The 288,358-nt window shown below is 46.1% G+C and overlaps 13 protein-coding genes across 13 annotated transcripts; 6 read left to right on the forward strand and 7 right to left on the reverse strand.

The window, feature by feature from the left end:
- The first annotated feature begins 1,386 nt into the window (after window positions 1–1,386).
- LOC119396612 (ankyrin repeat, SAM and basic leucine zipper domain-containing protein 1-like) lies at window positions 1,387–17,525 on the forward strand. The gene is given in 13 exon segments (XM_037663896.2): window positions 1,387–1,635; window positions 2,237–2,387; window positions 4,681–4,803; window positions 7,615–7,729; window positions 8,765–8,876; window positions 9,582–9,722; window positions 10,399–10,508; window positions 11,251–11,386; window positions 11,547–11,632; window positions 12,998–13,034; window positions 13,036–13,250; window positions 14,891–15,116; window positions 17,227–17,525. Coding segments are annotated over 13 exon segments (1,746 nt in total). The 5' UTR covers window positions 1,387–1,527; the 3' UTR covers window positions 17,413–17,525.
- On the reverse strand, window positions 17,504–48,698 carry LOC119396613 (uncharacterized). Its single transcript, XM_049417154.1, has 2 exons — window positions 48,507–48,698; window positions 17,504–17,890 (listed from the first exon to the last, which is right to left on the reverse strand). Exons 1-2 carry the CDS (start codon window positions 48,657–48,659, stop codon window positions 17,504–17,506), a joined length of 540 nt encoding a protein of 179 aa, XP_049273111.1. The 5' UTR covers window positions 48,660–48,698.
- Window positions 28,850–32,730, reverse strand: LOC119396615 (39S ribosomal protein L2, mitochondrial). Its single transcript, XM_037663899.2, is given in 7 exon segments — window positions 28,850–28,960; window positions 28,962–29,045; window positions 29,047–29,181; window positions 29,559–29,695; window positions 31,050–31,298; window positions 31,907–32,196; window positions 32,605–32,730. Coding segments are annotated over 6 exon segments (963 nt in total). The 5' UTR covers window positions 32,169–32,196; window positions 32,605–32,730; the 3' UTR covers window positions 28,850–28,864.
- On the forward strand, window positions 32,768–42,892 carry LOC119396614 (CAAX prenyl protease 1 homolog). Its single transcript, XM_037663897.2, has 10 exons — window positions 32,768–33,091; window positions 33,154–33,300; window positions 34,402–34,485; window positions 35,193–35,309; window positions 36,520–36,672; window positions 37,665–37,806; window positions 38,507–38,658; window positions 39,415–39,540; window positions 40,015–40,158; window positions 42,553–42,892. The coding sequence occupies exons 1-10, from the start codon at window positions 32,909–32,911 to the stop codon at window positions 42,769–42,771; spliced, it is 1,467 nt and encodes a 488-aa protein (XP_037519825.1). The 5' UTR covers window positions 32,768–32,908; the 3' UTR covers window positions 42,772–42,892.
- Window positions 48,699–58,756: 10,058 nt separating the features above from the next.
- Window positions 58,757–63,495, reverse strand: LOC119396616 (blood vessel epicardial substance). Its single transcript, XM_037663900.2, has 5 exons — window positions 63,237–63,495; window positions 62,666–62,935; window positions 61,284–61,411; window positions 60,506–60,614; window positions 58,757–59,158 (listed from the first exon to the last, which is right to left on the reverse strand). Exons 1-5 carry the CDS (start codon window positions 63,390–63,392, stop codon window positions 58,757–58,759), a joined length of 1,065 nt encoding a protein of 354 aa, XP_037519828.2. The 5' UTR covers window positions 63,393–63,495.
- Window positions 63,496–100,809: 37,314 nt separating this feature from the next.
- LOC119396617 (ribosome production factor 2 homolog) lies at window positions 100,810–111,997 on the forward strand. The gene is made up of 9 exons (XM_037663901.2): window positions 100,810–100,909; window positions 101,121–101,253; window positions 101,318–101,355; window positions 101,420–101,459; window positions 101,544–101,702; window positions 103,587–103,686; window positions 104,717–104,819; window positions 106,468–106,612; window positions 111,750–111,997. Exons 1-9 carry the CDS (start codon window positions 100,878–100,880, stop codon window positions 111,960–111,962), a joined length of 963 nt encoding a protein of 320 aa, XP_037519829.1. The 5' UTR covers window positions 100,810–100,877; the 3' UTR covers window positions 111,963–111,997.
- Window positions 111,998–114,044: 2,047 nt separating this feature from the next.
- On the reverse strand, window positions 114,045–116,135 carry LOC119396618 (uncharacterized). The gene is made up of 2 exons (XM_037663902.2): window positions 115,907–116,135; window positions 114,045–114,573 (listed from the first exon to the last, which is right to left on the reverse strand). Exons 1-2 carry the CDS (start codon window positions 116,107–116,109, stop codon window positions 114,444–114,446), a joined length of 333 nt encoding a protein of 110 aa, XP_037519830.2. The 5' UTR covers window positions 116,110–116,135; the 3' UTR covers window positions 114,045–114,443.
- A 3,715-nt stretch (window positions 116,136–119,850) lies between these two features.
- LOC119398061 (uncharacterized) lies at window positions 119,851–122,701 on the reverse strand. Its single transcript, XM_037665316.2, has 2 exons — window positions 122,021–122,701; window positions 119,851–120,339 (listed from the first exon to the last, which is right to left on the reverse strand). Exons 1-2 carry the CDS (start codon window positions 122,465–122,467, stop codon window positions 120,088–120,090), a joined length of 699 nt encoding a protein of 232 aa, XP_037521244.1. The 5' UTR covers window positions 122,468–122,701; the 3' UTR covers window positions 119,851–120,087.
- Window positions 122,702–124,587: 1,886 nt separating this feature from the next.
- LOC119397616 (uncharacterized) lies at window positions 124,588–132,230 on the reverse strand. Its single transcript, XM_037665041.1, has 5 exons — window positions 131,945–132,230; window positions 130,123–130,301; window positions 126,523–126,741; window positions 124,752–125,141; window positions 124,588–124,644 (listed from the first exon to the last, which is right to left on the reverse strand). The coding sequence occupies exons 1-5, from the start codon at window positions 132,228–132,230 to the stop codon at window positions 124,588–124,590; spliced, it is 1,131 nt and encodes a 376-aa protein (XP_037520969.1).
- A 2,835-nt stretch (window positions 132,231–135,065) lies between these two features.
- On the forward strand, window positions 135,066–146,462 carry LOC119396620 (8-oxo-dGDP phosphatase NUDT18). Its single transcript, XM_049417156.1, has 6 exons — window positions 135,066–135,292; window positions 135,605–135,787; window positions 136,212–136,332; window positions 138,276–138,510; window positions 140,885–140,990; window positions 141,738–146,462. The coding sequence occupies exons 1-6, from the start codon at window positions 135,176–135,178 to the stop codon at window positions 141,975–141,977; spliced, it is 1,002 nt and encodes a 333-aa protein (XP_049273113.1). The 5' UTR covers window positions 135,066–135,175; the 3' UTR covers window positions 141,978–146,462.
- Window positions 146,463–154,536: 8,074 nt separating this feature from the next.
- Window positions 154,537–200,106, reverse strand: LOC119396619 (transient receptor potential cation channel subfamily A member 1 homolog). The gene is given in 24 exon segments (XM_049417155.1): window positions 154,537–154,826; window positions 155,753–155,923; window positions 156,785–156,880; window positions 156,882–157,025; window positions 157,537–157,737; window positions 158,666–158,797; window positions 158,862–158,994; window positions 160,263–160,462; window positions 161,047–161,143; window positions 161,901–162,075; window positions 163,222–163,343; window positions 164,699–164,844; window positions 176,920–177,178; window positions 178,215–178,303; window positions 178,855–178,962; window positions 184,222–184,405; window positions 186,878–187,073; window positions 188,048–188,210; window positions 189,970–190,173; window positions 191,326–191,469; window positions 191,471–191,506; window positions 192,109–192,185; window positions 197,618–197,792; window positions 199,781–200,106. Coding segments are annotated over 24 exon segments (3,540 nt in total). The 5' UTR covers window positions 199,874–200,106; the 3' UTR covers window positions 154,537–154,631.
- A 23,529-nt stretch (window positions 200,107–223,635) lies between these two features.
- Window positions 223,636–231,080, forward strand: LOC119396621 (muscle-specific protein 20). Its single transcript, XM_037663906.2, has 4 exons — window positions 223,636–223,842; window positions 226,231–226,355; window positions 227,700–227,904; window positions 230,102–231,080. Exons 1-4 carry the CDS (start codon window positions 223,792–223,794, stop codon window positions 230,279–230,281), a joined length of 561 nt encoding a protein of 186 aa, XP_037519834.1. The 5' UTR covers window positions 223,636–223,791; the 3' UTR covers window positions 230,282–231,080.
- Window positions 231,081–270,111: 39,031 nt separating this feature from the next.
- On the forward strand, window positions 270,112–286,080 carry LOC119396622 (muscle-specific protein 20). The gene is made up of 4 exons (XM_037663907.2): window positions 270,112–270,297; window positions 276,779–276,903; window positions 280,721–280,925; window positions 285,868–286,080. The coding sequence occupies exons 1-4, from the start codon at window positions 270,247–270,249 to the stop codon at window positions 286,045–286,047; spliced, it is 561 nt and encodes a 186-aa protein (XP_037519835.1). The 5' UTR covers window positions 270,112–270,246; the 3' UTR covers window positions 286,048–286,080.
- Window positions 286,081–288,358: the final 2,278 nt, after the last annotated feature.

Genomic DNA, 288,358 nt, shown 5'->3' on the forward strand with positions numbered 1-288,358 from the left:
AGCCCATTTGAGGAGCAAGAATAATTGCTTGTGCAAAAGGCAGTTTTGCATTTTACAGTGGAATGTACGGCACAAGGTATCTGACAAGTATTTTATTTAATCGTAGCACAATATAGTTTTTCAGTTTAAAAAAATGCGTTACCGACACCAACTCGCGAGACCTTGTTCTCGAAATGCAGATGGTGCACTGTGCAAACACTTCAAACTGCATACTGCATGAATTTTTGAGCGAGAGCGAACGCAGTACAAAAATGAGTTTACATTTGTTAACAGGCAACATTAAAAAAGAAAAGAAAAATGTAACGACAACATTTTCAGGGAAGTAAATGAAAAAAAATAATAAATAAAACGTTCATATGCAGATCTAGGTGGTGCACGAGTGTTTTTGATGTCACCCGTAGGTTGCAGGTCACCCAAAAGTTTTCCATTAGATTAAGTAAATGAGAAGACATTCACTTGGAAGTAGCATAGTCTTAAAGGGGCCCTGCAACACTTTTTGAGCATGGTCAGAAGACGCTGCCGATCGGTAGTACAGGCTCCGGCGTACACGCGAGCCAAACATTATAGAGCGGCACGCGGCCTAGAATTTTCAATCGATTCTCAGTCGGCTAGAAATCGCTCCCTCTTTTCTCTACAAATGATGCCATATACCCAAATTTCTGCGCCGTATACCCACGTCCTCGGTGGTTGGCCGATTTGAGCATCGTGAGCTGCGTAGTTGCCGTGGCCGCCGCGGGATGCCGCCACGTGCCCGCGCTCGCGATCACGCTGAAAATAAGCCGCGCGTTCTTAGAAAAACAAGAAAGTGCTCAAGGTCATGACGCGCGCTGACGAAGGGACGCGTATTCTTGCCCCCTTGCCATCCCCCTCCCTGCGTTGCTTTCAGCGTGCTCGCTGACACGAAAAGAGAGAGAAAAAGCTTGAAGCGTGCTACAAATACGCGTAACTCCGTTCGTACTTGAGTAACTTGATGGATTCTAAAAGTTTTTGCGGCACGTGATTCATGAAGCGTCGTGCGCTAATAGTGAGACTATTCCATTATAACTCGGAAAAGTGTTGCAGGGCCCCAGGGTCGTAACTAAGGGGGGGTTGAGGGGGTTCTGACACTCCCCGAAATTTTTTAATGCTTCAACTTTTCTCGTGACACTAAAATACTAGCACGCCTTCACAGCGACCACCAGTTGCCAAAGTTAGCCGTTATACACACAAACACCCCCCGCAAAAAATTTCTCGGTACGGCCCTGCAGGGCCCAAATGCGTTATCTCCGGCTCGGTAAATTCAAACTTCCCGCTTACACTTTTTTCGACTTGGCTTCAGTCGTTACGTGCTAAACGGCACAGCCACATCCGTATCCATCAGGCCTTTAGCCACTTTAGCAGCCAAACGAAGTACGGCCGAAAGCCTAAGCGCGCAGGTTGTGCGAGGTTCAGTTTGTTTGGCTCCGCGTTCATTCGCGTGTCTCAAAAGTCTGAGCGTTCTAGAAGTTTTTCTAAGTTTGCGATACATATGCCTTCGTGCTGAAAAACATGGCGGGAGTGCCAGCAGATTACATTGAGTGGTCGGAATCGGATGACGACGAAATTGTCTTCGGAGATGACGGCTACGGCCGCGACGACATGCCAAAGTTTCTCGAGGTGAGGTAGCGTTTCAGGGTCAAACTGTTTGTTTCTTGCTAAGGTTACGGTGTATGCTCCATGATTCGGGCCAAAGGGAGCACATATATGAACTCTGCTGCTAGTGTCACAGCAGCATTACTTCCTCCTAGGCCAAGTCGCGTATGCGTTCGACACATGTGACCCAGAAAATGGGCTTTGTGACAAACACGTGAGACTGAATCAGACAAAAGAAAAAGTTGTCATCCACCCCAAAAATGGCACATTGCTACGTAGCCTTCGCTGCGTGACTCTGGGGTTGTTCTTGTTGTTAGTCGACATTTACTCTCAGGTTGTTAGGTGACAATGTGAGACACTCCACGTGGCCAGAACCGTAGTACTCATGATAAATACGCCAGTGTTCAGTCATACACGCGCATTCTTCATGTGCCGAGGTTCCTCTTAGTATTCTGGTAGCCATCGTTGCCACAAGACTTTTGTGCTAAGTAAGGACAGTGACAGTAAGAAAAACGGCGCAAATATATTTATATAAGAAACGCATATTCAGCTGACGCCATGTTTGTCCGCATTGCAGGGCAACTGTGTTTCTTCCGTACTTATTAGCTTAATTTTTCCGTTCCAGCCCCCTGCACCTGTTGCGCCTGAGGTCAGGAAACCCGAGAAAGACGATGAAATCCCAACTGTGCCGCGGACTCCAGCCGAACTGCAGGAAGATTTTCGGGTGGCAGTTTCAAGAGGCAATGTTGAGCTAGCGCGTGACCTGATTTCTCGAGGTTTGTGGCTTGTACTTTTCGTTTACATGAAAGCGCGTTTGATCAGTGCGTAAATGAATTGTGGGCAGAATTGAGATATGCATACCCGATTGTGTTCAAAACAGATACATGATAATAGCATTTATGTGATGAGAACAGTGATTCAGTATGCAATCCGTTCTCCCTGGAGATTCTTTCATACGGTGGTATCACTTCACGTGTGAAGGAAACAAATATGGTGCACATTTGTTCTGATCTTGAACAGCTGGCAAGATTTACAGTGTTCGTGCCTGGTGTTGCCACATTGCCTGTATGCTGGAATCACAGTTAAGCTAACACTTCTTTGTTTGCACTTGCAGCATGAAGGAATTACCTCATTTTTAACACAATCGCATTAAAGAGCTCGTTTCACAGAAAATCTGGCGTCGTTCGTTGTGAGCAGTGTTGTGGAATGGGCACCTCCATTCCAATTCCATTCCGGGGAATTAGAACTTGATGCAATTCCATTCCTTTCAATTCCTCGGAATGAAAAAACTGAGCCCATTGCCACTCCAAGAATGGCTGGGCAGTTCAATTCCATTCCTGCAATTCGTCAACGTAGGAAAGGCATCTTGATAGTTTTATCGAGTTAAGAATGAACACCCCATAAAGTTGATGTCATCAGATGCATTAAGAACTGCAAAAGTACGCAAAACACATTACCAACGTCGAGGGATAGTAGCTTGGTGACATATCTCGGGCAGTTCTCCCGCCACGTATAGTATTTGCATGGTCAGCATGTTTGAACGAATCGCGATGTTTTAGTATTGTTTAAGCTTAAGTGTGTTAATGCTAAAATGATGACATAGCGTATTTTTATGCTGACAAAAGTAGTGTTCAAGAAGACTAAGTAGTTTTTCCACACGTCTGAAACGGTCGTGAATATGGAGAAAACTAAGATTTGGTTAATGGGGAACAAAACCCTCTAGATCTGCTGGTATTAGTTGGAACAGTGCACCGCTCGGGCTCCTTGTGCCTTTGCATCGAATACGGAACACTGGGCCGCACTGCTCGTCAGCACTCACGCTTGTCAAGCACGCCTCGCAAGCATGGATGGGGTGAGAAGAATTTTCAGTGTTCGCTTATAAATGTACCATGCTTGTAATCAGCCAAGCCATTTTAAAAATACTGCTTTATTGTTAAATCCGAGGCTCTAACTTACTAATGTTTGAAGTTTGAAAAACAGCGCGTAGACGAAAATGTGCTCTATTTTCAGAAAAAGACGTAATTCCATTCCTCCAAGCATTGTCCCCATTCCATTCCGGGGTCATCTTCGGTTTGAGTGACAGTCAAACCCTGGCCATCTGCATGGCAAGAAGGTGTTCTACCACAGAGCTACACTATTACTTGAAACTGGTCACGTGTTCCCTTACAGACACGTAGTGGGCCCTTCAAAAAAGGCAGAATTATCGCGTAGTGGGCACTTAACAACTGTACTTGCAGTAGGCACTCTGGGGTGGTTTAAGATCATTTGTTTATGGCATGGTCGAGACATGCTCCGAGAACCGAAGCCAGGCTAGCAATCGAGAAGGCGATGTGCACGGGGCCCAATTACGCTATCACATTCTCCTCTTCAAGGCGAAGCTAAAGCGTCCTCCAAGATTTTTGGCTTTACCTCTACTGCAGCATCACACGGGGGGTTTCTGTCGAAAAGAGAGAACATTGCGGCGACTGTAAGCACATAGGTGGTATCATGCAAAACAAACCACAATCTGGACTGGACAGAAAATCAAGTGGCCAGCAGTGCTTCTGCTATTTAAATCTGAAGGTATATCTCAGTATAGCTCCCCATTTTCTTTAGCAATTCATGAATGTTTAGAGGTGCTGTCCTGGCACACTGTATTCACTTGCGTACGATTAGAATTAATTAGCTCTAAATGTTGGGTAAAATTATGGCTAATTTCAGCTAGCATTGGCTATCCACTGAGCAGCATTGTCCTCATTAATCCTCCATCCAGTGGTAACTTTATAGTGCAATGAAACGACACGAGGGAGATGACAGGGCAGAGCGTTCTGTCTCACTAGATTGTGTACCAGTTTTATATGCGTTTGCAGCCTTTCAGGTACGTCTCATACTTCAGCACTCATCATCCAATTCATGCAATCATGCGGCAGGAAATGTGGTGCATGCTGAATAAAGGCATCAAAAAGAAAAATTGTGCGTGTGTTGTAATACTACGTAGCCGAGTTCGTGCACTTTCGCATATACGTGGGCAGCAACAAGAGTTTATTCCACCTCAATTCTCTAAATTTTTTTGCATTCTTCTTGCGACAGGATTGGATGTCAACATGGAGTGTCGGAGCAATTGGTCTGCGCTGGTGCAGGCTTGTTTCAGTGGCTACCCCGAGATGGTACAACTACTGGTTGACCACGGAGCAGATGTGAACGCCTCTATAGGTGAGCCCGGTAATACCAGCTCCCGTTCGCTGTCTGTGGGCCGTACAGGTGAATTTAGGAGCAAAACTTCCATGAATTTAGGAGCAAAACTTCCATGTAAGGCATGCAAGACAACGCTTTTATGTAAGTCAGTGTGTGCTATACAAGATGTGAGTTCAAGCTTAGTTCGTACTCCGTGCTTGACCACTGTTAAACGCAAAACGTTGGATGAAAGGATGACGTCTCTGTCCATGTCTTTTCCTCCACTGTTTTGCGCTTAACAGTGGTCAGGCTATGCAAGGGTTTAGCGGGGCAGTAGAACATGAAAGCAAATGTCTTGTCAGATATTGTCTGCGACGTTAAATGTCCTTGCTTCTTGCATTGATATTGGAAAGTACCACACAACAGTCTCGAGAGAAGCAGCTGAAGAAATAAAAAAAGTCGCAGTTTCACCCCAAGGGCGAAGCAATGAATGCTATAGCAAGAAATTGGAATGTCACAGGAAGAACGGCAAGCAGCTAGAAACTTGCTGCACACTGCTCAAGCACAAAGGACACGGGAAAGGAAAACACACAAGGCGAGTGCAAACTGTCACACCCCAACACTTGCAGTGCACTGCTCAAACACAAAGAAAGACGCATGAAAACAACGCACACGTATACACAGGACGAGTGCAAACTGTCACACTTGTTACTTCAACTATGTAACCCCTACTTTGGCTCTTCTAGCAGATCACTCCTTTCGCAAACGCGGCCACTGCAGCAAGCAAAGTGAGCTTCATGTTGTTTATAGCTTCAACGCACACTTTGTGGTGAAACCAGAAGACGTACGAAACTCCACCTCAAGAGATAATCGTGCGAGCACAGTCGACCACACCCTGCATGTCAAAGTACAAGTCAAAGGCGCACATCCCAACTCGGCAAAACACTAGACAGTTTTAGAATTGGGGACCCAAGATATTTGCAAGCCGCCAGAACGCATGCGCAGAATGCAAACCACACTCGGACTCTTGTGCTGGCGTTGTCCCAAGACCCTGCAGCGCTTTCCTTTGGGTGGATCACAGAGCGCGCGACCTCAAGAGAAGAAAATAAAAATGCACCTGGCAGTGGCACGTGAAGCTACGGCTCACATTCCCTGCGGGCGTCGGTTCTGGTCACTAAGATAATACTTCATCTGGCTCTAGTTAATACATATTCCTGAGGCTAAAATTACAGCGCAAACGCACTTCTTTGTCCTTCTTACTTCTTCTTTGCTTATTTGTCCCTGCACCCATCTGAATATGATTTCATGTCTTTGCGTATCTAATGCACTATCATCCTTGTTTGCCTTGGGCTTATGTATGTATTGTCGTATGAAAGAGCAGTTGTTAGTCGGTGCTTTTGTCGTACGTTTCTTTTCTTCGTGGGTGTCTCGTGCGTTTGTGCTGTAATTTTGGCCTCGGGATTCTGGTCACAGTGTAACATATGTACTGTGATTTTGGTTCAACCATCTTGTTTCTTCCCTCCTGTGGCATAAGTCTGCAAGAGCCAAAGCGTTCCCGCTAGCTCGCGCCACCGTGAGCCACGGGATGCTCTTCTTTTTCCCTGGCCAACTGGCCACGAGTGGCATGGCACTACAACCCCAAAATGGTAAACTAGCGTCGGTCGCCAGCGATACAACGCAAACGCAGTGCGGGCAACGATGCAGCATGGCCCGTGTCTTGCATAATTTTAATTTTGCCACAAATAAAAATTATTTTTATTTATATATACATACATATGCATATCCGGGACAGGACTGCGATTGCAAAAATCTGCCCAGAGTGTCCATATAATTGCTATCACGATAAAAAAAATTATCTAAAGCATTGCGCTGTCACTGACTTATTGGTGTATGTTCTCCATTGTGCGTTCAAAAATTTGCGCCATTGCGCAAAGATGCCATGATTTAGCATGATAATAGTGTTTGTGCAATCTGTAGATTCTTTCTAGAAGCACTTATTTTCACCCCTCGCTGTGTTGGTATGTATATTGAAGAGTACAGAATGACCGCGTCCTCCCTTCTTTGCTGCGGGGGGCATGGTCGCTGCATGTGCGCTACTCTCTCTGGCTTAGTGACTTGCGGTGCTTGTAAGATTATGGGTACAAGGGCTGTTCTGCCATCTGCGGCCAGTTTCCAGGTTTGCAGGTTTTCTTGCGTGTCTGCTACGGCGCATCAATTCAGAGGCACACGCCATTGCCTCTCCAATAGACCATCACATGACTCACTCAGTGCCTTTCGCACGCTCATCATGGCCTCATTTGCTGCTATCAGCAGCAAACTAGGTTGTTGTATGTCCTTTCCATCTCTCTCTGTCATCTTGACTTCACAACATGCCGTTTCTCTGCATTTCAAGCTTCCGTGATATTCCCGAAGCCAAGCCAACACTGGGGGTACATCACGGCCAGAAACACCCAAAAGTGAAAGGGTTAAACCCGATTTTTGCTTCCAATGGATAATCCTGTTTTAACGAGGTTAGGGGCTTTGTCATTGTTTAAACACTAAATAATGTCTAAAGGAGCAAGCTGTTGAATATGTTATCATCCTGGCCCTCTTCCACCCACATTATACAGGGTACAATAAATGTCTGATCGAATTCATCTACCGTATTTGCAGGCATACTACTCTTCTGGCTGGTGTTGTCTAAATGATGACTAATGCTTACTGGTATTGGTTAATGGTGGCTAAATTTGGCTAGCACAGGCTAAGTAATTGCTAGTGTTGGCTGTCCACTGGTCTACATACCTGTGACATAGTCTTCATCTAGTCTCAGGTATTATTTATCTGCAGTGTTAACTCTCTGTGGTGTTGCAGGTGTTACCACACCACTGATGGCTGCATGCGGTACTTGGAAAGGTTCCGAGGCAGCCTTGGTTGCGTGTGCCGAGATTTTGTTGAAGCACGGGGCGGAGCCTGATTTGGCTGGCCGGTAGGCACTCTATGCTTCTCTTTTTAGCTTTGTGGCTTTGTTAGGATTGCCACCTGTGCCAAAAAAGAAACGCAGTACTATACTTAGGTTGTGGGGATGCAAAGAGGCATGTTTTTTCAAGGAGTGGTGACTGCAAATGTAAAAAAAAAAATTAAGGGGTGATACAAAAAATGTAAAACTTGTACTAATGAAATTCATTGAAAGGCTTTGTATAATTTCACTACAGATCAGATTTTTAGAGATATGCCCATTTGGAGCAGTTGGTACACTGGCCACATTGTCATCACGGGTATACAGCGCTTCTAGAGTGCTGTCAAATTATTGCGGTTCCTACAGATTGTTCTGAAGTAAATCTCCGCATGGCACAGTGTGACCAGCATTCTTATTTTAAAACTCCCTGTCTTTCCTTGCTTCTCTCTCTTTATTTTAATACATTTAAACAAATATTTTTCATTTAGTGCCAATTTCCGCTTGATCAAATTTAGTGGTGCTGTAGCACTTCTTGTTCTTTGTGTTTCGTTCCTGATTTGTCTAGAAAACTTGAAGGCTGCCTCATTTACAGTAGGAAAAGTGAGTAAATTCTGCAGAGATGCAGACTCTTGTTTTGTGGGATGTAGTGGAGTGAATGTGTGGGAGAGTCAGGCAGTACGAAATTTTTTGGGGTCCATGATGAATGGTGTCGACCCCCCCCCCCCCCCGAAAATTATTCTTGCTGAAGAAAATTACTAGTAAAGAACAATGCATTTGTGAATGCAAAAAAAAAAAAGCAAATATACACAGTGTTAGAGGGTTTATTCACTTTGACAATGATTGATTGTGTTGTAAGCATTGCCGCTTCAATGTGTAGCATTGCAACTTATGTAAGACAAGCTGCCCAATAAACAATTTCTTTCCATGGCATTCTTTGTTCTTTGCCTGTCACAGCACAAAGATTACTTTCTCTTGACAATAGTATTTGGCACAAGCTGTCTGCTAACATTGAATCTCGACTACGAAGAGGTGTAACCCCTGCTTGCCGACTTTATTTTCTGACAGCGACGGCACAACACCATTAATGTTGGCTGCCCGAGAAGGCCACTGCCAGCTCATAGAGCTGCTCTTGGATCGAGGTGCTGATGCAAAACGCCTGGATGGCCAAGGATGGACGGTAAGTGAGAAGTGGATTGTGTGAAAAGAATCCTCGCTGTATGGACATCGACACTTCATATGTACTGAGCAACGTTCGTGTTTGTTTAGTAGTACGCTTTCTTGATTAGTGTTAACACAAAAAGAACTTGGAGGCAGGTTAATTATTTATCAAAAGTTAGTTTAGCAAAAGGACGTTGGCTCTTTGTGTGACTTCAAACGGACATTAGTGACCTATTCAGTGAAAAAATAAAAACGCAGGTTGGTAATACTAATGCAGCAGACTCTCAGTAAACGGTAATCTCTTAAAGGGAATTTCTGCTTTAATGAAACAACTGCCTATCATATGATTGGTTTTCGTACATGAATTACTATATGGCCCTCTGTTGATCTCAGTAAATGGCACTCCTGCTTACACAGAACATATCTTCCTGGCCCTCTTCAGGTCCCGTTTAACAAGAGTCTACTGTACATATATTCATCACAGAAAGGTGACAGTATCTCCGTGCCATAAATCTATATAGAAAAAAATATCATTTACGTTTAGAACACTGTATATGCTGTTCTTGCAGTAATTAACTGTAACAATTTACTTTGTGTTAATTTATAGACTGCGACTGTACAACAGGGTTACTTTTATGCTCAAGGTAACATTACCTGTGACATTGTTACTTTTTGCTTGTAACATGCCCTTGACTGCGCCGCACCTTTTTCTTTTCACTTGCAGTCGCTAAGCTGGGCAGCCTATGCGGGACAAGGCAGGGCCGCTCGTTTCCTTCTCATGAAGGTGCCTTTCGATCTGGTCTCTCTTGTCACGCTCGATGGACAGATGCCCTCAGATCTGGCCAGTTCCCAGGGCTACCACAAGGTCAGTGAACTGGCATATCCAAGTGTCGCCATTTGGTTGCTGCTCAAATTTCACACGAAGCTAGTATTTTTCAATAAGTTCAGTTTAATACCATGTCTATGAGCTTTACCTACTTGCCTGTTCACCGCCAGTTGTGAAGATAAGCTCAGGAAAACTTAGGATATACATAGACAGCAGGTACTGAAACCACTCCCTTGGTTTGTTTTGTTTAAATGTTTAATGACAGCTCTGAGTGCTATCAAAAATTTTTTTTTAATATGCATGCAGAAAAGAGGTCTCCATTTATTGCACATAGCGTAGTAAATATCTGCATGATTAAGAGGCACATCATCTTCAGTGCTTGATGACTGGATCAAATGAAAGCCACGCTTTCGTGAAAGGTGCTGCAGCACGTGACTGGAATACACCATTGTTAAATAGGATGATGATGATGCATTGTCACTTTACACAAGCAAGTACCACATAGATCAGAGAGCATACGGTTCACAGAGGAGAAGAGGCTTAGTAGCAATTCTTCGCTGTAGCACCCATTGTACTTGGACCTTTCACTTCACAGTGTGTGTGTCGGACGATGCTTCCTTCAATACCGCGTGCCCTGGCTTCCTGCCTTTGTGTCTAGTGTGTACTTATTGCTCTTCCCACAATAAGTTTGTTCCTTTTCTTTCTGTCATTGTAGCTTTCACAAGTCTTGTCAAAGTTTGAAATGGAGTTTCGCGAGAAACAAGGCCAAGGAGATGCACCAAGTCTCGAAGCAGAGGGACCATGGAATGCAAGCCAGGCTTCGAGGTGATCAAACTGTCTCCATATGTTAGTCTGGTAGGGGTAGCTATTCTATCGTAGCTGCTTCAGATGACCATCAGAGAAATATTGAAGAAATTAAAAGAAATCACTCGGGCAACACGTTTTTTTTATTACTTCATTCATTATTGAAACAATGACTTCAAGGAGCTTTTTTCTTGAGGGTGTGGGGAGGCAGAAAGAGGACTGTTTGTTCGGAAACCTGTCTTTTCCGTATCCTGCTATCATTCATCGTCTGTCCATGCGCGCTGAGCAAGTAGACAGAGCCGGAAGAATCGATTCAGATGCCAGGTGGTACAGTTGAATACTGTTGTGAGTTTACTTATAATGATCCCAGTTTCAATGAGTGGTTGGTTATTATGAATGAAATTTGCGTGGGGGGGGTGGTCATAACTTTTTCACGGTGTATGGCGGCTCTGATTGAATGAACATATTGCAACTCCATGCTCTGCTATACCGCTTACACATGGAAGAAGTATGAGGTCGAATAGAATTATAGATACCCTTTCATTTATGCTGAAGAACTACTGGCCAAAAGGAGTGTACTAGTAGGTTAATGGCTGTGCCTTCTTCTGCCGATTTCTGATATGAATGTGTGACACTAAATCTGGCTCCTTGTGACAGAATAGTTAGTCTAGCTAGTTTGTTTATTGATATATAGTCATAATTAATATTTGTAAGCCTTGTGGGTTTGAACTTATTATGTGTATCCATAATCTGTGTTCTAAAGGAAGTATCAGGAAGCCTACGGTGATGTGGCCTTGGTCCTGGCTGCAATTGGAGCAGAAGAAAGGCTACCACTGTTTGTGGAGCACGGTGTGTGCTTCCGAGAGATGCTGAACCTCGATGAAGAGGCTCTGTGCAAGGTACGAGGCGCAGCCAACACGTCTGTGTCATCACTACATTGTGTTCATTGTAGTGTAAACAGCTGCTAACAGCAAAATAATGTAGATGTGTGGCCAATAACAATGCCTTGTTCATTGTGCCCAATATCCTACCATTGGGTTGTATTTTGTCTGCTTGCAGATGGGTATTGAATCGAAGGAAGAACGTGCGAAGATTATTGCGGGCGTGGAATCCACCAGGCGGTTCCAAATTGTTGCGACATCACCGTGAGTGTTGCACCACAAGACATGTTCTTGTCACTATCTGCATGTCCGTTAATGTTGTGTACAGTCACAAAGTGTGTTAAGCTATGTAAGTGCTGCATACGTTGTTTCCCCACCTGAATGCAGTGTTACAAGATGAGTACAGCATGTTTATGTTGCAACCAGATAGAAATGTAATCCACTAAATGTAGAAACGACTTCACTTTAGTCTCCTATATGATGGTCATCTAGTGTGACCTAATTATGTGTTTGTGCACAGCAGCATTGTGGTACTAAAGCAGTAGTGCCATAGAAAGATTAGAATGTTCAAAATGAGTCACACATACACGTCCCAAGACACTCCAAAATTGGCTTGTGCTGAAACTTCACTAGCATCATATACACGTACCTTCAAGTATAGTTGAATTGGCAGCTGTAGGATTTAGTGCTGCTACAGTCAACTTCTCGCTTGAAAGGGACTGGCTCATTTAATAATATTTTTAAGTTTATCTAATTTCAAGAGAGGCAGAAAATGCCTCCAGATGCACCACATATATATTTTGCATGGATTTTGTTGTGCCTCTGAATCAAAAAGTGCACCCAGATTTTAAGGGTTCAATGTACAAAACAGTGTGCACTGAAGACTGATCCACCACCCAATTCATAACAAGAAAAATGTGGCATGCCTTCAATTCAGGCAATCAGAAAGGGGCGAAACAAGCAAGGCTTACCTTTACAGAATCGAAATTTATGCATACACTCAGAAAGGGAAGAAACATGGGGGGGGGGGGGGGCAATGCAAAGCCAGTGTGACTTCAAAGGGCCCCAAACCACCCAAAGGTTGAAATTTAGTTGTGGTGTTACAGTTGTGCACCAGTCCTGCAACAAACACGTAGCCGTGAGAATTTTTCGAAACAGTGCCGTAATAGCCGAGTTACATGTGTTTGATGATCAAAATGTGGCCTCACTCGCATCGCTCTTTCCTCCGCTACACTCCGTTCGTTCGCTTGTCTCTCTTCCCGACTTAGTGTTCCTTCTCGCCATGTGAGGAAGAGGGAGTGTGTGAGCTGCAGGCAGACAAACAGGTTCTTGCTGCTGCGAACATGGCCAGATTGTCCTGGTGACGTCATGCCAATGCTGGGGTTACCTAAAGACCAGGAGAGTAGCACGGGATTGTTATTTCGTGGCACGCCCACGGCGCATAGCGCTGCCATGTTTTGCACTGTTGGTCGTGGCACCATTTTGAACTCGATGCGCATGTTTACTTGAAATGTTAAAAAAAAAAAGTCCGTAGTGGTTCAGGGGCCCTGTATTGTGCACTGTGCTTTCTTTCTCTGCTTTTACACAGCATGTTGGCATTTACACGTGCTGCTGTTTTACTCCTTCCAGTGGCGTCAACGTCGACTTTGCGTTGGAGTCAGTTCTTGTCAGCCGTAGACATGGTGGAGCTTGCAGACACACTGCGAGAGCACGGCGTGAGCACCCTGGAGACGCTGCTGAAGTTGGACGAGGAGGGCCTGGAGAGAGCCGGCGTCACCCAGGTCGGCTCTCGGTCACGCCTGGCAGCTGCGATACGTCGGGCTCACCAGCTGCCGTGGCACAAGAGCAGCATACCGGATCACCGCAAATCGGCCACCATCTCGTGAGTGCTGCTGGAAATGTTGCACTTCCCTGCCCTGCTGTGTTCCTTGCACTGGCAGGTGTATTGCTGCGATAGTTGTGGGGCCTTTCCCTATGTACAGTCAGATACAACTTTAGAAGTCTGCGGCACTTCCTCTTTGAAGGTGGATGCACACAAGCCTGCACCAATTGGTGCGCATTCCAGAATGACGTCATGAGCCGGACGGCCGGTGACCCCTGCAGGACATTGCCTTGCGGGACATTGCTTTGTGCATGAGCGGGAGTACTTCTTTAGTCGCGGAGGCAATCGGCTGCCGTGCTTCGGTCGTCTAGGTGGGACCCCTCTGCAGACTTACCCTAAGTTGTATGCGGCTACGGATGAGTGATTGTGTGATGTGATGTGTTGTTGTATAGCAATCAGATGACCCGCCCTGCCCTGTGGTGTGCTAAATGTTAAACGCCTTGACATAAAAATGCTAAGAGGGAGAAATGGGTTTTTCGAACTTCATTAGGACCTCCTTTACTAAATATAATGAACAGCAAGTGAACAAGATTGTGCTGTTTCCAAATATGCAATTATTTTTAAAATATGTGATTAAGTTTTAATGTTAACTAAAAATAAGTTCGCATTGTTTCTGGAAACAAAGGAGCAAAAGCTGCATATCACAATCTTGCTTTAGGCACATAGCTGGATACTACTAGAAAGCACAAGCTTCGCAGTGGTAGGAGTAATTTCTTGATACAACAAACAATACTTGCTGAAGTTGACGTCGTGGTGGAACCTGTTTACCGGCCTCGTGTATGCGAATGACCAGCTGCTGGCACAAAGCAGTGGTGCAAAGAGGAGCCTTGCTGGCTGCCAGTCTGTAAGCACAGTGCAGAAAACCTGAAGTTGCTATCGACGGTAGCTGGACTATAGAAACGAGTGTATGGCCGCCAGTAGTGCGCAAGAGTGTGCGAATACCGGCGGCATCACTGCACTGATTAGTCATCAGCTATCGCTGCAGTGATGGCTGCTGTGCTCAGCTGGGTGCTGCTTATTGTCCAATGCATAGTCCTGAATAATGCATGCCTTGGGCATCACTGATCATGTTCTATCGGATCTACCAGAATTGCCTTGTGCAGCAATCCCTGGATGCTTACACACTGTGTAAAAGAATGTTCTGTACCTATAACCACACTGAGGAATTTCAACAGCAGAGCTTTTATAGGGCTGGGCCTGACAACACATTACTGTCCAACTCGCACATTACGCTCCGGTTCCCAGATACACCCATAGATGGCGTAACTGCCTCAGTTGCGGACAAAGTGGTAGCCGCACAGTGAAAGGGGGAAGGGTGAATAAGGCCTAAAGTCACTGCAGCAGGGGCAGGGGCTGCCACACGTCGTTTCCCGTGCGTCTCTACTCTATAAATAACGTAGTCACAGACATCCACGCAAGATCACAAGGCATCACAGAAAATCACAGAAAATCACAAGCTCTGCTGTTTCTTCAGATTTCACACTGGGTGGAACTGGGGTAAGTTTCTTATTTCATTTATTTACGTACTTATTTATTTTTCTCACTTTTCTTCACCTCAAGAACAGGGGTCAACCTATGTTTTGGTTTTCACAGTGTTGCAGGTCCATTGCGTGCGCAACTGTTTTGCTCTTCTGATGCAGCTGCCCCGAGGCGGTGTCCGTCGTGACGACCCTCCGTCAGCATTTGGGCCACTTGGAAGTGTCAGTGAGCCACCTGGGAAATCACCTGAGCAAGAAACCCGAGGACTTGCAGTTGGGCCGGGACTTCTGCAGCACACGCCACTTGCGCAAGGAGCTCAGGGAAGCCCACGAGGCGCTGCGCTTGCTCTCCACACAGATGCAAAGGCTAGACCAGCTGGCAGCTAAGGTTCGTGCCTGCCATCAAGCTTCTGACTGGTGTTACTACAGGAGAAATGGGGTGCTCTTGTTTTTTTATACGGGGGCACTAAAGCGAAAAACAATTTGGCTCATATTAGTAAAACATGCTTCCTTGGTCCTTTCAGATTCCGTTCAATGGGAATCTGTTGTATATTAAGCCTGTGTGGTGAAAATAAGAAAAAAAAAAAAGGCATTGAAATCAGCGATTCACACTGATGAACCTACATGCAATCGTGGACAATACGGTTTTCAAGGAATAATTGATCCTTTTAAACTGATTTAGTGTTTCACATCAGTGTCGCTTAAACCCTTGCAAACAGATCTTCAAGGGAAGATGTAGGTTTCAAGTGATGTAAAATTGTGGAACAGGGAATTTCGCTGGAGCTAATGCTTCAACAAATAGACTTGTAGTATTCGTCAAGGCAGCAGCTGCCTTCCTTAGTGTCATGGTTACGTTGGCTTTGCCTACTCTCTCCCAACCTCAAAAGCGGACGAGGAGAAGAGAAAACATGTTGCAAAGGAGGAATAGGAAAGAAAGAGGGGGGGCTATTGACATAGAGGGGTTGATGTGCCAAATGTGGATTTTGCGTTGCATAGTAAGTGAGGTACAAAAACAAAAGCCGAAAAGTGTGGGAAGCACCTAGGGTGTATACATGTTTTGGTCACCTCGACAAGGGACAGTGTGAAAGGCATGGTGTTTAGCCATGCTTTCCACAGGGCGATCATGGCTCAGCACCCTGCCTGCCCCCTCCCCCTCGTCTTCTGTTAATAGGAATTTCATGGCTTAGCATTGCTCTATCAGGGAAGGGGTTTTTCACATTTACATTTCCGTCACAGTTTAGTTGCTCTGCATGCTTGTCTTTCATGTTTCTTTTGAGCAGTTGAGTGTTTAGCATTTGCATAGAAGTTCAATTTTTGATGGTTTCCTGCTAATGCCATATGTGAATTGTAGCACACTTGGGTGGAGCATCAATATTTGATAGTAACACCCAGCATGTGTAGTTTAGTTTTATTATCCTGAACAGCTTTTTCAGGGTTCTGGAAACAGTAGAATAGCACCCTATGTAATCACAGCTACATAGGAAGCATGCAGTGACAAGTACCTTCTGAGAATGTTAGCATAAGTAGCTGTGAGAATGTTCCGAGGCCAGAAGAGCGGATTTGAAGCTTCAGAGCCAAAATACGCTCTGTCATTGCCAGGCTGATTTAATCGTCATGCTCGTAGTGCACACAGACAGAAGTGCTGACTTTTTTTCTTTTCTCTCAACATCTGTATGTTGTGGCTTACTCACTAGTGTGATTTGCACTGCTTATGTGACTGCTCAGGTTTGGTAGCCTAATCAAACGGCCTAGTTATCTTGTCCATGTTGCGTAACGGTTAACAACTATCGTTGCAGTACATTTACAGAGCACTGCTTGTACAGAATAAAGAAACACCCTGTCAGCCAAGTACAAACAAAACCATTTATTTTTCGTGGCCTGTTTAAAATAGCTTTATTTTGTTTCCTATCTATGAAATGTTGATATTGGTTAAGAAACAGCTGTGTTACTTTTGTGCAGTCATGTAGCTTTACCTCTCATCATGTATGTGCAATTTGACAGGTACAAATGTCAATCAAATATGATACTTTGGACGCGAAGTAACAGCAGCAGAACCTAACCCAACATAAAAAAGCCTTCCGGCCACAAGGCACTGGTAAAGTTGCTAGAAACTTCCATGAAGCGTTAAATTAAAGCTCTCGTTCACCATTGAAACATGTGCTTAAAGCACAAAACATGATGCATTGCACAATTTGTCCATTTGATGTATGCATACTTTGTTAAAAGGCTTTCACGTCGATACTATAGTTCCGAGTATACACGTAATCCTTCACAAGCGTTGCGTCCTTCCTCTGAGTTAGCGAGCAGGCATCCAGATTTTATCACATGCTCTTGTCACACTTGTGCGGCTGTGTCGATTCATTCCTGCAACAACGTTGTCACTTACTAGAATTTGAGGTAGTGTGCCTGCGGTTCTTGCTGCAGTCTATTCGTTGACATTGTGTGAATGCAAGACAGCAAGGCAGGCCTCATGTGGTCACCGTTCTTCTAAAATGCAGGTCGAAGGATGCGTCGAATACGAGCCGCAGTGGCCACCACTGCCTGTCGAGGTGAAACGCAGCAAACGCCTGGCGTGGGTGCCTCTGTGCCTCTTGTTCCCGGCACTGTGGGCTTGCAAAATGGCCGTGGGCCAGCTCAGTCACTGGCCGCGTCTACTGGGGTGGTTCTTGCATCGCAACATGTGATAACGCCTGCATGTTCCTAGTCACACGGAAGTGCCTGTTATATGTCCATCACTCATTTCTGCCACCGGGCCACAGAAACATCACCCTTGAATTAAAGAAAGTTACATTTCATATTCTTGCGTAGACGCTTGCTCCATGTCATCGTCTTACTCTCTTGGTGTGTTGAGTGCTGGGAATCCAAGTGCGGATCCTCGGACCTGTTTTGGCCCGAGTGCCCTTGCTGTGGGTCCGTCCTGGTGCTGGCATCCTTAGTTGGAGGTGTGGGTTCGGGCTCATCTTTGTTCTTTTCAGAGCTGCCCTGTTGGTGATCAGCAGCTGCCCCAGAAGCGCGTATTGTTTCGATGACATTGTGACGTTCACTGTGCGGTATGGGAATGGCATCGGCCACGACGTCGTGGTGGCTTCCATTGGCATCCCAAGGCATCTCTTTGGAGGAGGTAGCAGGCCAGCAGTGGCTGCAGTGTGGCACTAAGGGATCCTGCACGGGATTTGCACACACGCCAATTTCATTCAAGCAGCAAAGCCGCAATAAACAAATGAAGCAAGCGGCTGAGTGGATTGTGTTAGTACCATCACTATTGCTAGTGCGGTGTCAAAAGTCCTTAAGAAAGCTTTTGCACTTTATGATACACGAATACTTTTAGAGCCGATTGATTAGAGGCATATCTGTATTAAGAATATAACTGCCATTAAAGTTCGAAAAAAATTGTTGGTTGCTCTTTCATACATGTAGTATTTCAATCATTCATAATACGAAAGTGAAACGTGTCTCCATACACATAGTACAGTAGAACCCCGCTGATACGTTTTTGAAGGGACCGTAGGAAATAAACGTAGGAGACGGGAAACGTAAGAGCCGAAAAACAGGAAAAATGGCAAAATATTTAGTGGTACAGAATTTTATTTCAATTTTTACGAGCAGCACGAAAATTGGCGCGCTCAGCTGCGATCTAGTCGATGGATAGAAACGCGGAGCTTAGGACGGCCTTATCCACAGAAATGTAATCAACGTATGTGATTTTTTTAACACCAACAGCTGTAGGCATGAAAGAACTAAGCACACGCAATCGCGACCGGCGCGGCGAGTCCGACCGCGAACCGCACGCACGACCATGCGAGCTCCAACCAGCTCGAACTCCTCCCGTTCTCCGACAAATAACGATGATGATGAGTCTACGCCAACGCGATGGCAGAAGTGAATGCCAATCTCGAAGGCCTTGCTTTCGCAAGCAATTACGTCATACACGCCATGTTTGTGCAATGCAAATCTCAGAGGCTATGCTTTTGTCAATAGTAAATGCCAATCTCGAAGGCCTTGCTTTCGCGAGCAGTTACGTCATAGACGCCATCTTTGCAATTTGAATCTCGAAGGCCATGCTTTTGTTTGCATCAATTGAAAGATTATGTTGCTTGCGCCTCTCATGCGGCTAATATTACGGTCAAACGAGGCCAAGCTGCGTGAAAATGCGCCATGGCCGCTCTCTTTGGTAGTCACTCGGTCGGCTCCGGGCGCACTTCGCGACGTATCATACGGGAACGGTCCGACAGTTACGACGTAACAGCGGGGTTCCCAACACATTGTATCCTATGGGAGCTATGCCGGGACCGGCGGAAAACGACGTAACAGCCGGGAAAACGCAGCAGTGAGGAACGTAACAGCGGGGTTCTACTGTAGTTGCATCTATGTTGTACGTTAAGAAATACAATTTGCACAGTGTGTATGTTGCTATTGGGCCAGTATGACAACCTTCGATTTTAATGCACTCACGTTGACACGCGCCGCCACGTCTCCGTCATGCATATTGCGCTTTTTGGCAGTCCAGTATGTTGCGGCGTGCCCAAATTCATGAATGTGAGAGGTACAGTTAGTGTGCGGCTCGAATGCTTGAAAGTGTTGTGATTCTGGCCTGTGCGTGTTGCAAGTTCGATGCAGTCATGATTACGCCGTGCCAAGACGCTCCCGTAGCACTTTGGCGCAGTACTTTGCAGCACCATGCCTACGTGGTTGCACTGTCCTTATCCAACGGGGACATATATATGACGCATTCGCACCAGAAAACCTTTTTGCATTTGTAGAGAGGTGGTTAGCAAGTCCATGTTTTGTGTCAAAACGTGTAATTGTAGGTTCAATGCCTTGGCCGGGTGACTCCACGAAATATTTTTTGTGAATTTCTTCCCAAGTTACCCACGTGCCCTTGACGTCATTTCCATGACGTGCATAAATTCTGGGTGTGGACAGCAGCATAAAGTGCTTTTCCGTTAAAAAAAAAAAGCGCCAGGCCTGTGTGGAACGCACAACACGTCACTGCATAAGCTGGACGAGTGGCCTTCATCAAGTGTGCCTTAATGTGTGTTTAAAATTTGAGCTGACAATAACCACCTCTGGCCATCACTGTCAAGTATATTCACTTCGTGAAGTCAAGTGCACTAGTATTTGCATAAAGCCTCTAGCTTGAAGGGAAAAACAAATATTTTTGTGATGAACAAGGTCCAACATTTCACATGAAGTGTTCACAAGATGTGGGCATTGTGCAAGCCAACATTATTTTACTCTGAATTCATGAAATATGCTGTGCCCACATGTGTAATCACTGACACTGATTTTAAGACCGATTAGGACTTAATACTGAACATTTCTGTACCTTCCTTTTTCCTCAACAAACTGCAATGACACATGCAATCCATAGGGGTGTGCGAATATTCGAAAATTTCGAATAACGAATCGAATAGCATACTATTCGATTCGGTACTCGAATCGAATAGTACATACTCGAAATACCGAATATTTTTCGAATAGTTTTCTAATAATTAGCGCCGATGGGAGAATCCCAAAACAATGAAATTTTGGAACAGTTAAAGGCCATTTTTCTTTTTTTAATCACTAAATTACGAGTATGCATGCAGCCCAAGCTTTTACGAAACTACCAACGCTATATTGATTACCGGATGAAGGCGTTTTTTTTTTTAATGAAAGCTCCACACTCACTCAGTTTTTACTATGCTGCAGCTGCATCGTATTAATCGGTTCCTGACTTCATCTTGCAATAACTGAAGGTGCACCTGCATTCAGCTTCATGAATAGCAATAGATGCAAGGGTTGTGTTTGCGTAAATTGTACTTGCAGATACAGCTTTCAACACCGATGTCTACATGCCTTCAGTGCCGAGGACCATGTTGCGATGGCAGGTTTATGTTTCATTACCGCCTTAGCTGTATGCATGGTGTTCGGTTCAAAATTGTTTAGATACTATGTCTCAGTTTTATTTAAAAGCAGGCGACAAAGTATCTGCCGTCACTGCTATATTTCAACCTGCAATTACAAAATATTTCGAAGGCTCGGGTCGCTGCTGCGTACGAGCTTACCTCAGTTTTCATAACTGTGGTATTTTGAGTCTGTTAAAAGTAAGCGTAATGCTCTTTGGTGAAAGTTTGTGAATATTTCTTTAAAAAAATGTTGTGTAGTTCGAGTACCGTTTTGAGAATGGTTGTCTTACTATTCGAAAATTATTCGAAGAGTATTCGATTAGTATTCGTATTCGATTCGGTGTCATCACTTTTCGATTCGTATTCGATTCGGTTCCGAAATTCACTATTCGCACAGCCCTAGCAATCCAGTATTCTGTTCCAGGGGCATAGCCAGAAATTTTTTTCGGGAAAGGGGGGGGGGTTGAACCCCCTCCCCTGGCTACGCTTCTGTTCTATTCCGACCTCAACAAACAAAAGCACTCACTTTAAAAACAGTATATGTATTATTATTTTACAACTAAGTGCATATGCTTGTTCACTACGTATCAACTGGTAAATTAAATCAAATGAGGCATCATAATACACGTAGGCGTTGAAGGGGGGGGGGGGGTCGTCGCTGCGCCCCCCCCCCCTCTCCCTGTGCTCGCCTATGATAATAAGTTACACAAATTTCAGGTGCCGCATACTGTTTGTTTCCCCGAAAAGGATGCCAAGAGCACATTGCATATACGTGTATATAAACAAGGTGTGGTTTGTAACTCTCACTACTGCTAAACGATATCCTTCACGAGAGGTTCGCCATCACTTCTACAGATATAGAAGGCAGTTTTAGAATAGCGTACGCAAAGCTTTGCGGTGGCTTTTCGCGCAACTGCGCATGCGTCGTACGCTAACCGCTTGCGGGCTCCCGTTAAGTGACGGAAATAGCGGGCCGCAAACGCTAACTTAGCGTACGCTATTATTCTAAAACTGCCTAGAAATTTAAAAAGGGGACTCGGCTTTGCGTTGTCGCGTATGGTTAAACGCCCGTCTTTTTATTTCTGTTACAATCGCCACTGGTTTTGACAGCTCTTACGTGCAAAGTAGGTGCCTCTCGCGCCTTTATAAGCATGCCATATTCCACTAGGTCGCCGGATGAGAAAATATGAAAACGGGGTCATTTCCGATTCCCGTGTCTGTACACGCGTAGCGCGTACGGCATTCGCATTTTATGATGTAATGGCACAGAACGAAACTTTTTCAGCATCGCATACCTGGGAAAATAAGGATTTGGATCACATTATGGGCCGCGCATGTGTACGACGAAGAAGGAACAAATGCGATTCTGCCTTCCTAGAGATAGGTGTTTGCTCCACAACGGACGTACGTCACGCCACGGTAGTGCTTACATGTTGATCACACAGCAAGCAGTGTCTGTTAGTCTTGCCGACGCACTGAATGGCCACAAAACGCTCTCCTTTCACGGCGATCAAGAGTTACCTGAATATCTTCCGTGCTGCACTGAAACTGAGCCGCAATGTGGCGCTGCGGTGCCCCGAGCTGGGCGCCATTTTTGCGGTTCTCGTGCAGCAGCCGACCCACGCTTGCTACTGTGTTTGCTGTGTGTACGCGCTAGGTGTTGTGTGGTGTTTCCTTGACTTCCGTGTACTCGCGTGTTTCATTAGCGATAGTACGGCGTTGGAACTGTCCCCTACCACTGCGTGTTGCACGGATCTAGTCATTTGCCTGGCTGTGCAAGCGATCGCCGTGTTGCTGCAGTGAAAAGATGCTGCTCAGCGACTACGCCAAGTCGCTGTCTGATCCCGAGCGCAGGAGATACCACATCAAAGTCGCAAAATGCGGTAGCGACGACCCCTTGGCGCTTTCCGATGACCAGTTCACGAACGATGTTGGCTGCTATCCCAGCGTAGACCGTGCGGATATCAACGATTATCTTGTTCACGGGACAAGTTTCGTGACGCGGGAGCAGCTTAAGAGCTACAAATCCTTGGAGGCTCACAATTATGTCACAAGCGGCCTCGTGGAGCCACCAAGGGTGAAAACTCTTCGTGATGGCAACATCGTCGTCGTTTCAAAGGTAGGCTGTTGCTCGCGCTTCTTTTAGCGTGCGTTGTGGACTTGTAGCCGAGATTGAGGCTCAGCGCCCAGTCGGGATTGGCCTCGTCCATCGAATAAGCTGGTCTTCCTGAAATGGAACGTACGCTGCAGTGCTGTACGTAAAATATAACGCCGAGGAGATGCATTTTATGCTGCTGCCGCGCTCACCTGTGATGAAATGCGCCCCGCAAACGCGGTAGTGCGTCGCCGCGGCGATTCGTCCAAGTCTTAGCGACGAACTCTGCTCAGCCATAGAGCTCTCCGCTTTGACGACAGCTTCGTTGTCTTCGCACACTGTCCTGATATAACTTTCGGCACGACATAGAACCCTATCCGTTGAAAGTTCTCGTCGTTGGGGCTGTTCCTTGTGCGGTTGGAGCAACCGTAAACAGCGCAGTTCACCATAGCCGATTGACGCAGCTCGACGCGCAACAACATCCTGCGGCTTGGGCACTTTTACAAGTCCATGCAACACGCAGTGGTAGGGGACAGTTCCAACGCCGTACTATCGTTAATGAAACACGCGAGTACACGGAAGGCAAGGAAACACCACACAACACCTAGCGCGTACACACAGCAAACACAGTAGCAAGCGTGGGTCGGCTGCTGCACGAGAACCGCAAAAATGGCGCCCAGCTCGGGGCACCGCAGCGCCACATTGCGGCTCAGTTTCAGTGCATACTCCCTATACCGTTCGCGTCAGCCGCTATGAGTAATTCTTACGAGCACGGACCGACCGGACAAGAGCCACCGTTGTTATCGGTTATTCAGCGGATGACTGTTGCCCCGGTGTTATCACAAAAAGTGAAAAAGTTGATTATCGCAGCAGGTGAACTCGGCGTGCTAGCGAGAGGATTTCCCCGGTCGAATCACGCGCCCTGCGATGTGCGTGCGATACGCGACTTCAATTCCACTTTATCCAGTACGTTGCACCATAGGGCATTGAGTTTGATGCAAACATTTTAATATGAAACTCTATTCGTTATACAAGACAGATTTTAATATGCGATTTCGCATCGCTTCCGGTATAACAGCTCCCGTCAGTCTAGATCGAAGTGCTGAACATGTGCTTAAGCAAGCCCGATCATTATGGTTTGGCCCCGTGAATCGTCTGAGGCACTTACCGATGCGGAAGAGTGCTACCGCCGTCACCAAGGTTGACATGTGCTTTAGGAACACGAAAACAGAAACATGAGCGCACCGCGCTACTTCTCCGACGGATAGGGTGAACAAACTCTACACTCCGGACAACAGTGAAGCAGTCTGCAAACTACAGAGCCAAACCACTGCGTTTCGATAGTTTCGCTGCGCAGCTGAAAGTAGTCCCACACAAAAATAATTTATTGTGTGTAACCTAAGAATTTCAAAAAGGTACAGTTCTTAATTTTTAGCCTCAAAGTGATACTGTCACAAAATGATCAGTCAGATTATGTGAAACAGCATTATTCTCTAGATTTTTTTTTTTTTGCGGCGTTTTTTATTGGCATCGCATAGGTTTCTTCCAGAAAAAAAAAAAAGAAAAGCATGGTCTTCTTGCAGACCGTAAAGGGGTATTCAGACGGGGGAGGAATGCTCGGGGGAGACGGGGGGATTGCGGATCACGTGACCACGACGTCACGGATTAGCGAGTGGGCGTGACCCCCCCGCGCCTCCTCGGAGGAGACGGGGACGTTTTCCCCGAAAGGACAAACAATCCCCCGGCGGCATGGTAGACGGCGCCTTTTTCCTCTGGTAGCATAGGCGTGCGCAGGGGGGGGCAAAGGGGGCGAGAAGGGGGGGGGGCGCAAAGTCAGCCCTATACATTGTAGGGGGGGCGATAGGGGGGGCGCAAAGGCAGCCGCATACATTGACATAATAGGGAGGGGGGGCGCTGCGACGAACCTTCGCCCCCCCTGAAGGGCAACCCTGCGCACGCTTATGTCTGGTAGCTCGCCACTTCAATCGCCGCATAGGATGTTCAAGGAGCCTGAGAACCAAAAGCTGTCAAAACGAACGAAGTAAGCGGTCTGCAAAGTGTACGCCCAAGAGAGACTAGCGCAATCGGGACTCTCCGTCGTTTCCGCATTTGGATCGGTTAGCTAGCTCACCGGCGTAAGCAAACGTACTGTTACACAGCTCAAGGTGAAAGTTCTGAGTGTTACCCTGGTTAGAAGCCTGGTTAGAAGCAAATGAAGCGTAGGGAAAGAGTCGCCAATATGCGTGCATGATCGTGGTACAAAGCCCTCAACCACGGAACACACGCGAAAAAATAAACTGTAGCAATTGCGTATCTATCATCCTGAAACTGAAACCGAAAGCAAACTATTTTGGCGCAGTAACACAGAGCAGTTAGGTCCGATGGCTCCGGCCCCCTCGTAGCTTTCGCTCCAGCGAAATATGCACAAAAACATTAAGTGTCAGCCATGAATTTCATGCGCGAGGTCACCCATGGCCTCCGAGATTAGCCGGCGGCGCGCCGTTGCATGGGTCACCGCTGCAGCGTCAAGTGGTCGCGGCCAGGCCAGGCTCCTCGACCAAAATTTGATCCTTCACCCAAAGAAGACGGCAGCAACTGCACCAGATCACGGCAGCGTCAGTATTGCTGGTATTCCGCGAACGGCATTTGAGGCCTGCAAACATACCTGCAAACTGCTTTCAAAACAAATAAGGCAGGCAACTTTCGGCCAACTTTGGCTACACATAAGTGGTAAACACATTATTGCATTGTGGCGTGCAAGCATGCGCAGCGCGCGAACACGAGTAAGTTTGTCGTCGCTGCAGATATAAAAATTTCGATGAAAATGTTTCAAGGCGTTTTCCGCACAACCACTTTTTTTCTGTTGCACCAAAGAAAAAAAGGTAGCATAAAAGTTATACATTTGTAGGCGGCAGCTTGTTCACCGCTGCGATTTGAGCAACTCGTGTGCCCACTCAGCTTTGGCGGTACACAAACTACTTGGTTGTCTTGTACACAGTGCGAGACGGTGAACAACTTTTGTTGCAGCAGGTTTACAGAGCTCTGCCTCTATAAAATAAAGGAGAAAGACTGCATGTCAATCATGTATACCTACAAAGATGTCTTATTTATTGTCACCTCACTTTTTCTAATTGCTTTATTTGATTTCCTACCCATATCATGTTGACATTGACTAAGGAACTGCTGCGTTTTTTTCATGTAGTCATGGTGGCATTTCATTATGCATTTACGATTTTTCAGGTACGAAAATTAAATACATTACACCGGTAAAATTGTTAGAGACTTCCATGAACTATTAAATTACACAAGGCATTGCACATTTTCAGTCTTTTGACGTATGCATACTTTGGCAATGAACTTTCACGTTGATACACTTGAAATACTATGAACGTCATCCTTTGCAAATGCTGGCTCCGTCTTCTGAGCTAGCATATACAGTCATCCAGATCTTATATCGCATGCATTTGACACATTTGTGTAGCCATGTTATTGTGCCTGTGGCTCTTGCAGTAGCCTTTGTCACTGGTGCTGTGCGAACAGAAGGCAGTGAGGGGGCTTCTTATTGTCATCGTTCCTCTAATATGCTGGTCGAAGAATGTGTCAAATACGAGCCGTGGCAGTGGCGACTGCTACCTGTCAAGGTGCAGCACAGCAAAAGTTTGGTGTGGGTGCCTCTTGGTCAAGGCACTGTGGACTTGGGAAATGGTCATGGGCCAGCTCAGGCTATGGCCACATCTACTGATGTGGTTCTTGTACCACAACATGTGAAAATGCCGACTTATGTTCCTAAATTAAAATCGACAGACAATGAAGCCAAGGAAGCTATAGGTACACTTGTAGTCTTTTCACTGAATTGTAGTAATTGTCATATAAATTTGAAGAAATCAAAGCCTTGCTGTGGCAAGTTGTCTTTTCGTCCATTTTTCAGCATGTTTGCACTTAGTTTGCTGGAGGATGTTAGATTGCTGCAGTCCACATTTTGCCCAGCTCACCGTTCGTTTGCGGGGGTTGTATGGTGCATGAAAGAATTGCCTAACGCGGCGCGCTGCAGAGCGAGGGGTCGCAGGTTCAAATTCCCGGTCGCGCGCATCGGAAATTTGTCCTGATTTATTTTTCTTTGTGGCTTTTATATACATATCCGGAGCATGACGACGACGGCGAAAACCCGCCGAGTGTCCATTAATTGCTGTTGCAATAAATTTATTATTACAGCAGATAAGCCGGTGTGCTCTCAAGAAGATTTTCCTGCTCAAATCACGCGCTCTTCGATGCACCTGGTTGCACGAACATTCTAGCAAAGTCTATTCGTTGCACAAGACAGGTTTTACTAAGCGATTTCGAATCTTCCACAGAGTAACAGCTTCCGTAACTGGGAGGTCTGGATCGAAGTACTGAACTACAGTAAATCGGTGAAAACAAATAGCCCATCAGACGCTCGCCGATGCAGACGACTGCTATTGTCGTTGTCACAGTAGCAGCAGGGTTAACTCGTGATTCAGGAAGTTCAGAAACACGAAAACTGGATAAGAGCGGACTTTGGAACCTTTTAAATCTGCAGCCTTTCCTCCTCGACGATGGATGCCCACAAGGCTGCACCAATGGACACACATTCCATAATGACTCTGACATCATGAGCTGGACGGGCCGGTCGGGTTGGAACGTTGGGTTGGAATGCATTGCCTAGCGCATGAGCAACCCGTAATACAAAGCAATTATTTTCCTTATTCGAAAGACATTGCGTGTTCTGATTTTGCCGAATATGCGCTTAAACAGGCGAATATTCGGACAAATTCAAATGTTCCAAGTGACGACTTACGAATTCCCCGCATTCTTAGCGTCACAAAAGTGTCACACGGGCAAGTACTTCTGATCGCGATCAGGCCCGATCGGAATCAAGACGATCGATGGCCAACCTGGCTTCCAGATTGCGATTTGAATGACGTCTCATCTGCGCCACACTCGATCGGGATTGGTTTGGACTTGTTGCAGCAACGATTGTTGATCGCGATGAAGAGTGTCCATTCCATGTGACACCGTATGCAAAGATAGCAGTCGTTGTGGTCGCCTGCTATTAACAGGGGGCCGGGGGGGGGGGGGGGGGGGGGGGCTGGCAAGAGGCGACAAGCGCTAACGCAAAGCTTTGCGTACCCTGTTCTAAAGCTCCCTAATATCGCTAATATGTGCCCGGTAGGTTACGCTACCCTTGTACTTCACGGTTACTGCATACTGCCAGTGCATATTTATGCTGCGTTCCCACACTATTATCACTGAGAAATATGCATTACGTGAGTATCACGGCCGTAGACAAGGGGGGGGGGTTGGGGGTTCAACCCGCCCCCCCCCCCTCCCACCCGAAGTTTTTCAATTTTGCTTGCTCATATATACACGCACACATACAAATGCACGCACGAACATACATGAAGTATGGTTGAACCCCCCCCCCCCCGAAAAAAATTTCTGGCTACGCCCCTGGTGAGTATGACCTCCGTGCTCCACCACGGTCTATTCCGCAGGTCTCTTATACAGCAGATGTAATTTCATATTCTGTAAACAGATACAATACCATAACCGCCGAGAATGTTACCGCAACAATGTTTAGACGCGTGGAAAAAGAAATGGCAATCTGCAAGCATCACATTGCATAATGGAGAGGGTCTTCTTCACTTTCAGATGTATTGTTTCAGAAATTAGAGTACTCGCCTTGTGAACATGTCAAGCCGTTAATTTGTCTGCACGAGTGTGCTACCAAAATGATCTTCAATGCGCTGCAGCCTAATGACACGCAGTTTTGAAATAGTAATGAAAGTCAATTGTGACTTCTCGTTTTGCAACTTTTAAGAGATGCAGCCAAGAACGGGAAAGGGTTGGGTGGAGCAACAAAATTAAATTTGGAGGCATAAAATGGAATCAGCTCGCACAGGACAGGGTGGATTGGAGGTCATCGGGAGCGGCCTTCCGTCCTGCAGTGGGACATAAGACAGGCTGATGATGATGATTTACTTGATATTAGAGTGCATTTTTTTTTGCCTTATTCGTGTTCGAAATTTCACTATTACCACAGCTCTACCCTTTTACTAATGGAGATGGCAGCAACTGTAGCAGATACACATTAACGTCAGTATTCCACAAATGAGGGCTCAGACCTGCAAACTTTTAGAAACCAAACCACGCAGGCAACTTTTGGTTGTACATAAATGGTAAGTACTTTATTGAATTGTGGACCTCTGCTAGTGGGTAAACTTTGACAGGCTGGTGCGGGACGAATCTTGCGGCCGCAATACCCGTCTTTACGATGCCAGAAGCCAGAGCGAGATCGACGACCCAAGCGGCGTAATCCTGTTGGGGCTGCCGATGGGGTAGAAGGTCTCACGCCGACTAGCGTTAGACGCTTGGCCAACCACAGCCATGCATCGTTCACTGAGCGACACCTGCAACTTGGATGGCAGTTGAATGATCACCCGGTCTTCCAGCTGTGTGATTAAATGGAATACCGCTAGTCAAATGATTGTCACATGATAGTTCGGTTAGCCTCTGCACCACCATGTCATAGGAATCAGCAGGGGCGGGGTGTGCAAAGGGTGTGCTTTCCCTCCCTAAGCCACACCTGCACCTGCCTTCAAGTACCCCACCACCCCGCAATGCAACATGGGTTTACTGCTAGCCATTGCCTAGTTTGCCTGCTCCCTCTCCAAACAATTTTTCCACCAGAAATTTAAATAGAGGAGAGGAAAAAGCACAATGCCTCAGATGTAAACATGACTGTGTTGTTAGATAACAAACGCAGATTGGATGCACTTGCAGAAATCGGTAAATAAAAGCCACGACGACAAATATGCGGAAGACTTACCCTACGAAGGATCTGAGCAGATGTGCCGGCAGCACGGCACAACACACCTCCTTCACCGGGGTATTTCTCTATGTGGTGCACCAGAGTGGAGACCGGAAGAGCACCCAATGGGTGGGCGTCGCCGTCCTTCGGTTGCACTGTGTCAGGGACAGGACATGTCTTTGGTTATAAGACGCACAGTAACTTGTAATACTATTTCTAAATGTGGTCAAATGTTGCATTTGGTAGGCATAATGCACAGGGATGTCTATTGCTCATTTCTATCCATACTTTATCAGCCACCATCCACAACAAATCCAGGTGAATAATAACTTTGGTGGAGCACCAATGGTCCATTGATGAAGCGCGAAGAGAAATAGCGGTGAAATACGATACTATACTCGGTTACAACCAAAGAAAAAAGTCTGCTCCATCCACAGCCATCACTGTTCCTCCTACAGAGAATTTGCGTAAATGCTCCATCCAATAGCACTTACTCATTTTCGTCCTGTCAAGCCCTTCTCATGAGTTTCAGACAGACACACTTTGTGTTAGTTAATTTAGCTTGGAAACTTGGATGTCCTAGAATTTTTTTGAAGGATACTGGCATCGCTGTTTAGCCAACCATGTTTTAGATAATAATAACAAACATTTAAGTCTTAAAAGGGTACTGACACAAAATTTCGCAGCCAAGATAGCCTGCGGGATTGATTCCCATGAACATGCATATTATAATCTGCAAAATATCAACAGCAAATATAGCTTGGAAGGTATTCTTTATGAATATAGAAGTTTGCGTGCGCAATCCAGCGCTATACGCTGCACCTCGCAACATTGACACCCTTGAAAGTGGCTCGACGGTGACAGCCCTACGTCCCCAACGTCACCATGCTGCAGCCGATACAAGTTATGATGACGTCATAGTTGCCATTTCTCTTTTGCCGCGTTTGCGCCAGCAGACTACTTTTCGGCGGCGGCTCGCGAGTCCATGGCTGTGTTGAAAGTTTTGTGTTTGGCGACACTGCTTTCCCATTTCCTGTTCGAAAGGACTTCTTGATTGCCTTGTGCTGTATTGGCTGCGGATCGCGCGGAAGTGCGTCACAGTTCTGTGCAATGACGTGGTCAAGCGTTGCACACGCCAGGTAATGACAGCTGCACCCGGCGGCTTGTCGTTTATGGAGCTCTCTCAAACCGAAACTGACACTGGTCAGTGATGAGGAGCCTGTAATTAATTATCTGTCGTGCGCCGCAGCAAACGATGTGCTGTGCTACGACTAACAGGCCCCCAGCAAGACATCACAGCAAAAAACTGTGAGGCCAAAATTTTTGTGTCAGTACCCCTTTAATATGTGTAGTATTTACATTAGCCAAGAAAAGTACTAACAGCTTGAGCAGAAACCAGCTAGCGCGACTGTCTTTCACATGTGAAGGGCAGGCGCGCCACAGTTATGTGGGCAGAGCTTACATTTTCTCATGGGTTGTAACCGAGTATAGTCAGTCAGGTATATGTACCTGGTATACGTGGGATCTCGCCTGAAGTGGTGATGACATCACCAGGCTTGATGCCCTCAGTTGCCGTCAGCCATCGCTTGTGGTCACCGGAGGCCACCAGCGCAAGGCGTGCCGTGCGCAGTGGGTCGTAGCGCACTTGGTACACTCGCTCCTCCAGCTTACTCCCATCTTCGTTCGGTTGTCGCTTGTGATCAATCCAACGATACCAGCGTTTCATACCTCCTCCGATGGTCCTCACTACCACTCGACCTGTCAACAGTGAGAAGACATCCCACATGCAGGTCACTCTTGCTCATTCTGTCTTGTAGTCAATGATTGTACTTATACGCGAACTTTATTATACTTGGCTGTTCTGCATATTTATTGAACCCATCAAAGGTAAGGCTGTTATCGCACACAACAGAAAGTAGACTAAGTGTAACAGTACGCCACCTTAAAGCCTAGGCTTCCATGACGTTTCATGCACCGTAGTGGGGCATTTGATATGCATGAAAGTACCTGTGATTTTGGGGCCTCATTTACAAAAGCGAGAAAAGTCGAAGTTCCAGCAACACATTTTCAAAATCGTCATCAAACTTTTAATTTGTATTCTGGGGTTCCACGCGCAAAAACCACAAGACGATTATGAGGCAGGCTGTACTTAGATGTCTTTATATGCGTTTACTTTGTTTCATTCCTTGCGCTGCCTCACAGACATGCATTTTCACGCGCACCTGAGTATACATGGCTTTTATTTTTTTGTCATTTCGTCACTACCGAAATATGGCGGCCTCAGTCGGGCATCGAACCCTTGTCCTCAAGATTATTAGCGCAACACTTTAGCCGTAACGTGGCACCTAACGGCAGCTTTTGCTCACCTGTTACTGGATCTCTGCCTCCGAGTTTCCGGATCGGCAGCTTTTTCGTCGTGTAGACACCGTCTTCGGGCAATATCGGCAGCCAGCCATATTTCATTGGCTCTGGCCTCTGCACGGTCTCCATAAGCGGTCGCGGATAGCCACGGATCCGACGCGACGCCCGCATCGACTTGAGCCGCACGCTCAGCAGCTGCGTGTCGAACTGAGCCGCGAGCAGCGAAGTCGCCGTGCGGGCTATGTTTGCTAACAGGTTCAACGCCATGGCTTGTTTGTCGGTTTACCAGCACAGTCTGCAACAAGAGAAGCACAACAAGAGACAGGCGCTGAAACCGATTTGAGAGCACGATGCGTTCAGCTCAATGAGGGGCGAAGCGCGACACCTTTTCAGCACAGCCGGCCAAATGCAAGATTATATGAACAGACATCGATCGCCCTCTTTCAGCGAGAGAAGCCCGATTAAGGGGCTATTGCGGTCATTAGGCCACTTCACTACTTCGTGCAGCTGTACAAATACACGGGTAGAAGGGCTTCTATGAAGGGCACCGATGACCTAAACCAGTGTGCGTAAGGGGCAATACGTACCGCTAGCATATTAACTGCATGCGATTAATGAGACTAGTTTGTCGAGATTCCAAGGACGTATATGGGTTCAGCTCAAGGAGGTTTTGTAAATCATAAATTTTACCAAATGAACTTACCCTTTAAGTCATCTGCGGCCCCATCCGAACCCGCATGAGTCTCCAGCAGGCTTCGGCTGGATTTCGTAATGTCTCGTACGGCAATCCGTACGGCAATAATACTTTGCCATTGTTCTGTAGGGCCCAGCTATTGAAGTCGAGCCAAGCTTAGCCGGATCCGGATAGCTGAAGCCGGTTGATTGTTATGTTGATGTGTCGGCTGTAGTAGTGTCGACGCTTTCGCCTCCGTTAGCGTTTTTTCTCACACTGTTGTTTATCTTTATTAACGGACGCTGAAAGACTGTCGCAAACAGTTCCGTCGACGATGTTTACACTGCCAGCTTTCTTGGCGCAATGCTGCAAAGCAGCTATGGATGTGTTGACTAGCGTGCCGCTTTCTGTCGGTTATGCGATTCAACCGTACTGGACAGAAAGAAACATTTTTGCTTTTGCATTGTTTATGTCGTGGTTAACGTACGTCTGGGAGACCTACCTTTCCTACAGACAGGTAAGGACGTCTAAGTTTTATACCTTACTGCGCTCGCTTACACTGTAATGTTTCTCTTGCAGTACAAGATGTGCAAAGCTACGCCCCGTGTTCCTCCCGAGCTAACGGCTATAACGGACCAGGAGACGTTCTCAAAAGCAAGACTGTATCAACTTGACAAGATGAAGTTTGGTTTCTACTCTGGTCTCTGGAATGAGCTGGAGACGACGGTTCGTGGCCCCCTCTACTTACCGGCTCGCACGATACCATCTCGTTATCAAAATACTCGGAAGCTTCGATCGCTCGTGTGTACGCGAGCTTTTGTATATTGGAGTTCCAGAAGGTGGCAGTGAGATCGCCTTATGTCGCGACACGCTCATCTTAACATCAGCGCAGGCATTCCAGACTAGTCAGTGCTCTGTTTTTGTACACGTCACTTGGAGCGTTGCTACCACTTGAATGTCACGGAATGCGTGCTACGTGGGAGCTGCACCCGCCAACGTGGTCTAGTGGTTATGGTGCTCGTCAGCTGACCCGAAGGTCGTGGGATCGAATCCCGGCCGTGGCGGCCGCATTTTCGATGGAAGCTGATAATGCTTGAGGCCCGTGTACTTAGATTTAGGTGCACATTAAGAACCCCAGGGGGTCTAAATTGCCGGAGCCCGCCACTGCCGCGTCCCTCATAATCATATCGTGGTTTTGGGACGTTAATCCCTAACAATTAATATTATATGGGAATTGCTTCGAGAAGATGCACATTGCTTTCTTCTTCCTCTTAGTGACCTAAAAAAAAATGTGGTCTAGGCGTTTAAAGAAAATATGTGACAAATCTGCGAGTTAGGTGCAAGTGACCTAACTACATTGCTGCGGCAAGTTGGTTACAGTTATTTTAAGCTGCTTGATCCAGCGCTCTGGGGGCGCTGAATGTCTACAAAAAAGCATGAATAGGGCTCCACTAGTGCATCATTGTCATAAATGCAAATAGTGGTGTGGGGAGGCGATATGTTGAAACTGATAAACGCAAGCCATTGTTTCATTCCCTCAGTGATTTGTCTTATGCTGTTCGTTACTGCCTCACCTTAAACCACTTCACTCTTCACTGCACTTTGTTTCTAATACACATGAACCTTGTCATTTTTGTTTGACACCAGTTTCTATTGTTCATAACTGTTCAGTTATTTTTACACGTTGCCTATCTCGCTAGCTGTTGAGCATAATCACTGCCATCTCTAAAAAATTCAGGAGAAGGCTTGGCTTTAAAAATTACACTGTTGAAACAATTCCAGTTGTGCATGTATCATTACAGATATAATTTTCATTGACTTTTGCAGGTTGTGCTGTTGTTTGGTGGCATTGCCTTCTTCTGGCGCTGCTGTGAGGGGCTGGCGGCCACAGCTGGTGCTCCCGGCCATGAGGTGCTGTCGTAGTCTCACATTGTTGCCTCCAACCAGGAGCGCTATTCTGAGCACTGTCCATTTCCACCATGTTGTCAGATTCCTCTGTGTTGGAATTAATTTTCTGCCAATTGGAGGCCATAGCAACCCTGTGAGCCACGGAATTTTTCCTACTAAGGTTACTACTGGGAACATTGACATTGTGATCATTCAGCCACCATGGGAAGAATGTTTGGTGGATGGATTTGTTTCACCGTGCTTATTTCTTCACACATTCTTGTAGGTTTTCTTACCGCATTTCATATGCCTGAATTAGGAAACGATCCCATATTTCCAAATGCAGAAGGCAGTAAGACTATGCGACTACGTTGTATTATAGGAATTCTTGTAGTCACCTGAAGGGAAGAACTTGCAGTGAAGCCTTTTAAAGCCAGAGAGATGAAACTGAGGCAAATCCATCATTTTCATCCTGACTGAACTTGCATCTGTTAGTAGACGATAGTGTTCCAAATCTCCAGTAATTTTCATAGGAAACTATATTGCGGGCTAACCAGAACAAATAAGACGGCGAATTTGACAACATGGCGAAATCTGACGGTACCTAGAATAGCAACCCTGGTGCTGCTTTATTTGCTTGGCTTTCTATATGTAGCATACATATTACCAGCAATATTTGTCTTATCTGTGCTCATGCTCGTTAACATTTTTAAAAAATAAATTCCTTCCAGCTTGTGGTCACATCCTTCTTCATTTTTGGAGGATCCCTGCTGTCCACGCTGCTTGATTTGCCATGGTCAATATACTATACCTTCGTGCTTGAAGAGCGCCACGGTTTTAACAAACAGGTGACAACACTTCTCCCTTGTTATCTTTAAAAAAATGTTGTGCTTGCCCCTTAACATGATCAGACCTTGCCGTCATTGCTCTATACTGCCAAATAACATGTAGTGGGAGAAAGAATAACGTAGTAATTCTGTCAGTACATTTCCTTCTCATTTTGACAATGAATCAATAATTCAACTGGCTCTGCTTGCTTTATCACTGGAATCAACCGGTCATGACTGGTGGATATGAAAGTGATAGAACTGGTATGAAAGGAGATGTGATACTCCAAAAGCCATGGATAGTATTTTAGTTCTTTTGCTTGACTACACATGTCTACAGATTGTGCAGATGTTCGTACAGCAGAAGTTATCTATGTTTTCAACAATCTAGCAAATTTAATAGGAGTAGTTATCATTACCAATTATTTATAAGATGCGAGAAATTTTTTTAGCTGGCGGGAAAAAATAAATACACGTATACATATATGAACACATGCACAAATACCTTTTTACTTGCTCTTGTTTGTATTAGTAAAGATCACTCTGGAAGTAATCTTCATATGAAGTGGTGAATTCTATATTTGTCGATTTTATATGTTTGATATTTCCTCACTGTAGGAAACATAAAGCCAAGAATGAGTTTAAGTTATGTTAATGTCAAGTGCACTAGGTCATACAATCAGACCATCGTTTAGCAAATATGATGCAACCCAGCACTTACGATTTGTGAAGTTGTGGTTTTAGAATTTGTTGTTGAGCCACAAAGCACTTAAAATGGCCATGCAAATAAAATTGTTTGTGAAAGCAAATAAAAGAGGAAGTTTTGATTGCGTACACACTTGTCGTATGTGGGCTCGTGTAGTGTGTGCAGAGTTTCTATGAAAGTGGCATACCTTTTTAAGAGGTGAATCGTGTTTCTCACTTCATTTGAAACCTGGCATCACTATATTTTAGGCGCATATAAAAAAAATTTATTTAATTGAGACTGCGTTCACTATGGCCTTCCGAAGTATTCAATGCAATAGGCTTTGGCTATTTCTAGGGGTATCAAAAACATCTCAATAAGTAACAAAAATTTTAAGTCACAGTTGATTTAAGGTTTTGCTGTACTTTAAGAAAACAAGTGATGAATGAGCAAATGTTTATGCTCATTCACGTTAGTCCTATGCTGCACACTTATTGGATATTACTGAAGAAGTTCTGATGTTGATTGTTTGTTGCCTCTTTGCAGACTCCCGGGTTCTTCGCCAAAGACAGAGTCAAGAAGTTTTTTCTGATGCAACTCGTCATTCTGCCAATTGCCTGTGGTATTGTGCAAATCATCAAGATGGGTGGAGACTATTTCTTCATCTACTTGTGGTTCTTCACTCTCATTGTCTCAATTGTGAGTTTTTGACTCTGAAGCAGTGTTGTCAAATTGTTCCTCCAAGCCCACAGCCATCTTGTTTTGCTTTACCAAAAGGCTATTTAATTTCGGGACCATTTAAAGGGGCACAAAAGGGGAAATAACTTGGAACATTATTAGTAAGTCGACTTTCTAAGTACCACAATAAGAGGCTTGAGCAAGACAGAAACCATGTCAAAAAGAAATATAGGTGACGACACAATCTGAAAATGCCTGCACAAGCTGGTCACGGACTTCAACAGCATCCACTTGCACTAGTAAAGTGTTTATTTGAAAAGATGGTGACTACACTGTACTCTGAAAGTGGCCAAAAACTGAGCTTGGCGAGCTTCAGGAGCCTTTATTGAGCTTTTGCATTTCAAGTATAAAGAAGCACTCGAAAAGTGTGATGTTAGAAAATCGGACGTAGGAAAGAATATCCAAACTAGTGTTCATAGAAATAGAAACTACATTCACAGAAAGAAAGCTGCACAAGGAAGAAAAAAAAAGATAAGTGCCGGCCCACAATCTGTGATTACTGTAACATCTTTACAGGCATTGCAGCAACTTGAACAACTTTGACAGTTTAACGGTAAATTCCTGCGTGTAAACATACTTTCTTTGCTGCATGCTTGATATATGGCGGTGACTACTTTAACCGTCAGTCCCGTTATGAAAAATAGCTTCCTAAAAATTTTGAACGTGCAGTATGCATGTGTACACCTAAGGAGATGATGAGCGGAGCTGTAGACTGCTTAGGACAATTACACCCGAAATAGTAAATTCAAAGTCATTTTTCAGAGGCCTGTCCACTTGTGCCACTTGTAGTTGATATTAGCATTCGTGCTCACAGACATGTTCATCACTGCTTTATTTGAACTGTATTATCTAAGCAGCAAGGGCGTTTTCTTCTTTAGCTTCGGTTGTCTGTAAACTTTGCTGTAATAGCAGTTTTGTCATGAATCCTTCTCATTGAATTCAACATTTTCCAGCTCATGTCGTTCATCTACTCGGACTTCATCGCACCGCTTTTGGACAAGTTCACACCATTGCCCGAAGGGGAGCTGAAAACAAGGATTGAGGAGCTGGCAGCTAGCATAAATTTCCCACTGAAGAAGCTTTTGGTTGTAGAAGGTGAGCATTTCAACATCCCCTTCACTAGAATAAGCATACTGAGCTTCTAGACGCATCATGCTCCTTAACACATGAAGAGGGTTGAAAGCTAAGTTGGTCTGCACAGATAGTCTGCAAAAAGTTTAGTCTAAAAAAATTGATATTATAGTCAGTGTAGTAGTGTAGTATAGCAGTGTAGTATTGCAGGTAATATTTCAAAATGTGGCAGTTTAATATCTATTCTTGAAAGCATAATTTGCTTCAAAGTGTGGCAGAATTCTGTAGGTAAGGTCGGTAAGTTAAAGCTAAACAACGTTATAATGCAATACTCTATGTGAAAACTTCTGTGCAGCACTGAAATGTGTTCTGTGTTGCACTGCTAAGCTCGAGGGTGGAGGTCCAATTCCCAGCCATGGTGGCTGCATTTCGATGTGGTTGCAAATGCAAAAAAAACACCTGTGTACTTTGATTTAGGTGCACATTAGAATTGAACAAGCAGAGTACCTTCTCAGTTGAATGCTGAAGTGACACAGTTAATTAAAAGAGGACACCATGTTTGCATTGGCTGCCTGTATTACACCAGTAGATGTCCCAAGTGTAGTGCAGATGTGGTTTATAGACTGCTTGTCATTCAGAGAAGCTTCAGAATCAAGTGTTTGCAATGATTGCAATTGACGAAAATTTTATGAATTCCAGAGCATATACCTTCTTTTTGCTGCAGGTTCAAAGAGGTCATCACACAGCAACGCATACTTCTTTGGCCTCTTCAAGGAGAAGAAGATTGTCTTATTCGACACCTTGTTTGAGAAAGACGTGACAACTGAAGGCGAAAATGGGGAAATTGTCAGTGAAGAGGAAGTGAGCAAATCTAAGGTAGACGACATTTTGACGTGGGCTGCTGTCTTTTTTTGTTGTAACCATTCGCAACATTCTGCTGTTGTGTACGGACCTCTCATTTAATGTTTGTCTGTGGCAACTACATTGTACGAAGTACTACAGTGTTGCCAAGTACAGTCACCTGCATTTCTTGCGCTAACAACTTAAATAATTTTGCCTAATCTTGGCAGCAAGGCCATACTTTTGTTCTCTCTTGTTCAGCAAGACACATCACACATTTGCTCGCCTAGTTCATAAAGGCAAAAAAATTATAATAATGAAAGGCCATTGTAATTTGTCTGCTTTACAAGGGTATAATTTGTCTGCTTTACAGCTGGTGCACAGGTACAGATTGATTTCGCTGCTTCTTCGCTACCAAAAGCCCTTGTGAATGAGGCAAACAGTGATGGCGAGGGTTCGAATGATAAAAGAAAATCAAAAGGGCAACCAGGTTGATTAATCCGAGCAAGAACAAAGTAGAAGCCAGAAGAAAGTATTCAGATAAGTTTTCTGGAATAAAAATGTGAGCTTTGTTGAAGACTGCTTGCCAGTGGGAAGAATTTGCATGGTTTCAGCGAGTAGTATGGTGTGCGTTTTATATATGGCAACATGTACAATACTAATCCCATAAGAACCTTAGTATGAAAGATTTTATAGGATTTTGACACTAGGCCAGTGCTGTCTGTTCATTCTTGTCTTGCTTACTTATGTTCAGCTTTTCCACTGCTCCTTTCTCTTTTTGTACTGTTTTAGGTGGAGCCTGAAAAGAAGCAACACAAAAAGACTGGCTGCAACAACGATGAGATTCTCGGAGTCCTTGCCCATGAACTAGGGCACTGGAAGCTTAGCCACGTGATTAAAAATTTCGTCATAGGCCAGGTACAGAGCTCATCTGTCAGCTGTATGGGATCTAGATTTTTCTACCATGTGCACCGAATAGAAAGAATGAAGGAAAGGAATAGTTGTGTGAACACTTGCAGTTCTAGTGATGATAGCGAACACTATTTGTCTTCTAGTGTAACTCACAGGGGTCCCCTAATAATGTATGCATGCTATCATAACCATGACTGCTAGCCTATTTTAACTTAAATGTGCTTTGAAAGCTGTTCTAACAGATCTCCAGTCACCCCTGAGCTGTGCAAAGGGAATCCATCTTATGCCTCCATATTTCTCAATCCTACCATCTAATCCTTATATCATATGTTCTGTACATAGCATGTACAGAACAGATAATATACCCTGTACCCAATTTCATTTTTCTCAATCTCCACCTGCATCATGACTAAATAATCCTGTTTTTAGATATGACAGTAAAAAAATATTCAAATGCTAACTTTCCAATATCTCTTTCAGGTCCACCTGTTCTTTTGTTTCATGATCTTCTCTCTGCTCTATACGGATGACCGAGCATATCGGGCGTTTGGTTTCTACGACTCCAAGCCCATCTTCATTGGGCTGATGCTGATTTTCATGTACATATTTTCTCCATACAACACTGTAAGTAGGCCCTCTACAGTCCATTAATAATTGCTAATCAAGTGCAGTGCAAATAAGTCTGTGCTAAGGTCTCTGTGTACTTTGCACTTTAAGAGATTCAGAGTGCTCAGAGTGGATAAATTCCACTTAGAGTTTCACCTCATCACCATTGCCACAACGGTTGCCAGTATATGGTTGTTGTTATCAGCTGACATGAAGGGTTATCAGGGTTGAGAGGCAGCATTGGAAAGACAACTTTCAATCCACCAGTGGACAATACTGAACCTGCCAAAATACAGCTTTGAAGCTAACCTATAGCCTTCAAGCTATAGAACATTTCCACAAATCAAGATAGTGCTTCCTTTGAGCTGTCTGTCTTTTTTTCGGTGAGAACACTTCTTAGCTGTGTTTACGAAGTGACCAGGACATTACAGTACAAGTTTAATGGGAACGTCAGGGCCCAATTGTTAGTAGCAACCACGTGAAGCCTGCCGATAATGACACCTAGCAAATTAACTGTTATTGTTCATTGAACTGTATGTGTAACTGGCTTGGCCATACAGCAGGGTTTAATGAAATATTTTTACTGCCCTAATGACTTGGTGAATACGGGGCTCTAGTGCCATGTGCGAGGTCATAGGTGTCCTGGATGCGAAAGCTATATTTTGGTGAATTTGGATCAAGACAAGTACACTTTTACTTAGATATACAGTAGACCATGAATCGGCTAAATAAATGCAGCTCACTCAGTCACTCAAAAAATGTTTTTCACTTAGGGCTCACTCGGACTCATCTCTCGATAATCTGAGAATAAAACTCTGATAATTCATTCTTTCGGTTCATTCAAACAAATCTTAAATTTTTGGTTGGCCCGCTGTGTTTTCGGTGTACTTTAGAGCCGCTTAATTCAATTAAAGCTACCCCATTTCACAAATTTGGTTAATTCAAACTTTTTGCTTGTCCGTGCCTGGAAATATCTGCTGCCTTTGTTTCTTCTAGCTGAACATTCGTGTTCTTATGTCACTAACAGTTGCAGATAGAGCCAATTGCCTGCTGACAAAACGCCCGGAATAGCCAAGACACATGCACCCACGATCACATGACTAAGAAAATAATTCTAAAAAAGAGACTGCTTGTTTATAGAGTGCGGAACGCTTCCTAAAGTTACTTTCGTCGTAGTATATTAGTGTCGTGCGGGAAAGCGTCCTAAGAATAAGAAGGGGCTACAAGTTGTCACAGGACACAACACATTTCATCCCTTATTGGCACTCGCGTGCACGCGTTGTACAGTGACGAGTACCAGAGTCATCACTCGTGTATAAAGACTTTACTGGCAATCATGCAGAGCTGTCTATGATGTTGCTGCGGCACTGGGAAACAAAAACTAACAGGGTCCCTTATGCACTCACCTAAGACGAGTGGTAGGCGAAAGCAATCTTCTTTTTCTTCTCAATTGATGTATTGTTCCTGCCCCGCCACCCTCCGAAAGCTTTCTACACCTAATGTGGTTTTGCATTGTCTCCAGGATCAGAGGCGCCTAACCTAGTTTTGCACTGCCTCTGTGATCGGCCCACAGTTGACCAAACTACGATGTCATGTGATGACGTCGTCATGTGACATCACGTGACGTCATGATGACAAGTTTGGGCGATCTGCGACGTCATAATGGCGTCATCACGGGATAATGATTTTTTTGCATCACTCGTGTTGACGCTGCTGGCACGGGACGCTGGTTAATTTTCATGTTTGATGTGGCATCTAAAGCTTTAACCTTAAAAACATCAGAACACTCGTCTGTGTCTTATTGTGTTGTGGGCTTTTCGTCCTCGTCCGTTTCGCGCGGAAATATCTGGTTAGTTCGTATGGTGCCCTGAGTCATATTGATGAGAACCTTTGATAATTCAAATAAAATGCTGAGGTCTCCTCGAGTTTGAATTATCGAGAGTCTACTTTAATGTTAAACAACCCCAGGTGATCAGAATGTGTCTGTAGCCCTCCACTATGGTTTCTCTTGTTGGCATAGTGTTGCATTGAAATATCAAACCCTAGGAATAAATCAGTCAAACATGCCTGTACTCCAAGAGAACAGACTTTTGGGCATGTTGGCTTGTTACGTTCATTGAAGCCGTAGCGCTGATAAAACAGGGACCACAGAAAGAGGACGGGACGTGCGCTACTCACAACTGAATCTTTATTTCGGACAAGCAATGTCCTGTCCTCTTTCTGTGGTCCCTGTCTTATCAGCGCTATGGCTTCAATGAATGCCTGTACTTTTCTTTCTCGTTGGCACCTTTGTTTGCGAGAGAATATAGGTTTGTTTAAGACGAAGAAAACGTAGCGGGTGTTTGTTTATTGACCTTGTTTCTTGAATTTGTATGGAAACTCACATGTGCCATTTGCTGCGTTCCGCTGTAGCTTGTCGACTTCCTGATGACCGTCTTGAGCCGGCGCTTCGAGTTCCAGGCGGACGCCTTTGCGCGTCGCATGCATCATGCATCGTTCCTGCGGAGTGCACTGATCAAGCTGAACCGGGACAATCTCAGCTTCCCAGTTTACGACTGGCTCTACTCGTCCTGGCATCACTCGCACCCACCAGTGCTCGAGCGCGTCCGCGCACTCGGCAAATTCGACTAAGCTCAGTCGCATCAAGAATGGAACCCTATGACATCACCGACTCGTGCTGACTCAACCCGTGTAATTGGAAAACATCACTGGCTGTGTAGTAAACCACAATTTCTGTTGATTGCACTTGTAATGATTCAGTCCCTGTTTTACTCTCCTAATGGAGTGATTGGCCCTCCATTAAAACATACCTTGCTTGAACATTTAACTAGTGAATTGCTCAGGGCCTTTGAAATATGAAAGAAGGAAAAGGTAACTGCAGATGTTGGGTCTTATTGCATCTCTATATTCATTTGTATCTCAATAACTTTTACTTAACCTGCAAGCTCTTGGGTAGCATTGATAATGTGTAGTAACAACATGACAAATTAAAGTAAGAAAAAAAAGGGGAAAAACTTGGATGACAGCCCTGCTTTTTGTCCTGAAAGTGAAAATTTGGCTTAGTATACTTCTTTTCAGGACTTTTTGGGAAGGTGTACTGTATCACTCATGTTGTGTGCCATAAAGTATTAATGTATGTAAATTGGTGGCAATTTTCTTGTACTAAGAAATTTGTGAAGGTCTCATGGTGTTGGTAGTTATTTTTAGTACTCAATTTTCAGCTCCTACCTATACTTCTGTGCGTATTTTTCTTTTCTCTGATTAGTCATGCCACATGTACATCAGTGTTTGTCTTTTGTGCAGGCTAGAAAGTGCATTTTATCAGTGCTGTTGTACATACACGCCATCTCTGTGTGAAGCTTAATACTTTGAGCTGGCAGATTGGCTGAAAGAAGCCTTGTACCTGCTATTCTTATGTATGCAATCATTCACTTGAAAGACTGAAGTTCATTACTCTGATTATGATATTTACTCCTTTAGTTAAGCCTCTGATGAGGCTAAGCTCTCATTTTTGAGCTGTTGGAGCAGTCATGTATGAGGGAATAGACAAAAGCCTCTACAAAGATGCAGGCACAGGCACATTGAGCTTGTGACCAATTTGCACTAATCATCCATTCTCACCTATACTCTTGTCACATAATTTGTGTGACCATTGCCTTGTGCTTTTGGTCTTTTTTATCATTGCTACGTGAACAGTGCAAGTTGATGCTGGTGTTTCAGCTGCCTCTGTATGCAAGGGTACCCGGCGTATTATGCAACAAAGGCCAAAGAATTGCTTTGTAGGGGAGTTGTGATTTAATGCTGCATGTAAATTAAAGGGTCTTTTCCTTTAATGGTGCAGTCTGCAGTCCCATTCATTGTTCATTTAAGTAGTATTCACGTACTTCATAGATAAGATTAACTTGGTCTGCCGTGCAAACACTGCAAGTATGATGTAATGCCATGGTAGCTTTGCGGCCGGAGGTCTCACTGCTAAACTCGAAGATGTGGCTTTGATTCAAGGCCTCGGCAGCCATGTTTCAATGCGAGCAAAATGCACAAACACCACCTGTGTGCTCTGTTTTGGGTACACAATAAAAATCCCTGAACGGTCATAATCTGAAGTCCCCAGCATGCCTCATAATCATATTGTGCTTTTGGCATGTAAAACTACAGAGTTCACTTTCATTTAAATATCATGTGACGCCAATGCTCGATGATACCCATTCCCGGCATTTCGATTGCCTTGATGATTATGTGCTTATCTGTCTATATTATGAAAGAGTTAACTTAGCTTTCCTAAGCTCTCTCAAAATTGGCAGTGTACTTATGGATCTTAGGTTTTAATTGTTTAACTGGGATGGAGTCCTAAGGGCAAGTTATAGATGCAAGGCCACGCTCCGTTGCTGAAACCTGGCCAGCTATGTAAGAATAGTTGCTGGGGTTTTACATGCCAAAACCATTACATGATGATGAGGCATGCTGTAGTGGAGAACGCCGGGTTAATTTTGAACACCTCAGTTCTTTAACGTGCACCTAAATCTGAGTACACGGGTGTTCGCCTCCATCTAAATGTGGCCGCCGTGGCAGGAAATCGAACCCACGCCCTTGAGCATAGCGATGCGACACCTTACCTGGTAAGCTACCACAAAGGTCTTGCCAGCCTTCTAGCTACCGTGGCTGGTGTAGGCATTCTGTAGCCATGCATCACATTTTCTGAATACCTGTCCATGCACACTGCTTTAATCGGAATGGACAGGAAACATCAATCTAAGTCTAACTTTTCCTTTGGGCACCGACAAACACGGACAGTTTTTCCTCGATCTTGTACAGACGACCACTGATACATGACGCCTGTAACATTGCTACCATCGTTTGTCATCACGCCAGCAGCGTGACAAGCCTGGTAATTGAGATGCTGCTGTTATTGTGCTGCGCACAACGAGTTGTCTTATGTCGAGCATTGCGCAACATCGTCTCCACAAATTGCGAGAACTCCGCACAAAGGGCTCAATTGCGGCGCTGTCCCTTGCTGTGGCGTTCAATGCTTTTTGCCTTCAGGTGAAAACGCATTTTTTGCCTTGCTCGCGCATGGAACCAAGACATGAGCATGGCACCAATATATGTAACCACAATACTGTGTTTAACTGCAGTACTGTGTTTGTATTGTTACAACACCTGCCCTTCTCCATAGTGCCCACATATGGCAAAGTTTTCAACGTCGTTGCTAGTGTTTTTAAAATGAAACAAGAGAAAATGACCGAAGGAATTTCAAAGAGCAATGGCTAGTGACGATAATTGTGCAGTGCTGCAACGTATGCTATGAAATAGCTGGGCCTGCTCGTCCTATTTGCTGTATTTTTACTATGTTAATAAACGTAGGGAGTAAAATAATGTAAAGTGATCGATTTCTTGCAATAATTCCTCATTTAGCTTTTTATGGACTGTAATTGGTAATTGCAATCTATTACGTTCTTGTAGGAAGTGATTGTAATCGGTTTTACTTTTTATTTTTAGTAACGTGTGCAATAGGAAATACAAGCTGAAAAAAAAACCCTTAGGTACATAAAATTCAATGGCAATTGAGCGGTAGGTGCGAAAAAAATGAGTCGGCATTAAGTTTATTTACCTTGATAGCCAAAGGTCCTCTACCTTATAGTCAACAGGGTCGCTATTATGCAACTACTGTAGCCAACACTGCTGGTTGTATGCAAATAAATGCGGTAAGCGAGCCACAAGCTGTTGATCAACTTATCCCAAACGCGAACACATTTCATCTCCCCCTTTGCCCTCATAATGCTGACGCGTTATAGCCAAAACGCTGAACCCTATGGATTTCCACAGCGCATCTGGCTGTTTATTGCGTGCTTCCTCGCAATGCTACTGAGCTCGCGGCGAAGTACCCTTTACAGGCAGTAATGAATGGTGTTCAAGTTCTCTGTCTTTAGTCGTATCGGTAAATTCATTTTTTACAGTGTAGTAGAGGTCAAGCTAACCGTGAGATGAGCTGTGACGCGCCACAAAAGATGCAAGAATTAACGAATGGTGGCGAAGCCTCATTGGAGTTTCCTCGCCAGCTCGCTGTGACATCGGTGATTTTAGCGGCGTCGGCCCGCGCCTAAGTGATTATTCGCTGGTAATGTGCGCGGCATGTGTTGGCAGAGAGCCAAAAACTGAACTAAGCAAGTCGTAAGAACTATTATTGGAACACAATGGTCAAGTTTCTTTGAAGGGCTTAGAAGTTTATGAAGCCACATTGACAAATGCTGTGCTTTCGACGTGGAGCAAAAAAAACAAAACGAAACAAAAAAACTGACTTTTATTTTCTCTTCTAATGAGCCATTTGTTACCGTCAAATCTCGTAAAATAAATTTTAAAAATAATACATAAGTTAAAGCTGGGCACGTGTTTCTTTTACTAATGTGCCTTTGAGGCAGCCATTTGAATCATTCCGTGCTGACAGCTTACTTCAGCTGTCTTCAAGAAAAAGCAGCTTTAAGGGAAGCGGGATATCCCAAATATGACCACAAAGGCTATACTCTTTTTATAATGGAATTTTGCATAGCCTTAAGGTAGTGCACCTATCTATGGTCTTTTGACTACCAACTTTCTCACTAGAAGCAGCACACCAATGTCACGCGATGCCTTTACAGTGTTTCTTTCTTCATACTAGTTAATTCGCAATTGAGTAACTATAGCTGTCTTATTAGACTCTTTGGATTATATTTGTATCCATTCCACAGTATTGCTGTTTCAGAGGGCTGTCTGTGCGGAACCCGGCAGAGCCCACAGGCTGCACTGGCGGGGGGGAAAAAAATACCTCACAGGGATCCCTGATGCATTCGCCTGAGACGACTCGAAGGCGAAAGCCAACTTCTTTTGCTTCTCAGTCGTTGTATTGATCCTCCCCCGCCACCCTCCGAACGCTTTCTGCACCTAACGTGGTTAAGCACTGCCTCATTGATCGGATGCATTGCAAGCTTTTCTGCACCTCACCTGGTTTTGCACTGCCTCCGTGATCGGCTCATCTTTGACCATGGAAGCGACGATGTCACGTGATGATGTGATGTTGCAGAGTGTATAATGCACTGCGCACTCACCTGCTGTTGTTTACGTCTTGCTGCGCACGTGCAGCAGACGCGGGTGAAATTATCATTGTTCTTTCCACCCTGACTTGGCCCTTGTTCAGCTGGAAAATCACGGGCGATCGCCCGGTCCACGCAGACAAAACAGCAGCGCTATCCGTCATATGCTTTCAGTCACGCTTTATTGTTCATTTCATTATCTAGCCTAGCTCATTGCCGCCCGGCTATGGTTATGTACAAACATACAAAAAACAATGTACATGATATATACACAGAACTTGGAAACTTTGTACACACAGGAAGCAATCGCCTGCAGAAACGCAAGAAAATACCTTCGTGGTATACAAGAATACAAAGCTCGCCAAGCGCAGCTGCAAGGCGCGGCCTCCAAAAGCGCTCGGTAATAAACGGCTACAGCGGATCTCCTTTTGACGACAACCGGAAAAACGCTACTGAGGATGCGGTAAAAAATAATTAATCCCGCATTCGGAGCACTCTTGCTCAATGCTGCGGTAGGCGTGGTGCTAATGTTTCACTCAGTGTATCAGAAAATTTGTTCCGTTCCGACCTTTCAAAAGAAATTGTGCGCCTGAAATATTTTGCGCTTAGAAAAACAGTCGGCACAAGCTAGCAGCGGCAAGCGGTCGTAATCGTGTTTATCGTAACGCATGTTGGCAACACTGATTACACGGGTTAAGGGGGACTTTTTAAGGTTGCTATTGGAAGCCGACGGCTTGAGAATATGACAGCATTAGGATTTTGCCTGTTGAGTTCTTAACAGCACTGATTCCACTAGCCTTTGTATAAACGTGCTGGAGAAATGACTTCGAATTCCGTGCAGTCTCCAGTCATTATAGCAAATGTGTAAAGTGTATCGTTCATTTAAGCGATCATTTATTTCCAATGTGTTGACACTCTCCTTTCGCAGAAGAAACGTCGCTTACTTCAATGGCAACCTTGAGAAGAACGCTTTTCGGTCCCCTTGAACACAGTCACAATACTGCAGTGTAACAGCGACTACCGCTCCAGAGCACTTACAGTGCCCCTTGTATTTACCACAACCACCGGTGTATAGGTGAAGGAACACATTCACGGCATTGCAAAAGAAAATAAAAAGTTACGTAGCGAGACATTGATCGCTTCGCAAATAATACACCGTAAGAGCTGCTGCTTCTGCGGACGGCTCAAGTGGAATTGAATCGGTGTCACCCACTCAATGCTCTCTAATTTAAAAGTTGTAGCGCTACATTAGACGAGGAGTCCGCCGCGGTGGTATAGCGGTTACGGTGCTCGGCTGCTGACCCGAAGGTCGCGGGTTCGATCCCGGCCGCAGCGGTCGCATTTCGATGGAGGCGAAATGGTAGAGGCCCGTGTACTTAGATTTAAGTGCACGTTAAAGAACACCAGATGGTCGAAATTTCCGGAGCCCTCCACTACGGCGTCTCTCATAATCATATCGTGGTTTTGGGACGTAAAACCCCAGATATTATTATTATTATTATTACATTAGACGAGGACAAGAAGAAAGGTAGATGACAGGACGGGCGCTTTCTTCTTGTGCTCGTCTAATGTAGCGCTACAATTTTTAAATAAGAATGTACCACCAACTAGCCCCGCCAACGTGTTTTGTTAGGTGAACCACTCAATGCTTGTGCATGGTTTTGTGCTATAAGAAGTGGAACGCTACTTTCAATCCATGGTACGATATGAACTTTTGTAAATCGATTTAATCTTATACGTATCGCGCTTGAAGTCTCTACGACGAAATAATGTTCGACACGCGACATTTGTGCTCGGCCGCGAGCGTACGTAATACCTTTATTGTTGATTAGTGTAACTAGCTTGTATAAAACCCTGAAAGTATCCAGCTTAATTCTTATGGTAATAAGCACTTTCGTATGCGATGTGAGTGCGATTTCATTTCGTTGAGCTACAGCGAACCACGAAACAGCTTCTCAATTTAAACTTGCTCGTTTTGCCACGGTTTCAAGAAGGGCTGCTTCTGTAGAAGTCGTGTGCGTAGATTACGCAAACACCGCGGCGTTTTCAGGTGAAGTTATGCAGATTGATGAAACACTGCTTTCTTTGGCTATGTTTGATTATATAGTTTTTAAAATATCGCTGCTCTTTGCAGGATTGTCCAAATTCTAAGACCTCGCGGCCGATGGCTCAAAGCGGATATGCCGCACTGACTCAATTCTAAGCAGCCCCGTCTTCCTATGGTCGCGACGATGACAGAAAGGTGTTGTTTACGTTTGGACAAATCTTTCATATTTCGGATATATTTACGTTTCCTGACGGTTGAGTTTCAGTAAAGCGGACGATGTCTAGGGTCCAACTATAATTAAAATTTACATATTTTTTTTTATGTTAGCTTATTAATAAAAGTGCTTCTTACGCGATTGACCCGTTACTGCGTAAACCCCGACGCACACAGGACGAAACACACAACATATGACAACTGGCAATTTTATTCGAACGAAAGAAACGCTATGTGCGGAAGGATGCAGCGAATGGCAAGCACCTTTTCAACGTCATCGTTATGTGTCTGCGTATTGTTTTAGCACATTTGCATCTGTCGCGTCATCGGGTGCAGCAACTACCCGTATCACCTGTTTGAATGCGCAGTATTTGCCGTCCGATATTTACGCTTGTGACAAAAAAAAAAAGAATCGATACATTTTCCGGTTGGTTCCCATGCATCTATAAAAGCTGATAATGCTGACGTTGCACAGTACTGGGGCACTAGCATTGATTTCAGATGTTGCAACAACAAAGGCTTTATTTCCCCAAATGACCTTGCCGAAAGAATGACTGAGCTTTATGGTAAACACGCGAGTTTTACTTTATCTAAAAAAAAATCAGGGTCCGTATTCACAAAAACGTCTTACGCTAAAAATTTTCGCAAGGAAATATTTCAGCCAATCACGATACGGGACGTATCATTAGCGACGCCGGCCGACCGATGAGAAAACGCAGTTACGAAAGAGAAACTTTGTGAGTTCGGCCCCAGATAGACACCTTTGTGCAAGTCTGCAAGATTCCTACTCGAGCTGTTCATTGCAAAAAGAAGAGGAAGAAGAAGGTGGAGGAGGAGCAGACGAAAGCTAGAAAGCTGATACTCGGCGCATGCGTCAGCTTCTCTTATTGGTACTGATCGCAGATCGGAGCCTCCCCACGTATAACAAGGATTCTTCACAGAATTTTTCATATTACTCAGAACTTCAACAGCACTGATTCAGATAAGATGACGTAATTAAGGTGCCACTGCTCGCTGTGCCAGTGATTACCAGCACTGTGATCGCGACTATATAGATCAGCAGAAGTCGTGTGTACGCATTTCCGTTCGTTCGAATCAAAGTCGCCGTTTGTTATCGTCAAACGTCGGTCGTGCTCCTGTCCCGCATGTCGTCTTGCTCGCACGGGGCCGCACGCAGCAACAACATCGTCGCAGCGCGTACACAACTTACGACAAACCATACGCCGATTGCAGCTTCTAGAAGCGGCCCTCTTTTATCGTGTCGGCAAACGAAAGCGGCTTCACGAGGCGTACACCGAAGAGGAACGCGTGCCCGAAAGGGACACCGGTGCTTCCAGAACGACGAAGCAGCACGACACTAAGCGCACGGAATCAATTATTCGTCTTGCTCGTCGGCATGTCCGAAGAACCAGGGAGTTGGCGGCGCTAAGCCTTGTAGAGGCTATGGCTCTACATTGGCGGCTCCTGCGGCCGCGACCACCTTGACCCTTCTCCTTCTCTCCGGTTCTTCTTGGGCCACTGCTAGGTGAAGGGGAAGAGGAGGAGGAGGGGACAAAGGCGACGATTGGTCAACACGGTAGCCGCGACAGACTTCATGTTGTAGCTATATACGGTTACTCCCGCGTGAAACTGCCTCTCATACCCTATACACTCTTACCCCGCGGCGATGGAATAACATTGCTATGGAACAATTTAGCGCGAATAATTAGCACACACACAAAAAGAAAACACGTCAGACGATGACGTGTTTTCTTGTTGTCTTCGTCTGACGTGTTTTCTCATCCGACGTGTTTCTTCGTATGACGTGTTTTCTACTTGTGTGTGTGTGTGTTAATTTTTCACACTATGGTCTTACGTTGCTAAACGCGAGAGCATGGGTTCGGTTCCTAGTCACGGCTGTGCCATTTCAATAGTGTCAAAATGAAAAAAATTAAAAAAAAAAACCCGTATATCTAGATTTAGGCGCGCGTTAAGCAGCCCAGTTTGAGTGCTCCACAACGGAGTGCCTCATACTCGTAACCTGGTTTTGGGATGTGACACCCCAGAACATAATTAATACAACTACGCTTTCAAGAAACACTGCACCTCGCTTCGACCCATTGTACTTCGCATTCCGAAAAGTTGCTGTCGATAGCTGATATTCTAATGGCAATAAATATAGTTATAAAAACGCCTTCTAGCCACGGTTGTGAGATGTTAGTTCAGGAGCTCTTCTGACGGCATTTTGCCAAATAATTATCGAGCCATTATAAAAAGCCAGAATAGATTGCTAACCTCTCATAGAGTGATTTACGTTATCGTAGACTGCTAGGTGTACTTTCGGCCAAATGAAGTTGATAAGCTTTGCGTTCCCGAGGTTTGTGGATTTCTCTCAATAGATTGGTGTTCCGCTATTTAGGGAGAGTCAGAACAAAAACATTGCAATATCAAGTGAGTTTTAGAGAATCACGTGACAGCTCGCGGCAGAGATAGCTACGCTGTCGAACTCTAAATATTAGTTCGGACGATACGCGCAATCAACATGTGACTAAAAGGAGAACGCGAGTTTATTACGGCCAGTGTGGCCGAATTGCTGCGCAAATGAGAACGAAAAAGGCGATGCACAACCATTTGGGAAGGCGATGCGTTAGAAAGGTGATGCACAACCATTTAGGAAGAGGAAGAAAAAGAGTGATAACAGGAAATCATTGGTTGAGCTAAAAATACCTCCCTACGCTCGCTTGAAGCGCGGAATTTTTGGAAGAGTGGTTTACGTTTTGAAAGGTACAGCGCTTGTACACCTATGGTTCTAATGCCTAAGACATTAAGGAGTTGCGACTGCCTTTTCGATCGAAATGTTGTGACCATTGTATGACTGCGTTTAAACACGTGTTAAGAGTGAAACTGTACGGAATTTACCTGCCACACCTTCACTAAGTGTCGCAGCATGCTTCGACGCCGTCACTTCGCACTCTTCTAACCTCCCGGTTTTTTTACTATACAGCAGAAGTGCAAGCCACGCTAATTGGTCGAAGTTTAAGCCGCGCAGTACCTGCCTTTCGTGTTATTCGTCGTGCGCTGTTCTTGATTTCTCTTTATGACGCTCGTTTATAAATGAAATCACTTGTTTATAACAAGTAAAGCTAATCTTATGTCTATATGGCTTACTTCGAGGACTACAGGAACACATACTTCAAGACCGGTGGAGCATGTGAATGCACAGGGAAACATCACACATCAGGACGACCATGCTGTGTATATCCATGCATCTTATAAAAGAACGATCTACAGAAGGTGCGCATATAAGGCGTGTTATGGGAGACGTCATTGCGAACTTGGTTCATTTCTGTGCATGTAGGGTTGCCTTTGAACTACGCAATAACAGGACCACTTACGCGTACTATCTACATGGAAGATGTCTAGAAATATAATTTTGATGACAAAGAACTGCGAGTACGAGGGGCGTTATATGTACATGTCGAGTATGCGAAGCACGCCTTGTTGAATTTCGTCCTAAGGAGCTTAGAATGGATTACTAGACACATGCTACCATTCTGATAGGCTACATGGGAGACGTATTTTTTGATAATTTTCTTTTGCATGTGAGCACGGCTACACGAGCTCCAGTAGCTTCATTGACTTTTCTTTCTTGTTTTTATTGAGACGTGAAAGCATCTCGACTGGTGACTCCGGGAGAACAGAATGCCACGCGTCTGCAATAACGCTTGTTTATGTTATAACGCTTACCTACACATTCCATAATGTTTACCTAGGCCAAGAACCCAATGGCTAAAAAGGAGCAAGAAGTAGAAACTGGGCCAGAGGAAGGTGGCAATTCTGCGTAGTATGTAGGTAGGCTAACTGGAGATACTTATGCTTTATTTTATATATTTTTAAGAAAGCGTGTGAAGGACACATATATAGAAAACCACTTCGATGGTATTCAAATAATATGCGAATACGATCGTCAATCTTATCCCGACTGCTTAACTGCCCGCACGTTTTCTCTTTTTTTCCTTCTTGGTGGCTGTTTTCGTGCTATCCTTAACCGTTCATACATATACTATACGTACTTTCTCTTCTCCCATGTTCTAATCCACGCTCTCGATCCTCTTGCGATGTCGTATAATGAACTGACTATATGAATTAACCAAAGTTCAAGGCGTCCGAAATCGCAAGCATTTCTGGGAAGACGCGAGAGCCAATCTATGTGCTGCGTGTTAACTTCTTCGAACCTGGGCCTTATGCTTAGAGTGGGAAAGAAAAGGAAGCAATTTTTGCTACCAAGCGCTCCAAACTGCACGCAGCGTTTATTCTTCCACTAATAATGGGAGTTAATTAACCTAAAAAGTATGATACGTACACGAAAAGGGGGTAATAGAGGAGTAAGCACACCTCTATACACCCTTTCTTCGCACGTGCACGTGCCAGTTGCTCTCGCATAACTGTGCGGCATTTGTAAAAGAAAGCAGTGCAGGCGTGGGGCGGCGGGCGAGCGAAGAAGCTATCGACTTTCGTGCATTTGGAATGTAACGCGCTGAATTGTGGCTAGAGGAGCCTAACGTCTCGTGTTTTCTTGAATTTGTCTTGTGGTGTATTCACTAACACACGTGGTTTGTTTCTGTGAAACTATTCGACTCAATACGTCTTGCAGAAGGAGAGTTGGGTAGGAAAAAACGAAAAAAAGAAAGGCCTCGTCTGTGTAAACTTCAGTCAACGTTGACTTCAGTGGACAAAATTGTTGAGGGTTACTTTTTCTCTTGTGCCGAGAGCATTTATATCTATCGTGTATATTTCTCAAGAAACGTGTTCGTCTTTCTTTTTCTACTATAGCACTCTAGCAAGCCACATCAAGCACGAAAAAAAAATTCCGTTTTGGAAACGTTCGCTGCACGCCGACGCGTTCACTTCGCGCGTTCACTTTCCTCACAGGTCTACACCTACGTAATAACACTGTTATTTACTTCGCACAGACTCACTTCACTACTCGCTTCGTTCACTTGTGCTACTTGCTTCACTTAAACTTTTTTGTTTGCTTGCTTTTACGCTAGCATTGTGAAACAAGAAGTGTAACTACGTCATTCGCGCTGAGTTGAAGCAAACAATACATAATGAAAATAGCAAATCTTTCGAAAGACCGTAATTTCTTATGTGTTAGTAAATCACGTTCATGCGTAAGTGAAAGTGTTCGATGCTTATTCAAGGTTTTTTCTTCGTTTTGTTATGCCGCCATTAGCTTATTATGATATGCAATGAGAGCTTGTCGCTTTCTCATCTCGTCCTAATAAGCTGAGCGACAACCACACTAACGGAGCAAAATAAGCTAAGAGAATGTGATATCGAGTGAAATCCCAGCGGGCTGAAAGGAGAAATTTTGGCAGAAGAAATGACGTCAACGAAAATTTATTTTTTGAGTTTGTCCGGAGGCATTCAAGAAGGTCAGGAAACGCTGTTTCTATCAAGTATTTAGTGAAAAAACAATAATTTTATCGCGAATGACCATTCTTCCTATGATCAATCTGTGTGCCTGCGCGCTCTCTGGACACCGCTGCCATGTGAGCAGTAAATGACCTTGACTTTGCAAAAGGTCCAGCCTAACCAAGTAGAACCAAAAAAAAAAAAGGCCTAAAGTGACCATAGTGCAAGACATAGGGATCTGGGGGCGACACTCGCACCGGTTAGTGGGTAAACTTGGGTAACGGTGTGACGTCAGCACGCCAGATGTTCGCGGTCCTTTAGTGTCATCCTACGGGTTTCTGAGATGCAATTGCTGTTTATGCTGATTTTTACTGATTATATGACTCCAATTTTAACTTATGACATATCTTAAAAAATGTCCGCTCTATCATATACAACCATTATCTCAACCCTTTCCATCCATTTTATAGGCGTTTTTATTTTTATCAGGGTTTTCGGACAACTCGCACCGGCGCTGGACAAGGTGGTCTGGAAGATAGCAATCAGTCACTCGGTGTTCATGCCGCTAAAGAAAACAGCAAGAGCGTACTGCGCTTATCTTTAAATCTATTTACTACGTCGCACTATACAATTAAAAAAAAAAGTTATTTAATCAAGGTACGACTTCCACAACCTCAATTCACATAAAACACGCACACACTCTCTCTCTCAAATCTCGCATCTGTTCGCACTACATTCTGACATCGCTGAGATTGTCTGAGCATGGTGTTCACATGCCGTTGCACGCCCTAGTTAGTTGCGCAATTTGCTCGCACCTAAAGGCCGACCAGACACGGGAAAAAAATAATGAAAGGCTAATTGTAAATAACCGATTACGTAAGCCACATTTTCTTAAAATTTTGCACGAGGCTGACCCAGCCTACTTCATTCCGGAATAAGATTTCACACGTCATCAAAACTATAGATACAAACACACGGGGTACTCGCGAACTAAATCGTCAGCTCAGTCGAGATGAAATTTGGGCGCAATGCCACCTCTCTCCGCTCTATCTTTCCTACATGTTTTCTTAATTTCAAACGAGGCGAGCCGAACTGCACTACGCTTTTATTCCTGTATAGTTGGACGCTGAACCAAGCAGCAGGCCCCATCACTTCCTTGGGAATGGTATGAGCAGCCTACGTCGAGCTTGGCTTGTGTGCCGGCTATTCTGAAAGCGATACCATCCGTAGGGCTAGTTCCATTACTAAATACCTTGGGACATTAAATGCGAAACTTCACGTAAACAAATTTGTTCGAGCGGGTTTGTTCTGTAGTTAGTTTCTTTAAAAAAAACTACAAAACTTTCATACGCCACATCTGCAATTAGCCGAACTTGTATTTTGCGTGCAATGGCCAGTAACAAAATAAGCAATGAAAACCTGAAAACACTGGCATGTTGTAAATATACAGTAGTACACCTGTTTTAATCGCAATAGCTTGGTTTACTTGAACTCGACGCGAATGGTCAAGTAAATGAAACTGGCATTCAATAAGCCTTCTCGAATGGGCGCACTTTTCGTATCACGTCAACAAGCGTAAGACTGTTCTCGCTGTCTGCACTTTGTGCACAGGTATGACGCTGTGGAAGCAACTGCCGAAACACTGGCATTCTGTTATGGCGTTGAAAGGCTACATTCTGTTGTTTAGAACGCCATAGGCTTTTTACTCTCACATTAGCGGCTTGTTCAAAAAAAGCTTGTAAATTGCAAAACAACGCATCGCAATGTTCGAGTCGCCTTTTGGCGTGCAGTTCTGGCATACGCCAGCGCACCGCTGTTTCGATCTGAAGATATGCCTGAAATTTACAGTCGAGCCAAAACGGTGGCCGTGTCAATGAAATGATATGATATGTCGTTGGAATTCAACTCGCAAAATGAAAACACGCCGTCATCGTGTGACGCGGAAAGAAGTAAATAAAATAAAAGCGCGGAGCGAAGTGTGGTGACGAACAATGCCGCGCGTGCGACGAAGCCCGAAAAAACAAACAAACAAAAACGAAGCGGGCGTCCGTTGATACCGTTTTTCGTTCACTGCAGTTTTGAGCACGATTCACCTGGAGCTAGGAGGATGTCACTTCGGGGTTTTCACTGCCAGACGCACTATGCGCACACAACGACGATGCGGGCACACATCGGAAGCTCAGGCAGCACCAGCCAGCGTCAGCAGCACACAAGCACGGAAGCACGCTGCTTACGTTGAAGCGTCGACTGCGGCGTGGCAACAGCAGAAGCATGAAGCAGCAGTAGCAGCAGCGGCATTGAAGCAGCGATAGCGACATCAGCTGTAGCGGGTGCACAAAGCGTTCTCTCTTTCTACAGAGGCGTTTCAGACACGGTGCCAGCGGTGGCGGTAACCAGACTGGTGGTCACTTTACCACGGCGTCCGCACCGCACCATGGAGCGGCGAGGCGATGCACGCGGACTCGGGCGCGGACTTGGGCGCGGGCTGGGGCGGGGCCTCTTTGCGTGCACCGGAGATGGCTCGGGAGCACGGCCTGTTGAGGGTTTTGGCGACGAGGCATACGCGGGTAAAAGAGGGAATGGGGACGCAACAGTAGCGGTTAGAAGTTAAGCAGAAGCGTACAGTTAAACATACAAGGTGAACTGGAGCAAAGTGGTCTACCAGCAAGACAGCAGTTATACCAGCGAGACTGCAGGGACGACATAGGACGAGGCTCAGGGAGACGCTGTCCCCTGCACTCCCTGTGCCAAACATGATACGGAAAAAAGCTTATCTAGACGGACTCGCCCCCTAGAATGCAGCACCATATATTCCGGGATACTATACGCACATTCCCAAGTGAAACCAAATCTCTGCTGCAGTTGCGCTTTGCCGGCACCTTGTCCCTTTCAAGCACACTCAGTATCATCAGATGGCTCGGTGCCGCAGTTCACCAAAAGCCAGCGTCGCGGACTAACATTATTATAGTTTCTATTTGTCATCATTACGTTAGGGTGTATGTCACAAAGGATGTATTTATCTTATAATTATAGTTCTGCATCAGTGTACACATTTGGCACCCATTTCTGATAACGTTACGCTTCGGTTATGTCCCGTAGGATTTCCATCAATTAACAAAAGTATACAACACGTAGCACATGCATGCAACAGCGACGAGTACAAATATAGGCAGCACACATAGAGCAAGGCGAAAGCGCACGACATCTTTAAGTACATCAGCAGGATTTGTCTTTTGGCGTCGTTGGCTCGTGGCTGCCGCCAAGCACAGCCTACATCAGGTGGCTCAACAGCGCCTTCACACGCAAGATTCAACACTCACCCGTGTGTCACTCGTTTCCTTGATTATTACGTGCTGCAATACCGCGAATAGCACACACACAGAAGTTTGGGCGCGAGGTTACAGCTTAGCCATACATGCATACCACCAGCTCATGGCTTATAGCGACATCGCCGTGAAATAAGGAAAGTGAATCAATCTCCGTTGAAGATAGTGAGAGCGAATTACTCCAATGCAAAAGTACGAGCAGAACCGCACCATATGGGTCGTGCTATAGGGCCAAGCTTTAAGAAATACACGCGTGCATTGTGAGAATGCAGTTAACTCTTAGTTCGCTCTCTTCGTGAGCAACTCGGAGTATTTTACGGTGAATTTAAGTAATTAAACGAATATTTAATTAGTAAAATTATAAGTTATTCCATTAAGCGCACATTTCTTAAATGAGTAAGTTCTAGAGTATTTTAATAAATATCCAAGTAATTACTTGGACATTAAGAAATATCCACGTAATTTGTTGGATGATCTACAGTGCCCGTACGACATCCGCGCTACCGGAGTTCGTTAATCTCCGCCTTCGCGCAGGTCGTGGCGGCCTGTACTGTATCGTCGCTATGGTATTAAGACTCCGTACTTGTGCGGGTAACGTATGCCGTACCGGGCGCGTAGGAGACGTGTGAGGAGGATGCGATGGAGGCGTCGACGGCCCTCCTGGAGGCCTCGCGTGCCGCGTGCCACGCGGACGACCGGAGCCTTCCTCCGGGTCCCGTGTACACGGCGTCCAGGCTGAGGCTGCGCGGAACCTGCTTGCCCCAGTCGGGGCTCGCGTCGCGCACGGGCAGCGGCACGCCGTCGGCGCCCAACTGGTGGAACTCGGCGAGCGAGTAGAGCTTGAGCGCGATGTCCCGGCCCACCAGGTTGTTCACCACGGCCCACAGCACCGGGTTGGCGCGCAGCAGCAGGTGCAGCCGCCGCCGCTGCCACGTCAAATAGGTGCACGGCTCCAGCGCCGTGATGGTCACCTGTGCGCCAGGCAGTGAGAGGGTCTTACCTACCTATGCATGCCAGCTACGCTCAAAGTTCATATAGTGATACCGGTGTCACACTGGTGATTTTGTTCGCAATTAGGGCCGATCCGGAATCGGATTTCTTGATCGCGATAAAAAATTGTCGCTGCTACACGATCAACATAATCCGGATCAAGTTTGGCGCATACGTCATTATTCAAATCACTATCTATCAGCCATATCGCTATGCGCAGATCTCGATCGGACCTGATCGCGATTAAAACTTGTAGAAGTGACCGTGTAGCAGCACCTGATCAGGCGCGAGCCTAATCCGGATCGGCTCTGATCGCGATCAAAATTGCCCGTGTGACACCGGTATGACATATGTGGAAATCCAAACAAGGCGTAAGTTCATGAGAACATTGGGGCTTGAAGAGATGAAAAATGCTTGAACAGGGAGTGTCACTGGCTCCAGCGACACCCCCCATTCAAGGATTTTTCATCTCTATATAGTGACGTAGTCACTCAAGACTTCCTTGCGGTTTTCGTGACTATGTTTCTTCAGAAACTTCAACAAGGCCTGAGACAGATCCATATATAGATCGTTTATCGTTAGCTTGATTTGTTGTGTCGCTTACATTTTATTTATTTGTTTCTTTTGTTTGACTACGGACTTAACACGTTCGCGTGCTTGCAGTACTCATGTGCATGTGGTTTCATATGTTTAAAAGTGTAGCCACCGTTACTGCACTATATAATTATGTTATTGGACAGCCTATCCGTTTCTGAACCGTTAATACACAATCAAAGAAAGATTTTCTCGCTACGCGCGTGTCCGTAATCAATTCTATCTCGCACAATTGGCCTCCTGAGAGTTAGAAATGCTTTTTTTTTTCATGGAACGTGGCTACCCGTTGGCTGGGCGATAAAAAGGAAACCACCCTGATTGACAACTGTGCGCGAATAACCGCTTTCCGCTTTGGTATTTTAGGTGACAGTCAGCAACACACGACGGGCGATATTTTGTTTTTAGCGTCATGGTAAAAGCTATTAAAACATAGGGGCTATAAGAAGAAGGCGGGTGTCATAAAAATTCGCGATTTGTGAGTTTTACGAGTGTAACAAACACAACAGCTCACTTACTGCAGCAACCAGTTTTTACACAGATAAAAAAGCAGCTACTCTCTCCAAAACGAATGCGGAGATACCACATCATCACATACCGACGGGAAGCAACACATACATACGCCATATTTAATAAATCAGCAACACTATATCATATATCGTTTATTTAAATTACAATATTCACTTTACGAGAAAAAAAACGACGAATTCAAATTGTACTAGACATGTAATACTCACCTGAAATAACTTATCACTACCTATAGGACACGACTCGTATTCTGGAGAGTCGATGAATTCGTTTGGGTTTACGTAGTGGAGTAATACGTCTTCGCATGTCACTTGCATCCTGCGCATCGAGAAATAAAGCACATCACGTCACAGGACAGCCCACAAATAAGGGCGCTCGAGAATTTAAGAAAATTCACATCACGCGGATCAAAGATTTCCCTGTTTGATTCGGTCTTTGAACCGAATAGTCGCTATTCGCCAGCACGAACGTTTCCCTAACTATTTTCGAATATTTAAAATCGCCAGCTGTGCACAATCAAACGGAAACATGCGACAAATATGCGATAAACCTAATTTCAGCCGAATTCGACACGGAATATTACTCTACTGTTTGTTCTTCAAATTCTGTCAGAGGCATTGTTGTATAGCATTAGCATCGGCCGTATATAATATCAGCTTCTTTTCACGTCTACTTTTGCACCCCATCAGGCATATATTGCATTAAGGGGTAGCAATGAATATAACGAGGTAATGGTTATAACAAAGCAAACTTGACGCTTCCGTGCAGTTCGTTATAACGAAGTTTTAACGTTCATTTTCGTGTTGATGCTACTAACCAGTTCTACAGCTGCGTCTGTGAAGCACATTTTGCGAGTATACCTACTCAGACGGGACAGCATCTTGGTAGCATTCAAGTAGACACCATGTAAAAGCCATTTTGCCAGTCCTAAATGTGGCTTTGTATTTCAACCTGAAATGTCTTGTAAAGATTTGCGCGTTTACTTACTTGCCAGTTAGTAGTATGGACACCCGTTGGTCGGCCGCGGTGACGCCCTCTGTGGCGTACCTGCGTTCGGCGGCCAGATGCACCACTTCGGCAGCACGCGTCAGCTCCACAAACCGATTCTTGCTCACCTGCGGTCGGCGAGTGAGTGAGTGAGTGAGTGAGTGAGTGAGTGAGTGAGTGAGTGAGTGAGTGAGTGAGTGAGTGAGTGAGTGAGTGAGTGAGTGAGTGAGTGAGTGAGTGAGTGAGTGAGTGAGTGAGTGAGTGAGTGAGTGAGTGAGTGAGTGAGTGAGTGAGTGAGTGAGTGAGTGAGTGAGTGAGTGAGTGAGTGAGTGAGTGAGTGAGTGAGTGAGTGAGTGAGTGAGTGAGTGAGTGAGTGAGTGAGTGAGTGAGTGAGTGAGTGAGTGAGTGAGTGAGGCATTCATCGATCGATTGGTTAATCGAACGCTGCTTATCTCGAACAATATAAAGAAAGGGCAATAAATCTGCGCAGGTTTAAGACCTGGGATGCGGAAACAAATTGCTAGCGTTCACTGCACTGTGCGACTTGCTTCGACTTCGACTCCTCATCTAAGCAACATCGACGCAAAAATATTCCGCGAACCATCACGTTTATGTCTGTCCTGCGGCAACCACATCACAAAAGCCAAGCGAGCGACAAAAGTGACAAGCTCTGTCTCGCGGGAACAACAATGTTATAAACGTAATAATGGTGATGTCTGTGGTTATTCCTGCGTTTTCATGATTCCCGAGCTGTTTAATCAAAGAAGTGGTCGCCTTGGTGCAGTAATCTGCGAATGTATTCTTCATTATTGTTGCAATAAGGGCAACTATAAATCGCTTGGGGACGCATTAGTACTGCAATGCTAGTAGTGATATAATGTCCATGGGCAAAGGGTGATGGTGTGTACCGTGCAACGTATGCATTGTTCCGATGTCGCGTCTCTCCGTTCATTGCACGAACTGGGTAGAAAAAAAAAGAACTCACGAGGTCCCTTATGCATTCGCCTAACACTAATCGAAGGCGAAAGCCATCGATTGATTCTCAGTCGATGTATTGATCCTCCCCCGCCCCTACCCGAAAGCTTTCTGCACCTAACGTGGTTTTGCATTGGTTCCAGGATCGGATGGATGGCAAGCTTTATGCACATGATCTGGATTTGAACTGCCTCCGTGATCGGCCCACTTTTGACCAAGCGACGATATCATGTGGTGATGTCATCATGCAACGTCACCTTGTGTGACGTCATGATGACGTCATGTGGTGATGTCATCGCGTGATGATTATCTTTTGCGTCACTCGTGTTGACGCCGACGCCGAGGGACGCCGACGGTCAATTTCCGTGTTTGGTGAGGCACCTAAGGCGTTCCCCTTAACGATTTACCTGGTAGGGCAGGAACATTCGCTCGTAGAGGGTTCTCAGGTGCGCCGGCATGCGGGGCGGCAGCGCTCGCCAGGCCAGGCGCAGCGCGTGCGCCGCGTTCACCAACAGGCACGTCAGGTGCCAGGCGAGAACGTCGGGCGCGCACACCACCAGGCCGGCCCAGATGCTGGTGAGCGCAAAGCTCAGCGTCAGCAGCCAGCGCAGCACCAGCGACGACAGCGAGAACCGGTGAGGCACCAGGAACGCTGCCGCGAAGCAGATCTGGGCGCCCTGCGTGCGTCAATAAAGTAATACCGGTTTGAGGAGCAAGTCATCATCACTTATTTGACCCTTAAGGGCCCGTTAGGGGCATTGCATAAGGGGCGATGACGACAAGTATTGCTGATTTGGAGTGAAGGTGTACCGAAAGGACAACGCAAGAGAAGTCCAGGTCTCTTCTGTGTCCTTGTTTCTTGAAGCTGTGCTATGCCGTTACTTCAAAAGCCTTGCACACAGACATGGGGGCAATTTCTATGAACACGTCGCTCCCAATCCACTCCTGTACGTAGATGTCCAGGGATGTCGTTCGTACCTGCCATAGGATGTGCTGCGCGTCCTCCCAGGACTCGCAGCCTCCGGCAGCGTTGGCGACGTTGGGCAGCGAGGAGTTGACGACAGAGCGCCGGTACACCGATGAGGAGGATGACCCCTTGCTGTGGCTGACCGGGGCCTGGGGCAGCTGCACCATGGATCAGGGCATCGCCGCCGCAGGAGGAGGGCCGCCTCCCGCCGCCGCCGCCCCACCGCTGCGCAGGAGGCACGGCCGCCCTTCTACCGGTGGCCTCCGAAGCTCATGGCAGCTGCAGCGTTATAAAAATCCTGCACGACACATTGACACTTTTGTCAGGAATGGCTCGCTTGGGCATCGTGCTCACTCGAGATATACAATAGCGTATTTGACTGGTTGATCCGAGCCCTTTGGGGTTGTCACTATGTGGATATGGGATTGGCTGCGCTGTAAATATTAAGGCGAAAGCCTTAGGAGAATCAGTTCAATCGACTGAGTAGAAAAAACCCGCATTTCCCCGAAGGGGAGTATGAGGAAGTGCGAAGCACGGGCTGATGCTATGAGGCGGCGCGCACGACTAAACTGCAGAGCCGAGCGAAGGAGACGGCAGCGAGAGAGCACGCGCCAGCCGACCCACGGAGGTCTGGCCGTTTTTAAGTGCAAAGCACTTTCACTGATGATGATGATCTGTCTTCCGAACTCGTTCCAAAGAACCCGCAACGCGTTCAACTTGTTGGCGGCGTTGCGCACGCCCGAGATGGGGCTCAGGTTGTTGTCGAACCACAGTCGATCGCACACCGCGCAGCTATATCCGAAGCTGCGGTCCAGGAAGTCTCGCTTGAAGCGCGCGTCCGGCCAATCGAATTCGAGGGCCCGTGCTCGCTCGCGCATCGCGCGTCCCCGCGCCAGATCGGCTTCGGGGTGCTCGGCTCGCTTCGCACGCTTTCGTTCGGCGTCTCGCCGCCGGCCTGCATCACCACAGGCAATGCGCGGGGCGCGCGCAGCCACGGAGCGGAGGGCGGAGCGCGCGCAGTCACGTGGGGCGTGACGTCGCTGCGCCGTTGCTACAGACGCTCCTCTCCTCTGCTCGCGCCGTTGCTATGGGACGGCGGACACAGGGTCGCTTATAAAGTGCATTCGCACTTAAAAGATGGCTTTCGCTTTCGATTAGTCTTAGGCAAATGCATGAGGAGCTGTGGGACTTTCGCGCATCGCGTAAGGACATTAGACACATGCACAGGCCCAAATAACCAAGTCCGAAGGACTGAAGGGAATGACTCTTCCCTTCGTGCTTGTGTCCCTGACCTGATGCTCATACGATTTACGCAATAATTGCGGAACATCCAACGACAGCCAAGTTTTTGAGTACTTGTGCTTAGGGGTATGAGTGTTCGAAATGCATTTGGCTGGCTTTGTTTGGGCCCGATCAGCTCTCGCTCTATCTAGCAGGTACATCAGCTCAACTGGTACTCTAGCTGGTACATCTCTTGCTGATACATCAACTAGAGACATCTCTAGAGCTGGTGCAGCATAGGTTAGCTGGTAGCGAGTACGATATCTCTAACTGGTGCAGCATTCGGTTTACTTCGCTGGCTTGCTGATTAAAAAAAAAACGCCAAGAAAAACAAAACTCTGTTCGCAAGCAAACATCAAATGTACGACGCAAAAAGAAGTCGCAACGAGAAAGAAGGTACGCAGAAACGATCAAGCGGTCTCGTGTCGGCATAGAGAGAGAAAGAGAGAGAGAATGTATTAGAAGGCAGAGGGTTCGGCCTGAGCTTGTGCGCTCTAGCCTGCTACTCTGCAGAGGGGAGAAGGGAAAGGGGGAAAATAGTGACGAAGATCACGATGGAGACAGGAAGAGGTTATATGTATGTACACGGTGGTTTCCTTAAATTCTAGTGTCACAGTGGTTTCCTGAAAGTCTAGTGTCCAGTGCAGTACTCTTCAGAAAGTCTATAAATGCCCTTGTAGCAGTTTCTGACGCTGCGTGGTAGGACATTGCGGACACTAGGCTAGTTTCACGGAGAGTGTTTACACCGATGCTTGCCAACGTTGAAGCCAGAGTTTCCCATTGGGACATGTGTAGGGGATAGTCACACGGTAGACGTGTTAAAGCCTCATCCACTTGACAACGTGGTTTTAAATAGATAAGGTCATCTGTCACTGCGAAGACGCTACCGTTCATATCACTCCGTTTTTATCTGTTTTAATGAACTTATTAGTTTCCCAATGCGGCCCTCTCTTTTCTCACACACATTTGATTTTCGCTTGCGAGCAATAAGTAGTTGAAAGTCGCGCGGGCGCAGTCAACTGAATGATTCTGAAAAGAAGTCACGCTCCGACGATCTCCGCCTCGTTGGTCGTGCCTTCACAGAGATACGACCGTGTATGACCGATGTGTGGCCACGTGTCGTCGAGCGCTTCCGTCGTTCGGGGCATGATGGTTTCGGTGCTACGGTCTGCGGTGGCCCTCGCAACCTACTTTCTTACGGCGTAGCGCTCGCGGAAGTTATCCGTCAACATCCGTTTCCGACGTTCCCAGTGCTCCAAGACGGGCGTTTGTGGGGCGCTATATACCTTCGGCTTAGAACGGGAACCATACCGGATGCGGCTGCTCGAATCAATAAACTGAGGTCAGTCAGGCGAAAATAACGTAATAACCTCAAGTGTCCTGGAGATAGTTGCGAAACATTGACGTTCGCAACTTTCTTCACTGAGAATCAGGTCACGCTAGCTGCGGAAAAAACAAACTCGTAGGGTCCCTTATGGATTCACCGAAGACGACGCGAAGGCGGAAGCCGACTTCTCAGTCAATGCATTTATCCTCCCCTGCCCCCCTCCGAAAGCTTTCTGCATCAAACGCGTGGTTTTGCACTGCCTCCGTGATCGGCCTACTTTTGACCAAGCGACGATGCCATCTGATGAATCATCGTGTGACGTCACGTTATGTGACGTCGTAGTGACTTCACAAATTTTGTTGATCTGTGACGTCATCACGCCATAATTTTTGCATCACTCGTGTTGACGCTACCGCCGCGAGACGCTGACGGTCCATTTTCGCGTTTGATGAGGCATCGAAGACTTTCGCCTTAAAGGGGTCATGAACCACTTTTCCAAGTAAGGATCTAATGACTTCAGTATCGGAGTTTACTGCCTCCCGAATCGATTGCCGCAAAAATTTCTCGAATCCGTCAAGAATGAGCGGAGTTGCGGGGGTTTGGCGCACGCTCTCAGCGCTTTCTCTCTTTTCTCGTGCCGACGAGCGCACTGGAAGCTACACGGGGAGGGATGGCACGGGGGAAAGAAGTTACATCAGCGCGCGTCATGAAACGCGATCGCTCTCCCGGTGTGATTCGCGTGCGCGAGTGCGGCTACCATGTACTGAGGAGTGCGGCGCCGGCAAGTGGCGGCACCCCGTGGCAAAAAGTGCATCTGATCCGAACGCCGCTCTCGGTTTACGTCGGCTATCGGCCAATGAGGATGCTATGTCTTTTGCGACGCGGCGATGCAGATCGCGACGTCAATCGGCAGACGCCCCGCCCACCGACGAGAGTGAGAACCGGCCTCTGTTTGAAAAGAGGGCGCCTGAGAAAACGGCAACTTCGCGTTCCGCTTGTAGCCTTTACGCGGCGCGCACGACTGCAATATTTGGCTGAGCAGTTCATAGCCGTGTCAGCTTTCCGCAGGATGTGTTTTTTCAACAAGCCCAAGGGGTGCTTCATGACCTCTTTAAAGGATGGTTGTGTTCAATAATTCAGTTGTCACTGCGGTGCGATGTGAAACTCAGATTCGTCAGTTTTCTTTCCCTTAGTCATGGTTCAGATTGTCGGGGCGCTGTGAACTGCGTTCTAATGTATTTCTTACATAAAGACTGCGGTTACGTGATATTAAAGATCTAATTTTCTCCAAAATGGCGGTAAAAATAACGTATTGTGGTCAGGGGACAATAACGTCGTTTATAGAGAGTAGCCAACGTGAAAATTGTGTGTCGAGAAAGATATTAAACGCAGAAAACTGAGACTGAGGAAGAACGGAAAAGGGCCAGTGGCGGGGCGAAGTGCGTACATGCAAACGAAGTTAAATTGAAGTAGAAGAGAACTCATTAGAATGCGCACTTATGGTTATGCAGTGTGCTCCTGCCCGGCGCACATTTACTTTTACTCGAAATAGCGTACCAGTAGGTAATATCACTGAGATGTCTTCGTTATCAGGAGGACTTAAGTAAATGTGTAGGCCCGGTAGCGCAATATTTATTACGCATGCCCGTGACACCCTAACTTTAATTTGTCGCTACCACCTTCAATCTTCCCGTAAACTACAACTTCCCGTAACCCCTTCCCGTAGCCCTTTCCCGTAAAATACTCGTTTATTTATTCTTTTGACATATTACTACAAAGCTACCGAAATTTGTACAAAAAAAATTCGGCAGATCCCATGTACTGTGGGAGTCGATGTTATGCGAAGCATGCGGCGGGAAGGTGACTGTGGCGTAATTTTTTTTTTACTGAGCGAAACGTTACAAAATGACGCGAAAGATTTGTATAAATTTGACACACACAGATATATTTGAAGAGCCGCATATGTGTTATATAACCAGTTGTTTAGAGTTGGGTATTCACTGACAACGGCAACGTGGGTATTTCCAATACCAGAAGCTGATATGTAGTGCTTATACTTGTCCCTTATGATGGAGAACGCACGCACGTTTCAGGAACCCGTGTGCATGTGTGGAAGAGGTTCTTGACAGTTCTTGAACAAGGTCGTCATCACCGTGATCAGTGAGCACAAGCAGCTGGTCATGACTTGTTATCGGGTCCGGTCGCGATAGCGGTGACAAGGTATCCTTTTGTAGTGAAGTATGAGGTATAGTACGCGCGTTGAAAATCGTGGATGCCTCGGTCAATTGGTCGACAAATTGTCCGTCGATAGAGCTGGCGACATGTCGGAACCTGAAGTCACCTTTCGCGTTGGTGAGTTATAGGCCGTCAAGGCTGGGAGGCCTGGATAGTGCTACGTATACCAACATCAGTGGATGGCTCTTGTATTCGTAGACTATCTGGGTGTATGTGGCCTACGTAGCCTAGTCAACATGGGGCTGTCAATCAATTTGGCATCATTCTCGGTCAGCATGAGGCCATCACCCAGCCTTGTCAGAAATGGACACTGCGTCGTTCTGGTGGACTAAGCGCACATTACGGCGCGATGATGTGAATATCATACCTAACTTTCGGTAATTTATTCCTCCGGGTCCTAGCAGTGCTTCAATATAGCTTGCTGAGCCATTGGAATACAAATGTAATGTTTATTAGACTGCCGTAAAGGCGGAGCCAACACTGGAACCACAGACGTTAATCTGATATGACACCTGTATCGTAGGAATAAATATGTAGTGTTTATTGCTTTCTTGTAAAATTAGCCACCACAACAACCACAATTGACGTTGCATCAATATTACGCCTGCATAGGCTGTTTTTTCCAAACCAGTTTAGAGACCTGGCGTGGCTCTGTGGTAGAATACCTGATTGCCACGCAGAATGCTTGGGTTCGATTCCTGCTGGGATCCTGATTTTCATTTTTCCTTTCGTCGGGTCAACGCTGCCGATGTCGGTTTTTCTTAACGCTATCGCATTTAAGTTACCAATGTCTGTTCTCGCCATTCCTGGGTACATACAAAGTGTCAATCACCTGTGGCGCATACCCGTACACCGCGGCCCGTGGTAAAAGGGTATGTGCCACACGTGTCTAACGGAAAGGGTTTGACGACGTACGCGACGGGATTTTCACGTGATTCGTGTCATGACCCGACAGTCATAATCGTCAAATCCTCTTACCCTTGCATGCCAAGTTTGGTCTACACCAAGTTAAGGAGGCGATCATGAGAGCACACAGATGTAGGCGGCTAGATAGATAGATAGATAGATAGATACGTAGATAGAAACGCTCAAAGTGCTAAAGCTTCGCTAAGAAATGCTTCGCATTTAAAATACCTACCATTGTATCGAAGACGACGATGAGGGCGCTGTTCTGTGTCCGAGAGGTTTACCGCGTTCGCCGTTGAGGAATCTATCATTGAGACTGCAAAAACATCTTGCTAAATTCTGCCGGCTTTGAACATTTCATTACTGATAATCGGCAGTCCAAATCAATACATTATTTAACTATAGCTTCTAGGAATGTTACCTAACATATGTAGATTTCAGGACTGTTACCTAACTTAATCGAAAAAATACATCCACTGCTTGGCCAATCCTTGGCGTTGGGTATGAGCCATGACCAGAGGACAACAACAGCAACAACACGTTGTTTGTTGGACGGCAATATATGCAGTTGTGTTGAGAAATCCATATGCGAGCCAAATCGATTTAATAGATACATCAACCGCTAATAATTCCTAGAGTATGTCCTCACGGCATAATAATTTTTGTTCCTTTGAGAGGTTATGTAACACGGTTTATTTACTCTAACATTGGAATTATTAAAAATAACTCTTATTTCTAATTCACGCTGTATCCTCTATAGGAGCACTTGAAAAATGTAAGACTATATGATCCGTTTATCTTATGTTTCGGCGCAGGTACCAACTAGCCCACCAGTCGGTTTTATGTGATACGCCCGACTCTTGGCCCATCTCCCCAAGTGGGTAGGTGGGTTGGTTGGTTGGGTCCTCAGAAGTGGGTAGGTGCCAATCATTTCAGGATCATCATCATCTTCTTCTTCACAGAATCTCGCCTCTAAACGTAAGTACATTCTGTGCGTAGTCGCCACTCGTGTTTTTGTTTACGTAACGGTATCGTATTGGACCAGAAGCGGCCGCTACTCCGACCGAGGTATATTTTCTCGTTTTCCTTTGACTGAACTGTGCCTCTACTCTCTCGTAGTGGTCGAAAGAGAGAGCGAGCGAGAGAGGCTGAGCGAACACGTGATGTCCATTCCGGCGGACGAGCATCGCTGCACCGTTAGCGGCGGACGCCACAGCGGGCCGACTATACCATCGCCGGCGGTCGCCTCAGCCGTTTATGCGCTGTCCCGTTACGCTATGCGGAGCAGCCGAGCGGCTCGGGTCGCCGTAGTCCAGGCCAGCAGCGCGGTTCGCGACGTGCTTCGCGGAGAGGTGCTTTCTTTTTTTGGACCATCCAGCAGGTCGCGGCCAGTTGCGCGGTGGGTGGCCGAACCGGGGTGGGAGGGAGAAATATTTACAAGGCATGTACGGTCGAATAGCTGAACAGGCGGACACGTGCTGCGCAGTGGCTCGGGCTGTGCGTTATCATACATTACACCGGCGCTTGCAACGCGTCACGGAACATGTGGAACTGCGAATGTGGGTCGTGTGTCTCTCCGAGATGAATATCTCATCCTGGCGTTGCCGGTTCGGCGCAAATTTACTCAAAGAGCCGTCTTAACTGTACACAGTGTATCTAAAGCGCTTTCAAATTCGAAATAGAAAGAATAAAAAATAAGTCGGTACTACTTTGTGTTCGTACGTGCGTAAAAGTCCTTGCGTGCCTATTTGCTCATGTTGTGGTTTCTGCCTATTCATTTGGCAATCAAGTGTTGTGTGAACCCGGCGAAGAATGCTGTCAACGTTTTTAATATCACTCACTCACTCACTCACTCACTCACTCACTCACTCACTCACTCACTCACTCACTCACTCACTCACTCACTCACTCACTCACTCACTCACTCACTCACTCACTCACTCACTCACTCACTCACTCACTCACTCACTCACTCACTCACTCACTCACTCACTCACTCACTCACTCACTCACTCACTCACTCACTCACTCACTCACTCACTCACTCACTCACTCACTCACTCACTCACTCACTCACTCACTCACTCACTCACTCACTCACTCACTCACTCACTCACTCACTCACTCACTCACTCACTCACTCACTCACGCAATCAATAATTTAATCAGTCGAATTTGCGTTCCTACCTTCTACAACGTAAACGCACTACCATGTGACGTATATTTTCTTACAGAGATCTGTAAGCTGCCTCATGCAAGGTGCACATGACTGCTGTTTGGTGGTCTATCAGCGTGAAGCAGCAGCGCAGACATGGCACAGCAGTCTATATAAGGACACAGTACACAAATTACCGTTTAGCAAGCTTTTCAATATACGCAACGAGCGTAGACGTGGGGAAAATGGCATAGTAGTGCACCTATGATCGAAGGCAGGAGCACAGATGCGATTGAATGAAACTATAGCTCACAATGGAGCGACGAGTTGGAATTTCACTTATGTGGAGCAGCTATGCATAAAACATTTCTGCCTGAAAGAAAACTAGAACAATTTGTTCAGCTTTCTTTCTAGTCACGCTGAATACGTGCGCCAAAAATCACAAAAATATGACTAAAATTATTAGTGTTGACATGTGGATGCCACGCTGGAAGCAGAATTAGGAGGTGTCCACTTGAGAGTATATAAGTAAGCTCAGAAAGTTGGCAGGAATTCATGTTACTGAAGGAAAGGCGTAAAAACACGGGACTAAGAGCGAAAAAACAAAACAAAAGAAAGAAGAAAAGATTTAGTGCCTTTTTGTGATCTTGTTTGCGCGCCTGCTTTTCAGTAACGCGAGCGTATTAGGAATATGCTCTAGCTACACGTTGGTTAAGAAAATGATATTGAAGCCCCCGGCACATGTATTTACTCATTGCTGATCTGAATTCAGCCTGATTACAGTGTTTTTCTTGCAAATTAAAAAAAAGGGGAAGCCCTTTCCGAAGAATTTGCATCGCTCATTGCCTTCCCATCCGATTCTGTCTCGAATTATCGCTCAATGCCTTCGAGAGCGATTAACTAACGATTCGTGCTTGCCTATGCAGAGTTCGCGGAGCGCTCGTTCTCCTTCATTTATCTCTTGCAATCCAGGACAATCAGCGGCAGTTGCGACGCGCGGCGGGAGCACTTTGTGCAGCCCAATAATCGAGCCATTAGTACGCGTCCGAGTCAGGAGCAGACGCATCTCATTCCGTATTCTCGCCCGAAACGAGGGAAAATTGATTTTCTTATTGTCGCCGCCGTGTTTGTCCGGCGTGTGGCGCGGATGCCTTGTTCGCATCAATTAGGCGATCAATTAGCACAATGACAATCGCGTCTCCTTTCACTCTTGGCTTGGAAGCGAGACCAGCGACTGTAACGGACGCCCTCGTCCCCTTTTGCTGGTCGACGCATTTGTTCTGGCACTGATTAGGCGGCGCCTGCAGAAAGAGCGTCAGCAATGTTCTATCGGTGCTTTCAAAGTGCTCTAGGCAGCGCGACACGCATGCAGCCTCTGTCAAATGTTTCGAAGGCATTCTGCCGATGGAAAGATGCGGCGCAGCCGCGCATCCGCAGAGCTCATTCCAGTGTTGACAGTTCCTGCTGTGATCTTTGAGCTTCGAAGATCATGCGTACAGGCATACCCCTGCCAGTATCTGTTATTTTGAATTTAAAGAGGATGGAGCTAAAGTGGTTCCTTTACGCTTGTTCGGCGGCAAGTAAGCACACAACTAAAGCGCACAATGTGTGCGCACTGCGCTCCGTGGTTTCAAGACTTTTTGCCAGAGACTAGAGCTATACGCCGGCTTTGAAGAAGAAGGACAGCTCAATGTTGGGTTGAGATTGAGTGAATACAATGTTGCTGCTATAACAGCGGATATCCAACACTGGTCAACATCAACCAGAACTGGTCGTCATGTAGTCATGATTTCAGCCAACACCAGTTAATCCTGGTAGTATGCAAGTAAACACGGTAACTGAAGTCAGCCAGAAGCTGGTTATACCTCGTTACTGAATTGCTTCTAAATGATGACAAAAGTGTACCGCTTCCACTTGTACTCAACATTTCAGCATGGTCAACGATTCAGCGACCTCGACAAAAAGCTTCCGTTCTCTTTCACTTCTTGGTTGGGAGTTGGCTTTGTTACAGCGCAACAATGCAAATAAAAAAGCCAGCTTTACAGGCAAAGTTTGAGCGTTATGCTCGTAATAATGACAGAGTTTTCGGTCGAAGTTTAAGCATGCAGTGCAACTTTTTCCAAATCAGTAAGTAACTGAAGTAAGTAACGCTCTAACTGACCACCGCTTGTTTGTCCTAAGCATTACGTGGCCGGCGCCTGCACATTTCTTATGTTATGTTATGTTATGTTATGTTATGTTATGTTATGTTATGTTATGTTATGTTATGTTATGTTATGTTATGTTATGTTATGTTATGTTATGTTATGTTATGTTATGTTATGTTATGTTATGTTATGTTATGTGCGACAGAATTAATGCATACAATGCAATTTTAGGCCGCGGATGGCAGTTTATCAAAATCAGGTTGGCCGTGGTGGATCATGTTCCGCTTACGGGACGGGGGGCACCGCTGTAAAACCCCATCTTTTAAATTAGTTCCACTCCTTCAATAAAATACTCAGAGACGTTGAAATGATCCGCGCACAACGCTAGCCCAATATGATGCTCAACTTACGTGTCTCCTATAATTTCATCTAGATAAAGGTTGTCGCAGCGGCAGCATGCGTCATAACAGAATCTGCACCGTACGTGTAGCGGAAGCAACCTGGATATTCCTGCAGCATAACCACAGCGTTTCCTGATGTCGCTTATTGCGAGATGGAGTGTCCCTGTTCTACAAATGTGTGCGTGCTACGTGACCAGGCTTTGAGAACGGCTGCTCTCGCATGCGTGCGGATTCACGCATTCTAGCTCGGACGTGAACTGTACAATCCCTCGTGGTAACACGCTTTGACAACAGCTGAAGCAAGCAAGCGATTGAATATCCCCATCTTACTTACGTGCTTGGAATGGACGCTCCTATTAAGACAATGATTGGTACGTATTATACAGGGTGCTGAAAATTCAGCTTTATGGTTTTCTTAAAATTAAGCTCTGGGAGGTACGTGGGAACCACCTTTCCAGATACTTTATGCATCCAAGCGGACACAAAGTGAGACAATAATTATCGCTGTCAGCCGCCAAATTAATTAAGATCGAATAATTAACTTTTTAGTGAATTCGGCAAGCGAGCATGTTTGTATTGAAAAGTTGGAGACTGTCGTGCCTCTACACAGTTCCACTTGGAACAATTCTTCTAGCATGTCTGTGCTCCGAGATATCCCGCAGCAAAGTTTAATTGCGGTTTGGATGATTAGGCATGCAAGGTGGTGAGCACTGGCGCAAAGCACCTCCCCGATGTGCCGCGGCAGTTGCGTGTGGCGTTTAATCTGACCACTGGTCGAAGGCGTAGGCGAAGATGATAACGGTTACCCGTTTACTACCGGCTGGCGGTAGCAAGCAATTACCGCTCGTCGCATCAGGGAGGAACATTGCGCCGATCCTCTCCGTCTTGCATGCGTAATCACGTAAACCACAATTAAACTTTGCAGCGGGATATCTCGGAGCGTGGGCATGCTAGAAGAATTCTTCTAAGTGGAAACTATGCAGAAACCCGACTGTCTCCAACTTTTCAATACAAACATGCCCGCTTGCTGCAGTCACTAAAAAGTTCATTATTCAATCTTAGGTCATTGGGCGGCTGACAGCGATAATTATTGTCTCGCTTCGTGTCCCCCTGGATGCATAACTTATCTGCAAAGGTGGTTCGCACGTTGTTCCAAGTGCTTAATTTTAAGAAAACCATAAAGCTTAACTCTCAACACCCGGTATACCTTACTGTAAGGTCTGTATTGTCTAAATATCGAACAGTGTTTTGAATTATGTTCCCTGCAAGTGGTCTGCTTGCTTATATAACTGCTATATATAACTTATAGATAACATATATCTGCTTATATAACCGTAAGGGGTATATTTTATCTGGTTGTAACCAGCTAAAAGGTCAGCGAGTACGGGTGGCCGCTAGTGTGAGGGTCACTCCCTGGCGCTCGGCCTACAGCAAGGGGACGAGGGTGTGAGCAATCGTACGACGAGATAAGAGTGCCTGGATGCTGCCGAAAAAAAGGAAAAAGTTTTACGCGCGCAGAGTTGGGTGAGTTCTCTTGTTCTTCAAAACGGAGATGGACTGGTTTCGAAAATGACGTCAGCAATGCTATAAAGTGATAAACAATCCCAGCACCACCTGACCGGCGCAAGGTGTCTTCGACGCCACGTCACAAGCCGGAAATCGGTGTCTTGAATACTTTCTCTCGCAAGTCCGCCACCCAAAAATAGAACTATGCCGTTAGCACCTGAGCAAGACTAAATAGACCGTCGCAAAATCCATTAGGCGAGCTGCTGCCCATATTAGGCATTATATATATATTTTTTCCCTTCGTGGAGCTCCCGTGAGACAGTTTAGGGCGTGACCGGTGTATCATCAGATCGCGCCGGTCGCGGCGCTGTGGCTTAAAAACGACCCGGCGGGGAAATCCTCTTACGCGGGAATGGTCGAGCGCGCCGCAGCTTCGTCGGACACTCTAATGAATGACCAGTGGCGCGAAGCCACCTTCTCGTGCGCAGAAATGTACCTGCGCGATGCCTTTGGCGCTTCGGCGTGGTTCCATTATTGCTTTTGTGCGGTGGTGTAAGCCCTTCCGATGTCATTTCCGTGCTTGCGCTTGTTTCTCTTCTCGTTGCTAGCGCCAGCGCGCGCACGTCACAATGTGAACCTTTACGCTACCGTGGTCAGAAAGCAGATCATAAATTGGTCGCGTTTCCTCTGCATGCAGAACGCGTGCTTTTTTTGTGTGATTGACATTAGTCAAATTGTTTGCGTGCCCGGTGAATAACATGATAATTGTTGGGTGTTTTACGTCCCAAAGCCACAATATGATTATGAGGGACGCCGTATTGGAGGGCTCCGGAAATTTTTGACCATGTGGTGTTCTTTAACTTGCACCTAAATCTAAGTACACGGGCCTCTAGCATTTCGCCTCCATCGAAATGCGGTCGCCGCGTCCGGGATTCGATCCCGCGACCTTCGGGTCAGCAGTCGAGCACCGCATACCAGTAGACCACCGTGGCGGGTTCCCGGTGAAAAACAAATGAGTTGAAACCGTCACCTATCCTGAAAAAGAAAAGGTAACATGCTCAACTTCTCGATTGATTGATTGATTGATTGATTGATTGATTGATTGATTGATTGATTGATTGATTGATTGATTGATTGATTGATTGATTGATTGATTGATTGATTGATTGATAATTAGCGAGGGACGTTTTAGGAAATATTAGAGAAGCTTGCCTGGCGACATGTCTGACACGTTACTGCAATACATTTGAAGAGAACACAAATAGAGCACGCTAAACCCGCATGTTCTTCGATTAAGGGATCCCTGCTGAAAACCACCACGCCACAGTCGGCGTGCGCGCTTTCCACGTCTGTTGCGTGCCATGGAACCATTTCACTACGTACGCTACTACTTCTGTTCAGCTATCTGTCGCCCGTCGCAAGGTTTTGCGACAACCTGCGTTAACGACGTTTTTCCGCCCAGAGACTAGTCAAGAGGCGTAAAAACGGTTCTTATACGCCAGTCGATATGTCCAGCGATGTGACGAATAAGCCGCCGGACCATGTGTTCTAGAGTACGAGTATAAATGTTCTGCTAGATAGTTTCGTGACTATCCCGCGCTGACTATAACTTCAGCCTTCCGGACACCACGCACTTCTTTAGAGTAAAAGAGACCGTGTATGAGCTAGTCGGTCGAGACAGACGTGACAGTGTTTCCCTGCTTTGCTATTGAGAAAGCTTCGACTGGTATATTTATGTCATACTGAAAAAAAAAAGACGTGTGCTGTCGTTGTGTTAGTGTTAACAGCGTACCATTAGTGGAAAGCATTAAGCTCTGAATGGACGAAGAATGGACATAGCGCTGACTAAAGTAAGAATATATTTTTACTTTGGTCGACGCTGCGTTTGCTTCGTCCATGACATTTTCCGACCAGGCGGGATTCCTCGAAACTCTTGACTTCATTAAGCTCTGAATATCAATAAAATGTTTCGCAAAGATCTTGGTAACAGGCACCAGCCTCTCTACAATTCCATTTAGCAGCGTACGACTCGCGCTCAGTGAGCGATTGTTCCCGAAACTGCTTCTTCACGATAAGTCTACACCTTGAAGTCACCACTGAAGTCAATTTAATCTTGAAGCATATTGTTTCCCCGATGTATGAATTTGTTATGACAGTCACTGCGCTTCTGAGCCATAGCTCTGCAATTTCACACTACTTTCAAGATATTCTTCAGGGCTCTTTTTACGCAGTTTTGTATCTTCGCTAAGAAAACGCATTTTCAACATCGGGAAGGCTGTCCTGTTAGCGCTAATATCCTCTCAGCGATCCACACATCTGCAGAGTACTCACTTAAGCAAGACAGCACCCGACACAAATCTGCATTTATTTTAATTCCAAATATCATTCGCCTCATTACAAACGCTTTCATGGAAGGTTTTATACGTTGATCGTCCTGAGTTTCTTCAGTGAAAAAAAAAAGAAGAAAGAAATCATTCGACATTGAAAATGAACCACCAATGCCCCAACCATTAAGCTTTTTTTTTCATTGCCTAACACAATATAACAACAGAGAACTCACAGTGGAAATGTAAAAAGGATTTATTTACATAATCCTTGCCTCCGGCTGACGTCATGTCAAAACTCCTTTAACGTCGTCGAAACTGACATGTTCGAGTCAGTCTGACAGTGCGCGCTAGAACGTATGTAAGGAAGACCACAGTCGCACGCGTGCTTTTCTCTCGCAAATATGTCAAATAGCTTTGAGATGACTGGCGGGTTTGTCACGTCACACGCTACGAGTGAGAGAAAGCGCGCAGGAAATCACACGTGTGTGCGCCAAGTCCTCCCCAATTCAGGCAGCATTGGCGGAAGAACCTAACGCGCGAATATGTCATCCTAATCACCTTTCATTTTGATTGAAGTGACTGCATAACAAGTAACAACACGCGAACGGCTGAACAGTTATATACCGTTGCTCGTTGTACAGAAAACTGTGCTGTATTCTTGTAGCTCTATTGTCGTAGTGTGTGCATAATAAATGGTCCACATATCATAAAGAGGAGGTCATCTCTCATATCTTCCTTTTCTTTCTTGCTTTCCGTATATAACGCTTTGGCGCGTATCTTGGAATACCATGTAAAAGCGCAAGATTTAGGGGTACACGCTAAGAAAAAAAGGTATCGTTCGACTCTTCTTTGCCACACATGTGACTCTCACATGTATAACTCCCTTTAAAGAGTCACCTTGACTTGCTTTAGGAAAGTCGTCCCAAAAGAGTGTTGTCGTGTCTTTTTAAAGCGAGTTATACATGTGAGAGTCACACGTGTACCAAAAAAGAGTCAAATGGCAGCTTTTTTTTTTTCTTAGACTGTACTTGGGCACTCACTACTGCTAAAAAAACAAAAACAAAAAACAATAAGCATCACCAAACAAGGAAGAACGTTAATAAATACAAAAAAAAAACACAATGGCAAGGCCTAACTCAGTATACCTCGGCGACTGGGTCTTTCCTTGCCTCCGACCCCGGCATAACTGCCTGCCTTACTCAACGCTGATGCCAGCTATGGGCTCGGGCGTCCGTATCCCCTCGAGAACGGCGAGATGAACGCATTCGTTTTCTTCCTTCGGCAGCTTCGTTCCCGGCACGCATCACGCCCCGTCCGCATCCATCAATTTCAGAAGCTAATGGGAAAAATGCAGGAGTAAGGAAGAGAGGGGCAAATGTATACGTGCTGGTTGCGGTCGATCCACAGTGCAGTCAGTGGCGGCCGGTCCGTGTGGAAATCAGCTGCATCGCAACAAAGTGCGAAGCAGAAGCCTCCACGCCAGAGAGGAAAGGATATATCTCTCCTTATTGGCTTGGGGCTGTATCAAGAGCGTGCGGCGTATGCGCCCATCCGAATAAATTATATATATATATATATATATATATATATATATATATATATATATATATATATATATATATATATATATATATATATATATATATATATATATATATATATATATATATATATATATATATTATATATATATATATATATATATATATATATATATATAGACGTGGTGGTGAAAGAAGCACACTGGCTCCGTAGTAAAACGGAAGCGAGAAGTACGATGTACGTGGAAACACTTTTAATAATCGCAAACGCTTCGGCTGGTGGGCCAGCCTTCGCCAGTTTGACCTTCGTTTGACCCTATAAAGTGGACGGGGGGATGGCCGCCGCGGTAGCTCAGTTGGTAGAGAGGGACGGGGGGATGGCCGCCGCGGTAGCTCAGTTGGTAGAGCATCGGACGCGTTATTCGAAGGTCGTAGGTTCGGTCCCTGCCCGCGGCAAGCTATCTTTTCGTCCACTTTTCTTTCTTCACATTTACCTTACATTTACTGCTAAAAACATCCCCTATACTTTCCTTGGCATTATTGTCTGTTAGTTAACACTTCTTTCCTTCATTTATATATATATATATATATATATATATATATATATATATATATATATATATATATATATATACGTGTATGTGTGCGCGCGGCACGCATGCACACATATGTAATAAATACATATAAAATAAATTATTGCTGTTTCCCATTCCAGTGCTTCTGAAGTTTTGTACAAGTTTTATTACGGTAGTCACAAGATGCTCGAATAAGGTTTTTGTTTTATGTGTCGTTTAAATAATTTGATTGAAGGAATTTAAGTTGCATTTCGGGGAAATCCAAAAAAAGATGACGAGGAAAGGGCGGTTCATGTCGCAATGTAGCCTAACGTTTCAAAAGAGAATAGCTCGGTGATGTAAAGGGAATACGCGAGATGGTATTGTCAGGAAAGCGGTAAAAGTTGTTACGTAGAAGCGAGAAACGTCGTAGCCGCCTCAAGATGGTGGGCGGCGAGTGTAAAAAAAAAAAAGGAGAGAGAGCGAAAAGACAGGGAGGGCATCTCACCTTCTGTTTACACAGCGACGGGGAGATGATATCAAACGATCAGAGATAGAGAGCTAGGTTTCGTAGCGAGAAAAAAAAAAGCGACAAAAAACCCACACGCAAGCACAAAGTCGATAGCACGCAGCGATATACAAGCCCATCTGTGTGGTGTATGCACACAATGACCGGCCGTTCATTCGCCCGATAAGGTTACAGAGAACGACTGTCCTTGCGCAGCAACTCCCGGATACGATGACACGATATCGTTATTCTATTTTATTTTATTTCTCCCTTTCACGTATTGGAACAGCGCTCGTGTTGCCCTTCGAGGTCAGGTTTACGTGCAAACAGCGATTCATGCATACGCATGTGTAAATAAAGGGACTCCTCCGTGACGGATGACCGTTCCATGCAGGTACTAGTTTATGGTGCCGGTGTCAGTGCCCGTATATATTGATACAATTACTGTGCATGCGACCCGTGTTTGCGCGTATTATGTATGTATAGATTCTTTGTGTCCATAGCGTTTTTTTGTTTTTTTTTCTGCGTCATTCTTCCCAAAGTAATGTATGGTATTCCAGAAAAACCACAAGCTCTGTAGAGGCCTACCTTTTTCTTTTTTTTTAAATGTATATAAGGAGAGGTTGGTGCCAATCCGTGTTGCCGGCTACTCCTCTTGCACAATGGTTGCTGTTGCAATGTATAAAGCAAGTACAAAACTATACAAAGGCACATAGAAGAACTCTCACGCAATTAGTCCCACTTCTTCAATACAAAAGAAAGTGTCCCCTCAACACAAAAGTATACAAAACACAAGTATTCACACAAATGAATTATCCGCACATAACGTAAAAGATCGCTAAGATGTTATCACAGCCGATCATAAGTCACTTGCACATTGTCTCTTAAGTGCCGCGCTTTAACTGCGACAGTTATGTTTTCACAAAATTCTGCACCAACACGACCTACCTTCCCTTTCTTCTTAATTTAAGCTGAACTCCCAGGGTCCCTTATACATTCGTCTAACACTACTCGAAGGCGAAAGCCATCTTCTTTTTCTTCTCGGCCGATGTATCGATCTTCCCCCGCACCCCTTCGATAGCTTTCTGCACTTAACGTGGTTTTGCACTGTCTCCAGGATCTGAGGCACTGCATGCTTTTTGCACTGCCTCCGTTATTGGCCCGCCTTTTACCGAGCGACGTCATCACGTGACGCCATAGTGACGTCATGATGACGCCATAATAACGTCACGAACATTGGCGATCTGTGACGTCATGATGACGTCATACGTTGACGTCATCACGTGATGATTTCTTTTTTTATATCACTCGTGTTGACGCTGCCGACGCGGGACGCCGACGGTCAATTTTCGCGTTCGATGAGGCATCGAAGGCTTTCGCCTTAATAAATAAAAACACAATAAACAATGACCTCGAAACAAAGTTGAGCAAGCCACGAATAAGTGAAGACAAAAAGAGGGCGCGAAAATTAGTAGAAATCTCAGCATTGTATATTGCACCAGGATGATAAATGAAGCGAGCTGTCGACAGAGCCATACTTTGCGGGTTAAATAACATTCCAGTCAAGGCGGCAGCAACGCCTGTCTTAGGGTGTCCAGCTAGCTGGAAACAGTTTTGCTGAGAGGGTAGTGGATACAATCACGAATGACGCCCACACGCGAGGACGACAGCTCGTCGCCATCGGCGCTGACAGGAAATTGTAGCCCGGGCAAACGGAGCTGTTGCAACAGGATGACGGCTGCTGGACGTGAATTTCGCAATGCCATATGGCTATGCACAAAGACAATACAACTGGAGGTGCTTCTGTCAAACGCTTTCATTTACTGATCCTTTATTATAGGAACGTCGCTTTGCAAATCAGGGCAAACTGAGTTTCAGCGTAGCTCTGTACTGTTACGCACTCGAACTCGTTTTTATGAAAATATTAAAAGCTGTATGGAGATAAAATTTTAAATGTCTGAGCAACGAAGTGGTGTTTCGCCATTGTCGCCAAGGGCGCGTGGAAGTCGGCGTTCGCACGAAAACTGCTCGCCACTTTTTTTTTTGTTTAATATATCCTACGAACTGCTCGTCTACAGCCATCAAATCAAATGAAATGAAATCAAATCAAATCCTTATTTGTCACAAAATATATAAATGAATTGGGGTTAGAATATACAGAAGGAGGTCCTGTTTGAAGGCTGATCCCTATGCTGTAGATTGTGCAGAAAATAAACAGTTTGTAGCTTGACGAAGACAGACCAGTAGACAACGGAACAGCGCTTCTAAAAAATTAAGTTAGTGGCACGTAAATTTCTCACACATTTTCTTGCCTGATATTTTTATTCATTGCCTCTCAGTTGAAACTAAATGTCATCTCCTAATTCCAGCTCAATATTGGCCGATACCATAAGTAGCTACGAACACTTTTCGATCGAAAAGCGAAACAAATATGTCATCTTTTGCTGTGACCTTAGCTTCGTGTCATCTTTCTTGAATATTCACAAACGAGCTATGCTTCATAACTTGAGTAGCGCATGCCGCACTAAAGATTTCCTGAGGCCCTAGGAGAAAAAGCACCACCAACTTCTTCTGATGACTTCTGATCAAAGGGCTCCGGTGTTACCTTCACAGTAAATGTTTAGTCAGAGCGTCAACCATGGAAGCAAAAAAAAAGTGAAATTATTACAATCATGAGGCTTTCTTTCAAGCACACTATGATGGATCGAACGAACCATGGTTAGAGCAGCGAAGAAGCAGGCACCAGTAACATGAAAACAAACGTAATGTATCTCTCCTTGGGCTATAGATTGCAGGAAAATGCGTGACTGTAGACAGACCGGAAGAATGGCGACAGCGAATAGACGGTGACATAAACAACGGACAGTGTACGGGAAGTCGAGTAGGATTCTGGTTTTGAGAGAAACGTTTAATATGCTACTTGCTTGCTTGCCAACTTTCTGTCATCTCGCTGGTGCGTTTCGCGTCGCATGAAGCCTTGGCGAAAGCACGTGGTTTGGCTGCGATTCTACGTCTCGTAGAGCTGGCGCATGCCTATTTTTCAAGATGACAAACGGGATGGTACTGTATCAACTTCTTTTTCTACCACGAGTAAAATGGCCCGAATGTTTACTTTCGCCTGACAAGAGCGAGAAACGCTGATATTTATTGCTTTCACGTTAGCTAAAGTGGACGTCTGGGCGACTTGGGCAAAACAAATCCTCTGTGTTCTGCACTGCTCTAAACACTATAGTTTCACGTTAGGTTTTACTGCGCGCCTTTCTTTCTATTCCATTCTCTCGGTAATGCAGCAAGTGAAACGCGAGAGGCAGCACTGACCTGCTGAGCAAATTAAGCTAGTCGGAACTTTAGCTTCAAGCTTCACGCGAAAAACGAAAGAAAAACAAAAAGCGGTGTTCCGATGAATTGCGGGCTTTCATTCGCGCTACAAACGAGACACGAAGTCCCGGACGATGGTGTGACTTCTAGAAAATAAGCAATGCCCGGAGGCAGGCATTAATGGAACGGACAAGGTTCTCTTTTCCAAGCGCGAGCGAAGTTGAATGGAACGAACTTCGTTTCAAATCAAGACAGGTCTCATAAAAAGGCGGGACGACAAAGACGTACAAATTGCGATAGAATTCGTCGGTAACTGCGAGCGAACGAAGCCTTCCTCGCGGTTCTGTCTTTTGCGTCGGGCGTTCATCAAGTCGTTTGTCGCATTTTTGTCCCTTTACCCGCTCGAGCCGTTTTTCGCGCACAATTCGTGCCGTTAAGGGGAGCCCTCACTTACTGCCGACTGAAGTGTTTCGTGTGTCGAGTTCCGGCGTTGATTTGTTGCGACAGCGTCCCTCGCGAAAAGAAATATAATAATGGCCAATAACAGAACGAAGTGCAGTAGTCCGCGGAAGTTCTGGAAGGAGGACCACTACGAAGGAAGCACGCCACGACAGCGGTACAAAAAGGGGGTCGCATTTGGTTGTCGGCTGCGTTTCCCGTGCGTCCAACGCCCACTCGGCTGACCAACTTTATACGTTAAAAAAATACCGCGGATACGTTTGCAGTGCTTTTATATGCGCGATGAGGCAGCACGATGACGTTCCTATTTCTGTAAACAATATGGAAGGCGCAGTCGTTGTCAAAAGTTCTTGCAACGCGGCGCTAGCTATTCCGTCTTGTTTTCTTCAAGACTACGCTATGTGACTGCCTCCATTTTGTATTGCGCTCGCTACTTAACTAGGCAGCCTTGATGCAACAATGCTATGTTACTACAATGCAAAAGGCTACAACGATTTGAATTTTTGCATTATTGTTACCACAAGTACACAACACACATCTATGGAAAGGCAGCCAAACCTGTCCCGTCTTCAGTATTCGCTTTTTCTTTTTCTACGCTCAAAGAAAAGTTTTCATTATTTAGCGCTTACCTTAGTCCCGAAAATAATCTTACCTATGTAGTGCGCATATAGTCTCTAACGTTGCGCCCCCGGTACTTTCGGGTCACCAACTGCGCGCAAGTATCATGCTGCGTGACGCAGCGTTTATGACGAAAAAGCAGCGAGCGTGGAATATTAAAGAAGTGAAAAACAAGAAAGACGGATGATTATTACTTTCGGGAGAACATGCGTCCCAAGACAGCGTAAATATAGTCGAAGTGTACACATTGTACACCCTGTTTGCTTCACTTCAACGGTTGCTAAGCAATGCCGCGGACGTCGCCGGCCGTAGGCGTCGCCAGACGTCCGCGCCATCACCTCGAAGTCATGGATATCCGGTAAACACGAGCTGGAAATGACCGCCTGTCACCGCGTGATGTCTTTGATGACGCCACCTCGGCTCGGGAGCCCTTCCTACGCATGCGTGATGCATCGTTATACATGCATGCGTGATACACATGCATCGGAGTACACCGTGTCGACATGGCGAAATAACTACACGCGCCGTACACGCTCGCCGTTGACAGAAAAATCGATTCTACACGTTTATTATCATTTTTTCCCTTTCTCCTCGGCCTCCGAGTGGCATCATTAAAACCGAATCGAAGCCCCGCTCTGCTGTGTCTACAGACTGGGCAAATAGAACCGTGCAGCGCTGTCAAAACAAGTACGCCCTGTCTCACAAGATATGTGCAGCGCAGAAAAAGTGTCGCGTTCACCGCCAAAACGACAAAAGCAAATAGAAAACCCGCTCATGTAGGTTGCTGTGCTTTTATGACTTTCTTGTATTTTTCATAGTTGACACGTTAATAAAGCACCGATTACGCAATCGTAATACTAAAACACATTCCTAGAAAAGCACTGAAATGAAACGCAAATGAATATAATATCGATACAACATAGAAGACTTTGCCCACTGCGTTGCATGAAAACTTAGCGAACGAAAAAAGTGAAGTGCATGGCAAACACTTAAACGTAAAATTAACGCAAATATTTCTCGTGAAACTAACCAGTAGATAGCGATGAAATATCGGACGGACATGTGGACAGGAAGTACATTCCTCGCCGTACTGCGTTCGAATTTCTTGAGATTTTAGTGAGGAAAGCTCTCCAAATGTCACTTTGTGGACTGATTAGCCGAGACCAGCTCCAACTTTCAGAAAGCTGTGGTGCTCCCTACTTGAGGCAAATATTATTGCATATGGCTATACCTCCATAGATCCCATGCGAGTTTGATGACACTTTAGTGAATGTAAAAGAATTGGACAAGTATTATTAACCAAGAAAAAAGAAGTCAGAGTCCCTGTTGGTAACGCGAGGGATAGCACAGGCGAAACGCCATGCTCTCATGAAACCCACATTGAAAACTTTGACTTCTTTCAGTCGACTGCGTCGTTCAAATCTCCCCCCCCCCTCCTTACTTTAACATTTCTGCACCTCACGTATCATTGCACTACCTCTGAGATCGGCGAATCTTTGACCAAGCGACGAGCTTATGACGCCATCAGACGACGCATTGTGGCGACGTCATATATATCAGAGCACGACGTCATTGATGACGTCATGTGACGTAATTATGCTACCGTTCGTGTCGCCAACGCACATAAGGCTTTCGCCTTAAAATGGCAACGCTCTGCGTGTTGTGGCGTTGGAGCTCGACACTGCTGGGCTCATGGGTGACAGCAGGCTTAACAGTATTCACGCACGTTAACTTAAACAACCAAAATGAGTTAAGAACCCATTCGTGAGTCTACGCACGCACAGGACATATGTAAGCCACCAGGCACACACATCATTAGGTGTCCGACTACCTAATGATACACCCGCGGGATCGATTTGGAGGGATCGATTAAAGTGTCCCCCGAGCCGCTCATTTCTTGCGAGAACGCGCGATACATTAATCAATTTCGTTATTTTTGGTTCGCGTTATACGCCGCTGTCGCTTTCTCGCAATATGAAGTCAACGCGAAGTATGGAAGCGAAACCTATTACTCTGTTTCGATCGACCCGAGTGCATCCAGCTTATATATTGTTTGATAATTTGCAATAACTTATAGTCGCAGTGGGTGGAAGTACTGCCTTTGGCATTAATACGCGTCTCTGCACGGTAGTGGAACGTTGATCCGCAGGAATAGAAAAGCAATATCCAGAACGCGAGTGTATACAAATTAAGTTTGTCACGAATTGGCTTCAGTGGCTATGTAAGCTAAACAACTACGTGCATGCCTGGCATCGTTAGTGGTATCATCTTGACAGAACTGACATATCAGAGCAGGGCGTTGCTGAACACCCATAGTAATTCAGCCTAACAACTTGACTGCCAAAGAGAGTAAAAAATGAGCAACGAACAAGAAATGCTTATTAGCACACGTGAGATGTGCACTATACCCTGGGTATTCACGTTAACCGAATCGCAAACGTATTTTAAAGTGTAGGAAAAGGCCCCTAAATAAACCCACTAAAGGTAAGTGAAAGAGTAAGCTATGTTGACGATTAAACGAAGCGCATTGGTTAAATTAGGTTACCTTCAACGTTGGGACTGCGTAATGAACCATTCGCGGCAGCGAGACGCTTGCCTATACGCGTGTCACGCGAAAGCAGCAAATTCCCGCGCTTCAAGGAGAACGCGACAACGATTGGAATATTCGCTAAATTAAGGCTAATAAAAAAATGCGGGAAAAACTCCATGGATGAGACAGAAACCTTCACTTGCGAGTCTGCACCCGTCTCGTGTTGCTCTCGTCTTTTTTTTTTTTTTTTTTTCACACAGATTGTCGTTAGTATGGCTCACCAACTCTCCCAGCGCTCAGTTTTTCGAAATTAAGGCTCGCAAGGACACCGAATCGAGGTATATACGAAATGAGGAAGCAGAATGACTCTCGTTCACATCGTAAATTATGTTCAATTTGCGGAAGCGCTAATGTTCGGAGTGCTGGTGAGTGTATACGTAAGAGCTAGAAGGAGATATTAGATTTCTGTTCTTTCCATGGCACAAAAAAAAAAACGAATTAGACACGTGAATTCTCAAAAGGAACGTGCACTAGGCTACATTCGTTAAATTCGTGGAGTCATCGATAGGCGTATGCTTTAAAACATTAAGAGTAATTAAACGTACGCAGCCCTGAGGTGTCGGGAATTTAGCTCGTCAGTCGGGGCCGGCGATTGCTACGCATTGCAGGCACGGCAGCAATAAGTGAGCGCATCGCGCTTGCCTTCCCTCCTAAAAAAATAAATAAAAAGTAAAATGTGCCGCATAATTAGTCATCATATCTAGTAATACCATTATAGTATTAAGTACAAAAATATATCAGTTTAAACGAACGATATATGGGATACATAATTGGGTGAGGTGTAAGATTTTGCATAGTTTCTGCTCTCTGTTAAACACGCGAAAAAATGTTATCACTAACCCAACGCGGCCAATAACTCCATATTGCATTGTTGAACGTTAGCAAAGAAATTAAGTTTATTTTCTCAGTTTTGTTACGAACTATACGTGAGACGGAAGCGGGAAGAAAAAGATGATGTGGTTTATAACATCCTGCAGTTAATCGAATAAGCGCTGAACCCAGAAAGCGGAAGGTAAACATACTGAGAAAATGAAAACAAAGGATAATCTCAGCTTCGAGGTTTCGCCTGTTTCTCTGCTGTATGCATGTGCGTGCGTGCGTGTGTGTGCGTGTGTGCGTGTGTGTGTGTGTGTGTGTGTGTGTGTGTGTGTGTGTGTGTGTGTGTGTGTGTGTGTGTGTGTGTGTGTGCGCGGCGATGTAATAACGTAACAAAGGGCGACCGCTGCCACTCTGTGGCGCGCTCTTATATCATAAGCTAATCGAAAAAATAAGTCATGAGATGAGGCTTTCCTGAACTGAAAAGGTGCACGTTTTCACCTATTTTTTCTGCGCACCTTCAAGTTATGCCGTATAAGGCAGCTAATTCCGAGTTGACCTAATCTTTCAAATTTGACATATAATAAACAAATAGCGAAAGCATCGCAACCACCGCTCTGCAGCTTTTAATATGAATGCAGTTGCGCTGGAAAGGTTAGTGAAACACACGGACGAGATGAACGAAAAAGAGCTCAACGTGCAATAGAGGCACATTAATTACCTGGAAATTACCTGGAAATCACCTGGAAAGAACGAGCAATAATTGTTAACTATAATGAACGAAGGGAGATGCGCACGAAAGAAACGCCGCCTAAATAACGATCGACAAATGGTGCGTGTACAAGAAGAGCATACAAAGGAGGCAGAGTTGTACGTTCGCGCTTATTGTTTGTACTCGCTTTGCGTTCGTCTTGCCTGCGTGCAGCGATTGCTCGCATGCTGGGAACTGCAGTGCAAATACGTGCGCAGTTGTAATATACAAACCACCAAACCAGCCCCGACAGCATCTGCGTTCTTTTGTTCGGCGTCCTATTGCCCAAGAATGGACAGAATGCACGCTGTTCGATGAAGAAATCAAACAAAAGCGAACAACACTAAGCGTTAAGCGTATAGGTGCTTTGTCATTCTAACGGGAAAAAAAGCTAACGCCATTTCCATAAACTCCGAGATGCTGCATCGTTTTAGGAGATACGGAACGCTCTTTGATCGGCTGTGCCCCGTACAACCGTCCCTGCCCCCTAACGTCTCGTACGTTTATTTATTTTTATCTTTCGCGTCAACCCTCTGGCCTCGACAACTGTTCGGAAGGAATGCGCATTTGCTGTTCTTTCCCTTGGCACTGTTACAAGACGCCGTGAAGGAGCGCCCGCACGACGTCGCTGACATGTCACACTTCGCCTTCGCGTTTCGCCCTGAGGCCTCAGTTCACGACCCGTTTGTTCTATGACTCCCTTTTGACTCTTCTTTCAAGAGCGCCAGCCACGCCAGCTGTCGTCGGTGGGGTCGAATTTTAATGTCGTCGCGATTCTCTCCCTTCGGAGCTAGTGCAAATCGCGCGCGCCTGCTTCGGACGGACAGTTTCACAAAAAGACGAAGTGTTATAGCGAATGACCGCAAACTTTAAAACCATTTCAAACACAGACCGTCCTTTAAGAAAAAAAAGAAAAGGAAGCCAGTCGTGCTTTGGCTGAAAGGTACTGTCTGACATTATTGGCCTCGGAATGACTTTTTTTTTTATTCGTGTGGAACGGGTGTGGCTAACGGGATTAGTCTATAAAAATAAGGAAACAAAACCCCGATGTGGTACACGCTTTATCTAAGACGGTCAGACCGGCGGCTGTCTTTTTCTCTTTTTATCTGAAACGCGACAGAGTCACATGAATATTACAGCACGCTTAACCCTCTTCTCGTCCCTTCTAAGCGAGTAATGGTCGTGCAAAGCCCGAAAGAGCCGCACACCTTACTTGCTGAATCATTTGCCTAGTAGTAATGATTTAAACTTTCTTTTTTGCGTTTTTTTTAAACTATTCTGATGTTTTGCAAACTTTGCACTCATCTTTGCGTCGATAGTTTAGTATGTAAGATGAACCTTCTTTTATGGTGGAGGAGACATTTGTTTATCACTAACTACTACGCTTACGCGTACGTTTGCAAAAGCTTTGCGCAAAAAAAATTAAGGATAAAAAAATTGAACTATTTGGCTTGCTTACTTTTGTTCCTCATTATATTGAAGCCAAGATAACATTTATTATGATTGTTGTTGGGGTTTAACGTCCCAAAACCACGATATGATTATGAGAGACGCCGTAGTGGCGGGCTCCGGCAATTTCAACCACCTGGGGTTCTTTAACGTGCACCTAAATCTAAGCACACGGGCCTCAAGCATTTTCGCCTCCATCGAAAATGCGGCCGCCATGGTCAGGATTCGATCCCGCGACCTGCGGGCCGAGATAGCTGGTGTCGAACCTTGCGTTTCGGCAATGCATCGTGTACATAGGCGTGCGCAGGGTTCCCCATCAGGGGGGGGGGGTCGAAGGTTCATCGCAACGCCCCCCCCACCCTACTAAGTCAATGTATGGGGCAGATTTTGTGCCCCCCCACTCTTAGGTAATTAGGGGGGGCGCCCCCCCCTGCGCCCCCCCCTGCCCCTTCCCCCCCTGTGCGCACGCCTATGATCGTGTACCTTTTGAATGCCTCACTCAAAGTGATCGCTGTTGCGAATTATCACTACCCACTCGGACGACATTTAGCGGACCAATCTGGTTCACGCATGCGTGCAGACTTGGGACAGTTGGTAAAAGAGTTGAGATAGTTGGGGTAAGAATTAATTGAATGGACGTTTCTTTAGGTGACAGAAGTAAGTAGTGGTAGGTGTTTCAGTAGCACGTATGATTAGTGGACGATTACATTGTCACCTTAATTAATTAATTGGAAATTGATAATGTTTGTGTGTCGCATCGAATACGCCGGCACACTAGATGGTCTATGTTCTTCGCGCTGCCGAGTAGCAGACACCAGTACACGCAAAGCACACATCCGTTTCATAAGCCGAACCACTTTTCAAAGCGTCGCATCCAGCACGACCTAGAAGGCTTCATGCAGAGAGGCTGGTGTAATTAAAAAGTTCGCTTAAGTTTGTTCCATGAGTATGCTACCGGCAGCATAGCACAGCTCTCATCTACGTCACCACTACACCCAGCTATAAGCGGGGGTTGTAGGGCAAACGATATAAAAAATAGATTAACTCAGACTCCACACGGTGTTCGTAGAACACCAATGCGTATTGTGAACTTTATTTTAGTATTATTGTCTATAAAACCCAGCTTCCTCCTAGGAAACTTACTTCCATAGCCTCATCCATGAAAATAAAACCGGTTATTTCACTCTACACCATTTTCGTGTACGTTCACAGACAGTTGGTAGCTGCGCAAAATAACACGTGGCTATAAAAAAATGAGCCGCGTCGGTGTTAGAGAATGCACTCACTAGTGTGCCGAGACCAAATGTCTCTCTTTCGCAAAAAGACAATGTTGCTACAACATCCTCCGTTCACCTTTAGGAGAGATAAAACTGCATATGTGTTTCATAAACACAGCGCTGCAAGAAATACATCAGTTTTGAACACAACCCGCTCATTTTGAACGACGTCGAGCCAGCGGCGAGAAAAATGTTCAGTGTACTCCCATGCGTTTGCAGCTCACGACACGATCGATTATCAATACGGCATGTTTTTCCATTGACAGTTGTTGTTTACTCTATACAAATGCCCTTCAAGCTCTTTTTTTTTTGTTACGTCCTTTTGTGTTTCATACCATTACAGCTTACATGGTCGCTGCACTTTTTTTTTAGAAACTTCAATGAATTTCTTTGTACCACGAGGCTTTCGTTATTCACCTGCTGTTATTATAATAACACATCCAATTCTAGGCATTAAACCTACGGCATCTTGCCGTAAATTTACTAATCATGCACATAGTCGTATTTGAATATCAAAATCGGAACCTGAACGGAAACGTGTTATCGCAAGGTCCAAGTATGTTCGACTAACCTTAGGGCAATGTTAGGGTCAGTGCTGAAGTACGTAGGGGAGCACTACTACTTTATGATATCCAGAACTGAACCATCCACACCTGCTTCAATCATGGATTCAGATAGTATCTTTGCATTACCGTTCTCTATTATTTCTTTATGCATTCCGGGATATACATACAGAGCCGACAGAAATAGGGTAGTATGTTCGTAAATTATGTTTTTTGTACATGACAAATAACGTTCAAGTCCACAAACAGCATTTTATGTAGGAAGGTCCAAATTATAATCTGCTTGGTTTCGGTGACACACGGCTTGTTGTAACTTATCTTAACTCCACCGTCAAATATTTCTATCCAATGTTCGTGAACAAGTACGCTTCATCAGAACATATGCACAATAGCTGTGAATCAACGTGGACAAGATTACAACGTCGGTTCTAAAAGTGGTATATAGCCGTGTGTTAAGTACAGTTCTTACTCGCGTTTAGTCGACGCAGAAATGAACGTATTGCACTGGAGCGCTGAAAGTACACATCATTGAGCGTAGTCTTGCAGGATCAGCGCAGTATACGTTTATCGATTAAGTCGGGAGACTAATAAACACTGATAAAAATGTAGGCTATAATTTGTACCGCACATCCACATAATTGTCGAGGCGGTTCGTTGTGACCATTATTCAGCGTTTATGAACGCACGTTCCATGTAACATGAAAACGCATTCATGCTTTTTCTGTCTACAAGCGCTCGTGGTCTGTTGCTATACGCCAATTTTAAAGTCTCGAGCGCTTGGAGCCGGCGAACTAGTGCGTTACTACGCTGGCTAAGAGATTAATGATTTGGCATCGACCCCGCACGAAGCGCTTCTTGCGAGATTCTTGGCACCTGAAAGGACAGAGTTGTAAACGGCACGTTTCGAATACAACTCATAACACCTTCGTGGTACGGTTTACTCGCAATTCAAATACGCTATCAATTTACAGCGATATCTCGCGATGAAGTTCTTCATGGGAAACGAATTAGGAAACCAAAGGGAGGAGGGGGGCTTTCTTACATGCCTTACAATACAAAGGTGAAGCACGCTTTACGAGACAAGCGAAGGTTTTGCGAGATCATTCTCAACCAACGCCGGTAGGGAAGAGGAGAAAAAGAAAGCGAGAGATATCAAAAAAGAAATAACATCGTCGTCCACAGAAATGAGAGAAGACCGACACGTCGAGAACAAAGGGCCCTACTCACGGTGCACGGTCGCTACATTTGTTTCGACACTCTCCGCATCGGCTCAATTTGTCGAGGCGGATCCGCCGACTGCGGGGCACACACACACGCGCGCGCACAACGCACGTTACCCTCTGTATGTCAATGCGTGTCGCTAAGACCCCGAAGCAGGTAATCGCGAAAAAGTCTCACCTCTCTCGAAGCGACGATCTAAGCTGAGCTGCGCAGTCGACGGTTCCCGGACGAAGGCAAAAAGAAGGCCTAGGGCGTCTCGGGAGTAGGCACGAAGGTGAGTTCGGGCCGTGGGCTTGGCTTTTCGCAGCCGCCGCTGTGGGCTCGCCAACAGCCCTCGCCGAGCGCAAGCATGGCGGTCGCTGGCCCGGCCCGCGGTTCCCCGTGGCGCCGATAGAGGGAGCGCCCTGACTCGACGATCCCGTGGAGGAACGCCCATTTCTTCGATTTTGATTTCTTTTTTTTTGTGCTCCGTTTTTGATGCTCATCGACCGCGGCAGCGCACGGCCGCCGGCTCCAGTCCGTGGCGTCGACCGGTCAGAGTGCCGGCGACGACGGCGACTGGCTGGCGTGAGCGACTCGAGAAATAATAAGGGAAGTCCCCCCTCTCTCGACTCGCTGCGCCCCGACGCAATACCCCCCCGACAGAATTGCCTTTCGAGTTGTTACGTCGGGAGCCCGGGCTTTGCTCACTTCTTAGCAGTCGATCGCGAACGTCATTAGATCGTAGCTGCGTAATGTAGCAACATGGCCGTAAGATTTTTACTACAGCCGCGCTTCTATGTAATAAGTTAATAACGTGTGTGAGGCATACGAAGTGCGTTTTGAAAGGATGTATATTGCCCAAGAAGTTTACTCTTGAGTCGAATAAACTTTATTTGTCCAATGGTTATTGCTGCTGGTCAGTGCTGGGCATTATCGAAGATACATGTATCTTCGATACTATCTTAGATACTCTTTGGGTATCTTGTATCTGTATCGCGATACGTCTCGCGAGACGTGTATCAGTATCTGTATTTCCGATACATTGAAGAATGTATCGTGTATCTTAAGATACAAGATACTGCGATCGCAACACCACGATGCGAAACAATAAACGTTGGTGGAACTCCGCTCTTCAAGCCGCTACTGCTCCCACTAAGCCACCAAATTAAGACTAAAAACTGTGACATTGGTTTATCTTTTCGCCAGAGTTTCCCAGCGAGGGCAGGGATGAGGTCTGAGCGTCCCTATTGAGGGAGCAGAGGCACGTGGTGGCGCTTGCGTCGTCTCGACAGACGAACGCGCGAACGTCTACGGCCAGATGACATTTTGTTTTCACAGATTCTTTTTTTTTATTTATTTATGTCAGTGCTATGGCACTTGGCTCTTAGCCACTGTTCTATGCCATGTATTCCAATGCGTGCGGTGTCTTTTGCACAAATTCTGATGCCGTTGTAGTGTCGTTATCGAAGTTTCTCTTGCGTTGTGCTTCGTTACGAAGTCTCAAGAAAGCAAGAAAAGGGGCTGCTTTGCGTCTCGTGACTTTCACACATCGGCGATTTGAAGGACCTCATCGATGCAAGATTAGCTTATATGCAATGAGATTGAATTATATGCAAACGAGATTCGAACAGCAATAGCACCACTGGTACCGATGCTGGATTTAATAGAACAAGCATTCGTTTAATAGAAGCTATTTTGGCGTACGTCTCTTTTTTTTTAATTCAATGAGTTTTCAAAATCTTTAATAGGATTGTGAGTACAAGTTCTTTCTAAGCTGTCCTTTTCCATCCCATACATTACCTATGTCTCTGTGTTGCTTTTTTCGGGTCTGCTTACGGCAATATATCTTTAACGTGCTGGCAAGGTAAGTTCGAGATCTCTGCTTTATACTTACTTTTAGCTGTATGCATCATTTCTGCTACCATTTACAGACTTATATTCTACTTAAGTTTACTCTTATCTCAAGGCGACGTTGAGAATAAATATATAATAATCTGCGTGTGCTTGGAGTATACAGTAACAAAAGTTCTGCTTACTGGATAGTAAAATAGCGAAGTTGAGCTTTCACGATAATAACGTAAATTATTAGGAGCCGCCTCAAAGATGTTAGCAAATGGATTGGAGAAACAATGTTATACAAAATGCTCTGTTTTTCTAATGAGCGTCTCAACGAGTCGGTTTACGCTATTATACATATAGGCACTGAATTTTCTGTGGTCTTACCTTAAATGCCTAATTGTCATTGCTATTAGGGGTTACCAGCCGCTGTGGTCTAGTGGTTATGGTACTTGACTACTAACCCGTAGAGCGCGGCGGCCGCAGTTCGATGCCCGCGTGCTTATGTTTAAGTTTTATAACACCACGTAGTCAAAATTTCCGGAGCCCTCCACTATGGTGTCTATCATTATGATATCGTGGTTCTGTGGGATGTTAAACTCAGCAAATATTATTAGCTCTTGGGAGTGCCGTCTGTATCGTGTTCCTATACTTATTCGCTGTGTTTGATACAGAACAGCTTTTCTATTTTACTTACTTGTATTTGTTTTTCTTTCTTAGTCTCCTTTAAATGTTTTTACTGCTACTAATCACCAGGTAATCGGAGCTTCAGTGACAATATAGTGTGAATAGCGGCGGTGTCCTGCAGCACTTCGTGCAACTATAAAACACGTCTGACATGTTTTCTGGGCTGCAGATGTTCTCTCATAAAAGAATAATTGTTAGAAGATCGCGCATTACTGAGTACGTCGGTAACGAATGCTTTACGCCAGCCGATAAGTAGAATATAAAAGTAATTGCAGTTTAATGTCCTCTACGTAAACAAGATGCATCGCAAACAATGTCGCTACCAGCGTTCTCGCTGATGTACAGCTGTCCGGTGATCGGGTATTGCGAAAACCGCGATACGTTTAAGGGCAGGGTAGAACTTAACAACGGTATTTGCACGATTGTGCGGAGGCTTCTTATTGAAGATGGCAGCCCGCTATAGCTGGTCCGCAAGCAGAGCATCGACTCCACCCAATTCAATAGCGGCAAGCAAAAACCGTTATCAGCGAAGTGTATGAAGAGCTGTCATGGTAAGCAGCTAGAGCAACCCCAATAAGTTGTTTCCGAACAAAAGTAATATACCTTCAGCAAGAAATACAAAACTTTGGAGATACTAACAGACATTTCATTCAAATGAAACAAAATTAGTCGCAGTTAATAAACTTTCAAGCGAACATTTTTGTGCATCGTCGTTTAGTGCTACAATACCGTATAGACAGATATATAATAACTAATTTCCGAATGTATCGAAGTATCTTAAGATACAATTGGAATGTATCGTATCGGATACAATCGGCGTTGTGGTATCTTGTATCTGTATCTCAAATACTTCTTCCCTGAGTATCTTGTATCGTATGGCGATACAATTTCAAAGTATCTTTGCCCAGCCCTGCTGCTGGTGTACGGGGCTAGGCTGCCAGGGGTCCATCGCTCGAGGAACTATAAGCTCTGAAATTATTAAAAATTAACAGGAGAATACTCTTGTCAGCTTTTGCATTTGTAGAATTTGCGTTTTTTTTAATCACTGAATAACGTTTGAGATATACGAAGTGCATTTTGGATCAGTGTATAATCCAATAAGCCGACAAAATTCTGACATTAAAGCACCCTTATCATGTTATCATTTACTATATATGCATCTTTAATGGCCTTAAGGCGGCTGTGGTATATTACCCGTTTCGTGCTGGGAGTCTAGTACAATTTTGGAGTACACTTCGAAGACTGCTTGCTTGAAATACGAGCGCGTAACGTAGACAAGGACTTAATAACACACGGACAAGTGCTTTATTAAGTGTGTTATTAAGTCTTTGTCTACGTTACGCGCTCGTATTTCAAGCAAGCAGAATGAATCACCTACTAGCCCAGTCAGCCATTTTGACTTCGAAGACGTTTCGACTGCATTCTAGCTGTTCTTAGCATTAAGGACGCTTAAGGCTTTTCATAAGATAGCGACAAGTATAATGATACGCAGTCAACAATATTGTTGCTTGCACTATAGAGCTAGCCATACAATCACACAGGACTACCACACTTTTCTTCTTCTTGATTTTGATTTAAGAAATGCACCGCTCAAGCGTTGTCAACTTTCATCAAATAGGTCTGAACAACGCGCTCCATTCGACTGGACAAACGGAACCATTATTTTAGAGGAAAGTCTTTGCGACAGCACTTCTCGCAATGCTTACCTTAAACTTTTAATCTACTTTTGTTTCTATTTTCGTTCCACCTTCTTCTTTTGTTGTTGTTGTTGTTGTTGTTGTTGTCTCTACACACAGGGTATCATCATAGAATCAAGGTAGGAGCTAGGTGGTTGGACGTAGCTATTGATCGCAGCGCACTACTGAGAACACAAGGAAAAGAAAACGGAAAGAAAACACTGACGCGAACTGTTCGTGCAAGGTTTTCCTTGCGCCCCCCCCCCCCCCCCCGCCCTCTTGTTCGCAGTAGCGCGCTATAATCAATAGCTATGGCGTATCATCGACTGCAATGTGGTCATTAAAAAAAAGTTACGGTAATTACTTTAGGGCCTATGAGTATGGACCGATACCGCTGCATCTAATAAATAAGAGATGTAATCTATTAAATGAGGTATTTACTGCTTTACTACTTAAAATTTATGTTACTTCGTTTAAATCTACGAACTCGCTGTTCCAACCGAGATATATGTATTGGGACTTGATCACGCAAAAAGCAACATTGTCCGATATCGCGCTTTAAAACGAGAACAGGCAAATTACATTGCGGGCTTAAGGCCTGAACACACGTACGCGTTGCAGCGCGTCAGCGCGTGACATTTGACGCGGCGTCACGCCCTCTCCCTATGGAGAGAGAGGGCGCGCAGCTTCGCGTAGCCGCGCGCCCTCTCTCCCTATAGGGAGAGGGCGCGGCTCCGCGTCGAAAGGTCACGCGCTGACGCGCTGCAACGCGTACGTGTGTTCAGGCCTTTACACTGAAAGGTGCCGGTTATATCGCTGTATTTTGCTTCCCTTCGCCGAGGAAAACAAAGAAGACGCAGTCAGGTTCCCCCCCCCCCCTCCCAATCACTTAAAGGGGCCCTGCAGCACTTTTCCCAGTGGTGATTGTATGGCTTCATTAAATGAGTTTATTGCCTTACGAATCGAGAGAGAGAGAGAGAGAACAACTTTATGAAAATGCTTGCAGAGACGATGAGGCTTCCTCTACGCAGGGAGCACGAGCTTTCATCGCGACGCCGCCATTACGAATCGATCGCCGCAAAAATTTTCAGAATCCGTCTAGTACGAGCGGAATTAGAGAGATTTGTCGCCCGCTGCAATTGCTTTCTCTCTTCTCTCGTCCCGCGCTGTAAGCTAAGCAGGGAGCGATGGCACGGGGGAAAGAAGTCATGCGCACATCATTACCTTGAGCAGTTCTTTTTTTTTTTTCCCCTTTCGAACGCGCGGTTTATTTTCAGTGTGATCGCGAGCGCGGGCAGGTGACGGTATCCCGCGGCGCTCACGGTAACTATGCAGCTGACGATGCTCAAATCAGCAAATGGCCTGGAGTTTGGGTATACGGGGCGATCATTTGGGTATATGGCATCATTTGTAGAAAGAGGGAACGATTTCTAGCTGACCTTGAGAATTGGTTGTAAATTTCAGGCCGCGTGCTGCGCGCTATAATGTTTGGCTCGCGTGTTCTCAGGTGCCTCGACTATACCAATCGGCAGCTTTTCCTGACCATGCTGAAATAGTGTTGCCGCCTTGCCGGGCACTTTTAAGGGAGGCGCCAAATATTAGTCGGACCTGTCCCATCATTAAAGTGTAGGGTTATGCCCATGCAGGTTGTTTAAGTTACTTAGAGTGTGGATGTATAGGCCAGTTGGTAATTCGTAATTAGCAATTGAAGGTAAATGCAAAACCACACGGGACACAGAAAGGAACAACACGAAGTGGCTGCCGAGGGCGCGTGATGCTGCATTCCAAGAACTCTTTATTACCCACCGTTATCCCGGAAAGCCGGGAGCAAAGGCAGGTCGATGTGGGAAGCACGTCATCGCTTCAGTGTAATATTTTTATTTCATTGCAAAGCTTGTTTGCTTTCAGTCTAAGGCGAGGGGGGGGGGGGTTGTGGTGAAGATTGACAAGGGCTGTCGCTAATGGTGAACCCTGCGCATGCTTACGGATATGTGCGACAAGCACCCGATCCACTTACGCGTTCCCCTTTTCGGCCACGTGCCATGTTTTGAAACTCCGCAAGCTAACTAGCTTTTGAGTCGCGCCAAGGGCTCAAAATAACGCCGTTCGACAGCGTTTGGCTGTCGAGACCGAGTAAAAAGCATCATTTGACTTCGTCGATCTTCTGCGTGCTGAGGAAAGTAATTTAGCACGTGCTTGACGACGCTCTGCATCCCAGTGTGCTTACTCCTTCATAGTTTACCAGTTTACCGGCTTTTCATTTCATAGCTCGTAGCTGTGGATAAAGAAAGGAAATATGCCTAGGAATATTTAAAGCTAAACATATGTGGTGAATAATCGAGCGCCGAATCCGCAAACGTCTAAGCCCTAGCGCCACCCCCCCCCCCCCAAAAAAAAAAAGAGAGAGAGAGAGGGGGGGGGGGAGGGGGGAGAGAAAGTATCTCTGCACAGAAATTCACGTTGCTCAAAATATACAACCCGATCTGGCACTGGATATGTCGACCCACACACACACACAAAAAAAAAAAGCAACCCAGAGGTAACGTGACGTATTTGCTTTAGAACGCTGAACAAGTGACATCGCCCTCCGCGAGAAAGTGTGATATTCAATCAGCTGACAATATAATCGGAGATAGCCACGCCTTTATATTTCTTATTGGGTCGAGCCCCGGTTCTACTCTAGATGGGAGCTTTTCTTCTTTTTTTTTCTTTAACTAACGTGCAAGAACTGACAATTCTTGATGTTTCGCTATTTTGTAAAATTTTCAGCGAAAATAAAAATACCGATAACCAAGGGACCATAAAAACGCATTGCTGCATGTTTGGCGTGCAGCAGGGAGAGTCACAATATAAACACCTCGCAATAATAGAAATTATAAAATTTGCCATTTGCTAGCTCCTCGCTCAAAAGTCAAGGTTGTAAAATTTTGTTCGTGTTAATAACAGTGTTATTGAGAGTAAGCGCAAAGGTAAAAAATGATAGAAGAAAGCGCTTTATGCCTTCTTTTTTCTAGCTTTCCTCAAATTCATATGAGATCGAGCAACTGCGAAAGCCTCATTTTCAGATTTCTTTGTCAGGTTGACCAATCAACCGGAATTCTCCTTAACAGCCAATGACTTCCCTTTGAACTTTCATTGCTGTTCTCATTACATCGTTTGTGATAGTAGAGTTTCCTGCAGTAACTATTAACACTTTTTTTTAAGCAGCACTAAGTCAACAATGTGGCCTTTCTTTCCTTTCTTATGAGCCGCATTCTTGAACACACGCTTCCACAATACCGAAACCAGAACAAAATGACAAAACAAATAACTTTCATAAACAAAGCTAAATAGATAAAATTAGTACAACTAGGCAGTTAAGAGAAAAAGATTAGTTTAGGCGATAAGTTTCACAACAAGCGCAACATACACGTCTCGCAACGTGTCTCAACTAGAGTGCGTTCCAATCCAATCCAAGACTGTACAAGTGCGTCGTGTTTGCAGTTGCAGTTGCGCACGTGTGCGTGCGCTGTATCTAATCAATGGCTAAAATGGCAGGAATACCCGGTGTTGTGTAAGTAATGAAATCTCCTGGACGCTTTATTACTAGTCTTTTATTCGTACCGAACCATTCTGACCATTTCTGACTGAATTTCTCAGAAGTTGTCCGGAAACGATGGCTCCCTGTCAAGTGCTTGACCGCGTAGTCGCTGTGTTATTTCCGTCGCTAAATAAAATAGTAACGCGGTGTCATTCCTTTTCAACATGACGTGCTTGCTTTTCAGAAAACCTAAAACACAGAGAGGAAAACGTTTCCTCGAAAATCGTGGTTCAAAGCTAGTTGAGAACACGAAAAGTGTCATATTCATCCGAGGGTCCAATGCCAACAACACGGTGCTGAAAGCCATGAAAAACTTAGTAAGTGACGTTTAATGTGTTTCTTCAGTTACACCGTATAACGGTCTATCGTTTTCACTTTCAGTGTTCTCTAAAAAGGCCTCATTCAGTATTCTTTAACAAGTAAGTACCGTAATCGTAGTGCAGCTGTTAGTGACATGGGATCTAACGAGCTGCCGCTTTTCAGGAAAAATGAAATGAAGCCATTCGAAGATCAGACAGCGCTTGTAAGTCATTTGTGTTCTATTCGTGTTCCATTTCTTGTCTTGTCAGTCAATTGTTTCTTAAAACTGATCTGATAAAACTTTCAGGAATTCATGACACAGAAGAACGATGCCTCGCATTTTGTGCTCGGAACACACTCCAAAAAACGGCCAAACAACTTGGTTATCGGCCGGACATACGATGGACACCTTCTGGATATGTTTGAGCTCGGAATGGAAGATTTTAAAGCCCTTGAGGACTTCAAGGTGATTATTGGCCAACATGTTCATACATTTGTAACAAAACAATACATGCCTTCACAACGGCATTGGTATTGACAACTGAACATAAACTATGGGAATATGTGTTAATGGATTTGGTACAGAGTGTGTGCCTAGAAACATTTGACAAAATGAATTCCTTAGCTCGTGCAATGACTTCAACTTGAACAGCAGGGTCTGAGCTAAGCAGCATGGCCACCTAGTGCTCAGGAGTAGTACGTCCAGTGCTGATGTTCGGCCGTGTTGGCGTGACACAATAACAATAAAGCGCTTGAAGGACGTGCGCACAGCACAGCACGAACGCTAACTTTCAACAAGTGGGCTTATTTGGTAATGGAAGCACATATGTAGGGTACCAGAGTTGTGAGATGCTACCGAGCTAACAAGCAAATAAACATCACAAAGTAAGTGGAAATGTAATGAATTTTCCCATTCTTGAAAATATTTTAATTATAATGAAAAAAAAACGTCACTGAAATACAAAGGGGAGTTGAAAAAATCACTAATTATTTTGTACAGCAAAAATATGTGCAACTATGAACGAAAACACATATTTACTTTTTAACATTGTCTCCAGGGTAGTCTTCATTCAGATAAATGCACGTTTGCCAGTGCATGGTTAATGTTACTTCTTGGTTCCCTCAACGTATGTTTGACTTCAACACTCAGCAACTCAATGTCGTCGACAAACGTGCTATTCACGAAAGTGATGAGCACTAAAATAACTATATTTTTTGGGAAAATGCAAATAAGCCCGAAAAACACGACAAGCAACTGGAAAATTCTACAAACAACTCGGCAAAAAAGAAGCCCAAGTCCGCTTATAAGCAAAACTTCTAAGTCTGTAGGTTAAACACATGACACCGATTCGCTACAGTACCTGCCATGCACACAGTCAACAAGCTTTCTTCTTCTTTAGTTTTTGCTGATCATACAAAACATGTACTGCAATAGAAAATGAATGACAGTTGCATAATCAAGTGCAGTTATGTGACATGCAGACATGACGTTTCTTTTTCTGTTAATATGAGGGATGGGGTGCTTACACAGTTAGTACCCAAAGCTGCTACTTTGGCTACTTCTATGATGAGTCTTGTTAATTCGTCTCGGTGTGATGACACCACAGCAGTATTTCGGAAAAGTGGTTCACAAGTACAAGTGCTCCAATGAAGTGCTATCAATCCATCGCATTTTTTATTTAGATTGATTCTGTGCTCTCTTAGTCGGTCATTCAGGCAGCGGCTCGTCTGCCCGACATCCTGCTTACCACAAGACAGAGTAATTTGGTAGACAAGCAATTCTTTGCAATCTACAAAACGCTTTCTTTGTTGCTTTTTGCATGCCTCTCTCTCTTCACGTGTAGCAGTGATGGCCTTGCATATAGTTTTCAGTTTGCACGAGGCTGAAAATACTATGTTCACACCAGCTCTTTCAGCCTGATTTTTTTAGGTGGTGTGAAATTTTATGTAGATGGGGAACCACAGATATTGCTTTCCGATCTTCTGCACTTTTTCTTTTCTTGTCACTATCCGCACGGTGCTTCTTTATCAAGTTCTCTGCTTCTGCTACTTGTGTGTGCATGGGGCACCCTGCTTTGTATAAGCGGGACGACTGACAGACAGCTAAGGCTGTCCATCATTAAATGATGCCAAGACTTAATCAGAGTGTTCTCAAAACATATATTGATAATGCTTCTCTTGACCAACTTAGAATGCACAGAGCTATATGGCAGCTGCTGTTTACTGCCTCATGGCTAATATTGCCAACAAGTCTGGTTATCTTGGAATAGGAAGGAATGTCACGAAAGCATAACGATCTGTCATTGTAGGGCGCTTCTCTAAGTTTCCTTCCCTTTTTATTTTTTTGCAGATCCCAAAGATTCCTGTGGGCACAAAGCCCATGCTGCTTTTCGCTGGTGAACAGTTTGAACAAAACAAGGAGCTTGAGCGATTGAAGAACTTTTTCATAGGTATATACATTCACATTTGCACCATCTCTTTGTGAATACTTCTTGTAGACGTGAAAAAATCACAAAGAAACATTGTTTAGATATCCAAGTGCACTCAGACGTGGTATACTAAGGATGAAGTGAGGCTGTGTGGTCACGTACAGTTAACTGCAGAGGCTTGTGGATCATGAAATCTGTGAAAATGTTTAATTTTTCATTTTCAAGCAGGTTGTGACTATATATGTATACCAAAACCATACAAAAGTGCGTTCGTGTGTATATCAAAAGTGGCTCAAAACTTGAAGAGCAGGTTGTTTTCCAAGACTTCTGGTAATGAGGCCAACTGACATCAGATGGCGTGTTCCTGAGGGTTGTTTTTATTCGTTAGTGCACACTTAGGAAAAGAATGGCTTTTTTCATGAAACTTCAGTTGTGCCTGTTCTCTCCCCTGAAAGCGTCCCATAGTTTTCAACAACTCACAGTGCCGTGATCACCATTTGACACCTGTGGCACATTTTACATACAGCCTTGTGGGTTTCTTTGAGCAGTCGTGCTGTTTGTTGCTAGTGCTACCTCTTGCTACCACTTGCTGCTTGCTTGAGCATCCATCTGAACACGAGCTGTCTTTGAAAGGTAAGGACACGGTGCAATTTCCGCGTATTGACAAGCACGTCAAGTGTGATCCACAGCTAGACCAGATAAGGCACCTAGGCAGGAGTAAGCATGCAACTGGCGTGAATTATTAGGCGCCTTTCAATTAGGAAACTATGGGGTCCTGTATCTGTGAAGCGCCAATGCTCTTCCTTCCATTGGAGAGCATTTTTGTTAAAAGTGTGATGCAAGCGTTGCAAAGTGTGTTAAAAAAATTTTGTAGCAGTAAGCTTTAGTATCCATCTTGTCCTGTCCCCCTTATTTGTGGATTTGCGCTAAGTGGCCATTATATTTATGATCTATAAGACAGCATGAACTGACTTCCCCTGCAAAAGACACTGAGTATGTACTAGAGGAGCTTGTTATGCCTGTTACCTTTTGACACACATGTTCATTCCAGATTTCTTCCGAGGTGAAACAGCAGAGGCTATCAGTCTACAAGGACTTGAGCATGTTATTATGTTCACTGCAGCTGATAACAAGATAACATTGAGAAGCTACAAGTAAGATGATTTGGTTGTCTATGTTGGTGGTCCAGATGGCAGGGGGTGTTTGCATTGTAACTATTATTTAAATTTCCCATTCTCTTTGCCCTTGTCATTGGCTTGTGCAGTGTTGTGCCCCACTTTTGCCAGGGTGTTTGCATTGAGCCGACGGTGGAAAGCAATCTTTGCAAAATAAAGCCCCAGAACTCCGCTTAAGGGCTTTTGGGACTAAAAAATGGCAAAAGAAATGCATTTTTTAAACATGTCATTTTTGGTTTCTGCAAGCATTTTCCTATCTGTCTGCAAATTTGCACACTCCAGGAAGTGGTAATTTTTGTTATGTCATTTTGACTGCCCACTTGCTTGGTGCCACCAAAACACAGCAGCAGCGGAAAAAGGGGAGCCTACTTCAAGGAATTTTTATAATTTGCCAGCACATGTGTCCAAAGCTTTGCTACCAATTCATGAGTGCCTTGTCAAAAAGAGAGCTTCTAGAAATGTGCCAACGATCTAGAAATTTGCGATCTGGATTTGCTTTTCACATGTTCACATTTATATCCAGGGTAACAGCGCATACACATGGTCATCATGTAGTCAACATTGACTTCAATGTTATCATTTTCATCGTGGTCCTGTGATGAGTCGTCTACTGCTGCATCTAAGTTTACACAGCGTTGTATAGATTTGCTATGTGGCAGATTGCTGTAGATCAATACTAATCTGATGGTGTCATATTGCTGCTCTTTGCCAGTTTTCTGATGCATTCCCGAGAAAGATTCAGTTGCCTGGACGAGACATCATCCGTAAAGAAATAGTGGTTTTATGCTCCAGGGTCATTACAATATACCACAGCATTTCCATCTACTGTAAAGTCTTGTTAATTCGACCCTTCTTGTCTAAAAATTGTATAACTTAAACTCTCTCTAAGCATTTGCATTATTTAAGGCCATCATACTTGTTAATTCAGATGTGCTTGGTTGCACACAAGCTAAGTTTGGGTGAGACCTGATGTGCACCAATGATGGATTGGAAAGGGTGACATGCTTTATAGTAAAAGCAACGCTAGTGCATAAAGACAGCAAAGTCACATAGTTCATATTGTTGTTGTGAAAGGGTACTAGCTTGAACAACATGGGAACAAAAAAAAAACACACTGCATGCCTTATTTTTCTTTGTCAGTGTCTAGTAATGCAGATTAAATAGAGTTGGCTACGCACAGTTACAAATGCAGACCATCTGTGACCATGTCATCAGCTGCGGATTCATTGTAGGCGGTTACCGAGAACACTGGCACATATTCATTAAAAGCTAGACATAACGTCATGGAAGCCATCATAATAATAATGCAGCTTGCACACAGCACTGTCAAGGAAATAGCAAGGCTCTCTTTCACTGCTGTGAGCACTTAACAGTCGCAGGAATTGCACTTTGTGCAGATATCGTACAAAATAGATTTTTTAAATAAATAAAGGATGTTGAAGAAGTGAGTCATTTTTATGTCTGTTAAATAATTCAACATTAATTTTGCCATTTCCTTCTAATTCCGTCAATCAGACTTAGTTTTTATTGTGCCTCATCTCGCATGGTAGCAAGGACTGCTATGAAAAATTGTGAAGTCTGAGTTAAGAAATGAATGGACTAATAACATACTTCATTCTGCATGCAGGGTGTTGTTGAAGAAATCTGGAACCAAGACGCCACGTGTGGAACTGGAAGAAATCGGCCCCCATGCAGACTTAACCCTCAGAAGAGCCAAGATTGCATCTGAGGATTTGTTCAAGACTGCACGAAAACAGCCCAAGCAGAACAAGGTATAGTTTTTTTCTATTCCCTCTGTTTTAATAATGTCTTGGCCAAATGTGTCAGTAGGACATGCTGACAATTGTCACGATTCTTGCGCTGTATCATGCGCTTGAAAGTATGATGTGCCCCCCCCCCCCTCCCCCACCTCCATTTTCTATGCACAGTATGTACACACACATTAAAACGTGCTATATCACGTCACTTGTGGCTACCATGATGCAGCCACGCATGAGGGTGAGACAGGGGTGCAACAGCTGCGCCAGTTGCGCCAATTTGATACAATTCCTTATTTTTGCGCCAAGCTGAGCCAAAACCGTGAAATTTGTTGAAATTGTGCCACGCTGTGCCAAAATGCCCGACCAGCTTCAAAATTTTCACAATTGCGCAACCTTTAGCGAGAAATGGAGGCTGCGTTGGTCAACTGCAGTGTGGGCATCGTCATCCAATACAGACGTGCAGACCCTAAACCTAACCCCCCAGCGAAAGAAAGGAAAAAAGTAAGTTTCACCGCAAGGACGAAGCAATGAATGCTATAGCAAGAAATTGTAATGTTATGCGAAGTGAGGCTGGCAGCAAACTCTTTTGTATCCGATCTCGCGTAACTCTACAGAACGTTTGGTGTAAGAGAATACGGCCACTCCAGGGAAAGATGCTCTTTCTGCACAGTGTCTTTGCATTCAGAGTGCAGCACGTAGAAGGGTATACGAGCTGCCCGCTGATGGCTGCCGAGATAGTGCACGCGCCAGCGATCACGACCGTGCCCTTAGAATCAAAGTTCACAGTTGCTGCTCGAGCGACACCCCCCCACCTCACATCTTTTCATGCTCGTTCAGGATGGGCGGTGCGTTTCCTCTCTGCTTTGATGCCAGGCCTCCTGAGCGGAGTGGTGTTATTGCATGCGCCCTCCGAGCGATGGAGATGGGCCGGCTCGTTTGATCTCTGCTTCAGCCACGTTCGTCGCCCGCACTCGCACGCTTTTACCAGGGGTAGAACATACTATGTGCGGGGGGTTGTTATCAATTTGGACATTATACGGGAGATGACGACAATAACTCGTCGAGAGTGTCCGTATAGTTGCTATCGCAATGAAAAAGGACAGTAGTTCTCAAATTTCCTGATGCTTGTTTTATTGCGTGCAGAACGCTTTTTAAGCTACTTTTGCCGCATTACACTGCTGTCCTGCAGAAAAGCATACTGAGATTTAGAAGGGGCTATTAGTACTAGCTGTCAGGGACACAGCACATTTTGTCCCTTAATTACTCATTCGTGCACGCGCCGTGTAATGACGAGTACTAGTATGATCGCTGACGTCTAAAAAATTATTGGCAATTATTTGGAGCTGCCGTGTATGGCATTTCTGCGGCCTTGAGAAACAATAGACAAAAGCGTATGCCAGTTTTGTTTCTTCGCTACCCCCACTTGCTCCTGCTTTACGAATCTCCCTAATTTCAAGGTTGCCAGGTTCGCAGGTCCCCATTAGCATTTGCAGTGCCTGTCTGGCGTGCTGAACTGTAAGGTTGTACAGTAGATCGTGGCATATTTTTGAATGATTGGAAAAGAGCTTGGCCATTCCTGGGAATGTGCATCACCCCCACTTGCTTGTTTTCATTCTCGAAGTTATCATTTTCGAAACTGATACCAACACAAGGCAAAACGAGGGCGAGCGTGAAAGCAAGTAGAGGTGATGCGCACTCGCCGGAACAGCCATACCATCCCCTGATAACATGAAAATATGCCATGATCGGCGCCACTGTACAACCTTACATTGTGCTTGGCCACGCGCTCCTGCGGTGTAGCTCATACTGAGCACGATAGCACACTCTTTCTCGTGCAGTTTCGCTCAAGCGGAAAGTTACAAGTAGATTTGATCTGCCGAGTTTAGATGCACTTACCAGTGATTCCACTCCTGCGCCAACTGCGCCAAAGTGCGCCAAATTGTATTTACTGCGCCATCCTGATAATATCGACAAAATTTGTGCCAAACTGCTCCAAAGTCTCGGGTTTGGGGGCGTCTAGCTATCACCGCCAATCCCACCGCCGGCGCGTCAGAACATGTGCAGCTCGATCTTGGGGCTACCAATAAAGTCGCAATCATGGACCAAGAATTATTCCGCTCAATAAATAGCGCTCGCGCGTGCGTTCAGAGTAAGCCACGATGCCATACACGGTGCCGACGCAGCTTCTGTTCTGCAAGTCGGCTCGACAGCAAAACGCGCTCTCCGCAGAGGCTCGTGACGTCTAGGCCTATCAGTAGCGAGAAAGTGCGACGGCGATTCATTGGCGGACGTCGTCTGTTCCAGAAACGCTGCTGATAGCTCGTTTCAAGCGTCGCACGGCACGTAAGGAAAGCAATGTTCAGTAATAACTACATCATCATCAGCCTGTCTACGCCCACTGCAGGGCAAAGCCCTTTCCCATGTTCCGCCAATCAACCCGGTCCTGTGCTTTCTGCTGCCACGTAATACCTGCAAACTTCTTAATCTCATCTACCCACCTAATTTTCTGTCTCCCCCTCACGCGTTTGCCATCTCTTGGAATCCAGTCAGTTACCCTTAATGACCACCGGTTATCCTGCCGACGTGCTACGTGCCCGGCCCATATCCATTTCTTCTTCTTGATTTCAACTATGATGTCCTTAACCCCCGTTTGTTCCCTGACCCACTCTGCTCTCTTCCTGTCTCTTAAGGTTACACCTATCATTTTCCTTTCCATCGCTCGCTGCGTCGTCCTCAATTTAAGTTGAACCCTCTTTGTAAGTCTCCAGGTTTCTGCTCCGTAGGTAAGTACCGGTAAGATGCAGCTGTTATATACCTTCCTCTTGAGGGATAGTGGTAGATTACCATTCATGATTTGATAATGCTTGCCGAATGAGCCCCAACCCATCCTTATTCTTCTAGTTATTTCACTCTCATGGTTCGGCTCCGCGGTTACTACCTGTCCTAAGTAGACGTACTCCTTTACAACTTCCAGTGTCTCGCCACCTATCGCAAAGCGATGTTCTCTGCCAAGATTGTTCCACATTACTTTAGTTTTATGCATATTAATTTTCAGACCTACTCTTCTACTTTCCGTATCCAGTTCAGTAATCATGAGCTGCAATTCGTCTCCCGCGTTACTCATCAATGCAATGTCGTCAGCGAATCGTAGGTTACTGAGATACTCTCCATTAACTCTTATCCCTAACTCTTCCCATTCTAGGGCCCTGAAAACCTCCTGTAAACACGCGGTGAATAACATTGGAGAGATTGTGTCTCCCTGCCGTACGCCCTTCTTTATTGGGATTCTGTCGCTTTCTTTATGGAGGACTATAGTGGCTGTGGATCCGCTGTAGATTTCTTCCATTATGTTTATATAGGCTTCGTCGATGCCTTGATTCCGCAGTGCCTGCATGACTGCTGATGTCTCCACCGAATCAAATGCCTTCTCGTAATCTATGAAGGCTATGTATAGGGGTTGGTTGTATTCCGCGCATTTCTCTATCACCTGATTGATAGTATGAATATGGTCTATTGTTGAGAATCCTGTACGAAATCCTGCCTGGTCCCTTGGTTGATTGAACTCTAATGTTGTATTAATTCTGTTAGCAATTACTTTTGTAAATAGCTTGTAGACAACGGACAGTAAGCTTATGGGCCTGTAATTTTTCATGACTACATGAGTGCCGCTAAAATGTCTGTCACTTCTGTTTCCAGACATCGCGGAATGAAATCTGGGATCGCTCGCAGTAGATATATGGGACAATATCGAATTTTCCTTTCTTCGCGTTTATGGAAGAGCACGCGAACGGTGGAAACGCGTTCACACTTTTCCTCAGATATACTTTATCCATGGATCTTCATCCAGAACAGCTTTTTCGTAATTCCTTCCGCCAGCATGTCCGAGTTTGTAATCACTCTGCGGCAAATACCCCCTAAAAGGCCCTGCCCTTTCGAGCTCACGTGCTAGGGTTCCAATTCGAATTTTTTGCTTGCTTTTTTAAAAGTGTCATCTCATTAGTAAAATCATATCTCCTGGTCGGAGCAGCCGCAAATGCGCAGCTGTCATTAGCGGGCCCGTCGCTGACAGCCCACAGTGAAGCGGCTACGCCATGTTACACGTCCGCCCCTCGCTTTCGGGGGTCAATAGGTAACGGTTAAAAAAACTCAGTTTGGCTTAAAACTGAAGCAATGAATGCGATACCAAAAAATTGTATTGTGAAACGAAGTAAGACTAGCGCAGCTTACTCTCTTGGATCCGATCTCGCGTAACTCAACAAAACGCTGGTTTATAAGGGAATATGGCCCCTCCAGGAACCGAAGCGTTTTCTTGCTCTGAGTTCTCTAAACGCGAAGTAAGCGTTGAGAGCACAGCAAGTTTACGAGTCGTCTCCACCTTGAGATAGCGCGCGCGCAAGCGATTGCGCCCTTCGAAAGATGCGGTCCCCCCCCCCTCCCTACCGCTCCCCTGGCGTCCCTTCATGCTCCTTAAAGACGTGCGGGGCGTTTCCTCTCTGTTTGATGAGCAATCGACGGCAGGCCCGCACGCGGAAAGATGTTATCTCATGCGCTGTCCGTGCGGCGGAGACAGACGGCCGGCTAGTTTAATCTCCGCTTCAGCCGCGTTCGTCGCCAGCGCTCGTGAGTTTTTACCCGCGGCTAGAATGCGCGTGGTGATGTTATTAATTCGGACTTTATACGGAAAATTACGGCAACGGCGACGGCAAAAATCCGCCGAGAGTGTCCATATAATTGCTATCGCAAGGGTCAACGTATGGGGCAGATTTTGCGCCCCCCCCCTCTTAGGTAATTGGGGGGGGGGCGCCCCCCCCTGCCCCCCTGTGCGCACGGCTATGCTCCTGAGATGATTTTTCCATGAGATTTGCAATGAATCGAAATATTTCTAGCCTTCATAAGAGCCCCACAATAATACTCAGGTGCTTGAATGTTAATGCAATATGCTTCTGTATTGCACTCCAGGATGTAAAATTCGCTGCTCCAAAGTGCTCCCAGATGCAAAATTATCTGCTCCAAAGTGCTCCAAGATGAAAATTTTGCTGCTCCAAAATGCTCCAAAACGGAAATTTTGCTGCTCCAAAAATTGCTCCAAATCAGATGTCCTCGGTAGCATCACTGACTTACTGTAATTCTTCATCACGTGTTTGTGCAGGTCAAGAAGAAGAAGAACATTGAGAAGACTGCCCTGGGGGCCACGATGGGACGTATTCACATGGAAAAGCAAGACTTCAACAAATTGCAGACAAGGAAGCTCAAAGGCCTCAAGAAGACACCGGAAGAAAAGAAGGCCGCCAGGGCTGCCAAGAAAGCCGCAGCAAGGGCTGCTGCCACGAGTGAAGATACACCAATGGACGTCGATGCATGAAATGTGTCTCCAGCTTGTTGGATGTAAATACACACACAACATAAAGCCTTCTTCCTGTTTTTAGCAATTCAAGCCTTTGATGTGCAATTAAACATTGTCTATAACATTGCATTAATATATGTCTGGAGAATACACAAACACACAAACACACAGAGTCGACGTCCGATTTTTCAGATGCGCCCAGGCTCTTGTGAATACATTCCGTACCTCCCACGAGCCCCGCTTAACTACGTGCCAACCGCCAGTTGCAAATTTGCGTCTTGTTCCAATTGGCGTCTTGTCGCCAATTACAAATTTGCGTGGCGGAAAAGCAGACCGCTCGTCCGGCTTTCCTTGATGCGTGTGCGCACGTAAACAATGGGCGCATGCATCGCCAAATCTCCGCCCATATGCAGCACTTGATGCTGCATAAGTCGATTGTTCCTAGTTGTGTGCAGCATATCGCCCACTACCGGGGTGCTTGCTGTACCGTATGCACACGTTTTTCATGAAGGTGTTCATGATGCCTACTCCATTTCTGACCGCACACAGGCGTGGCGATGGTGTGTTATTTTTCGTTCGTGAAGGCAACACGTCTGTGCAGCGCACTTAGCAGTGTCGCACGAAAAGGCAGCATGAACAGTAGCACGGCGCATTTGGATTGTCGCGCATGGGGCTTGTGACGGTGCCGCGAAAGCGTCTGAATTTTCAAAGACGTCCGAAAAATCGGCAGTTGACTGCATATATATGTATATCTTTTTCTTTCCTCCAGAGTACCGTTAATTGCCGAATAATCGTGCAAATATCAACCAGTGGCAGTACTTATGTTACATGGCTCATAGTAGGGCACGTGTCATGATCTTTCAAGTACAGCCGCCCAAATATTTATAAGCGGTGACTATGTGTGTCAGCGCCATGCGACGGTGCCAAAATGAAAACGGGGTACGGGTAAGCGCATGTTCACAAAGCGCGCTCATCTAGGATGTTCCTTCTTAGGACGTCACCTCGTACCAGTGCACATAAGATGAACAGGCAGCATGAGTAGGTGAATGGGTTTGCTCCTATTTTATGTCCCGAAGGCGAGCATGCAGCAAACAATTGAGGATGGATGGATGGATGAACAACTTTATTTTAGTCCTTCGGTGCGAGATAAAATTTAAAGATACGCCACACATCCCCATTAATTGTATAGGCCAAAAACATGGTTCGTCTGAAGTGCGCCACTATTGGGTGACGTTGTCAAGAGGAAACTGCCTAGCATCCGATGGGCACAGCTGAACGTCCATTGTGAGCATGCATTTAATCTCCCCTTGTTTGCAACTTGGCTCCATCATACGGCGCTGACGCACATTAATGTTGCCGCTCACGCACCCTAATTAGTGATTTGGGCGGCTGTAGATCTGGAAAGCTTGTGAAAAGTAATTGGGGAGCTATTTTAAGGCGATTGTGTTGAAGAGCCCGTGTCACAGAAATTCTGGTGTCAGTGTTGGCCGTGAGCAATAAGTATCAATGAATGCAAGTAATAAAATCGTTGGATTCAAGCCGGTATCAAACCCAGTCATTCTGCATGGCACTCGGGTGTTATACCATAGAGACACCAGTGCTTGAAACTTCGAGAGAAAAAAACCTTGTACATTCATCTGGAAGGGCGAGGAATCGTGTAATATTGCATGGCAGAAGCATAAAATCGCAGCAGGTGTCGCACCATGTGAATTCAACAGGGAGAGTGGGGAAGGGGGGTTAAAGGCCTAACCATTGCTATGTGCTCAGCCATAATTAATCGTCATCAGCCACGGCATGAACAAAGTGTGCAGCTGCAAAGGTGTGCATGTTTCCTTACGGACATGTGGTGGGTACTTCGCCGCTTTGCAAAATGATGAATGATGGAGTAATGGGCACTTTGCAAATGTACTTGCAGTTGGCACCCTGGGAGAGTTTATAATGGCCAATGTCACATGCGCAGACGCTCCTTTCCTCAAAGTATGGTTGAAGTGTCCACGGAGAAGCGAAGCATGGCAAACGAATGAGTAAGGTGATGCGAGTGTGGCCCGATTACGCTGTTGCATTCCACTTTTAAATGTGTAGCTTAAGCATCCTCCAAGTTTTTCTTATTTTTATTGTTCAGTATCTCATTTTTATAAAGCTGCAAGCGTTGGCCGAAATCGGCAAGTATGTCTGGGCAGTCAAACTTTGCTATATATGTTCTCCAGTGTTCTTGGCCAAACACAGCTTTGTAAGTAGTCTCGCTCCACCATAAATACTCCGAAAGCTCCCTGTACTACACCATTATTCTGCTTTGTAACAATTATTGGTGCAAGTTATAAAATACGTATAAAATGTCCATTGAAACATGGTTGTTTTACCGACAATTAGGGTCTTTATGTTTTGTGTAACAACGGACTGCTGTTGCAAAGGAATCCTCTGCAAATAGGCATAGAGGAAACAAATGTAGAGCGCAGACTATGTAAACTTTAGCGCGTATATGGAGTGGCTGGCTGGCCATCAACGTTTGTCTCGGTTGAAATAGGGGCACTTGACTGATGGATTCATCCTGGATCCTGGCTTGCACTTGAAGGCAGCTGCATAGGGCTCAAAGTGCATGGCTGCCTTGTTGCAGTCGCCGCCGAATGATCTGTTCGCATTGAAAGAAAAAGTGAAAAATGCTTAATATGTGTCATCACTAATATGTGCCATCGGTGCCAGTTTGGCTACAATATGCTTGAATATGGAGGTACTCTTGACCACTGGCACCACTGGTACATTAATTATACAAAAATTAGCCGCGTATCTGCGCGCTACGCTGCAAATGTCGTCGAAAGACGATAGTCTTCTGCCGGCCATTTTGCCGACCAAGTGAAAGGTTTTATAAACGTTAAAAATTTTTTAATGTTTATAAAACCTTTCATTTGGTCGGCGTTATATCATTTCGTTTATTCTTCAAGCTTTGGTGTCGTTGAAAGCGCAGTTTTCAAATTGGGGCGCCGCGCGCGGTAAAAATGAAACTTTCCGCTTTTTCTCGCTAACCAAGCGTATTTTCACGGTCAGGGTTGCGATGTTTTCATTGTTAAAATGTACATGAAAGGAGCCCTGCAACACTTTTGCAGGTAATCGTGTAATGAATCGACTGCCGCAAAAAATTTTTAGAATCCGTTGAGCACAAGCGGAGTTAGTGATTTGCCGCACGCTTTAAACGCTTTCTCTCTCATTTCGTACCAGCTAGTGCGCTGAAAACTGCGCAGGGAGGGGGATGACAAGAAGATGCGTTTCTTTGTCAGGGCGCGTCACGGCCTTGAGCACTTCATCCTGCGGCGGCCACAGTAACTATGCGGCTCACGATGCTCAAATCAGCCAATGGCCGTGGACCTTGGATATGTGGTGCAGTAATGTTTGTATATTGCACCATTTGTAGAGAGAAGAGGCAGTGATTGCTAGCTTAATTTGAAAATTGATAGTAAATTCCAAGGCGCGTGCTGCGCCGTAATGTTTGGCTCGCGTGCTCTAAGGAGCCTCGACTACCGATCGGCAGCGTTTTCTGACCATGCTGAAAAAGTGTTGCAGGGCCCCTTTAATAATAGGGGAAAAAATCTCTTTAATGTCCCTTTAAAGAAGGCACCATAGGCGGATACAACTTAAGAAACTCGGAGAAGCCCCGCCCAGACGACCGAAGAGCAGTAGCCGATCGCCTCCGCGACTAAAGAAATAGTCCCGCTCGTGCACTCGGCAATGTTGTGCGGAGGCGGGCTCACCGACCGTCCGGTCGTCCGGCTCATGACGCCAGTCTGGAGTGTGCGCGCCCATTCGTGCAGGCTTGTGTGCATACTCCTTTGAGGAATGCCGCGGATTTATAAAGTTGTGTACGACTATAGATGACACAATGATACGCTTGCTGTTCAAGATAGCGGTATTCATGTGCTGGAAAAACACCATGAGGACGAGATTTCTAGGGAGCGGAACGGTGTTCGTACTTGATCGTTTTGGGCAGACGGCATAGTGTGAAGCAGGCTGTGATGAAGAACACCTGTTGCTCGGTGAATGCGCTCATGATTCGCCTATGACGGTTGTCCTGCTCGACGTCCTCCACTTTGAGGTCCTGCTGGTGCCGGAATGCCGCGTAGCTCACCTCGAGCGCTGGGATTTCTGGGAAGGGTCCGTCGTACTCCGGCGCCATGCAGGCCACCCTGTATTGTGGGTACCACTGGCTTACCACTTGCTCTTTCTTTTTTGTACATCTTCAGGCAGTAAACTGCCCGAAAACACGTACGCAATCAAATGAGAAAAGGGGGGCGGGGGTGTCCTGTGAAAGCCGAACCAACTGCACAGAGGAAGGCACACCGTTAGTCGTTGTCGTGATCAAAATTGTGAAGGTTACTTGCGCACGGTTAATTGCAGCGGTACACTACATGTCATGAACAAAGTACAGCCGGTGATTGGCGGCGCTGCCTACGGACTGTGTGGTCGGGGGTGCGGGACAATGGGCGTAAAAAACCATAGGGTGATGCAGAAGGGGCAGTTACCCCAGCTTTACGCGTACCAGATATCCGATTTGTCAGAGTTGATTTTTATCTCTACTGTTACAAAGAATATAACGAAATAATTTATAGTCCCGATGGTACTTCGTTACTACGAGGTTCCACTGTACTACTATTACTATCTCTACCCAGGGCTGGGCAGTATCGCGAGAGTATCTTCGAGATACTTTTGAGTATCTGTATTTCTGTATCGAGATGTATTTGAAGTTGTATTTATATCTCAGTAGTGGAATACTTTTACGATGCATCGATTATATCGCGATACTTTGCAGGACACTGGTATCTCGTTACTCTTTTCTATCGTAAATGCACCGATTCGTTTCCAAAAGGGAAAGGAAGACTTTTTTTTTTTTTTGTGCTAAGACAAGCATAGGCGCGCCGCCGGCCGGCGACACACGCAGAAGCATTCTCAGCAAAACAGATCATGTTTGTAAAATAAATGTACACTTTTTCTTAGTTCACTCAGTGCTCTTTAGTGACTAGAGCGATATGCTTGGCTTCAACGTTTTAATGCGTTGCAACATTATTCACAATATTTTGCTGCCCTTAATGAATCTATTTTCCGGTCATCAGCGTCCCTGAAATAAAAATGTATTCCAGTATCTGTATTCCTGTATATGTATTCCGGGATACATTATTCGTGTTTTTGCAAAAAGTATCGCCGAAATGTCCCGTTACGTCAAAAGCAAATTTACATATCTGCATTTTAGGTTTCCAGCACATGCATTTCGATTTCTGTATTCCGGAATGCTCTCCTAAATACCTCTGCCCAGCCCTGTCTACCATGTTCCTTTCATCCTTTCTTATCTCCGTGGGAGAAGGAGGAGGGGGGATGCGGAAGGGGTATTGTAGCGGCGCCACAAAGGCAACCGCTCACAATGGAATACAAATGGCCAAGCGTAAGCTGGCCATTTGTATTCCACAGCTACAGAATATTTATGCCGGCCCATGAAAAGTGCATGCTGCTCCACGGGCCGGCTGCCGCTGTCAGTCGCCGCCAACAATAAAGACCCCCCCCCCTCCTGCTGGCCGTTCTTCCCTGCTACACAAAAATAACGTATACACCCCACTGAACCCATGCAGTATAACCAAGGTCGTGGCCAAGTGACTCGAAGTGCATGGTCACACCCTGAGAGGATGTGAGTTCGAACCCCGATGAGGGTGTCAGCATCTGGTAGACGCGTTCCGAGCGCATCCAAATCTTTACCGCTGGTTTGAATCCATTAGCCGGTGGGACGACGGCACACTGTATATCGGCCGACTCGGTGGACGGGTTCTAGGTGTGCCGTCTCAAAGTGGGTGGTACCTCAACACTGAGAAGTCTGGACGGTTGTACACCCAGCCAAGCTTAACGACCAGGTGTTGGGTGTCAGCAACACATAGTATTTGTGTGGCGAGCGGGGTTGGAGTCCCATTAGCGAGCAGTTCTGCATATACATAATGCAACAACCTCCGAAAGTGCGCGTGTTAATGTGAGGACCTAACAGGTTTAGGAGTGCTTGGGCCAGTTGGTGCGACATCCGCAAAGTTAAAGAGCGCGGAAAACGAATACACAAGAAAACACGCGCACACAGGACCAAAGCTAACATATTTGATCATTTTTCCTCAAATGGCCACTGTCTACAGAATTCCTACATTGGGAACGTTGCCTTGGATTTCCTTTTCTCCGGTGAAGTGCAGAGGAACTTCTCAGATTAAGATAATTCATGATAATAATTTCTCGATATATATGTGTCAATAATTAAGCACAATATGATTACCAGGTACGCATCGACTGAGAACAAGAAGATGGCTTTCGCCTTCAAGTCGTCTTAGGCGAATGCATAAAGAACCCTGCGAGCTTTTTTTTTTGCGCTTGTTAGAAGGACAAGCAATTTTCTTTGCCTTTCTTGCATGGCTTTCTTCCACTGCGGCGAAGCCCACGTGTTCGGGACGATGTTGCCCTCGGCGTCGATGTTCAGTCCGCCGCTGTCCAGGGCTCGTAGCAGCTGGCGGGCGTACGAGAAGCCGAGGCCACCGTAGACCACGGCCGGCGTGGCCTGCACCGCCCTTAGGGCGCCGTTCAGGGCGGCCACCGATATGAGGACGCGGTTCTGCAGGTAGTCGTAGTTGAAGTACGGGAGCACGTAGTTGGGCGGCAGGCTGAGCACGTCCCGCAGGCTGGGGACGTCGTACAGCGCTCGCAGGTTTGTCTGGGCGTCGGCCCAGTAGTCGATGAATAGGGATCTGCCGAACGTCAGGTTGGCCGAGAAGTTGGCGTACGTCTCGCTGAGCACTTCGTTGGACAGGAACGTGTCCGGTGGCCAAAGCACGGTGCGTGCATTACGAAGCTTCGTCGCGGCCATCCACCGCGTGGCATTGTCGGCCCACGCGAGAGACGACAACTTTTCTTCGGCCTCCTGCGTGAAGACGTCGCGGCTGTCCTTTACACAAGTGTCCAGGGAAATTTGAAATACAGAAACACAATTTTTTTCATGCCCGTGCACGAAAGCACTTGGACGGATGGATGAAAGAAACAGGAGGAAAGAAAAAATGCAGGGACGGATACAGGATTTTTCCAAGCGGAGGGGGTGAGAGGTGGGGGCGTCATTGGATGGGAAGTCTCCTCCTTGGGAGTACGCTTCTTATGGATTGCATTAAAAAATTAAGGCAGAGAAGGGGTGGCGGTGACAAGGACATCCGGACCGGGCCTCTGGAACCGCTCGTGGCCCCATCAAACCAATAAGTGATATGTGGTTGCAATTTCAGTACAAATTATTACGCGCGACCTTACTGTATTACGAAAATTTGCAAATACAGAAAGACTTGTCCGTAGTAGTCTTAGCGGACGTTCAGTCTAATTCACTTTGGCAAACTGTGTAGGCACAAATAATGAAACCGACAAACAACAAGCCAACTCAGGAAAGCATAGGAAACATTACTTTTTTTTTCTTTAACTGTATTACAATTATTCTGACCAAAAAAATTGAAAGGAATTAAAGTGGACGAAAAATCACCCATTCCGTCGGTGGCATCTGAACCCACAACCTTAAAATTACACTTCCGACGCTCTGCCAATTGAGCTACGACGGAGGGCGCTCCCTCGTCCATTTCGTAAGGTATTTATGTGCGCTTAATCACTAGGAGTTTTAGCCAGCGCCACTCGTAGCCAAGGTGTGAGTGTGGAACACACTTTTTGCTAACTTTGGTTCATATCCCACCGAGGGAAAGGTGATCTTTCGTCCACTTTAATTCCTTAAACTTGCATCAAAATCATTACACTACAGTTTAAAAAAAACAAATAATGTTCCATGCTTTCTTTGGCTTGTTGGTCTGTTGGTTTCTTTAGTCGTGTCTAACAAAGAAACGAGCCCGTCGAACAATTTCCCTTGTTAATTAAGTACTGTGTAGGCAGTATTACAATTTATTAGGCTAATCAGACGCGCCCAATGTTAATTACAATTAGACTAGGATAAACTGATAAACATTTCCTCTAAACTAATAAGACTATCACATACGTGGACATGCACTATACATCAAATATCAGTATTATTTTACTAATTCGAATCTGTATCGGAATTTTCGCTATAGAAGTGTTGCCTAAAGCACCACAGGCACGCAGTTGCCAGGAACGTTCACTATAGTGGAACATTTCTTTCGAGCAGATTATTTGCCAAGACTCGCCGTGCCTTTGTAATGGCGGTGAACGTGTCGTCGATGGCAAACCGCATTCGAGTCGTAAATCGCGGAAACACGTAGAGGGCAGGCACCAGCGGTCCGTACGCATCTTCGACCTCGGTTGCGCAAAACATGTGTCTGCGCACCGACGCATTCTTCTTGTCCCCGTACTTGGCCACTAGCAGATCTCGGTCGGCCAGGGCTCCGAACACCTGCGACGCACGCACGATCTCGTCAGGTGAGACCTACGCACGATTTCTGTTTATTATTTTTATTAAGACGAAAAAAAAAACGACGTGGGAACAGGAAATACGGTGCCAGAGAACACACGAAAAGCTAGAGGACATCAGGAGTGCAATCCTGGACATTGCAAAATTCAGTCATTTTAAATTCTGCCATTGGTCAACTCTGATTGGTCCAGAGGGCCGCTACGTCTTCGATGATCGGCTTAAAGTAAATTTCGTAATGGCGGTAAGTACTTACTTACCGCCATTACGAAATTTGACAGTTTCCAGAATAGCACCTCTGAAGACCTCGAGCTTTAATATCGCCTGAAAATTTATTCTGGAGCCTTGAAACGACTGAGAGATATATACGGTCTGACTCTCATAGGCGTGCGCAGGGACCCGCACACGATGTAGTAGCGCAATAAACAGAGAGGGGCCCGAATGGCACGGGTTCGATCCCAGCCGCGGCGGTCGCATTTTCGATTAAGGCGAAATGCCCGTGTACTTAAATTTAGGTGCACGTTAAAAAATACCAGGTGGTCCAAATTTCCGCGTTCAATGCCTTCTTTGCTGACGAGTGTCTGGTCCAGTGTCCCAGGATTATCTCCTCTAGCAATGGTTGATTATCAGGATTCTAAGTACTCCTGCGCGATTCTTGGTTCCCTGCATTCTGCAGTCCTTGATTAAAAAAAAAGAAAACAAGCCACCGAGTACCTTTAAAGTAATTTTTTAGGTACGGCGCACATTACTTTTAATTAAAGTGGGTGAATACTCCAGTGCGATTTTTGGTTCCCTGCATTTTACGGTCCTTTATAAAAAATACCACGCCACATATTACCTTTAAAAGGTCCCAAAACCACACAGGGGTCGAAATTTAGTTGTGGTGATGCACTTGTTCACGAGTCTTCAACACACACGTAGCCTCGAGAATTTTTCGAAACGGTGCCGTGATAGCGGAGTTAAACGCGTTTGATGATACAAAAGAGGCCCTCGCTGGTTTCGCTCTTTCCTTCGCTACGCTGTACCCTCCTTTCGTCAGTTCGTCTCTCCTCCTAGCCGAGTGCTCCTCCTCACCGCGCGAGGAGGAAGAGCGGCTAGCGCGCGCATCTGCGGCAGACAAACAGGTTCTTTTTGTGGATGACATGACCAGACGCGAATGTTGACGTCACGGCCAACGCTGGGGATCCTGAAAGGCCCGGAGAGGACAAGCGATTGTTTCTTGGAATTTGTGGCGCGCCCGCGACTCGTACCGCTGCCGCGTTTGGCATCGTTCATCGTGACGGCATTCTGAACTTGATGCGCGCGTTTACTTGCAACGTTGAAAATTATCGGAGGTGGTTTCGGGGCCCTTTAATAGTTAGAGTACGTTTCACGTATAAAGTAGGTTGCATTCAAGGACGGCGCCATTGCGTCCCGATCTATCTGCGTTTTCTTGAGCTGATCCCTGCTGGTTGGTCTGTCCGTGACGTCAGCACATGTGGCATATATACAGAATGGATTGGCAATAAATAAAGTTTAGTTGGAAACCAGCACCCGTATTGCTCTGCTATGTGTTTGCGTGAAATCAGGCACTGGTAGTAATAATGTACTTACGTTCGTATTGTTTTGCGCTATACCTATCAGCACATATCAATAGCTAGCATCACCACGTTGTCGTGCAATTTACCTGTATGAAGAACCAGGAGAGGTGGCACAACAGCATCGTGCTGTTATGCGCCCCGAAGAGCCTGTTCACTGCCCTGAGAAGCGCAGTGTCCGTCACCGTGAGCTTATCACTCGGCTCGTAAGCGCTCTCATTTTTGGCGACGACAGGGAGCGCAACCACGCCCAGCTGCTCGATCCAACGGCTCGCCGGCAGGTTCGGCGTGTGGCTGCCGATGTCGCTCAGTTGGAATCGGGCGGGTTCCTTGTTCTCATTGTTCACGACGCCCAGGAACTCTTCGAGGACGTCGCGTTCGACAGAGGCCACTTGGCTGATGTACGCGTCACTCCTATTGGGCTGGCCGACGCCGAACGCCTCATAGAACATGGTCCAGTACTTGATATAGTTTCGCCTATGCACGATTTCGCTGTTGTGCACAGACCAAAAGCCGACGAACCGGCCTGGCGACATAAGCAGCGGGCGATGGCTGCTGCCGCTTCCGCTGCTTTTGGTGGGCCCTCCCGATGCGGTGCCGGCTCTAGGCGAGTCGTGATGCGGTGACGGATATGACCCTGGTTGGAGTTGCAATGGATTGAGATCGAACCACAGTCCCAGCTGCCATCTGCGTTTGGAAGGAGCGTCGGTCCACGCAACGTTAATTTCGCTGGCTAAATGCGATGCGGGCAAGCACGCAAAATCATTTATATCCGGTCACAATATACAGGAGGAAAAAAAAAAGCCTACACCGAGCTGGCGACACGTGGAAAGTACAGGGGCGATGGAAAGGAACGCGAAGAGCGCGGTGCTGTTTTCATCGCACACTGACCTTGGTGGCAATGAGATGCTAGAGTGGTCCTTGATTGTGTCATGGATGGCTCTATAGTGGCTTTTCATTGCCATACAACCGATTGAAAAGAAATGCGTAACGGCAGATCACGTAGATGCCGCACAGTTCGCGTTTCCTTCCATCGCGATAGTACTGCTGCTTTTCCCTGCTTATGACCGCTTTCATTACTGGTTTCTCCGCCAATCACGTCGATATGTCTCTGGCGTGGCCACCATCACCTCAGAGCACAAATCCTGTGCTCTTGTCTGCGAAATATAATATTGTTTTATAGATGGCTCGTACAGACGTAACTGAAACTGCAATGTTAGAGTACCAACATAAAGGGACGCGAAATTTGGGATGTGACGTTATGTTATCAGTGCATCGCATGCAGGTTCCTTTGTCATTCACGCACAGAAACCAATACAAATTGAAGGACACTTTGTAAAATCCAAAGTGTGTTCGGCGAAAGCCTGTGGCCATTCGGCTGACTATGCCGTGGTATCGGGGGAATCCATATTCTTGGGGCGCTTCTCCGAACCGCTTGCCGCGTGCGGCGCTGCGCCATCACGTGATTGCTGAGAGAGCGTAAGGGGGAGAGGCCACAGTTGGCACCGTTTCAGGGCACGGACGGATGGACGGACGCCGCGAGTATGAGACATTAAAGGATTTCGCCTTAAAAGCGTTTTTTTTTTAGTCCGTCCGGTATTCCAATATAGCAAAAGCGTATAGCGTAATACCGGATAGCGTGTGCCATAGATGCCGCCACGCTAAGTGGCGCCAGCTGTGTAGGATAAAAAACTAATAGACGCGTAATCTATGTCCTCCGAGATTTCGGGAGAGCTTATCGCCACTCGCTAAGCCTACAGCATCGATTATTTGAGTATGGCTCTCGATAACGGCGCCGAATCGACATGAATACTTTGCTGTCGAAACTTAAAGACATGAAGGAATTAAACCAGCCGAAAACAGACGAACACAGGAAACGGTGAAGGAGACAGGAAAGCGGCTAGACTACCAACTCTTTTAATCACCAAAGCTAGGCTCAAATATATACACTCATGCGGTCACATGGTCATATCACTATCGCTCTTTACATCAACCGAACTAACCATATAGGCATATCACAAAACATGGCATGCTATTACCGTGTGTCATCTTCGCATCCTCATTTCCTTCTCGTGATTACAAAAAAGATTCCAGGAAATCTTGTTCTATTCTGCGCAATGCCACAGAGCTATCACTACAGCATGCTTCGCCCTTCATCGCAATGTGAAAGGCCTGGAATCTTTTTTGTAATCACGAGAAGGAAATGAGGATGCGAAGATGACACACGGTAATAGCATGCCATGTTTTGTGATATGCCTATATGGTTAGTTCGGTTGATGTAAAGAGCGATAGTGATATGACCATGTGACCGCATGAGTGTATATATTTGAGCCTCGCTTTGGTGATTAAAAGAGTTGGTAGTCTAGCCGCTTTCCTGTCTCCTTCACCGTTTCCTGTGTTCGTCTGTTTTCGGCTGGTTTAATTCCTTGATGCAATGCACCAACTATCCCAACAACGAGTTCTATTAAAGACATGAATCTAAAGAAAATAAAAGTATCAGTTCGGAGCTAATGAGCTACAGAGCGCACGATGGACGGCAACCGCTCTCGGCGGTGCGGCCATGTTTACCGGCCGCGCGCATGCGCAGTTAAACTAAAACGCTCTTTTAGTTCCCGTCCCGTCATTATCTTATTAAAGCAATTTAACAGCAACGTGACTACGCTTCCTTGACATCATCAAAGCCGCCACGTTGGAGCTCCAGTAGCTTAAGAAGCTGCGCGTTCATGACGTCACGTGCAAGCTATATCTACAACACCTCTCGTGGCGGTTACGTGTTTTACATCCCTTTCTCCCTCTTGTTCCAGTCAAACCAACGCGTACTTGCCTGTAGGACAGATCGATGAGCACACCGAGCGGATCCACGTTGGCACTCGGCTCGTCCGGCCACGGAATGCGCATCTTGGACATGACCTCGCGCAGCAAACGCTTACCACGCTCGGCCTCCTCGGTGGTGGTGCGGTGCCACAGACAAGCACCGAACATGGCGAGCGCCCTGGCGCCTGCGTGCAGGTGGGCGCTGCCTTCGCCCAGTGAGTGCTTGAAATTGGTGAACCAGTCGTGGAACGCCTCGCTGTCCAGCGCAGCGCCATAGTTGGCGTAGCTGTCGCCTTGGGGCTCCCAATCCGAGCAGGCGAACGCGTTCAAGTCCTCGCACGGGTCCACGCTCATGTTCACCTTGGACAAGATAAGTTGCGCGTGCTGCTCGCAGTCCTGTCGAAAGAATTAAGGCGATGATCTTAGGCGATGTTATTGCAGCGCCTATGCTTCTTTCTTTGCAGCTTTGGTGTAGCGCGACACACGCACACGAGAAGGCACATGAGGACACCACACAACGCTGTGTGATGCCCTCATGTGTCTTCTCGTGTCCGCGTGTCATTTCGCGCTACGTCAAAGCTCTTCAAATGTTTCACCAACAAGCCCCCCTTGCAACCCTCTTTCTGTGCGTCGGCTCGAAGAAAGAAGAGCACGGGGACACGCAAAGTGCGCCGTTCAGTGGTGTAGCCAGGGTGTGGCACACCGAGCCCGACACTTTAACACTTTATGACACTTTAACCTCACTTAAACATGAACTACTTTCAGAACGGTCCTACGTGCGATCCCCATCCCGTCTTGATTAACGGTTTAAAGTACTGGTTTATTTCTGTCATACAGATGTTTTCTTGGATTTCTTTTTGTCTAAGTAAAGCGCCGAGTACAATCACCTTAACGCTTTCATCACCTTCATCCGAGATCGCATCGTCATTCAGGGCCATCTTTACTGATTATCTATTGAGTTCATCATCATGACTTGCACAGCTAGTTCACTTAGTGTATGTACTTGTGATCCGTTGTGTCCAACCCATTCCTGATGCCCTTTCATGCCTCGGAGGGTATTGAAGTAAAATAATAATAATGTGAAATAATTAGGTTTGTTGAGCCTAAATGTAAATGTTAGTATCTACCGACTGTAGAAAGTGGATTTATGGTTTAGCTGCCCATCTCTCTTTTAATCAAATTTCATTAAAATTCTAGCGGCTCTTTGTGCCGCGATACTTTGTTGAGGACTTGTCCGGCATTAGTTTGACACCAGCGCATACACGAAATGCATAGAATAATACGCAGGTAACGGTTTAAAGTGTGTGGTTGTATCACATATTAAAAAAAAAAAATCTCCAAAGCAACTGATCGAAAGAAATAGCTCTTTCTTTCTTTCTTTCTTTCTTTCTTTCTTTCTTTCTTTCTTTCTTTCTTTCTTTCTTTCTTTCTTTCTTTCTTTCTTTCTTTCTTTCTTTCTTTCTTTCTTTCTTTCTTTCTTTCTTTCTTCTAGCTGCTCCCTCGCTAGAATGTAGGGAACTGGACGCCAGAGTGGCAGATAAGGCTATGGGTCCATGTGAAACAAAGATTTCGAGAAGGGGGGGGGGGGGGGGGGGTGAGGGGGTTTGAACCCCCCCAACCTCCCGGCTACGCCAGTGCTGTACTGTATGTCATAGAATGTTTTAAGCTCATGAATAAACCAAATCACGTTTAAGAAGACGCCTGCTTTTTGTAATAGTTCCCAGGTAGATTGTATTCGAACAAATGTTCAAGACGATACGGTGCAGCTGTCGCTCACCTTCGTGTGACAGTACTGTTCCACTCTGGGTGTGGAACTGTCGAAGTTCTCGAGAGCGGAGTGCTTGAACAAGATGAGAAACACGACGAAAGTGCCGACGACGAGCACGGCGCATGTGCCGTAGGCGAGGAACGTCAGGACGCCGCTGTGGACAGCGGCACCGCTCGCTCGGCGTTTCTTGGAGAGGGCCAAGCTGGCGGCAGACGGCCTAGATGCCCTCTGCGCGTGCGCGCACAAGGACAGACTTAACGAGAACTGGGAATCATTTTTCTGGCGCAAAATATAAACACGCATACACAAGAGGAAAAGGGATGAGCGCTAGACATGAACTGATTTTACTGCAAAGAAACACACAAACACGAACAAGTGAGCACTCTCAAACCATGCATGTCACCACTTCAAGATAGGGCATCCAAATATCCAAGCTCTTTCTGGGACAGAGCAACGACCTGACGAGACATTAAAACGAAAGTTGCAAAATATTTAGACCCCATTTTCATTAACTACACAGTACAAGAATTACTATAGAAACGCAAATTAAGGTCAAATGTTTGTTTATTGCATTACACGCCGAAACTATAGCGCCAGTATGTGACGCCCCATGACGTATTGACGGAACTTACGTCGCGCGATATTTCTTACGTGGGCGGTTCTGATCCAATACAAGCTTTTGAAGCTTGACATCTAACTGTACCTTTTCGGTGTATTTAGTTTACAACGCAGTCCTCCTTTACGAACGAAAACCTTAACTCCATGCAAAGAAATCTCAAACCCATGATCCCGCCAGGTTAAGGGTCCATAGCAAGGAGACGTCGCCACCGCTACCTCGTCAGCCTTTTCTGGCTCATCGAGCCTCTCTTCACGGTATGTAGTAAATTTTTTCTTTGCATTGTATTTAGAAGACTAACTTGCTAATACAACTAGCTCAAATAGTTCTCTTTAGTGTTCTCTAGGAAGAACACTAATGGGTATTCTTCCACGTACTCACAACACTGCGCATCAGAGTCCTTGTTTGTACACACACCTCGACAATGAAAGGCAGGGTTCTGTTTGGTGTCGCAGAAGTCTGTTGCCAGAATGAGAAGCGCGAAGCGGCTCGTGGGTTACGTGTGCCCCAGTGACATGGGCACACCGCGGACGCTGGCACGGGCGCACGCCTGCCCCTTCGGGGCAGGCGCGCGGCCTAAACAGCGCGTGGCCGCGACAGCGGCCAGTAGCGTGTGACGGAGACCCTACCAACCGGCCATTGAGCGTTAGCGAAATGGCCGCACTCGCGAAGCGAGGGCGAAGCCACGATTAGTTTTCCGCGCCCGAAGGGCGCAGAGGGCCTTCACTGAGCAACAGGAAACTAATGTAGTCACGTTTGTGGAAAACCATCGATTTCTATAGCGTTGAAACGTCTCTCGAAGCCAGGCAAAGCGCCTCAGTGACACGGGCATACCACGGACTTCTGCGACACGAAACAGAACCCTGCCCTATGAATACCCATCCTCTTAACATCGCCCTCATTCACGAAATTTCTCGTTTCAAAACTGCCATTGAAAAAAAAAATACCGTCTTTCAAGCAACGCTACGTAACCCGACTCGCAATTTTTTTTGTTGATGCTGTTCTTTGTGCCCACCCTTTACGTGTAATGTCCACTTCTTGACATCCTTGAAGTCACATTACAAATAAAAATAAGTTATGGTTGGGCTTGGCCCTTCTTTCGCGAATCGGTTATAACACGAAACGTGTCTTCATTGAACCATACAGTTGCAGCTTTAATTGATGGACGCTAAGAAATAATAAGTATGCACATATAGCTTGGAACTATAGGTAGCGTGTGTGACACATCCACAAAATGTAGTATACGTGTGGGGCAAGCGCGAACTCGCACTTTTTACCGTCACCGCCAAATACCGTCAAATAAGTAGAAATACATGGCACAAAGAGTACATTCGCGAATACAGGACAAGAACTAACTTCGCGCGCGTATCGAGGAAAATTATCCATTTTACGGATTGGTTTTGGTGCCACCGTATTGGGCTGTTAACCTTGCCGTTTCGTATCTTGGACAACTAAACGAACAGCGCTACGGTGGGCTGTAAACACATGAAAACGGTTGGGTTGGTGCATTCGGTGTTTCCTGACCTTTTCAGATCACGTCAGGAGATACAAGAATAAGAAAACATTCGTTTAACAGACCACGGTGGCGGCGCCGGTATGTTTTACGCAAAATAGTTTATAGATCTTTCCATCAAAGAGAGGAACACCGCCTTTCTGGACTGTTCCACGAGAGTAGGCAGGCGCTAGTGCGGATGTCAGTTGCTCGTGCTTTCTCAAGGCTTTTTTTTTCTTGGGGGGGGAGGTTGGTATGGAGTGGGGGTCACGCATATACAAAACAGTCCAGAAAGCAACATGGTGACATTCAGCGAGCTCTCGTTGTAAAGATCTATAGTTTCTATAGATCTATATCTACACTGCGCCCAAAATTGTGTTTGCACAGCGCTTGATGATTGAGTAGTGAGCATGCATGATTGATGCAGCGCTAAAGACGGAGGCGTAAAGGCATTCCAACTAGCCCAACTTTCCTTTCTACTGGAGTCTTAGCAGTTTTTTTAACGCGCCACTGAATCACTATACCAATACTCCTTGCGATAAACACCTATCCGAAATGTCTATGGCAGTGTCATCGTATCCTGAAACATTCTCAGCCAAATTTATTTCCTTTGCTTCTCAGATAGTGGTAAGCAGCAGCTATTTCAGATAAAAGTCACATGCAGAGACCAAAACGCGACTGAGATACCTCGAAAACTACAAAATCAGATAAAAAACAGACACAACACGTCAAAGAAATAAACCAATGTATATAGCTATCACATTTCTCAAAGATGCGTAGATTGACATCTCAAAGAGGCCGTGCGAATTTTACTGCAACCAAGGAAACCTACTTGTTTGGTCTTTACTTTTCGTGAGCAGTTTTCAAATAAGCACCAATTGGTCGGTTGTGGACACGTGGCTATTCTTGTTCGGAACGGTTTACCGCTCGCCATAGTAGAGTACACAATACTCCGAGTCGTCAGCCATTGTCTTTGTAAACACACACAAACATAGCTCATGCTCAGTGGCGTAGCCAGGGGGTGACACACCAAGCCCGTGCCTCCCCGATTTTTTTTATTGTTTTTTTTTTTTTTTGCCATGGCATGCGGAGCCCAAAATGGCACTCGACCACATCTGCCTACCCAGCCCCACTTCATATCAAGGAGGTGTCCACACCCCTCCCTGAAAAAAATTTCTACCTACGCCCCTGCTCTTCCTGTCAGGTTATTGTGTTTAGGGAAAGCTTCCCGCTCTGCTAGTGTACTCTACATAGTTTCCCTTTGTTTTCAAACACAAAAGGCGCTTTTGGTTGCCTGAAACTGTGGACAGCTGAATACAGCTTTCCCGTAAGAGTAAACATAACACTTTGAATCTTCCCCCGTAAACACCTCAAACAGTGCTATTTACTGACGACATTTCCGTGACTGAAATGAGGTCTGTAAATTCTTGGTTGAGCCCCACACATAACACTTCGCGTTAATAAATTAACAAAAGCCGCTTAAAAGGCGCGCCTCGCTCACCGACGCACCCGGACCCGAATGCGCGCTGGTCGTTGAAGGATTGCGAGCGCCGGAAATGGTATCCGGTGCTGCAACTGCGGTAGCCGCGCTCGGTGCCACTTCCGGCGCAGGTGCAGCCGGAGTAGTCTCGCTGGACGTCTCAGCTTTGTCATCCGAGGCTGGCGATGTCTTCGTGGTCGCTGCACGGTATCCGAGAAGACCATGTTAGCTCATGCGCGTGGAATTGTGCAGTATGGCTGATACTTCCTAAGGAGGAATTACAGGGGCGGCTTCCAGCCTCCCTGCCCCCTCTGAAGGAACTCACTTGTCGTAGGTGCACCCCCCCCCCCCCCCCAAGTAAACAAATCGTGGTGCCACCCCTGAGGAATTAACGCTGTGTAGGAACTGAGGGACTCCTGGCAACTATTTTTGTGGAAAGTTATCAATAAATAAAAAAATAAAAATTCAGAGCCCTCCACTACTGTGAAAATGGAAGCCAGCAGCTGCGGCTGCACGTTCTGCGGCAGTGGCTTCACGTCGTTTTCGCACCCATTCACGCATCTGTGCGTGTTGGCGCTCCCTCAATTCCAGTTCTTCTTCCTCCGAGCGAAAGACGCGCGTCCGTCCCATAGTGAGTCCAAAGGGCAACTGCTAGCTGGTAACAGCACGAGACAAAAAGGCACAACGATTGGTCGGAAGTACCGCCTCCGAGTATCGCGACACTTGTGGAAGAAGCATCGGCGGTGGCGAAGGGCGAGGAGTGCCGAAAAGTGTTCTACGCGTCTCTTGATCGCGGATGCGACCCACCAGAACATAGCAATATACACAGTTATAATCTGTATTAGTAGGTCACCCTGCCAAAAATGCCACTTTTACCGTGAAAGCAGGCTTGCGAAGTCAGTAAAGGCGCAAAAACTAGACAGGTGGCGATGCAGTTAGGAGGTTGTCGCACCAGCACTCACTGACGTCGTAGACATTGAAAGCGTCTGCTAGGGCTTAATTTTTTTTTCATCGCTAAAGCCGAACTGCGTTCCATTCTAAAAAAAAAAAAAAACAAAGGTTGAACTTAAGAGGTTTCAAACGTCACGGAGACAGAGTAGCCAACGCAAACGTCTCGATAAATCGGCGTTCCCTAAGCAGTCAAAATACGACTGTCAAAACTGCACTATGTAGTTTTCTCTGATGTAGAGCCAAACACATGAAAAGCAAATAAAGTTGTCGCTACTCCATTGTCCTCAAAGTGAATGGACTGGGAAAGAGGCATCGCCCATGTATGAGCCTTCCACTCGCGGTGGCAGATCCAGAGGGCTCTCCTAATACTGGCAGATATGGGATACAAATATCTTGAAGGCAAGGATAGAGGGGGGTAAGGTGACACCCCCACCCCCTCTAACTCCACAAAGGGCAATAAGTGCGAATGGCAAATCTTTGTGGAAGCTCAATGATATCTTAATGTCTTGGTTGTTACGTGAAGCGTAGCGCGCAACAGCTGTAATGCGATTTTAAACGGACATACTGCCGCATCCTCTGGTATACGTAACGGTTCTATTCAAATGCCTTTTTTCGTTGTTTTTTTTTTCTTTTTGCTCTTCGTTCGTGGTCCGAAGGGCGCTGTGTCCATGGCTCTTAATTACATAGAATGGAAGACTATGCTTGAATTGCGAACGGTGAATGAGAAATACAAGTGGTTGAGAGGAATCCGTAATAGATACTATAGCGGTTAGTTAAATTATAGAGTACTATAATATGGGAATATTCTAGTGCACTGTAGTATCTCTAGTACACTATAGTTACTAGGTGCACTATAGTTATTATAGAATATTCTAGTACACTGTAAGCTTGCCTCTGCGTTCCTGGTCTGAAGTGCCAGGCTCCACCTTTTTCACTTTAGGATTGGAGACGAAAAGGGCAGTGACGTCTCCCTCCGACTTCGCCTTGGTCGCCTCTGGCACTGTGGCTGAATGATCGGAATCTTGCGGATTGGCGACGCCCGCAAGTTGCGACCTTGGCGTTTCCTCCTGGGTTCCGTCATTCTTGGCCTGGTCACGCTGACCGGAGCTGGTCACCTTCGGGGCGGACGTGGCGGGGGACTTAGGAGGGGCGCAGAGTGTCGACGTGGCAGTCGTCATCGAATTGGCCGTGATGTCGCTGGAATGTTTCTCATCTGCGGAAAGTTCCACGGCGACGCCTGATCAGCAGAGAAGTTACGGAGCAACACCGACGGAATGTCGTAACCATTTAGCGTAGCCATCATTTTTTTTCAGGGGAGGAGGGGGGGGGGGGCATCCATACTTTATGTATGTTCGCGCGCACGTTCGTATGTGTGTATGTGTGTATGTGTGCCACCAGTGGTCGTAACCTATATGCGAAGTGCACTGTAATGGAACCTCACTTATTTATATCACGTCTGTATATGTATGATACTTCCATTGCATTAACCATAAGCGTCAGTCACATATGTATTCTGGGGTTTTACACGACCAAACCACGATACGGTTACGAGGCAGGCCGTAACGGGAGAAACCGCATTAATTTTGACCTCCTGTGATTTTTAACAATGCACCTAAACATGAGTAAACGATGCTTCTGCATTTTCGCCATCTTCGAAATGTAGCTTCCGTGGCCAGTAATCGAGCCCGCGCCCTCGTGCTTAGAAAGGTGCAACAGCACAGGCGCAGCGGGTGATGTAAAATAATTAGTGGCTAATTACTTTATTAATTACATAATTGTTTGTAAATTGCTTTTTAATTGTTAACTTACTTGTAATGAGTGCAACTTTTTATTTCATGAGATTATGCTCAATAAAAATGTTTGCATGTTCTGCAGAGCATCCTACTTCATTGCTAGCGCAAAATTTCCACATAACATGCAAAAAAAAGAAATTCTGGCAGAGAGTGCGGAGCAGTGCCGAAATAACCCGACAGTGAAAGGGTTAAGGCTTGTTTTAACTAAATCTATGTGCCTCTCTCGTAATTGTGGCAGTACAAACGAGAAAGATCCACAGTAAGATGAAGGCTTTAAGTTAGTAATGAATGTTGGCTGGAGCCAATGTTCCGACAAGGAGGCAGCAGTTTCTGTACTGAAGAAGACAAGTCCTCTAGTAGAAACTGTTGGCCCCAACGACATTCTATGATATGCACCACTGATGACGTAGTTATGGCTAGCCATATCCATTGGCATAGGCGTGCGCAGTGTTCCCCATCAGGGGGGGGGGGTGGGCGAAGGTTCATCGCAGCGCCCCGCCATCCTACTAAGTCAATGTATGGGGCAGATTTTGCGACCCCCCCCCCCCCCTGTGCGCACGCCTATGTACATTGGTATACATGACTACAATGGTGAGCGGCGTTGTATATACTGGCTGTACAGCCAATCACGCGTCACCTGCCTGCTGCTTTCTTAGGGCGCCGGCCGGCAGACCTGGTACGGTGTCTTTTAGCCCCCGAGGACTTCGTCGAGGTGTTCGACCTCGAATTAGATCCGTGAGGCTCCGTTGACACTGGCGGCGAACGGCTAGCAGCACGCCGGGATTCCTCCATTTCTTCTTCCCTTGCAGAGGGTGCGCGTGCTTGTCGACGTATACGTGCGTGCGGTGACGCGTGGCACGAGGCGTGAACGTGGTCTTGTCTGTCCTTTCGTTCGCGCAAAAAATTTAGGCGCGGCCGGTTTGTTGGTTGGTTGGTTGGTTTCCTCGGTAATCTGGCGCAATCCACCGCGGGGGATCGGCCATGAAATGGGCGGTACCTTATTTTAGAGATAGTATCATTTTATAATCTAAATACATTTAGAAATAGATAGTTTACCAAGGAACTTATTCGTATAACTAAGGGAAAAATAATGACAAGCCAGTATGGTTGAAAAGTAAGCAGAATTTCGATAAACTTAACGTTCAATTAGCTTTGTCTCACGTTGGAAATCCCACACGCCATCCAAACGTTCCTGTGGTTAAAGCCCAGTTTGGTAGCACCAAAGGAAAGAACCACCGGAAGTGAGAAATTTAAGCCCATCCTTCACCGGTATGTGCTTCGCATTTTGTGATATATGAAGACGATGATGATGCTGATCCTCTCCTTGATGGTACTCATCCACATAGGGGGATGAGCCAACAATCGGGCGGCTGGATGTTTAAGGCAAACAGCTGTTAGACCTATAAGAGGCGTACGCAGTTTTCCCCTTTGGGGGGTTCGTATACAAACCCGAACTAATTGTGTGCATTGATCAAGGAGGCAAGAAATAAAAAAAAAATAAAGAGAATGAGCCATTGTTGGCATGCTAATCGGGAAGTTCATTCACGCATGGTTGATTCCGCATTATATTAAACGTCTTGAAGAAAATAACACCGGTGAATGCAGGTGAAAATATTGCATCTGGAAACAACTGGGACCAGTTCGAGTGGTTTATGGTCAAATTCCCAGTGGGGATCAATCAGTTGCCAGCTGGCCCCAGTTGGACCCACTGGCAACTTCCCCACTGGGAGTTTGACCAGAAGCCACCCAGTTCCTCCCGCCCCCGCTTCTTCGCAAAAATGTTTCCTGGCTCCGCCACCGGGAAGTTTTCACGACAATGGAAGGGACGAATCTCCGGTCAGCTACCACGTTTTTGACCTTGTTAAACCTTCACTCTTCTGAGCGGTTTTAAGCGAGACAAAAGCAACACAGTAATTATAGATGAGCACAAGCACCATCTGTTATATATCGCAAGAGAAAATTAATTTATTCGCTGACCGCAGTATCCTGGACAAAGACAAGCCTGGCCAGTAATTTGAAAATCCCGCGTAAAGGATTTTGTTTTGCTTTTCGAAAAGTGCGTATTTGTAAACCTTAAGTATTATATAGTTTTATATATGACGTACAAGACTATTTTACATAATTTATTGTGCCGTGAAATATTGCACACGTATTTAAATTATTTTACAAAGATACTTTTCGTTTCTGCCTTGCCAACGCGGCATCATCATCATCACCAGCTCCTGTTATACCAAAACAAGAAATAACTCGTGAGTAGTGTGTGTATGGATGCCTTGGGCGTACCTTTACTGTCTTAATTGGTCAGAATTTTCGAGTTAAACTCGCTGAAGATGGACAAAATAGAAAGCGTGATACAAGACACGCTCAAGGGTCAGGCTATAAACGACGATGCAGCTGCTATCATCGACTACAGCCTCGCCGACCAAGTTGAAGAGCTTGGTGAGTTGGCTGTCAGCGTGCGGTCGCCGTGTTTCGGATGTCCATTGCTTCGCCTTTAACAACCTAGATGGGATTTTATATTTAAAGGATTAGCTGAAGGTGTAAGCGCTACATTGCTATTTAACTATAGAATCCATGACTACGAAGTGACAGTTTCTGTCAATAGTCCCGAAGCTTGATTTGTGAAGACTGTGCGGTGCCCCTCACGCGAGGAACATAACATTCCAGCATGCTCTAGCAGGTAACCGCCTGCGTGGTGTTCTTGTACCCGGTTTAAGTGTTCGCAACGACTGTGTTTTCTTCCTTTCTAGCTGCCTAAGGGAATAGAGTCGGCCGTGCTACCCGACTACAAACCAGTTGTCAAGAAATCGGTGACTTACATCGTCGCCGCAGTCGCCATCAATGAAAAAGGCGAGGTACTTATGATGCAGGAAGCGAAAAGTTCTTGCGCAGGCACGTGGTACCTGCCTGCTGGACGAATGGAGCCTGGAGAAAATATCATTGTAAGTTGTGGCCGGTTCTGTAAATAAGCTGAACGCTTTGTCGTTTAATACCCATGTCACGTTGGCATTTTAAGCGCGTCAGTCGTTGCAAACCGGACGCAGGTCAGGTACATTGCTTGAATATGTTATACTGATGTCACACGGTGCACTTTCGACCGTGATCAAGACCGATAGGGATCTAATTTCCCGTCTGTTATTGGTTCCCTTCAGCGGCTTGCGCATTCGATCTGAATTGGGCCTGATCGCGATCGAAAGTAACCGTGCGACGCCAGTATTATGTCCAAACATGCCTCGCTTCTTGCTGAGTTCGCATTTAGGAATTGAACTCAATGCTGATCGAACCCAATGTTAATTGAAAGCGCTTTCGTGACAGCGATGCAAGATACTTTCATGATTTTTGACACTTGCCTCGTTTCGCGTTTAGGAGGCTGCCCAGCGAGAAGTGATGGAAGAAACTGGCCTTGATTTCGATCCTTCGACACTTCTGATGGTCGAGACTGCACAAGGCCAATGGTACAGATTTGTTTTCATTGGCACGGTAGTCGGTGAGTGTGCACCTTTGCTGTTCATCTAAAGCTGTTTAATGTGCAGTCAAAATCTGTGGAATCAATTAGAGATATCTAGAACTTCGGCTGGCACTTATAGATCATAAGTGAGACAATTTAGCCACTGCACTAATGTAATTACTTAAGAAGTCAAGAGTTTGGCGGAATCCCGCCTGGCTGGGGAATGGCATGGGTGAAGAAAACACAGCGCGAACCAAAGTAAAAATACATGCTTAAAAGGATGTTTCGGCTCCCACGCGGGAGCCTTGTTCACAAGCTTTTAAGAATATATTTTTACTTTGGTCGGCGCTGTGTTTTCTTGGTCCATAATTGCCAACAAGCTTAAACAAAATAAAAACATAACTTTCAGGAACGTAACGTGTTTGAGCTATGACTTTAACATTTTCACGCAGGGCTTCATATCATCATGATGATGGAGAATGGCATTTCTTGAAATGATGTTCATAAAAAAGATGCATGACAAATTTATCGGTGCTCACCCTTGTGCACTTCTTGTTCAGGGCACAACAAATGGGATATTTGACATACCTTTTTGATAACACAGTGGATTGATTGAGGGGAGGGGGAACAGAAACAGTAGGGCGACCCAAATCTTTCCGTGTGCTGGAAAGATGGCCTGTTGTTTTCATCAAGAAATAGCCATCTATCCCGTATGTACAGCTTGATATTGTCTCTCTCAACACTCTGTCCAATACAAGCTCCTAAGGAGATTGCCTTTGCTTTAGCAGTGTTCTTAACTTAGCAGAATGGTTAGTTAAACTATTGTTGGTGATACATAATTATAGGTTCACACTTAGAACTTGATCTAATGAAACCCAGTGTTATGAAGTTCCTTATCTAACGAAAAAATTTTAATACCCCATAAAGACTCTTAGAGTTCAATGTCATCAGCCCAAATTACACAAAAAAAAACTTGGCACCAAACCCGCTTTAACAAAGTTATTCCTGAAATGAATTAGTAAGAAAAGTGGTGATTTCTTCCTAATTTTTACACAGATGGGTTTTTCATTGAGTGTGCGCTCTAACGTCATTGTGTTGAAATATCTAACCGCCCTAGCCATGACTCTAGTTTTATTTTGATGACGCTACATGTCACACCCATGCACGGAACAATTGGACTCAACAGTTGGTAGTGCTCCCATGGACATGATGATGCTAGGGGCGGTGATGGTTTATTGTCCCCTCAAATGCTTATAAAGGAACACCATGGTGGTTGCTTTCATTATTTTGTGATTTATATGACAGATGCCTTTGATTGCTTCTCGTAACTTTTTTGCTTTGTCTGCTCGCACAATTACTGTGTTCGTTCTCTCCGTCTTTGCACATTGGCATCCTATCATAGCTTCATGTGATTGTCCAACCAGCCTGCATCACCCATGGGGGTCTCCATGTTTGAGCAGCCCTCACATACTTTTCACACGCGCAAGCGTGGGTTATTGGCAAATACAATGCCATAGTAGCTTTTGGGTGTCACTACATTGCAATCTTAAATTTCATAGGACCAAACAATTTTTTTTCTTGACTTTGCGAACTTCCCCATTCAACGAAATAATTCAAGCATTGTCATCACTTCGTTAAATCAAGTTTCAACTGTATGGCATGAAAGTTGTATGTGGATAACAGCGGGTCAAATGCAGAGATCAAATGCAGTGTTCTCTTTGCTCGAAGACTGTTAAATTGTTCTAGTTTGTCTTTTTCTGGATGTTTCGGAGATGGTCGTGTTGAGTGCTAATGCAGACAGACACTGGAAGATGAACACGGCTTGTCTTGCACCTACTTGTCTTATGAGTTTTCTAAAATTTTGGGCTCGACATGTTTGTCATTCAGACCCACTGTGTTGCAAGACTCTCGTTAGTTTATGATGATACTTGTGTTAAAGGGTAGCATTATTGTTATAAATATTATCACTTTGCTACTTGCAGGGGGCGAGCTGAAGACTGTGTCAAAGGCAGACTCTGAGTCACTGCAGGCAGCCTGGGTTGGGGATGTGGAACAGCTAAGCCTGCGCTGCAGGGATATCTTGCCTGTTATTGAACGTGCCCGCCTTTACCACAGCACACAATCCAGCCAGCCATGGCATCCACCTATCATGCCAGCCCTGAGGCCACATTCAAAGCTCTGCCTGCGCCTGGTCACCATCATTCGCAAGAAGGCCAAGTCAGTATACCAGTACAGCTTTTGCTCACATTACTTGGGAGCTTGTGCCATTGTTGCATGGGCAATTTTCAGCATATTTGTGCGGACCCTGCATAAGTGCAGAGTCCGTATATTCTACTGATCACTTTTGTGAACCTACTTACACCTTTGTGCAGCAAGATGTCTGGTGCAATAGTGCATTGCATTTAAAGGGCCAGTAAACAACCTTGCTGTCCAAAATTTGTGATGGAGAGATAACTGCACACTTGTATGATGTGAACATGCTGTCGCAAGAATTTTGCAAATGAGTGCTGTAATAAGGAAGTTACAGAGTGTAGAACAACCCACTTTCGCTGGTTCCGGTTTGTCACTCGGCCTTCCCACCCCTCTCGGCAACGAAGAGGGGTAGGCGTAGCCCTTTGTCATGACTACGCCCACTTCAGCAACGTAACACGACTATCAGGAATTGTGTCATCGCCGGGCAGTCAACGATCGAGCAAGGCTTCCTCTACGTGTCGCTAGTGTTAGAGGGGCACAGTGAGGAAGCGTGGTATGAGAGGTGCGAGGCACTGGCAAGGTAAACAAATGGTGTATGCGCCCTTCCCCTAGTGGTAAAGTCGCGAGATGCCTCTTGATCTCAGAGGCTTTCGTTCGGGCAATACTGCTTGTCTCGGTAGTCTCAGCTCTACCAATATGGCAAAATGCCATTTAAAAGTTCAAGCGTATATGTTGGCTAACTTCATCAGGCATTGATCACAATCTTAAAGCACAATCAAAGGGTCTACTTAGTAAACACTGCCCATTGTTACATTGGCAGTTTTCAACATATGCTAGTTAGTGTGTGTTAAGCCCAGTGCACACTGTGGGTGGCTGTTAAGTCATTGTAATAAATTTGCAGTTTTGGTCCTGCTTGTTCAAGAACACAGTCTTTGGAGATTAGGATTGAAAAGCATGGTCGAATGTAGTTCACAGCGTGCTCAGCCACAAGCAGACGATGAAAAATGTAAAATTATGCCCTTAACACATAATCACTCTTTAACATGCCGAAGTAAATTGTCATAGATCTCATTGCAAACTGATCGATTAAACACAACTATTTCCAACAATTCCTAACATGGGTTTTTCTTGACTTAAGCATATCAACTAATCAATTGGGATTACGATTCTAAGCAATAATCAAAGGCTTACTTTAGCAACCTTCTTTGACACGAATGTAAAATTGAAAGCATAGGTGCTCGATTGGCGGCTGTGCACATCGCCCGGTGTGTGAGATGCAAGAGTAGTAGCTAGCACACATCACATCAAAAACTGTCATGCTGTTATTTGTGAATGCTATACAGTAGATAATAAGACAGGGCTAATAAGAAAGAGCTTTTTTTGTGTCACCCTGGATCATATGATTGTTTTCTGCAAGTCTTCCGAGTAGTGTTATGGGCCCTTGAAGTAATGTTATGTGCCCTTGAAAAGGTTCTGCCATACAGGAATGATTCAGTTGTCATCAATCATTCAGCTACAAAAAGTAAAAGGAGTTGATTTACAGCCGTACTGTGTCTGTATAGTACAATGATTGGGAGATAATCAAACTTTAGTAAAAATTATTAGAAAAGTGCAGTAGCTAAAAAAGAAAAAGAAGCCTGGGCAGGCTTGTGCTGCTTGAAGTGGAGTTGTATAACGTAACAACCAGTTAACCTGAAGAGGCTGTCGTTGTTTGCTTTGCTTCTGCCATTGGCTTTGCATAAGCTTCCTCATTGCCCCGCCACGGTGGTCTAGTGGTTATGGCGCTCGACTGCTGACCCGAAGGTCGCGGGATCGAATCCCGGCCGCGGCGGCTGCATTTTCGATGAAGGCGAAAATGTTTGAGGCCCTGTGTACTTAGATTTAGGCTGCACGTTAAAGAACCCCAGGTGGTCAAAATTTCCGGAGCCCTCCACTACGGCGTCTCTCATAATCATATCGTGGTTTTGGGACGTTAAACCCCAGATATTATTATTATTATTAAGCTTCCTCATTGCCCAGTCCTTAATTGCTCCATTTCTGCTCTTTTGAAAGTCAATTAGGATTATCTGAAGTTCTATAAAATACGCATTTTGTATTTTTGGTTGTTTGATTCTCTTCCTTCCGAATCTTAACATTGTGTCTCTTCTGACTGTTTCATGACAGCCGCAGTTCTCGGAATTATTGCAATTTTATCAATTTTATGTTAGTTACTCATGTTGCTTACAGAAAAAAGTGAATTTCCTAGGACTTACCTGCTTAGCACAGAAAGCTGGCATTGTCTACTTTTGTGCAACACGGACCCATATTGATAACATTTGCACTAGTAGCACAAAATGCAGCAATGGGTGCATAAGCAGCAAAGGCAAATGCTCATTTGTGGTGGTTCACGTTTGCGCAGCAACCTGCTCCATGTGCTCGTGTCTGAGAAGGGTGTTGCTCATTTGCCTACCTGTGAAATCAATCCATCTCGGAGTATTCACACTGCACTCAAACGGTTCATCCAGGTATGTTTACAATCTCAATTTTACATTGTTTCGAGTAGCTATGCAGTGCAACTTTATTTACAGCCTTCAGTCGTACGAAGTTTTGAAGGAAGACCTTTTTGTTGCCAATGGCCATATTTTGCCGGAATGGCCAAGTGGTTAAACTAGTTACAGTTGAGTACGTATCTGTTGAAAGCATATACTAACGCATTATCAGGTACAACAAAGTACCATAGGTCAAAAATATGTCTTGTTGATATCAGCATGAAACAGATACTTATATGGTCACCAAGGATATTTTTGAATATTTCTAGTGAAGACATTTCTGTGTCACGTCCGACTTTGCTATAAAGAGGTATGGCATACAGTATATCTGCTCCAGTGACTATGTGTTTGGTTTGTAATGCCCGTCTCTAAATGGGTGTGCTTCTTGATGTAGCCAGACTCACTGTCACCCTATGTTTCGTTCGCTAAACTGACTCGGCCTTCCATTTGTAGAGCATTTTCTTCGTTTTTTTTTTTCTTGTTCAGGTATGTCCGTTCTTTTCCTACTTTGCTCTTGTCTGTATGGTCTGTCATTTGGTTACTTGTTTCCTCTTTGCTTCCCTCCTTCATTTCTTGAGCTTCTAATTTTCATTAAAAAAGGCAGGTGTTGTGCCCCCTTGTTGGCAGTTCTCAGCCTGCTCTCTCTTCTCTTCTTTAATCTTTGTCATTTGTATGTGTGTGTATGTATGTTTTCGTATAAAATATAATAATAATACCTTACAGAACATGTTCAGCTCAGAGCCACCACCTCACAAGCCACTTGGTGTGCTCTCCGTGGAGCACAACGGAACTGGAGGAGAACACGACGGCATGTGCCTCTGCGTGCTAGTGTCGTGCAAGGCTTCCGTCGAGGAGGTGGCTCTGACACCCGGATACACCTGGCTCGAAGTGAGCTCGCCACTCTCTGAGAAACTGCTTGCGCGCACGGGCCGCAACATGACAGTACATCTGAAGGTGCAATGAAGGCATGCACAGACAGTGGCGAGGTTTACTCGACATGGAAAACTAGCACACCTGTAATTTTCACACTCTTTCGGCTTCCTGCTTTGTTTCTGAGCCTGCCATTTGCTCGAGCTGTGTTTTCACATCTGCATGAAGAACTGGAGAAACTGCACTGGTAGCTGCTGGATCGTGCATTGCCTGCCTGAACTTAACACCCTCCAGCATATTTATCTTGTTAGTTATTCAAGTTTTTCCCTAAAGTATTGCTTATCAGGGAAGCCATAAATGTGGATTTTTTGTGGTTTCCAGTGCCGGGGAATGTGGAAACTCATATAATTGATCTTAATGGTGTAGGTGGATGCCGGTAATTACAGATTTTTCACTCTTCCATTGTACAACTAACCTCATGTTGTCCTGGAACAAACCATTTTTTCCTTGTTATGGTATGTTGAATGGTCTAGGCCATACTAATTGTTCACACCATGTGATGCATAACCCAGTGAAGACACGGAGTATATTTACATCATGTCTGCTGTTGTATCTTACTGTTGCTCTTTTGCTTCTTTGTTGGAGTGGCAAGTATGGGGGCCCGTGTTGGGAGACTGCATGCTGAGCTGACCCCGGTGACATTTCCGTACTAATGTAAACCTTCTTTTCGTGTCGCATAATCTAGCGTGAGCTTGTTTTATGTTTATCTCGGACATGTGCCTATCATGGCAGGAACACATGTATGCATTTACAAGGGTATCTGAGAAAGGGGAGGTATTTTGTTGCTTCCTGCGCACTGCATTACCGATACTTTTAAGTAGAGAGGCATTACTCAGACTAACCATCATTACCTCACGTATCCTTGACTCCTTGTGGTTGCAACAGGAAGAGGCTGCTCCTCTATGCATTTACTTGAGTGGCACGTAGAGAATCTCATTAAGCATAACCTGTTTTCCCATTTCACTGGACATGCTAAACTTTCTATTCAGTTGTGATAAGTTGTCTGTGTTGCTATATTTAAGTTACACATGAAACAGCATATTTTGTGCTGACGCATTCTTCATTATTGCCTTGGAACTCTTTGGGAGCAGGGGATGTAGGTGAGCTTGCTTTTATGTATTAGCGATTTGGGTTATAAATTTGAGGGTGTAGCTCTTAGGTGAAATGTTCAGTCTGCAGATGCAGTCAGCTACTTTCGTATGTGTGTGTCTGATCATGGTTAACCAGTATAGCAGCCATTATTCCTCAGCTCGCTGACTCACAAGTTTAGTTGTTTAATTTATTATGGTAACTCTGTGATGGTATAGAAAAGAAAGGAAAAAAGAAATAGCATTCCAGTATGTTGCTAACGTCGTTGCTCTGATATTGTTTTTTGCTTTAGCTATTAGGATAGAGTACACAACAATGAATGTTCATTTCTAAGTGATGAAACTATGTTGAGACATATTTTCTTTAATAATCGAACTGTAAAACCTAGGGTTATTTTCCCTGGTACTTTGCACGTGCCTATGATCTTTCTTTTATTCTCTGGTGGGCTGCATCAATAGTAAGCTTATACATAACAGCAATGGGTGCTATGTATAATTATATCTGTAATGTGATAACAAGCAGTTGACATCATGTTGGAAAGTTAGGATAGCTGGTAAAGATTAAGATTAGTGAACACAAACGAAATAGGAATTTGTGTGTTTTTTTATTGTGTCTATGCCACCCTCCATCACATTTTGGCTATTAACTGATGTCAATGTCGTTTTGTTTACTCACCTTCCTTCTTGTTCTTCTCATGGTTATGAAAAAAAAATGTGCATTTAGAGGCAGTACGGGTAATTAGAACAAATGGCCTCAGCTTTTTTTTAGTGACTCATGAGCTGACATAAGTTGTAACGATATTATCCGACTTTGAACGACTGATTCTTTCTCTGTTTCGTATAATAGCATGGCAGACTGTTTTGTGTTAAACAAGCTCTGTGGCACACAAGTTATTTCTTGTTACATATATTTTAGGTGAGCTTGTAATTTAGAACGCTACTCTCACAATAGAGCAGTGTATAAGTTTCAGAAGCTCGGTCTTTTTATCACTTTTTAGCATACAAGGCAAAGGGAAAGACATCTGAAAATTGTGGTTTCTACTATTACACTCACCTTTTACCAACAAAAAAATCCTGATTAGATATCTGAAATGTGTCTGATATCAAAAGGATGTCTCTCAACAAGTGATTTTTCATACAAGGGTTCTTGAGAACACCTCATAATTGGAATCATTGGCCCACTTTTTTGGCTTCTCTGTTTCGTCATGCCTACCGGAACAAAAAGAGTTGCCCTGTGTCCACGTGTGACAATACCCATCGTACTTAGTTCATAGTTGGGCCGAGTTTATTCATTGGCGTGACCACTAAATTGCCTAGCATGACTCTCTGCCATGGTGCCAAAGGGCCATGGCATTGGTTACCGGTACCATTCTCTGTCATCAGGGAGTGCCACCATCCTGCAAACAGTTAGATTTATACTTTTACAAAGACTAAGCAAATTGCCACAAGTTTTGCACGGTTAGCATTTTTAGGCTCCAAGCTGCATATACAGGTAACAGGTATAATATTTGACTCCGATACTTGTCACAATATTTGACTAGGGTGTAGCTATCATGTCAAAAAATGTTGCAAAACTTCGAAGTTCATACTAGACGCTTCATTCTAAACTTTTTTCTTTTAGCATATCCCATAAACAGGGCTTAAGGAGTGATCTATCAGTAGATGTTTATGACATTGCTAGCATCCAAGTTCAGTAGCAGTTTTATATCTGACTTAATGAATAAATCAACTGCTAATCTGTTCTAAACTAAAAGTGCATATGCATATTGCATTGCTGACCACTGATGTGCCTTTCCATACTGGTGATACATGTGCATGCTGTTAAAAAGCTATGAACTAAATGTTAACTTAGCCTTTGACATGCCAATGATGTTTTTAAAATGTGTTGCTGTTCATTACTTGAAGAAAGAAGGAAGTGTTCTTGTTCTTTTTCTGTGCAATTTTACCTGTGTGCACTGTTCTTTGTGCATTTCATCTAACTAACTTGATGTTATTATTTTTTTTTCTGGAGTATGATTGTTATGCATCTTTATGTCTGGTATTGTGTTTTCGGTGTTGTGATAATTTGTTCTCACAATTATGTCGAGTGTATGTTTGTTGTATGACACTGCCATTCAAATTCTGAGGTTGATATTCTTAACTGCTCTGCTGTGACGGTGATTTTAAACACTGGAAATTTAGGTTTAGGGTCTTCAGTGAGTGTTCTCTGTCATACTGATATGTTGATAGGCAGCTACAATGGGGATTTTTATTTTAACTTCACTTACGTAAATGTCATAAGGGGAATTAAGGTTCCTATTTTAACATTGCTGCTTGGAGGGTTTCATTTAAACTGTGATAGCACACGCCGGCAGTGTTTGTACATGATATGAAGCCTGAATGAGTGTTCCCCCTAGCACACCAGTTTACACAATTTCTACTCAATTCTGTACATTCCTACATCGACGTCTAGATAACTGTGTTATGAAGTGTGTTATACTGTGTTCTGTGTTGATTGTTATCGACGAGCTTTGGGAAGTGACATATATTTATTAATATTGCTGCAACGGTGGCTTGTATTTATTGTTTACGAATGCCTCCTACTCTCATTGTGTTGCTCCTCTTAAGAGTTCTTTGACCCAGTGCATAGCAAACACATGTGGTTTGGTCACTGATTTTGTCATTGTTTTGTTCTATAAATGGTGGTGCATATTGTGTTTACTCAAGTCATTTCAGACTATAGCATCGTGTGTGCCTTAAAGTGCCTTAAACGACTAACATACATATCGTGCAATTGTTTATGTGATGTTTTTCTCTTCATACTCATGCTGCGCGCAGCCTTCCTGCCAAACATGCTATGCAGTCGAACCTTGATCTAACATGGATGTAATTAATTGTCAGCACTTAATGATGCAAAACTAAAATGTTTCTTGCCAGTATCAATATGTAACAGTGGTATACACCTATGATGAACATTGGGTTTAACAAAGCTATTTTTGTGTAAGGTGAACGAAACATTTTCTATGGCTGAAAACTGAACTGCACAAGGAAGTTACGTTCAGTTTCAGCTATTCCAGTTATTTAAATGGGAAATGTCTACAAGTCTGCTAGCTAAGGGCTGTTTACCTTTTCATCGGCAAGAAATTTCAGTATGGTGGAAATCTAGCATAGGTTTATTACAACATGGTTTTGACCTACCGACTTGCCCTGCCAAAATGTCCTGCATGTAACTATTTGAACGTACTGAATACTCATTCACACCTCGGTGTGTTGCAAGCATTCAATAAATGATCTTGCATGTTTACTATCTGCAGGTATGTATGTAACCATCTTGCCTTCATACTTTTGTTTCCTCATAGACATAGTAAAGCTATGTACACCTTGCTATTTTACTCTCGTTTTGTGTCGGGGACCATGTGACTATCCAAATAAACCTGTTATTTATGGTCAGGTTGCTGTGTCGACATTTTGTTTACCTAATCTGTAACAGGTGAACCTTTACCACACCAAACATTAATAGCACTTGCTTACCAAAAATAATACTTTTCAACTCATGAGGACTTGAGGAGTGCTCCTAGATAGTAGGCCTGATCACCACATTTGTGGAGCCTTTGGAAGAAAATGGGTAGTAATTAGGTGTGGAAGAAATGGGCTAGTAATTTCGAATACGAATAGAATATTTTAGTTATTCGAAGCATATTCGCTTCAAAAAATGGATATTCGTATTTCTCCCGAATATTCGGCCGCGGTCGTATATGTGGTAAAGAGGCGAATGTTCGCAGAAAATTAGTATTCGAACTTTAACGATTTACCGAGCGCTACGTCTCGTTTCTACAGTAAAACATCGCGGATACTTGCCCGTTTAGAGCCTACTACAATTTAAACGTAATTGCGACGAATTCCCGATGTATTCGTTGTCGCAGTGGCTCGTCCTGTGCCTGTCGGTAGCGCTTACCGCGATGACGATTTGTGGCATAAAGGTTGAACTGCGCCCCTTGAACCTTGCGGTGTGGCCGACGTCGCACTCTCCCACGAAGTGCCTTCCGTATGTTTGGAAAGTGCAGAGAAAGGCCTGTCAGTGATTCCGACTTCGGTGCCAGTGCCTGCGGCGATGCCGTTGCAGATAAGTACCGCAAGGTGCAAAAAGCCTGATGACGGCCACCTATGGACGCGCCAACGCGGCACAGCCTTATCAGGACAACAATCTTAGGTTGTCTGCTTGGCAGCGCGTGTAAACGCAGCGTTACTGCAAGCGTACTGCACGCTTTTTATGACTGTCTGCTTGGCAGTGCGTTTAAACCCAGCGTTGCTGCAAGCGTACTGCACACTTTTAACAAGCGACGATCAAAAAGAATTGCGCCGTCATTCGCTGCCGCCTCCTTCCTTGCGCGGGACTGCAAGTCGTGCCTCAGAGATTCGGGGTGCGCGTCGCTTGCAGAAATGGAAACAGCTTGCCGTCGACACGATACACGCCGCAAGTGTGTACAGTGTAGTGCTTTGCCGGTGTGTACGGCAAAGCACGTACGAAAAAAACTCCGACGGAAAATGCGCGTGCTGCACGCAACTAGAGGATCGGCTGCATGCGCCAGCAGCTATCGGTTCTCGCTCATCGCAGGTCGCTTTAAGGACACACGCATCGGGGTTAGCCAGACGTGTCGTCCGTCCGCTCTGCCAACATTTCAGTGCTGAGTATAATACCTGACACAGTATTTCACAAGTCCCCGCAAGTCCTCGCAAAGCATTCGCCAGTCTCCCAGAATATAAGATAACGACTGAAGCATGTACCGGTTTCGTCAAATAGGACTTCGGCAATGTTTTCTTTTTTAATTTAATGTAAAGAATTCATGTTCGGCAGCCTCTCTTAGAATACCGATAAATAGGATTCTGAGCCTTCTGAGCACTGTTTGCAACAAAATCGTGGGTGTATTTCTAAATCATTTGTTTTCTTTTTTTTTTTTGTAAAACTAGTTCATCAGACTTTGTTTAGAAGGCCCAACGAAATCTGGTTTTGTTGCACTTTTTGGCATTATTCATCTTTGAATTACATTCGACCTTTAACAACAGCTTTTAGTAAAAAAAAAAAGCAATGAATCGAAACGCAATATACTCACGGGAGCATTTTTGAAAATTTACTTGAATTTCTGATGAAATTATACGCTCTGTCGTAGTAACAGCTTACTGTAACATAGCGTTTATGCATATTTATTAACATTGCAATCAGTCATTGACGGATGTACTTCCAAATTTAAGAAATAGAATGCCTTCCTTTCATCGGTCATATAGAATAGAGGAAATCTGAGTATATTTAGTGCATGCAGAAAAGAACGGATCATTGATACGCGTTCTCCAAAAGCAATGTTTTCAGCGGTGTCTACAGCACCCGATTTATTTTTAAAACGTTACAGCTAGGTACTGTCGCTCCCCAGTAGTAAGAGGACAGATAAGAGGTTCTTTTGGAATAAATTCGACAAAAATTTTTTCTGATAGCGGCTGTTTTCTTCGGAGTCTATGGGGTTTCTCCCAAAACGCATAACCCTACGCATGAATCAACCACTCCGTCAGTTCTTCGCTTGTAAAGCATGCTTTGCCCGCACAACGCGAAGGAAAGCGGTGAAGTAGTGCTCCAGAGTATAAAATTCAATGGCGCATGCACGTGGTGGTAGAGAGAGAGAGAGACTCTTTATTGGAAGAACAGAGATTTTTGCCGGCGTCTATATACCGCTGGCATGCTTTTCACTCGAAGAATAGCGCTGTGTTATACCAGCTACTTTTCGGTCGAAGAATAGCGCGGTGTTATACCAGCTATGCTAACACCACGTTATTATTAATATTATTATTATCACATTGCAAATCAGTTCTGCGGAAACCCGCAAGGTGGCGGAAGGGTTAAGAAAGGGAAAATAGACAACCACCCGTTTGTAGCACGAAGCCACAAGGAAATCCATACGGATTTCTCAGAAAGAAAGCCTCTTAGTTGCCGAAAAATTCGTCCTGGTCCGGGGATCGAACCCGGGACCAACGCCTATCCGGGGCGGTCGCTCTACCAATTGGCTTCGTGCTACAAACGGGTGGTTGTCTATTTTCCCTTTCTTATTATCACACTCATCATCATCATCAGATACGCGTGAAGCATCGGAATGCTTTGTCCGAATATTATAGTCTTTTTTTCAAAGCAAAAATAAGTTCCTGCCACTGTAAGAAACAGGTTCCTTACAAGGAAATTGGCTTATAAAATAGCGATGGCAGCGCCAGTATAGGTGCCAATATTTCTTGGAGCATAATAATCATCATCATGCAGTAGCTCACTGCAGTAGCTTTTTGTGGCAGCTCCTATCTTTCCTCCTTTGAGAGATAAATAAACATTGAATTGAATTGAATTGAATCATCTTGTTCCTTTGTTTTGCTGGCAAGCCGCGACGACAACTTCTGCTACTGCTGAGATATTGCCACAGGGATGTCTTTGATGATGCCGCTTGTAGTTTGATTCAAGTAGCAAAACGTCCACAATTTTAATCCCTACTTAAAAAAAAAAAACTATTAGAAGCTCCGTATGATTATTCTAAATTGTTCTGGTCAGGTTATCATTAAAGATGTCTGGCCTGAATGCGTAACGGCGCAATACTTGCAGTTTAGCCTTTATAAATGTTATTTTATTTTATTCTTTATCCTTACATATACTTCATCGTATTATCTCACTGTTACCCGCCGCGGTGGTCTAGTGGTTACGATGCTCCACTCCTGTGTCCTGACCCGAGGGTCGTAGGATTGAATCCCGGCTGCTGCTGCCGGGATTCAATCCCGTGTGCCTTGATTAAGGTGCATGTTTAAGGAACACGAGATTATCAAAATTGCCGGAGCACTGCCCTGCGTCATCTTTTACAATCATATCGTGGTTTTGGAACGTAAAACCACTACAATTATGATTATATATTATATCTAAATGTACCAATTAATGCCCAATTCTTGGTAAAGCCCACAGAGTGGGCATGAGCCAGTTTGATGGAACATCATCATCATCGTTTGCGCGTCACATGTCTAGGAGGAAGCTGTCCTATGCGTTTAGGTCAGAAGAACAGCTGGACAACGATGCAAATGTACGCCGCCGGCAGAGAAGCTGAAAACAAAAGCGACCCAGCAACCGCCGCAGCGAGTGGACGGACTCCCGAAGGCATGACCGGTGCGAGCAGTCCATCACCCGTACGCAGCTCGGGCCCGACAAGCGACACGTCGGCCGGAGGATCCGAATCAGCCGGCAGTCCCGCTGCTGAGCGGACGGTCCGTAGCCCCGGAAGCGGCCCGCGGTCCCCGGCCTACTTGTCCTTAGCGCTAGAGGAGATGCAGCAAGAACAAGAGAAGCACAAATGGCGCGTCATCCGCGGCTCGGTGCTGACGATCGGCGGCATCGTCCTCGTCATGCTCGTGATCGTGCGGCTCCTGTTCGCCGAATCGGTGAACAACGCCCGACCCAGCACGTTGGAGTACAGGGGTGCAACCGCGAGCCAACCATCGGAGCGCGCGAACGCGTCCCGCTTCGCCGATGTCGGCGGAGGCAAGCAGGACGGTCACTACTACAGTGCCTGGGGTGTCAGGCAACATATGGAGGCGCAAGGGTGGCGAGAGGGAGAAGAACTTTAATGAAATTATAATTTGAGATCTTGGGAGAGTCATTTAGTCCAGGACTCCGCTGGCGTCGGCTTCCCGCCTTACCCTCCTAATAAAAAATTAGCGACGATTAATGCGAAATTTCAGCGAAGCTCGTACGTACGCTTGTTTTGCGGATTTCCAGACAACGTAAATCCAAACGCCATGAATTATGTGAGTTTGCGCAAAGTTAATAAAGCAACCGAACACTGCGATATGAATGATTGTCGCGTAATCGTTGACTGTTGCATTTTAGGCACTATACAGGTAACAGTGAGAAGCGAAATATAATTTAGCAAAGTGCATGTTTGGGCTAGCGCTTGTGTGTGTCGCATTCTCCTGTCTTTCGTCCCTGAAGTTCGCGCTATTTAGATGTTCAAAAAGAGAAGCGAAAGGCGAACACGATGTGCGAACGTACGTTAACAGTAGCACCAGTAGTAGTATGTACTTTAACAGAGAAGCTGTTCTTAGTCGAGGCTTTCATGTCCGGGGCCGTGGTAACGCTGGTCATAAACGGGTGTGTGCCACAAAAATTGGGCAAATCCCACTACTTACCACTGGTCCACTAAAAATGAATAAGGCAACAGTTACCCCAACAAATGAGCCACAGAACTGGGTAAATCTCACTGCTCACCACTGGTCCACTAAAAATGAAGAAGGCAGCTGTTACCGACGCCTTAGCCCAACAACAAATGGCTGCGAAGGGACGGCGGCGAGCCGAATACTCCGAGTACGTACAACAAGAGAATGCTAGGTAACGAGAAAAGCAACGGCGGCTGCGAGAAGACCCCGAAGCGATGGAAGGCCTACGCTAACGACGACGTGCCCGTATATCTAGGAGAGGTGCGAACGCTTGGTTTCAGCGCGAGTTTCTGCCTCTGGAATCCGTGTCGTGTCCGTGACTGTCTGTGGTTTAAGTCGAACCTCTCTGCGCTGAGAATCAACGTAGAAACAACCTAGCATCACCTAGATAAAGCCTAGCAATGACTTATAAGCAACCTAGAAGCAACCTGCATCACCTAGCTAAGGCCTAGAAACAACCTAGAAGCAACCAGATTGGTGTTCAGAATCGTCCAGTGTCGCTGTTTCAAGCCTCAGTTGCGCGACTTAGTGCAAGTGTCGCCTTTTTTTTTTTTTTCTGTCAAAAGATTTCAATGCGTGCTCCGGCTCCGTCAAATGGTAGTTCCACCGAGAGTGGATGGATGGCCTCCCTATGACGGGGGCCTGCGCGCCACCAAGCTCGAAAAAAAAAAAAAAGGTTTTTGTCAAGTATACGAACATTCCAGGCGAATTTTCGCCGTCGCCCTCGGCATCGCCGTGATGTTTCTTATAAAGTCCAAATTGACAACATCATTCCGCGCGTCGAATGTTTTATGTGCGAGTTAAAGCGAGTGAGTTAAGGCGAGTATTGCCGCTCTTCCTAAGCATTTGAATAGAGAGGCCGGAGTTAGATCCGAGTTATAAAGTTAATAGAGGACATGACTTATCTATAGACTTTGTTTTATTAATCGTAGTGTACTATACAGCGTTGTGAGTGATAGCATATTATTTACTGGGATCGCTATATTGCACTGAATGAGACGGACGGGAGACATCCATCCGCACAATTATCAATCCCTTCTCACGTTCTTGACGAACAGCACGCTTTGTTTTCGGGAGGCATAGGACCACTGCAAATGTGCCGCTGAACGGTATTCACATGAGTAAGTCCGTTTCAGGTATCGCGGATACCGCGTAAACGACTGAATCGATCCCATCACTTCCAGCTCTGACGTCGTTCATGCGGAAGCGCTTTGATTGGCGAATATGCCGTTGGGCAGCAGTAGGTCCCACGAGGAAGGTCGTTGACTATCCGCCGCGGGTCCCTCGTCGGCCGCTTCCGAAAGCGACGGCCTCTGCGGTGGCCCCACGGGAGGTGGTGGCGGTCGGCGGTCGGGCGACGCGTCCACCGAAAGGCTCGAAGCGAGCACGGCCACCACCGCGCCGACGGCGAGCGAGACGAGCAGGCAGCCGACGAGCACGTAGCGCTGGTCCTTGCGCTGCTCGCGCCGCAGCTCTTCCAGTATCGCGGGCAGCTGCGCACGAGCCGACCGGTCGACGCTGACCACGTCACCGGATGCAGAGCCGGGCAACGCCGCTGGAACCGAGCCTCCTCCGCCTTCTGAGCATCCAGCGTCGATGCGCGCTTCCGACGAGCACACCAAAGGCATCCTTAAGCTCGGCTTCTCGATGATGACGATGATGATGACACAAGAGGCAGCGGCGCGTACCCACTCGTGGAGATGGATCATTGTGATGTGGATTTCGTAAATGTATTCGAAGCACTAGAGTGCTTACTTGGGTCGCTTAGTGAACAGCGTTTAGTTCATCTCTGTCTTGTCCTGTCGTTCGCGCTGTTGCTTGTTTTCCGTGTATTCGAAGCATATATAGAAGTACAAGTAGGTTCTGGAGCATGAATTTAAAGGTATATGTAACGTTCCAAGTGGCGGCCGCGTGCTCAAAGAGCAGCAGCGGCAAGGGAAGCATCTGTTACAGTTTAAACCCAAAAGTATGATTTCATTGCGGCTCAGCACATAATTACAAAACATTCCAATTGAACTATATAGAATTGCCTGCTAGCCATTGCAGCAGATTGAACAAAGCAAGGTGCATATATGGAGGTCGTTGTCTTTTTCAACGCGAGTTAGAAGAATGAGGTGATCGGAGGGGCTAAATAGTTTCTGTCAATTTTGACAGCTATTTTATTTGACTCGTTTTCCACGGGAAAGAAACTTCAACAGTTCAATTTATAAGCAGTGATCCGTTAATTCTAATTCTTCAGCGCCGCTCGTGTATCTGTGTTTCTTTGTTTGTGACGTTTTGTTATCCATTAAATATGTGGCTCATAGCCACTACAGAGGACTCGCCATGGTTGGGATAACCAGAAATATATTTTCGCAGCTGATAAAGAGCAAGTGAGGTGGACGGTGATATCGCATGCTAATGTGAGAAAAAAACATCGAAAGTAAAAATCCTGTATCAATGATGAAAAATCAGAACATAACGTGAAGATGCAGGTGCTAATGGGAATTGGCGGATGGCGGAGCGAACATATTTGTGACGGAATCAATGTCAAACAATTCGAATCCAAACACTTCGACTCGACCAGGCTCATGCCAACTTTCCTTGACCTCCGCCCGTTTGTAGAGCACCGTGACAGCACCTTCTTCTCTCTTCTTTCTTTCTTTTAACCCTTTCATTCTTTCCCCTCAATGTAAGGTAGCAAAACGGAAGCGCGTCTTGTTGACCTCCCCACTCCTCCTCCTCCTTCTCCTCTTTCGTGCTTTGCTTTTTCGGTTCAGGCGTCTCTCTTCCATTACTTTTGTCTGTGTAGCCTGTCATATATGGTTATTTCTTTCATTCACATTATTTCTAACTCAACTTCTATGTTCATTGCCTCCTTCGTCAGGAGTAGGCAGACGTTGTGCCCCTATCGATGGTATTATATATAATCCTCCTTCCTCTTTGTCCTTTTTATATATGTATATATGTCTTCGTAGGAAAAGAAACACAAAAAACGGTTCCCTATGCATTCGGGCGACTCGCAGGTGAAATTTTCTGCACTTTAGGGGCTTTAGCAGTGCCTCCAGGATCGGCCCACCTTTCACCAAAAGATGATGTCATATGGACTTGACATTCTATGACGGATGTCATAATGACGTCACATATTTTGGCGGTCTGTGACGTCCTGATGTCGTGACATGATGTCTTTTTTTGCCATACTCGTGCTGACGCCGATGGTTAATTTTCACGTTTGATGAGGTACCTAAGGCTTCTGCCTTAATAATATTAAAATGATGGAACGCTTCGCTGGCGAGAGGCTGCGAGAATTCGACGTGCAACCGCTTCTTTATTTACCCGTTAAAAACGTGACAATGTGAGGACGATCGCGCAAACACAACACTCTGTTAAAATGATGCGGTGCAGTCGGCCCGTGTGGTCACAAGTCGTTAGACAATGACGTTCTCGCCGAGCGAGACCTGCCGTCCGAGTCGTCGTCCAAGCGATGCGACAGTGCGTTCAGGGCTTTCTCCAGCCGGTGACCCTGCTGCGTGAGGATGTTCATGCGCTCCTCGAGGTGTTTCAGCATGCGCTCCATGGCCTCCTGGTGCTCGTAGACCTTCTCTACCGTGTACTGGGCGAGAAGTGGCGGACACATCAGGTTAGGCTAACGGCCAAGAGAAACAAACACTTACACGTAGTAGAAAAACAGCGCTAAAACGAGAGACCGAAGAAAGGACACAGGTCACGGCGCTGTGCCCTTTCTTCGTCGTCTCGTTTTAGCGCTATTTTTCTGCTGCTAATCATGAGCCAACCAGCCCAAATGCGTAGCCTACTGCAAAACATTTATACACATCTCTGCGTCGTTCTGGGAAGCCCGTTATATGTTACATCTGCGGACAAAAAGCGGTATACCAAAGAGCAACTTCGACTCTGTTAAGATGTTGGTGATGTATTTCAAAACTGTGTTAGCGTTTCTTTGGTGGCAAATTTTATCACTATCAAGAAAAAGGTGAGGACTTTAATTTTTTCTTGCCTTACGTAACAATGCAATTGACCACAAACGTCCATATAATTTAATTTGTGCCTCGTGCAAGCACAGGCTTTCGTCTGTGCTCTCCTTAGCGTTGTCGAGAGGGACTGTGTCTTTTCAAGGCACAGTTCACGCGATACAAAGGAACCTTCAGATTGCCTGCTAGCAACCTCACTTAGGAGTGCATCTCAGATGTGTAACGTTAGTAAAAAAACAGCATAATTGGATTTAGAATATTGCTTGGTGCGCATTTCATTTTCACCGGTCTTTCACTCTGTTCCGGTAACTGCACTGCATAGCGGGTCTTGCGTATTTCAACCGATCGAGCACTTAATTTACATGTGGCGACTTCGCTTCCCTACTGAAACGTTCCGTATGCCATTCCAATAATTCCGTATGTTTCCGTAAGAATCTTACGGAAATATATGACAAATATATGGAAAATATACGGAAAACATATAGATTCCGCATGGAAAGATATGGAATTATTGGAATGGCATACGGAACGTTTTAGTAGGGTTGCTTACTTTCTCGTCTTGGCCTTTGTGCTGAACGGTTTGGACGTTGATGCCGAACATTCGTCGCAGCAGGATGGCCAGCTTCGTCTTCTTGTTCGGCTTTATGGTCCTCTTCTGCACGACGACTCGACGTCGGACCCACGTGGGCAGCATCGTCTCCACTGTCAGAACGAGCTTCACCTGTGTGTGCGAAATATTCGTTAATCGTCGACTGCGTTGAAGAAACGACCACGCAGCGATAAACATAAGCAGTGCGGAATCCACCCACCCACCTACCAACTGTATCAACGACTACTGCGTCCGATCATTGTAATTAGGAGGTATGAGACAAAATGAGTTTCTGCTGGCCGAGATTCATAGCAGTAATGGAGACAAAAAAAAAAAAACTGTTCCATAATCGCCAACTCAATCATTATCTAAGTATGTTTAAATAGAGAAAAAGAAAGTGACAAAGAAAATGAAAAGAAATGTTAAACCGTTTGGCTTTCCCCCTTTCATCTTCCCTATAGTGGGGAAGAACACGAGAAGGAAAGATGACAGTATCGCACGTGTGTTCTATAAATGACTCAAGCCCGCAACACCTTGCTCACTAATGCGTTGCACGATATACCGGACTTACTACGACATTCTATGCGATATGTCGTCGAAATACACCTCGTCTTTTCTTTTCTTCTCTCTTGTTGCATTATGTGCCTGCTCCGTTTGCATACTCTTCATTTTTCTGAATATTATCAGTCTACTTTCACGCGATATGTGATACGCTGCTTGCGATTAAATGACGCTACCGACAATGGTCACTGAAATGGTGTGCTATTCTTAATCTGGGCGCGTATTCACACACATACAAAAAAACATCTTACGCTAAAATTTTTTCGTAAGATAGTATTTCAACCAATCACGATGCGGGACATATCATTAGTGAAGCCCGCTGACCAATGTGAAACGCACTTACGAAAGATAAGCTTTTTGTAATTCGGCCCCTGAATTTGATGAGGGCGGTCATTACGTTTGTTTCTGGACACGCAAGCGAGACAGTCTTGCCTGCATTCCCAGCCTCTTGAGCTCGGCTTGTTCTAGAACCTCCTTGATGTCATCGACTGCCAGACCGACGAGCAAGTTGGACGTTATGATGGTCATGAAGCACGATGAACAGAGCCATCAGAATGTACGAGGAGGTCTCGTAGGGCAGCACGTTCTCCGTGAATATGCTGTCGTATTCGATCTCGCCGACCATCATCACTGTGGTCTTCATGATTGCCTTCCATGGGGTGTCGAATGGAGCCTGTAATGGTAGAGGAGAACGCAAGCTTGAGTACTGCAGTTCCTCTAATTTCATCGTCACGTGAGAGGACGCTGGAATTACCGCAACGATAGGAGATCCCTTTGGCGTTTTTGTGATTTTATACGATGCGTTTTCTGCCTTTTATCTGAAGCACTTGTGGAGCAAAAAACAAACAAACAGGATGTATAAGCCGGCAATTTACTGCGAGCAGCGCGTGCCTTTTTCTTTATTAGATATGCAATCCATGTTTGTTTTATTCAGAAAGAAAAATTCTCAGAACCAGCAATGAAAGGAAAACTTGGCCAACATTTTTTCTTCTTACCTATCGCAATTTCAGTAGTTTAATCACAAGAAGCGTTTGAATTAAGGTCGGGTACGCCCGAAACCTCAAAAACGAAACGTCGCACTTGTTCCAACGCGACGGAATGAACAAATATAAGCAAACCTTACAGTTCTCGCGCCAGTTTGATTTTGGTGACTGAGTGATATCATACGACGTAATTAATCCTACCTGATTCTGCAAAAGTGCGAAGAAAGTCAGGGCGAAGGCCACAATGAAGAGGAAGAAGACCATGAAGAACTGGCAGAAGGTGCTGAGCACGTTGGTGAACATGACCACATAGATTCCCAGGAAGGGGAGCTTCCGGATGTAGATCACCAGTAAAGCCCAGCTGAGGAACACGGACACGACACCCAGGTGCCATTGCCAGGGCTGTAAGACACGCGAATGTGACATCATTTAGAGGACTGAAGCACCATCTCCCTGCGCTTAATTCTAACAAAAAGGCCAGCGGGAGAGAATTTCTAAGGTTATTAGTGTAATTCCCAATTTCCTCGTATTCGTTCTTTCCATTTCGACAACGCGCCCTTTCTCGCGGAGTTCGCTCGACGCACGGGCTGTGGAATTAATCGGACAGTAGTAATCTATCTAGTCGAATGCGCGAAAAACACAACACACTTGAGTGAATTTGCTTATGAGAATGTCCCATGATTTTATGAAATTCGCCCGTTCTACATCACTGGTTCACCTGACACTTGACGTCGTGAGCGCGACAAAAAGACCTGTCATAAGCAGCACCGCTGTGATCAATTAATTCGCAACCGTTTCCCACCAAAAAACGGTGAGGATGCGAGCAGTCATTAAAAAGGGTGATCAATGAAGTTGCCGAATTAAGTTATCCTTTTTTAACTCACCGAGCGATCGCGAGTGTTATCACTTCTTATCGGTAGCGCCTCCAGTATATCAAGTCGTTCCCACAAAATGTTTTAGGAGCCGCCGCGTTGGTACAGTAGTGCTCGGCTGCTGACCCGAAAATCCTGGGTTCGATCCCTGCCGCAGCGGTCGCATTTCGATGGCAGCGAAATTGTAGAGGTCCGTGTACTTAGATTTGTTAGGTTTGGTGCACGTTAAAGAACCATAGGCGGTCGAAATTTCCGGAGTCTTACAATATGGCGTGCCTCATAGTCACGTCGTGGTTTTGGCACGTAAAACGCCAGAAATTATTATTAAAATATTTTAGGACGTGCTAATGTCTCAAAATGTACGCGAAAGTGCGAGAAATGAGCAAGGAAGGGGGGTGTATGGTAAGCAATATCAATCAGAGGGCGCTGTATAGAAATGGAAATTGGCAGAGCAGTACCTCTGGGACGCCGGTTGATGCTGAACAGTCAGTGAAGTTGAAGACGAAGAGCAGGGAACAGACGTAGCAGCTCCATTCTGACAGGTTTTCGAGGTCGAGGTAGTTCCAGCGCGTGTTGTACATTTGGAAGACCTGCGGACCGCAGTACTTATTGTATTCACATTACTGCACACATTTTTATGCGCAAAAGACTAACCTCTTTCAATAGGAATATGAGGGACACCATGAATATAATAATTTTAGCTTTTCGAGCGAAGTCTGTCTGCATGTACTGTCCTTCGTCGGACGCTTCGCCGATGACGGCGCAGGTATTGTAGCGTGAGATGAACCTGAGCAGATAAAAACAAAGGAACGAAGAGAACGTCAGGTGTTGTTTGATGACAGATAAATTGGAAAGTTGGGTAAGAAAGGCAATTATTAGCATATATATTTCCGTCTGTTGCTAATCAGCCTCTAACAGTTATGTATAACGAATATTCATTATTAGACTAAATGGAAAAGATAAGCGGTACAGTTGTTTTAAATTTGAAATGTTGGTAGGAGTCCCTCGGCTTTACCGGACGTGGAACACTTAGCGAAACACTATTCAGCCAGATTGTGTGCACTTATTGACTCATTGTTCGTAGTCTATAGAAGAGAACGGAGAATATGTTAGCGCTGCTACCTATCAGCTAAATTATGCCTGCATTAAACATTTCATTACCAATAATCGGTACATCCATCAAATAATTATATTAGTTAATTATAGCTTCTACGAATTACACACTAAAGATAATGTTGGAAAAATTCACCCCCTACTCGGCCAATCCCCTGCATTGAGTTGTAAAATGGTGTAAAACAAGGCAGACAGACGTAGCAATGACAAGACTGCGATGTAGGATCCCAACTCTTAATTTATACATGCACAGAGCTGGTCTGGCGATCTCTCCTACATGTTCTTTTTGCAATGAGGTAGAAACAATCGAACGTTTCTTGCTGGACTGCTGACGTTTTGCCTCTCTCAGAAAACGAACTATCGAAATTGTAATGCGGCACCTTGGTCTGCCAGTTACTTCAACTGTACTGTTGTCATTTGGGTCTTCTGTGCTGGGGCACTCGGACGGGAATATATGCAGTGCTATCGAGAAATTCATATGCGAATCAAATCGTCTTATTCGACACATCAGCCGCTAATAATTTTTAAGTTGTCACTATGACAATCATTTTGATCATTTGGGAGGCTATGCAACTAATCCAAAACTGGAATTAATAAAAAAAATAACCCTTCATTCTAATTGACACTGTAACGTCTATTAGCACTTAAATATTTCAGACTACATGATCCGCCCGACTCTTGGCCGATCCTCCTGAGTGGGTAGGTGCCACTCATCCCAGGAGCATCATCATCATTATCATCATTAATGCGTACCCACCTATGTCCTGCTTATCCTGTGATTGCATAGAGCTCACTCCTTCACAGTCTACCGAGTTCGGGCTCTGGCTTACCCGGCATGAAGTAACGAATCGTGGTATCAAATAGCTGAGGTTTAGAGCGACACTTTGCAGTTTCAGCGATATAATTAGGGTTAATTGTTTAACCCGTAGCAACGTCACTCACGAGCACGTGGTGTTAAAATGCGGGAAGTCCAGCGGGCACGGCGCCGGAGTGCCCATGGCGAACGACGTGAGGCACCCCAGGAAGAGCAGGTAGATCGACATAGTGCTGTAGTACACGTAGCGGCCGTAGCTCTCCCATTTGTGCAGCAGAAGGCTCTTGCACAGTTCGTGGCCCAGTAGGGCGCGCCGCCTCTCGTTTGCCTGTGCAGAAGAATCAATGATCTCCGAAGATAAGCACCGCATTCGCTGGATCTGGGAATCCTATCCCCAACTTAACGGCAGTGCGCAACCATTGCCGGAAGATTCTCATGTTTTGCTCCTAACTTACAGCGTTCATGACAACAGCTCTGAGGAACAAGCCAACGATGATTCGTCCATATGTGCCTAGAATGCCGTCTGCGTTCATCACAACTAAGATCCCGTGGCCTAGTAAGAACGGTACAGCCATGGCTAGAACTAAAGTACAAAATTTCTTATGGCATTGATCGGTCCTTGGAATTATCCTGGTATTAGTTACTCACTTGAGGGCATCGTTTTCTCATTCGTGTCGTCAGGTCCTGTTTCGGGCCTTCTACAGTAATAAGGTCTGCAACCTACGCGAAATTCAGTGACATCGATGTAACAATGTTGCCTCATTGTATTGACGTCAGAATATGTAAATAACTACGTTATAAGCTCAGGGTGGTCACTGTAGTGCAACGCAGCAACTGTGAATTCGCACGTTATCTACGCTTCTAGTTCATCTACGCCTCGAGTGTAAATGGAAGACAGCGCTGATCGCTCACCATGATCATGAGTGGGTGGTTTTGCTTGAGGGTACCGAAGTCCTTAGAATAGAGTGGCGTCCCAGGAAGCACGTTGCCATTGTCGTCGTAGACTTTCCTCACTGCGAGAGAGACGAATTCTCTGTTGCAATAAATCTCGTCATATTTCAGGTTTGTTAACACTGAATGAAAGAAGGTATCTTACAAACATCACATTCTTGTTTGCGTTTGCGCACTGCTTGCTGCTTTAGCTTTGCCACGACATTAATGTTTACTTTTAATTGTGCATCAAATGGACGTATGAATCAGAGCATTGAAATTTCGGTACCTTTTACATGATTACTCTTTGTGCTCACTTCTCTATCATTATTTGACACTCGATAAGATGAATATTCAGATTCAGTCAGGTTACGACGAATCCATTTTTCGCATAATGACAACTTCGTGACAAGCACCAAAAATGATCCACGATACGCTGTGGCCTATCGAGTTAGCATAGATATATTTCGCACAGCTGCATAACTGAAGTACGTTAATTACATATCAAAATGACTTCGGCGCAACTAGCATGAATGCGACATATGACACGTTTGATTGTGCGAATGCGGCCGGTCTCGACTTTCTTTGTTCTATTCTCGCCTTAAAAGCCTTGTTCACTGACGAGTGGCATGTTTGGTTGTCGGAGGCCTGTACTTAATTCGCGCTGATATAATTGGGGAGGATACAAACGGGACACCAATTAGAAAGCAGGCCATCTGAAGAAGCGGTTCAGGTAGTGCTTTACATGTGTTGAGACTCTCGCAGCTATCATTATGCGTTTATTATTCCACTTGTCTGAGATGCCACCGCTCGTCCTCACGCCCACACTAACCGACTTGCCTGGGGCGGGCGAGTCGGAGTCCGAGTCGCTCTCGTCGCCGGAGTCGTCGGCCCCGCAACCGCAGAAGGCGTCGTCCAGGAACTGGTACTGGTACGTGACCGACTTGTTAGGGTCTTCGTCAGATCCGGCTTCCACCGTGACGCAGCTGTTGAACACGAGCGTGGCCAAGTCTGCGCAGATAAGCGAGTAGAATCAAAACCTCTGAGAGGACTGGGCAGTGAACGGTCAATGCCTCTGATTAGATATCCCTATATGATTGAAATGAATGGTCACAAAGGGATTAAAATAAAAGCACTTGATCGTTGTTGGGTACCGTATAGGTATATCCTTACTTTGTACGAGCCTAAGTGACGTTCTTTTACATTTGGCTGATTTCCTTCCTCGAGTACATCTTTGCGATCGCGTCATCGCTATCGTGAAGGACGACTGTTCGCGAACTTTGTCGTTGCTCATCAGCGATACGAACCCATATTAATCAGATCATCCACACGCCTTCGTGAGTGGCGTACTGCACTAAAGGGCCTCTGAACTATCTTTAGCTCGAATGCGAGATGACGCTTTGTTTCTTGTATTCGCTTTTCTGCCTATAGGCGCTATCTGCTTCTTGCCCCTTACATCTTCAGAAGACACGTGGAAACTACATCAGTACTAATTGTCAGGTTGGGTTTTACGAATGCCTGGAAAAGTGTGACAGCAGATGGATTCGATTCGAACTCATATCTTGAGTATATGAACCAATCAATAGCTTATACCCTAGTGACGTCTCGCGCTTCACCCTGTTGACGTCACGAGGTTTGATGAAAAAGAAAGAAAAATGCTGGGAGAGAAGAAGGCGACAGATCTTAAAATTAACAGACGTGGTTCAGGGGCCTTTTGATGAACCAACGCGAACACTACAGAGTGCCCCAGAATGTACATACGGCAATGCGCATACAAATAGAGGATGCACATGAGAAGGAAAATTCGGTTTGATGACCACCGATCGTGGTCTCGGCTTTATTGCAACAAAACTTCTCGGCGCAAGAAAGCCCACTAGTATATCATATTCGTCTATTCACGGCTTTTCTACTCTTTCTGGTCTGGTCTCGGCACCATTGCTATACTCGCGACATGTGTCACTTGGGTTATTTCTTGCCTAGTTGCAGGGAATGGGCCGTTCCGACACCGCTGCACTTCGTACGTCATAGCGTTTTAAATAAAGCAGAAATGAACGGCTTAGAGAGGGAGAGAAAAAAAAGACAAAATCATGATATAAGTCAAAGACAATTACTCATTACGTAGCGAACTCTGGCAGATTAGTCGCAGGAAATACTGACCTGGCATAGTGCGAATTAAGTTTCGCAGCGGGGTCTGATGAGTTCCGTACTGCTCGCTGTCGGTCGAGTTCTGCAGCAGTTCCTTCCAAAACCGGCTCTTCAGCAGCGCTTCAACCACATCTCTGGCAATTAGAAACATCACCCAGCATTCAGGCTGATAATTTACTACCCTTAGTCCAACGAAGTTGTGAGGACAGTGACAAAAATACACATACAGCTAGGCACATATCTCGCGGATTTTCCAGTTTCGAGTCATATACCACATATGTATCTTTACGCACACCACTTCTAACACCGTGACGCATACGTCATTGCTCGCTATTCGCAATAAGCCACGTCGTTTCTGCGTTGTCGTGACGTCATTCATAGCTGCTGACGTCATTAACGTTTGCAATATGCTAACGGTAGTGGGCGTCATGAAGGCGTAAACAGAGGTGTTCGGCGCATCTATCAGGTAGAAAGAGAAGGCGGTAACTTTTATAAGTTAGAAGCGTCATTTTGACCAGTTAGATAGCTTATACCACCGCCGAAGTAACATCTACAATTTGCTTGACGACAGTGTTGTACTAATAAAACAACAACATTGCTGATAGTTAACTTCATGGAGTTGAAACGGTCGTCGTTTAGGCCTGGTTAAATTAGTTTGTACCTTGTCATAACTAGTATCCTCGCTGTATTTAGAACATTGTTAACGCGACAGCGTTAAGAGCTCGTTTCGCAGAAATTCCGGTGTCAGCGTTGTTGGTTGTGAGCAAGAAATTGAGAAAGATGGCGAATGAAATACGCTCGTAGTAATAAAAATTGTCGGTTCGAGTGAAATCGAACCCAGGCCTTCTGCGTGGCAAGCAGGTGTTGTACTACAGAACCACGACATTGCTTGACACTGCTTCGAAAAAATATCACTATATGAATGTCATGTAGTGGGAGGCGTCTCCTTATCGCATCTAATATTGCGTGGCAAAAGCGTAGAATCGCGCAAGGCGTCAAAACACGTGAATTGCGCAACGATTGGGTGTTTTAAAGGCCCACCTATTACAAAGTGCTCAGACATATTTAATCATTATCATGAGCAGCAAAAAGCATCAACAAAGTGAGCAGCTGCGTAGGTTCGCGCGTTGCCTTACGGACGGGCAGTGGGCCCTTCGATGATTCGCAAAAGGAATAATTGTGGCGTAGTGGGCACTGCGCAACTTTACTTGCAGTATAGCCATTCTAGGATAGCTTGAAACGACTAATGCTGCACGCACAGATGTTCGTTTCCTTGCGGCACAGTTGAGGCATGCACCGAGAACCGAAGCTATAGGCTAGCAATTGAGAAGGCGATGCGCACGGGGTCCGATTATGCCATCGCGTTCTACTCTTGAAGGCGAAGCTCAAGCGTCCGCCAAGTTTCCTTGCCTCAATAATTTTCTCGCCTGCAGTGTTCGGGGAAAACTTAAACACGCGAAATTTGGACATTGCCTAGGACGAGCCTCACCTGTGCTCTTCCTCGATGGCCATGTCGAGACAATTCTTCTTGTTCGCGTTCCTCTTGCAGACGAAGTCCCTGACGTCCTTGCGATTCAGCAGGAGCTTCACAACCGACTCGTTTCCAAACTCGGCCGCGATGTGAAGTGGCCTGTTCTGAGGAAGCAACGCTTTACCTTGGCCGCTGTCACAGCGTCACAGAAACGCTTTTCACAGAGCAAAATATAGGTACTTTGGAAAATGGTAGCAACTATTGAATTTAGTAGAGTTGCGATTTGGGTCAGTTGGTACATATTCTTGAAGATTTGGACCAGTCAAAAGACGAAACACAGGAGAGAGAGAAGTGATAAAAAAATTCTTGAATCCCGGGTGTCACTGAAGTCAACGTTTCGACAAGCGTACTTGTCTTCTTCAACCTAACCTTGAAGTTGCAACCTTGAAATTGCAACCTTGAAGTTGCAGACTTGAAGAAGGCAAGTCCGCCTGTCGATACTTTGACTCCAGCGACACCTCGTGTTCAAGAATTTTTCATAATTTCTCTCCTCTGTGTTTCGTCTTTTGGCTGATTCAAATATCCAAGAATATGGAATTTACCAAACAACACCAAACGAAAGTATTGTACTGTGTGAATGCGATATCATTTAACGGGATGCTGGAAAGCCTGGCCGTTCGGTATCGACGCAGCGTGAAGACGTACGTGTTCCCTTTAACGTGCACCTCAATCAAGGTACAGGGGCTTCTAGCATTTCGCCTCCATCGAAATCCAGGCCGCCGCGGCCGCAATTCGATCCCACCACCTTCGGGTCAGCAGTCGAGCACCACAATCACTAGACCACTGTGGCGGGTAATTTAGAGTACCGTGCATTCTACTAGGGGAGAGTAGTATGCAACTATCCACTTCGTAAATGTCATGCTCAGCGGTGCAGGTTATACAACGGAGCGATTAGAAAGAAAGGGAGGAGGTTAAGGATAAATGAAAGGCAGAGAGGTTAGCCAGGGCTGAACCCGGTTGGCTACCCTGCCTTGGGAAAGGGAAGAAAACGACTTAGAGAGAACTGTTGCCGGTTACAGCCTAACAACAGCATTAATAAAAAAACAGTGCATTCGCCTAAGGCGACTCGAAGGCGAAAGCCATTCTCCTCTTAAAGGGCCCCTCACCAGGTTTGACAATTTTGAGCCGACGAGCGCAATGCATGGACTAGGCGTTCACGATTACCTCTGCCAAAATTTGCAACGCTACGCGCCGCGTAAATGGGTCAAATTTGAAGCTGAACGCTGCTTGCCCTTCTTCTCGCGTCCACGCGCCCAGATGATGATGATAACAACTTTATTGTTCCGCCAGAAAAGGAGGCCCCCTACTCCCCGTCCTCGGCACACAGGCCTAGGCAACGGGGGCCGGCACCTCCGCGATTAGAAGCAGGCGAAGAGGTCTTGACTCCTCGCGGCTTCTTCCGCCAGGCGGATGGCTTGTTGCTGTGAAGCGGGTTCCTCGCTCCGCAGCAGGGCTTCCCAGGCCTCTCTACAACTGATATTTGATTTAGCCCCTGGGGAGCTACCACACTCCCAGATTATGTGGTCGAGGGTCCCTCTCGCCCCACAGTGCTTGCACCTATCGTTTGGCCTATCATCTTTCTGAATATGATATGCCCAGACCGGGTTTACAAAATTGCCAGCTTGCAGGCGCCGCCATGCGACTGCCTCCCTATTGTTCAGGCTTTTATCCGGTGGTGGCACCACTCTGCGAAGTAGCCGATAATTTTCAACGATTTCGGTGTAACTTTGCAGACGCTCGTCCATGTTCTGGCAGTCGGGCGGCTCCACAGTCACCCGGAAGTAGAGAGCTCGGGCTAACTCGTGGGCCGCCTCGTTGCGAGGAACGGACGTGTGTGCTGGGGTCCAAATTAGGCTGATTTTTCTGTTCAGCCGTCTACCGGACAGAACCCTTGCCGCTTCGGGCGAGATCCGACCTTTTCCAAAATTCCAGATGGCCGTTTTGCTATCGCTAATTATAAATGAGCTTCCGTTCCAACGCAAGCGAGCGCTATTGCAAGTTCTTCAGCCGTCTCCGTGTTGCGGCTTCTAATGGTGGCGGCCGATACGGGAGCACCTTGGCCGTCGACCACCGAGGCGACCGCCGCGCCCGACTTGCCACTTGCCGCGTCCACGTACGCAACCAACTTGTGGTCCATTGGTCCAAAGCGTTTGATTAGAGTTTGCGCCCTCTTTTCCCTCCTCTCTGCGTGGAATATGGGATGCATGTTTCGAGGGAGGGGGGAAATAATTAGATTTTCTCGGCAGTCTTTCGGGATATTTGATTTGCCTCGTGGTCCCCTATCGGTTTGAAGGCCTACCATATCGAGGATAGCTCTGCCTGTGGTCGTTCGGCTTAGACGATCGAGCTGTGAAATTTTAACAGCCTCCGCTATTTCGTCCCAAGTATTGTGCACTCCCATAGAGAGAAGCTTCTCTGTGGAGGTGCTGATTGGTAAGCCTAAGGCCCTTTTTATGCACCGTCGAATGAGCGAGTCGAGTTTCCTCTTCTCCTCAGACCTGATGCCCAAGAAAGGCGTGGCATAGCTCACACGGCTTAATACGTATGCTTGGGTTAGTTTGAGGAAGCTTCTTTCCTTTAGGCCACGACCCTTCAGCGCAACCCTTCTAAATAATCCAAGGGCTTGCGTTGCAAATCCCTCCAGTTTTTTTATTATCCCATCATTATGTCCATTCTCTTGAATGAATAGTCCTAAGATTCTGATTTGGTTCACTTTTGGGACGGGTTTCCCCTCTACTTTAATATCAAATTCCGAGCTGTGCTTGCAACGGAGTGACTTTGGGTTATAAACGAATAGTTCCGATTTTTGCGGAGAGCATGAAAGACCCCTACTGGCAGCATAGTTTACGACAGTGTCGGCCGCCACCTGCAGGCGTTCCTCGATGCTTGCATCGCTCCCCTGGTTAGTCCAAAGGGTGATGTCATCCGCGTACATACTAAATTTTAGTCCCTCTATGTTTTTCAATGCGTCGGGGAGGCCCCGCATCGCCACATTGAATAGGAACGGAGAGAGAACCGAGCCCTGCGGCGTACCCCTGCTCCCTAAGTGAATTGGTGGCGATTCAATGTTTTGGAACTTTAAGCAGGCAGTTCTGTCTGACAAAAAATCCTTAATGTAATCGTATGTTCGTGCTCCTATCCCGATTTCTTGAAGACCGCGGAGGATAGCTTCGTGTGTAACATTATCAAAGGCCTTGGTCAAGTCCAGGCCAAGAATTACTTTAGCGTCTCTGGAACGCGATTCGATTATATCGTGTTTGAGTCGGAGCATTACGTCCTGCGTGCACAAGCCCGGTCGGAAGCCAACCATCTCGTGCGGCCACAGGTCGTTTTCTTCCATGAAGTGCGTCAGTCGGGTCTGAACTACGCGCTCCATCAGTTTCCCTATGCACGAGGTTAGAGAAATAGGTCTTAGATTTTCTATTGTCGGCGGCAGTGCTGTACACGTTCCTCTAAAACAGGAACGAAAGCTCGTTCCCCGTTCCTTCCCAAATTAGAAACGAGTTCCCGTTACAAGTTCCCTCAAAGCGAAAGGAACGCGTTCCAGTTACATTTCGGACATTGGAACGTGTCGTTACTTTTACGTTACGTTTGATTTGTTAAGATTCAAACATAGTGTCGGATAATAATGAAGTGGAATGAGTGAACAATTTAACGCTGACATCGAACTACATATATTATACGATTTTGAACATCGCCGGCAGCAGGTTATATGGAGATAAAAGAAAATCTAAAGAAACAATCCTAGACGAATTTTTTAGAGATCACCGGCCATACTCCAGACATGTCTAACGGCAACTCGGGTGCTCGCCTATTAGAAGTGCAACACATGTGCCACTCTTCACGTCGTTGTTCAAGTGCAGAGTCAAGATACTACGCTTCATGTGTTCAAAGAAATTTCCTAACATGCACCAGTATGATTAAAATTCTTGGACATGAAATCGTGTCGAAAGGGTCAACTCAGGCGTTCAACGAGTACTGGTTCAATATTCCAGTATTAGCGGAAAATAATATCTAGGGTCCATATTCGCAACTTAATAACGTCCCTGTTTGAACTCAGCGAGAGGCGCATCTCAGTGTCGGTGTCCAACAGACGATCGTAATTTAGTTTGTTTATTTTGTTTTGTTTTAGACAATGCAGATATTTAATAAAAATACTACGACAGTAAGGCTGCTGCCGTTTTCGCACGTGAACTCTACTTCGAGGCGGAAATGCTTTGTCGCACCTAAAGTTGCATTGAAATGAGCAATTAAGAAAACTTTGTTATTTAGCTATCTAATTATTAATTCTGGACAGTTGTTGATATAAAAAACTTTCATACCTAGTTTTTAGAAATACAAGAAACATGCGTAACTAGAGGTGTTAATAATCGCAATTGAGAGCCCCGATCCAGGCGATATAGAAACTGAGCGCGCCGGGCGCGCGGGAAATGCCACTGCTGTATTACGTCAGACCGGAACTTCACGCGACGAACTTTAAGAAAAGGCGCGTCGTAGTATAATCTGGTCAGCAAAAACAACAAGTCGTCTAAAATATGCAAGTGGACCGCTTATCTATTAAGGAAAAGCGGTAAGAAAAAGCGCGCCCTTTCATTGCGGTGGCCTTACGATGAAGTTCGAATGTGAAGCAAAATCTCTCCACGGTGTGTGCATACTCTAGCACGGCCCATTAGTTGCTGTCAAACTGGCTGCGGCTAAACGAAACAAAAATCGGCTATTTCCTCTACACGTGGTCGGTCAAGGCGCCGCGCGCTTCCCTACACCCCCGGCGGGCGCCTTGAAATGAAAACCATGATATAACATAGTCAAGTCACAGGCGAACAGTATAGTTTCTCGCACCTCACGCGCTCGCCAACAGCCCTGCTCCGCATGATGTGCTGCGTGGGTGCGCCTCTTCAACGCAGTGGAACGTTTGCCGATGGAACGCCGTTCCCTCTGTCGTTCCTTCGTAAACGTAACGAGTTACCGTTACAGTTCCACCTATCCGTAACGGAACGGTGGCGTTCCTCCGTTCCTCCAAAAAGGAACTAGTTCCTGGAACGTCGTTCCTTGGAACGCCGTTCCGTACAACACTGGTCGGCGGTTTGCCTGGCTTTGGAATTAGAATTACAGTTGCCGACTTCCACTGGCTGGGTAGCACGCCTTTAGTCCAAATTTCTTGCATGTACTCTGTCAGAGCGCTGATGGAAGCGTCGTCGAGGTTTCTTAAAATTTTGTTCGTTATCCCGTCAGGTCCCGGGGCGGATTTCGTCTTTAGTCCCAATATTTCAGCCCTAACCTCCGCCTCCGTGAAGGGTGCGTCGAGCTCCTCATTGGGAGCCCCGTTATATTCCGGGAGGGCGGTACTGCGAGTATCACCAATGTACAGGGCGGTTAGCTTGTTCATAAATTCCGCGTCTGTTCCTTTAAACGCGTGCCTGGCTTTTGACAGTCTAATTCCCGATTGGGTTTTCGAGTTGGTCGGGTCTAACAGGTGTCTCAGCAGACCCCACGTTTTGGCAAGGCTCATGCCCCCCTCCATCTCATCGCATCTGCTGCACCAATTCTGTTCGCATAATTTTGATCGCATAATTTTCAATATTTTTGTTATGTCTGGCAATCCTCCTTCTAAGATTACGGTTCCATTTTTGTTGCTTTAGTTTGCGCTCCATACAACGTTTCGCCTCCCACATGTGAAGGAGTTTGCTATCGGCTATTTCAGGGGCATCGTCTCCGTCAAGCGTCTTAGTTGCCTCTTCAACGTGACGCGCGAGGGTCTTTGTCCACTTATCTATGTTTTCGATCTTATCTGTGGCAGATTGATCTCTCTTATCTCTAAATAACTCCCAGTCCGTGATCCTCGGTTGACGCGCACGACGCGTCTTCACCCCCTTTTTAAGAATCAAGGCCAAAATGAAATGATCACTACCGAAATTCCACTCCGAATTCGTCCATTTCAGATCTGTCACATTCTTGGAGAAGGTCAGGTCAGGGGAGGTGTCGGCGCACACGCTGTTACCCACCCTTGACGGACTACTAGGGTCCGTGTGTAGGGTGAGGCCGAGCTCGTGCGCGTCCTCCCATAGCTGCCTGCCTTTTGGATCCTGTTTAGAGTAGCCCCATTCCGGGTGCGCTGCATTAAAATCACCCACTATTAGCAAGGGGTTCGTCCCGGCTGCCTCAATCGCTTTGCGAAACAGGGCCCTGAATCTCACCTTTCTCTGCCGCGGTGTACTGTATAAATTTAAGAGGAATACGCTCGGTTCATCTTTCCGGCCCGTAAGAATTTCTAAGAGTACTGCCTCAATTTCTCTCGAGTTGACTTCGTGCTCGATCGCCGCAATGTTCCGCTTAATCAACGTTGTGACGCGAGATTTATCTCCCTTGTCACTGGAAAACGCTTGATATCCCGAAAGTTTTGCTGCCTTGCCCGACTCCTGTAGGGCTATAGCTAGCGGTTTCTCATCTAATAGCGTCAAGTGTTGTTGCACTAACGCTCGCTTGCGTTGGAAGCCGCGACAGTTCCACTGCCAGATCAAAGACTCACTTGGTGCGCCTCTGGCCATGTTGGAGCTGGTCAAAATTTTCCTCCGCTTTTAATTGCCATTCTCCGATGGCAACTAATTCTGCCTGTGCTTTTGTGCTTCGCCGGTAAGGCCGTTAATCTGACTGAGTCTGTCGTATTGCTCCCATAATTTGGGCCATGAAAGAATCGAATTTAGCATCGATTTTGGCTTCTAATCGTTTCTCTAGTGCCACCAACGGATCAACGTCTTCCCCTTTGCGTTTCATTGGGGGTGGTCTAGCTGATTCTACGATCATCTTTTCCTCCTCCGGTGCTGCAGGTTGCGCAGGATGTGCAGCCGCAGGGGCCGGGGGGATGGGTTTAGATACCAATTTGGGTTGCACATTTTGGGGGGAGGGGGAGCCCGTGCGCGCCTGCAGTTTTGGTCTATAAGCTCCTGAGTGAGCTTTTCGATGACCTCTTTAAGCGCCCCAACCTCTTTCCGTAATTTATCGATCTCCTCGGCCTGCTTATCATTTGCCTGGGAAACCCCACTGCCAAAGCTTACACTGTTTTGGTCCTTGCTTTGGCTCCGCTTCCTTGGCCACGGTTGCGCCGGGTCTCTGGAGCTCGATCTCTCCCTGGGTCGGGATCCGGAGCGGCCCCGCGTGTGGGAGCTCGAGCGGCCATGCTGCTGCTCCGTGGTCTCCTCCAGCCTCGGGAAGGAGTCCGTTGTGGCACAAAAGTCTTCGTGGTCGCGCCTCTCCTTAGAACGACCCCGGGGAGTCCCCTCAGCGGTCTCCCCAGCTGGCTGCTGTTCTGAAGTTGCTGCTGTTGTCGCATGTTGATCTTACGTTCCCCACTGCTTTTTCTTCACCTCGTAGGGGACGCGGTAAAGTTCTCTGCATTTTCTGTCACCGAGCGAGTGTCCTTTCCCGCACAGTTGGCACTTGGGCTCACATGAATGGCCTTGTGGCGGTTGCTCCATGCCACAGCCACGACATTTCACTTTCGCGGGGTCCGGGCAGACGTCATCGCGGTGTCCGAGCCGTCCGCAGGCGATGCAAACTTCGTATTTCTTGCGGTAAATTACGCAGCGTTGCGCCATGGGTGTGAGTCGCACCCACCGTGGCACCTCTTTGTCTTCAAACAATATCAAAACTGTTCTCGATGTTTTTCCAAGTCTTCTTACTCCCAGGACCGGAGGATTCCCGTAGGTTCGCAGCCGCTGCAAGATATCGGCGTCGGAGTACGTCAAAGGGACTTCATGCACGACGCCTTTTCCGCAGTCCTCCGGCATAGCGACGTACGTAGTCACTTCGATCTTTTCCCCTTCGAACATGAGGAGCTTCAAGTCGGCGTATTTTCTCTTCCTTTCTGCGTTGATGGTGGCGACGAGAATGGTATGCTGTTTCGAGTTCATCGAGAAGACGTCCTCTCCAGCCGCGTCTAGGCTGACGCCCGCCGCGCAGAGTATGCGTCAGCCAGATAGGCACTTCCATATTTCAGCAGACGTACGAGGCCACCGCTAGGTCTCATGATGATCTTTTCGGCACCGTCTGGAATTCGGGCAGCTTGCCTTTCAACCGACTTCGCCGCTATCTTTCTCCCTGCGCGTTTGTCAGCGGCGCGCTGCCGCTCGATGTCGCGTTCCGCCTGGCGTTCCATTTGGCGTGCCTCGTTGTTCTCTAGGGGGGCCGCTTTTCCCCTTTTTTTGCTAACGTACCACTGTCCCGGCACGTTAAATTCTTCTGGATCGATGTCCGTACCTTCCACGGTCTCCATCATGGCTAACGCGGTCTCCGGGCGTAGCCGCCGGCGGTGGCTGCTCGCCGATAGGCCGGGCGGTAGGGTTAGGCTGAGCTCACCATGCGGCGCGTCGCACACTTCGAAGACCCAGAAGACGAGAAAAACGAGGACCCACCTCGAAAATGATGATATCCTCGGTGTCTGTTCGTCAAGGCCTGACCTTGGGGCTAGAGTCCAACAAACCGACGAAACGAACTGGTGCTCGAGCGGCCGTAGGCGACGGAGCCCATCGAACGCACGTCCGCTCTACTTCGCGTCTCCCCCCGAGCCATCACGCGCCCAGAGAATGAGGGGATGACGTATGTACATGAGAGAATGGCCCTGCGTAGAAAGTAGTGCTGCGACGTCGCTCCTCTACGTAGACGACTGTGCTCTGACGTCGCCAACAGTAGCACGTGACACTGCGATAATTATTTGACACGAAGCGTAGTTTTTGTAATTTGTTGCTTGAATGGATGAATAAAACTTGAGAGCAATAATAAAACACACAAACGGAATGTGTGCATTTTCTTTTTACATTTTTACTGCGAATCGCAGCGAGATTCGAGACTAATCTACCTCCGTTTCGCGCGCGTTCGTGTTCTCGCGCTTTGCGCATCGTGCAGACGCCACCCTTTACAACGAAACTAATTTTCTACCGCGTTCCAGCGCTCATTAGGCTCATTTATCCTCCCGCGTCTAACTAGATGTTCATGCGGCACACCGCTAGTCTCGCGTCCGTACAAATGTTGCAGCTTTCGCGCTCAGTAATAGGTTGAAAGCCAAGTGATCGGCGAGGGCGCATTTGGCATAACTTGCAGAGATGAAGCGCAAAGAACGCCGCCACAACACCGCTCGCGTCTCGGGGGCTCGGGCTTGTTCGGGCGCGTCATGCGCTCGTGACATTTTGCGCGCATGACGTGATCATGCGTATGCGTTATGTGATCCTTCCGCTCGCGTGGCGAAGAGGGCAGGGAAGGGATTTGGCTTGCGAAGGCTACGCGGGGCGAGCGGCAAGGGTTTGCAGCTCGCCTCCTCGCATCATGGTTTCGCGCCGCTACAAATTATTGTTTTTCTCAGCTTCTAACCGACCGATTAGAAAAATTCTTGTGGCATAATGCTCTTTATTGGGCTCGCAACAACTTGCAATGTCTAACTAAAATTCGCTTGGTCACCTGGTGAGGGGCCCTTTAATAAAGACGATAGTCTTTCTTGGGATACTTAAACGGATAAATTTTGGTCTGTCGTCCTGTTTGTCGGCACGTCACTCGATTCAGCCACTTGGCCAAAGTTGAACCACTTGCCCAAGGGCCAGGCATCTTGAACGGCTCACTAGGTTCATACATGTGTACATTGTCGATCAAAAAGCAAACATTACGCATATCTGAGGCACCACATCACTAGGTAAGCATTAGGTAGTGTGTTCCTTTAATAGAAAATGCATACATACGTAATTCTAAAAACCCTAGTTTCTTAAGCTGCGCTGAAAATGCGACTGCGCGTTAAACGACTTCCTCCGTGCCCTCTGAACGAGCTCATTGTTGTTTCGGTTTCGGTTCTGTATTGCACTGTACGAATGCCATGGGGCGCCGCTCTGGCATTCCTGTTTTAGCCAGGCGACGTGTAAATAAAAGAGTGTGTGGAGAGTACTCGTTGAGTGCGGACGTTTCTTCTGCTTCAGCGCTTCGCGCCAAACCACGTGTTCGGGCTGGCTGGCATCCCCGCCGGTCGTGTTGGTCACCGCCGGTATTCGCCTGCTGCTGCGCCGGGACTACCAGTCCGCAACACAGCACTCATGTTCCCGACGTATTGCCAGATGGCGTCCATATCTCACGCAGCGCCTCTTCTATCGTCTTTAGACGACATTTGCAGCGAAGCACGCAGATACGCGGCCAATTTTTTTCTTTTCAGTTTATTTATTGATCCCCCCCCCCTCTCCGAAAGCTTCTGCACCTAAGGTGGTTTTGCACTGCCTCCGTGATCGGCCCACCTTTGACCAAGCGACGATGTCGTGTGATGACGTCATCATGTGACGTCATGGTATGTGCAGTCATGATGACGTCACAAATTTTGGTGACCTGTGTCGTCAATATGACGTCATCACGTGGTGATTTCTTTTTTTTTTCATCACTCATGTTGACGCCGACGCCGCGAGGCGTTGACGGTCAGTACTCCTTTTTCACGATGCCACGGCGCATGCATCCTTCCCCTAGCGGGAATGTCGCAAAACGCGTCCTGGTCTCGGAGGCTTTGCTTCCGGCAATGCCGGTTGCAAGGTCTCAGTGCGGGCTAGTTGGTATTCCATTTCAAACTGTGATTTGAAATGCAGCGTTCGTCTTCGCTGGTCTCTGTCTCGTGTCTTCCCCTGCGCTGTAAATCATAATTCGAAATACCGGTTGTCCCGGCCTCCTACCAATTCCCTAACAAAACGGCAGAGGGCAGCACGAGAAAGTGGAAAAGGCGGATTTTCATATTTGACGAGGCATCTAAGGCTTTAGCCTCCACCCACGAAACCGTGGTGCGCCTGTTCTTCACCTCTGTAGGTGAGTCGTATCAAAAAGTTTTCGTTCGAAGCGCGAGTACTTTCTGTCTGCTCATGCAAATACTGGGCGTATAAAAAAAAATAAAGGTTTGCCTATTGTGACTGCAATGTTATGTTTGGCTGAATATTGATGTTAGAACCTCCGATAGCATTTGTCGGGACATTCATATTTTCTAGCTAAAACAAGCGAAAGACACCGTATCTGTGTTCGAAGTGCTCGACGTCACGGAAATAAGCTGACGTGATTGGATGGGTCATTTATGCAGATTATTTTTTTTTTGCGTGGAAGAGCGCTTGCTCTAGGTGGAGCCTACATTTATTCTTATGTTGCGACTAAACTATCTGAACTTTACTATGAGAGAACCGTAAGCTATCGTGAGGTATCGAAGCAGTCAAGTGCGTATTCACATGAATGGTTGAGGATTTGGAGTGCTACGTACTCGACTATAGGACTGCCCGATCACCGCAAAACGTATAGTGAACTAATTGCCAATGTGCAGCTTTAAAGCCCAGCAGCCGTACTAACTCCTAATTGGCCTGCAACGGGGAGCTGGTACACAGTGACGGAAGAAAGAACGATTACAAATTATGAGTTTAAAAATCCCACGCATATAGCATTCACCGTTAGAATAAGATATACTCAAGGTAACTTTTACTTTATATTCACTGATGACTACGTTCAAACGCAAATTCGCGGCTCCAATAGCCGTCGCGTTGCATTTATGTTGGACACAGATAATGCTGTCCTTAGCTGGCTTTCGCCACGGAATAGCCGTTGCGGTACACTGCTGGCAGTTTGCTCCGTTAAGAAGTCACCGTTGTCGTGGCCTCCGCGATCAGTTCTGCAAGTGCGTCACTGCGCGCCGGAGCTTTCCGCGTTACATTTTTTTGGAGTCTCCAAAATTTGGAAGCGCATTCTCTTCTCCTTTCTGTCCCGTTTTACATGGCGAAAGGAACAAAGGAGCGCAGAACACCGATCTCTAGAGGTCAGCGGTGCGGATTGTAAAAAGGCGTGGCCTCCGCGATCACCTCCGGCAGCGCGCTGCCGGTACTGGTCGTTGTTAACAACACTTGCTTTTACGTTACGGACGGAGGGAGCAAGATTTTTCGATTTAAGTAGCCCTAGAATGCTTATGAATGAAAAGTGAGGAAATTTTCGACAAACGGATTTGTCTTCGTCAAGACTTGCAGCCTTGAAGAAGACAAGTCCGCGTGTCGAAGCGTCAGCTCGAGCGACACACCGTGTTCACGAATTTTCTAGCTCGTCAAACCTCCATCTTCCCGGTCCTGAACATTTGCCTTCCATGAATTAAGAGAGGAACATATTAGCGTCGTGTCGCTTTAAGTTACGTGGCCTATACCGACCTTCATCTTGTCGACACTGTTGACGGACGCCCCGGCACCCAGCAGGTTCGAGACGGTGTCGAAGTCTCCGTTCTTGCAGGCCACCGTCAGGGGCGTCCACTCATAGTAGTTCTTGGCCTCCAGATAGGCGCCGGCTTCCACCAAGATGGCGGCCGTCTCGCTGAAACCGCCTTGCGCCGCCACGTGCAACGGCGTGTTCCAGTGGATGTCCGTCTCGTTCACCAGTCGAGCGTCCTGCTTCACGATCTCGCGCACCACGCTGCGACAGATGCATATTGCGTAAGCGCCACCTTTGGAATTTTTAGCCATAGCGTTCTAGCACCGCCGTTACCGCCTCTTTCCATCCACGCATGTGCAATTGGAAATAGGCTATATAGGCACACCTGTTGTTTTCCCGCACTAAATTGGCTCTGTGAAATGCGCTCTTTCTTCTCTACCGCACGTGGAACCGCAGAGTGAAACGGTAACGCTATGCCAAAATAATTCCTGCTCCGGCACTCCCCGCAGGCTGTAATAAAGAGGAGACTGAGGGTATCCGGAAAACAATTAGGTTAACGTAGTACTTCACTATGCCTTTACCGAGGATTAGTGTCACTGCCATGAAAGCTTTCTGCCACCATATGCACTAAATAGGCGCTAACGTAAACCGGAAGTTGGAACCCCGGTAGTTTTCTAATACACCTGCTAAAACACTAGAACTCGTTAATAACTCATATTTCACTTGGAACCTTTTGTCTCATGAGAAATAGTCGCTCGCACACACTACCCAGACTCAGGCTGCCATTTTTGGTGTTCTGTTCCCACAATTTGTCAGCTGGCATAAAACATGAGTAACTGTATACTTATGCGAATGGTCTTTGTCCTGCAGTGGACGTCAGATAGGGCGATTATAATGATCATTCGAGCCTTTTTTTTATATTGAAATGATAAATAGGAGAGGTTGGTGTCCTTATGGTGGCACCGGTCGGCTACTCCTTCTCGCTTAGCAGACGAAATATGCAATGATAAATGATGATAAAAAGGGCACAAAATGTGATGCAAACACAAGATGTGCAAATACAGTACAATCGAACACCACATGAGACTGAAGTGGACGAGCACAAGTTCAAAAAGAGTATCCGAATTTGGACGTGTACATGTGAACTTATTTTACCTATTTGAACTTGTGCTCGACTGCTTGCGTACATGTGAGCCTATATTTAGGTACGCTGCTCCTATAAAAGAAATGTCAACCAGAAAACAAATATTTGCAGCTGGTGCCATTGCCTCGAACGGTAAAAACCTGTAATGCTCACTTTGGAAAGTTGTAGTGGCAAGCGGCATGTAGAGTCGTTTCTTCGCTCGAATTCTTTGCAGATGCTCTGGCCCCACGCTTTAGGAGTATCTGGAATTTTAAAAAGGAGATAAGCTGTCTGCTCTACTGGCTCAGGCAAACGTTAAAGTCACGTGCTCTGGCAGTTTCTTACAGCGCGAAGATTAGTGGTGTCATAGATTTGTGGGCTTAATCTAACAGAGAGATTCAGAAAGGAGGTCAGTAAATTTGGTGATTGGGTGCATTGCATGGTTGTCAGGTTGAGTGATTGTACATGCAGTAGTGCATATCAGTAAGAAAAAAGCTGGTAATAATAAAAACCGAAAAAAAAGCAACCGACGAAGAATTAAAATACTCATCCTTCTCAATTATAGGACAACACGGTAGATGAACTCATGCAGCGATAACTAATAGTGCGAAATCAGAGAATGAAAATTTCTGACAATGCTGACGTCATGTCTTCTTCAGGGTGTTGCAATTTTTTATCATTCCTAAACGGAAGGGACTGAGAACATCCTCCGTGAATCGCCATGGCCCTTTACAGACTCACGTTTCTTTGTTCTTTTTTTTTTCTCGAATTCAGGGTGTGTGTTTCACAACCAAACACGTCCTAGTTTACCCACCTGAACAATGTCAAGGAAAGCATTACGTGCTGCATGGTGAAGAGGAGTGTCTCCGTCGCAGTCTTTCCTGTTTATCAGTTGTTCCGACCCCTTGACTGCAAGGAGCAGCTGCAAAGGGACGAATGGAAAATAAGTCTTATCGTACGAAATAAGTCCGCGCTTAAAAAAGCAACCTAGAAACCTCCGAACTTCCGGAGCGTGTTATTCACAGCGAGCTTCATTTGTTCGCAATAATTGGGTGCACTGTCGAAATCAATGTATTAAATCACGAGCCCAGTATACACTCACATGACACACTTTGTTTTTATCTGCTGGTTTTCATTAAGGTTGTGTCACACAAACAAACGAGTCTTCGAAAAAATTATATTTCAAAGCAATGATTCAGGAGTCCTAGACCCTCACATTTCTAACAAGTCACGTCAGGTAAAATTATACGTATTCTATTGGGCAAAAGCTTCAAGAAGCGATTTCTCGGGCACTGACCGCTAGAAAAGATATGGTTTCCTTTGATACACATAGGATAACGAAAACGAGGGAAGAGAAGATGTCTTGGAGTCAGGCAGTATGATAGCGTGTCTTCTATGCGTCGATACATGTCGGGGTCAACTTATGATTTAATTCGCAATTCAAGCCAGTGGAACCAAACGTGCAGTGATTATAATGACCATCTGAGCCTATATTTAGGTACGCTGCTCATATAAAAGAGAAATATAAACCAGAAAATAAGTATTTGCAGCTAGTGCTATTGCCTCGAACGGCAGTACACTGCATGAGGTGCAGTATACTGAGATGTTACTTGCACGCTCAGGATACGATTAAGTAATGTACACCTTTTGTATCATCGTTGGAATAACTTTTTTTCTTCCCTACTCCAACGCATCTACTGGTCAAAATGTATTGTTTGGTTATTTGGGTCATGAATGCAGGGCAAGAACATTGTCACGTTGCTAACAAGCAGCTTTTAGTTTTGGTTGAAGTGTGCGTTTTAGGGGCGAAGCTCCTTACGCCGTGGGTCTGTCCATCCTCCGTTTGTTTGTTTGTAGTAGCCACCTCTAGTTCGTGAGAAGCGCGCGTTATGATATGCAGTAGAAGAAGAAGACGACGTTGACGAGTGAGACTCTCGTGTGTGTTCGCCTGTGTGGCGTTCTTTCTTCTTTACTGCGTGCGTTCTGGTATGCAGTAGAAGAAGAAGAAGATCTTACCAATGCTAAAGGCGACCACAGGTTCTACCATAAAGACAAGAACGAGGATAGGGCAATGCTGAACGAATTTCAACGTCTAGACCAACATCGACTACCCGCGTTGACGCAGCGGTACCTCCGAGCCCTGCAAGAAGACGTTGACTCTACCAACGAGTTTACCATTGCCCTCCTCAACGTTCGATCTTTGCATGCCCACGTAGACGATGTGGAACGCGACCCCATACTCACTGCGGTGGACGTTCTCTGTCTTACCGAGACGTGGAACGCCAAAAGACCGTATATCAAAGGATACGTTCCAGTTGTGTGCATCGATGACGCAGAGCGTGCTGCAGGTGTTGTGACCATATACGTCAAACAAACAGAAAAGGCACAAGATCTGAAACAACGTTACTAGAACAAACTCAGTTTCAAAGCTCCGTATTTTCGCCAGCGGAGGAGGGTGGTCCGAACGGCGGTCGCGAGAACTAGCGGCGCTGCAGTCCCGTCTTGCGTAAAGCCCCTTGAACATCAAGGGGCTTTAGTCTTGCGAGTCTTGCGCCACTATCGGCGCGTCGTCTGCTGCCACGGCATAACGCTGCGGTCCACCGCGCAGTTGCTTGCGGCAAGTGCGCGGCAACTTTCTTATTGTACTAGTGGCAAACGCAAACATTTATCATTCTTTCATTCGACGTTCGCGCATCTCATTTGCGGACTACTTAGGTGGATATGCATAAGGTCGTCTGTATGCATTGGCCCGCGTGCGTTGTTCATTGATCGGCTAAGAATCGATGTTCGGTTTATATTTGAGCTGTCTACATTGCGCTTAACTTCCAAGCATAGGCGTTTCTAAGCGAACCACTACAATTTTAGCCGCTGCCGTCTTATCCAGACCAAGAACAACCCAACACGTTTGTAAAAGCCTTTATCGTGTACAAAGGATCGTACTTACTCGAGATACAAAAACGTTCTAGAAGAACAGTACTCATGTTGTCTACAATTTATTGAAAAAAACTTTCTCGGAAAACATCACTAATGCTTTGCAATGTTTACAAGACACGTTTTCGCGACGGTTAAAGGGTTACTGACCCAAAAGCGATTACATCGAATAGATGACGTCTCTGAGCAATTTATTCAGCGGATAGTTGTATTTTCGGTGTCGCATCTTTTTACGTCGCATCCTTCTACGGTGCCTTAAACAATTCGAACGGATCGGTCGTGATATGAGCACCGAGCAGTTATTCGCGCGTACTCTGACGCTAGAAGAGTCGTCAGTGTTGACTCCTTCGCACTACTTCAGTTTTTCAACTTCACCGAGCAGATGTTCTATGCGCGCAGCACGTCTTACTCTGTACGACAGCCGTTTGCATTTCGTGCTGTAGCCGTTCACTTCGCAGTTAAACTGCTCGTCAACAACAATTACCTTTTGCACAAATAAGTCTCAGTTCCCGAAGCAAAGTGTGGGATTGGGCTAGTTGGTATTCCATTATTAAACTGCTCAGCACAAAACATTTGACACGGTACACATAGAAAAGACGAGGACCAGCGCTGGTCCTCGTCTTTTCTATGTGTACCGTGTCAAATTTTTGCGCTGAGCAGTCCGTTCCCGAGCCGGCGAGTGTAAAATATTCCGCATATCTTGTTCCGATACCTCGTCGTGACATCTCTCGAAAATCCACTGCTTTGAAGGCATAGGGACAGTTGACAACTGATCGAATGTCAGTGTGATGCAACTCTCAGTCTCGGTAGCGCATATAGGTAATCGCCTGCCTTTCGTTTTGCTGTTCTATTTCTGGCGGCTCCTCCCAACTGGGCACTGGGCTTTCGCGGGACGCCGTGCGTTTTTGGGGGGATTTGCGCCTTGGTCTCGAACATTTTGGCTTTGAAATGTGGGGTGGAAGGTGGGAACAAGCGCGGCACGGCACCGGGCGCGAGTTCCCACTTTGCAAGTGTGATCAAAACTTCTTGTCCCGCAACGACACGCCGATAGTGCTTTACAATGTCGTCACTCTCAAAATGAACGTCACAGACCTTGCATTTCGCAGTAAGCTTTCTATCTTCGCGATTCAAAGCTTGAATGGCGTAGGGTCTTTTGGAGGTCCGAAGAAGTGTCGTGAAGCGGAGTCGTTGCGGTAGCCGCTCTTGCAGCCCGGCGCAAAGCAAGTCGGCATACCGCACTGTGAATCTGTTCGCCCTCGTTACGCTTCGTTCATCATGCACGTGTCTTCGTACAAGATGCTAAGTCTGGTCAAGAACAGTCGCAAAAATGACGAGCTAACAAAGCGCAGACGTCGCTGTAACCCACGTGCGCTCGTACATCGGCGCCGCCGATCCCAACAAGCGCCAGCCGCGGGAGCGCGCGGGCATCAAGGCACCCTGTGACTGTAGCGCCACTAGTTCTCACGACCGCCATGCGGACCGCCTCTCTGGCGGAGCTTTTAAACTGAGTTTGTTCTAGTAACGTTGATCTGAAACTACTACCAATGACACAGAGCCACAACGGTGAATATGCTGCCATCGATTTTGATGGATGCATCATCATGACCATGTACCTTGCACCCAATTTGTCGAGTGGGAATATCAAGACATTCATTGACACGGCATTGTGTAAGTATGACAAGTACAAGAATAGATCATTTGTGTTGGTTGGTGACCTGAATGTCGATATTACCGAAAAGAATAATGAGTGGTTAATACAATATATGGCAGCCAAGTATGCTCTCACGTGCACGTCCTTTGATCATATGAAACCAACGACCATCCGAGGGACGTGTATAGACCTGGTATTTTCAAGTTTCCCTTCATTTCACGGACCATGAAGCCGTGATAATGAAGGGACAACGCAAGCCAAGCATCATCTAATTAAGCAAAATAAAAGTTTGATGTTTGTAATATACACAGTGTTTCTCACTCTTTATATGATGATTGATGGGGCGTTACACAGAAGATTCACGGTTTACCGATGATTCCCTCCAGAGCTTCGCCCTACTCATCATCATTCACCACGTGGATATGTTGTGAATTTTTTTGTAAGTGAATGGATGACGATTGTTTGATTGATTGATTGATTGATTGATTGATTGATTGATTGATTGATTGATTGATTGATTGATTGAGAGGACGCGGTGGAGAAGAAAGTAGTGATGGAGACGATATCAAGGCGATAAAACGTGCTCTCTTTCAACCTGGGAATGAATGTAAGTTCGGCCCCCAGTGTTGCGGCGCGCCTCTCATTAAACTGTGCAAGAGAGTTCTGCTTGATGGTTCTTGTTGTAACCATAAGTACTATTAAAGCGCAGCCCTTAAGGCCTGAACACACGTACGCGTTGCAGCGTGTCAGCACGTGACCTTTTGACGCGGCGCCGCGCCCTCTCTCTCCATACCGAGAGGGCGCGGCACCGCGTCAGAAAGTCACGCGCTGACACGCTGCAACGCGTACGTGTGTTCAGGCCTTTAGGCGACCGTTCATGCGTTGAACGGCGGCGCCGTCGTCGGCGTAACCGATAGATCGAACGAGGACGAAAGAGAGTGAACGCGGAGTGCAGCGGAGGGTGAAAGACGGCGATGTCGAAGGAAAGCGCGAGGAGGAGGGAACGACAGACGACAGTGGCGAGACGACAGGTTCTGCGACGGCCACCCGCGGCGCCACAGTAGGGCGCGCCGTCGTGCGGTCGCTGATGAAGTCGTCACTAAGGTATGCGGCGAGGGCATCCGCCGATACCATATATGGAAATAAAGCGCTGCACGAACGGAGGCCTGTCTGCGGCGGCTGTTGTGGAACGCGCCCACGCGCTGCATTTCGCGGTCTCCCGGTTGGCGAGGCAGTCGCGTCGCGCCTCAACTTATCGCAAAATCGTAACACCTGAACAGCTGCGCTCAGAATTCGCATTAAGCATTATTGTTATCGTCGGTGACTTTCTTTCGCAGCTAATTTAAATACTAATCGTATTATGAACTAAAAGTTCGTTGTCCCTTGTTAAAATGTTATGTTTGGCTAGGCAGTGAAATCGCAATCTTTGCCGAAATTTCTCAGGAAGTTCATATTTTTGACTGAAAACTAGCGACACGAACATGGGCCTGCATGGGAAAGCCACCTGAAGTACACGAGATGTGTTTGACGTTACGTTATTAAGCTGTATCTGTGCTAGTGTGTTACAGACAATAGTTCTTTTTTTTTGGCCGACCTGACCTGAAGCACATCCTCGTTCTTGGAGAGCACAGCCATGTGCAGCACATTGCGATCGTCGTTGTTCCGCGAATCGATGTCGGCACCGCGGTCCAGCAGCAATCGCACCACCTCCACGCTGCCGCTGTCTACGGCTCCCAGCAGAGGGCTGTTGCCTTCCACGTCCCGATCTTCGATGCCAGCGCCCCTGCGAAAGACACCGCGCTCTGGCTGAATGGTCGCCACGGCACCATAATGTGTCAGGATCACCACACGTGTCTACAACCTCTGCACGTGACAGGCTTACTCATGTTTTCTTAAAATCAAATTGGTTTTCAGTGAATCCGGACAGCGCGCTTATGAGGGACACCGCAGGGTCCAGGACACCAGGACCTTTATTCACAAAAAAGAGCCTTATGCTAAAAGTTTTCGTAAGAGAATACTTCAGCCAATCACGATGCGGGACATATCATTAGCGAAGCGGGCTAACCAATGGGTGAAGCAAAACGGAAAGGCGAGCTAGTTGGTACTGATTCAATGGTGTAATAGTAGCGCAAAAAAGACGAAGCGCTTGTGGTGTTCACTTTCTTGTCTTCGTCTTTTTTTGCGCTACTATTACACCATCATAACCAATGGGAAAACGCACTTATAAAAAGAAGTTTCGTGAATTCAGGACCCACATATATATTGGTCACGGGGGTTATTTAACGTGCACCCAGAGTACGGTGCGCGAGAGTTGTCGCATTTTACGGCCATCGAAATGCAGTCTTCACGGCCGAAAGTCGAACCAGTGACCTCAAGCTCTGCGTCACCACCCCGTGCACACGGTATCCGCCGTGACGAGCTTCTTAAATTTCTTCGCGACGAAGGGAACATCGAAGGATGAGTTGCAAATTAACGCTTGCGTTTTGTAATGGTACGCGTGTGAGAAAGAGTGACATTTTGTATAATAGTTTTTCATTAGTCATGTTTAAAAGTCATTATATCCACCGCCACTCTTGCTTGCTTAATGTGCAGGCCTGCAGAGCGTTGTTCCAAGAGCCTAAAACTTAATGTATTTATTGCTTTCTGTACTGTCACTATTGGTGACTCCAGCGTTGTCCTGTGTATTTTTTCCCCAATGTTCTCGCGCCTTTATTCGCTGGAATATTCACACTTTAAAGGAACACTAAAGTGAAACAATGAATCGGTTTAGACTGATAAATTTTACTCTCAAACTCTAATGTCCTTAATTTCACCATCATGGCTTTAATAATAGAGGAGAAAGTCAAAGTCAAAGTCTCATTTTTAAATTTTGCGCCCGAATCCCTGCTCATGACGTCACGGACTGCACTATTCATATTCTGCCTGCCGACATTGGCCAAGCGAAATTTCCTGAAACATGGCACGTTAAGTCTCTGGCCTCCTCGGAGGACAATGTACTTCATATTTAGCGATTAGGAACGATGTACAGTCGGCGTCAAAAGTTTAGAGACCACTATGAGTGAGAAAACTCTGAATTTCTCAGCAATTTTTGAACGTATTCGGTCCAACTGCACAGCACATGTTGTTAACTTGTTTTAGAACAGTCCGGAAATCTAATTCAAGGCTACCTGCCTAAGCAGCGGTAATATTCAGCTTTTTATTGTGTGCCGTGGTCCTTGAACTTTTGACGCTGACTGTACGTCCTAGTAGACACAGTCAAAATCTATGACGTCACGGCGATTGGTGCGGGGACTTCAGGTGGCGTCGTCACCCGCATTTTCGTTTTGCGCATTTTATCGCTTACCAAGCGCCGTCTAGCGGTAAGCGTGGTGATTTTGGTATTGTGAAAAAGTAATTTACTAATACGAGAAATATCGGTTCTCTCTAGTGTCCCTTTAACTTAGGTGCACGTTTAAGAAAGGAAGGCGCGCTCTAAGTTAACCAGGAGTCCCACACCACGGCATAACCATGTCGCGGTTTTGGCACGTAAAAAATTGGTGGAAACTATTGCATGGACTTATAACAGCAAACAGCCATCAGTTAGTCAATATTAGACACCACTAGCCAACATTACCTGGTGCTATAACGAGTGCTGGTAGTGTGCAAGAGCATTCGGTATTTGAAGTCACATGACTTAGCGAGACGATCCGTTTGACTTCACTGCATTTGAGGTCTGCCCATGTTTTTCGTCAGAAATCAGGAGATCGCACCCCGTTTCAGAGAGAGGGAGAGGGGGAGAAAGGTGAAGGAGATGCTGGGAGGTTAATCAGGTTGCACCCAGTTTGCTACCCTACCCGGCGGGAGGGGGAAAGAGGAGGAAAAGAATAGAGAAAGGTAGAAAGAAAGAGAGGACAACTACTACGCTCGCACGTAAGGCAGCGTTAAGCGAGCGTACTTGGAAGGGTTCCAACTGCCAACTGTTAGAGTACGGTTCGACTGCGACTGTTTTAGATGAAGCGTACTGCAATCCATGATATTAACGAAGGCTTGCAAGGACTGGCTCCACGCCGCTCCAGGGTATGCGGAACTTGCAGTGCGCTTAGATCTGATGGGGTTGTCATTCCGGTGAGGAGTGTGCGCATTGTGCTTATCAATGACCTCAACACAGCGATGACACGTAGGTCTGCGTTTCAGAAAGCGGGTAAAAGAGGCCAAGGAAGACAATGTCTTCAGATGACCTCGAAATTTGATTGGCGCAGGCTAACCAGTGACGCACTTGTCGAGCAGGAAGGCGACGATGCGTGGTCGGTCGTTGGTGGCCGCCAGAAACAGGGGCGTCTTGTTTCCGTCGGCCAGCACGTCGGTGGCGGCACCGTGGTCCATGAGCAGCTGGCACATGGGCACGCCGCCCCGCATGGCGGCCAGGTGCAGCGCCGTCAGGCCCGTTGATGACGAGCAGTTCGGATCCACGCCTGCGCACGCAGAGCAAGGCGGTTTCCAAAGAGGTTCTGGCGAGTCACATTAAGCAATGATCGAATGGTACACATATAGGTTTTCAACTCGTACGCGTCATGCCTGATACCAGATACCGTCTGATACCGTGCCTGACACCGCGGCTGACACGGTGCCTGACACCGTGCCTGATACCGTCTTTTGATTTCCAAGAGCAAGCTTGAATTTCTTCGTGAAAAACTGTCTGGCCTACATGCACGCTTGGATGCTGCCTCTCTCCATTGTAACCACATTCGACCAATTTTACATAAAATAATTCGTAAGACCCAATAAATTCTTATTATCAGTCAGTCAATCTTTATCGCTGCAATTCAAGCTAATAACACAACAGCACAGGAACTAGTGATACACTTGAAATAGATAAATTTTATTAATTGTAATATATTTAGGATGTCGCTGGTGAAACTTCAGATACTTGACCTTAAGAAACTCATTATCGCTTTCTTGAAGTAAACGGGCCATTTTTGTAACCCTTCATGAGCTTATACGTTGGCATGTGTTCTCACGCAGCGAAAACTTACGTTGTAGCACCGACTGCAGGAACAATTAGTTCAAAAAAATTTCTTTCGCCTGTTACTTCCCAGTGCTAATGTGGCTTTAAGGCAGCGTTGGAGCGGCAGTGCGTCGGATTAATTATGAGCGCGTGAAGTTCTGTGCAGCGCGCGCATGTATGAGTAACTACACGAGCGTTTTTTTCTTTTTTTTCATTCTGATTAGAATGCGTCATTAGCCGTGAGCGAAATTCCATGGTAATCGACGTTCCACTAATCAGCTGAAATCCGTTTCACCGCTGAGTTCATGAAACGGTTTGACGAAGCTCAGGAATGGGAATGGGGCACATCGATTTGTCTGGCCCATTCTGTCTCTTCGAATAAGTGGTCTGTCCACGTATTCGTCGAACCCATGTCACATCGCGTGGAATGAGTGAGCGAACCTTTTTCCAAGAGGAAGCGCACTATTTCGATGTGGTTGTTCTCGACGGCGTAGTGCAGGGGCGTCTTGTTCTGCTTGTCCCTCCGTGAGAGAACAGCCACCGGGATGTCCTGCAGCAGCGAAACACCGCATAAGTGTGTGTTCGGTTGCAACTGTTCATCATGCTTACGACAGGTATTTTCATTCATACAAATTCGCTTGCTTTTTTTTTTTGCTTGTCGAGAATAGGTGTAAGTATGCAACCTCACGCATGTTCACGTGCACCTTTGTTTTGTCGCAGCATCACCAAATGACTCCGATACGAAGACGTACTAAATCACCCCACTTCATAAAATTAGGCCTATTGCTGTCGTGTGCAAGACAGCTTGATATATCCGCAACTAGCATGTTAAGTGCAGCATTGAAGTCAACTTGTAAAATTAAAGCGCCGCATTACAGGAAGGGCGCTTTGAGTCGCGCATTACATGACGCAATTATTTTGAGAATCTTCTCACGTCCATATACGTACACCATGACGCGTTTGCTTGTCACAAGTAGTTGATACCGAAGTAAACAACATGAAAATTGGCATTGTTTTCTTGGCGGCATGCACGTTTAGGTAGTGTAGAAAATGCTGCAGAAAATAAAAATATAGCGCAGTCATTCTGCCTCCGAAATGAGTGCGCGCATTAGATTTTAAGCAACAATAATGTATTAAATACACTGTGACAACGCAAAGCAACAACAAGGTGCTTGAGAATCTTATACATGTGTTTCGCAATTGGCTCGAGAGATTACGGGATCAGTGTTCAACAAGAAAAGTTGAATGTCCGCCTAATGTGGGCATGCAGTCCGCATTTCCATTACAGTACCTGTACTAGAGTATGCGCTCAACATAAAGGATGTAATAACCCACTAATGACTGCTGTGTAAACGTAGGGGAGGATATTCGACTTTCTCTTATTGCGATAGCAATTATATGGACAGTCTCGACGGGTTTTTGCCGTCGCCGTCACCGTCATCTCCCATATGAAGTCCAGATTGAAACCATCCCTCCACGCATAGTATGTTCTACCGCGGGTAAAAGCGCGCGAGCGGCGGCGATGAACGCGGCCGACGCAGAGATCAAACGAGCCGGCCCATTTCTGTCGCTCGGAGGGTGCATGCGATAACATCACCCCGCTCGGGAGGCCTGCCGCCGACAGGAAACGCCCCGCCTGTCTTTAACGAGCATGAAAAGACGCGAGGGGGGGGGGGGGTCGCGCGAACAGCAACTTTGAACTTTGAATCTAAGGGCACGGTCGCGATGGCTGGCGCGCGCGCTACCTCGACAACCATCACAGCGGGAGGCTCGTATACCGTTCTACGTGCTGCGCTCTCAACGCGAAGTGACTACGCGGACATAGCATTTCACCCTGGAGCGGCCGTATTCTTTTACACCAGCGTTTTATAGTTACGCGAGATCGGATACAAAACAGTTAGCTGCCAGCCTCACTTCGTATAACACTACAATTTGTTGCTATCGCATTCATTACTTCGCGCTTGCGGTGAAACTCTAACTTTTGTTGTTGTTCAGCGCGCATTTCGTAAATTTTTGAGCGTGACTGTACATTCGGCTGGAGAAGTTGCATGACAAAAGCAATATTCAATTCTGTTAATGCGTGGCGCTTCTGATTTAGTGGGTCACTGCATGGGCCACAAAATTCACTGAAACAAGGTGTGTGGCAGGGCTAGTTGGTATTCCATAGCTACGTGAACAGCGCGGGAGCGGCACAACGCCAGTCCTCGTCGGTCCCTTGTCCTTGGGCCTCGCCCGCGCTGTTCACGTAGCTACAAATTTCACTACAGATTGAGAGTGAATTCGGGGCTAGTTTGCAGGCGCCGCGTCTAATTATGGTAAGGAAACGGGTTTTATAGTCTACACCTATCGCATTGTAGACGGACGGTGCTCGCCTCTTTTTGTATTTCCTGGCAAAGTAGGCACACGGCCTGCAGACTGCCCTCCTTGGCGGCGATGTGCAGCGGCGTGAGGCCCTTCTTGTCCACGGCGTGGATGTTGGCGCCGTGACTCAGCAGAAGTCGCACCACCTCGGCGTCGCCCAGGGTGGCCGCGTTGTGCAGCGCAGTGCGGCCCTGCTTGTCTGTCACCTGCGCGTACAGACGATACGTGAGGTGGTCGCGATGCGTAGTCCTTGTTGCATCATAGAACCTCCCGCGCGAATTGCGTTAGACTATTCATGAATGCGTAAGATTTATAACAGTTTATGGCTAGACGATGGACACTTCGTGGCGAGAAACTTAACGCCATAGGATGTCACTTACATGCTCCTAAGCCATGATCATTGTGAAGTAATTAAATATTTATTTATTGAGTTGTCGGTAACGTTGTCGTTTGTCGTGAGAAGAATTGATTTACCGACTGCACTAGTACGTCCACTAGTGAGGTATTAGTAAACACCATTACGAAAAATGAAATGAGAGATTCTTTGAGCATTTCTGTCGTCAGTGACAAGCCGAACTTCCCGTCAAACGTGATAGTGTCGCTGCCAAAGTGACAAATCTTTAACGAATATACGCATCATACTGCAAGTGCAACAGAATTCGGATTGAATATGGATGCGGTCAAATTCACTCAAAGCTTTATGTCTGTTACTTTTTTCTTTGCCATATCCCTGGCCACAAATGGCAAATACAAATCAAGCACACAAGTCTGCACACGGAATCCGGAGGGGATATTGGCCGAGAAACGGTCTATAATTTCCCCCACCTGCACGACAACGAACCAGCAGGTTTAGAGAATACGCAGTGACCGAGTTAAACGTGTCACCTGTATTCTGTGACCGAAGGCGATAACCTCGGTCGATAAATTTCGACCGATGCGTTTGCATGACGAACCGCACTTCGTGATGCGTTTTGGGAGCTATGTGACTTCAAAACATGTGCATATGCGCATAAGTGTGCGCACAGGAGGGGGCGGAGGGTCATATATGGGGTGGGTGGGGGAGTACAAGTATGCCTTATACCATTTTTTAGTCGGACCTGTCCCATCATTCTTTCAAGTGCAGTGTTATGGCCATGCATTTTCGTGGCGATAATCACTAACGAGGATCCCCGTATTTTGCATTCCAATAAGCTGTTAACTTTCCCACCCACCACTGGGGTGTGTGGCTGCGGTGAAACTTCGCCCCCCCCCCCCCACCTCCCCTTAAAGGATGATACCTCTGCATGCCTATGCGCATGCGGTTACTGCACACGGCGTATGCGTGAATTAAAGATGACCTCTATGAAAGGAAGACTCGCCTCTTTGTCCACGCTAGCGTATGGCAGCAGACAGCGCACCACGTGACTGTTCCCAGATAAGGACGCATGGTGCAATGGTGTCATCCCCCAAGCGTCGATGGCGTTGGCTCCAGTGCCCACCGCCGACATGAGCGTCTGAATCATGCAGCGAAGCCGAATCCTCGCATGCAAGGATTATGCTCTGCACGTAAGAAAACAAGGGAAAGAGAGATACACAGCGTATTAAAACACCACGTAAATCGGTACATGGGGGCAAATTGTGACTATAATGTTTCTTAACACGCGTGGCGCGAAGAAGGAAAGATAGGTCACGAACAAAGAGCGGCTATGGTATCTCCAGATGATTCTCCAGTGAAAGTTGCACTGTTCACACTTGGTTAAACAATAAAACTATTAAGAGAAGCTTTTGAGAGCATGACGATGTCCTCCGCGTACTGTAGTCACCGTATGTGAGCTCAAAGCCGGAGGAATTATTGTAGTTAGTTGATTTGTTTTTTATTTCCCACATGTTGCATTGAGCTTTACGGCAGGTAGGGCATTTATGAATGAACTGATAGACTGCCTTTGTTCCCGGCAATGGCCAACGGCTTTATAAAGGGTAATGAATTACTAATCTTGCCAGCGTTTCATACGTAGGAATAGGATTTCCTGTAAGGTGTAATCATGAGGTTGAGCCCAAATGCTTTTGCTAATGTAAAATGATGAGAGATAGAAGGCGGGCGAAATGGAGTTATTAGGCAAGAGGTGGACAAGCAATGTTATGAAGTAGATAAAGGAACTTACCCTCCTTTTCTCCGGTCGCACAAACTTGGCGACATAGTGCAGAGGTGTGAAGCCCATTTTATCCTTAACGTTTGGATCTAAAAAAAGGAAAGTCAAGCTCCGAATCAAACTACGAGCATCAACGAATACAGAAAATAGCACCGAAAAAAAGTGAGTACTTCGAAAGGAGAAATAATGAGACTAAATTTAGAGTTAACGGTCTCTGAGAATGTGTTGCTTGCGTTTGGTCGGTAGTGATGTGAAAGCACTGACATCGTATTTATGTGTTTTTGTACTCATAAATGAAGAAGAATAAGAGGCTGCTTGAAGAATGATGAAACGCGATATGTGGTATAGAAATATTATATATTATATCTTATGCGATATTACACGAAATTAAAAAAAAAAGGAATGACACGGGTAATTGGAAAGTTCCTACTTGTCAAAGAAACAGTTAGCACAGGTCGACGTTACGATGTATACTGAAGGAAAATGGTATACATCGATGTTCCTAACAGATGTGTTCAAAATAAAATGCTCGTAATTTATTTCGAAGAAATAATGAAATGGCTGCAGATCTAAAGAAGGCGGTACTTGCCCTGCTTTTGAAATAATCTCTTGTCAAATGTGCCAGTACAGCTTTTCCGCAATGGATGATTTGTCCGAAAATATACGACTTCCTTGGGCTTGTTGAATCAACGACCAGTTTAAGGACAAGTATATTATCCTTATTTCTGCATTTTTTTTTTTCTTTGTGCAGTAATATGTGACTGTAACGAACACTTCAAGAGCAATACTATTTACAAACTGTAGAGAGTCCATTTCGGTAATGCGCTGGCTGCCACAAATGCGAAAGTTATGCAATGCGGGAAAGTCTGCTCGAGAGAAAAAAAAATTGCCAAATAACTGAAAAGTTTGCTGGCAACACCGTAACTGTCTTGAGCATGAATGACACATGAACGCCTGTGAGCGATGCGGGCGGAAAGCAGTTGAATAGGCAAAAAGACGGCAGAGGTTGACATTCAAAGGAAGATTTATTGTCCGGCTTGGCCACAACTGCCTTTCTGAAACGACATTCGAAGAAACAGGATGAAGATGCCGTCCAGTTTAGAAAAAGTATATGTTTGAAAAATCACGCGTAGAGCTCTACATGGGAGCCTTGTTACTGATTTGAACCGCAAAATGGGCGGAATGAGATACAAAATATTTTATGGAAAAGGAAAAAAAAATTCGGCAGATCCCACGTACCATGGGAATCGATGTTATGCGAAGCAGGCGCGGGATGGTGACTGTGGCGCAATTTTTCACATTGGGCGAAATGTTACGGAATGACGCTGGAGAAATGTGGAAGTTGTACACGCACAGTCATATGTTGAAAAGTCACATTATATATTATATAACCAGTTGTTTACAGTTGCATAACGATGCCAACAGCAACATGGCTGTTACCAACACCAGACGCGGTAAGCTGATATGTAGTGCTTATATTCTTCTATACTGGATAGCGCGAATCCGAAAAGGACAAAGAAGGAACACAGATGCACTGGACAGGCATTGCTCGCAACTCTAAATTTCATTCAGAAAATTTTTTCTAGATATATGGTACGCAGCCGAGTGGCACGCGCAGGCGCAACAGTTGCAGCTGATGCAGTTGCGTTACAGTTGTTATGCTTATACTTGTCCGTTATGACGGAGAACGCACGCACGTTTCACGAACCTGCGTGTATGTGTGTCAGGGGTTCTTGACAGTTCTTGCACAAGGCCATCATCACCGTGATCAGTGAGCACCAGCAGCTGTACCGGACTTGTTGTTGGACCCGTTCGGGATCGCGGCTACGAGTGGTCGAAGTGTAGTGAAGTGCAAGGTATAGTGCAGCTGGCGGAAATCCTGGATTCCTCTTACGATCAAATGATCTATGATGCCTCCTGTCCTGGACGTGGCAGCGAGGTCTTTTGATGCTCTGTCCACATCCAAGCCGTCTTTCGCGCAGTATAAGGACAAGGCGTTGTTGAGTCTTGATAATAAATGTTGAAGTCACCGGTAATGATGAGAGGCCTGTTTCGCTCGGCAGATTTATCGTAGGGAAGCATTCACCGCTCTTTTTTGTTTCAATGCGCGTAGTCCGCGTTGCTGACCACGTGGACGAGTGGATGGTAGATGAGAGTCATCCAAGGGTGTTCTGTCTTCAGCTCCCTCACTTTCCTCGCGTCGGCTGCAGTGGTGCAGCGGTTACGGTGCTCGGCTGCTGACCCGAAGGTCGCGGGTTCGATCCCGGCCGCGGCGGTCGCATTTCGATGAAGGCAAAATGCTAGATGCCTGTGTACTGCGCGATCTCGGTGCACGGTAAAGAATACCAGATGGTGAAAATTTCCGGAGCCCTTCGCAATGGCGTATCTTATGATCATATCGTGGTTTTGGGACATAAAACCCCAACAATTATTATTATAACTTTCCTTGTGTGTGTTTGCCGTTACTGTCTTGGTTGAGACTCTCTATCACCTGTGGCACATACCCGCATAACATGAACTCTGGTATGCGGGTATGTACCACACGTGACTGAGAGAAAGGGTTTCATGACGTAAGCGACCGGTATTTTGCGTCATTCATGTCATGACCAGTGAATCGCGTTCGCCTTACACTGATCCCCTGCTATGCCAATTTTGGTATGCTACAAGTTATAGAGACGACCAGGAGACCCCCCAGATGTACGCTGCTAGATAGATAGATAGATAGATAGATAGATAGATAGATAGATAGATAGATAGATAGATAGATAGATAGATAGATAGATAGATAGATAGATAGATAGATAGATAGATAGATAGATAGATAGAAACGGCCAAAGTGCGTGAGGTTCGCTAAGAAATGCTTCGCATTTAAAAGCCTCACGGGGTTTCTTATGCATTCGCCTAAAGCCACTTGAAGGCGAAAGCCATCTTTTTATTCTTTTCAGTCGATGTATTGATCCTCCCCCCGCCACCCTCCGAAAGCTTTCTGCACCTAGCGTGGTTTTGCACTGCCTCCAAGATCGGATGCATTGCAAGCTTTCTGCACCTCATATGGTTTTGCACTGCCTCCGTGATCGGCCCACCTTTGACCATGCGACAATGTCATAGGATGACATGATCATGTGACGTCACGTTGTGTAACTTCATAGTGACACCATGATGACGTCACAAATTTAGGCGATTTGTGACGACCTGATGACGTCATATGGTGACGGCGTCACGTGATATATATTTTTTACATCACTCGTCTTGACTCCTACGCTTCCGATCAATTTTCGTGTTTGATGAGACATCTAAGGCTTTCGCCTTAATAATTTGACCTTAATCAGCGTCTTCGTTCCACTGCTTCGCCCGCTACTCTTGCGAATCCTACTTTGGCGCTGGCTGTAGAGTTGCAAAAAAAAAATGCGGGAAAAAAAAATAAAGACGTCCGTACAGTGAGCGACGGTGCGTGTTTCAGCACACAGGAGACGGGCGCCAAAGATGAGCGTGACTGTGAAAGAAAGCGCTGTGGGAAAACACGTGGCGAGTTGGCGTTGGCAAACGCTTGACATGTGTGCTCCTTCAGCGATCCGTCAACATCTCCGGCTGTCAGAGAGCTAGCACTGCCTCGGCCTGACACTTTTCATGGTTGTGCTCGTCATTTGCTAATAAATCACAGTATTTTTCTGTGGCCTATCTTTCTTTAGGTTGTACTTCAAGTTTTGCTAGCTTTGTCGTATTCCCGCGGATGCATTTATTGCTTGGCACGCTATGATGACGATAGATGGGTAGATGGTGAATGCCTTGCAATCCGTTCGAATGAATGAGGCTAAAATATGAACGGAAAACCGAGAATTGGGATTTTTTATACAATTGTGTTCAGAAATGGATACCGGGAGGATGTGGTGAGCTCGTTGAACTGATTATTAAAATTAAAACAACAAGAACTACTACTACAACAATAACAACAACAGGACAAAAATCACCCTCTGTACAACACGCAGTCAGTGAAGCAGAACTGAAAACTTGCCGAGTTGGTGGTCTCTGTTCGTGTTAATATTTTAGCGCTAACGAATGACACAACTTTGACTGCTGGCGCTTATATGCTTTTATGTACATGTATGTCCCGTATTTTTCAGTATAAACAGCTTAGAGAGCAGCGTTTGTTTGTCTTCTTCGCTGTGTGTCTATCTTTTGTGCGCTGTAGTATTAACACGAATACATAATCATTCTTGCCTGAGTTTTGAACTTGTAATTTTTTTAGCATTGTAAGAGGTGGCCATAAGAAGACTTACCTTCATGCCGATAAATACCACGAAACACAATTTAGGATTTCTTCTGAATACGTCTGAACCTTTTTCTTTTCATGTAGACCTTCCTGACTTTCTTCAAAGAGAGCTTGTTTGTATAGCTAATAATGGAAGCTATCATATCTAACCAAATAGCGAGAGAGAGAGGTCTTTCTAAAAGCACTGTAAACGTTTGCTTGGCAAAATGCCAATAGCACGCTTACTCCAAGAGAATGCGATGATAAATGACGCAGTACCAACTAACCTACATAAAAAGCTGCTGGCTCTATAACATGTTTAGAAAATATTGTTACAAAGGATGCTTGTTTATTTACAGGCGAAGGCTAGCAGAGATAGGGATCGCGTAGATAGCCACCGAGATTGTTGTTATTGCCTTAATAACGAGATGTCTGTGGTGGTCAAGAGAATTTGTCGTTGTCCTGTTCTTCAACCTTTCATTCTTCAAAACCTCACAATATCACATTATCTTGATGCCACGTAACCTTCACACGTGCTATCGCGTGCTATCACATTATCTGGATATCACATTATCTTGTAAGGTACGATCCTCACGGGCGCAAGACGGCCATGCTCATTTCCTTTCCAGTTTCATTTTTTTTTGTAAATGGCATGTACCGACAGCGACACCACATGACCTGGCGTCAATGACTATATCTTTTAAAACTAAGAAGCCAAGGATGATAAGGCGCCTTTGACAAAGACAGGTACTCCTTTCGAAACGTCGGCCAACCTGCCTCAGGCATTTATTCTTTATTATACAGCTTCTTTAGTACTAAATTGCAGAGCGCCAATTCGGTACCGGACATAAAAGAGCCTGTACAATACAGGCCGTGCTAACGCTATATGGTTTTATTGCGGTTTTATTTGTCTATCCTGTAATATACCATTCAAGTGACTGATTGAGTTGTGCTTAATTGAAGAAAGGGCCGAATGTTCCGCTTTGTTGCTGTTTTAAAGATTGTCCGTTTAAGTACGTTTCCGAAAGGTGAATTCACCGCCGAAACATTCCTTTTTAAAATATTATCTCTCGGCCTCCCCGTCCCGACATGGGACTAGCCATGAGTTGGATGTGTAAACATCTCATGCTCTTCCCTCCGGACCAAATAAATGTCTTTTCTCTCTCTCTCTCTCTCTCTCGATCGTTTGACAGCATATTGTTTGTGCACCACGGCGACCACGATAGCTGCCAACATTTCAACTTTAATCACATGGACTCGCAGCAAACGCACCTGCACCGTAGGTGAGCAGCATATCGAGGATGGCGTTGTTCTTCATCTTGACGGCCTGGTGAAGCAGCGTGGCGCCCGTGTTCTTGTCGCGGTCATTGACCTTCACCCTTCGAATAGGGTCGCTCAGGTCTTCGAGGTACTGGCTCAGGACCCCCTCCTTGCCCTCGGCGATCGCCTGCACGCGGCAACGGGAACGCCATATCTTTATGACACCGGAACCCTTTCATGTGTAAGCGCACCACGGCTTATATGCCTTAAGCCCTAGCAACTTACGGGAAGCAAATACATTATGATACGAAATGCCGGCCATAGTACGAGGCAACTTGCACACATTAGAAGCATAGCAACGAATATCATAAAAAAACAAATGTATGTAAGCAATTGTTTTCACTTCTACGAGGTGCCGGCTACGCCTTTGTGCATTAGGAGGACGAATTAGAACAAGCGTTACAAAAGCACTCAGGAGATCCCACAGGTTAAGATACAAGATACGGGTGGGCAAGCCAAGCCAATCCGCAAGCTGGAACACCCAAGTGCAATGGAGTCATATCACAACACTTCACTACAACATAGGAGCATACAATGTACAATCAATATATATATATATATATATATATATATATATATATATATATATATATATATATATATATATATACACACTACGTTAATTCGTCTTTAATATATCTTCTATCATTTCAAAAAAGGTTGCATTATTATGCTCCTCACCTACGTTCAGACAAAAACACGAGCGAGAATACTCAAGCGTTCCGTCTTTTTTTTTTTTGTTAGACGTTGTTTTGTTAGACGTTGTGTGCTTACGTAATGTTTAGTGCATCATTATCAAAGCAGATTGCCAACACTGCATCTACAATTGACGTTGGCCCTACATTAAGCCTGTATAGGGTCTTTTTCCAAAGCAGATTCAAGCGCTGACGTGGCTATGTGGTAAAATCCTTGACTGTCATGCAGAATGTCTAGGTTCGATTCCAGCCCGAACTGTAATAAATCCATCGCGGCTATTGGTTTTTTTTTCACCCACCTACAACACCGCCGATGCCTGCACAAAATCTTCTGCGACACGAGCTACATAACGCTATCACGCTAATATTTCCAAAGTATATAAACGCTGGTCCTTGGTTGACATATGGTTGACATAGATAGTAAATCACGTGTGGTGCATACCCGCTTTCCACGGGCCGTGGTATGCGGGTATGCGTCACACGTGACTGAGGGAAAGCGTTTCATGACGTATGCGATAGGCATGTCATGTTATTCATGTTACTGACCTTTTAATCGTGTTCGTCATACACTCATGTCCTCCTATGCCAATTTTGGTATATACCAACTTAAGGAGACGCGGTCTAAGCGATTCAGTGGTGCATCAAAAAATAAATAATTAGAATACTCTGGACGACACCATCGTCAAGCGCTGAGCAAATAGAAGTTCAAGGCCCAGTATTTCGGCCATATTCGGAATCATAGACCTTCACAGCGAGAGCTCACTGAAAGCCGCTATGTTGCCCTCTGGGCTGTTGTCTTTTTTGTCTCACAGCAATAATCGTCGTTTAGCTTGCTGGCGTTCACTTTCTCAAAAACGATGAACCCGCCAGTTTCCCCTAAAAAATGCTATGTCACACTGATAGCGCGTACGTCGTTCGTGTGACTCGCACGTGCTGCAGAAGAAACACTCGACTACGACATTAAAAAAAGGCAACGAATGAAAAACAATATTAAGCACAATATCGTGCAGTGAGAAGTTATAGTAAGCATACTTTCTCTTCAAGGCATATGTGTCCCTATCAAACACTGGCGCTGACTGAAAGAAAAGCTATGATTTGGGACATGTTAATTAGCTTAAACTCCCCGGAGCACCTCCTTGGCTGTGAGAGGTGATACTGACGGAAAGCTGTGGATGATTTCTGCATGCTAAAACTTCGTAAATAGTTTTAGCCCATGCACTCTCTTCATTCTGGTATCAACGTTACACAACGTGACTGCTGCGGCCGGGTTTGAAGCCACTACATTATATACAGCTGCATATAGGTTCAGCTATCGAGGGAATAATTCATTCATTCGAAACACACAGAGGCGTTTCTGCGAGAAGAAACAAAAGAACACGACTCTGTGGACCCCAGAAGACTGAGGTGCGGAAGTTCAAACCTGGAACAAGTCCATAGTGGGCACCGACTTCGTAGACCTTAGTGGTAGATGCATAGCCAGCAGCGATGGCTGCCTCTTGGGAAATAACGGCATGGATGACACAGGGGCTGTCCCTTCTCAGGGCCCGAATGGAAGCAACGCCCACCAACTCCGCACCCTAGCAGAGCACACACACACTGAGGTCACTGCATCAGTGCTGTAGCTTGAAGCTCAAATCCGTGGGGGTGGTAGTGAGGCCATTACACCGCCGCCGTACATCGCCGGTGAGAAAGGTGCTGTCCAGTTGCACGTCTCCAGGCTCCGCAGACGGGCGTATCCACCGGTCGAGAAACAGTACATGTGCGAGCGGATTGTCGAGTCGAGGAAAGCGACGACGGTTTTTGCCGAGGGAGCAGATAGTGGCTTGACAAAGAGAGGATTGTGGAGGTGGAGGGGGGGGGGTGCGATAAGCGCGTGGCTGCGACGACCAGCAGCGCACTGCCGTACGAGATTACACGGCACTCTGCGTGCTGTAGTAAACGCCAAGACTCAGTGCAAAAGGAGTCGAGGAAAGCGACGGAGAAGAAGAGTAGGCACATCGAATGAAGCCTTGTTTCGAATTAGTGTGCAACCAAGCAAATATGAGGCTGAACGTGCAGAAGGCTTTGATAAGCGCGCAACTGAGCAGGACGAAGATAAAGTAACCGCTAATTCTGATGAGCTAAAATATTCTGCATGTTACATGAGAGACTGTAATATGAACGAATGTATGCGAGGATAGGAGCGAAACGTTTTCTCGTCACCTTAAAAGATACAGACCATCTGAGTAAATGCATGCGCGGCTTCCACTACATAGTAAAGTGTGTTGGGGGGCTAGTTCTAATTTCACTACATAGGCTGCGCGGACGTCACCTCGCTAGCGTGCTTGTTCATTTACGTAACTCAGATATTTTTTATCCATTAGGGGCCCAGATGAGGATTTAGAATCGTGCGTTTGGTAGTTATGCGTTGAATCCGAGCGCCACCTCAATTGGAATAACGGTCATCGTAGAAGATACATATTCTTTCGGTCATCGTTTCTTGAAAGTACAGTGAAACTTCGTTTGAGCGAACTCGAAGGAACCTCAGGAAAAACTGTGTTAAAGTGAAAGTTCGTTGAACTGAAACAGCTATGTTGCAGATTGTTATCACGAACTAAAGGAGCATCAGGTGTTGAAATGAATTTATTGTCATGCTGCTTATTTGTATATGAACTTATGCTTATTGACCATCTTGTTAAGAATGCAGTAGTAATCTCTCGCTGCACTTGTGCACTTAGGAATGGGGCCGTTGTCAGCGTAAAATTGTGGCCTCTGCTCTGGTGGCGCGCCGTTGGCGGAGCTGATCGCGGAGGACACGGTAAAGCTATGCTACAAAATGTGCGGTTGTACTTGTAGAAGTGGTCAAAATGGCGGCGGAGGCATAGAGTCACGGAATATGTTCACAGAACTGAAATGCGCTCAGCACTGAGTTTCGTCAAACTGAAGTGCGTTAGCATTGGGCTCAATGGCGCTTCAGTGGGGGATTTTAAAAAGTTCGTACAATCGAATAGTTCGTTCAAGTGGTAGTTTACTGTATATCTTGCAGCTCTAGACTGTTGCTACGAGTTTTCTAAGGGCTCTCACAAATTGCTCAACGTTCGAAAGTGCTTTTAGTATGTTTAGTCTTCATGCTGTACTTCGCATCAGCTATCAGTCTAGTTATGATATTTTGAGAAAAGTTGCGAAAATACCCAAAGTATATGGCAGAATTCCTTCGACAGCCATAGATAAGAAGGTTTGAGAAGGGAGGATGTCACGCGACCCGAGACTTCAGCGGAATGTCCTATCTAAACATTTTGTATCTTCGGTCCCACCCACTATTTGCAGCACCTATATGAATCAGCCTAGGAAGCTTTGTCACAGCTTTTATCACCAGACGGACCGGGTGCAGCAGTTTCGTTTGCAGTTCTTTATCGTTTACTAGGACAACCACAAAAATATATATAAAAACTAACCATTGTTCATTCCTTGGAGTGCTTCAGAATAGATTACTTAATGTGTAAAAATATGCTGCGGTGATAGTTGTGTATGAGCGATGCGCACCGTCACAAAATAAGGGCGTGTTTCCAAGTGAGCTTATCTATGCTTAGCTGGGTAGCATTAGATATGAGCTTCGCGCGCTATCTCAAGCAGGTTCACGCCCTAGTTCTTTGGTGTTTTTCTGTGGCACATAAAAGTGCGCAACATGGTGAGGAAGTAGTGCGGCTCGATCCGCCACCCAAATCCTGCATTCTGTGGTGGTACTTGTGGAAGCAGCTATTTGTAATGCACGTCAAAGTGGCACGGGAAGAGAGAGGGAGAGAGTTTATTGGTCAGAAGGGTAGAGAATGTCTACCTGTGGTGCAGTCCTCCAACCAACCACTATGAGCTTGAAAGAAAAAAAAGCAAGATTGGGGAGTAAGATCACCGGTTGAAGAAACCAAGAACAGTACTCGAACGCCAATTCAGAGTTTAAAGTTCGCGTCTGTGCTATCTGAAACGTTTAAACGTACAGCCTTAAAGGGTCTGGAACTATACAGCAGGAGTAACGTGAAAGGTCCAATACAGCGTTATCTGTGGACTGCTGGATAGCTGGACACACAATAGTATCGTAAGCGTCTGTCCATTTTTGCATGTATCGAGGACAATCACATAGTACAGGATATGCAGGTTCAAGGTTTCACGAGAGTGTTGCATGAACTGCGCGTGACTACATGCAAAGCCATTCATAGCAACACTTCTAGTGGCCAAAATATAAAAAACTACCAGGGTCCCTTGTGGATTTGCCTATGATGCCTTGAAGGCGCGAAAGCCATCTTTTTCTTCTCAGTCGATTGTATTCATCCCCCCTATACCCGATAGCTTCCTGCACCCAACGTGGTTTTACACTGCCTCCGAGATCGGAGGCATTGCAAGCTTTCTGCCCCTCACGTGGTTTTGCAATGCCTCCCGGATCGGCCCATCTTTGGCCAAGCGATGATGCCATGTGATGAAGTCGTCATGTGACGTCATGTTATGTGACGTCGTGATGACGTCATAGCGACATTACAAGTTTTGGCGATGTGACGTCATCGCGCGATGTTTTCCTGCATTACTCGCGTTGACGCCGCCGATGGTCAATTTTCGCGATCGATGATTCACTGCCTCATCGAACGCGAAAATTGAAAGCCTTAGGGTCTAAGGCTTTCTCCTTAATAAAGGAACATCCGTGAGTTCTTTGACCCCAGTGCAGATGAACACAGATGTTATTTATTTACAAATTTTGTTTTCGGAAATTCATGCTCGACGCGCTGCAGACAGGTGGAATCCAGCTCTTACAGGAAATATGTCCTTGAGTTCTCTTCTCTGCTTCTTGCTGTGGAGACAACCAAAAACACACAAGGAAGCCAGGCTGTTGCCGAGGTTGTTCTGGCGCGAGGCTAAAGAAAGAACGGTCAGCACTTTGAGCGTAGCAACTCAGGAGGGACGGTGTACGCGCTGAGTGTGTCGAGGTACAACATATATGGACGCGCTCTGAGGCGGCTGGACCAGAATAGCGGCAGCCTCACGTGGCAAGCGCACCTCTCGCGTATCGTGTTTACGCCAGGCGCACGTACTGTGGTGGCGTACAGAGAAGCCCATGGCGGAGAAGGTTCGAAGGCGAGAGGCTTGCGGTGTACTCCAAAGCCTCAGTTCGCGAGCCTCTGTTTCTTGGCTGCCTCCTCCTGGGCTTGATTTAGAGTCCGCGTTGCGAGGTGCTGACCGGAGGATGAGGCAGGAAGAGAGAGAGGAAAAGAGAAGAGGAAGAGAGCCAGACCCACACTGGAAAGTTGCCAAGCGTATAGCGCGAAGTGGGCAGACAGGAGTGCACTTCGCGAAAGTGGAGAAGATTTTGAACTTACCTAAATCAACAATCATATTGGAGAAAAAGTGAAAGTTAAGTAGTAAATCTACACCGCGAAATAATATAATTTTGCTGTATTTTCCCTTAAGCTCAGTTATCCTAACCGTCATACCTCTTGTCCGAAAGCAATGCAACGCAATGTAACACTATAGCAGCGGCCGCCTTGTGCACACCATGTAAGAGAGCGCAACAACTTTTTTCTTTGCTGATTTCTGGTCTGCAGCAGATCGCAAACCAGAATGAAAATAGGCGAAAGGCTTGGGTGAATACCCTAACCTGCTCTGCCTGTCAGGAACTCGAGAAAACACAAATAAATGCGATTCAAAGCAATTAAAAAGCATTGTTACGCCATAGTGATGAAAATACAACAGGATAAGCGAACGGAAAAGGTAAATATTTCCTGGGAGAACAACGGTGAGGTGAGTCAATTAATGACCTAAATGAAAAGCATCGCGGTTAATGCATCATGATCGACACTTGTTTGATACTGTCCTGCTCCTTGAAAAGATGGTGCAGGTCAGGCTGACGTCATGTGTAACGTGCTGATAGGCTTCTTTCTGCCCGACCATGCAGTAATAAGGAGCGATAAGCTAAAAAAAAGATCACACCTTTTCCACGAAGTGAATGATGATCGAGGGCTACTAAGGGAGCAGTATGTATAGCAGAGCGTACTCTGTCAGTTATGTTCATTTGTGGTTGTTTAACATGCTGCCAAAGCGAGACACACGAGTCTTTATACTTTCCTACTCGTAGAACGCTGGCATTTCCTGTCGGTAATGGAACGTATGAACTCGTTATCACCATTCAAAACAACTTGGAGGGTAGGGTTAGAAAATGTTTAGTATAAAGCAGTGAGCTAGACCCAAAGTAAAAGAAGAGTAACTTTATTAATTCCGCCCACCTGTCCGGGTCTTGGTGGTAAAAGGAGTAGACGTCGTAGTATGCGTTATATGGTGTCGTCTTGAGATTTGGTCATTGTTTATCATCTGCTGTTTCTGCAAGGTTCAGTATCCTTATTAGTTCGGTCATCGCCAAAACCCTGCCCACACACACACAATATAACTGAATATAAAGAAAAGTAAAATTCGAGGGGGTTCCATGGCAGAAAGAGGATTTTTCGAGGTTACAATAATTCGCCCATGTCATGGCTGTTGACACTGAATGCCAAACTGTTTACCCCTTTCATTCAGCTGGACATTAAGCACCTGAGCCATAACAGTGCATTCCAGTGCAATATAGCTGATTAATACCCAGAAATAAGAATAGAGTGGGTAAACGAAACGACTCAGCTAATAGGAATGCTCCTGTCGCAAAGCGGGAGCTTGGAAAGAAAGCGAAATGACTCAGGTACGCCGTTAAAGTCACCGTTAGTACGCGATTCAGTCAGGCTATAGTGGCAAAAGGAAAGATTTCACAAGCATTTGGTTTCAGACACTGAAAACGATTGCAGGTACTGCCGCAAGAAACATGGCGTCAGGCCCGGAGCCGAAGCCAGGTGTTGAACTGTCTGAAGCACGTTGAAGTTGGCAGTGTAATGCTATGGAGGGGGAGAGTGGTCGAGAGAAGTTGGAGGAGAGGCAGTCATCGGCGTACTAGTGCAGTTGCAGTGGCGCACCGCTGGAGCTCCGGCGCCTCTGCGGAGTAGAGGGACGTGCGCAAAAATAGCGTGGTGACCCAGCCGGCTGCGCCTTCTCGGCACACGCGTTCAGGCTGCTGCCGCTGCTTGAGATGCCGAGTGTGGGAACCCTTCGCGCCGTTCTTGGTATCTGCCAGCCCGTGGGCTCAAAATGGTCCGCACGGTGTTTGTTGGTCGCTTGCTCTCTTCATTTTTACCGACGCAGGCCGCGCTTTTGCTGGGATGAACGGGCAGTCCGAACACGAACATCCAAACGTGCAGGGAAGCTGCGTGTTCTGTCGCGAAAGCCGGTTTACGTTGGATTTTCGCAGACTGGCGGCTCTCAGTGGAGGGTTTCACGTACGCCGCTCCACATAGCTGCAGATTAGGAAGGTCCAGATAGAAAGGAAAGGAGGTTAACCGTAGGTGTTTCCGTAGGGGAGGAGGTGTGGAGATAAAAAGACGAGAGAATAGGATCGTCATAAATGTCGATTGACTAATTTAAGCTATGTATGTAATTCTCGCAATTTCCGCATTTGGATTGGTTGGATATGCATATCATAGACAAGAAGACATTTTATTATGTCTCAATAGCGAAGTCGCTGGGGAAGCGATTTTTGTTCGTTGTCGCGAAAATAGATAAATACGCACACCAGTTACTACGCACGACCAAAATTTATTTGAAGGCTGACACTGCTCTGTTTCACGTTGCTTTGAAGTTGCTTGACGGCCCGAGCCTCACAACTTAATACGCTTTGCATAGCTTCGTTGTCGTCACGGGCGCCGAGGACAGTGCCAATGATGTCAAAAGCATGAAAAAGTTCGCGCGAACTTACTTGCTTTTCTTGCGTTTTGTGGCTTTCCTCACTCTCGTCGTCACTCTCATATTCTTTGCGCACACTTTCTATGCTAGCGTCGTCGCTGAGCTGTTCCTGCAGGATCAGGTCGGCTTACGCTTTTTCATAGGAGGCGGCATCTTTCCTAAAGGCGAAACAACACTGCACGTAAGAAAAGCGCGTGAGATCTCGGCGTGCACACGGCGAGACGCGCGGCAGCAAGCAGTTAGGCAGTCTACAGAATGTCTGTCGGCATGACGGCACTTTGGTGAGTGTCGTCACTTGAAACGTCATGCGACGACGTAGTTGACAACAAAGGTGTTAGCAAAAAAAAAAAAACACCGTTCGCAGCGATGTCTTGTTGCTGTCATCATCCGACCGAATGTAAACAGCAACAATGCTTGTTGGCGGAAACATATGTGCCCGACTTGATGAATGAGCGGCGCTGCAATTTTCGGACTCCTGGGTTCCGAACTAGACATCAAAGAAATTGCGCGACGAAAACACGGACATAAGACGACAAGTACAAACACAGCTGTGTTTGTACTTCTCATGTCCGTGTTTTCGTCGCGCACTTTCTTTGATGTCATGGAACACCAACTAGCCCAAAATGCTGCTCTCATTCCGAACTAGCTCATGGTTTGAAAATATGTTGCGGATCACTACCTGAAACTTTCGTTATTGCGGGAGTGATTTCAAAATCGCTTCGCTGTCGAGAGGGGGCAAATGCATTGAACTCTATAAACGTCCGCCAGGGATGCCAGATTTCTTCGATGTCGCGAGAATTTCGTTCTTGAGGGCTTTCGTTATTGAGGGATTCAACTTACTGAAGCGTATTTCGTTGCTGAGCGCGAAGTCACGTGTTTTGTACCCGTGCGCTGTTGACGTTCACAGACGGCATCACGAAAACAAGCACACAAACACACGAAACGAGTAGAAAAGAGGATTCCTCTATTGTCGTTCTCTGTTTTCTCTTGTTCAGTATGTTTGTGCGTTAGTTTTCAAGGTGCAATCACACCAACTCGACCAGCTTAATGTTTTCCTGTGCGCATGGCTGAATATAGAACGCAGGAAAACTGGTGCGTACAGTATTCGGTGCGCCTCAAATTTAACCTGGAGCATTTGATCGCGGCCTCATCAAAAGCCTATCCTTTTTTTTTTTCTTCGTCTTTTTTTTCTTACTCTTTAGTTTATCATATACTGACACTACATTCCGGTAGCGGAAATAAATTAGCTTACTTACCTAGTCAAGTTAACAGACACTGAGTAGTTCTGAGGCGTTATAATTGCGAACGAATCGTGCAGCTAAAAGGGTGAAGACTAAGTAGAAAGAGGCTTGTTTTGATGCTTGAACATTCACCGTGCGCACCTCTGTTACGCGCTTGAGCTGGCGATGATGAAAGTTATGAACCTAGGCCTGTACAAGTGTTTCCTTGCGTGCCAGACGCCCAATTAGAGCGGAAGCGAGCAATCGCTCCCGACCTTGGCCCGCACTAAGACGAACAACATGCTTTAGGGCACCGGGAATATGGTGTCATCGCGATTAGATTACCGTGTTTCTTTCTTCAAGGCTGCTCTTGTACTTGTCCCGCAGGGAGATAATGGAGCGGTAAGTGCTCCCATAATACGCGTAGCCGGCCGGCCGGCAGCCTGCCTTCTCTTCTCTGAAATTACCGCGCAAAACGAAGTTTGCCACTGTCCTGAAAAAAATTGCAGTCACGTTTTACGCCTATAGAGTGGAATAGTTGGTTGGTTGGGTTGTGGGGTTTAACGTCCCCGAGCGGTTCAAGCTGTGAGAGACGCTGCAGTAGACACCTGGGGTTCTTTAACGGGCACTGACATCGCACAGTTCACGGGCATCTAGCATTTCGCCTCCATCGAAATGTGATGGCCGTGGCAGGGATCGAACCAGCGACGTAGAGTGTAAAAACTCACAGGGTCCCTTATGCACTCGCTTAAGACGACTCAAACGCGAAAGCCAGCTTCTGTTTCTTCTCAGTCGTTGTACTGATCATCCCCCAACCATCCTCCGAAAGCTTTCTGCAGCTAACGTGGTTTTGCACTGCCTCCAGGATCGTAGGCATTGCAAGCTTTCTACACGCTATCTGTTTTTGCATTGCCTCCGTGATCGGCCCGCCTTTGAGCAGGCTACGGTGGCATGTGATGACGTCACCACTTGACGTAACAATATGTGACGGGATGATGACGTAATGTTGACGTCAATATGACGTCACAAAATCTGGCGATATGTGACGTCACGATGGCGTTGTATTGTGACGTCATCACATGATTTTTGCGTCACACGTATCGACGCCGACACCGTGGGACGCCGACGGTCAATTTTCGCGTTTGATGAGGCATCTAAGGCTTTCGCCTTAATAATGTCGAAACGCTTATTATCTGCCGTAAATACCTGAAGATGTAGTACTATTGCAAGCACAAGAAGGCTACTGCAGCTACCACAAGGGTGGTATTAGAGTTCTTGAGTTATTCGTGTGCGTACATCGATTTGTTTTAAGGAAGACGTTATTCCTTATCTAAACTGTAATTGCGGATGGAGTCGTGTGGTAGGCAAAGCTTTTGTCTATTATTTCATTACAAACTCAATACTCGCACCATCGTCTCGACTGCAGTTACTTTAGTCGTCTACTCTATAGCGTAACCACGTATTGACGACGAGCCTCGACCCTTCTCGGTGAAATCTGTGTGTCTGTTTTTTACAGCGAAAGCTGTTATGAGATCATTTCACCGGCCGTTTTTGGCGCCGTAGTTGTCCGCCGCCGCCGCCGGTGTCCGTAACCACTATCGCTCGAAATAAAAAAAAAAAAAACGAAACAAGAAAAAAATTCCAGGATGGAACGAGGTTCGAACCTGCGCCCTCTGCGTGGGAGCCCAGTATTCAACCTCTGAGCCATGCCGGTGCTTGAAACTGCCTTGCAAAAAGGTCCTGTACAGGCTTCATGTCCGGAAGGAACCACATTAGCATATGCAGTATAGCGTGATAGAAGAGTAAAATAAGCACCAAACGTCGCACAACGCGAATTCTGTCACAAGGCATCACACAATGCGAATTGCGCAACGAGTAGGTTGTTGAATGCTTCCAACCCATTACAAAGGACTCTGCCATAATTCTTCATCGTCATCAGGCACAGCATCAACAAAGTGCGCATAATGTCTTACATGCATTTAGCAGGTACGACGGCTCTCCGTAGAATGACGAAAAATGGCACAGTGCCTGCTGCCCTACTTCTAAAAAATTAGAATGATTTATAGCGTAGTGGGTTCCTCGCAAGTGCACTTGTATTGGTTGCCAAGGAAGCCCATAAGCGCATGATCCATTTCCTCGGGGTCTCAGTAAAATTACAATGATTCATAGCGTAGTGGGTTCCTCGCAAGTGCACTTGTATTGGTTGCCAAGGAAGCCCATAAGCGCATGATCCATTTCCTCGGGGTCCCAGTAAAGTTCTTCGTCCCCCCCCCCCCCGTCTCTCTCCCACGTCAACGTATGTTATACAGCATGACGGGAGAGGGAAATAGCGATCGGGCGTCACTCACCCAATGCAAATTGCATAACTGGTGGGCCGTTTAAAGCTTCCAACCCATTACAAAGGGCTGAGCCATAATTCTTCATCGTCATTAGTCGTCGCGTCAACAAAGGGCACATAATGCCTTACAGACGTGTAGCTGGTGCCCCGCTTCACCGCAGAATGACGAATAATGGCTTAGTAGGTGCTTCCCAAGTTCACAAAAATTGTGATTTATGGCGTAGTGGGTACCTTTCTAGTGAACTTGTATTAGTAGCCCCAAGGCAGCTTAGAACGGGCTCTAGAAACGCCGCTCTTCCAGCTTTCGCTGTGACTGTGCTGCGGTTTCAGCGCAGGCCTGGCGTTTTTAGCAGAAACGCAAAGATAGCACTTATATGTGAAGCTGGCTGCAGAGGTCTAGCAACACATAAACGAAGAAATACCATTGCACACACGCACAGCAAAGTAATTTTCGTTTCCTTTTAGCTATACACCAACGCAGCGCAACTTCACATCCATTATCAAGAGCCAGGTAGCCTACAAGAAGCCTTCTTTGGCAAGCGTAAAATACGAATTCCTTTTCTACCCGGCGAGCGAAAAGTTTACGAAGACTCGCCAATCTTGTTTTATGCGCAATTCTTACAATTTTATGCGTGAAAACCTATGATAGCGCGTCCCCTCGTCCTTCGTGAACGAGCTTTGATGGGTTGCGTTCGGACTTACCGTATTTATACGCATACAACCATCACTGGTTAGCACTCGCCAAGGTCGGCTAGGGTTCATAATAATAATATCTGGGGTTTAACGTCCCAAAACCCCGATATGAATATGAGAGACGCCGTAGTGGAAGGCTCCGGAAATTTCGACCGCCTGGGGTTCTTTAACGTGCACCTAAATCTAAGTACACGGGCCTCAGACATTTTCGCCTCCATCGAAAATGCAGCCGCCGCGGCCGGGATTCGATCCCGCGACCTTCGGGTCAGCAGTCGAGCGCCATAACCACTAGACCACCGTGGCGGGGTGTCGGCTAGGGTTCGCTAACATTGGCTAATTTTGGAGAACGCTGGTTATCCGCTGTTATAATAGCTACATCATCTTCATCGAGTCTCACTACTATGACTGAGTCGTATACACATTTTACAGGTAGCTGGTTGATGTCTTTCAGATAAGTCTTATACTTCAGCATTCATCACCGAATTCTTGCCGTCACGACAGTGGGAAACTAGGTGCATACTGAATAGAGACATCATAAAGAGAAAAAAATGTGTGTGCACGTAGAAAGTGATGGAGTCCATAGTCTCTAGCATATACGTAAGCAACAACCTGAGTTGGTTACGCCTGAATTTTTCTCTAATCGACCACCGTATATGCCCACGTCCGTGCGAATCGTTCGCGCTGTCATACAGACACACGAGCACGTGCGTCAGGCGTGTCGTTTCTGCAAGTACAGCCATTTCGAGCGCAATATCCGACGATGACGTTGACTGCGAAGCGCTCCGCGCGCGCGCGTCGCATTGTTTTGTAAACGTGGCCCGACGCCCAAGCCCGAGGCTGCTCGCGGCAGGCGTTGGAAACGCGCGTTCCAAGCGAGCCCTGAGCGCGAGCTAGCGACTTGGTCGCGTGCCATTAGATGTGACGAGTGTGCCACAACAAGGGCTCCTCTCTCTTCGACGAACGCCTTTCGCGCGAACAGCAGCCGGGGAGGCGCGAAGGGCATCGTTCTGCGCTGTTGGATCAACACTGAAGAAACCCTCCGGGCAGCGGGCCGGTGTTTAACACTATAATCATCCGCGATTGCGCAGCAGGGGGCCAATACAGCCAGAAGAGGCGCACTCTACCTAACCACGTTTACCTCGCCAGCGTGACAGCTGCAGTCGCAGTGACGCTGTTGGATCGCATTGCGGGACGTTGAGAAATGTGGCGCAAGAGAATGAAACGAGCATTTACGAAACGGCCCCCTCTCTTCAGCAGGTTATAACGTGAGCGCGAGATTACGTTTGCTCTGAAAAAAAAAAAAAAGAGATGGTCGCTTCACGGACGATCTAGATTAAATCTAGGGAAGGCGCTGCCGTCGACATTTTCGTGTCAAGCTGGAGCGTTGAGTAGAGGGACATCATAGAATAGTCAAGGAAACTGGTCCCCTAAACACATACGTGTAGTACAATTTTAAGGCACGCTTATTTTGCCTGGGCAATGAATACCGCGGAATAATAATTGTTGGGGTTTTACGTCCCATAACCATGATATGATTATGTGAGATGCCGTAGTGGAGGGCTCCGCAAAATTCGACTACCTGGGGTTCTTTAACGTGCACCTAAATCTATTTACACGGGCCTCTAGCATTTTCGCCTCCATCGAAAATGCGGCCGCTGCGGCCGGGATTAGATCCCGCGAATTTCTGGTCAGCAGTCGAGCACCATAACCACTAGAGCACCGTAGCGAGGTGGAGTCTTGAGTAGAGGGACGTTCTAGAATAGTCAAGGAAACGGATTCCTTAATTAAACACCTACGTCTATAATACAAACTTAAGGTACAAACTTACAAACTTAAGGTACATTACCAACACAATACCGAAGAATAATATTTGTGAAGACGACTTACACGTGCCGTTGTCTCGAATGTACGAAAAGGACGTTGAAGTAGTCAAGGCATTGAGTCATGACTCAAAAGCATAAAGTTTGAACAGTTAAGAAAAAACATGAATGTCCCTAATGAAGCGATTCGAAATAGCATGACAACGTCATCGAGCCCAGCTGCGTCGTCGTCTATCTCATCTGTCCCAATTTTCAGTATAGCTTTGCTGGTCTTCGCGCGAAAGACGCTGAGCTTGCAGAAGTGCCTGGCATGCTGCTCCAAGCGTCGACTGAAGAAGATATATACCCAGTGATTACAGAAGCGAGAGAGAGAGAGAGAGAAATAGATGAGAAGGAAAGGCAGGGAAGTTAACCTGGTACTAGTAACCGGTTTGCTAGCATACAATGATGGCAATACATCTTCAGACAACGTACACAATTTCTTATTTTAATCCACTCTCTTCGAGAAAATCTCGTGGAGCTTCGATATCCAGTTCCTTTCCGCCTGGGTGCACGGTCCGGGCCACCCAGCTTGTCGACGATGCTCACAATGGCTTGTACAAACAAATATAAAGCAAAACATAGATATGCTACAAACGGTAGTAATCACCTTACTCTCGTACAAACACATGTTATACCCATCTTACGCGAATGTCTCTTCTCTGTGTTATCTGTATTCTCACTGAAGCCCCACGTATACTGCTCGATTACGTAACGGCACCGAAATATCGACACAGTGCGTCGCACCCAAGCCGCGTTCCGTTCTTCTCCGTATCTCATTTTTCTTTTCTTGACCTTGTTTCGTGGTGCCGCGCATTCTTTTCTTTGACGCGCACTCCTTGCACCTTTTGAGAGGGCAGCGTAACTAAACGAAGCCTCACTGTGGAACATAGAGGGTTAGGAAGGAGGAGAAGAGGATGACCGTTAGAGAGGGAGTTTGAACCCCGACTGGCTTGCTGCTTTCACAGTCGTGTGAGATGGGCACGAGGGAAGGTAGTGGGAGGCAAGAGAGGGCAAACGAGAGGTTTGTGGGGGGGGGGGGGGGGCACGGCAAGCTTGTATTTGGGGGGAGAGTGCCTCCCACGCGTCTGCAGCCTCACGGCGCACGCCTTGGGGGCCGGAGACCCGAGATTTTGGGGCGCGACGGCTCTGCTTCTGGAAATAGGCGCCCTTCTGGCCGGCTTCTAGGTCGCCCAACTTGACGCGCGCGCAGGCGCTGGCGGTGGCAGGCGAGACCGGCGGTGGGGCCATTTGGCTGCGCAGTTAGCGAGCGCATGCTGCGCGTTGCGAGATTACCGCCGCGCAACCGACAGGGAAGATGGACCCGGAGATATCAAGACGCTCGACCCGTGTCCCCACCCGGGTATCATCCACTGGGGTAGCACTGTAGTGGATTCGCAACCGCGGCAGGAGCTGCCACAGTGTGCTCAAGGCTGGTGGTAACATGGCTGCCTAGGTTTGCTGGCCCAGACTCGGGGCCGCACTCAACGATCCTTGAAGTGCCTGTTGGCAAGTTCGCGCGCAGGTGATATAAAAAAAGGGGGAGCCTTAACGACGCAATAAGAGGAAAGACAAGCGACGTTGTTGTTATGCTGGTGCGGGGGTTGCCGTTAGAACAACAGTTGGCGAGAGCGACGAACAGCAGCCGACAATGTCCGATTGGATTGTTGTTCGTGTCAAACAAGCGAATACTTGGCATCAGGCGAATAGGCTTGTGTTAACAGAACCACTGATACTGGTAGGCAAGTGATAGGCCAGATGGGCGGTGGAAAGTTTCTTCTTAGACTCACGCCTTAGGTGTAGGAGTTACCACTGACTGAAGTACACGGGAGAATAAGCAAATTATTCTTGCTGAAGTTGGCAATATGAAGGAACTCTACTGAACGGGAGAGAAGTGAGAACCTGTAAAGAAAATACGCATCGGTTTTGTTTCGTATTTTCTCGTAGTTACCATTTTGTTGCCACCCGCAGATGAGGGAAATTGGACGGTAGCTCCAGGAATGTAAAACGGGCTAAACATTAAGTGATATATAGTAAAAACGAACACTAAATAATTTTACAGTCACATTTATGAACTCTCTTGACTGAGGTAGCTATAGTGGCGAGCAAAGTACTTGTGTCGCAATGCTTATTTAAATACCTGCTGCTGACACCTGGTGGCTTCGACATTGACGTTAGAGGGCACGACAGCTAAACTTGTCGGCAGTCTGGCATCAGTATATTAAATGTAAAGCGAAAAACACTTTCTCTCTTTTTATGTCACACTTTCTTTACGTTGGCCGTATTGCTTAGCTGTGCGTCTGTAGGAATAAAGGACTGAAAAACGTCAATTTGAATACTCACCGCCGTGGGGCTGAGTCACGTGACCTGGAAATGGTTCACAGCATTCGCAGCTTTGTCCTGTTGGAAATGTGCGCGCTGAAATATCACCAGGTGGTCACTGTTAATCACAGTATTCAATTATGAATCTTTCACAGGCCGTTTGTGCGGTTGTGGGCCTCAAAATGCAGGCTAGCCGAAATAAATAACCACTTACTTTTCATTTTTGCTTATTGTCATGTCATTTGTAGAGATTGTGACATAATTATTAACACAATACACAATCTAAGAGACAGCTATAGTACAGTGCTATAAATTTTGAAATTATTATTTGTTGTCTTCGGTTACCAGAGGCGTAGCCAGGGGTCGGGTCGGGGGTTCCAACCCCCCCCCCCTTTCGAAAAAAAAAAAAAACATTCTGGCTACGTTACTGTCAGTTACTTTCAAAGAGATTTATCTATCGGATAGGTGCGTTGCAAACACCGACAGTGGGGCGGGACGAAGATAAACAACATGGTATTCCCGACGCGTTGCGAGACGTCTGAACGGATAACGGCTTATCTACCGGTGGCGCCGTTAAAGGAAGCAAGCGCAATGTGTGCTTTGTCCGGCACCTCTGTAAATAAAGGAGCACTTTGAATGCATGAATATGCATGTTTAAATTGCGACTACGACGGCAAGTATACATGGAACATGTACTCATCGTCATAATTATGGAAAACAGGATCATCTTCAAGGCGAGGTCTTGCATTGCTTCATCTTAAAAGAAAGATAAGTATAGCGATAAATTCAAGAGAACGATGGTGTATTTGTAAGGCGTGGCTCGGCCTTATCTCTACCGCCTACCCACTCTCCGAACGAAGCAAGGCGACGTTTTTTTCCGTCATACACAACCTCTAAAAGATGTGTTGAAAATTTAAACAAATAAATTTATGAAAAAATTGATAAAATATTCGCGTTTCGCGAGGAACCAGGAGGAACCAGAAGCAGTCCTTTCCATACATAACCCTTCTGCAGCTGTCAGTTTGAGCCCTATTGACAAGTTTTCTTAATGAGGCCAAATTGACTAATTATTTTTCTTTTATCAACAGGGTTTTATGTCATCGTCAGTCGGCGCTCGCCAGAGCACTGAAAGGGCTGGAAATGGCACAGTGAAACAAACTTCTAAGCGGGAACACCGCCTGTTCACAAAGATCTAGAAAAGGTATCCTTCATGGCATAAAAAAGGCATAAAAAAGGCTTCATGGCATAAAAAATTTGCTCATATCAGGGGTCTCAAGCTCACCTCAGCTAGCGGGCCGCAGGCACGAAATTTAGTCTCCCGATGGGCCAATGTGGTGAAAAACATTGTGGCAGAACAGCGCAGACAACGGGACGAAGGACATGCAGGACACTGTCATCTCCGTCCCGTTGTCTGCGCTGTTCTGCCACAATGTTCATGAGCCAACTAGCTCACCTAAGCACCCTTATGGTGAAGAAGGTTAGAGGGGGGGGGGGGGGGGGGGGCTTGAACAAAATGTCAGCTAACGTTACCATTTGGCAGGCCTTTCCCACTTCTGAAGTTCATTCCTTTAATCGGTCATTCGTTTATATTGGGAGCGCAACAAATCAGTGACTCTTCTTTATGTGGATTTGACTTCAGGTTTCGAGAAACACATCAATACTACTCTCGATAGTGACGGAAACCTGGAAATCCGGAAGCCGATTCTGAAATATAGAGTTTTTGAAGTCAAGAGTTTGGCGGAATCCCGACTGGCCGGGGAATGAGGCTCCCGTGTGGGAGCCGAAACGTCTTCTTAAGAATATATTTTTACTTAGGTCGGCGCTGTCTTTTCTTCGTCCATATAGGGTTTTTATTCCACGGTTACATTTCAACACATGGTGATCGAATGGGGTGCCTCAAGAAAAAAAAAAATGCTTTAGACCTGTCACGCCTGCGTAGGCCATGAACATACTTATTATGAAAAAAAAAATATATGAGACGAAGGCAGTCATGTGCGGGCCGCAGGCCGCGTGTTTGAGACCCCCGGCCTACATAGTATCGCCTGTAAATATCATTATAAGGCTTACTCTCTTATATTCAATTCTCTTATTCTTTTATCCGGTCTCAACTGAAATGTTTCAGACACATTCCTACGTCATATTCAGAGTAGCATGTCAGCGGTCATATGCACGCCGGTAAAAATTCTGCAGTGCTTAGAATAAAGAGCTTCTCTGTCCCTCTATTTCTTGCTGCTCTCAAGCTTTCTTGTTCTTTTTTATTATTAAGGACACACGCCCGTCATACGAATCGCTAGTCACATTAAAATCGTCCATGATCTCCAAAGGATGAATGATAAGTCATTTTTCTTTATTACTTTCTCTAAAGCCGTAGGTGTCCTTCGCGTTGTTCTATTGCTGGTGCTAGAAGCAACGCTTCCTGCTCGACGCAAATTAGCACAACACTTTCTCGCAATGTATCGTGGGAGGATCTTGGAACGTCGACCGCACCCAGAATCATTCAACGCTCCCACGATGCAGACAGCGTGGGTTTTGCGGCAAGGTGCTCGACAGAGCACGTATGCCAAGGTTTCGACTCACATTCTCGTCACTGTGACGCAACTACCCTACGAGACCCTTCTGTCGTTCTTACCGTTCTGAAGATACAGAGGACCTTGTGGGAGTCGCGCCTCGCAGGCGGCTCCAGAAGGAACTGTCACAGGCATCGACAGCAGTGAAACGTAGTGAATGTGACTTTCGTCTTGAAGTGTCCCCGAACAGATTTCACGTACTCAAAAAAAAACAACAACACAAAACACAGCGACCTTTATTTTTAACATGGTGTTCACATAAGCAGAGAACACCGGCTTATTTTTCGTCGCGTAATAAAAGTAAATACATAGCACAAGTTGTCGAACTTCATTGAAAAAAAAAAAACAACATTAGGAATTCCATAACACCAACAAATATTCAATTGACAAGACATCCCAAAAAGACAAAAATAGCAGTTAAAAAATTACACGACCATAAATGCGAACACTCAAGGAATATTTTACAAAATATCTGATTATGCACTGCAAATGCTGAAAACACGTGCGAGCACAAGAAGACATCACTTTCAGCCCGCCTAACAAATAATCCCCCCACCCCAACCCCGCACCCCTCACAAAAAAGACAAAAAACAAAACAAACAAATAAGTGTGTCATTAACTCCGCTAAGATTGACAAACCGTTGAGAGAGCTCGTCGTCCTGCTGTCGACATGAAATAGGCAAACAATGATGATGACGATGACAATAAATGCTCGAAACGCTACCGTTGTGTTTTATTACCAGCGTTGTGTGACATTTCACTCATATTTTATGCTGCCTTTTTAACAGCTTAATTTTTTTGTAATGTTTTACATTCAATTTCCGTTTGTGGTATTATAGTACTAGTGACATCCCCGAATGTTATTCGGGGATTGTTATTCGGGGATTCGGGGATCACTAATACTCACTGCCCATCGTACAATTTATCAAGAACTCGATGTCCAAAGCGAACGAAAGGGCTAACATTTCATGCGAATAGGGTGTTGTCATACATCAACATACTTCTTTTCTTGGGGAAGGGGGGGGGGGAGGGCTTCCTAATCCTTGGCATGTTGAAAAATAACAAGGTGAGGGAACGTTCTTTAGAAATAAGATAATATGATAGTTGAAATGAATGTGGCTAAACTTTTACGAGAGAGGCACAGAATAGAGTCTTTGCTTTTTTCTTATTGTTTTGTATTCTTACTAACGCATCAATATGGAAAAATATTGTTTCACTCTGGTCAACGCACAAAATTCAGTAACTGCCAATTGTAACTTTGTAGCTTTGCTACTATAAGTAAACTCCTCCTTAGCTTTATAGAAGAGCGCGGCACTCGAACAGTGCTGTGCTCTTGGTTGCAAGCAGGAAAAAAAAAACATAGTTGCTCGCATCATGTGTATTTTGCATAACATGTAATTGGAACTTTGCAACCTTGTAAAAATGTACAAGGACATGCTATCTTCCCCCTGCATTTCTAAATGTTCAGAACGGCCTTAGTGGATTGTGGACTGACAGAAGAAACGGACTGACTATTCAGATTGCCTAATCGAATTGGAAACCGATTGACTTATGCACTAGCTATCTTGCTTTCCTGCTGTTGAAGGCTGTGCGTTAGGTGTTCGGCAACTAGTTTTCTGCTGTGCGTATCCCAATGAGAACAATAACTGCACGGCGCTTTTTGGCACTGTGTAGATATTCACATCTCGTTATGCCAATAACTCGAACTCTGGGACCGTATTTCGCTTTTCCGTCTTTTATGGCTCACCAATACTCCACTCACATCGACCGTCGTAGGCGTGACACTTTTGCCGCTACAGATACGTAACTTTACCGTTTCAGCTCGAATTAACATTCCACTAGAATGACAATTTTAGTCTTATTTAACAACGCCTACGAACAAGGTAAAGCGGAGCAGGCCCGAACGAACTAGCCTCGCTCAGCCTTGACCCTCTGGCACTCGCCAACCAACCGCGAGACAAACGGTAGCCCTGCCAGGGCTTCCTCTTCAACGCAACGAGCGTGAGATGCGCAACGCTCGTTAAGCGGTTACGAGCGACGCTGCTCTCGCGACGATTCATTAAACCGAACAGCTCGCGCGATCGCGCAGACCCGCGCTTTAAGAACAACCGCGGGGAGGAGCCTCCTTCCAGTCTCGAGCCAGACCGCGAGCATCTGCTGTGCTCGTGTCCGGAGCCGACTACTATTTATACCGTCGTGTTTCGCTTGTCTGCCGACCGAACCGGTGGGAGAACACAAAAGCGTCGTCGTTGACGACCGCTGCTGGTTTCGTAATCTCCGGCGCTCACTGATTCAGCACCCTATTTTGGGACAATAGGGTGGTTTAGGAGAGGAGGGCCTTTCTGCCTTTAGCACCTCTTGCTCTAGACGCGTATCCGTGCACCGTCCCAGACGTCACGTGAAGACCCGCACTTTGGGGTGGCTGTGTTTAAAGAAGTAGAAACGTCCGGCAGCGTTCTATTACACACTATTACAACTGTCATCTCTCTTCCAAATTTTCCATGGCGTGACAAAGAGCGAGGTTTCTTTAACTGGTCTCTCAGATGTTAGCTTGGCCACGCGCCTAGGATGACACTGAAAATGACAAGCGTGATGCGTAAAACGACTCACTCGTACGTATATATAGCACCTACAAACGCATCATGCATAAGCTATACAAGTAACAAATACAAGGCCAGTTTTATAACAGAGAACACTGGCCGAATTGATGCTCACTGAACAAAACTTTCGGCTTCTTAATATGTACTTACTGTTTTCTGTAATCCAGGTCTGACAAATTCATTACGCCTCATTTCTTTTAATAAAACTAATGACTCACATGATCTTATTTCTTTTATTTACTTTAGTTTCTTGCGTTTGTGCCTGCTACGTGATGTTGACCCATCCGCCGTAGTAGGAAGGTCGAGTTATACTCAACAAGGATCGTAACCACATGCAGTGGCACGTACACACTGCAGCAAAAGTTTATGGGACGAGGGCTCCACTGCAAATGCGAATTACTGTTCTGCTAGTTCATGAGGCTTTTAGTCTAGGGGGTGACTGTATAGGTCGCAATAACTACAGACTGGAACATTTAATTGGAGGCTATGTTCGCAGACAAAGCGGGGAATGTAGCTTTCTCGAAAATTTCGCGCCCGCAAACTTCTGCGCGAGGATGTACCCTCACTCGGCTGAATGGGTATAACACGAAGCTCATTTCTGATTCGCTTGGCTTTTCTCGAGGTTGATGACCTTGCTGTGATGTCACTTGCTTCTATCGGATGAAGGCAAGTGGCCCCTGATGGGCACACCGGCCACCGGTCCTGCTATCTGACGCAACGCACCAGCCATGGAGAAGTTGGCAAATCACGGGAATAGTTTCCGCGTTGGCAGAGAGATGAAAATTCTGGCGAGCTATCAACTTTGCGCGAATTTCGTGAGGCAATCCAAGACCTTGCTGTTTCTACGTCTCCAAGGCTATTTCTTTTTCGTCGTTATTTCTGTGACGCACCTGTTGCCCAGTCTTACCAATACCAACTTACGTGTGCAGTGTGCCCGCGGTATTTTTGGTCTTTCGGATGAGGAAATCAAACCCCAAGTTAAGATTTGCGAAACATGTGGATTCTGCGTAACCGAGCGGCAACATATCTGGGTGTCGCGCCGGTGGAATGTGGCCAGTCAGAGGGCTTGCAGCGGCAAAAGACAAAAGACAGTGGCAACGTAAGCTGGGCGGTCGATTATCGTTACGATCTACGCTGCGTCTATTCGCAGCGTCTGGTGTGCACAATCTTTTTTTTGGCAGTTCGCTGTTGCAGTCATTGTATCTGATTTAATGTCGAAGAAACGAGTGAACACATTTGTAGCTAATCCCGACATGCTAAATTTTTCCACAAACATATACATTCAGACATAGATACGTACAGTCGGCGTAAGGGGCCAGAAATGGTTTTAGGGGGGTCGGGGGCCAGGGGAGTTCAACCATACTTTATGTATGTTCATACGTGTGTTTCTATGTTTGCGTGTGCACACGCACACACAAAACTGAAAAATTAGAGGGGGCTTCAACCCCCACTGGCGAAGCCAGTGGTCGGTGTGAAAAGTTTACGAACCACTACGTCTGAAAGAAACTTAAAATTTTCCAGCAATTAGTGAATCTATCCGGTCGAACTGCACGGTTCATGTTGCTAGCGCGTTTTAGAGCAGGCACGCATATTAAATTCAAGGCTGCCTGCTGAGGGAGCAGGAATATTCAGTTTTTTCTTGTGTCTCGTGGTCCTTAAACTTTTGACGCTGACCGTACATACATACATACATACATACATACATACATACATACATACATACATACATACATACATACATACATACATACATACATACATACATACATACATACATACATACATACATACATACATACATACATACATACATACATACATACATACATACATACATACATACATACATACATACATACGACAGATGGACGGACGGAATGATAAAAAAAAGAAGACTTCACCCCAACCTCACAAGCACTGAGGCTAGGTGCGCTTGGAGCTCGAATATTCCCCCTCAGCATTTCCTCATTACCATCTGGCTGCCTTTCTAATCGGCGGCGCGTCGAATCCGTCAAATACACGACGTCTCCTTGCTATAATCCTGCCTCCATCCGGTAGCGGCAGCTCCTCCAAAATTTCATAAGAAAAAAGATTTGAATCGTTTTTAATAACCTTCACTTCTTCTACTCCCGATTGCTGACAACCTTGCACGTAGAATATATATCACTAAGTTATGTTTGCATATTACAAAACATTGCGATAGTATCTGGCAGCATCGTGCTCTGAAACATATAAGCATTACCAGCCTAGGTTACAAGCACTATGTTTACCATTTGACTGCAATTTAGCAATGACTGCATCGTAGAAAACCCACGCTGAAGGCAAATTGAACGTTGATGATGTTGGCTGCTTAAATGGGTTACAAGTCTCTATGGATGTATTATTGTCAAACAAATTCATTGTACATGCAGATGATATACAGCAACGAAAAGCATGGAGGAACACTACACGAAAAGCATGATGTTGCAATTAAGGCAAATTTTTATATTTAGGAGCGAAGTTCAATTAAAAGAAACGACTCATCTTCGTTATGAGCCATACATTACCGTAGTGATATAATGAATCACCTTGTTACAATGGTGCTTAATAACATCGACAAGGTGTTGAATGCCTAACCACGTGAAAATATGGGCACTACGGCGACTGAGAGAAGGAATCAGCTGATAACTTCACAGTGACAAGTAACTAAGATTGAATGTCGCTGTAAGAGCCAGCAATAAAAAGAAAATGTTTAATATTTTGCTCCTCAATGCATGTCCTAATATGTGCAGAAGTAATATAGAGAGATAACAATTTGTAACAATTTTTAATGAGTACCCTTGAGATGTTAGCCTGGTTCATCGCAGGGCTAGCTACTCCAGGTGTCGCGTGTTGACTATGGTATATTGCAGTGATCACATATACATACAGATAACACGTACAGTCACGCGCGCGCATGTACACAAAAGAGTCATTTTTAACGTTTTGTTAAGGCGTAAAATATAGTAAAACGTGCAGGAGAAACTAAAAGAAGCGCGCAGTTAATTCTCGTGTTAAATTTCAGCAAAATGTAATGAGAGCTTTAAGTTTATTCACTGATACTAACAGAACTCTCAATGAAAGAAACCATAAATGCACGTGTTGTAACTACTGAGTGATATATTTATTGCCATGGATGAGGTGCTAGTATTGCTAGTAAAAATAAAAACACGTTAGGTCCAGTAAGTTGCAGTTGACACACGTTCTTAACACCTCATTTATCCCCCGGAGGGGATGCCTGCAGTGATTCACTGGATGAACGCGCAGAGGTGACGTCAAAGCGAGGCCGCAGGTCTCAGTCATCCCCACAACAAACGGGGCCACGGGTCTCGCTTTAATATTGTTTTGCTTCGGCTCTCTCCCTTCTCCTTACCGATACACTATACGCGTTCACCGTTCGACGGGCTCTTTGCGAACTGCACAACTCAGCTCCGGCAACCCTCGCTCTCGGTAGAACTGTGCATCGTTGGCAAACCTGGAGCTAGCTTGAGCTAATCGTTCACGAAGTTGTCCGGACGTGATAACTCATGGCGACCGGCCGTGCGGTTGAACGCTCGCCATCACGACACTCAAATTGTTCTTGCCATTGCTATAACCACTTTCTGAGCAATATCGCAATCCGAGAAAATTGCATATTGCGTCCGTCGACAACCTAACATCCACTCTGGCTTTCACAGTAGTGCACCGTACTATTGGGTGAGAGAGAGGGAGAGAGAGTGGCATCGCTCGCCATGGTGCGTGTTCCGCGGAAAGCCGAACCGTCCTGTGCCAAGGGGTGCCGTCATTGGCTAATTTCCATCGCGGCCCCGTTATGGGGGCGCTTGTGACATCATCTCCGACCAATCGCGTGGCTCCGCGCGGACCCCGGGCTCTGACAGCGGCCCGTGACGACGGGGTATTTTTAGGAGGCCCGCAGGCACCTTGGCCGCAGCGCATCCCAACACTGTGCCCAGTCGGAGTCCAGTGCTCGCCCCGAACGCACCGAGGAACAGCTCCTTCGCTTAGCACACGCTACCAACACACAACACACAAGCCATGGCTAACCGCGGACCCGCCTACGGACTCAGCGCCCAAGTCCAGAACAAGGTGAGCCTACACGTACGATGCTGTGACGATGGACTATGCTGTGGGTGGCGTACACGAAGAAAACTGCTAAGGCCTCTCGGATTACGAACGTTCTTCGTCCACTTGTGACTGCGCCTACTCTCCGGCGACGCGAGTTGTGGTGAATTCGAGGAAAGGCGGGGGATGTCGATGCAACCGGCAAAGCTGCCAAAAGACAGGTTGCGTCAAACCGAGTGTAAACAGCGATGGGGCGTGGCATCCTCGTGAAGCATGGAGAAGACTAGCTCTAACTCATACGCTGGAAGAGTCGTTAAAATTTCGCGCAAATGCGAGTTCCTTGCTAACGCGCTATCTTCACTATAGTTGACACAGTACGCCTTGCGGTTTACCTGCTTAGTATGTCTCAGCCTATAGACCAAAGCGCAAGGAACTGCGAGTTTGATGGCGACCAAGTGATGTATAATCTGAATTGAGGCTAAACCTTCTCAAGCAACACGAAGTGGCGCCATACCTAAGGCACATGCTTTGTCCCAAACAGTTGTAAGGAAAAGCTGTGACAGGTGGATTATAGTAATATCTGTATTAAGGAACCTTGTACTGTTGCGCATACTTCGCAATAAGCATATCTAAACCAAATCGAACGCCAAGCTATCATTCTCTTACTCGTTCTTAACTGTCATACACGAAAAAAAAATACTGGGGCTATTCGCATTTAGAAAGAAGTAATTTCACTGGCAATGTCAGTTTTACGCCGCAATTGTGAAAGCCGACGGCTGCATTCCAGACACTTCGTCACAAAAAATGGCTGACTGCCCGAAATTCTCCAGACGGTGTCAAACTGGAATAAGCTATGGCGGCATTTTTTTTCTCGAATATCTAAAATTAGCGTCTACATTACTCTGTCACCAAAATTGGCAGCGTGCGCCCGAGACCGCCTACGCGACGCCTTCCGCCGCCCCCGCCAAGAATAGCAACACGTCCGCTCGCCGGCGCCAGCTGACACTTCACCACTGACCAAAAATTGGAGCAAAATGGCGACGCCACGAGCTCCGAAGGCCTTCCGCATTGCTCAGCTCATACGTTTTTTCCGAGACATTTGAGCGCAAGCTGTATGTTTACAAGCTACCAAGAACAACGCGCTGACAGCCACGACATTCGATGCTGTCAACACTGACACAAGCTCCGGAGGCTGCTTAACAGCTTTTCTTGCCAGCAGTTCTTGGCATTAGAGCAAAAGCGTACTGAAGAATGTGGAGTCTATCGGTTCAAGCTTAAACGACGGCCACTCTAAACAAGATAGAGTAGGGCGTGTATGAGACAAATGGGAGACGACATGCTCCTACGGAGCGGTTCGAATACGAGAGGCGCTCTTGGAACTTGAACTCTAGATATTTTCAGTCAAAAGAGGCGCAGTATAATACACGAGCTCGTTCAGAATGCGGTGCCTTGGAAAGTATATGGAGGGTCACTAGTACTCATGCTAACGAGCGCCATGAACTATCAGAGAGCGAGGAGATCAATGTATCGGGCGACAGATTCAACAGAAAGTTTACGACGCAGAAAATAACCGACATGAGCTTTGCCCCTTCTATGACAGTTGCAACAAGTAGGTTCAGATTTGTTTCATTCGCTGCAGCTCCCCTACTGATATACAGTTTGCGCTAATAATTAAGTTGAACCGAAGATGTTCCTAGGATACATTAACGAGGACACCGACTTCCCATTAAGCCCACGACCCATTTTCAGCCTAGGATAAGAACTTGCTCAAAAGCTCGGAAGAGCGTACAATGACATCAGCGCTGTTAGGACAACAACGCCAGTTACAGATTACAAGTAATTTACTGCTACCAGTGTATTCGCATTCAGTGTTTTAATGTGACCTATTGTAGTAAGCATAGGCGTGCACAGGGTTCCGCATTTGGGGGAGGGGGTCGGGGGGGCAATATTTATTGTAGCCTCCCCCCCATACACGCACACACACACACACACAATTAGACAAATACGAAAGACAGCAAGCTTCACAGTGGATGCAAAAACGAAAATGGAGCTATGACGTACTTATCACAACGGCCTGCCTTTGGTCCCCGGCTTTTCAGGGGTAGCAGTGGTAAGCTAATGTTCCTGGAATGCAACATTAGAGGTCCCAGGACACCATTATTGTCAAAAACCTGCATTGTCATTACCCTGCATATTGAACAATGACAGGGTAGATCGAACTGAGTAAAGATATGGGGCTGACTTGTCGCCCCCCTTAGAATAATTAGAGGGGTAGCCCCCCCCCCCCCCCCCTCGGCCCCTTGTGCGGGCCCTAGTGCGCACGCTCATGATAGTGAGTCCGTAAACGCTATTGTTTTGCGTAAAATGCTCGGTGACAAGAGTCATTCTAAGTGAGAGCGTGGTACATTTCAGATCGCTGGCAAGCGCGACCCAGCTCTGGAGGAAAGCATCATGCAGTGGATGAGCGCCATCCTCGGACAGCCCCTGCCGAACGGTGACTTCGGTGACATCCTCCGTGACGGTGTTGTCCTCTGCAAGTGAGTACTTATTTCTTATGATCGTTTCCACTTACCGGAGCTCATAAAAGGGGCGCGTACGAAACGAAAGGTAATTAGACAAGGCCAAAAACATCGTGCTGCTGAACATTTATTATTCACTCCTGGTAAAAAATATCATTCTGTAGCGAACGTATTCCTGATTTATTGATTCGCCAGTTTCGTTATATCTGGTTTATAAAGGACACTGCGCATCTAAAGAGCAGAAATTGGTCGGTCATCCCAACCGAATACCAGAAGAGGCGAATTACGTCACGCACACCGGATGTAGAGAAGTCGTACGTCATGAAAATTTGAACAAACCACGCTCCTCTCCACAAGTTCAGAACGTGAGATAGAGGTCAAATGTGAACTAAATCAAATGTGAATGATGAGGAAAAGCAGGGATGTTAACCAGAAGACAAATATCCGGTTTGATACACTGCACTGGAGAAGCATAAGGGGAGACAGAATAGAAAGAGAGAAGAATGATAGGGGGAAGGAGAAACAAACAAACACGGGAATTTCGTAATCGTTCAACGAGGCGGGTCGCTCGCAGAAACTCCAGCAGAACCTTCGTCGCTTTCTGGTGTGAAGCTCGACCTTGCCGGCGTTCCAAGATGGATTGCTCAGAAGGCGACTGGTCATCGAGGCGGGCAAACCCAGCTGAGAGGGACTGTCTCTGGGAGCTGCAGGGAAGACAATGAGACAGGATATGTTCAATGGTTTCTTCGTTGCCGTAGTGGTCACAGGCGGCACTGTCTGACGGTCCGATGCGGCAAGCAAAGACGTTCTATATGCGATCGAGGACAGATTTACTTTTTTCGATAACTACTCCGCCAAAAAATAACGAAGATACTTTGGAAGCGTGAAGTGGGTCGTGAGGCGTTATCTTTTGATACGAAACATTTTTTGCCAGACGAGTGGGGTCCTTCTACCAAGAACTAACACAAATCTAGGTTTATTATCGTCACACAATGTGAGTTGACACGTGTCGAAACTGAAGCAAAGTTCACGAGGATTTCTCGCGTTACGCCTCTATACAAACGCCGTCGTGAGAGTGGGAATCAGGCAAGCAATCTCGTAGTTAGCAACCAAACTATATATTTGTGAGGAGGTTTATTGGCTGTTATTAATTAATTAATTGCTGCTGTTAATAGGCAGTATCCGAGTTTAAGAAGAAACTAGGGTGAACAATTTGTATGCAAGGCGATTTAGGGTAAAGTACTTAATCGGTGATTAACACATGGGCTCCTTCTCGCTTTTCATTTCCATGGTTGTGGTCATTTCAGGCCAGAGTGGCTTGTCACATACAAACTATACGCCTTCGCTATTCTCTCTCTCCAGCCTGATGAACAAGCTGATGCCCGGCTGCATCCCCAAGATCAACACATCCGGTGGCCAGTTCAAGCTCATGGAGAACATCACCCACTTCCAGAACGCCGCCAAGGCCTGGGGCGTGCCCGAGATCGACGTCTTCCAGACCGTCGACCTCTGGGAGAAGAGGAACATCCCCCAGGTCGCACAGTGCCTGATGGCCGTCGGCCGCGCCGTAAGTATTCACCGATCCACCTTTCTCACGGTGTCACAGCTCATGCGCCCTTCCCCTGGCGGGAAAGTCGCGAAGTGATGTGGTGGGGTCTCCGCACGCATTTCGATCTCGGAGGCTATTGTTTGAATTAGTCCGGTCGTCTCGGATCACACCGCGAAGCTCCGGCCCCCTACCAAGACGGCAGGAGGCAGCACAGAAAAATGAAGAAGGCGGATTGCACGAGAGACGCAACTCACTCATTCTCGGGGCATCCAGCTACGCGAGGCATGTGTGACGTCTGCAGAATTCACGCGGGAAAAATTACACCGGCGTGTCAGATTTTACGGGCAGTGACGAAAGTGTAAAGACGCATAGGCCTTACCATTACCATGGATGACTGGGAACAAGCGAGAGAACGAACGTGCTTTAGGAATCGCCTGCAAATGATGTCACGGCTGCCGTAACGTAGGACGTTTCATATAATACGCCGTACTGCAGAAATAGGGCCCTAGCTTTTAGCACGGTGCCAACTTTACAACGCAGCAGCCGCGAGCATATGTTAACGAGTTATCTGTTTGCTAGCAAGTCCTCTGCGAAATAAAGTTTACCAGCTAACTTTGTTTAGCATACTGCGATAAGCTTAAACATGTGGTTCGCTTATCTGCAGTGAGATTGAACTGTGAACCTTCGCGCATTTGAATAGGAAGGAATAAAACAGTAATCGAAATAATGTCGTGCGGCCAGCAGCATTTCTATAGCGACTCTTCTAACGAAGAAATTTAAGAAGATTATCTTTGTTTTCACACTTTGAAATGCGTAGAATAACATGAAATGTATAGGTCAGTTTCTTATGAGATATAAAAATTCATTGAAGCTCTGCAGTTTTGTGTACGAAAACCACATGACCATGAGGCACGTCCTAGAGGGGGATTGTTGTTAAACTAACTGCGAGGTCGTTTAACGTACATCTAAATCTAAGCACACGAATGTTTTTGCGCTTGACCTTCATAGAAATTTGGTAGCCACGGTCGGGAATCGTGCCGGAGACCTCTTATAGCAGCTCAACGCCACAGCTGCTAAACGACGGCTTCGTGCGTTATCTAAGAATTCAACCCTGCAAGCCTGGTGAGGTCACTATTGCTTAACTAGCACAGAATGCGAGACAGAATATGCGACTGCGCTCTTGAGAACCGCGAAGCCAAATACACTTGCGAATAGAGAAACGAAATGCGGATAAGGAAAGTGTTTCTCTTATCTGCCTGCCGTTTAGACCCGCGCAAGGCTCCAGCAAAAGGAAAAGAAATAAGAAGCGACTACACGGTGTTCAAGACTTTATCTTAGCTATGATGCCTTATCATCCTAGTTTTCGCGGAAGACTGTGTCAGTGGGTAAAAAGAAGCGACGAATGCTTCGCAGTGCGCTCATATAAACTCACTTGGAAGGAAAAAAAAAAAAACATGAGCAAATAGATTTCTTGGCGTTAAAAGCAATGTGCTTCTTCACTGTAGCGCAGCTATAAACGAAAAAGATGATAAGAAAATTTAGAAAAATGCATTCAAAGGAGTGGAGTGTCATATAAGACGGAAAATCGTATGAATCACAAGCAAGTGCAATAGTCCAAGAACACAAGAACTGTTGATGCCTCACTGATCTAAAGATAACTTTTCAAACGTCGATTATGTGCCACCTAAACAACGGAGCACCGCAATTTATTATGAGGTTTGCAATATTACGATCGTCGACATAAAAAAAGTGTGTCCAAAGAGAGCGGCGATTTATAAAGAATAAGAGGCGCAAATATAAGGCCCTTAAACGAAAGCCTTCAGTATTTCGGCTATTGTAGACACTGATACGTATTTTACGAATAGGAAGCGCGTATTAAACAGCAAAGGCTACGTCAACGATTGCCTTCAGCCCATCGAACACATCGCACAATTGCTTGAAGCAGTGATCAGGGGCGTGGCCAGAAATTATTTTCGGGGTGGGGGAGAGGCCGGGAGGGCGACTGTCTGATTCCGCTTTATGTATGTCCCTTTTGCGACTCATGTTAAAAGAGTTCAGGCGTACAGACACGGACACAAGCGAAGGGAGCAAAATAACAGTTGTGTTTATTGATTGATTGATTGATTGATTGATTGATTGATTGATTGATTGATTGATTGATTGATTGATTGATTGATTGATTGATTGATTGATTGATTGTAACCTTGTCGCGCAGTGCTACATGCACCCCGAGTACCGGGGACCCTGCCTCGGACCCAAGCCCGCCGAGGAGCAGAAGCGTGAATGGACGCAGGAGCAGCTGCGTGCCGGCGAAGGCATCATCAACCTGCAGTACGGCTCCAACAAGGGCGCCACCCAGAGCGGCCAGAACTTCGGCAACACCCGGCACATGTGAAGCGCTCGCCAGAACTTCCCCGACCTGCACGCACGCTTCTCGACACACGCAACAACAAAAGATCACGTGTCATCTTACGCTTGCCGCCAAGCTGCTGCCCCAAGTCGACGAAGAAGAAACAAAGCATCCGTGCGAAAGCCTGATGCAACCGTACAACAACAGACTGTACACATTATTAAGTTATTGTTAAAAAAAATGACACTTTTATCTCGACCTTTCCTGTGCCCCCCCTGACTTTCTCTTCCTTTTCGTTTGTGGCTTGAATACAAGCCGAAATCCACGCTGAAACTCGAATAGATTAGTCACTGTAGGTCTGACGACGTCCTGCCGGGGATTGGGGTTAGACTAAAATCTTTAACGTGGGTCTTGTAAGCCACCTTCGAATGTCCCTTTGCCTTTGTGAAATGGAACGAAAACCTGACAGCGAGACTGACCGCCCTTTCTTTCTACCCTCCTTCTTTCGTATCCACCTTCCGGCACATTTACAAATGCCGTAAACATTGATTGTTATCAGATACGAGTACAGTTGCCCCTCTGTTGCTCTCCTAACTTCCTGTCCCCTAGCCACGCTGCGCGTCATAAACCTTGCCGACGTTGAAGCCATGCGAAGATGAAACCTTGATGTGAAATGCCCGTTTAAGGAGCATGGCTGGAGTTTCTCCCGTTTTTTTATCTCTTAATTAAACGTCTGCAAAGACGACTGCGCGAGAGAAGTTCAATCCTGCTCCTTCTCCGAGTATTTTTGTACGTGACAGGTCACGCGAATGGTTTAAATAAATCATTGAGTATGACTGTTAAAGTCCACGATTCAGCCTCATTGTCTGCGCTTTTGCTGCACTGTTGCATGAAGTCATTGACCAACGGGGCAATTATAAAGAGGGCATTACCGAGAGCTTCAAGTTTCCGATGACATACGTTGTTCTTTTCTCCGTGAATACTTCGAGTCCTTTCTCCTCAATGTCTATTTTTTAACGTGAAAGTGTTTTATGCCTGGCTCCGCCGAGAATTGGCGCGCGTCATTTCCGTCACGGAGATGACGTCAGTAAAAGTGCACAGGGTTGCTCAGAAAAAAATTGGAAAAAAAGTTGAGTGACCCGACCGAGGAATGGAACCTCCGACTCCACGACTCAGCGACATGAGTGCATAGACGTCGATGTCGGCCCTATCGGCAAGTTAGCTACAGTCGCTGTGCAAAACGTCAAACGCAGCTGCCCTAGTTCTAGAGACGCGTTTCGCTGCCGTGTTATGAGTGATTCTCGTATGCAGTGAACTAAGCAAAAAGCATAAGCAGGAGACACTGACGATGATTATCGACGTAAAGGGATAACTCGTGGTTATCTAAGAAGCTACTGGCTTTTCGAAAGAAACCATGGCAGTGACTGTACATCATAGGTCGGCGAACTCACTCATGAGTCGACTCACTCAGACTCCTTCAGACTCATATCGAGACGTGAGTCTGAGTCTGAGTGAGTCCGGGTGAGTAAAGTTTTTGTGAGTCTGAGTCCGAGTGAGTTCGGTTGGGAAAACTTTTGGTGAGTCTGAGTTCGGGTGAGTCCGGTTGAGGAAAAGTTTGGTGAGTGTGAGTCCGAGTGAGCCCTAAGGGCAAAATATATTGCATGAGTGAGTCTGAGTGAGCTCCACATTTTTTGCCGACCTATGGTCTTATCTACTCAAGTTCAGCATCACTATCAGCCTTATGTCGGCTCACGTTTATACTCACGTATACTCCCACATAATTTAACGCGCTACCGTTCATACGTCAGCTCAATATTTATTGATCAGACGCATGAGTTGAGGAGGGAGAAGGGGAGGAGGTGCCTTGACCTACCTCCGCAAACTTCACGGCAAGTTACTGATCAAAATATCACGTGTGAGTTATCTCTTTCAACAAAAAGATCCTTATTGAACTGCAAACTCAGATAACTCGTCTTTGGAGGTACGAGATCAAAATGCGCTAAGTAGCGCACCGATTATGCGAGATATTGACGTTAAAGAGCATTGGCATTATGGTCGAAAAAGGCTAATTATAGGCTAGTGGACTCATGAGTCGACTACTCAGACTCACTCAGACTCATATCGAGCCGTGAGTCTCCGGGTGAAATATATTTTGGTGAGTCTGAGTCCGAGTGAGTCCGGTCGAGCAAAATTATAGTGAGTCTGAGTCCGAGTGAGTCCGGATGAGGAAAAGTTTGGTGAGTTTGAGTCCGAGTGAGCCCTAAGGGTAAGATATGTTTCGTGGGTGAGTCTGAGTGAGCTCCACATTTTTTGCCGACCTATGCTGTACATATATATATTGTAGTCAAAATATTAAGGTAGCAGTCGCTGTCTCAGTGCGTAATTCTATGCGTAATACTGAGCGCACCTGTAGCGGTAACATAGGTGAAGAGCACACGTGTAGAGCGCTTCCCTCACTTCACTTCCACAAAATTATTTCCACAGAAGCAGGCACCTTTTGCGCTTATATATGATGTTTTATTAGAATGATATTAGATGTGAAAGCTGCGTACAGCTCTCATATATACTCGAGAACACAGTACTATAAAGTGTCTCCCTTTTCCCTAAACACATACGCCTTTCTATAGGTCATGAAATCCGCCTTTCTTCACGATGCCACAGCGCAAGCGGCCTTCCCCTAGCCGAGAAGTCGCGAAACGCCTCTTCATCTCGCAGGCTTTCGTTCTGGCGATACAGGTTGTCCTGGCGCCGATGGAAACCCTACCAAAACGGTAGAGGGCAGCACAGGACAATAAAAAAAAATCACCGCATCTCCACGAAGTGAATGATGATGAGTGGGCGAAGCACATGGGGATCGTTCGGTGTTACCGTAAATCACCCGTGACTCTCGTGTATTTTTCACTGCAGCGTGCATTGTGCTGTCACATGCTTGATTAATGGGCGCTTACTGTTGGTATCTTTACAGTGTTTTGTCATTTTATTTTTTGCTTGTTCACCTTTTTTTAACCCTTTTCACAGATGTCTTCGGGTTCGATTGTACACGATGCTGTTAACCTTTTTTCACAGACGTTTTCGGTTTTGATTGTACACGGCTCTGTCGGTTTCGGTTTCGTGTATCGTGACGGCCGGACGCGAATGGATGGACAAGCCTCCGCCAACAAGAGGAAGACTTCCTGACGCGAGCGCTGTAAGTTTCGGTTTCGTGCACCGTGACGGCCGGACGCAGATGGACGGACAAGCCTCGGCCCTAAGGTGCTTCGCCCCTAAAAAAGGCAGATGCGGACCGCAGCCAGCCGCCGCGGTGGCACAATGTTTACGGTGCTCGGGTGCTGACTCGAAAGACGCGGGTTCGATCCTGGCCGCAGCGGTCGCGTTTCGATGGAGGCAAAAATGCTAGAGGCTCGTGCACCTGGACTTAGGTGCACGGATAAGAACCTCAAGCGGTCGAAATCACCCACTACGGCGTGCCTCATAATTAGATCAGGGTTTCGGCATGTTATTCTGCTCGTAGGCTTTGAACAAACATTCGGCATGTTATTCTGCTCGTAGGCTTTGAACAAACATGTGCAAATCTTCGCATCGCGCGTCCCCAGTCTTTCTAGCGTAGCCGCAATTATTTTGTGCGATTGCTCGGCGGGACTAAATTCTCGAGCGCTCACGCTCGGCGATACTTCTTTCGTGAAATTTGATGAGATTACGAGCAGAACAACAGCGCCAAAAAGATTGGAAGAGTCGCGGTCTGTGTCCTTTCTTCATCCTGTTTTTTGGCGCTGTTTTTATTTATTTATTTTATTTATACATAGTGCAATTATCGTCTGGTGATTTTGGCAGGGTGGTACATGTATAACGTGAAGAAAATGGAGGAAACCTAGCGTGGATACGGATTTAACAATACATGAGACAGATTTTAAGAAGAGAAAGAAATGGAGAAAAAAAAGTGTGCAATCAATACAATGTACAGAATTTGTTTATACCTTACTTGGAAAACATAATTAAAAATTAAAACATGTAGTAACTAGTATGTATGAGTTATACAATAAGTACGCGCAAGAATGAAGGAAATACATTTATGCACACTGGAAGTTGAAATATGTATGCTATTTGATCGGCAAGACACTTACGATGGTAAGGCAGCATAATCAACTAGTAAGTGCACCTTCTAAATGAGAGGAAAACAGTGATAGTGAGGGTGCTGGGACAATGGTGTTAGTTTAGTCGACTATTGTGCGAGGGAAGATGAATACTTGAAGTTGTTACGCGTTGAAAAAGGTGTTATGGTAAGTGCGTGCCGCTGCCTCGTAGAATAGCAAGAAGAGAAAGAAAGAATATCGGATGTCACTTGATAATCTTCATTAATCATTTGATATAAGAATTTAAGCTCGACCTACGGTACTTTAAACACAAGGGGGAAACTCTCGCAATCAGGAACCAACCAGTCCAAATGCGTACCCTTTTGACGAGATTAGCGCGGGACGAGTTGGCGCCAACGAGCAGCAACGTTTACTCGTGGCTTCCGTGATTTGCTCCGGCAGCGCGCTGTTGCTCAAGCCGTTCTACTCTCATGGAGAGAGCGCTGCCGGAGATAATCGCCGAGGCTATGGTTTGCTGGTCAGACTGCTAAAAGGGAAATCACCGCCCTAAGTGATTTCCCAAAACTATAGTGCATGCCCGAGTAAGGTGCGTGGCGTCATACTGAATTACCCGAAATCTACATTTTGAGATGCAATGAAGGCTTACCGAGTCGTTGTTGACTCCTGGGGGCGGCAACACGTGGCTTCGTCTAAGGCGTGGCCTTCGAGATTGGCTCCAGCGACGGCACGTTGCCGGAACTGATCTCGGAGGCCACATCTAGGGTGCCTTTATGCGCGCGTTCTCCGTAAGGGAGCGCGCGCGTCGAGGCACCCTTAACCCTTTCAGCCCTGGATTTTTTATTTTGGTCGGGGACTTTTTTTCTGCCTGTTTTCCTAATAGTTATGACCTCAGAAGACCACAAACGAAAAATTGAGCCAGTGGTGCAACTAATAATGGATTTACAGACATGACATCAAATTAGGTCATCAGCGCTCAGCGGTTGTGAAATGAGAAAAATAGCATCTTTTTTCCGTCTATTCACTAGAGTACACAAAATGTGAACCACGTCTCATTTTTCAGCGTGATACTCATCGAAACAGCTTCGGTACGTCGTCCCGAAAATGGCGCTCACCCGCCTCAGCTGACCTGCCTCGGCGTCACCCATGACTTCGGTGAAGCTTCTTCTTCTTTGCGGCTCCCAGCACCGCGAGCATGTCACCAGTGTCAATGTGAGCCGTGACGAGCGCCGCGACGAATCGCGTGCTCACACTGACTAGTCACGTGCGACTCAAATGTCCCTAGAACGGACGGACCGCCTCTGTTCGTTTTACGAATGCTTACAAAATACCGCCACTGAAGTCTCTTCGCGTGCCTCGGATTCGTCGTAAATGGTTTTGCGTAACCATACCGACCCAGCGCCTACTGCTTTTCGTCTACATCTCCGCGTCGCCGTGGATGCCATCGTGTTTGCTGATACGCAAACACGGCACCTTGTAGCTTCTCGACAAGCGAACGAATTAGACGCGCAACGCATGAGACACCCGTGTCGTAGTGCATTCTGGTGCTATAAGGGATAGCCTTTGTAAGTACACGGCAGGCGACACTCATGGCCACCCGAGTTATATCAGCGCTGTGAGTTTATACTATTTATGAATGAAAGAAGGGGAGTTTTCGGGGCTCGCTTTTCTTTATTAGACACGGCATTAACGAGAACTAACCGCCAACCAAGCCAAGAAAAGTAGATGTAGATGTAGATCCTGTGCTGCTGGCTCACACCCACTCAGGGGGATTGGCCAAGAATCGGGTAGCTTAGGAAAAATAGTTAAAAACTAGAAATCAGAATAATTTCTTATTTTGTATAACAAAAAGATTTAAATTATGTTACAAATACGAAGAAAGTAAAGTGCACGAAAATACAACTTGCCGCCGGCAGGGGCCGAACCTGCAATCTTCGAATAACGCCTGCGATGCTGTAGCATTTGAGCTACAAGGCGACGGTCGTCCCACCATCCACTTTATGAGGTATATATGTACCCTTAAACCTGGGAAAAACGCGGCAAAAAAAAAATAGTAAATAAAAACGAGGCAGAAAACTTGCAGAAAACGCGTGTTCCACACTTGTCATCATGGCTACGAGCTGCGCTCGCTAACATTCCCAGGTTTAAGAGCACAGATATACCCCATAAAGTGGACGGTGGGACGACCGCCTCCGTGAAGCTCAAATGGTAGAGCAGCGGACGCGTTATTCGAAGGTTGCAGGTTCTGTCCCTGCCGGCGGCAAGTTGCGTTTTCGTCAACCTTCGTTTCTTCACATCTGTATAACAATTACTACAAATAACATCCACTATACTTTTCTTGGCTTGTCTGTTAGTCCTTATTAATGTATACTATTAAGTTACGGCAAGGAATTCTCACTGAAGACTGCGTCCAGAACATATAGGAACAGGCCGCCAACCTTGACCCGTTTCTAATATATAGATAAGTGTCAAATGTATGATTTTCGCTTGTTTAATTCGCGTAACGTGTTGTCCTAGCTTTTTCGCTTGACCGTGTCTTTTCAGAACTAAGGGTGTTTGATCGACCTCGGTAAATGCTGGGGTTTTACGGGCCAAACAAGATACGATTATGAGGCAAGCCGTAGTGGGAAACTCTGGCCTAACTTTGACCACCTGGGGTTCTGTAATAATATAGGCACACGTGTGTTCCTTATTGGATTTCGCCCCCATCGAAATGCAACCGCCGTGGCCGGGAATAGGTCCTGCGCCCTCGGGCAGGAGCGAGAGGCCCTATACATGCCACGGTGGTTTGCTTGATCGATGACCGCGTGCATACACACCGCGGACGGCCGAAACCTCAGGAAAAAATTCATGCAGCTCCCCCTCGCCTTTTTTTTTTTTCGATAGCCAGAAAATGATGACGAGGGATCGAGTTGCCATCGCGGCACAAACAGTCTCTTCGATGCCGTATGCGCGAACGGCGCACGCGCATGCTTGCCATGTCTCGCCGTTTGCGCACATCTCTGCAGTGATCGCTGGAACTGAGAGCGACAGGCCGCCCGCTGGAGCCTCGGACAGTGGCGAGCGCCGCGGCAGAGGCCGCCGTCGCTGCGGTCGCTGCGGTAGCCGCCGCTAAGCGCCAGGTGGCATTCCGAATGGCTTCCTTGGCGGCGGGTACGTCGGGGCACGGTACTGCCAGCTCGCGCAGTATCTCCAAGGCAACGTGCTGGCAGTTGTTCGCAGATGTTTCGTACTGGCCGAGTGCCATAAACTCGGGCTTGCGAGCCATGTTGTCCAGGTGCTCGTGTCGTATGGGATCTAACCCCAGGGATAACTGTAATTTCGAAGAATGAACATCTTTAATTAAAAACAAGCTTTTAGAAGTTGTGAAAATTATTCATTTTGCTGCAGTCACAATTATGCAGCGCAGAACATAAGCGCCTTAGTTCAATCATAAAGCATGACGGAACTACTAACCAGTGCTTTTTAAACATATCCTCGTGAGGTTTTTTTTAACGCTTTTATGGAGGTGTACCATGAACACCATTATAGCCAAAAGGATAATTATAACTCTAGCTACGTTGAACTAGAATAGTCTAGCTTATCTGCCAGAAGGCAACAAAACACGTTTGCGAAGATGTTGAGAATTTTCAGGTGGGCATATTATCAACTTGAGCCCCAGTTATGGCTTAGATCATCGACGTTTCGTCACTCTGCTATAAGAAAACTCAGATATCAATTTTGTGCTTAACGGCTGCATTGCGTCTCACCGAGACTGCAGAATACTGTATTCATGCATGCCTTCGATGGGCACTGTACCTCCTGTTTCTTGATACACTTTAGTGGCCTTATTAGAGATGCGCAGTAGGTTCGCCGATTCATCTGCGACACCCGTTCGAACGTGATCGCCGCGTACTGGCAGTGGCAGCACTCCGAGCTCCGGCGCAGGGCTGTGTTCGAGGCAACGTTACTAAACCTAACGTTGGTTCGAGGCACCCCATGTGGGCGTAGAAAGCATACGCTCACACTTTGCACTGCCAGCAAATGCACTCTCGTTATACATACGTTGCTTTCGTAGCCATATAGACTGTCGCCACCTTTCTGACATATGTACTCTATGCTCCTCTCATTTACCACTCATGTGTTCTAATAAAGACGTCACAGACAAATTGCACCGTAGTGCTTCCTGGTGGTCTGGTCATACACGTGGCTCTGTTTTCTTTCTCACCGTTTCACGTGCGGAACTACCTAGTGACGGCAGCGCTTTTCTGTTTTCGACCGTTCAAAAGAGATTTCCTATGCTTAAGTACTTCGTCGCTTACACCTCAACGTGACTTATGAAGAATGTCATTCTTGCTGTCGCTTACATGCGCATACCTATATCAGTACATAACTAGAATCATCGTTCTATGCATGCATTAATAGAAATTGAGGCCTACATTTCATGATTGTAACAATGAAACCATGATCGTGATTGCAAAAGCTGCAAGAATGAATGCATGAGACGCAAGTAATGTGTGTGCTGTATATACTTCATTGGTTGTTTTTCGTTTTTTATTGCGATAGCAATTATATGGACACTCTCGACGGGTTTTTGCCGTCGCCGTCATGTCCGGTATTAATATTGGAGCCCCCGACCAACATACTAGCTTCGCATGTATGCTGTACTTTACATAACAAATATGTTGGTTTTTCGAAGTTGAGACTGACCGAAGCCCGTCTGGTCGGGGAGTAGCACCATAAAAAGCAAAAGAAATTGAACGATCAAACAGCATGTCAATGACGTTAACAGGAACAACGTATCTTCAAATGCATTGGCAGAGGACGCAGAAAACTTGATTCTTCAGATCGATTGGGATGGACGCCATGATTTTAGAAAAAGAGAAAACCTGTCTTCAAGACACCACTTAGAATCTATTCTGGTACAAACGACTGATAATAAACTGAACCGAAATGACGGAACTCCACTTCATATCTATGCCCACTGCTTACGTTACATTTTAAAGCCTTCAAAAGCATGGTTTCACACGTCCTCGTTTTCATTGTGAACAAGGCTCCCGTCAGGGGAACCGAAACGCTTCTTATTTTTCGTGCTGGGTGTTCCTCTTTTACCTTTGATGAATTCGGTTTTTGCAGGAACGTTTGTTTGTACTTGTAGAAGCAACACTGCTTAGTTTCCTTTACTGCTAAGCCATAGTTTCAAGCGAGGAACGGTGAAAGTCCGTCAAGGAGCGGTCTTATCCGCATCCGCTTACTGCCCTATTAATAGCTGCCCACCTTGGTCGTTGATGTAGAACATTCTTTGGTGCAGCAGTGATAAGCTACGTTTAGGTTAATGCAGCATTGCGGCTGCTTAGCTTCGTATCTATGCACTTTCCCCCAAATTCTATGCAGTCTCTTTAGGCAACTCCAAGTGCCGACTCCCGTTCAGCTGCAAGGAGCGCCATCTGCTCTGAGTATAGCTAGCAGTTGCTCACCAAATTCCTTAGGTATTTTACTATAGCGAAGTAATAACACGCCGCCACGGTGCCGTGGTTTGTGTCCTTTCTTCGTCCCGTCATTTAGCGCCGTTTTCTACTGCTAATCATGAACCAACCAGCCCAAATGTGTACCATACTGCAAAATAAACATCTTTAGCGTTAAGTGCAAGATTGGAGGATAACGATGATAACGATGGGTGATGTCACAATTTGTTTCTGCGTCATGTTTCTAGGTGATCGCAGTGCGTAATGTGGGCTTTAGAAGAGTAGAAGGTGTTTCGTTTTCAATCGCAGTGTGATCTACCCCGTATAGTGGACCAAGCTGCATTCTCTGAATCGGCTTTGTATACCAGGTGTTTTGTGGAATCTGTACTAGGTGTCCAAACTTACTCGGAGCATGATAAACAAGACATAGACTTAGGAAGCGCTCGAGTAACGGCGCGCGCTCGCGCGCCACTAAAACGCCTTTAAGCGGTTTTTGGTCATGCACGGCTGCATTCGTTTATCGCCGCATTGTACAGGGCTTCACAGCCTTACATAAACGTGACACGAAAACACGACGCCGACGCGTGTTTCATGCTGTGTTGGTACGTAAAACACGAACGATTTTTATATTGAAAATATTCTCTGGTGTTTTACTCGAAATAACGGTGGCATTCAATAAGGCATGCGTAGTGCTCGACTACGGATTACTTCTAGCACCAGCGGTTACTTAATGTTCAGTTTAATTGTGCACAAGATTTTCGGACACATTTCCTTAAGCACCCTGTATAATACAACCCACATATACGTACGAGATCAGCAGCGCCATATAATCTGGCCGACTAGCTGCGGTGTATGATTTCTTCCTGTATTATGTCAAAGCTTACCGCAGTCACTTCGACGGCACTTGGAAGATGGGCAGCAACTAGCGAGACTGTGTGCACTGTATGCTGCTTAATTGTACTCGGGTTAGTGCAACGCAAAAGAACCCATTTAAAGCTATAGTAAAAGTCGCGCCATTCGGTATTTCTGAGCACATTCGTGTTCTGGTCAAATGGACGCCATCCTCCCGACTACGTGCTGTTGAAAAAATGAAAGACCAACATAGTTTTTTTTTCTTCGGGGGGGGGGGGGGGGGGGTAGGGGGAGGCCTATGCATTTTTTGGCAGTAACCTTTGCATATAATGATGTTCTTGTTCTATACCAGCTGTTATCCCCTTCGCAGCGACTCCGCATAATGTACGTATTTTTTGTTGGTAAAGCACCTCTTACCTTAAGCTGAGTATCGTTCCACTCCTGGTCAATGGACGACACCCTTCTCAGCAGCCCGACTCTGCCGTCCCGCAGCCTGTCTCCCTCAAGCAACTCGACAGTTTTGTCAGCAAAGGCCATGGACACCTGCCAATGCATGGTCGCTGGGTCAGGTCTGCTGCCCTGTCCATTGGAAATGTTCACCAGCCTAGCACCCAAACTGAACCAGGTGTTAGAAAGCGGCAGGAACAGTAGCTCGACTGATGCCAGGTCTCTGCAAGAATAATTTGAGAGAAACATTTGAAGCCCCCACGCCATTACAGGGCCCGCATGTACAAAAACTTGTTGGGCTAGAAACATTCATAACAGCAAACTTTATACCCACTCTTATCGCCGGATATATCGTTATGCGAAGACAGCCGCCTAATCACAGAAGTCGAAAACGTATTTGGCTCAGGCATGAGTTTTACTATTCTGTCTGCGGAGGTCGACGTCGCCGCATGACCATAGGCGTGCGCACGGTTTTCCATCTTGGGGGGGAAGGAGGGGGGAGGCGAAGGTTTATCGCAGCGCCCCCCCCCCCACTTACTAAGTCAATGTATGGGGCAGATTTCGCGCCCCCTCTTAGGTGACTAGAAGGGTCAATGTACGGGGCAGATTTTGCGCCCTCCTCTTAGGTGATTAAGGGGGCAACCGCCCCCCCCCCCCCGCATGCGCACTCCTATGCGCATGGCCATTTACGTGGTAAGTGTTTTTGCGCAAACACAAAATTTCTACGGTTGTCTGTCGTGACTGTATAGTGGTTACGGTGCTCGGTTGCTGACCCGAAAGTTCTGGGTTCGAACCCGGCCGCGGCGGTCGCAATCTATGGAGGCGAAATTCTAGAGGCTCGTGTACTGTGCGATGTGCGCGCACGTTTAAGAACACCAGATGCTCCGAATTTCCGGAGCCCTCCACTACGGTGGGCTTCTTAATCATATCGTGGTTTTGGCACGTAAAATTAATAATAACCGCGGCGGCTGCATTTTCGATGGAGGCGAAAATGTGTAAGGCCCGTGTACTTAGATTAGGTGCACGTTAAAGAATCCCAGGTGATCGAAATTTCCGGAGCCCTCCACTACGGCGTCTCTCATAATCATATCGTGGTTTTGGGGCGTTAAACCGCAGATAATAATAATAATAATAATAATAATAATAATAATAATAATAATAATAATAATAATAATAATAATAATAATCATTATTATTATTATTATTATTATTATTATTATTATTATTATTATTATTATTATTATTATTATTATTATTATTATTATTATTATTATTATTATGACAGGACTTAAAGCTGCTTAAGAGTAAGGTTTGGTACACTATGCTATTCTCTCATCCAATCAAACTTGTTGCCAGTGTTGAAAAACAGAATGTCACATTTATTCACAGATATCGCTATCAGTCGAGTAACCATGTGTACGCAGTAATAGCTCAATACAGTTTTTCAAAAAAAAAAAAACATCTGTGGCTTTCACTTTGACAAGACAACATCTCTCAGAATATTTGCGATGTTTATATTTACACACTGTTCACTCGGGAGTGCACGTTTAATGCAACTGCAGCGTCGAACCGAACCCGAACCGAAAACCGTACCAGAGTCGAAAATTTGGAGAGGGAACTGAACCCGAATTTGAACCAATATTCTTAGGATCTGCCGAGAAAGTTCTCCCGTTCAGCACGAAGTGGCTCAAGTACGGGAGTCCAACAGGAGTGAATCTTTAATGGCGAATTCCACTAGCAGATTGCAACTACACACGAGGGCCATAGTGTACGAGGACGGCGATAGACGAGTTATGTGCTCGATACTATGCGGATATCCACGCGTCAACTTCCACACCTCCGAGCTCGGTCACGCCACTTCGTCACTTGCTTTTTTTCTGCAGCTGAAGCGTTGTTTCTAGGAGCTCCGATGAATCTCGCATTTCGACCGTTATATGGGTCATCTCGATACTATTACTAGCAGAACCGTAAAATGATCGTGCCTTACACAAGGAGGAAAAAATTCGACAGGATAGCCTTTTCTAACACTAAAGCAAGTTTTTCAGCAATCGTCAATAACGAATGCTGAAAAATGTGCGGTAAATAAGCTTGAAATCTGCCTATGCGGCGTACCAAAGCTCTATAGGCACATTTGTCTTCCGTATAGTAAGAGGAAAATTCACTTGTATTTCTGCAAATCATTCCCACAAATATTGCAACAGCTGAAATCACCGAAACCTCAATCGATATTGTCACGTGGTCGTGACGTCGACGAAGGCAGCAGTCGGCGTGCCGAAGATGCAACTCTTTATTTGGCCGAACTTGGGGCCGGGAAACGGAAAGTCAAACTACAGCAATACACACTTCACTGATAGCGGCGAACAGAGCGTCGGCTGACCTGCAGCAAGGCGCGTCGGCATTTATACAAGCGGCATCGAACATTCGAGCCTTATCGCTGGTGGCCGCTTTAGATCGAGAATGATGTCAGCTGTTCGTGTTTGCGCGCTCAGGCCTATAGAAGATTCTAACATAATCTGGAAGGTTCCCAGACATTAGGGCGTGGCATGCGCGAGGCAGTCGCTACGCGTGCAACGGACTAGTTAGATAAAAAATGACAAAAAGTGGCGCGCGTGGCGATATCTCTTTTCGCGACATACTGGAAGTTCGGAGACCTATAACTCCTGTAATACGGCATAAATCCCGACTTTTTCAACCAATCGGGTAGTAAATAAAGCAAAAGAAAGCTCGTAGGTCCGAATTCTGACTAAACTGACTATGCTGCTGAAAAAGTGGTCTTGAAACCGAGCTTAGCCCGCGCGAAGTATTTCTTATTAAATCTGCCTTCGATATGCACACGTAATTTTGATATCAATATGTAAACCAAACACTTTGTGCAAAAAAAAGTTCCTGCGGGTGCTTTCCGATATGTAACACGCAAAACAGCCGTCAATGCGGTGAAAGTCGTTGTGTGAACATTCAGTCCATGTGGTTCGGATTGTGCTTCGAATGAGTGCGCGAAGAAGCTAAAGGAACCCGGCATAAGACGGCGTGCGACCACTGATTGTATTTTCAAGTTCTCAACGCTACCGGGAAACGCTTCATCCCGAAGGCCAATGCAACCCCTTCGAGCGCGCACGCACGCACACACGCCATCCTTAGACACTTGTACAGAGAGCTCTCTCGATGCAAATACGGCTATTACAATGCTGAAAACGTAAGTATGCGGCCAGTGAGTGAAGACACATGGCGCGATACCATGGCACACGCTTCTTGTATCCGGGCGACTGGGTTCCTGGCCTTTGAAACTGCGTCCATGTTTTTGTTTGATGTCGCTGGCGGGGCTGCTTTGCGAGGATAGAAAGAGAGGAGCGCGACGCTATCTCGAAAGTAAGCGGCAGAGATTGATTGGAAATTCAGGATGAATTACGTGTCAAATCTGGCTGGGTGAATTATTGAATTAAGCCGTCATCGAGGACCTCTCAGGAGGGGATGTGTACACCGCATTGTTTGGATATAAGAGAAATCAATATAGTATGTATATAATATATAATTCACTATCGCATGTCCCTCACACATGCATTTAGATTCTCTTTTATCTCATGCTAATGAAACCACCACGACAGTTTCACAAAATTTACATCATGTCGCTTGTGCTATTAACATGACACGAATGACGCGTATAATAAAAAAATTCCGTCGCTACATGCCGTTCTGTAGCATACGCGACAACACATCTTAACAGGACTCCTTTACCGTTCTTTGAAATACGGTGTCCTGGCTTTGCGTGTTTACTCACCTATACACCGAGAACGACGACGCCTTTACTCGCACAATACTAACACTGGTTAGTTCTGTCTATTGATCGCTAGCGCTTATTATTATCGGCTAAATGAATGCTAAATTCAGATAATGATACTTTAGAGTGGCCAATTGTAGCTATCGGTCTGGTTAACAATAACGCAAAATCGAATAAAATAAATATACAAAACGACGGTCTAAATCTCTTTTAAAGGCAACAATAAAATGTGGTAACATGAAATGACACGTGGTTTAGAAAGTGCGGACAGCTGGACTCGTTGGTTGCACATGATCCGAATAACAGCGCGAAAACCGCAGGACACACAGAAAGGGAACGCACAAACCACCGACTCAACAACAATTTTTTTTTATCGTGAAAACAATGCACCGTCTTTATATGCCAAGTTCACATAAGATAGCCACTCCGATTGCGCCGCGTCACGGGTCTCGGGTACAGATAGGCACCAACATCACACCAAGACAAACTACAAAAATCGATCACGTAGATACACCAGTTTCTTGGGCGATCATGCCTTTGACGGGATGCTGACAGAGCAGTCGCTCAAGTGTGCAATCTGGTGCGCTTCAACAATTACGCGTGTTGCGCGATCATTGTGTTTACTCGCTACACTCTCAGAAAGAGGTGAGCACTTGCACGACCTATATATATATACAGTGGATGGCTAACCAACCGTCGCATGCACGTTTGTTATGCTATTTTACCCTATCGTTAGCGCAACGACCCGTCTGACCCAGGGAAAATTTACCGCATGTGAGAGGAATCTGATAGACAACATTTTCAATCCAATCAATATACCTTGTTTTATGCTTCTTTTGGCAACCCTTTTCCTGGTTCCTTGAATTGCATGGCCTCGTCAACTGGCACATACTGTTTAACTTTTCAGGAGCAGAAGACACCACGTTAATGTTCGCTTTTAGCGCGATTTTCTTCAAATTATGTGATGTTTTATGTATATATAGAATGACAGCTATTTGTTTTTTCTTTTTCCTCTTTTCAGGCTCACGATTTTTCTTTATACATACTCGGACTACCCTGCGCATGCTCTCTGCCACAGAAACAATCAAGTGATCAGTGTAGCCTGCGGCACCCAGTCACGTCACCTGTTGACTAAGCGCTTCTGACAGTTTATGTGGACATGGCCGTTCGAGCACATTGGTCAAGCCACTGACGAAAGCGTCAGTGTGACTCATCGCTGACCTATTACGGTAAGTATATCTTCATCTCGGATTTCCCGTCCGGCGCAGCGCTGTTGTAAGCGCACCGCACACCTTTAATGGGCGACGACCTAAGCGCCGAGCCAGGCGGCGCAATAATGCTGATGTATGGTTTCATAGGCGTTTGCTTATAGTCATGCTTAGTTCACTCTTCTAAAAAAGGCCCAAGCCAGGGTCGAGGGGGTTATACTAGTACAGGAACCTTTAAATGTACGAGAGAATTCAATTTAAGTTGGCCAAAATAATGATGAGATGGTAACAAGTACCTGATTCCTGTATCCACATCCGAGGAATCGTCGTTGGCTTCCACAGTAGCTGGAATGGAAAAAAAACACAAAAGCAAAAAGAAGAGCGCTCGTCGAGCGACAGAGCTCGTAAGGATAAAGGGTGACATAAAAAGTGGCACATTGAATTGAAGTTGAATTTTTTTTTCAAGTACCGCTAAGTCGCGAACCATTATTATACATGAGTGTTACTGTAAGGCTGGGATAATTGGCACACAAATAGACATTTCATGTTGAAATATGATGCAACAAGCTAGTGATAGTTACTGTGGAAGCATTCAACATCTTAAAACATGAAGGGCCGTGTGAACGGCAAAATAGGTACACACCATTGATGATGGAGTATACCAAGTATGTACACATGTTAGCAGATAGTGCACGTAAGATTACGTAAAATGTTTATAGAAGCAAAAGAACTGAGTCGTGAGAACGCTAAGACAAAAAGAAGAAGAAGGCAAGAGAAAATGCTCAAAAAATAAAGCAACTAATAGTGAATAAACGAGAGCATCCACGCTTGTGTGCGTGCGAATAGCCTTTCAGGTTAGACGAAAAAAAAATCACAGCATATCCACGGAGTGAACGATGATGAGTGGGCGAAGCTGCGGAGGTTCATCGGTAAACCGTGAATCTTCCGTGAATTCTGCCCAGTACATCATCACCGACGTGAGATCGGGCGCGTTTATACTAAAGGTTCGATGAGAGTTATGACGACTTGCAGCTCACTTTAATTTTACATGTACGCTGTGAATTTTCATTGTTTAGAAAACCATTGCTTTAGAAAACATCTGGCGTCTTTCGTTAAGCAGCTGGCGTCTTTTCGTTTTGCTTTAGAAACATCTGGCGTTCTTTCGATTTGCTTTTAGAAAACATCTGGCGTCTTTCGTTGGTTTATTTCATCAATCAACGGCGTTTTGAACAAAATTTTTATTGTTTAATCACGCACAGGAGAAATCTCACCAGGCACTACCTTGGAGGTAAACAATGGCTGCTAATGGGAATGAGAGACAGAAGAAGTCGGCTTTTAGCTAACACTTACACTTCTACTTCTACTAACGTTTCCTACTGGAACATGCCAATGGCTGCTAATGGGGAATGAGGGACAGAAGAATTCGGCTTTTAGTTAACGCGCACGCTGCGAATTTTTCATTGTTCAACAACGCACAGGAAAAATCTCCCACCGGCACCACCTTGGAGGTCAAGATCTGGTACTAGCGTTACGACTGGTTACGCACTACGACTACTACGACTACGAGCGACGAACGGGTGCCGCTTTAAGGAGCTTCGCCCCTAATAAGGATTTCCAGACGACACGATTTCATTACGTGGGATATTCGAGAGATAAACATCAAAATATAGGGGTGAGTGGATCAAAGAGTACGTGCGCGCAGGGACTGACTGGACCTTAAAGCATTATGGCCAAGATGCGGCAACACGCGATAAACGAGCATCTGTTATTCTCACTTAAAAGCTGATGTCTGACCAAAAAGATTTCAATAAAGCAGCCCGCGTAGAGTAGGCAATCTTGGGATTGTTTTGTAACTGTAGCCATAACACTGGCACTTCCTGCTTACACCCCGTCTTTTCGAAATGACATAAATATTTAGGGGAAAAAAAAGCATTCATTGCCAGACAAAGTGCACGACAGTCATGTCTCTGCGCAATATGATATCCTGTCATTGAAGTTGCTGAAGTGACTTGAATTTTCCCACAATAAAGCAGTGGTTGGTGTCTCTAGTTGCAATGAAACGTCAGACGCCATTTGCGATGGTCTCGTGTGTAAGATATAGCAACCCCGGCACTGCTGGATGGTTCTACTGTGAAATATTCTTTCACCGGTTGGACACTTATTAAACTGTAGATTACATTTCTCGTACTGCTGTAAGTTTTCACTCGTCAAAGCAGTTGACGTTCTTTTAAATAGCTGCTTTCGCGGTAAAAAATCTACCTTGTTTAAGACGCGACGGCTGTCCAGGTGTTATATTGAAAGCGCTGTTCAGGATATACCGTTGCCTATGAATTTCAGATACAACCACCACGGCCGAGTGAAATCGGGTTAATACCCATATATGCCGTGACAAATCAAGACTTCAGTATTTCCGTGTAGTACCAAGTTTTAGGCGGCCCGCTTGAAACACTTTATTGCAGGTGCAATAGGGACGAAGCTTGAGGTGGCCCGGAGGGGGCCACCCCTCACAATCACTAGGTGGGCTCCTCCTCACAGGAGCCCATTGGCGACCGCCGCGACTCGGGCTCGGTCGACCAGGGCCTTCTGGCTGACCAGGTCGGAACAGCCGAGAAGCGCTGCCTCCCAGTCCTCCCGGGTGGGTTTTGTTTTGGGGCGAGGTTCGGGGTTGACTGGCATGTCCACACCATGTAGAAAATGTCAAAAGACGCCTCCGCACAGTGCGGGCACTTGCCAGAACAGGCAGAATCAAAGTGTTTTAAAAGTGCCGAGCACAGCAGTGTTTTTGGCATAAAGGCGGAGGAGTGTGCGTTCCTCTGCCTTTGTAAGACCTTTACAGGGTCCAGGATAAGGATAAATTGCGTGGCTGAATTGGTAGAATCGAGTAATTTCTCGGAACGTTAAGGCCGGATTGGTACAGCAGCATGTTGAGGAACACACTTGCATGCGAGATTACTTCACCTCAATGGATTATTTAAATTGTCTCCTACGAGGTTCGCTTGCCGAGTCTGTTTCTGCCGATGCTCTTGAAATGCAGTGGAGGTTTCTGAAGATCATAGACAACAGCCATACCACTTTAGCTTAAGTTGTGGAAAGTCTCGTGTCGCCACATTTCGGAGAGCTTGGTCAAGTATAAAAACAATGAGGAGTCATGTGGCTACGCACACACGTAGAGAAAAGAACCTGTTATTACCTTCTGAATCGACGGGCACAAGGGAAGGTCCATGCGTCGGGCACGTGGTGATTACCGCTGGTGTTTCGGCGCGACCTCGTGGGTCCGGCCTGAACCGCGGGAACAATTGAGAAGAGAACACAAGGAAGTTTATGCGCCCACAATAATCCACTTTAACCACTTGGAACACAAAGCACATATTCCAAATTATGCTAGGGCAAGGCGCGACGAAAGAAGATCTTATATATGAGGTGCGGTACTCGGACTGCTAAATCGTGGGGGCGCCAAATGAGGTTAGGTGAAGCAATTGCGTGAAAAGCATTTTTAAAGACTGTCAAACACCTCTGGCACACATCTGTGTGTCTGAGTGAAAAAATTGTATATGTTGAGGTGGTCAAAATACCGGTAAAGTTATTCAAAAGGCAAAAATGCAACGTGGCAACAGGAAATGACAAGCGATTTTCGGGGCGCCATATCATTGCCATGCTGCTCCTGGTTTTAGAAAGCTTAGAATCATTGTACTGATATAGGCTTTGGCGCGTGTAATAATAATATCTGGGGTTTAACGTCCCGAAACCACGATATGATTATGAAAGACGCCGTAGTGGAGGGCTCCGCAAATGTCGACCACCTGGAGTTCTTTACCGTGCACCTAAATCTAAGTACACGGGCCTCAAACATTTTCGCCGCCATCGAAAACGCAGCGGCCGCGGCCGGGATTTGATCCTGCGACCTTCGGGTCAGCAGTCGAGCGCCATAACCAGTAGAACACCATGGCGGGGCACTCTGTCGCATGTATAGCATTGGCAAAATTAAGAATGATGACGCTTTAACACAACTGGCATCCTTACCGCAAAATTTTCTTTTCATAAATTACGTCAAATAGAACCTTGGATTTTTAACACGAAGCGAACTAAATGCGGTGACCAAATGCTACTGTTTTACTTGCCGACAGTTCTAAATCAATTACGTCAATAAAATATATCTATTGTTCAAGATGTACTTTTGGGCTAGTTGGTTGGTCATATTTACGATAAGTGACAGCGCACACCGAGTTAGGACACGTACACGAAACACAAAAAACGACGACACAAGAGCTGATTCAGCGCTTGTGTCGTCGTTTTTTCGTGTACGTGTCCTAAGTCGGCGTGCGCTGCCTTTTATCGTATCTATTGTGTCGCTAAAGAAGCTAGGCGACATATTTATATCATTGCCTTAGCTGCCGTAAGTTCATGCGCTTTTTCTTTTCGTCGGTCTTCATCACTACGGCCTTTTTTTTTTCTCCGCTTAACTGGGCAAAATGCTTCCACGATAATCTTGTTCATTAATGCTGACCATGGTTGTACGCTCTTTTAGTTAGGTCATGCATTATGTATACCGTGTGCTTCTCCTTGACCGCTGTGAAGCAGCCCAGTGCATGAGGTGGCCAGGTTTTCCTCAAGCTGCTCAATGCAACTTTTTTGCCAAATCATTCTCGCAACCTTGTAGCGGAATAAACTGGATTCAATTCTCTTTCGAATTGTCTTTCAATATTTATATTACCTTTTTTTTGCTACCTTTCGAGTTTTGAGCTCCGCAATCAACGCATATTTCTTCGTTAGAGTCGATACCAAGGCGGCTCTCGCGTTTTCACTTTCGTTATCAAAAGAAAAAAGAAAGTCATTGAAGTAAAGCGTCACCAAAAGAAAATTCGTATTTGTTTCGCTATAACCGATAATTCGGTATCACACTGTTCGTTATAGAGAGTCGTATGTTAGGGGTGTGCGCACACGGAATTAAGAAAAACCCGAACAAAAAGTGTCGTTTTCACAGGCCTCAATTTTTACGAATTTTCATGCACAATACATTACCGTAGTGAAATATAGTCACGGGTATAATTTTTCTTTCGTTGTTGCTGTTTGGTTGCTTGGTTCTCGTGCGATATTGAGAGGGTGAGGGGGAGGTACAGCTGTGTAACTTACTCAATGCTTGTTTAAGGTACCGTTTCTCGAATGTAACCGAGTGGTGGTGCCGCGATGGCGATGGGAAAGATCAACTTATCGAGCAATGACTACGTAGAACCTCGTTAATCCGGAGCCAGTCGAAACGTACTAACAGTTGGAACGTAGCCCCGACTGAGCCTCGTGAAGTCCATTGTATTCGCTGATCGCTTAAACCGTAGTGGCTCGTCCCATGCTTATTTGTTCATCCGCACTGCGGTAACATTGTGTCGCATAAAGGTTAAGAGCGCCCCAAAGCTTGTCGACGCCACCATGTGTCGGAAGAAAGTCTTCAGTATATTTAGTTGTGCAGAGACCGGGCGATCAATGGTTCCGGTTTCGGTGCAGTTGTGGCGATGCCTTCACCGATAAACGTAGAAAAAGAACAAAGGCGAAACGGTGCCACTGACCTATTACGGTAAGTATCTTCATTTCGGCGTGCCGCCTGGCGCAGCGCTGTTGTAAGCGCTCCGCGCGCTTTTAATAGGCGACGATCTGTGCTATCAGCCAGCCGGCGGAATATTGCTGCCATTTGGCTTCATAGGTGTTTTCTTATTGCCATGCTTAGTTAACTCTTCTAAAAATTGCCCACGGCAAGTTCGAATGGGTTATATTAGCACAGGAAGCTTTAAATGTACGAGTGAATTCAATTTAAGAAGGGCAAAATAATGATGAGATGGTAGCAAGTACCCTTCAGTTGCAGGTCTTTTACTTGATGGACCGGAATCGTCCTCCGAGCCACGCTTTTTCGGTATGCCTGCAGTATCAGGAACGCAAAAAACTGGAAAAGAAATAAGCGCACTCAATATTCAACAACTTTCATGCTCATGCAGATTGGCAGAAAACAAGGGACAATGGGTTGAAACTTCTTTTTGTTTAAGCGCCACTAAGTCGCGAACAAGTACTGTATATGACTGGTACAGTAAAGCAGTGATACTTTCAGCGGAAACATCCAACATCTTAACATATAATGAGCCATATGAACGGATAGGATAGGTACACACCCTCGGTGATAGAATATCGAAGCATACACACATGTTAGCAGAAACTGCACATAAACTTATGTCAGATATTTACAAAAGTAAAAGAAACTTAATCGTAAGAACACGAGGAACAAAAAAGATGATGGTGACGAAATCAAGAGAAAATGCAGTACGGGAAAGAGCACAAGAGCACGCTTACGTCTTCAACGAATAAGCGAGAGCATCCTTGTGTGTTTACGGCGAAATAGCTTTTTAGTTTACATGGGAAACCATAATTTTGATTGAACACGATCTCATTACGTAGCATATTCCAGAGAGAAATAGCGGCACGGAGGAGCGAGTGGACCAAGGAATAAGTGCGCGTAAGAAATGATTGGACATGAAAAGTATGGCGAAAGAGTAGAAATAAAGCTTAAAATAAGAAAGAGCTGAGCTAGTTGGCATGTATTCATGTTAAAGAGACAGGGCGCGCAAACACGAACACAAGAGAGAAGTCAAGGCACCACAAACGCCGACTAACAACTGAAGACTCTCACAACGGAGGAAAAGAAAGAAGACACGAAAACTTATCTGCGCATGGCCAAGCAATAGGCGGACCTGTCACTCCGGCACGCGTGGTGGTCTACGTGAAAGATAACTAAGACACTTGATTTCTTCTTTATGCAGGTTAATGGATGGTTGGCTCACGCACGCGCTACCACTATTATTTATATGCCAGGCCTCAACCATTAAACGGGTTTCGTCATTCCTGTGCCGGTACAAAATCGCGCATTCATCGAATTTTGGCGTGCACTTATACTCTCGACAGAGAGAGAGAGAGAGAGAAACTTTATTTGCGTATAACGCGGACACATGTTTGAAAGATAAAAGCTGCGTTCATATAGCCTCCGTTTTGTGTTTGGCGGTAGCTCAGCGGGCTAAGTGCCCGCCAGCCATCGTCGCGGACCGAGAGGTCATGGGTTCGACTCCTGTCAAAGGAACTTTTTCTTAGTTTTTTTTCTTTGCCATTTGATAACGTCGTTTTTCTGACGTATTTCCGTCACGGAAATACGTCATGAAAGTCTCGGTGGACCCCGGCATGAAACACTTTGGTGTTAAAAATTCAAGCTCAGCTGATCGCAGCACAACCGACTTATCGCTAATACAGATATCTTCTTTTCTTCTTATGTGGTATGCTTCTAGCATCTTTCGCTCAAGCACATCCTTGCTTCTACCAAGAATGACGATATTGGCAAATCTTGCCTCACATCTACACGCGTTGCAGTGCGTAGGCAAATGTGCCGAAAGATTAATCTTGATCGAAAAGTCATGCTCCCATTGCAGCAGCGGCTAAATCCCTGCTTCAAAAGTTTCAAGGCAGAAAGAAGGAACGTCAGCGGTTCGAAAAAAGACCAGTAGTTGTCCCGTACGCCCATAAGGTTGCACATTTTTCTTCTTTTTTTTCATTTTATTTACTCTAGAGGCCCGTTGGGCATTACGGTGGGGGGGAGGGTATAATTTATTACAACGAACACAAACATTGGATACACAGAAAAAGAATATAGCGGTGCTAATAACACTAGTATAGTCACTCTTGTATGAAGAAGCGTATGCGTAATCAGATGAGAATATGCAAAAAAAAAAAAAGAAAAGAAAAATATTTACAGAAAGTACTCGCAGAAAAAGTATAGGCTTATAACCTTAAAAAGGTGGCTAATAGGTACAAAGTACCTGTGGTGTTTTCGACGCCAATGAAGTTGTCGGGCCTGTGCCCACAGATTTAAAGAGGACCCTTGCCTGCCCTGTGGGGTATAAGAAGCAGGCGAGGCCCTACGTCACCTATGCGTTGGGAGTGGTCTACAAAGTTCCGCTCTCCTGTGGAAGGGTTTATATTGGCCAGACCGGCCTATGTGTTAACGATCGAGCGAGGAGCATGATCTTTCCATCAAGAATAATGTTTCGGCACATTTGCCTGTGCACTGCAATGCGTGTAGATGTGAGGCAAGATTTGCCAATATCACCATTCTTGGTAGAAGCAAGGAGGTGCTTGAGCGAGAGATGCTAAAAGCATGCCACATAAGAAGAAAAGAAGATGCCTGTGTTCGCGATACGTCGGTTGTGCTGCGATGACGCGCGCATCGCGTTTGATTTTGACCGAACCCGTCTCATTATTATTTATTTTATCCGCTAGGCTTTGCGTTCTGGCGCTGCAGTCGCGCTGGAAAACTCGACTGGCTCGCGTTGCCGGGGCCACCGCCCTGCACACTTTTACACTCGCTTCTGGTTGCTGTTTTCGGGGTTTTCCCGCATCTGCGGTGACATTTTGCGTTATAATAGAACAGAGTGAGCGTGTATGGCTCTGTAGGTGCCATGTACGATTATTCGATATCATATGATATGTCTGACCTCAATGCAGACAGTGTCCGTGCGCGTTCGGTGTTCGGGCGCTCGCACTTGCATCTGTTTATCCGACTCTTTAAGGACAGATTATGTTTGTAAAACACGCGGTAAATAAACCCTCACGGTGTGCCCATGACTTCCGATGGGTGCGCGCTTGGGCGCCGGATATGCCGCGCAAGGCCGAGCTTACTCCGGGAGCAATTTGTGATTTTTCAGGAGTGCTTTCATTCGCGCATAGCCTGTGACTATTAGAAAACGAGGTTCCAGCATTCTTTTTCGTTAGAATTTGTATTCATTGATTGTTTAAAGCAAGACACTGGTGCCATAGGTGTATATAGTTGCGGTGCGTTGTATAAAGAGCGGTTTTAAATCTAAATCACTCACTTTTATATTCACACTCATCGTGGCTCACGCACGTTCATTCTCATTTCCACTCGCAGTCCTCGGTACACACATTTATACTCACATTCAGCAGCACTCACTCAAGTTCATACTCATGCCCACTCACACTCATCGGCACTCACTGGGATTCATTCTGACATCTACTCACATTCATCGGCGCTCGCTCACGTTCATACTCACTCTACTCACACTCATCGATACTCACTCAATTTTTTACTCATTCCACTCACCCTCACTGATACTCACCCAATTCATACTCACTTATACTCACGCTCATACGTACTCACTCACGTTTATTCTCATTTCCACTCACACTCGTCGACACACATTCATACTCACTACTGCTCACGCTCATGAGTACTCACTCTGAGTACTCACTCAAATTCATACTCACGTACACTCACATTCATCAGTCATCACTCACGTTATACTCTGATGTGACCGAGGAGGGGTTGAGGCTGCCACCCTGGCTCCGGCGAAGAAGGACTCTTGCGACGGTTTACACGTACAAGAAGAAAACCTGTTTAATTTACATAATTACAGGAGGTTTAAGAACCAAGGCGTAGAGACGCGCCTTTACATCACAAGGGCCCAGAGCGAGACGAGAGGGCGAGCGAAGGCCAATGAGTCCCCCCGCGCACACCCGACGCGCTCCTTTTATCTCGGTCCGAGCACGCGCTAGACGCCGACTGCGTATAACAGGCCTGCCGATGCGCGTTCCTCGCAGCGCACCAAGTGATTTCCCGCGTTCCTGTGGAACGCGGACAGCGTATGGTAGGTACGCTGATGAGCGTCCCTTGCAGGCCGGTTCTTTGTATTGCCGGTTACAACAGCTCGTCCGCCGCCCGAAGAGGTCACGTAAGGGCTGCAGTAGCGCTGCTCGCCGTTGCACGACTCCGTAGGCGTCACTATGATTGCCCACCACAACACAGAGACGCACACCACACAGCCGGTCTTACGGAAGGCACACCTTGACGTCGCAACGAACCACAGCAAACACACTCAGTCAAATCGTGGGACTGTCCACAGCTGCAGAGGCCCGGTTGCCGCTGCCCGTTTGTCAAAAGGCCACAGTCCGCAGTGGCTAGTTCAGCGTGTCCTTCATGCTCCGCTGTGGGACCAGTAGTCGTAGCTGGACTTCTCTTCTGCCTGGCTTAAGCGGGAAGAGACGCGTTCAAACCCAACACCAACGCTGAGGACACTCAGCTCTCCCGAGATCCACCAGACTTACGTTACTGCGAGGCTCCAATCTTAATTTGTTGCACTTGTGAAGCCTGCATGGTGGTGACCAGCTGATTAAGTGATAGCGTCCCAAACCAGACGAGTGGAACTTTTCACGTGCTGACCAGACCCGAGACAGAAAGACGCTTGGAAGTGTGCTCTTTTATACGTGTGTCTGCAAATCCGCATGAAAAGACCCGGACGCTTTACAGAATTTTTATCCTCGGTGCAGAAAAGAGGGGATCCAAACCGCAGGATTTGTCTCCGGTGGCATGGAGACAGGAGCGTCCGAACGACCCCTACCTGCATGCGAACGCCTTCCTCTGGCTCAAGATCTAACAGACAAAATATCTTTGAGGAAGTGCCCTCTGAAACCCCAGACACCACAGAAAATGCATCACCTTCCTCGCCGCTCAAGAACTTGTGCACTGGCAATCTGGTGTCATCTCCTATGTCGCTTTCTCCAGCTTTATCATTGTGCTCCCTACAACTGACCGTTCCATTTTGGCCGTCCTGCCCATCAACACCTCTGTACACTGACGACAGCACATCCGACTGTATACTTTCTCCATTGACGAGTGATTGCGCACTCTTTTCCTGCCCACTCGAAAAAATGGCAACTGCACTAAACCGAGAAGTCAATCTGTCGTTCTTTACCAGCGAGTCATTCACCTGGTCTTCGGCCCTGATTGTGACGCCTGTTACCGCAATTGGTGGTATACCAGAATCGGCGGCCACCAGCTCAAAGCTTTCTTTACTAAAGTGGCCGCCAGATAGCCAAGAAACCTTTCTGTGCTCCTTCAGTGCAGCTATTCAGGGGCAATTCTACCTCTTCCTTGTAGGAATCGTTTTGACCTTCAGGGCAATCTTTGTGAGGCAGTTTGCTATGTGGACGAACGCGTACTTTCTCTGAATGGCGACGGACGCTGTACTCATCACGTAGCTCAGCCGCGCATTTAACGTTACTCTCGCACGGTATATCCTGAATTTCTGCATTTTCTGTTCCCAGACCGCTAGCGCCTTTTGCCTCTGCAATCTTAAGCTGAAGCCGCAAGCGCTGAAGCTCCCTTTCTTGGCTTTCCGCTTCTTCTTTACGCCTGACGGTCTCTCGCTCTTCGTCTTCTTGTGCCCTTTTTATCCTCTCCTCAATTAGCTCCCAGCACTCGGCAAGCTCCTCTTCATCCGCGCCAGAATCCTTAACTGCCTGTATTAAATGTGGCTTTCTATGAATAGTCGCCACCTCAATCCCCAGCTCCTCGCACAAAAGCACTAACTCCGGTTTTCTCAATTTGTTCAAATCCATGGCCACCCCGTGCAGACTTCCGCTGCTCAAACTGCCGTGAAGGTACCTCTAATAAACCCAAGCCTTCACAAAGCAGCAACTAGCACGCGCTTCTCGTCAAGCGTTTTCTCTGGACGCCGACTGCGTATTGCAGCAACGCCGACGCGCGTTCCCTGCAACGCACATGGAGATCTCTTGCGTTCTTGGGGAACGCGGACCGCGTATGGCAGATGCGCCGATGAGAGTGTCTTGCAGGCCGGGTCTTTGCGTCGCCGGTTACAACAACTCACGTCCACTCACAATCATCGATACTCACTCACATTCAACTGAAATCTACTTACACTCATCGGTACTCACTCACGCTCATGCTCATGTCCGCTCACACTCGTCGATACTCGCATTCATACTCATGTCTACCCCCACTCATGATGAGTACTCACTCACGTTCATACCCACTTCTACCCACACTCATGAGCGCTCACTCACGTTCACACTCACGTCTCCTCACACTCATGAGTACTCACTCACGTTCCTACTCACGTCTAAGCACGCTCATGAGTACTCACTCACGTTCATACTCACTTCTACTCCAACTCATGAGTACTCACTCACGTTCATACCTCTACTCATATCCCTCGTCACTCACTCATACACTCGGAACGTTTAAAATGAGTGTGAGTGAGTGTGAGTGAACTCATGAGTGAGTATGCCGAGCTATGCACAAAGTGCCTGGGGTTCGCCAAGAAATGCTTCGCATTTAACAAAATTTAATTCTTGCCGAAAAAAATTCTTCACGAGGCAGGTTTCGAACCCGAGTGACCTAGATCCGAAGGCGAGCGTGCTAACCACTCGGTTATCCAAGCACGCTAGCAGAGCATAGCACAGCCTTGCATAGTATAGCGTACCAAGGGGGTGGGAAAGGGAAGTGAGCGTGAGGAGGAGAGATGTGATGGCGAGGAGGAGGGAAGAGAGTAAAGCGTAGCACAGAAAGAATGAGAAAGAAATGGGGAAAAAGAAATGCAGAAAGAAAAAGAGAGGCAGAGAGAACGCCAACGAAAGAGAGAGATAAAAGGATAGAAAAAAAGAGGAAGCAAGCATCGCGCCGTCTAGCGACCAGACACCGCACCACCTGGACAAGTCGCGCATGCGCAGTAGCTAAGCCACGTCCACTGACGGAGCCATCGCGTGCAACCTCCACATCCTGGCTGCGTACTAGGAAGCCGCGCATCTAGGAGCCAGACGTGTCGGTCGACGTGGAGTACGAGCGGCGACAGGTCCGTGCTTTGCTGTGCCAAGCTGTGCGCGACTTAGTGCAAACTGCCCGCAATATTTTTTTTTACTTAAGATGACGTATGAAACGCATGCTCGAGTATAAACACTCAACGTATTTCTGCGCGTGGTGCAGTAAGAAGCTCACTCACCTAAGGGCTTTTAGGGAAGCCTTCCCTGCCGGAGACCGAAGTTTCGGGGTGTCGCCGGGGTCCGATGTTGTTAGCCCACACTTGTGCGGCCGGCGGAGCAATCACATCGGCTTGTCCACGACCATCTCGGTATCGTCGTACGACGAGAGCTCGCCGTCGTGTCTCGATGTGCTTCGCCTCTGGATGTGTCAGCGGGTCCTTGACTGGCGCAAGGGCCCGCTGACACATCCAGAGGCGAAGCACATCAGCAGTTGGCTCTTGACTGGCGAGGTCTGCGCTGTGGCCCTGCAGCTACCGATTATGTTCCGAGAGCGTGCAGGCACCACGCGCGCACCCGCGCTTTTAACCTCCCTGCGTTTCCTTTTCATCTTTTTCTCTCTCTCCGCGCAGAGAACACAAGCACTGCCGACGACGCTTAAGCGCTTCCAAGATATGAACGAATTCCCCGCTAATATTTCAAGTACATACTTATTTGTTTCTTCATTTATTTATTTCGTTTATCTTTATTTATTTTTTATTATGTTACTTAACTCTCTCTCTTCTTCTTTTTCTCTCTTTAACATTCGATACAGAAACCGTAAGCACAACTAATATTTTCGCTTGCCTGCAAGTTATCTTTTTAGAATTATCCTTTCTTGTTTCAGATATCCTACCGCCGCACGATTCATTACCGATCCCCCGTGGTGGGCTGAGCCATTCCTGTAGGCACCAACCAACCAACCAACCAACCAACCAACCAACCATCCCGGAGTGGGTATTAGCCATATCTGAAGGATATCATCATCGTCATCATTTACCTCCCTCTCACCACACTCATGAACAGAAGTGGTTGTTGCAATCCCCAAATTTATTTGACTAAGTAATTGGAGCAAGTATCATACTGTAGGCTCCCACGGCCTACAGAAGTGATTTTGCAAAATTTATCACAAATTATCTTTCATTTGCTGTTCCGCTCACCAACTAAGGCGAAAGCCTTAAGTGCCTCATCAGACGCTGAACTTGAAAAACGCAGCGTCCGGTAAAAGGACTCACGTGACCTCTCGAGCGTGACCTTAAAACAACCTTAGGCGACCATAATGTTCCATTTCAGTGCCTTTAATGGCGATAGCCTCTAGCGACTGGTGAAGTTTCGGTTCTTTGGGTAGACACTAGAGTTAAGGCTGACTTCTGTATTGGATATGTGCCATCTTGGAGAACAGTTTTCTCTTTCAGTTAACACATGTAATTGTTTTCAGCGCACCCGAGGAACCGAGCTGCGCTTCCCTCTGCGTGGCCTCAGAAATAAACTCCGTCAGCACGCCGTCGCGCTGCCGAAGCTGATCGCAGAGGCCAAGTACAAAGAAGCGCGTGGTTAAGATCTGCTCCGCCAGGTGGCGAAACAATCCCTGCTGTTCAAAACAAAACATAATTATGCACTTTTCCTAATTAAACATATGCTCCAATATTTCTGATGGTTAATTAGTGAACGTTGGACGTCAATATAACGTAAAGTGCACAGTAAAATAGCCACACCGCAAGGTTATCGCCTTCGAGTCTTAGGCGAATGCATAAGGGATCCTGCGAGTTTTTGAAGTCCCTAAATTGTATACGCGGCTTGTAAAGCTGTTTGTTTTCATTTAAAGCAAACATACCTCTTTAAATCGTCTTTAAAATGGCTTTGACCTCTTGTGAAAATACAAAACGCCGACTACAATTAGATATATTCTCATTCGTTTTATGCTTGGTTACAAGCTATATACGTCTCAATCAATTGCAAGACGACGTGGCTGCATGAAACCACTTCAACACTAAATGATTGCACATAAGTGGCAGTGTTGTTTGCGCTGTTCATAGCGTGAAAAAGCTGGCATAAAATATGGCCGGAAATTGCGCTAATCTATCTGAACGTATAACTCTTATTAATGAACATAACGCACATATTACTGAGAATAAAACAGATACAGGCACGCAAGTTATTTTTGTTTCGCAAAGACAACGCACTTATGCTTGGGGTTCATCGGCGCATCCCGCGAACAATTATAAGCCTTCGCAAACGCTTTGAAATTTTTAAGCGGTGCGTTGCATCTTTCCCTCGCAGTGAGATCAGTCTGGGAGGAACACAGGGCGCTACAGTACGTCATGAAGAAAAGCTGTTTCTCGGTATATTGCTCCAGTGATTCGAGCCTAAGACCAGAATCTGAGTTTCGGCGCAAAGCATCTCTAAAGGCGCGAAAGGCGATTTCTAAGCCGGCCACCAAAGGAAACCCTTCCAAATCAACGCGCGCGTTTTTCGTGTATGTGCACGCCATTTTCTCTTTGTACGAGTAGTAGATGCGCTGCCATTCCTTTACGATAAGTCGACCCTCGGCATCGATCACTCTGCCGAGTAAGTCCATTGTCTTCGCTGCTTCTTGGGCGTACAGCGTTCCAAATCCGCCGTAGATCATAGCATCCGTTCCGGTGAAGTAATAAACTGGTGCCTTCAGCACAGCCAAGGATACGTGGGCTTGGTTGAAGTAGTAGTCGAAGTCGAATGACCCGTGCGGCAGCGCTAATTTGCATCATGTACAAGTCGTCGAAGTGCGCATCAGTCAAAAGGCCTCGAAGCGTTCGCAAAGACTGTACGAAGCTCTCGAAGAACGGTCCAGTCATGTCGGGGAACTCGTCGTACAGTTTCTCGGTCACGTTCGCGTCGAAGAACTGCGTGGCGGGCCAAATTTGTGCTTTTAGCTTGCGAACCTTCGAGAGCGCCGTGTTTTTAGCGTCGACGTCAAGCCACGTCGCGCCTTCGACGCTGTCGTAAAACGTCAGCGTTATCTGTCCCACGAGGCTGTTGACACGTTTTCGGGTGCGCGCGGGGTACTCATTCCGCACGTAGTCTTCGGCAACGAGCAAGCCCAGAGACGAGCTGACGTAATCAAAACAGGCGTGCTCGACAAGCCACCTGCTCTCTTCGCTCGTTCCGACTCGCAGGTCCGACCTGCCTGCGATTATCCAGAGATGTTCTTCGATAAACATCCAAGAGACGGCGTCGGCTATGGCTTCTTCGGAATGCCTTGTGAAAAGCACCACGATGTTCTCGAACAGCTTGCTTCCTATAACGACCGGACTCTCAGCGCTGAACTGATACGGCTTGCTGTGTTTATTGATGAGATCGAGCAACGAATTGTTCTCATGCCAAGGCAAGCTCGAAGCTAAGGAAGCGATATCTAACGGCACGTGGTAAGCATCGCCTTGGGCCACGTCGAGTGACATACTAATGAAGTGGCTTTGCAGAGCCTTTAGCGCGCTTATGGAAAACGACGTGGAAGCGTTCAGGATTTCGAGGTGTTTTCTGACGTACGACTCGTAATCGGCCTCCGAGTTCGGCATGACCTTCTTCGGGCGCCATCGAGAGCTCAGTGCTCCCGGAGTGAAAACGAACACCGGCGTCCCCTGACGTCGGGGACAGCAGGAATGCGAGCCTGGAAAAGCAGACCCATGCGCCAGTTTATGGCCAGATCCAAGAGCGTGTCCATCGGCTGCGCGGTAGCAGGCACCTGGAGGCGGCGCTTCGGGCCAGAACATGCTCAAGTTCCTCCTCAATTCCTTGAAGAGCTCAAGGTTGTACTTGACGTCCGACTCCGAGGGCTGGGCTGCACGCCCTGAAGAGCTTGGCCGCCTTCCTCGAGTTTCCGGCCTTGGATCGTAGACTGCTGATGGCGATGTTCGAGACTTCGGCGACCAGGTCGTCCATCCTGCTGCGCTTCTCGTGCACTTCCCAGGAGCCGCAGGAGAACCCGTAAAAGTCGTCGCACGGGTCCACGGACGCGTTCGAGGCCATCCTCAGGAGTTGGGCGTGAAGCATGCAGTCGTGACTGGTGCACACGGCGTACGCTAGCACGGGTGCCTCCGTTCTCCTGAGTGCAGCGACCACGGCGGTGACGACGACGACGCAGATGCCGACGAACACGGTGAACAAGGGAAGCAGCAGCGTGCTCGCACCGTCCGCCTGTCGTGAGTATGCGCTGCTGCAGGTACGCTGCGATGGGGGTGGTGCGCTGACCTGTAACATTAGACAAGAAAACAGTCACCATGTATACGGCAACGTACGTATGCGAGCTCGATGTTAAGCGAAGTGCCAACGGCAATATCAGCTGTCGTTAAATATCTAACACTACATATCGTCTTTGGATAGTGTCGTAAGTGTCTCAATGGATGGGGGTCGGGAAGAGCGGGGAAGGGGGGGGGCGCTGAGGTAAAACTCCTACCCCCCCTCCAAAGGAGGACCCTATGCACGCCTATATTTGTAAAGCACATCATTTCTTAAAAGGGACCGTACATAGACACTACTACTACTACTACTACTACTACTACTACTACTACTACTACTACTACTACTACTACTACTACTACTACTACTACTAGTAGTAGTAGTAGTAGTAGTAGTAGTAGTATCAGTAACCCTGGCATTTCACGAGTATTGTCTCCTAACAATAAACCTGGGAACTTCAAAATTGTCTGCTTTCCCATTGGCGGTCGTGCAGTCGTGCAATGAATAGCCGACAAAAGCCTCGAAAGATTATTAGATTGTTAGAATAATAATTCATTCTTGGAGCAAGCAAAACAGGTGCGTGGACGAAATAGAAATATTGGGCCACGATAATCAGCGATGTTACATACCATATCCCTACCGCTTCACGTTTTATCAGTGGATCGAGAGGTTATGCGTTTATACTTTCACTGGTGAGGTCAGTCAGTCGCGCCCGATAAACAATGAGACAATGAAAGTGAGTGTTATATTATGCATACTGAATTTATGTTTTCATATTGTGTACTAGATCATTAACTATAGCCGTCAACGACAGTACACAGCTTCAAACTGGCAACCCTTCAGTTGTACCACGGCTTCTAGCTGTGTGACATACAAACGACGTAGCTTGCGTTATTCCTCTTTTATTTAGAGGTGGTGTTCATTGCAAACATGGAGTCTCTGCACTGAACTTTCTTACGCTCTCAGCAGTCTTGGATGGCGTAGTGGCGCTGTCTTCAGGTGCAGTGCGAATAGCTGCACTTGAACGGCTTTCTTGGACCGTGTCGAGCTTCCCTTGGCCTCGCTGTAAGGACAGAAAACATGGCATAGACGTAATAGAATCATCTCTGTACCTCCATTTCGTTGCGTCTCCGTCATTACACATCGTCTGTAGTGCATAGTGGTCAGCTGCACTACAAGGACAGCGAACTCGCTTACGCTGCTCCGATGATCCCGCCGATGTTGGTTCGACCCGGTTGTCTTGCAGCTGGAGGTCGTACATTGGTCACGCGCGGTCTGGAACTTGGCGTCCACACTGCTGTACTCAGTCATGGTTGCGAAAATTCTGTAGGTTTGGGCTCTAAAGATGCACAGGCAAAACGGCCGCCCACAGAGGGTCCTCTTCTTCTTCCTGTTATTCTTCATAAGCTCCCGCTGACTACGCGCGCTTCCGGCGAAATGCCGGTAGGAAAAGTCAACAACGAAAGACATTTGATTCCGCGCCTGCAGCTTGATAATTAGCCCGTAGCTTGCGATGTCTTGGTATTGCTCAATACCGGACGTTACGAATAGGATATGACAACAGCAGCACAACCAACAACAACAACAACAACAACAACAACAACAACAACAACAACAACAATAAAAATACTGGACACTTATGATGGGGACGAGAAGAAAAATATTCTACAGGCCAACAACGATGAAATATTGCACCGTTCGATTCGTAAATTATGCCTTACAATGGGTTGACGCCGTTCGAAACTACAGGCAATCATCATTGTCACCTTAGTGTCACATTAGATCATGTAGAGCTCAAACGAATTTCTGCGGGACCCATTTTGTTATCGGTTATATTGTCTTCGCCCCCCACACCCCCACCTCAAGGGGGGGGGGGGGACGAAATTTCGCTCTATGACTTTGCGCAGTCGGAGCTGTCCAGTCAATAATTAAAGTGCAGGGTTCTGGCCATGCTGGTTTTTGACGATAATGGCGGTCGAGGACCCCGGATGTTGCATTCCCAAATTTAAGGTGGTTAAGGTGGTTAAGGGGGTTAAGATGGTTTAAGTCCCACCTTAACCCCCGGAAAGACGGGGTTTACAAGTAGGCCGTTGTGAGAGGCACGTCATCAATATTATTTTCAATTTTGCATTCATGGCGAAACTTCTTTCCTCCGGGCTCAAATAACGAGGGGGTGGGGGTCAGCGGTAACACCCCCCCCCCCCGATTATGTAGAGTCCTACGCGCTAATGCCTGCAAGCCAGAAGGCTGCTGGATTACGGAGCTTTCCCACATGAGAGTGATTCCAGGAATCGCTCTGGATACTGTGTCAACAATTGAACGTTTAGTTCTCTCTCTTCCATCTCCCGCTTCTTCAAGCTTCTTCAAGGTAATTTGATTAGTGCAAACTACGAACGAGAAAATGCTTTTCTCTACAACGGTTGCGACGCATCGAATGAAACATCAGCGCCGTCATCTGTCTTTCGATGAAAGGACTAGCACTGATTAGCCAAGGCCTTCCGAGTGTGATGTTCAGAAGTGGCCTTAGGGACCCACAGGCGAGCTAGAGCTGGCGAACTTCCAGCCACACTTCACTTTACAAAGCTTAATTTGACGGTCGTACCATAACTCCGAAGATTACGTAAAGTAGGTTAATTCCTTTTTGGCAGCAGTTCCTTGCTGGCAACATCCTCTGTCTAGGTCGTACCTCTAAGACTGAGCACCCGTCATAGGGAGGCCAGGAAACTGGACCGCGCGAACAAGGGTGCGTCACTTTTCGCATTGTCTATCTATTTCGGTGGAGTGAGCGCGTATTTTGTTTGTGCGCGTCGTGCCTTGTGCGTTCCGCTAAGCAAACAATCGCCACGTTTTAATGAAGCGTTTCAAAATAGGTATATACGCTAGAACGATGACGCTCAAGATGGATTAGTGCTAAGGGGAGGGTCGCTTCAAAATAGCATGCGGGAGAAAAAGCTGCGCGGACAATATGGCACGGCGACAAAAACTGCACAGGGTCAGAGAAGCTCAGTTATACAAAACATAACATAGACGTAACAGGAACGCTGGGAAAACAACGATGACTTCTGGTAGTACAGCGAATGAACCAAACAGGACATAGTACCCACCAACTCATGAGTTTGTCGACGTATATTCACAACAGAATATTGCGCAGTAATGAGAAAATTCTCGCATGGTGCACTCACTCACAAGCGTGTAAGCATGGAGTCATCTATTCTGTTTGTGTCATGTAATCAGTGGCTGTCTGAGCACGTTGTCCGCCGATATTAACCACTTCCCGTTAAACCACACAGTGGTCGTAAGTCGTGGTATGTTAGTCATAACGTCAACATATTTCACATCCAGTAAAACGAGTTCTTGGGCTAGTTGGTGTACATTCTGACAAAATTGGATGGCACAAAGAAACAAAGACAAGCGTACACAGGACTAGTGCCTAGTCCTGTCTAGTCAGGACTAGTTGACAGCACTAGTTGGCACTAGTTCTGTCTCCTCTTTTCCTCGTTTCTTTGTGCCTCCGAATTTTGTCATTTCACATCCACTGCATGCCGGCGGCCATGACACTGCGATTTTGATTTAGCGTTGCCTTGTGCAGCCAGCAAATTCCTTAATTTATTAAGAGATGAAAAAAATCCTCGAACAGGTAATGCCGCTGAAGCCATCGTTTCGACAAGTGCATTTTTCTTCGTCAAGGCAGCAACAAAGTCAAGTGTACTTGTCCAAACGTTGGCGCCAACGACATTGCCTACTCGAAGATTTGTTTCATCTCTTCAAACCTCCATCCTCACCTGAATTTTTGTCTTGTATAAATGTGTGAAGCATGTCTTTGCATGTGTATAGGCACAAATATCTCATAGCATACGTTTATCCACGCCTTAGCCTTGGAGCTGTCTGGGCCGCAGATCAACGGAATTCTACCGTTTCGCCAGCTATGCGCCTGGGCCGAGCCAGTTGGGGGCGGCTTCATCCTTCGGCTCTGAGTCAGGACTTCGCGCCTCGAAATAACTCTTCAACTCTCGCTCCCTTGGTTCGCACCAGGGCCCGAAAGAACACCGGGACTTTTGTGTGGTGCACCGTCCCACTTGACTTCACTTCAGTCCACACGCTTCGCATTGTTAGCCAAATACTTTTCGCTTTCCCGTTGACTCTCTAGACAGCTCGTACGTCGAGCCATGGGCCCACGAGATGTTACTCGGGCGAAACTTGAAGAGGGCGTTCAAGTAGGTGGAGGCATCGTCAACGCCTCGGACGACAGCTGTCGCGAGAGATTTCGAGACCTGCGTGGGAGCACCCGACGCGAGCCATTTCGCAATCCCGTGCCACACCTCCCTATGTGCGCTTTGCACAATTTGCGCGCTCCACTAGGCAGTGACGTTTTCTCTGGGAGGAGTGACCTAGACGGCACGCTGAGAATACGCGCTTGGGATTCTGAGCACATGCCACCACTTTCAGCCACTGGTCCCTGCGTTCTTGTCCTTGCCATTCGCGCGCCCGGCCTTATTAACGGTATGCCCCCCCCCCCCCCCCCCCCTGTACTACAAGTCAATGAACTCTCTGTCGTCTCCACTTTTTATTGCGAAAACCTTTGTTGGACTTCTGCCATTGCTTTCCGTAAAATACATGACACCTCTTCATGCATTCGGAAAATAAGGGACGGGACAAATGTTTGAAGATGGGAAGGGAACAGGAGAAAGGGAGTTTATATTCCACTGGAGTATTCGAAGCACTAATCGAGCAGGCATGGTGCTAGTATATCCCGACGAGAGTACTGATGCTCTCGCGTTTATGGAGACACACTATAACCCGTGACAGCGGCCCCTTCCAATGTTTGGCGTGCTTCACCGCATAAGACTTTTGCATTGCGGCGGAGCTGATTTATGTTTCCCCCTTCTCCATAAGATGGCGGTAAAGCTTTTGTTGCAGTTTTTTACGACAGATGCACGCGAACATACTTTTTCTAGGCTTGCATATTTGAAAAGCATATATAGCTAGAAACAGAATGAATGTGGCTGCAGACCGCACAACTTATTGACAAGCTGTTGAGATCGAATTGGCGTGGCATTTTAGTTTGACCATTCTTTGCCAGGAAGAAATAAAAGGCACCTTTTTTTACGCCGCATGTTGTGTGTAATTATATGCTGTTGGCGACTAAGCGGGCAATGACATCGGTCAGCAGCAAGCTCTTCCCTCTCCTGCAGTCCTTAAGCATACTGTGAGCACTCACTTAGTCTCCTTAAATACAGGGATTCATTATCATCATTTCATCATTTATTTACCCTTAAAGGCCCTTTTCAGGGTATTACATAAGGGGGGGGGACAAAAGCATCAATAACAGCATGGTCATTATTACATAAGGGGGGACAAGCACATCAATAACAGCATGATCATTATTATGCAATGCTAGAAAATAAAAAAAATAAAAAATATGTTTGCAAAATACAGAATACATGATTACAACCTCAAAAGCGAAGCAAATACAGTGCAATAGGCAGAACAAGTGGTATAAATGCCTTTACAAAAAGAATAGTACATGAAATAACACTGTGATGGTGGCAGATTAAGAGTTGAGAAAACATGAAAGTATGTGCCTAAATTTATTGGAGTCTTGCTCATTTACTATTTGTTCGGGCAATGCGTTCCATAGCTCAATAGCAGTTGGTAGGAAGGATTTGTTGAAAGCTTTAGTGGTACCATGTAAGCGTTGAACACTGAGGTTATTAAACAGACGGTGTGAAGTGCGGTTGGGCGGAAGAAAAATGGTGTCTCTGAGGTGAGGGAATTTATAATACAGTTTGTGGAAAAGGGAAAGTTGTGAAATCTTACGGCGAAGAGATAGACTAGGTATGCCGAGGGAAGATTTGATGGAAGTGATACTAGTGTGCCAATCATAGTTTGAAGCAATAAAACGTACCGCACGATTCTGTACTGCTTCGAGTGAGTCAATAAGACAAGTCTGGTGAGGGTTCCAAATCGCTGAGGCATACTCAAATTTTGTCCGAATGAACGTTTCGTAAGCGAGTTTGCGGACAGGGATTGGGGATAGAAAGAGTGATCGCTTGAGGAGGCCAAGCGATTTGGAGCAGTCTTTTATAAGGTTATTTATGTGCGCAGTCCATGTGAGTTGATCCGTGATTGTAACTCCGAGGTAACGGTAACAGTCGACTTGGGTGAGCGTCGAAGATTTGAGAGAGTACTGGTAATTTAAGGTTGTGTGCTTGCGGGTAACACACATTAGTCAGTTGAATGCAATGTTGAGTTACAATGAACAGAATCCTAATTAAGTGGCACAGATAGAGAGAGAAATAAACTTTATTGTGCGACCAGGCTTGAGCCCAAAGATAGGTGATAGGTAGCCAGGCAACGAAAAAAGAAGACAGGACTTTTGATATTCTGGTCTTGTAAGAAGACAGGTCTAGTTTTGTCTAGTCCTGGAGAGTTTATAACTTGCCCACTTTTCTATTATTCAAGAGGATCTCTGTTCCACTTCCGTAGTAGATCATCATTCAATACCTACGTCACACAACGTCTGTAGAAAGATGAGTAGACAGGACTAGCGCCTGTCCTGTGTACTCTTTTCGTCTATCGTCCGAACATTGTGAAGCGCACACATTTTACAAGAATGTATCCCTAACAACTCTCTCAGGCTTCTATTCTAATGTACCGACTGCTGTTCGAGTGTGCTCGTACATCATCGGTCTGCTACATTCTGTTCCATTCCATCTTCCTTTTTCCCCCCTCTCATTGCTGTGTAACAAGTCGTATTTGCTGTACCGCTTGGCTACCCTGCCATATATATTAAGTCTGTTGTCTTTTTATCCCCGTTATTCTTCAAAGGCCCCACATCTTGATGCAATGCCTCTGTTTCAAGAACTCGCGATCGCGGAAAGCCCCGGAAATCGTGCAAGTATCGCGGCAGCCAAGGTGCACAATCCTTGGGCACGAAAAGAAAAGAGGAGGAGGGTGAGAGCGAAGGCCCACCACCGTGCCGTACACCGCAGAGGAGCCCGTTATGGGAACCTGAGCCGGGGTTCATTTTCCCTCTCTCGAAGACGAAGGGTCCTTCTTCACCGGGACGTTTTTTCAAAGCACGCACTCGGGCGGCGCTTGCAGCGGGCTGCCGCAGCGGTACCCTCTGGTGAGGAGCGAACTATCTTTAGTAGGCTCTCCCCCCTAACTCCCCCTCCCCCCCCCTTTCATGCCCGACGGCGAGGGGGTTCCAGGAGCCCTGGTCCGCGGTGGATCTTAGTCGTGGTCTGTCCCGGCTCTTCGCTGCCGTCTACCCGCCGCTGCTGTGGTCAATTTACCCCTCACGCTATACTCGCCTAGGCTGCTGCAACCAGTCGGCGTTCTCGTCATGGCTTACCGTGGTCCGGCGTACGGTCTCAGCGCGCAGATCGCCAGCAAGGTAAGGAACTGCCCGAAAAAGGAAGTTTGCGTTGAGTTCGGCTGCTTTTCATGGCTCGCAGAGGAGCCGCTGCTCCTCCCATCCCTCAAGTCTTATCGCCTCTTTTCCTCCGCGGGGCTGACGACCCGTCGGAGAAGTCCTTTTTAGCTCGCTGGCTTCGCTGCGAACTCGCGAAGACAATAAAGAAAGCTCGTGCTGCGGGGTGCGTACAGCCGATAACGTAAGCGGGCGTTCGGTGCCTTCTTTTACAGAGAACGCAATGTCTGTGGAGAGGTCTTTACAAACGTTTGATGGAGCAAGATTAAACTTGAGGGTCGCCGAAAGACTTCGCTCGTGAGGAGCATAGAATACAGCGAATCTAATTGCCGTTTAAGTCGGAATAACGTGCTTTCTCTCGAGCTACGCGTCATAAATTGAAGACAGAAATGAAACTGAGATAGAAGTCAATTTTTTTCTGATAATTTCGCAACTTTTTATCTGTTTTCTTTTTCTACCACATGTGATCATAAATATGTGACGTTAGCCATGCGTCTGTCATATTTTTGCAAGGCGCAAGGCTGACTAGAAATAAAGTGCTCTCCGAAGGCCCTGCACATTACGAAAAGTCGAATCTTGCAGCATCGCTGGTAATTCTACAATAACGTACGCATAACGAGTGGAACCAAACAGATTGACTAGACACAAAGGGTGAGAAGTTAACTCTTGTTTACTTAAACGCAGCTTGTTCACTTTTTATCTTCGAAGATTCTTTTATAATATTTATTTATTTATTTATTTATTTATTTATTTATTTATTTATTTATTTATTTATTTATTTATACACGCAGTAGAGGTTTTTAAGGCATCGGTATGATTACTACAAAATATCGAAGTGAGAAGAAGTAGGTAGGCTGTAAGGTGAAGAAAATGTGTTGATGTTATTAGCCATATTGTACTATTGATGCATACTGGAGGCGCAAGAACACGAAAAGCAAGGAGGAACCAACAACGAACATTTCGTTTTTCACCACGATGTGGCGCCTGGAAAGATGCGGAGTTGCGGAGTATAAAGTAACACTTCTTTCACGAATAAATCTATTGTGCGCTCGCGTACGTGTCATAATCCCTGTTATTGCTCTTTTTTTTTCTTTTTCTTTTTTTTTTGTGGGGGAGGGGGCATTCAGTACAAACCATTACCCAATTCGCACAGCTGTCACTTCTATTATAACCCAGTATTCAGTGTGCTATGACCGTGACTTCTACACAACCCTCCGTCGTTGTAGCACGAAGCTTTTTTCTTTGGTAGTACACGGGCTCTAATCTTCAGCGTCACTGTGTACTTGCTCATGCTCTTACGTGCGTGGAGGAAGTCTCTCTCCTAAGATTTCGGCCTGGAGCGTCCCTAAAACTGTGCATGACCTGGATCTGAGCTCCAGCACAACGTGTTCTGCCCCACGTCTGCAGGGTATGCTGGCTATCCGCTGTTTCTGTGTCAAGGGACCTATGGTACAAGACAGAGGCACAGGGATACGAACAGATCGGCCTACGAACTAGAGTGATCGTGGATGATAACTCCCCCAAGTCATATGCGAAGCTATTCTTAACGAAGGAAGTCTGTATAGAATGATTGAAGTACGGTACGCCAGGAAGCAATCAGTGCGGTAAAAAAAACAATGAAAATTTTGAGGAAATCGCTCATCCTATATAACACTCCCAAATTTTGTTTTATTGAAGGTGAATGAAAATGGTTAGTGAATGTAACACATACGCAGTGCTAAAACCACGGAACAAAATGCACTTCATGAACTTCGCTTACTTTTCCATTTAGTATTTCCAAGCATTTCTAATATGTTCAACATTAAAATAATTATCACGTCCTCGTGACAACGGTCAAGGCTCGTGAAATCAGGTTCTGTTGTTCTTTCTTTAAGCAGTGGATCTCTTCCCGGTTGTCAATGCTTTGGAAAAGTCGAGCAGCCAAAATAAACAAAACAGGCACTGCGCTTCCCCGTAAGCAACTGTAAAGTTTTTCTTCTTTTATTACTTCAGGATTATTGGGGGCCGCGTTGAAGTGCCTGCTTATTGTTAAGTAGCTATACTCGTGTTCACAGTTAGAAGTCTGTTCTCTGCCGTCAAGGATATAAAATTACTCCTTATATTTAATTTAGTATCCGTGAATTAAGCTGATTCCTTGGTGTAATACACTGAACACGATTCGCACACGTTGACCAGGTGCTGATGCATCATAAGGTTATTTCGGTGTGCGTGTGTTTGTGAGCGGACTTGCAATTTAGGCATGCAAAAAAAAAGAGGTGCGGGGAGGGGGGGCGGAGGGGGGCGAGGGGTACGCCATTTTATGAAAGGCATTCTGGCACAAAGAAACTTAATGAGAGGGGAATGCACGACCTTAGACTTTCCCAGGCTGCTCCCGTGGCCAGGCGTGTACGAAGTGATTGATGATGATTATGATCGTTATCCCTGCCAAGCGATCGTACGTTGCTTTACTTTCTCCAAATATTGATTTTCTTCTTATTCTCGGTGTTACGTATTGTTTAATGTGTAGATTCCCTTTATGTTATACGCACTGAAGTTTCGCAATGCATTGTCAATGTTTTTCAGCAACAGTGCGACATCGCAAGCTAAGATGTTTTAAAATCGCTACCGTGAGAACGCCAACTGTCCTTCATTTAATCATAACTTTTGGCAGCGTCGAAGGCGAAGCGTTTACAGTAACATCCAATAACACACAGAAACGAAAATTTTCCTTTCATAATTTTTTTTAGATTCGTCGCTTCTCTAGTAGCTGCTCGCTCGTAGCTTTTCCTTCAGTGTAGCGTTTTGCAATAATCTGTCAGTGTTCACTCAACGTTGCGAGTGTGTTCTTTTTTTTAATACTTTTGTCACGTTTTACCGTGGTGCTCGGTTTCGTCTAGACGACTCAGTCTGTAGGTGTTATTTATTGCCTCCGGCACAGCCAAGGGGTGAAGAACAACGCTTCGCAAAACGAGCCAAAAGGCAATGCGTAACCGAAGACACGTTTGTTCTTTTTTTCTTTTTACTCGCTCTAGCTCACGTGTTGCAAGCCCGCCAATACGGTGGCCGGCCACTCGTCTACTCAGGCAGTTCGTCTTTCCCGTCTCGCAGGCAGCGAGCAACGGGTGAAGCCACTCGTGTCACTTGTTCGTTAAGAAAGCGATCTATTTTGGGAACGTCTTCCATGCAGCTTAAGAGTAAGAAGGAATATATAACCAGCGACGCGCCTTCTTTTCTGTTTTGGCTTTCACGCCAGGCTATCTTTTGACACGCCGGCGTGAACGGAGGCTCTACGCTTAGACAAGAGCCTTCTTTGAGAGAGAATGTTAGACGTTTTCTTTTTGATGTCTCAGTGAAGTCTGCGCTCTCGTCGCACAGAACAGGAAAGCACGGCTGCTAGAAACAATGTTTGTTTCACAAATCGTGTGATGAAGGTGGTGTCCCGACAGCAACATCGCGGTAAATTAAAAAAAAAAACAAGATACGTGAAATAACTACGTTGGTTCTGTTAGGTACGTTTTTATCTCAGAAGCAGAAGAGTCCTGTCGGCTCGAACTCCACAGGTGGGCCGAGGTCGCAGTGTTAGTTGCACGTTTACGGGCTTTCTGCGGTGGACATAAAAAAAAAACGACCCCAGGCATTCATTCTGCACCGTTAAGTAAGGAAAGAAGGGGTCAGTAACATCGCGTTACTTTCTCACTTCACTTCTTTAACATTGCGATTTCCACAAGAATTCTGAAATTAGCGTTAAGTAGGGAACTCGTAGCATTTAAGAGGAACGCCTCTTTTTTTATTAACGCGAAAACCTTAGATGCCTCATCAAACGCAAAAGTTGACCGTCGATGGCGTCAACACGAGTGACGCAAAAAATCACCATCGTGTGATGACGTCACAAATAACCAAAATCCGTGACGTCACTATGACGTCATATGATGACGTCATCACACAACATCGTCGCTTGGCCAAAGGTGGGCCGATCACGGAGGCAATGCAAAACCAAGCGAAGTGCGGAAAGCTTGCAATGCATCCGATCCTGGAGGCGGTGCAAAACCACGTTAGGTGCAGAATGCTTAGGCTAGTGCATAAGGGACGCTGTGAGCTCTTTTTCAGTCACGCGGCAGCCGCAAAGGCGCAGCTCGCGCGGTTCGAGCCACGCTTGAGAGGTGACGCGATATTCTTTTGTAAGATTTCGAGTTGACGCCGGCTTTTCGCTGAAGGCCACCTTCGCATGAGACATGTAACGCTTTCGCCTTGATAACAGCTGAACCTTTAAGATCGGACAATCCAACAAAAGCGGTATAACTATAAGACACTGCATTCCTTATGCAGTATGCAGCAGGAGGTTTTGATCGGCGGCGCCACACGCGCATAAACAGTGGCTCGCTTCCTGAGTCAGTGTCTGAGCGCATTAGTTGCCGTATACGCCGACACAGTAAGGAGACATTTTCTCCCTCCCTTCTGTGTGTGTAGGTGTGAGTCAGCGGCAGGCAGGCAGCTCTGCACCACCGCTGGAGAACCGCCAAGATAGAAACCTTTCCGCACTTTTTTTTTATTCTGTGGTAGCTTCTCTTCTTCAAGGACTCCTCGGCCTGCCTGCCGTGTGTGTTCTTGTGTGTGTGAGCCTGTGTACCTCTGGTGCAATCTGACTCAGCGAGAGTCACGTTCAATGGGTCTTTCTGTTCGCTCGAATGGAGCTTGCCGAGCATCAGTTCCGGCTTTGCGAGGCAAGCTTTTTTTTCCTTGCAGCGTCTTCCACCGCCCTCTTAAACAACACCGGCCAAGGGCATCAGTCACTGTCAAGGCACCTACCGCGCTTGAGATTTCTTGAAGTATATACAAGGCAGTAGTTTTGGAAATGTCAAATTTAAAAAGAAATAAAAGCCATGAAGTACCCACTTAGAATAGTGTGCCAAGTAGTAACGAGTAAAAACAGAACTCCTTTTGTGCGCTCAGGGATAACGAGTACCTCGAAAGTGTGTCGCTCTCAGTCCATAATTACATATGCTTGTTAGTATTATCGAAATGCTAACAGTGTGTATTATAATACTAATAGTGTGTTGTAAAAGTAATAGTGTGTTATAAAACTAATAGTGTGTTATACATCCGTAAGGTAACATACAAAGTATTTACTTTTACCTTGGCGAATGCTTTACCAATGTTATTACATGATCATGAACATGATGTTATTACATGGAGGGGAATTTTTTCGAGGGGGCTCGTTCCTTTTTTAGACACAGCCAAATGAATCCAACAGACAATCATTCCAAGGAAAGCATAGGGGGACATTAATTGTTGCCTTTAACAGTGGTGTGATGGTTATGACGTAAAATGAAATGAATTTAAAGTAGGACAAAAAAGTCACCCTTTCCGTCGGGGGAATACGAACCCGCAACCTTCGAATTACGCTTCCGATGCTCTACCAATCAGGCTACGACGGAAGGCGCTTCTCCTTTCGCTTCGTTGGGTTATTCGTAATTCGAACGTGGTGGTGGGTTCGGATCCCACCGAGGGAAAGGGTGATTTTTTTTGTTCACTTTAATTAACCTCAATTTATGGCATGATTACTACGCTACAGCCATATACAACAATTAATATCCCCTATGCTTTCCTTTGCCTAATTATTCGTTGGATTCATTTGGATGTTATCACATGTTTGACGCGAAGAATAGAAGAATCAAATACAGGTTGGCAGTCAATTATGAAAAGCTCACGACACCCACTCACTTAATGGGGTGGCGAAATACCGTCCGTCCTTCGTAACGCGCATTTAGAAAATAAAGAAAGTTTTTTAACTTGTTATTTTTTTAAACGTTTAACTTGATTTTAGTATTACAAGGTGAGAAGAGGCGTCGACTACGCCTCTTTTCTGACGTGGGATGCACTTTCTTATGTTCGAAAGTTTCTTTATTTCGGTAAATGCTACCAAATCTGATCGATGTCGAAGGTAATTCAGTTGTACTGCCACAGAGTTTTCTATTATGACCTTTTTCATTCCTAACAGACGTTAATGACATCGCTGTTAGCGCCGAAAATGGATTAAAATTGCGACTCTTCACCGATGACTTGGTAATTTACACTCGCGTGCGAGGAACTGTTGACCAACTGGCCTGAAATATATTGCACTACACAATAAAGCGACGTGTAGGTTGACATGTGGCATGATGCTTTGGTGCGACATGTGTCAGTCGATGCGAATGCAAATTCCAAGTAATCGAAATATACATTTTCTTCCTCAAGTGACCATGTATAAATTTTTGTTTCCGGCTTCCGACATGGACCTGTGCGCAAAGCTGACAGTGTTGTTAAATTTTGAGAAAATAAATAAAACGTTAAAAGTGATAGCATCTGCGTTTCCCATCCAGATTACAATTACTTAACACCCACATTACTTAACATAAATGTTGTACCGCCAATACGTTTAGCATCCGCCATAAGGAAAAACTGTTTTCATCTTTTTCTTTCACCACAGATCGCATCGAAACGTGATCCCGAGCTGGAATCGCAGATCTTAGATTGGATCGAAGAGGTGCTCGAGCAACGACTACCTCAGGCGCCATACGAAGAAGTGCTTCGAGACGGCGTCGTACTATGCAAGTAAGTTCAACCGTCGGAGGCCCTGAAAAAGAGTTCAGTGGCTTTATTGCGGTCGTAGTTTTAAGTGCTCAGTTTTAAGAAGCTCCACTTAGACAGGATAGCGGACTATTCACGGTCTTGCAGAGGAACCATTGCGGTTGTGCAGCGCCTTGATCTAATCAGGGAGTTATCGTTCGCAGTCACAAAAGGAGAGACTGAGATAGGAAGGAAGGAAGGAAACAGAAAAAGGAGAAGGCAGGGAGGTTAACCAGAAACACTTCCGGTTGGCTACCCTACACTGGGGGGTCGGGGAAGGGGAATAGAAAGACGAGAAATAGAAGGAAAAGGAAAAGGAAAGGAAAAGGAAAGGGGGGAAGGTTTACCAAAGGTAATTTAAGGTTGGCTACCCTGTACTTGGGAAGGGGAAAGCGGGTGTAAAAGAATGAGAGGAGAAAGGAGTCTGTAACGACACTACCCAGTGATGACAACAGCACTGTCTAATAACAACACACCAACATAAGTCACTGAACATTCACAACCTGTCGTTCAATCCGGTTTCCCTAAGAAACCGTCATAGCGGCTCGCGTCTACGTCCGGGTCCAGTGCCCTGGAATTTCGTTTTCCGCGAGAGGACGGTCGTTTAGCTGTCCTAGTGCCGCCGAGAGGGCTGCTCTTTGGGAATTAAAGCGGGCGCACTCGCGGAGAAGGTGCGCTTTTCTCTGGTTTCACCTGCAGCGTACACATAATGGGCTACCAGCCACACCAATAGTCACAAAAGGGATTGAGGTATTCACTGTAGAGGTGGAGAAGTAGCTCAAACGAGCGTTGGGGACCACAATATGCCTGTTCAGGAATTTCATTTCAGCGGCCTGCAGCCCTACAAGGTATCCAGTGTTGCGCTACGTTTTACCTCACACGGTTACAGGTTAACAGCGAGTAATCGATCTTGGCAGCAACACATGAACTTGTTAGTGTTTCAGTGCTGATATTTAAGCGCGCGAGGCAAACGAGGGGTGTTGTACATCTTATGATTGCGCGTATAAAAGCTCTTGGGTTCGTAGCGCGTTTTCTGCGTACTCTTCTGCACCTTTGTTATTCGCTATATTGATCAAAAACAAAATTAGTTAGCTTGCCAAGCCTGCTAAGTTACTCGCACACTTCAGCGGGCTCCTCTTAAATGCAAACTTTATCTTCCTTTCTTTTATATATATATTACCGATTATAAGGGTTCAGTGGATGGAACAATTCCATTGTGTCCACTATGTTCTTGATTTCATTGCATCCAACTAAATACAGAAGCGTTGAGGATGGTGACGATGTGGATGGAAAAGCTGCCCTACTCCTTAACTGTGTTTGGTGTAAATTAGTCAAAAGGCTGGTCAGTCTTACACGAAAAGAGAACTTGGATTTGCGGCTGCCCCTTTGAACGAGACAACAGATAATTTGGCTCGTTAGTCGGGTCACTTGCCACGTGTATATTGCGAAACTTTCCGAGAAAAACGATATGACACGGGACATATCTTTGTTTCAAATCGCTTTCGTGCCTCAGCTCGCTTTTCTACAGAGTATAAACTTGCGATTCCTCCCGCAACCCCTATAGTCGTGCCTTCGCATTTCTCAAAAATTCAGGCCCCGCCCGGACTGTCAGTTCCTGTTCCCTCGAGACGGGATGTTTATATCGGTGAGCGGAGGAGACGAGATAAAAAGAAGAGAGAAAGGCCACGGCGTATTTTAGTGCTGCCTCGAGAAGATATGTTTTCATTAGTACTGCCTAGCCAGGGCCCGCGGAATGGTCGCGCGCTGCCAAATGTCGCCTCGCCCGAGTTTCGAGGGCGCTGGCGTCCTGACAAGGAAGAGGGAGGACGCATTCGTCCTCAGAAATAACAGGTGCTGCGGGTAGCGAGAATGCACCAACTCCTCCTCTCGCCGTAATACGGACGATACAAATCTCCAACCTGCGACAGGCACGCGCTGCGCCGCAGGAGCGTGCTTTTGCCAGGAGGCAAAACCTTGGGACCACGGTGAGCATTAATCAGCGCGACATGGCAATGCCATTCGTAATTTCTATTCCTCGCGTTCTGAATAGTTATAGCGCAGGAATATCCGCTGCCCGATGCTCGCCCGTGAGACGTTTATAACTGACTGCGAGGACTTGTTTATCAGAATATGAGGAAAACTATAATGTAGCAGATGACCATTAAGCTCGAATCTATAAATAACTGCTACGTTTCGCCTTGCAAATGGAGGAAGGTAGATCAGTGTGCAATACGGGGGATAATGATGGCCTTCACGAATGCCTACTCATTTCGAATCGAAATGGCCAGCAGCCCGACATGTGATAATTGTAGCTGCGAGGAGACAATCGGCCATCTTCTCTGTGAGTGTCCTCGCTTCAGTGCACCAATAAAAGAACTGTCAAAATTCTTAGACTTGACAATCGCCCATTGTCGAAAGAAAAGGTCTTAGGACACTGGCTGAAACCGTCCTCGTCACAGAAAGCTTTGAGAGCGTTGTTGCGCTTCTTGCGGACAACTAGTCTCAGAGACAGATTTTAAGTGTCGTTTATCGTATTATCGTTCTTTTTTTGCTATCTTATTTTTTATAACATCTCTTTTCTATCATCTTTCATTCCCCTTACCCCTTTCCCGCAGCACAGGGTAGCCAGCCGATCTGAGAACTGGCTAACCTCCCTGTCCTTCCGTTTTTCTTTTCCCCCTCCTCCGGGTGTTCTTCGAAGCTTGCATAAAGTCAAGGTATGAGCGGGCAGACATTAAGGCGTCAAATCTTACGCAAGATCACATTGAAATGCGTTTGAGAGTTCGTCAGACAATTCAGTAAGATATCTGGAGTCACAAGTATCTTCATATTATATGATCAATTTGCTTCTTTGTTAAAGAAAGCACATTAGCGACACATACCTATAGATGGCGGAAGAAATCACACGTGACCATAGGTGTGCGTACGGGGTGGGGGGGGGGGGTGAGGCTGCGATGAACCCTCGCCGCTCCCCCCCTTTCCCCCTTGACGGGGAGCCCTGCACACGGCTATGCACGTGGCGGAAGCCTAGTGGACACGGCGTTGCGCGATCGAGCTCGAAGTCAGGGATTTTACTGCAGACGCGTGGACCTCATTCGTTTACTATGCATTTCAAGGAACGTTCAAGAACGCTGGATGTTCTAAATTGATCCGGAGTCCCCCATTACGGCGCTCTTGATAATGAAACTTAGTCTTGGCACGTAAAACAACAGGATTTTAAGGATAGTACACATAGTACACTTAGCATGCACTTGACTTTTCACGTCAGCAAAAGATGTTGACGTGTACATAAAAAGTACAATTGGTTATCGCCACTTAGCTAACAAGTAGCCATATTAGGTGGATTGAATAACGTAATCCCCTCTCATTTCTGTGGCCAACAGGGCTATCGAATGGTCTATTATGATTAAAGTAATGTATGAATGCATTCTTTATGAAAAGGCTATATACATAAAATGGCTTGTGGAACTGTTAATAATAAACAGCTAAATGCCTTTGAGTTCTAGAGCTTTCAGACACTGGGCAAACGTTGTGGCGCAACCGAAGGCCAGGTCTCCGCACGTACCCACCAACGTTCTCTGCGTTCTTGTGGGTGAACATTGTTGTCCACACGTGGACATTATGCATGACGTGAGAACATTCCTTTTAAAAGGACATTGCCGTGAGTGAGTCTACTTTTATTTATGAGTTCGTGACGCTAATTAATAAGTAAGGGAAAAGGAGTAGCCGGAGCCATGTATAGGCACCAACCTCTCCTTAACCACATTAATTTAAAAAAAACATTTTCTGTGTGTTTCCGCAGGCTTATGAACGCTCTGAACCCGGGCTGCATTCCAAAGATCAACACAGGTGGCAGCCAGTTCAAGAAGATGGAGAACATCGTGATGTTCCAGAACGCGGCCAAGGAGTGGGGCGTGCCTGAGATCGACGTCTTCCAGACCGTCGACCTCTGGGAGAGGAGGAACATCCCGCAGGTCTCTCAATGCATTCTAGCACTGGGACGAGCGGTGAGCAACTTGCGTGACACTTCCTATTCCGTGTGCACTGTAATGAGTACGTATATAAGAGAAATCTTCGCCTTCGTGTTTGTAGGTTGTACAGTGCTCACGTATTGAAACGCAAGAACTTGGGGCTGAGCAATGCACAAACTTTCGTTTGCAGCATCTTCAGTTCGTGTCATATCGGCGTAATTTCGACTCGAACACTTACATCAGAGCTAACGCTACCGTCAGTTACCTGATTCGTAGCGACGTTATGCGGTTATTTCGAGCAATAGCGCATACCAGTCGTTATACTGAATGTTTTGATGCCGCGTTTCAATCTGTGAGCACTGTACATCAAAATGATGAAATATGAGGGAAGTTTTATTCAAACTTTGTAATTATTTGCCTTATAATAGGGAGTGTGCTTTTTAACACGAAAGTGTTTTATGCCGGGGTCCACCAAGTACATCCGTCACGGATATGACGTTGATAAAATGGACGCCAACAGGTGAGAAAGAAAAAAAACAAGAAAAAGATACCCCGCTGGGAATCGAACCCACGACGTTGCGGCTGCGACGGCAAGCGCCCGACGCCCTACCGAGTAACCTAACTCGGGAGATGCTAGACACGGCGCGAACGCGCCTTATATCTTTCACACACTCTCTTTCGCGGCGGGCGGAGCGGGGCGGTGCTGCCGTCTGTGAGATGTGAACAGAAGTAATGCTTGACGATCGACACTTACTAGCGCTTACTCCGAGATTGCACGTGATATCGGAGGTCATGGTTAAAGCGTCTCGATACCAGAGGGGTAGACTGGCCGCGCTGGCGTTGCCGAGGCGCCCTTGACGCAGTTACGTTCTTTGCCTTTGGCTTCGTGTTAGCGTGCGTCGGCTCATCGGAGTAGTGCAGTTTCCACGTGCACCAACGGGATTTCTCCGCGGCCGACTGCTTCAATTGCGAGAGCACCGACTAACAAAACTGCTGCAATATGCGTTGCAGAAAGGACGCGATTTCGACGGGCGAATGTCGTGCCTTGGTGGAGCGAGTGCCGCGCCTGCGAGACAGAGGCCAGCGGGACGCACGCGTTTGCGGCTCAGGCTACGAACCTCTACCTCCCGGCCGTGTTGCTGAAGCGCAGTGTGTGTTATGTATGCATGAGCACAAGCGTCGGCTACCCATTACTAGAAAGCGCACACCGTGCCGTTTCTCTCCTTAATTGAAGACGCTTTGAAGAAGCGCATACCGGGTACCAGTGTTGATTATGAGCTTGCTGATATCATCCTTACGCGGGATTCACGATTCGCTGTGTCCAAATATATGTTCACACCGTCAGCTACCATAACGGTTTAATAATGATCATGGGCGTTAGTCGTCGCGATAGAGACATGCTGTCAACATGGGTGCATCCACGTCAAACGGTGCTAGAGCTGCCAAACACGAATAAACATTGTACAAGCTCTCATATATCACTACACAATAAGCACTACTTCTGTGAAGACACGTTTCACTTTCGTGTTATACCGATTCCTATGACGGAGGGATCATCCATGTTTTTCTGTATCATTCAGACATCAGCTTCGCAATTTCATATTTAACTTACAGCGCCCTTTATTGGATATGTCTTTCAAACTCAACTTCAACTCTGCCGCTTTGATTGTTTGCTTCGTTGTCTGCCGCAGTTCGTTATACCTATCGCTATGTTTTCTATTGTATTATTGTTTGCCTAAATATGCGAACCGCCCATGTTTTTCACTTTTCATTTGATATTTTGAATATTTCGCTGTTTCTTTTTTTTTTTTCTTTAAAGTAGTATTGATGTTTTTTAACACAAAAGAGCTCTATGCCGGGGTCCACCAAGACTTTCATGACGTATTTCCGTCACGGAAATACCTCAGCAAAATGAACGCTATCAAATGGCAAAGAAAAACTATAAGAAAAAGTTCCGTTGACAGGAGTCGAGCCCATGACCTCTCGTTCCGCGATGACGGCTGGCGGGCGTTTAGTAGGGCTGTGCGAATAGTGAATTTCGGAACCGAATCGAATACGAATTGAATAGTGATGCCACCGAATCGAATACGAATACTAATCGAATACTCTTCGAATAGTTTTCGAATAGTAAGACAACCATTCTCAAAACGGTGCTAGAACTACACAACATTTTTTTTAAAGAAATATTCACAAACTTTCACCAAAGAGCATTACGCTTACTTTTAACAGACTCAAAATGCCACAGTTATGAAAACTAAGGTAAGCTCGTACGCAGCAGTGACCCGAGCCTTCGAAATATTTTGTAACTTCAGTTTGAAATATAGCAGTGACGACAGATACTTTGTCGCCTGCTATTAAATAAAACTGAGACATAATGTCTAAACAATTTTGAACCGAACACCATGCATACAGCTAAAGCGGTAATGAAACATAAACCTGCCATCGCAACATGGTCCTCGGCACTGAAGGCATGTAGACATCGGTGTTGAAAGCTGTATCTGCAAGAACAATTTACGCAAACACAACCCTTGCATCCATTGCTATTCATGAAGCTGAATGCAGGTGCACCTTCAGTTATTACAAGATGAAGTCAGGAACTGATTAATACGATGCAGCTGCAGCATAGTAAAAACTGAGTGAGTGTGGAGATTTCATTAAAAAAAAACGCCTTCATCCGGTAATCAATATAGCGTCGGTAGTTTCGTGAAAGCTTGGGCTGCATGCATACTCGTAATTTAGTGATTAAAAAAAGAAAAATGGCCTTTAACTGTTCCAAAATATCATTGTTTTGGGATTCTCCAGTCGGCGCTAATTATTCGAAAACTATTCGAAAAATATTCGGTATTTCGAGTATGTACTATTCGATTCGAGTACCGAATCGAATAGCATGCTATTCGATTCGTTATTCGAAATTTTTGGAATATTCGCACACCCCTAGCGTTTAGCCCACTGAGGCTGCCGCCAAACACATAAGGAAGGCTACATGAACGCTCCTTTTATCTTTCACACTCTCCTCTCACGGTGCTCTTGCATGGATGAATGCATGGATGCTATGAGCGTCCCCTTTATAACGGGGCCGTGACATGTGTGCAACAGGGCTCGAAAAAAAAAAATGCCCCCACCTCCCCGAAGGGAATCGTGATGAAATGCGAATGCATTTCTTGCGCCTAGAGAGGGTACCGTTGCCGTCAGACGTTCGCCTTCACCGACTTCTGCCATCGGGGGGGGGGGGGGGGGGGCTGATTCTTAAAAGGAAGAAGGAAATGAAAATGAAAATTGGGTGTAGAGTGCACGATAACTGTCTCTCAAATGAGGACACCTCAACCGATACTCTCAAGGGGGACTGGGGATTGAAGGGACAGTGAGAGTGAAAAGAGATGGTAAAAGAAGAAAAAGAAAGGTATGAGTGAAAAACAAAAGAAAAAAGAAAAAAACAAAAAAAGAAAAAAGTGAGGGGGGGGGGGGGGGGACGGGCGTCCGAGTCACCGTGGTGAGCGGCTAGAAAATTCGCCTTGAGAGGCGCCCAGCCAGCGAACGGTCGAGAGTGAGGCGCGAGCGGACGGGAGAGTGGGGCGCTAGCGTTCTCGGCTCGGCGTTGGCGTTTCACAGCGGCGTCTCGAGCACACATTTCCGGATGTTCTTGAGAGGCGTCCAGCCAGCGAACGGTCGAGAGTGAGGCGCGAGCGGACGGGAGAGTGGGGCGCAGGGAGGAGAGAGAGCGAACGGCGAGAGAAGCAGCGGCGAAGCACTGCACCTACCCTCTCCTACACTCTCTCGCACCACATGCTCCGGTTGCTAGGGGCGAGGATAAGCGCGCGCGCCCGCAGCTGTTGCTATGGGAGAGGGCGCCGCGGACAACGCCGGATGCCTTACATAGCCCGACTAAGAAATGCATTCGCATTTAAAAACAAAGCGCGCCGTTGCTAGACCGTCCCATTCGGCGCGTTTCCAATAAAAGTGTAATTTCGTCAACGCTTTATCACACCGCGAGGTGGTGGCTTTAGCCCAGGCCTCGCTCATCTATCTATATCGAAAAATATCTCTCCGACGCTCGCGTGGCTGTCGCACTGCGTTCCCCGCTCGCCCTGTAAGAATTCACGGCCAGGCTAGAGGTAAGACGCGACGCGCGTAGCGTTTCTTCTCGCGTTCCGCGACGCTTTGAAGGAGTGCATATCGAATATCAGTGTTTATTATGTGCTTGTTGATGCCATCTTTGCGCGGGATTCACCATATGCGGTGTCCACGTATATGTTAAGAAATTCAGCTACCGCAAGGGTTAAATCATGATCATGGGCGTTAGTCATCGGTACGGAGATGTGCCACTAGGCGTGAACGTGAGTGCGTCCACATAAAGCGATGTTATATCTGCCAAACAACAGTAGACATTGTACAAGCTCTCATATCCCAATTCACTATAAACAATAAACTGCTACTGTGACGACACGTTTCATTTTCGTGTTATACCGATTCTTATGACGGAGGGATCAGCCATCTTTTTTAACATTATAACCAGGCCCCCCAACAATCTTTACACTATGGGGCCTTTATCTGTACTAAAATTTCTATACTTGTGTCTGTACTAAATATCGAATAAATTTCAAAAGTCGCCACAAGAGCCGACTGGTAACTACAACTTCCCTCCATTATTTTTTCCGAAATAAGTTTTTTGTTGCGGGACATTCTGATTCTTGTGGACTCTTCGTTCAGTTAACATTCGTTTCACACACAGACACGCACACGCGCACACACACACGCGCACACGCACGCACGCACACACACACACACACACACACACACACACACACACACACACACACACACACACACACACACACACACACACACACACACACACACACACACACACACACACACACACACACACACACACACACACACACACACACTCTCTCTCTCTCTCTCTCTCTCTGTCTCCCTCTGCACATTCTTAACGCTGCCAATACTCTTCAACGCGCAGTGCTATCTGCACCCGGAATACCAGGGACCTTGCCTGGGACCCAAGCCGGCCGAGGAGAACAAGAGGAACTTCAGCGCGCAGCAGCTGAGAGCGGGAGAAGGCATCATCAACCTCCAGTACGGCACCAACAAGGGCGCCAACGCGAGCGGCATCAACTTCGGCAACACGAGACACATGTAACGACACGACATTGTCGAAAAAAAAAAAAAAGGATGACCGTCGCGTTCACTCGGCAGTTCCCTCTTCATCTCCGCGCAAAAGGGGCGATTGCATCGGCGTTCACCGGATCGTGTTCTCGCCCCGTCGTTTTAACGATGTTGTCATTGCGCAATTCGTGGTCGATCGCAGGTCACCCGGTGGTCTACACGGAGAGCGTTTAACAATTTTCAACGCGCCATACAAAAACTTAAAGGGACACTGAAGTGACACGCTGATTCAATTTAGACTGATAAACAATGCTCTGAGAGAGAGAGAGAGAGAGAAACAACTTTATTGACGGCACAGCGAGGTCGTTGAATTTAGCTTGCCGGTGGTTCGAATGGTGGTGGCAAGTAGCTTGCCACGACCTTTTCGGCCCAGTTGATAACTTCTGTCTGAATATGTTGGTCATTTGATGACAGGAGTGACTCCCACGCAAAACTCCGCCGTCGTCAACTTCACCATCACAGGTTTATTATCAGAAAAAAAATCGACGTCAAACTTTCATAACTAAATTTTTAGCCGAAATCACCGCGCATGTATGTCATCGTGGCATCACGGATTTCAAAGTGACTTTTCGTATTGTGCCCGCGTTGACTCAACGAAATTTCCGGTTACTTAATTGTTATGTTAAGCCTGTGGACCCCTCTGAGGGCAATGTACTTCGCTTTTACCGATTCGGTAACTACGTAAGCCCAAGAAGACGCCGTGAAAATCTATGACGTCACGGTGATCGGCGCGGGAACATCAATGTGGCGTCGCCACCCGCATTTTCTTTTTGCGTGCTTCCTCACTTACCAAACGTCTTCTCGCAGCAAGCGTGGCGATTTCGTTATTGCGAAAGAGTAATCTACTGACACGAGAAAATTCGTTCTTATCTTTAGTGTCCCTTTAACATTGAACGACGCATGACACATTTGTTGGAGCATCGTTGTAAAATCGACGACATTATCTATAGGGAATGTGGGGAAGAAAAGTACACAAATAGTTATCTTGAGTATCGTGAAACGTAACCAAATGTAGCCCAAGACTTCATCATATTTCATATGTGTGCAGTGCAGATGAGAATATTGATACAAATGGCACTAACATACACAAATGTAGCCCTGGAATAAAGGTGGCTCATTGTAAGGACATCAGGTATTTTGTTACTGTGGCGCTGCGGATGTGTTTTCCTTCTTCGAGCCTGTATAGATTTACACATTGTGTTTTTGCTTCCCGCAGCGTTCTAGGTTTCAACGCCAACTACACACCACCAACTGGCCGCGATAATTTTAAACTTTCTCAAGAACCCCTTCTTCATTGCTACCGGAAACTTTGGCCATCTGATGTTCTTTAACGAGCACGACCAGTGCACGGTCTAGCATTCCACCTCCGTCGAAACGCGACCGCCGCGGCCGGCATCGAACCCGCGACTTTCGGGTCAGCAGCCGAGCACCATTTCTGAAATAGTCAAAGCGATCCTCGCGTTTTCGTTTCCCCATGGACATGCACGAAAATTACATCGCACGCTGCCATGCGCCTGTTACAACAATATGATGACTACTGCGTATCTCTTAATGTTTTCTTTCCCCAATTTAGGGCAGAAAACCGGTCACATCTCAATAATCTTCGTGCCCTTGGTCACTTCCATCTTTCTTACAAGAACCGCATCTTTCATGAAAAAGCCAAAAGGTACACTAATCTCCAAACAAATGCAAATACCGTGTTCTCATCAAGGATTTGAAGGACCACCGTAGCATGGCCAGTAGATATTGCACTGCGCTGCTGAACTTGCAATTGTGGATTTGACATCGCCCAAGGCGTATGCACGTTGACGGCTGTGAAATTCAAAAACACTCGTGTACTTAAATATAAGTGCTGCACGCAAATATCTACTGCAACAGGAATTTCGAAATGAGAAGCGTACGTTCAGATATCACACATACGCAGCAGCCTGCGTGCGAAGTTTTACGTTTGAGATGCGAGCGGAAGCGTGTACGGATAGCGCACGAAAATAGCAGTTTTTGACACTTCATGTTGCATGTTGCTGTCTTGACGATGACAAGTCCACTTGTCGAACTGGCTCTTGAACACCACTCTTCAAGCCTTTTTCATCTCTTCAAGCCTTCCCATGAACCGCTATCTCGTTTAGTTTTTGACACTGTAGTTTAAGAAAACGCCGCCATTACCGCTCATCGTATCCTGGTTTTGACCAGAATAAAACAATATTTTTTTACAAATGTAGACTTGTTGCCGGTACCAACACTGGTTTACTTTATTGCGGCAAAATGGCAAAATGCGCACTACTGAA

Source organism: Rhipicephalus sanguineus, chromosome 6 (assembly GCF_013339695.2).
Source record: "Rhipicephalus sanguineus isolate Rsan-2018 chromosome 6, BIME_Rsan_1.4, whole genome shotgun sequence".
NCBI classification, from domain to species: domain Eukaryota; kingdom Metazoa; phylum Arthropoda; class Arachnida; order Ixodida; family Ixodidae; genus Rhipicephalus; species Rhipicephalus sanguineus.

Bases quoted from the DNA above. Each gene is read 5' to 3' on its own strand.
- LOC119396620 (XM_049417156.1), top strand. From the start codon at position 135,176: ATGGACAAAATAGAAAGCGTGATACAAGACACGCTCAAGGGTCAGGCT. The intron at 135,788-136,211 runs GTAAGTTGTGGC...TTTCGCGTTTAG, and splicing joins AGCCTGGAGAAAATATCATT to GAGGCTGCCCAGCGAGAAGT. The intron at 140,991-141,737 runs GTATGTTTACAA...AATACCTTACAG, and splicing joins CACTCAAACGGTTCATCCAG to AACATGTTCAGCTCAGAGCC.
- LOC119396616 (XM_037663900.2), bottom strand. From the start codon at position 63,392: ATGGTGCAGCTGCCCCAGGCCCCGGTCAGCCACAGCAAGGGGTCATCC. The intron at 61,412-62,665 runs GTAAATCGTTAA...CGCCGACCGCAG, and splicing joins GAATGTTCCTGCCCTACCAG to GTGAGCAAGAATCGGTTTGT. The intron at 60,615-61,283 runs GTAAGTAAACGC...CTCGATGCGCAG, and splicing joins TCCATACTACTAACTGGCAA to GATGCAAGTGACATGCGAAG.
- LOC119396622 (XM_037663907.2), top strand. From the start codon at position 270,247: ATGGCTTACCGTGGTCCGGCGTACGGTCTCAGCGCGCAGATCGCCAGC. The intron at 276,904-280,720 runs GTAAGTTCAACC...GTGTTTCCGCAG, and splicing joins GACGGCGTCGTACTATGCAA to GCTTATGAACGCTCTGAACC. The intron at 280,926-285,867 runs GTGAGCAACTTG...TTCAACGCGCAG, and splicing joins TTCTAGCACTGGGACGAGCG to TGCTATCTGCACCCGGAATA.
- LOC119396617 (XM_037663901.2), top strand. From the start codon at position 100,878: ATGGCTAAAATGGCAGGAATACCCGGTGTTGT. The intron at 100,910-101,120 runs GTAAGTAATGAA...CTTGCTTTTCAG, and splicing joins GCAGGAATACCCGGTGTTGT to AAAACCTAAAACACAGAGAG. The intron at 101,703-103,586 runs GTGATTATTGGC...ATTTTTTTGCAG, and splicing joins AAGCCCTTGAGGACTTCAAG to ATCCCAAAGATTCCTGTGGG.
- LOC119397616 (XM_037665041.1), bottom strand. From the start codon at position 132,230: ATGACGACTGCCACGTCGACACTCTGCGCCCCTCCTAAGTCCCCCGCC. The intron at 126,742-130,122 runs GTGAGCGAGGCG...GCGCACGCGCAG, and splicing joins ATTCGGGTCCGGGTGCGTCG to AGGGCATCTAGGCCGTCTGC. The intron at 124,645-124,751 runs GTACGCGTTGGT...ATGAACGCGCAG, and splicing joins TCGATCTGTCCTACAGGCAA to CTTCTTAAGCTACTGGAGCT.
- LOC119398061 (XM_037665316.2), bottom strand. From the start codon at position 122,467: ATGTCGCCAGGCCGGTTCGTCGGCTTTTGGTCTGTGCACAACAGCGAA. The intron at 120,340-122,020 runs GTAAATTGCACG...CGTGCGTCGCAG, and splicing joins TCTCCTGGTTCTTCATACAG to GTGTTCGGAGCCCTGGCCGA.
- LOC119396621 (XM_037663906.2), top strand. From the start codon at position 223,792: ATGGCTAACCGCGGACCCGCCTACGGACTCAGCGCCCAAGTCCAGAAC. The intron at 226,356-227,699 runs GTGAGTACTTAT...CTCTCTCTCCAG, and splicing joins GACGGTGTTGTCCTCTGCAA to CCTGATGAACAAGCTGATGC. The intron at 227,905-230,101 runs GTAAGTATTCAC...CTTGTCGCGCAG, and splicing joins TGATGGCCGTCGGCCGCGCC to TGCTACATGCACCCCGAGTA.
- LOC119396618 (XM_037663902.2), bottom strand. From the start codon at position 116,109: ATGGCGCCGGAGTACGACGGACCCTTCCCAGAAATCCCAGCGCTCGAG. The intron at 114,574-115,906 runs GTACGAACACCG...CAATGCGAACAG, and splicing joins CGTCTGCCCAAAACGATCAA to ATCATTCGGCGGCGACTGCA.
- LOC119396613 (XM_049417154.1), bottom strand. From the start codon at position 48,659: ATGATTATGAGAGACGCCGTAGTGGAGGGCTCCGGAAATTTCGACCAT. The intron at 17,891-48,506 runs GTCAGCAGCCGA...AATCCCGTGCAG, and splicing joins ATCGAACCCGCGACCTTCGG to GATCCCTTAGTGCCACACTG.
- LOC119396614 (XM_037663897.2), top strand. From the start codon at position 32,909: ATGTTTACACTGCCAGCTTTCTTGGCGCAATGCTGCAAAGCAGCTATG. The intron at 33,092-33,153 runs GTAAGGACGTCT...TTTCTCTTGCAG, and splicing joins CCTACCTTTCCTACAGACAG to TACAAGATGTGCAAAGCTAC. The intron at 38,659-39,414 runs GTAGACGACATT...GTACTGTTTTAG, and splicing joins AGGAAGTGAGCAAATCTAAG to GTGGAGCCTGAAAAGAAGCA.